General features: G+C 38.9%; 2 protein-coding genes, 1 long non-coding RNA gene and 1 pseudogene across 6 annotated transcripts, besides 3 other annotated features; 2 read left to right on the top strand and 2 right to left on the bottom strand.

The window, feature by feature from the left end:
• The first annotated feature begins 2,315 nt into the window (after positions 1–2,315).
• LOC124900912 (uncharacterized) lies at positions 2,316–2,412 on the top strand (annotated as a pseudogene).
• A 36,070-nt stretch (positions 2,413–38,482) lies between these two features.
• On the top strand, positions 38,483–202,838 carry DMP1-AS1 (DMP1 and DSPP antisense RNA 1). Its single transcript, NR_198971.1, has 4 exons — positions 38,483–38,582; positions 40,404–40,534; positions 97,773–97,907; positions 202,364–202,838. It is a non-coding gene; the product is annotated as a DMP1 and DSPP antisense RNA 1 (long non-coding RNA).
• Positions 59,632–60,234: an enhancer, noted in NCBI's record as "NANOG-H3K27ac-H3K4me1 hESC enhancer chr4:88631815-88632417 (GRCh37/hg19 assembly coordinates)". NCBI's record gives its function as "activates a minimal SCP1, AML or CMV promoter by ChIP-STARR-seq in primed H9 embryonic stem cells {active_cell/tissue: H9 hESC(primed)}" and the evidence as "EXISTENCE:reporter gene assay evidence [ECO:0000049][PMID:30033119]".
• Positions 89,273–90,216: an enhancer, noted in NCBI's record as "NANOG-H3K27ac-H3K4me1 hESC enhancer chr4:88601833-88602776 (GRCh37/hg19 assembly coordinates)". NCBI's record gives its function as "activates a minimal SCP1, AML or CMV promoter by ChIP-STARR-seq in naive H9 embryonic stem cells {active_cell/tissue: H9 hESC(naive)}" and the evidence as "EXISTENCE:reporter gene assay evidence [ECO:0000049][PMID:30033119]".
• Positions 91,086–91,380: an enhancer, noted in NCBI's record as "tiled region #8695; K562 Activating non-DNase unmatched - State 12:CtcfO". NCBI's record gives its function as "activates a minimal TATA promoter and a strong SV40 promoter by Sharpr-MPRA in K562 cells {active_cell/tissue: K562}" and the evidence as "EXISTENCE:reporter gene assay evidence [ECO:0000049][PMID:27701403]".
• On the bottom strand, positions 106,540–120,617 carry DMP1 (dentin matrix acidic phosphoprotein 1). 4 transcript variants are annotated; one of them, NM_004407.4, is made up of 6 exons: positions 120,513–120,617; positions 114,351–114,425; positions 113,818–113,865; positions 111,645–111,677; positions 111,419–111,466; positions 106,540–108,935 (listed from the first exon to the last, which is right to left on the bottom strand). In NM_004407.4, the coding sequence occupies exons 2-6, from the start codon at positions 114,402–114,404 to the stop codon at positions 107,577–107,579; spliced, it is 1,542 nt and encodes a 513-aa protein (NP_004398.1). In that variant the 5' UTR covers positions 114,405–114,425; positions 120,513–120,617; the 3' UTR covers positions 106,540–107,576. The 4 variants fall into 4 exon arrangements, with proteins under 4 accessions (NP_004398.1, XP_011530007.1, NP_001073380.1 ...); XM_011531705.3 differs by lacking the exon at positions 120,513–120,617 and adding an exon at positions 116,012–116,535; NM_001079911.3 differs by lacking the exon at positions 111,419–111,466.
• On the bottom strand, positions 154,024–162,368 carry DSPP (dentin sialophosphoprotein). The gene is made up of 5 exons (NM_014208.3): positions 162,277–162,368; positions 159,938–160,016; positions 158,709–158,792; positions 157,589–158,575; positions 154,024–157,112 (listed from the first exon to the last, which is right to left on the bottom strand). The coding sequence occupies exons 2-5, from the start codon at positions 159,986–159,988 to the stop codon at positions 154,329–154,331; spliced, it is 3,906 nt and encodes a 1,301-aa protein (NP_055023.2). The 5' UTR covers positions 159,989–160,016; positions 162,277–162,368; the 3' UTR covers positions 154,024–154,328.
• Positions 202,839–233,852: the final 31,014 nt, after the last annotated feature.

The following is a 233,852-nucleotide window of genomic DNA, read 5'->3' as shown; positions in this document are numbered from 1 at the left end:
TTCTGGCTTGTAGAGTTTCTGCTGAGAGATCAGCTGTTAGTCTGATGGGCTTCCCTTTGTGGGTAACCCGACCTTTCTCTCTGGCTGCCCTTAACATTTTTTCCTTCATTTCAACTTTGGTGAATCTGACAATTATGTGTCTTGGAGTTGCTCTTCTCGAGGAGTATCTTTGTGGCATTCTCTTTATTTCCTGAATTTGAATGTTGGCCTGCCTTGCTAGATTGGGGAAGTTCTCCTGTATAATATCCTGCAGAGTGTTTTCCAACTTGGTTCCATTCTCCCCGTCACTTTCAGGTACACCAATCAGACGTAGATTTGGTGTTTTCACATAGTCCCATATTTCTTGGAGGCTTTGTTCATTTCTTTTTATTCTTTTTTCTCTAAACTTCTCTTCACGCTTCATTTCATTCATTTCTTCTTCCATCGCTGATACCCTTTCTTCCAGTTGATCGCATCGGTTACTGAGGCTTGTGCATTCATCACGTAGTTCTCGTGCCGTGGTTTTCAGCTCCATCAGGTCCTTTAAGGACTTCTCTGCATTGGTTATTCTAGTTATCCATTCATCTAATTTTTTTTCAAAGTTTTTAACTTCTTTGCCATTGGTTCTAACTTCCTCCTTTAGCTCGGAGTAGTTTGATCTTCTGAAGCCTTCCTCTCTCAATTCGTCAATGTCATTCTCCATCCAGCTTTGTTCCATTGCTGATGAGGAGCTGCGTTCCTTTGGAGGAGGAGAGGCGCTCTGATTTTTAGAGTTTCTGGTTTTTCTGCTCTGTTTTTTCCCCATCTTTGTGGTTTTATCTACCTTTGGTCTTTGATGATGGTGACGTACAGATGGGTTTTTGGTGTGGATGTCCTTTCTGTTTGTTAGTTTGCCTTCTAACAGTCAGGACCCTCAGCTGCAGGTCTGTTGGAGTTTACTGGGGGTCCACTCCAGACTGTGTTTGCCTGGGTATCAGCAGCAGTGGCTGCAGAACAGCAGATATTGGTGAACTGCAAATGCTGCTGCCTGATCGTTCCTCTGGAAGTTTTGTCTCAGAGGAGTACCCAGCCGTGTGAGGTGTCAGTCCGCCCGTACTGGGGGATGCCTCCCAGTTAAGCTACTCGGGGGTCAGGGACCCACTTGAGGAGGCAGTCTGCCCGTTCTCAGATCTCAAGCTGCGTGCTGGGAGAACTACTACTCTCTTTAAAGCTGTCAGACAGGGACATTTAAGTCTGCAGAGGTTATTGCTGCCTTTTGTTTGTCTGTGCCCTGTCGCTAGAGGTGGAGTCTACAGAGGCAGGCAGGCCTCCTTGAGCTGTGGTGGGCTCCACCCAGTTCAAGTTTCCCAGCTGCTTTGTTTACCTACTCAAGCCTGAGCAATGGCTGGCGCCCCTCCCCCAGCCTTGCTGCCACCTTGCAGTTTGATCTCAGACTGCTGTGCTAGCAATGAGCGAGGCTCCGTGGGCTTAGGACCCTCCGAGCCAGGTGCGGGATATAGTCTCCTGGTGTGCTGTTTTTTAAGCTCGTCAGAAAAGCACAGTATTAGGGTGGGAGTGACCCAATTTTCCAGGTGGTGCCGTCTGTCACCCCTTTCTTTGACCAGGAAAGGGAATTCCCTGACCCCTTGTGCTTCCCAGGTGAGGCAATGCCTTGCCCTGCTTCGGCTCACACACGGTGCGCTGCACCCACTGTCCTGCACCCACTGTCCAGCACTCCCCAGTGAGATGAACCTGGTACCTCAGTTGGAAATGCAGAAATCACCCGTCTTCTGCATCGCTCATGCCGGGAGCTGTAGACTGGAGCTCTTCCTATTTGGCCATCTTCAATTGTTATATAACAATTTGCGCAGGCCCTAACTTCTGTGTAAAAAAAAAAAAAAAGACATAAATATTTAGAGAGTATATATAAATATGTAGTTTCTCATGAAACTTAATAGCCATTTTTTGTGGAAATAATTGAATTATATTTATTTTGACATTGCAAAAGTATTGAACAGTACAAATAAGTATATGAACACCATAATTTTTTTCATTTTTTATTTTCAAGATAACATAATTCAAAACATCAGTCAAATGAAATGTAAAAAAAAAATACCTTCAAGTATATAATAAGCCGTTTGTCTGAAACTCTGTAGATCCTTTTGGTATTGCTACAAAACCTCAAAGTTTGGAGGAAAAAATTCACAGGAAAAGTAGATTCTAACTCAAGATAGTAGCCTGATTACATTGATCTCTGCTGATGGACTGAGCACATTTGTCTTCTTTATTTCTTTGTAACATTTCACTAAAATGTAAGCAGTTTTTTAAAAAAGGATACTGTAAAAAGGTGTCATCAGATCCTTTTGTGGTTTGTAAGAATGATGACTGTGTTTTACACTCAAGATGTGCCTTTCTCAAACCTTATTACCATGTTGGCACATTACCTGTCTGATGTGAGGGGAAAGGGGACATTGGTGGATCAAAAATTCTAAAGAATTCCTAGAGGACTGAAATCAGATAGGATTTATTTGAATAGAAAACAAAAAAAGTAAACAAGTATTAGCAGCATTCCTTTTGGGAAATCCTGAAGAAACTCTGAGTTCAAAATCAAGACGTGAAGAGCAGGTGTGGGCCATGGGACGATTAGTGGAAATAAACTTAAAAAATGCTGAGGCCGGGTGCAGTGGCTCACACCTGTAATCCCAACACTTTGGGAGGCCGAGGCGGGTGGATCACAAGGTCAGGAAATCGAGACCATCTTGGCCAACATGGTGAAACCCATCTCTACTAAAAATACAAAAATTAGCTGGGTGTGGTGGCGCACACCTGTAGTCTCAGTTACTCGGGAGGCTGAGGCAGGAGAATCGCTTGAACTGGGGAAGCAGATATTGCACTGAGTCGAGATCGAGCCACTGCACTCCAGCCTAGGTGACAGAGTAAGACTCCATCTCAAAAAAAGAAAAAAAAAAGTGCTGATGTCCCCACCTGGATGCTCCCACCCCTCCCCAGTTGGACATGTCCACATAGGATGTAGATGGGAGAATGCTTTCAGGAGTAATATAATACCTGTAAGAGGAGGAGGGAAGCAGGAGGAAGTGAAGGAGGGAAGTAGGAGGGCAGATGGAGAAGGTGAGCTGTCAATCAGTTGCAACACAGGCCTCAGCCGATTCCACAGGGAGCTCCAAAGCAGTAATGTCCCTTGAGACTTGCCCTGAATTAAGGCAAGGGGTTGAAGTCTTTGTACTAATGGTTGACCACTCTTGGGATGTGGGCTGCTCCTGGTAGTGAGTGTAATTTTGGGTGAGGCCATTTCCTTCAGCAATTCCTGCAGAGGAACTCAGCTATGAGCTCTCAGAAAGCAACACTCCCGACAGCTGAGCAAATGAGTGCCTCAGTCCCGAAGGAAGGATCTGGGTGTTCACCTTGCAGAGCCCATTACCCACCTGAATGTTCTTCTCTAAAGAGAATGTGAATCTGTCTGGAGACGCGCTGATGTGTGCACTGACAGAAAAGAAGAGCAGAGCAGAATTTTATATTATTTCGGATTTTGAAGTCAAACACTAAAGACCTCTCAAAAATGGCAGTTTAGCCTAGGAATGAAGTGCATTATAATTTCTACATCCAGAATAAATCTTCTTTCCTTAAGCAATTTGACTACCTCATTTGCCTCCTACTCTATAGCATTTATAGCATCCACATTTTTTCCCAAACAATGTCTAATAATTAAACAAATGTACCAGTCATCCCAAGAAGGAAGACCAAGGGAAAGATTAGAGAATGGGTCTAGACTCATAAGTGGCCCAGATATTGCAGTCATAATGAATGGATTTAAACCAACTATTATTAACATATTCAAGAAAATATAAAAAATTTTATATCAGAGGACAAATAGATATAGAAAAGAATAAAATGAAAACTCAAGAACCAAAAACACAATAGCTAAAATTAAGATCTCAGTAGATGGGTTTAACAATAGAATGGTTGCAGTTGAAGAGAGTATTCATGAAAAGGAATGTAGATTTGTAGTAAGTAACTAGATTCAAATACCATGAAAAAAAGCGATAGGCTGCAGGAAAGAACAAAAGTATATAGGAGACTGATAGAAATTTCTTACATGTGTGTAGCTGAAGTCCTGAAAGGAAAGGAAGAGGGAGAATAAAGCAGAAACAATAGTTGAAGAAAAAATGGCTGATAAAATTCCCAAACTGACAAAAGACATAAAGCCACATATTCAAATAATATGCAAATTCCAAGCTATATTAAATATAAAGAAAACCTCACCAAGATGTATCATAGTAAAACCATGAAAGCCAAAGACAAAGATATAATCCTAAACTCAGAGGATAAAAGATAAATTAGGAGCAGCAATAAGGCTGACAATGATTTCTCAACAGTGATGATAGAAACAACTACAGAAATAATAAATGGCATCTATCTTTAAAGTACTAAAAGAAAATAACTGCTAACTTCAAATTCTGTTGAGAGGGAGTATTCTTCAAAAGTGAAGATGAAATAAAGACATTCCAGACACACAAAAAGTGAGAGAATTTGTCACCATCGGGCCTGCACTAAAAAAATGGAAGTTCTTTAAGAAGAGGGATAAGGTTTTTGGCAAACTAACACAGGAATGGAAAACCAAATACTGCATGTTCTCACTTATAAGTGGGAGCTAAATGATGAGAACGCATGGACACAGAAAAGGGACAACATGCACTGGGGCCTATTGGAGGGTGGAGGATGAGAGGACGGGGAGGTTCAGGAAAAGTAACTAATGGGTAGTGGGTGATTAAATAATCTGCACAACAAACCCCCATGACCCAACTTTATCTATGTAACCAACCTGCACTTATACTACTAAACTTACAATAAAAGTTAAAAAAAGAAAAAGGATAAAGAGCCGAGATGGAAACATGAAAATATAGGAAGCAATGAAGAGCAATAGAAAGTATAAAATATAATAAGTCTAATATTGACTATACATTGTAATAACAATAATATTAATAATGTCTTGTAGAGTCCAAAATATGTATAGAATAAAGTACACATTACAAAAGATAAACAAGAAATAAATGAATTAAAGTATTCTAAGGTCTTAATATTGTATGGTAAGGAGCAAAAATTTCACATTTTAATAAGTCAAGGAGTCACATTGTGTGACCACTTAGAAGATATTAGATATGTGTAACTAGCACATGGAATGATAAAAATGGAATGATAAAAAATACATGATGGATTTAAGCGAGGGCAAGAAAAAAATTAGGAAAACAGAACAAGAGGGGCAAATAGAAAACAGGAAAATGGTAGTTATAAACCCGATGTATTAGTAGTTATATTATTTATTAATAGACTAATCACTTCAATTATAGAACAAACAAGAACAAAGATTTCAGACTGGATAAGAAATTACCTTAAAAAATTTTTTTTCTATCTTAATTTTTGTGGGTACATAGTAGGTGTATATATCTACAGAGTACATGAGATATTTTGATACAGGCATACAATGTGTAATAATCACATAAGGGTAAATGGGCTATCCATCACCTCAAGCATTTATCGTTTCTTTGTGTTACAAACATTTCTATTGTACTCTTTTTTTAAAATTATACTTTAAGTTCTGGGGTACATGTGCAGAACATGCAGGTTTGTTATATAGGTATACGCAGGCCATGGTGGTTTGCTGCACCCATCAACCCGTCACCTACATTAGGTATTTCTCCTAATGCTACCCCTCCCCTAGTCCCTCACCACCTGATAGGCCCCAGTGTGTGATGTTCCCCTTCCTGTGTCCATGTGTTCTCATTGTTCAACTCCCACTTATGAGTGAGAACATGCAGTGTTTGGTTTTCTGTTCTTGTGATAGTTTGCTGAGAAGGATGGTTTCCAGCTTCATCCATGTCCCTGCAAAGGACATGAACTCATTCTTTTTTATGGCTGCATAGTATTCCATGGTGTGTATGTGCCACATTTTCTTTATTCAGTGTATCACTGATGGGCATTTGGGTTGGTTCCATGTCTTTGCTATTGTGAATAGTGCCACAATAAACATATGTGTGCATGTATCTTTATAGTAGAATGATTTATAATCCTTTGGGTATGTGCCCAGTAATGGGATTGCTGGGTCAAATGGTATTTCTAGTTCTAGGTCCCTGAGGAATCGCCACACCGACTTCCACAATGGTTGAACTAATTTACACTCCCACCAACAGTGTAAAAGCGTTCTTATTTCTCCACACCCTCTCCAGCATCTCTTGTTTCCTGACTTTTTAATGATTGCCATTCTAACTGGTGTGAGATGGTATCTCATTGTGGTTTTGATTTGCATTTCTCTAATGACCAGTGATGATGAGCATTTTTTCATATGTCTGTTGGCTGCATAACTGTCTTCTTTTGAGAAGTGTCTGTTCATATCCTTTGCCCACTTTTTGATCAGTTTTTTTGTTTTTTTCTTGTAAATGTGTTTAAGTTATTTGTAGATTCTGGGTATTAGCCCTTTGTCAGATGGATAGATTGCAAACATTTTCTCCCATTCTGTAGGTTGCCTGTTCACTCTGCTGATAGTTTTTTTGCTGTGCAGAAGCTCTTTAGTTTAATTAGATCCCATTTGTCAATTTTGGCTTTTGTTACCATTGCTTTTGGTGTTTTAGACATGAAGTCTTTGCCCATGCCTATGTCCTGAATTATTTTAAAATGTACAATAAATTATTATTGACTGTAATCACCCTGTTGTGCTATCAAATACTAAATCGTATTCATTCTACCTATATTTTTGTACTCATTAACCATCCCCACTTTACCCGCAAGTCCCCACTACCCTTCCCAGCCTCTTGTAATCATCATTTTACTCTTTATCTCCATGAGTGGATGATTTTAATTTTTAGCTTCCACAAATGAGTGAAAACATGTGAAGTCTGTCTTTCTGTGTCTTGGTTATTTTATTTACTTAATATAATGTCCTCCACTATATTAAGTTCCATCCACGTTGTTGCAAATGACAGTATCTCATTCTTTTTTTATGGCTGAATAGTACACCATTGTGTATATGTACCACATTTTCTTTCCATTTGTCTTTCAATGGACACTGAGGTTGCTTCCAAATCTTGGCTATTGTGAATAATGCTGCAATTAACATGAGAGTACATATATCTCTTCAATATTCTGGTTTTCTTTCTTTGGAGTATATATCTAGCAGTAGGGTTGCTAGATCATATGGTAGTTCTATTTTTAGTTTTTTGAGGAATCTCCATAGTGTTCTCCATAATGGCTGTACTAATTTACATTCTCCCCAACAGAATACAAGTGTTCCCTTTTCTGGTCAGCATTTGTTATTGCATGTCTTTTGGATAAAGGCCATTTTAACTGAGGTGAGATGATATCTCATTGTAGTTTTGATTTGCATTTATCTCATGATCAATGTTATTGAGAACAAGAAATTATCTCTTAATCTCCAAATCAATGTCAATGCCTTTGTTGTTTACTTTCTGAAATGAAGAATATACTTCTTTCCTTTAGAGGTTGTAATATGTTCAAAGTTAGTGTTCTCTATCACCAAAATTGATTGCAAATGTACATCTGTTAACGAAATTAGATTTTATGTATTTCATCTTTGAAAATGTCTTTTTACACTGATAGGTTCTGTCAAATATTGATATTAGTCCATGAGCAGGTAATTTTAACTGAGCACATTAATCATTTGGAAAGCATTTGTGGAATTCCATTAGATTCTTTTCTTGATATTTGTCTTTTTTATTATTTCATTGCATTGCAGATTAAACACTTCCAATTGAAAGTTAGATTGAAGCTCCTTAATTGCTTTAGTTAAACGAAATTCCTTGTGTGTTAAATGAATTTTGAAATATGCAAATTTCCTTTATACTTGCATTGAGGTCTGAAAAACATTGCCAGAACTGTAGCTTGAGCTTGCAAAATATATCTGCTGCAAATTTGTGTGAGAATGAAGATCTCACTTCTTGTTTTAACTTTTGACAGCATGGGAAGTGTATAAAACATACTAGGTGTAACCAAGAGAAATAACTTGGGCCCTAAGAATTTACATTTTATTTATTTAGGTGGCTAATTCTTACTGATAGCACTTGTTAATTGGAAACTTTTATTAATCACAGTAAAACACAATACTATGCTCAATTTAAATTAAATTAACTTTTATATTTAATTTTGTTATCTACAACACAATTTACAGAATGGCTCTATAAAACATTTTTCTCACACATTATTTGTCATAGTTAATTTTTATAGTTCTATAGCTTTTTGGAGTATATTACCATTTCCTTTGTTCTCCTGGAGCGAAGCCTTCATTGGCTTCTGGTTTGGAATTTTATTAAGGAATTTGGAAACCAAAATGGACTAGACAGCATTAGTCTTGTCATTCAAAATGTTGCATCACTGATTTTCACTGCATTGTCACCTTTAAGTCATGCTGAAAAAGGAAATGGCAAAATTAGAAACCCGTTGACCTATTTGCACATTTTTCATTAGAATTAATACTCATTTTTGCTTCTCTGAGCCTTACTTTCTGCATTCGTAAAATGGGGATGATGATACCTATTTTAAGGTCTTTAGGAGAAATAAGTTAGTGCATATAGAGTATTTGCTATTGTAGATCCTCAATATATTTTGCTTCTTGGATATTAAATTACTTAAATGCAACATTAAACGTTACTTTCAAATTTTTGCATACGTGTATTTCTTTTATCTTGGGACATCTCAAAGAATTGGTTGTTTATATGTCAGTTCACTTTCTTTTTTAAAGCATGAATTGCAAATACAGTACAATTTTATTACTCTTAGTCCTCGTGTTTTATATTAGATCTCTAGACTCTGTTCATCTTACACATATGCTTAAGCTTACTTTAATCATATCCTAGGGAAAAATAACTGTACAAAGTATTCTTTAAATATATATGTATATATTTCTAAATATACCACATTATTCATATAATTAAAACACTTTCTGCTCTGTTTTATTATTTCTATAAATATGCTGCCTTTTGGCTAATTAAATATTATAGTGAGAAAATTAGGGAGGAAAATGAAAAACGTATCAGCTACCATTCCTTGAGGAGTATCATTCACAGACCATAGAAAAAGAACAAAACAGTTTGTGGAACACTGCAGCCTGAAACCGATCATTAGCAAACCAATGCCTTTCAAATCCAAAGGGTCTCTTTGTGGGTGGGGGGAATCACTACAACCTGATGTTTCTAAGCATCTCAAGAGGAACACCCCACGGAGCAATATTTTCTTTGGTGGCAACTTGTTAACTCAGGAACCACCGTTTTGTGCTTAACATGTGGTTGAAATTTTAAGCAGAAACCTGTAAATGAGTAGCTTAGTGTCTTAAAACCATATATTTAGCCAGATGAAGGTGTGGCTCCGTGAAAGTTTCTCTTTAGATGCCAATACTTTTAAGAGCAAAGGGTTGGACCACTTTTAGGCATTCTCGCAAGTGCGTAGAGGCTTCTTTCCTCTTCTTTTCTCCCCCAGATACTATTTTCACAGGTTGGAGAAATAGAAGTCACCTTCTATATTTGCCACATTTGAATGTGAAGACTGTGGTGGTTGTTTTAATAACTCAGAAGTATTCACATGTTTCCACCTGAATCTATTCTAAAGAGAAACCACAGTTCCAGAAATAAGCAAAGCAAACAAAAACAGAATAAATGAATGTGATGCCTTTTAGATGGCAGCTATTAAGGTTACTGGTAAAACAATGTTTGACTCTGCTAATATACTTCCCCCATCTTTAAAATGTAAATATAATTAGACGTTTCTGCTAAATTCTATTTCGGTACCCTCTGAATGTCAACGAGAGGTCAGAAGGGGGACACCTGGAGTGCGGGAACACCAGTCCTGTCTGCCTTGTGTTTGGGCCTCGGGAGTGGCTCACTCTGTTGGCCCATTCTCCTAGTCCTCCTTGAAGAGGACACACCACCAGTATTCAGTATTTCTGCTATTAGGGCTTCCCCATCTCTTATTGCTGGCTCTTTCTGAGTGCTCAAAGACTCCAGAGCTTCTTGCTATTATCATCTTTCCAGAGACTACTGAAGAATGAGATATTTACTTACTTGTTTGTTCATTCAACAAGTATCTAGAGATCATCTACACATGATCATAAAGTTATGGGATCCAAGGTTATAAAAAGAAATGAAGAATACAATCTGAAACTTGCAATCCAAGGAGGAAATACTCACACATTTAAAACATTTACACATTTAAATACAAAATTCAAAAGTTATATCACAATGCAAACGCATGAGTTAGTTGAGAAAATGTTAGCCAATGGAGACTGTATTTTCCAGCAGGGTGAATTTGGGCATGGCCAGACTGGCAAGTGTGGAAACCAAGCTATCTGGAAGGGTAGGCCGTATTTAGTGAGGAATCATTTGTTTTCAGGGAACAAAAATCCTCTCAAGATATCTCAAGAAATGGGAACTCAACTAGAGCAATATAATGAAACTGGAATGTCAGAGGCAGCCTCTCTGTCTCTCTTTCCATGTGATCTCTCTGCTCTTTCCTGTCCTAGTCTCTTCTCTACAAACTACCTTCCTTCATAGGGGTCTTGATTTCTGCTCTTCCTTAACCTCAGTTTAGATGCACCTTTTCGGCCAAGATCTCACCTTCAATTCCAACACTGGAAATGAGCCAGAGATAAACTCTTATTAGTAGTAATGACATAAAACTGTGCTTTTGTGTTACTTTTTCCAGAAGCACCCAGAAACCCAGATGTAGGGATGAAGAAGCCAGATGGTATAAATGGTTGTAGAATTGGCAGGATGTAGACTGAATGTGGTGAAAGCAAACAGAAGCAAAGGCGTACAAGGTATGGCAAGAAAGCGTTTCAACTAATATAATCAAAATTGTATTAGGGAGTTCAAAGGGACAAAAACAGTGGGGAAAAGAGGAAAATCCAGGGACTGGAATGAAGAGATCAATAAAATGTATTTAATTTTCCATTTGCACTAGCTTTCCCCTTGTAATTAACATGCACAAGGTACTTTGTCTTGCTGAAAGTGTTACTGTAGTAAATTGATGTGTAACAAGGAATTTCCCAGGAAAATCATCTGTGTTGGAGATAACGGGTAGAAATTGGGAACCAGGAAGTATCTTGATGGCAACTGTAGTGCTTGTGTAGGAGTAGATGGATTAATTTTATGTTAATTCAGTGGTGGGAAGGAAGACTATCCAGTTGGCTAGTAGGTGAGTAGTGCTGAAGATACTATTCTGGGAGGCAATCATTTATCTCTGGTTATTGGTTTAAGAATGGTCAGCTAATGGCATTGAATTTCAGTGGGTAGAAAAGAGTTTGTAAATAAAAATGTGGGTTCTAGTCTGAAATAAGATAGCTAAGGAGTCTATATAGATGGAAGATGATAATTCTGAGCATAAATTTCTACAGGTGCTATGGGGAGTTTATTCTTTAGTGTATTAGAATCCTAGTCATTTTGGTAAAGCATCAGTGTTCATGAGTATGAACTCTTTGTCACACACTGGACACACACACACACACCTCTGAACTTTGTACTTATTCCCAAAGGATACTCCATGGGATATCTGAGCACCAGGAGTGCCGGCACACAAATCTTGAACTAGAAGACCTAAGTTCCAGAGAGCTTCCCATGGTGCCAGTCCTGTGCACACAGGCAGAGAGAGGAAGAGACTGGGTCTCGGGTGGAGGAGTCAGTTGATGATGTCTGTGCCCCTGAATTTGGTGATGAGATAAAATAGAGACCAAAGCCAGGACCTTAATGCATGGACCCTGTGCTGTTTTTGCTAAGAAGAAAATGGCCAGGAGGGAGGGCCAGCACAGATATCTGACTGCAAATTGCATCAGACAAGGTTAATTAGTTAATCTAGTAGTCTGTACATTTTTTACTCTAATAGGCTAAACATTTATTCAGGTGACCAAGTACTATTTGAGACTGAGACCCAGAGGGGGTATGTTGCTTCTGAAGGTTGATACATCCCGGTTGCATGATTCCTAGTTCCTGGCACGTAGGGTCTCCCAAGATTTATAGTTGAGAATATATAGTCTTATTTTCCCAGATGGTATAGTTTTGAATGATATGGATGAAATTGTGGGAAATATTAGTCCAGAATCACAAATGGGTCCATTTTAGTCACTGGCCCTCAGTTCATGTCAATGAATGTGAGCAATCTTTGGATAGCATCTTCTTTGGGAGATGGAAGAACTGTATTTCAAAGGTAAATAAGGATACAATTAAAACAGATGACCTCACATCTGTGTCCATATGCTTGGCATAAGCCTCCAAGTGGCTGTGACTCTTGAACTACGTTCAGAAAATGGCACCCCAGAATATATATATGTCTGTAACATTCCTCATGCCTTTTAAAAATTAAGATAAAATTTACTTAACATAAATTAACTTTTGAAAAGTGTGCAACTCATTGGCATTTAGTACATTCACAATGTTGTGCAATCATCACGTCTATGTAGTTCTAAAACATTTCATCATCCCAAAAGGAAACTCCAAAATCATGAAGCACTTTATGTCTTTTTGTATTCATACCATTTCCAACTTCCTGGAGGTTCTTCTGTCTCCTACCCATCTGTGGAAATTCAAACCAGGTTATGTTGAAACTAAAATAGTTAGAAAAAGGGAATGAGACAGGAACAAGCCTGAGGGTGGGCCCAGTAGCTGGGATCCCAGGTGGACTTACGCCATGTTCTGCCTTCAATCGGAAGTTCTCTTGGGAGATCTGCATTAAGCAGTACGTTCTTGTTTTCTATTTTTTAAACTTTAACTTTTATTTGTATATATATATAAAAATACTTTTACATTAATGCATAATGCAGATTTGATTTTTTTAATTTCAGCTTTTATTTTAGGCACAGGGGGTACATGTGCAGGTTTGTTATATGGGTATATTGCAACCACGTAGTAAGCATAGTACCCAATAGGCACTTTTGCAACCCATTCCCCTTTCTCTCCCTCTCCCCTTCTGGTAGTCTGCAGTGTTTATTGTTCCCGTGTTTACATCCATTGTGCTCAATGGTTAGTTCCCATTTATAAATGATGACATGAGATATTAAAACAGATGCTGGCAAGGCTGAAGAGAAAGGCAATGCTTATACACTCTTGGTGGGAACGTAAATTAGTTCAGCCACTATGGAAAGAAGTTTGGAGATTTCTCAGAGAACTTAAACCAGAACTACCATTTGACCCAGTAGCCCATTACTGGGTATATACCCAAAGGAAATGGATCCTTATACCAAAAAGACACATGCACTCGTATGTTCTTTGCTGTGCTATTCACAATAGCAAATACATAGAATCAACCTGCCTTCCCAGGAATGGTGATTGGATAAAGACGATATGGTTCATACACACCATAGAATACTACCCAGCCATAAAAAAGAACTGTCCTTTGCAACAATGTGGATGCAGCTAGAGGCCATAATCATAAGCAGATTATTATTTCAAGTACAACCTTTCTTTGCATTTTTGGTTCTCCCTTTTCCTTCTCCTCACACTCATAACCTGCCTCCTCCACCCCACATATATTCTCTCATTCATAACAACTTAGTATGTATCCTTCCACTTCTTCATTTCTATATGTTCATAGAATCACATACAGACATTTATTGACTATAAGATGCATATATTTTTTCTTTTCTTTTATAAAAATTATTATATGTGAATACCTGTATAACCACCCATCTTATATATTTTACACAACAATATAGATGTCATGAATATCACTTCAACTATTTAGCTCTGATTTCTTCTTCTTAATAAATATCATATAGCATGACTGTGGCATAATTTATACCATAATTCTCCAATTGATGGTCATTTGTTATGCTTTCATCTATTTATTTATTCTTTTCCCACTATTAATAAGAGTACAATAGACTTTCTTATAACATGTCATTGTATACCACAAGCTTGATTTACATAGGATAGATTCCCTGAAGGGGTATTAAATCAAAGCATATGCATTAATTTTAAAATTTCAACACGTATTTCTAAGCTGCTTTTAGAAAAGCAGTGGCAACAATTTCCACTTTGGAGAGAGCGCTATTTATTACACCTTTGCCAGCTTGGTAAGTGTGCAATAATATTCATTGTTACTTTAATCTGTATTTCACTACCAGTAAATTCGACCATCTTTTCATATTTATGAGATACCTAGGTTTCCCATACATATTTCTTGCTGACTTTTCTGTCTTTTACTTCTCCATTTTTAGTATAGCTACCACTTTGTCTTAATATATGTTGTAATTATCTTCTTTAAATCCATTGTTACTTCATTTTTATTAAAAATATATTGGTTTTTGTTCTGTTTTAGCTCCAAGTATATAAGCACTTCATCATCTATAGACTGTTGTTAGGTCTCCTAGGCCTTCTTACAAGATTTGTATTATTCATTTTCCCATTTAATTATTTAATTCATGTTAATTTTTAAATTTTATATTGGAAAAATAAGTATCCGGTTGTATTTTTTTCAAAAAGTATGAAATGGTTTGGCTGTGTCCACACTCAAATCTCATCTTAAATTGTAGTTCCCATAATCCCCATGTGTCATGGGAAGGGAGGAACCAGGTGGAGATAATTAAATCATGGGGGTGGTTTCCCCTATTCTGTTCTCATGATAGTAAGTTCTCACAAGATGTGACGGTTTTACAAGGGGCTTTCCCCTTTGCTGGGCACTCATTCTTCTCTCTTGCCTATTGCCATGTAAGACGTGATACTGAATGGGCAAAACTGGAAGAATTCCCTTTGAAAACTGGCACAAGACATGGATGCCCTCTCTCACCACTCCTATTCAACATACTGTTGGAAGTTCTGGCCAGGGCAATCAGGCAGGAGAATGAAATAAAGGGTATTCAATTAGGAAAAGAGGAAGTCAAATTGTCCCTGTTTGCAGATGACATGATTGTATATTTAGAAAACCCCATCATCTCAGCCCAAAATCTCCTTAAGTGGATAAGCAACTTCAGCAAAGTCTCAAGATACAAAATCAATGTGCAAAAATCACAAGCATTCTTATACACCAATAACAGACAAACAGCCAAATCATGAGTGAACTCCCATTCGCAATTGCTTCAAAGAGAATAAAATACCTAGGAATCCAACTTACAAGGGATGTGAAGGACCTCTTCAAGGAGAACTACAAGCCACTGCTCAACGAAATAAAAGAGGATACAAACAAATGGAAGAACATTCCATGCTCATGGATAGAAAGAATCAATATCGTGAAAATGGCCATACCGCCCAAGGTAATTTATAGATTCAATGCCATCCCCATCAAGCTACCAATGACTTTCTTCACAGAATTGGAAAAAACTACTTCAAAGTTCATATGGAACCAAAAAAGAGCCTGCATTGCCAAGTCGATCCTAAGCCAAAAGAACAAAGCTGAAGCCATCACACTACCTGACTTCAAACTATACTACAAGGCTACAGTAACCAAAACAGCATGGTACTGGTACCAAAACAGAGATATAGACCAATGGAACAGAACAGAGTCCTCAGAAATAACACCACACATCTACAACCATCTGATCTTTGACAAACCTGACAAAAACAAGAAATGAGGAAAGGATTCCCTATTTAATAAATGGTGCTGGGAAAACTGGCTAGCCATATGTAGAAAGCTGAAACTGGATCCCTTCCTTACACCTTACACAAAAATTAATTCAAGATGGATTAAAGACTTACATGTTAGACCTAAAACCATAAAAACCCTAGAAGAAATCCTAGGCATTACCATTCAGGACATAGGCATGGGCAAGGACTTCATGTTTAAAACACCAAAAACAATGGCAACAAAAGCCAAAATTGACAAATGGGATCTAATTAAGCTAAAGAGCTTCTGCACAGCAAAAGAAAACACCATCAGAGTGAACAGGCAACCTACAGAATGGGAGAAAATTTTTGCAACCTACTCATCTGACAAAGGGCTAATATCCAGAATCTACAATGAACACAAACAAATTTACAAGAAAAAAACAAACAACTCCATCAAAAAGTGGGTGAAGGATATGAACAGACACTTCTCAAAAGAAGACATTTATGCAGCCAAAAAACACATGAAAAAATGCTCATCGTCACTGGCCATCAGAGAAATGCAAATCAAAACCACAATGAGATACCATCTCACACCAGTTAGAACAGTGATCATTAAAAAGTCAAGAAATAACAGGTGCTGGAGAGGATGTGGAGAATTAGGAACACTTTTACACTGTTGGTGGGACTGTAAACTAGTTCAACCATTGTGGAAGTCGGTGTGGCGATTCCTCAGGGACCTAGAACTAGAAATATCATTTGACCCAGCCATCCCATACTGGGTATATACCCAAAGGATTATAAATCATGCTGCTATAAAGACACATGCACACATATGTTTATTGTGGCACTATTCACAATAGCAAAGACTTGGAACCAATCCAAATGTCCATCAATGATAGACTGGATTAAGAAAATGTGGCACATATACACCATGGAATACTATACAGCCATAAAAAAGGATGAGTTCATATCCTTTGCAGGGACATGGATGAAGCTAGAAACCATCATTCTGAGCAAACTATCGCAAGGATAGAAAACCAAACACTGTCTGTTCTCACTCATAGGTGGGAATTGAACACTGAGAACACTTGGACACAGGAAGGGAAACATCACACACTGGGACCTGTTGTGGGGTGGGGGGAGGGGGAGGGGGAGGGATAGCATTAGGAGATATACCTAATGTAAATGACGAGTTAATGGGTGCAGCACACCAACATGGCACATGTATACATATGTAACAAACCTGCACATTGTGCACATGTACCCTAGAACTTAAAGTATAATTAAAAAAAAAGAGATAATTTAGGGTATCTGGCAGAAAAAATTTCTAAGCAGCAAACCATTCAAGCTGTGACTTGGGTGCTCTTAAAAGCATTCATTTTTTATTCATTCACAAAGATATGGTTTGGAATTGGAACTTATGTTTAAAGGAAAGCAAAGCATAAAATTTCAGAAAATTTGCAGCCTAACAATGCAATAGAAAAAAAAATTTCTAAGGAGAAATTCAAGCTGGCTGCAGAAATTTGCATAAGTCACAAGAAGCCAAATGTTAACCACAAAAACTATGGATAAAATGTCTCCAGGGCATGTCAAAGGTCTGCATGGCAGCCCCTCCCATCACAGGCCAAAATGCTTAGGGGGAAAAATAGTTTTGTGTACTGGCCCCAGGGCCTGGCTGCTTTGTGCAGTCCTGGGGCATGGTGCCCCACGTCCCAGCCATGGCTAAAAGAGGCCAACATAAAGCTCAGGCAATTGCTCCAAAGGATGTGAGCCCCAAGCCTTGGTGGCTTACATGTGGTGTTGGGCCTGCAGGTGCACAGAAGTAAAGAATTAAAATTTGAAAACCTCTGACTACATTTCAGGTAATGTGCAGAAATGCCTGGATGTCCAGGCAGAAGTTTGCTGCAGGAGCAGAGCCTTCATGTAGAACCTCTGCTAGGGCAGTGCAGAAGGGAAATGGAGTTGGAACTACCACACAGTGTCCCCACTGGGGCATTGCCTAGTGGAACTGTGAGAAAAGTGCCACTGTGCTCCAGACCCCAAAATGGTAAATCCATCAACAATTTGCACTGTGCACCTGAAAAAGCCATAAACACTCAAAGCAGCCTATGAAAGCAGCCAGGAGGGGGGCTGTACCCTGCAAAGCCACAGGGGTGGAGCTTCCAAAGGCTGTGGAAGCCCACCTCTTGCATCAGTGTAATCTGAATGTAAGACATAAAGTCAAAGAAAATGATTTTAAAACTTTAAAGTTTAATAACTGCCATATTGGATTTTGGACTTGCATGGGGCCTGTACTCCCTTTGTTTTGGCCAATTTCTCCCATTTGGAATGGGTGTATTTACCCAATGCTTGTACCCCATTGTATCTGGAAAGTAACTAACTTGTTTTTAATTTTCTAGGGTCATAGGCAAAAGGGCCTTGCTTGTCCCAAATAAGACTTTAAACTTGAACTTGTAAGTTAATGCCAGAATAAGTTAAGATTTTGGGGGACTTTTGGAAGGGCATAGTTGTGTTTTAAATTGTAAAAACATAAAATTTGGGAGGGGTCAGGGATGGTATAATATGTTTTGGCTGTATCCCCACCCAAATCTCATCTTAAATTATAGTTCCCATTAATCCCCATGTGTCATGGGAGGGACTAGGTGAAGACAATTGAGTCTTGGGGGCAGTTTCCCCCATCGTGTTCTCATGACAGTAAATTCTCATGAGATCTAATGGTTTTATAAGGGGCTTCCCCCTTTGCTAGGCACTCCTTCTTCTCTCTTGCCTGCTGCCATGTAAAATGTGCCTTTGCTCCTCCTTTACCTTCCACCATGATTGTGAGGTCTCCCTAGCTGTGTGGAACTGTAAGCCCATTAAACCTCCTTTTCTTTATATTACCCAGTCTTGGGTGTTTTTTCATAGCATTATACAAATAAACTAATACAGTATGGTTACTTGTACCAGAGCCATTTATTAAAATCCTATGTCTCCTAAAAAATTAAATGACTATCATTGGCATACATTAAATTTTTTTAATGTGCACTGGTGTCTAGATATGGCATATTTATTTTATTCTACCAAGCTGATTATTATAGTTTTATACTACATCTTGTTGTCTGGTAAGACCAATACTTTCCCAATATGTTCTTTTAGAAACTTTTCTTGAACATCTTCAAATAGTTATTCTTTTTTAGAAATTGAAGATGATTTTAACTGCACCTGCCACCACCAGTAACCTACAAAACAACTTGGATTCTAACTGAGGTTGCATAAAGTCTATGTATCAATATTGAGATAATTTATTTCTATTAAATGTAGTCTTTATGTCCAAGAATGTTATTTATTTCCATTTGTTTATATATTTTTAATGTACTTTAATATGTTTTTATAATTTTACTCATATAATCCTGTGTCTATATTGTTATATTTACTTCTATGTTTTCTAAAATAGGTTTTTATCACTATTGGGAATGAAATACTTTTCCATATCAATTTTTGATTGTTTATTACTAGACAGAAAAAAGGTATTAATTTAGGAATACTTTTATTATTTATTTTGATTTTTCTCTACAGTTTCTAGATTTTATAGGTATAAAGCCAAAGCATGGAAAAAATGTAGTTTTTGTAAAGCCTTTTTTGTTTGGTCTTTCTTCCTTAAAAATGAAGTCACGGCTAAAAATTTTCTTCTGACTCCCACTGTTTTTCAAAATTAGGGTGCTCCTATTTATTGCTCTCTTGATATAATTTCCAGTTTGAGTTCCTCTTTGATTCAAGAATTCTCTAGTAGCATGTTTCTTTATATTCACATAGTTAAGATTTTGGTGAGAGCCTCGTTCATTATTTGCTTCTAATTTTATTGGATTTTGCTACTCAAATGTAAGCTATAAAAACCCTCTTTTTTAGCTTTTAATATTTTCTTTGTGATTAAGCACACAACTGATTATTTTCCACAGACAATATAGAAAAATGTAAATTTCTGCTGGAAGGAAACTCAGTTCCTCTACGTTTTTGCTTAATGTTTCTGGCTATCAAAACCATCCTATTCTAAAAGAAATCTGTTAAAGCCTTTAACTATCATGTTATTTTTACTACATTTTCCTTGTTTTGCTGACAGCTCAATTCAATGTATTTAGTTTCCATATTGCATGCTATAACCAGGTTTATGACATACATGACATAAATTCCACAAATCGTGCCTTTTATCATTAAATACTGTTACTCTTCCTATGATTTAATAAACTGGGATTTTGAAGAGCTACTCAATAAATAGCATCTCTCTGCCCCCATGTAAATAGAACAAGGTGAGAAATAAAAGCTAATGAATGGTATCCATGGCAGGAATGCTGTGATAATTTGTAGATCCCAATGTGAAAATGAAAATGTGAGCCCCCTTGTTTAATGGCCATTAAGAATTTCAAGATAATGACAGCAAAGCCTTATGCCAATTCAAGGGATTTTTAAAGTATGGAACCCTGTGTGATTAGTTAGATTATAAACCCATGCAGCTGGCGCAGGATATGGAAGTCTAAATATTAATTTTGTTACTAATAAATCCAATATAGCAGAATATATGGGAGCTAAATTGTCCTGCTAACTGCAAGTTAGATTTATAGTTAGCAGGCCAATTTGGTTGGCCTGCTTATGACTGATCAATACCACATTTTTGGTAGTCTAAGTGTAGTGTTTAAAAAGTCAATAATTTGTCAGACATAGTGTCTCACGCCTATAATCCTAGCACTTTGGGAGGACAAGGCAGGTGGATCACTTGAGCTCAGGAGTTCGAGGCCAGTCTGGGAAACATGGTGAAACCCAGTCTCTACCAAAAATACAAAACTTACCTGGGCATGGTGGCATGTGTCTGTAGTCCCAGCTACTTGGGAGGCTGAGGTGGGAGGATCACTTGAGCCTGGGCGGTTGAGGCTGTAGTGAGCCAAGATCACATAACTGCACTCCAGCCTGGACAACAGAGTGAGGCCCTGTCTCAAAAAAAAGAGTCAATAATTTAAAAATCTGGTTGTATGTAATATTATGTTAAATGATGGCATCTTATAGGTAATTTTGTATATGGAAGAAAATTCTGAATAATGTCACTGAGCCTCCTTTTCCATATTTTTAGCATATTTCACTTTCTCTTAACTTTTTCAAAAAGATTTGTGGATGAGTCATGGAGGATAAATGTCCCAGGAGATTCTCTCCTCTTCCTTCTGCACACTTTAGGAACAACACAAGCATTGGCCATGTGCACTATCTCACACCACACTGGAACTGGACTTTAACCCTGACCTAAAGAGGCCACCCCAAGTGATGAGAAAGAGACTGTTCTTTACAGCAATTTTATTCTTGGCTTTTCTTCTGAGGAGACGCAAGTGAAGTACATAATTAGTGTCAACGATGATGGCATGTGTTTATTTTTTCATGATGTGGACACCCAACTTCTGGGACCAGCTCTGAGGTCAGTGCTTGAAAGACCACCCAAATGGTTTTATTTTTTTGCTGTCTTTGTTGTCCTATAAGATTAAGAACTAAAAAAGTTAGGATCGTGACATGCTGGAAATAAGGCATGTTACAAAGAGGATAAAATATAGTTCTGTGATACACCAATTGTGCACGACGCATTCCAATTCCTCGCATTTGAACAAACTACCAGTAGCAATATGCTATGAATAGATTCAGATGTAGATATAGCCTTGAGATTTGCAGAAGCCAATCAGCTATCCTAATATTATTAAGAGTTGTGTGCTCCAGTAAGTCAGGGGGAAGAAAGGAAAGTATTAGGAATCCTGTTAAAGTCTTTAGCCAGTGGATGGGAAGACAATCAATGACGGTGGTCCCATAAGATTATAAAAGAGCTGAAAAATTCCTACCACCTAGTGACATCATTGCTATCATAATGCACAACTCATTACCCTTTCTATGTTTAGAATGTTTGGATACACAAATATTTACCATTATGTTACAATTTTCTACAGTATTTACAGTAGCATGCTGATCAGATTTATAGCCTGGGAGCAATAGGCTATACCACATAGCCTCGGTATGTAGTAGGCTATACCATCTAGGTTTGTAAAAAATACACTCTATGATGTTCACACAATGACCAAATCACCTAACAGTGCATTTATCAGAATGTATCCCTGTCATTAAGATACCATATATATCTTAATAGCCAATGAAATGCAAATTTCAATTCAGTATGTAGTCACTGTGTGAGGGTTACAGACTATAATTTTATTTGAAATTTAGGAATAAAATGACTCAAATTTGACGGAATAGGTAATGTAACTAACTTTTCCTTTATGTTCAGAGTCATTGATAGGGCAACTATAAAGGACGTCACCATGTTCCATCAGTCTTAAACGTGATCTGGTGGCAACCTGACTGATGTTGCTGGTACTTAAAAAACAAACGAAAAACAAATCGGCATGCTAAGAATATTTTCATGGGAAAAAAACCCCAATATTATTTGGGGTGCATAATTGTTTTCTTAATGAGTCTGCACATTTTAAATTTGTGAAAATTTAAATATTAAGTATAGAAATTGTAAAGACAATTACTCATGTTTCGAATTGAGGAAGCAGCATATTTGGCATTCTAAATACTTAGAAAGTATAAGAGATTATTCTACTAGCACAGCAAATGAGCCTTGTATTTCAATATGAAGAATCAGCTTTTGGTTGTTGATTAGTTGTTTCTTATGCTTGTTTTCTGTTTCATTGATTTCTATTCTTAACTTTATTATTTCCTTCCTTCTATTTCTTTAGACTCAATTTTATGTTCATTTTCCATCTTCTTGAAATGGATGATTAGATCTTCAATTTTCAGCCTTTCTTGATTTCTACCATATATATTTAAGGTTATAAATTTTAGTCTAAACACGGCTTTATATATGTATCATAAGTTTTGATAAATAGCATTTTTATTATTTTTTAGTTTACAATTTTTGATTTGTTTTAATTTTTTGACATGTATTATTTAGAAGTGTATTGCTTCCTTTTTAAACATATGATCATTTTTCAGTTTTCTTTTTGTTTTTGTTTATAGCTAATTTCTACCATGATCAGAAATGTTAATTTTGATAAATGATTCATGTGCCCTTGATATGATTGTCTCTTTTAGAGTTATTGGGTGCAGTGCTTTATGTATACCAATTAGGCCAAGTTTATTACTCAGGCTGTTCAAATATCCTAAATCCTTATTTTTTTCTATATGCTTTTTAAGCTATGGAGAGAGTTGTGTTAAAATCTCCTACTAAGAATATGAATTCATTTATTTCTCTTTCATATTCTGCAATTTTAAAATTCGTATTATTTCAGGTTAAGTTACTAAGTCTATAAAAATTTAGAATTGCTGCATTTTCCTAATAGGTTGGTCCTTTTAGTATTATAAAAATATTCCTCTCTATAACTAGTAATGGTTTTTAACTTAAGGTCTACTTTGATATTAGTACTGCTATACCAGCTTCCTTTGAGTTAGGTTGGCATTATTTATATTTTCCAAACTTTTACTTTCAACATTTTATTTTATTTTATGTCTTCCCCTCCTTGATCTTCACTCTCAGTTCATGAGAGTTTTACTTTGCACAGAAAAAATGAAGCACTCAGAAGAAAACTGGCACAGACTTCCAGTACCACACCAGCCCATACACTAGCATGTGTGCCCACGCATTCTTCCTTTCCATATGCTGCTATATATATTTATTTAAAGACAGGGTATCCCTCTGTCCTGCAGGCTAGAGTGCAGTGGCACAATCATGGCTCAGTGTAGCCTCAACCTCCTGGGCCCAAGTGGTCCTCCCACCTCAGCCTCCTGAGTAGCTAGGGCTACAGGCATGTGCCACTGTGTCAGGCTTCTATATGTCACTGTAGATGAACTTTTTGTGACGCTGTATAAGGCACACTATTATCCACCTACTCTTGCCTGCTCCAGGCACCACTCCAGCAATCCTTACCTGTCTCCTAATTCAAGAATTTCCCACAGTGCTAGATGATCCTGATGGCAGCTACCAGCCATCTGATACAGCCACTGCCATCACACCACGACTGCACAGAAAGCACAGGGAGGAGGCAAACAGCACCGCCCTACCCTCCAACCCCCTCCCCCTGTGGGGAGAAGAAAGGAAGATCAGATTGTTACTGTGTCTATGTGGAAAAGGAAGACATAAGAAATTCCATTTTGATCTGTATTAAGAAAAATTGTTTTGCTTTGAGATGCTGTTAATCTGTAACTTTAGCCCCAATCCTGCGTTCACAGAAACAATGTGCTGTATTGATCCAAAGTTTAAGGGATTTAGGGCTGTGCAGGATGTGCCTTGTTAACAATATGTTTGCAGGCAGTATGCCTGGCAGATGTCATCGCCATTCTCCATTCTCTATTAACCAAGGGCACAATGCACTGTGGAAAGCCGCAGGGACCTCTGCCCAAGAAACCTGGGTATTGTACAAGGTTTCCCTTCACTGAGACAGCCTGAGATATGCCCTCATGGGAAAGGAAAGACTTTACATCCCCCAGCCCAACACCTGTAAAGGGTCTGTGCTGAGGAGGAGTAGTGAAAGAGGGAGGCCTCTTTGCAGTTGAGATAAGAGGAAGTCTTCAGTCTCCTGCTCGTCCCTGGGGATGAAATATCTAGGTGTAAAGCCGACCATTCCCATTCGTTCTATTCTGAGATAGGAGAAAACTGCCCTGTGGCTGGTGGCAAGATATGCTGGCAGCAATACTGCTCTGTTACTCTTTGCTACACTGAGATGTTTGTGTAAAGTGAAACCTAAATCTGGCCTACATGCACATCTAGACACAGTACCTTTCCTTGAACTTATTCATGATACAGATTCCTTTGCTCACATGTTTCCCTGCTGAACTTCTCCCCACCTGTTGACCTGCTACACTCCCCTCGCCAAGATAGTAAAAATAATGATCAATAAATACTGAGGGAACTCAAAGACCAGCGCTGGTGCAGGTCCTTGCCTGCTGAGTGTGCTGGTCCCCTGGGCCCACTGTTCTTTCTCTATACTTTGTCTCTGTATCTTATTTCTTTTCTCAGTCTCTCATCCCACCTGACAAGAAATACCCACAGGTGTGGAGCGGCAGGCCCCCTTCATCCCCCAAAGCCCACCACCCTGGGAGCCACAGTGATGGAGCTCAATCCCTGAGTGCCAGGGCCAGGCCCAGCAAAGCCCTGGAGACTCCACCCCAGGCTGCAAGGGGGCACAGCCACGTGCCACGCTCCATTGAGTGGCAGGAGAGCTGCTCAAGTCATGGCTGCGATCTGGGCCTCCTGTTCCACCGAGCAAGCAGGAGCACCATCCCCCTGGGCACAGCTGCAGCTGCCCAATCCAGCACTGCAGACCCAAGCATCCCTGCCCTCTTGGAGGGCATGAAAAGGCTCCCCATTGCCCTTGCAGGCTCAGAGATGCCTGCTCCCATTGCCTGGCCTCTCCCCACTCCCAGCGCCTGCTCAGATCTCACAGCAGGGTTGAGGCCAAGCCCAGGTGCTGTCACAACCTGGCTGGGTGTGTGCACACTCAAGGCAGCATTGACAGGCCAGCCCCCTGCTACTTAGGCTCCCTCCATTCTTTGGGCACAAAATAGTGTGGGAGGGGAAGCTGAGGGGGGTGCTGAGGGTGACTGAGCACTGGCCTGCAGGTGCCCCTCAGTGCTAGCAGCCTGGCTGCCATGGATGGCCGAGGGAGGCAGATAGGCTCCTGAGCACAGGGGGTGGGTCCCCAGTGAAGCCCCGCCTTCAGACTGGGGCAGGCCTGAAGCCTGTTGGCTGGGCTGCCAGTCCTGCAGACCAGAGGTGGAACTCATGGTGCTTTTTCCTGGGCCCACCCATTGCTTCCCATGGACCAATTAGCATGCACTTCCCTCCTCCCAGGCCCATAAAAGCCCTGGGCTCAGCCAGAGCAGAGCAGAGAATGAAGAAAGGACTGAACAGGATGGTCAACTGCAGAGAAGAGGTACCCTCTCTGCTAATAGCAGGAGAGGAGCTACCCTCCCTGTTGATAGCAGGAGACAACAAGAGGACAGGCTGCAGAGAGGAGCTACCCTCTCTGCTGAGAGCTTCAGAGACCTGCAGAGGCGCTGGGACTAGAGGAGCAACTCTATCCAGGGCCTTCTGTCTGCTGAGAGCAGCAGACGTCCAGACGACCAGTAGCAGAGAGGAGCTGTCCTCTCCAGGACCTCTTCTCTGCTGAGAGAGCTGAACACTCAACTGGATGACCTGCCTACAGAGAGGATCTACCCACTGCAGGTCTCCTCTGAGCTGTGCTAACACTTAATAAAGCTCATCTTTGTCTTCTTCACCCTTCAATTGTCTGTGTACCTCATTCTTCCCAATGCAGGACAAGAACTTGGGCAAAGGCACCGCCAGCCATGAAGGTTTCCAGCCAGAAAATCGACACCCCAAAGATCTCCATAACAATTCCCAGTAGTATATAAACAGGCAGTTTTCCCCCAACTATTTCGAAAAAAACATACAACCAGACTCATACTGGTAACATGTAAATTAAGTGCTTATTCATGGGGGGGGATATATGGAACAAATTATAGGAAACATTTGCCACTCACATCACTCATATTGCAGACAAAGAGCTTCTATCTACATTATACACAGTTTCTACAAATTAATAAAAACGCAATCACTTTACAACATGGGTAAAGGATAGAAACAACTCAGGAAACTGTAAATTATAATTTCAGTCTAATCATGTAACATGCTATCCACTACCATGAGAGAAATGAAAAACACATCCAGATACCATTTTTACCTCTCATATAGGCATAAGACAACAAGTTGGTTAAGGAGACTCTGTGGAGTACTGGTGAAGAGCCTGTGTCTGGAGGTGGAGTACATGGGCTCTGAGTCCTAGGCATAGAGTGACCTTGAACATGTCTTGACCTGTCTTTTCTTAGTTTCCTCATTAGTGAAATGGGAATCATAATTATACCTAACTCATACTGGGGTTATTTTAAGTATTCAATGTATAAATTTATGTTACATACTTAAAATAGTTCCTGGCACAGAGAAAAAAAAGCTGTTACCATTAAAACAGTATTTTGGGATGGGAAGGCTGTGAGAAAATAGTCGACTTCATCCATTGTTGGCGGAAATAAAAATTATTACAAAAACTCCCATGAAGGGCATTTTGGCACAACCTAGCAAAATTACAAATGAAGACATCCTTTCACTAAGCAATTTCACTTTTGTGAATTTATCTTAACAAATATACTTGAACATTTGAAATGATATACATACGAGTTTAGTCACTGCAGCACTGTTTGCAAATGCTCATCAGTAGGTAGTGGTCAAATAAGTTAGATGCATTCACTCATTAAAATATTAATACTATTCACCTCAGCTGATCTGAGTGCAATGGTGTTTACAACTGATTGATCACAACAAGTTACAGATGTCTTTGTTCCTTCTCCATTCCCACTGCTTCTCTTGACTAGCCTTAAAAAAAATTTTAAAAATGAAATACTATTCAGCTAACTCTCTGCATACTGACCACATCACCTCTTGCCATTCCTTGAAAATGTTAAACATACTTCTATTTCAGACTCATTGCTACTGTTCTTTTGCTTTCAGTGCATTTCCTTAGATATACTTGTGGCTTGCACTATCATTTCTTTCAGGTGTGTGTTTACTTTATCAGAAAATCTTTTTGTGATCACCCTATAAAAGAGCATGCCTCCATCTAGTCATTCTTGAACAACCCTCCCTCCCCCGCCACCCTTCACATACATTATTTTTCTTCATGGCATTTACCACCACCTGAGATTATAATGCATGAAGGCAGGCAGGCATGCATGCGTCCACACACACACACATATACACACACCACAATAATTTATAGGTTTATTTCTGGATCTTGTCTCTTCCATAGAGAATAAGCGCCATGAAAGCAGGGGCACGATTGCTTTTGTTCGCTATTTTATCCTTTGTGCCTAGAACAGTGATTGAAAATGTATCAGGAATTCAAACACTGTTAATAGGGTTCTCTCTTGACAACAAGACAATCCATTTATTGGCTCTGCTTCCCTTTGTGGTTTGGCCTCATTCTCTTCTATTGCAGACAAGCTCTCAAGAGCTAGCTGCCAACAAATTCATATTCATTTTCCCATTTTAGGAACCCCAAGTCAAGTAAGGGAGCTGATTTGAATAGAATCACTTTAGAGACAGGGGATGTTTACATGCATGGGAAAGCAGCATTTAGTTCCCCTGATGCTTAACCAGTGGATTTAGTTCCCCCTCTGCTTAACCAGTGGATTTGCTATTTATACATTTTAGATGAATGATAGCCTGGAAAACACATTTCTACACCTTCTATTGATTAAAATGTTGAAGTATTGAAGCCTCCAAGACATTGGGAATTTTCTATTTCTCTTTTCAGTTCTGTAAGTTTTTACTTCATACATTTTGAAACTCTGTTAGGTACATACACATTTAAAGTTGTTATGTCTTCCTGGCAAATTGTCCTATTATTATGTAATGCTTCTCTTTTTTCCTGGTGGTATTCCTTGTCCTGAAGTCTACATTTTCTGATGTTAATACAGCCAATCAAGGTTTTCTAAAATTACCTTTGGAATGGTATACCTCTTCCATCCTTTTACTTTTAACTTCTCTGTCTTTATATTAAAAGGAGATTTCCTGTTGACAGCATATAGTTGTGTCTTGCTTTTTAAAAAAAAATCTAGTCTGATGATCTCTGTTATTTAATTTATATGTTTATACCACTTTACACTTAATATAATTATTTGTATGGTTGAAATGTAATCTATTAATTTGCTAGCAGTTTTCTATTTGTTCTATTTGTTTTTTCTTTTCCCCTGTTTTTCTGCATTCTTTTGGATGGAGTTTATTTTATCATTCCATTTTAATCTAATGTATTTGCTTATTATTATATTTTAAATAAAAAGTTTAATACTTGTCCTAGGATTTATAGTAGACATCTTTATTTAATTGCAGTCTGTCTAATTCATAATATTACATAGCATCACATGTTACGTAAGGGCCTTACAACAGTGTACTCTCAATATCTTTCTCCCACCCTTTGTGTTATTTTAAATCATACATACTTTTGCATATGCTATAAACATAATACATTGCTACTAATTTTACTTTAGATGGTCTACTATGTTTTAGAGTCAATTATAAATAAGAATATAATAAATATATTTACTTCCATTCATGCCATTTTCAGCATTTTTTATTTATATAGATTCAAAATTCTTTCTGGTATCTTTTTTTCTGAAGAATTTACTGTAACAATAATTATAGTACACATCTGCTGGAAATGAATTCTTTCAGTTTTTGTTTTTAATCTGAAAATGCATTTCTTTTATTTTTGAAATTTTTTTTTCTTTTTTCTTTTTCTTCTTTAAAATTTTTTTAAAAAATTTGAGATGGGGTCTCACTTTGTTACCCAGGCTGGTCTTGAACTCTTGGGTTCAAGTAATCCTCCTGCCTTTGCCTCCCAAAGTGTTGGGGTTACAGGTGTGAGTCATCACACCCGGCCTTGAAAGATTTTAAAATTTGAGTAAAGTATTCTGGGTTAACAGTTTTTTTCTTTCAATATGTTAAAAGGTCACTCTACTGTCTTTTGGTTTGCATGGTTTATGAAGAAAAGTCTACTGTAATCTTATCTTTGTTTCTATGTGTGCAATGTGTCTTTTCTGCCTCTTTCTGCCTTCAAGATTTTCTCTTTATCTTTGATTTTAACAGTTTGAATACGATGTACCTAAGTGTATTTTCTATTTGTTATTTATCCTACTTGATGTCCTCTGAGCTTGATGTCCTGGAGCTTATGATTTGGTATCTTTTATTAATTTTACTGTTTGAAAAAAATACATGGCCATTTTCTCTTTAAATATTTCTTTTGCCTCATTCTCGCTTCTTCTTCTGGGATTTGAATTACATGCATATTACACTTTTTGATACTGTTTTACAACACTTGAATACTCTGTTCTTTTTTATCACTTTTTTTGTGTATCTCAGTTTGGGCAAATTTAGTTGGCCTGTCTTTAAACTCGCTGCTTCTTTCTTCAGCTGTGTTGAGTCTGCTGGTGAGCTTGTCACAGGTATTCTTCATTTCTGTTACTTTTGTTATTTGATTTGTTAGCTTAAGTTTCATTCTGTTATTTCCAAATGTGAAAGATGTAGAAGTCAGAATACGAATTTGACTATAAATCTTTTATTTCTTCTTTTGCCTCTCAATTTTTTAATTATCTCATTTCTACATTATCAGAACACACAATATTTACATTCCATAATTATTCTTAGTCTCCACTTTTATTTGTTTTAATTCATTTAGTTTTAATTTAGTCTTAATTTATGAATTCAGTCAATGCTCACTACTAATCATTTGTTTCTGTGTTCCAATCATCTTTAGGTGGGCTATAGTTTGTTATGTATGAATTTTTCAAAAAGACTTTAAGGAACATCTCCTTGAGGAATATGTGTTCTTGCATTCTGGCATTTTTAAAACAGTTGATCTTTTTTCTTTACACACAAGTTACAGTTTGGCAATCTATAAAATGTTTGGGTCATATTTTCTTTCTTTGAGAATTTGGTAGTTATTATTACATTATTTTCTGAGATGCAATTTTGTTGCCAATAAGTCTGAGATTAGCCTGATTTTATTTTCCTTTATAAGTTAGCTGATCTTTTTTGCCTAGATATCCAAAAGATTCTTTATTTTTGAAGTCCAATAAATTTAATATTCTTCAGGGTTAATCATTTTTAATCGACTTTTTGTGACTCATGATGTGCCTTTTCAATACTAGGTCAAGTTTCCTTTGAAATAAAAAACGCTTTCTGAAATGTTTTTGTTTCTGTTCCACATTTCTCTTTCTTCTTTGTTCCCCCTGATTATGAGTACTTTAAGGCTCTATTGCCTACTTTTTGTATCTATCATAGTTTCTTTACTCTTTCTAAGGTTTTTATTTTCAGTTCAATTTGCCTATTTTTTCATTTTTATCTTCTATGTCACTTATTGTGTTTTCTACAATATTTCTTCTCTTTTCAGGTCCTTTTAATTTTACCATGATTGTTTTAATTATTATTTCTTTCACTTTTTCCATGTGCTGTGCCAGCTAATTTCATATCCTTATGCCATTTCTTCCATGGGTTTTTGCATGTTTATTTTGTATCTTGACTTATAAAAGCAATTAGCTCATCGTATTTGTTTAAAATCATGGCAAAATATGTGTTCACAGTATCTGTCTGTTCCATAGCAATAATTTTCTGATGAGTGCTCTTCATCAATTACCTTTTTTTGCTTTTCCTTTCTGATTTTTTAAAGAATCTCTGTATAGAATACTGGCAAGGATGTTGGGAAGTGGGAACCCTTGTACCCTGGTGGTGGGAATGCAAATTAGTATAGCTACTATGGAGAACAGCATGGGGGTTACTCAAAAACTAAAAATAAGACTACCATATGATCCAGCAGTCTCACTGCTAGATCTATACCCAAAGAAAGGAAATCAGTGCATCAAAGAGTTATCTGTACTCCCATGTTTACTTCAGCACTGTTCACAAGAGCCAAGGTTTGCGAGCAACCTTAGTGTCCATTAACAGATGAATGGATAAAGAAAATTTGGTACTTACACACAATGGAATACTATCCCATCATAAAAAAATCTGATCTCATCATTTATAAAAACATGGATGGAACTGGAAGATGTTATGTTAAGTGAGATAAGCCAGGCACACAAAGACAAACTTCATATGTTCTCATTCATTTGTGGAAGCTAAATGTTAAAACAATTGAATTTATGGAGATAGAGAGTAAAATGATGGTTACCAGAGCCTGGATAGGGTAGTGAGGAACAGGAGGAAAAGTGGGGATTATTACTGGGTACACAAATATAGTTAGAATGAATAAGATCTAGTGGTTGATAGAACAACACGTTGACTACAGTCAAAAATAATTTATTGTACATTTTAAGATAACTACAAGAGTATAATGGGAACATTTGTAACACAAAGAAATAATAAATACTTTAGGTATTGGATATCCCATTTACCCTGATGTGATTACAGATTGTATGCCTGTATCAAAATATCTCATGTGCCCCATAAATATATATAGCTACTATGTACCCATAAAACTGCAAAGTAAAAAATTAAAAAAGATTTTCCACTAATAGGTGGGAATCGAACAATGAGATCACATGGACACAGGAAGGGGAATATCACACTCTGGGGACTGTGGTGGGGTGGGGGGAGGGGGGAGGGATAGCATTGGGAGATATACCTAATGCTAGATGATGAGTTAGTGGGTGCAGCGCACCAGCATGGCACATGTATACATATGTAACTAACCTGCACAATGTGCACATGTACCCTAAAACTTAAAGTATAATAAAAAAAAAAAAAAGATTTTCCATATAGGTTCTGTACTAGTCCCTTTCAATTATTTATTATTAAAGTGTTTTCTTTCTTTGCTGGATTTCTGAACCAGCTCTTTGAAGGAAGTTTATGGGAAAGGTAGAGGCCAGGACCTTGTTCCAGGATAGCCGGGATTTTTCTTATGACCTAGGAATTTATGAGAGAGTTTATACAGCTTTTACTATTTCCCAAACAGTTGAGATAAGTGGTATTCCCTTCCCCCAACACCCAACACACACACACACACAACTCAAATACTGTTCTCTTTCCTACTGCCCCAGAGAAGCACTACTTCCTGGAAACATGGCTTGTCTATGTGACATTCCATTTGGCCATACTTCTGCTTCTAGAAACAAGTAAAGCTGTAGCTCACCACTGCCTCCTACATCCTTGCAAACAGGAAACACTGTTTTTGTCCTTCAAGACATTCATATCAATTTTGTAAAGTGTAAAATTTTCAGTTTTTTTCTAATATATATAGCAATTGGGTCCTATCACCAGTTCTTTCTCTCACTGTGCTATCTTCTCTCAGTATCCTCCCTTGTGAAACTGGTTTTCATTCACCTTGTTGCCTTCAGATGACTTTTTGGCAGACATGAAAAACATGCTGATTTTATGTCAACCTACATACATTTTAAATTTCTTGGACTATAACTTTCTTGAAGCACTCTGTAAAATATGGCAATCCAAAAAGATAAGGATAAAAGTGAAGCATAGTTAATAGGCCTATTCGTTGTGTGCCAGCTACTCTGCTAGTACAGGAGATAAAATATTGTGCTAGACAGACACTGTCTCTTATATTCCAGTTATAGAGACCAAAAGAAAAAGAATAAGAAGACCTAAATATAACAGTTGAAAGTTATAGTAAGTGGACTGAAGAAAAGAATATACCGGCAGGGCACAGTGGCTCACGCCTGTAATCCCAGCACTTTGGGAGGCCGAGGTGGGCAGATCACGAGGTCAAGAGATCGAGGCCATCCTGGCCAACGTGGTGAAACCCCGTCTGTACTAAAAATACAAAAATTAGCCGGGCATGGTGGTGTGTGCCTGTAATCCCAGCTACTCGGGAGGCTGAGGCAGGAAAATTGCTTGAACCCGGGAGGCGGAGGTTGCAGTGAGCCGAGATTGCACCACTGGACTCCAGCCTGGTAACAGAGGGAGACTCCATCCCCTGCCCTCCCCCAAAAAAGAATATGCCAATCACATGATAGATATGACAGCTACTGGTGTCAGGTTCAGGTTAGATTGGCCTTTGTTTTTACTTTAGAAATTTAGCCACAAATGGTTTTTAAAACTTCAGGCAACATCTTTCTTTACTTGGCAAACTTGGAAATGTAGGTTCTATCCATTTGCCAGGGCTGGCTTTGTGGCTAACCAGAGATTTATGAGAAGGTTTGAGTAGCTCAGTTTTTTTTCCATGGAATGCCACAAAGTTAATGTTATCTTTCTCTTCATGGGACCTTACTTCTTAGTTTAAAAAATTAAAACACAATGTTTCTTATTGGATAAAAATACATATATTTGACTTAATAAAAAGTTAATAAGTCTTAAAATAAAAAAACTAGACATGTCCCTGATCTTAGCGAGCCAATGTTAAATGCCTTTCTTTTCTTCTTTGGGCACTGGAAATTTTAGCTAGAGTTTAATTGTGTCTAAGGCATCATGCCCATTCCTGATATAGATTAGAGCAATAAATATAATAATCTATAGGTTAGGCCAGCAACCTTATGCCAAAAGATGTTTGGATGTTAGGAAAAAATTTAGAAAAATCAGTCAAAGGCATTTGAAGAAAACAATGTAAATGTGCGAAAGAATGCAAAGATGAAAATTCTAAGTTAATGGAGAATATGAGTGCTTTCTTTTATTCAATTAACAAAGGAGTTTTGTAAATTTGTTTTCACCTATGATCTTTTACAAAGTCAAATAATTAAGGATACGTTACAGCCTCTTACTAGTTCTCAGGAATAATTTATAGAACACTAGAATAACTGTTTCCATCCATTTTCTATTAAAGTTTGTTTATTTTGCAAAAAAGTACAGATAATAATAGAAAATATCTTGCACAGCATACCTTTTTGCCCTCTTTTAAGAAAGCAATTTTTTCTTTTCTTTTTTTTTTTTTTTTAGAGATGGGTATCTCACTATGTTTCCCAAGTTGGTCTGGAACTCCTGGGCTCAAGCAATCCTCCCTCTTCAGCCTCCCAAAGTGCTGGGATTTCAGGCATGAGCCACTGCGCCCAGCAAGAAAGCAAATTCATTTTCATTTTACCTGCACAGGGTAACTATTTAAATTTCTTGGACTATAACTTTCTCGAAGCATTCTATAAAAATGGTCAAAGAGTTATCCATACAGAGCACTAAAGAGTGAGTATTGCAGCAGGTTATAAAAACTAGTTAAGGGATTCCAAAGAATTAGGCTACATTCTATTACTTATATTATTCTTTGACCCTTCTGTCCTGCAGACTCCTTTATTTATGAACTCACATGATAAACTAAGACAATTTTAATCTAGTTTCATATTGTTAATAGCCAATCATACCCCGAGGTCCAAAGTGTAACTTCCTAAACTGAAAATGTTGAGGTGCTCTAACTATACTCTGATGATCTTGAAACTATTCATTTGTTTTTCTCTCATATACTTAGAGAAATGTAGAATATATTTAAATGTAAAACATTATGATTTGTTTTTCATTAGGTTAGATAGTATAAATCTCCCTTAGCATCATGAAAATCTAATCTAGTATTTTTCTTTTTCCCTGAAATATTTATTCATCTTTAAACAACATAACAAGGATGTGGTGATGCTTTTAATGCTGCTATATTACATTCAAACCTCACTCTCTATGTTAGTGCTGAAGACCAATAAATAGCTCCTGGTGGCTCTTGGAAGCTGAAAAACCATGTATGATAAAATATGGCTGGAATAGAGTCTTATCCTGTAGGCCTTAATGGCAAGGAAACAGAATGATTTTAATGTCATGAATCTCAGGGAATTTTGCAGTTTTAGTTAGTTTAGCCTCACAGAACTCTAATTTAATTCGGTTAAGAAGGAACTAAAAGGAAAATAGCTTATACTACTTCATGTGGATATATAAACACACAGAGTCTCTGACCTCAAGATTAATTATGTAGCTATTTTTCATTATAACCTACACTATTTGATCTGATCATATAATCATCTCGAAGGGGTAAAAGGGAACTTTTTCTCTTAGCTGTGGCATGAAGACATTTTTAAAACATTGATCCTCTCTTTCCAATTTCTCTCAAATTTCCATTTGAGGATCTAGGCTCTCTGAACTTGTCTCCTCAGAGAATGATACAATATGAAGTAGAAGGGAAAACAGAGTCTTCCTTGCTTTGGTTTTTAAAATCCAAAGCCTTAGGAGAAACAAGGATAATCCTGGCACAGAAAAAAAAAAAAAAAAAGCAGATTAGGAGCCTATTCCACAAGCTACATGGAGGGAAGAGGGCAGGAGTTAGATGAAGGAGAGTGGATTTGTGGGTAGGAACCAGAGAGCTGAGCCTTGCTCCACCCATTTTATGGGGTTGGAGTCCCTAAAAGATGGCAGGATCCTGGAGAGGTTTTGGAGAGACTGGATGAGAAACTGTCTCCCAGTTCCTGGTATACAGCCTTGGCAGAAATTTGAGGTGCCTGGGAGCAGAGGTCATTAACTACCTCTCTCCCTTAGTAGAGTCCTGATGAGAATGGAGCGCTGCACATTGAGTCCAGGCCCACGGAGCCAAAGGCAGACCTAGATTCCTGTGCTTCAGACCTTGACAGAAGCAGCAGAATAATTGTTGTCTCTCAAGTGTGATGAGAAAGAAACAAAAAGAGTTGCCACACCTGAAGGGGTCATGTGGACAGGAAGAGGGATATCTCCTTACAACCTGAGTGGACTGATGACTCAGGACTAGATAACTGTGCAGACAGATGACTGAAGATCTTGTGCCTCCCCACAGGGTGGTGGCACCACTCAAGCCTTCCATTTAGACACAGGTCTCGAGAAATTCCTAGGTCTCCAACTGACTGTGGTTAAGTTTGGGCCACCTAGTATATTGAGGACTCAAAATAGAAATCGCTGGAAAGGAAGAAAGTATGACACATTAGGCCAGTTGGTCCATCTCTTTCCCAGGGACTAGCTCTGCAATTTGGGGGCTATAGTCAGACCACAAAATACTCACTCCTTTACATCTTTCCCTCAGGGCAATGGATGCCTGAATGCCTGATATTTATATGATTCTTTTCTGCACCATCAGCCCATATGCTCCACTGAGCACTGGACATTTTCACTTGGATGTCTCAAAAGTACCTTATAGTCAAAATATTCAAAATCAGTTCTCTTCAGTGTGTGGTCTCATGAGTGAGACCCTTTGTAACCATACTAGTGACAAAGTCAGCAACCTGCCCTGGTCTTCAATAGCCCCCTTTCTGTCACCACCCATTTTCAATTTATCACTTCTCTCCATTTCTACAAACTATCACTTAAGCCCAAGCTACCATGACCCTTCCCTCTGATGGGGTCTACCTGCATTCACTCTGTGCTTCTTAGTCATTCTCTACACTGCAACCTGAATGATTTTCAAAAGGAAACTCTGAGCATGTTGTTCCTCACAACTCACCCCCAATACCTCACTCAGATTCCATTATGCCAAATAATTAGCAAGGTGACAAAAGCTCTGCATGAGCTGTCTGCCGTGTCTTTGCTCAGCCTCACCTTGAGCCATGCTCCTCTCACTTGCTGCACCCCAGGCACGCTGGCCTCCTTTCCCTTCCATAAACAAGAAAAGCTCCTACTGCCTCAGGGCTCCTACCCACTCATTCCTCCAGGAATACTGTTCTTCCCATCCTCAGTAGGCAATTCCTACTCATATCTGAGATCTCAACTCATTCTCCCTAACCTTGCATATCAGTTAAGTCCTCCATCAGTGGTCTCCAAGCACTAGGTATCTCTCCTTCATAGCTATGATCACACCTGCACTGTTTATTTATTTGTAATTATTTTGTTACTCTTTGCTTTCCCCATTAGACCGTCAACCCAATGAGCAGTGAGACAATTCTGGACTCTCATTTCATCCACAGTGACCCAGGCACCCAATTATTGAATGCTTTTAGAAGTCTTCTCAAATGAATCTCTATGAACAGCAGTAATAACGGTTAGTACTCTTTAAGAACTCTCTCAAGGCCAGCATTATTTGAAGCATTCATTCTATGTGTTAGCTCTCACAACATCATGTGAGGTAGGCAGTGCCATTGTTATCTCTGGTTTTTGGGTGGAAAACAGGCACAAGCTTCCCATAGCAGGCAAGGAGCTCTGAGATCATGCTCATCCCCAAAAAACCTCACTGTTTCAGAATATGTGCTCCACCCAAGAGGGGCAGCTGCCAATGCCCCATTTCATGAGAAGTTATGAATTTCATCTATATCAAATTATATTAATTATAAGACCATAGGAAACTTGCACACATTAAATTCTCATGGAATTTATATGCATTCTCCATCTATTTAATTAACACATATTGAGCACTTACCAAGTGCAGGTTATGTGCTAGAAATTAAAACACAGGAAGGAGAATGAGATGATCCCTCATTGAGATAGATGGTGAGGGAGAGATAGATGAAGACAGAAATAAATCACTCGGTACAGTTTGATGGAGCCAATACGATTTGACTCTGCGTCCCCATCCAAATCTCATCTCGAATTGTAATCCCCACAAGTCAAGTGAGGGACCTGGTGGGAGGTGATTAGATCATGGGAGTGGTTTTCCCCATGCTGTTCTCGTGTTAGTGAGAGAGTTCTCACGAGATCTGATGTTTTAAAAGTGGCAGTTTCCTCTGAACTCTCTCCCTCCTGCCACCATGTAAAAAGATGCTTCTCCTTCACCTTCCGCCATGATTGTAAGTTTCCTGAGGCCTCCCAAGCCATGCGGAACTGTGAGTCAATTTAACCTCTTTTGTTTATATATTACCCAGTCTCAGGTAGTATCTTTATAGCAGTGTGAAAACAGGTTAAAACAGGAGCCATTATGGAGATGTCTACAAAGTGCTGGGGAGAGGGAAGGACGGGGAACCAACAATCAGGTTTTCCTAGTAGGTGAGGGTGGTCAAGAAAATCATCTGTTACCTCTTGGTTTCCCTATGTGAAAAATGACTCATGGAATCCTGTGAAGGATTCCCAATACCCCTTATGCTCCTCCGTAATTTTCGTAGCCCCAGTATTTGTTTGCTAGGGCTGCTATAACAAAATGCCATCAAGAGAGCGGCTTAAGAAACAAAAATTCATTGTCTTGTGGTTCTAGAGGCGGGAAGTCTGAACTCCGAAGGGCAGGGTTGGTTCCTTCTGTGGGCTGTGAGAGGGACCATCCCGCGCCTCTCTCCTAGCTTCTGGTGGTTGCTGGCAAACTTTAGTGTTCCTTGACTTACAGATTCATCACCCAGTCTCTGCCTTTATGTTCACATGGCATTCTTCCTGTGTGAGACTCTGCTTCTCTCTGTCCAAATTTCCGTTTTTTATAAGGACACTAGTCATACTGGATTAGGGCCCACCCAAATGACTTCATCTTAACTTCACAGTAATATCTGCAACAACCTTATTTCCAAATGTCACATTCTGAGGAAGTGGGTGTTAGAATTTCAACATACGAATTTTGGAGTGGAGAACACAATTTAATGCATAACAGCTCTTTTCATCTCTCAGCAAACTAGGTAACATTTATTTTTAATGTTTATTATTAAATTTATTATATTTATCATTATAAAGGATAAATGTTTAAATTTATAATAAGTAAATTAATTTAATTGATAGTTAATTAATATTAATATTTATTTTAATAAGTAGTAATTTAATTATTTTTATTTATTTTTGCTTATTGTTACCGTTTTTGCTTATTTTTTGTTCTTTTGGTTTTTGACCCTGACTATAATATAAGCTCCTTGGGGGAAATAATGTATGATTATTTGTTCACTGATGTATCCTGCACACCTACAACAGCACTTGGCTAATCAGAGGCAATCAGTAGATTTTTTTTTTTGAGACAGAGTTTCACTCTGTCATCCAGACTAGGGTGCAACAGTGTGGTCATGGCTCACTGCAGCCTTAAACTCCTGTGCTCAACAGATCCTCCCTCCTCAGCCTCCCCAGTAGCTAGGAATACAGACATGTACAACCACACCCAACTAATTTTTATTTTTATAGAGATGGGATCTTGCTATGTTGCCTAAGCCAGTTTCAAACTCCGGGCTTCAAATGATCCTCCTACCCTGTCCTCCCAAAGTGCTGTAATTACCGGCATGAGCCATTGTGCCCAGCCAGTAAATATTTTTTAAATGAACGAATGAATCAACAAGAAAGAAACAGGTAGAATGGAAAGGGTTTGTTTGTCTGTCTCCTACCCTCATTGTACTTCTGGGTTGCAAAGAAATGCTGCAACTAGATATAAACTATGCAAACAGATGATAAACAAAAATAAATAAAATAGTTCAGGGTAGGGGGGAATGTCTGTGTTGGGAAAGATGAGAAGACAAAAAGAATGACAATTTATAGCCTTAATTTTCCCTCTTCTCATTCTTAGAGGTTCTCCCATAAGAATTTTTGAGAATTAAGAGAGCTACCCAACCTCTAATCTTGTGGCTTTGAATCCTGCTAGGTGGCCCATTTACTCCCGATCATCTCCTATGAGCAGCTGACCTCTTTGGATTTTACATTTAAAGTATCCAAGACCAGAATTTCACTTTCTGGGCTGAAACAAAAGCATCCTATGATGTATCTGGTATAGAGTTGCAGACAAAGACAACTAGATGGATTTTTTTTTTAAAATGCCACCCACAGAAAAGCATTTTTGAGGAAAATTCTTCAAAGAATCAAAACCATCATTCTCCACCCTCTTCGAGTTTGTCTCTGTGCAGTGGTCGCATTGTATCACATAAACGTTGCTTTGCTCGTGTGATAGATCATCTCTTCTGAAACTCATTCTTCAGCAATATAACATGAATGGGATTGAATGTCTTTGTACAGAATCCTATTTTATGGGTTTGTGTGGTTGGTGGGTGTCCATCAAAAACCATTTTTAAAATAAGCACATCTGCATTTTCCCCCCCTCTGCTAGGAAATGACCAGGACTGTACTCTTCTCTGGGGGCCAGTACTGGGACGAAGCCACACAAGGTTTCTCTCCCTGCCACATAGGTCTGCTTTTGTCGACTGCAGTCCTGATTCTTATATTGGCTCCCTTGTATTTTTTAGAGATAAATAGGCAATCTCTTTCTTAGATCGTTTTTATCTCTCTGACCCTCATTTCCTCCTCTTTTCAATCCATTCATAAACCCAAAACCTGCTTCAGCATACTTCTATTAAAGTATCTATAAAAGCAGGAGGGAGGCTGCCCCCATGTCAGCAACCTGCGGGAGTCTCGAGCTCTCAGGATGCATGGTCCTCAGCCAGGGCACAACCTAATGGGGTTTTGGGAGGTGCTGCCTGTCACCTCTCCTGGGGCCAACAGATGACAAAGTCTCCATCCATCATTGCAAGGTCTCAGGTCTGAAGTCCACTGCGGTCAGCCTTCCCTGGTGGTGAGCTGCTGTCAGAACCTCCCCACTACTCCTCTGGGTGGCCCCAGTCTTGTGCCTATTTCCCTCTCGTGGTCATCAAGTCTCGCCCAGGTAAGTGACCTGCCCACAAGGGACATTCTGCTTGAGAGCCTTTTAAAAAGTCAGGTTTATTATGGCATAACTTAAACAGTAAAGTACAGTTGGATGGGTTTTGACAAATGCATGTGGCCCTGAAACCAGTACCACAATTTAGATACAATATTTTTGTCACCTTAGAAAGTCCCATTGGGCCCCTTGGAACTCAATTCCCTTCTCCACCCTCAGCCATATACAGTAGGTAATGAATATTTGATTAGCAAATATTTAGTCACCTATTAGACAAAGTGAGTTCTAATGTCCAGTAACAAGAACTCAGTCCAAATGCCACAGGAACAAAGAAACCAGCCATTTAACCTACCAAACACAAAATACACCAGGAAAAAACAGGACAAAAAAAAAGCAAGAGGGAAACAAATGTTTTAATAAAATAATTGCATTTTGCAAAACCGTAAACTCCTAAGCCTTCTGAAAAAGTCTGGAAGTTCCCTTCAGAATATCTATAGAAGATCCTGTCTCTTCATTTCACTCTAATCGTAAACATTTTTTTCCCAAGCAGTGATATTTACAATAAAAATTTAAAAACATTTATTGATTTGTTTGATAATTACTAGTATAGTCAGTCTTTAATTTACAAATGGGTTGTGATTTGAAAGTTCACTAGTAAATCAAATGCTTCTTAATATTTTTTCATAACTATGTTGTCAAAAATGAGTACACAAGTATTGTATAAGAGTATTATAATATTTATTAGTTGCCTGAATTCTAGATTCCAGAACCTGGGAACCAAGTAGTGCAGAATCAAGGTACATATACGATAAATTTTTAGGAAGTAACAGGACTTGACATGGATCAGAATATAAAAGTGACCTCTATGGAAGAATAAAATAACTACTCCTATGATTTAGATTTGGATAACTAGGTGGATGGCAATGTTACCAATTGAGAGATAGAATGAGGAGTGGAACTGGGGTGAGAGGATAGCAAGTTACATTTGACGTTTGTCCCTACATGGGACATTTAGGTAGAGAAGTCTAGTTGGAGTTGGATATATAATCTGAAGTTTGGGGAAGATGTCATCTGCATAGAGGCAATTGTTGAAACCACAAGACTAGATGAGATTTCCTAAAAGAGTATATGGTATGAAAAATGCAGTTGACCAAAACGTGGAGGAAACCTAAATATATAATATATGGTTCCATAAAGAGTGAGAAAAAAATCAAAAAGACTTTTTGGAATATCATTGTATTATTCTCCAAAAAATTAAAGCATGCAAAGTAAATCTGAGTTAAGTATCACATAAACCTGAATCTCAAAAAGGTTATGGAACAAAAGTGTCAAGCTTTCATAAATTTCCGCTGGCCACTACAGTCTGCCAATCTACCAGTTGCATTATAATTACCTGAGAAGCTTTTTAAAGATAAAAATTCTAAGCCTGCTGCTGTGTATTTTGATTTAGGAGGTATTTCACAAGACTCAAAACTGACCATTTGTAAAAGATTCTAAATCTGACATTGTGCCAGCTTTGTAAACTTCTTCTTCATAAAACTTTCACTCCTCACTGCCTCAAGTTGCACACAACGTTTTTTTCTTATAGAAGAAAATAAGTCTGGATGTATTTATTGAACGTGGGAATGCATAGCTAATGACAGAAAGTACCTTCCATTTTCCTACTAGCACAAACCTTTGTGACTAAGAGAAACGTATAATTGCCAAGCTAAGAAACACCTGTAAATAAAAGAGATAGTTATTATAAAAATGAGCACCTGTACAGTGTTTATTTTATTGAAAAGATAATGGTTTAGAGGAAGAATCCAAGCTATAATAAAATTAATTATTGTTCTGCAAGCCACCCTAAAGAAGGGTTTCCAATGAAAGGAATTCATTGTCACTATTCAGCTATGCACATGACTGCCCGTATGTCAACTGCTATGGCTGCTTTTTGACCTGCAACATTTGATACTTGGATGGTTTCACACAGTTTTAGCCATTCAGTATTCCACAGAATGCTGGTTTTCCTCAAGATGTTACTAAGTGGTGCACTAAGTAAGTATTTGTCACATAATTTTAAAAATTGCTAATTACTTTATCTTTTGGAGTTTCACAAAGAATATTAGCAATATTAAAGGCCTTGAAAAGTCATGCAATCAAGATCCAGTTGATTTTGTTTATTCTATTGTTTCCTGCTATGGTTTGAATGTGTCATTCAAAAGTTCATGTGTTGGAAGTTTAATTCCCAATGCAGTAGCGTTGGGAGGTGGGGCCTAATAAGAGATGATTGGGTCATGAGGGCAGATCCCTCATCGATTAACATCATTATTGCAAGAGCAGCTTAGTTATTTCCAGAGTGAGTTGTTATAAAGCAAGTACAGCCCCTGGTGCCTCCTTCTCTGTATTGTGTGCTCACTTCTGCTTCTGCCCTTCACTATGGAATAATGCAGCACAAGGTCCTCACCAGACACCAGCACCATGCTCTTGGACTTCCCAGGTTCCATAACTGTAAGAAATAAATCTCTTTTCTCCATAAAATACTCAGCCTGTCTGTTAAAGCAACATAAAACAGACTAAGATATTTCCCAAATTTCTTATGACCACATGCTTTTTACATGAAACACAGTGTTAGAAATGTTGCTCCATATAATACCATGAAAAAATTTTAAATTCCAATGAGATCAAGAAAAAGAATAATTGGTGGTCATTTGTTGAATATGAAATGAACAGAGCCTTAATATAATTTGGAATAATAGCATTTGACTGTAAATCTTGATAGTACACAGTTTCTAGGCTAAGATAGAGTATCTAAGCATATTAGTAGGGTAAATAACAATTTCAAAGGAAATATTTTAGAAATTTAAGGCAGCCTACTAACTTCAAATCTTTTAGAAATATTCATCTCTCTAAACTTATTAGTCTAATTAAGAATATTACTTCCTATTTATTGAAGTAATTCCTAGGAGCTTTTTCTTACTAATGCTATTCAATATCCAACCTACCTTTCTGGTTGCTTTCCCCCAAACCCCGGTCACTACTCCAGACTCCACAGCACTCTCAAACACAAAATGAATTTTCAAAATCTTCACACCCTTGCTCACACTGTCACATTGGCCTAGAATTTCTTCATGATTCCTTTTGCAAAACTCCACTCAATTACTTGTTTTTCTGTGATCTCCTCCACAAACCACTAATGACCTTTATCACATTGTATCAGGTTTGTATAAATTTATCTCCCCTCCAAAGTTGTGAATCCCAAGAGAAAAAGAACTAAGTCACATTTACTTGAGTATCACGTAAGAAAGTAGGGTTTTAATATATTTTTACTGTAATTAAATGTAGAATATTCTATAATTCATTCTTTTTCCTAATTAAAATTAATATTCTCCATTGGTCTGAATAAAAGAAATTTAGCAGAAGGCATAAAACAAATTCTAACCCCAACAAAATTCTTCCCTTAAAGTTTGGGCCCACATGGAGATCTAATTTATAATAGTTTGTTGAAGGCTGGCAAGAAAGTATTGAGGAGGCTCACCATATAAATCCTTTAGACACAGTGGAGTTGATTAGGGATGCAGAAGCTTTGGACCAGCAATAAAGCATTTTGTCCTGATGCAAAACCTAAAATTTGACAATATAAGTGTATTAATCTGTTCTCACACTGCTAATAAAGACATACCAAAAACTGAGTAATTTAGAAAGAAAGGGGGTTGAATTGACTCATAGTTTAGCATGGCTGAGGGGGCCTCACAATCATAGCAGACAGTGAATAGGGGCAAAGTAACCTCTCACATTATGGCAGGCAAGAGCACATGTGCAGGGGAACTGCCCTTTATAAAACCATCAAATCTCATGAGACTTATTCACTGTCATGAGAACAGCACATCCACCATGACTCAATCACCTCCCACCGGGTCCCTCCCATGATGCATGGGGACTATGGGAGCTAAAATTCAAGATGAGACTTGGGTGGGGGCACAGCCAAACAATATATTTCCATCTGGCCCCTCCCAAGTCTTACGTCCTCACATTTCAAAACCAATTATGACTTCCCAAGGGTCCCCCAAAGTCTTAATTTATCTCAGCATTAACTTGAAAGTCCACAGTCCAAAGTCTTATCTGAGAAAAGGCAAGTCCCTTCTGCCTAGGAACCTGTAAAATCAAAAGCAAATTAGTTACTTCCTAGATACAATGGAGGTACAGGCATTGGGTAAATACAGCCATTCCAAATGGGAGAAATTGGCCAAAATGAAGGGGCTACAGGCCCCATGCAAGTCTGAAATCCAGCAGGGCAGTCAAATCTTAAAGCTCCAAAATGATCTCCTTTGACTCTATGTCTCACATCCAGGTCATGCTGATGCAAGAGATGGGTTCCCATGGTCTTGGGCAGCTCCACCTCTGTGGCTTTGCAGGGTATAACCTCCCCCTGGCTGCTTTCACGGGCTGACATTGAGTGTCTGTGGGTTTTCCCGGCACACGGTGCAAGCTGTTCGTGGACCTACCATTCTGGTGTCTGGAGGATGGTGGCCCTCTTCTCATAGCTTCACTAGGCAATGCCTCAGTGGGAATTCTGTGTGGAGGCTTCAACCCCACATTTCCCTTTCACACTGCCCTAGCAGAGGTTCTCCATGAAGGCCCTGCCCCTGCATCACACTTCTGCCTGGACATCCAGGCATTTCCATACATCCTCTGAAATCTAGGCAGAGGTTCCCAAACCTCAATTCTTGACTTCTGTGCACCTGAAGGCCCAACACCTCATGTAAGCTGCCAAGACTTGGGGCTTGCACCCTCTGAAACCATGGCCTGAGCTGTACCTTGGCCGCTTTTAGCCACAGTTGGAGTGGCTGGGATGCAGGTCACCAAGGCTGCACAGAGGAGGGGGGCCCTGGGCCTAGCACATTAAACCATTTTTTCCTCCTAGGCCTCTGGGCCTGTGATGGGAGGGGCTGCTGTGAAGGTCCCTGACATGCCCTGAGACATTTTCCCCATCCCATTGTCTTGCCAATTAACATTTGGCTCCTCACTACTTATGCAAATTTCTGGAGCCAACTTGAATTTCTCCACAGAAAATGGGTTTTTCTTTTCTATTGAATCATCAGGCTGCAAATTTTTCAAACTTTTATGCTCTGCCTCTCTTTTAAACTTAAGTTCCAATTCCAAACCATACCTTTGTCAATACAAAAAAACTCAATGCTTTTAACAGTGCCCAAGTCACATCTTGAGCACTTTGCTACTTAGAAATTTTTTCTGCCAGATGCCTAAATCATCTCTCTCAAGTTCAAAGTTCCACAGATCTCTAGGGCAGGGGCAAAATGCCTCCAGTCTCTTTGCTAAAACATAGCAAGAGTCACGTTTACTCCAGGTCCGAACAAGTTTCTCATCTCCATCTGAGACCACTTCTGCCTGGACTTTATTGTCCATATCACTATCAGCATTTTGGTCAAAGCCATTCAACAAATCTCTAGGAAGTTCTTAACTTTCCCATGTCTTCCTGTCTTTTGAGCCCTCCAAGTTGCTAGGGAGTTCCAATCTTTCCCACATTTTCCTGTCTTCTTCTGAGCCCTCTAAAGTGTTGCAACCTCTGCCTGTTACCCAATTTCAACATCGATTCCACATTTTGGGGTGTCCTTATAGCAGCACTGCATTCTGTCAGTACCAATTTACTGTATTAGTCAGTTCTCACGCTGCTAATAAAGACATACCTGAGACTGGGTAATTTATAAAGGAAAGACGTTTAATTGGCTCACAGTCCCACATGGCTAGGGAGGCCTCACATTAGAAGGCTAATGAGGAGCAAAGTAACATCTTACATGGCAGCAGGCAAGAGCATGTGTGCAGGGGAACTTCCCTCTATAAAACTATCAGATCTTATGAGACTTATTCACTATCATAACAGCACAAGAAAAACCTGCCCCCATGATTCAATTACCTCCCACCAGATTTCTCCCATGACATGTGGGGATTATGGGAACTACAATTCAAGATGACATTTGGGTAGGGACGCAGCCAAACCACATCAATAAGTAACACCAGCAACAACAGAGTAGAAGTACCAAGCATTAGCCTAAGGGCTTTACATGCATTTATTCATATAATCCTCATAATTACTCCATAAGGTAGTCAATATTATTATCTTTCCCACTTTAAAAAGAGGAAACTGAGGCCCAAGGAGGTTAAGTAACTTGTCTAATATTGCACATCATATGAATAGTAGAACCAGGATTTGTCTTCTAGATTAATCTTGATGGGAAAAATAGAACCAGTAAATGCCATAGGTATGAGGTTTCCAGAACTAAGATACCTATGTTTATAGCTCAGTTTTAATAGTTTTGTGGTCTTGGATAAGATATTTTCTTTTTTCTGTTTGTGTTTTCATTGTTAAAAATACCATATGACAGTTTTTAGAGTCGAGTGAGTTCTTTGCTGAGATCATCTGATTGTCTCAGGTTCTAGCTGCAACTAAGAGTTCCCTTATCCAGACTTTCAGAGTTATTCCTGAGAATAAAGGATTTTTCTGTGGGAGGGCCATTCTACCTTAATAGTCCATGTACTGTCAGTTCCTGGAGGTTGCTTTTGGATTAAGAAATTTCAGTATCTTATGGGCAAGGCTTGACTTTTTTTTTTTGCAGTGCAACTCCCTTAACTGTAGTAAGCTGCTGGATTATCTTATTTTTTGGACAATACCCGTGACAGAAGGGTTTGCCATCCATACTCTGAATCTGTAGTTGAAGCAGGGCCCCACACTGTTGGCTTCTTTGAAACATAAATGAATACTCTGCCCTTTCTGCTAGCTTTGAACTTTATACAATTGGCCTCAGGATTCTGTAATAGGGTAGGGTGGTAGTGAAGCCAGTCAATATGTTCTGGAATGCCATGCCTATCCCCAGGCTATATTCTGGCCCATGTGCTGGTCAATGAGAAACACCGAGTCTTTTGACAGGCAGTGAATTAGCAGCAGACGATTTTTGAAAGAAAATCAGTGCTTCCTGATTCTTTTAGTTTCCACCAAATATCTTTGTTACAATTGCCAAAGATCCCTCGTTTTGTTTAACAAAGCACTTAGTTTTTTAGCTAGTTTTTTAAGCTGCAGCAAATTTGCTGGTTGCAGTACAGCAAGGCTCTGATCATCTCATGCTTTGTAACTTCTAACATCTTGCTTCAGCTAGGAAATGGCTTTTCTTCACAAGATTACACACTTATTCCTCATGCCTGTAACCCCAGCACTTTGGGAGGCCAAGGCAGGTGGATCACGAGGTCAGGAGATCGAGACCATCCTGGCTAACACGGTGAAACCCCATCTCTATTAAAAATACAAAAAAATTAGCTGGGCATGGTGGTGGGCACCTGTAGTCCCAGCTACTCGGGATGCTGAGGCAGGAGAATAGCGTGAACCCGGGAGGTGGAGCTTGCAGTGAGCTGAGATCGCGCCACTGCACTCCAGCCTGGGTGACAGAGCGAGACTCTATCTCAAAGAAAAACAAAAACAAAAAACAAAAACAAAAACAAAGAAAAAGATTACACACTTATTCTAATATCCCTTCTCTGCCTTCCAATGGGCCCACATAAAGGGAGCTAGTCTCTTTTTATTGTCATTGAATGCCACATTTCCTATAGCTTCTAAACACACAAGCATTCTGCTAAGTTGTCCCAAAGCCTCCTTGCTCCAGCTTCAGTGAGCATGAGGCCTGAATCCCAACGGACAAAGGAGATGGTTTAGCTGCCTGCTTTGGTACAGCACAACATCTGCAGCTTCCCATCCTAGCAGCAGAATTCCCAAGTCTCATTATAAATTTCTCAAGCCTCACATGCTAGAATCTATCTTTTGCAGTATCCCGGTTCTTCCATATTCGTTTCTAATTAGTAATTTTCAATCTCAAGTAACTAACCCAAATCTAGCTAGTGCAAGGAGAAAATGAGAAATGTATTGGAAAGATATTAGGATAGTTGATAAAATCCAATGACAGTAATAGGCTTCAGGAACAAGTTGAAACCAGAACTGATATTTTCTGGTTAGCTTCATTTGTCTTTCTCCCTTCATCCCAGCTTTCTGTTTCCCAATTTGCATTTAAAGAAAAAAAGAAATTTAACTAGTGATAACTTTGTTTTATGAGTGATAAGCCTGAGCACCTTCATTTACTCTTGCAGTTGCTGGTGAAAAAACAGTTAGACCCAGGTTGGGTCACATGACTCAGTAAACCAATCAGCTATGACCAAGGGCCACAGTATAGAAGTGGGACAGAAATTATGTGACTGGAGAGAGAGATTTAAGGCGTGATTCTTAGAAGACAGGTGCTGAGTAGTCAAAGTAATATGTGTCCAGTTGCTGTAGCCAATGTTATCAAAACAGGTAGAGGAATCTTATATAGATTCATCTCCATTCAACTGATTAATTCAATGGTGATATGGCTTCTTACAGTGTGTTTAGAATCATGGAAATAGGCAGACACAGTGATTCACAAATACGTATTTAATTAGTTTAAAAATAAACAAATTAATAGAAATCTCTATCAATTCAACATAAGTTAATTTTAAAGAACTTCAATTAGGTGTACTAAAGAAAAAAAATAAAAACAAAAACAAAATCCTCCGCTTAATTACCAAAGAGAAGTACCTTAAATCTTAAATATTTGCTCTGGCTAGGCATGGTGCCTCTACCTGTTATCCCAGCACTTTGGGAGGCTGAGGCAGGAGAATCATTTGAGGCCAAGAGTTCAAGACTACCCTGAGCAACATAGCAAGACCCTGTCTCTACAAAAAAAAATTTTTTAAATTAGCCTGGTGGCACATGCCTGTAGTTTCAGCTATTTGGGAAGCTGAGGAGAGAGGATAGCTTAAGCCCAGAAGTTCCAGGTTACAGTGAGCTATCATCTCTCGGCACTCCAGCCTGAGTGACAGAGCCAGATCCTGTCTCAAAAAATAATTGCTCAGAAATTTATTTTCCTCATGAACTGCAGATCTGAATATGTATTCCAACATCTGGGAAGTACAGGGAAGGTATTTCTCATTATATTCAATGATGAGACAATGTATTGTTGCCTTCTTACTCTATCTGGCTCAATCCCATTACATCTATGCAAAGGAGGATCATGCTAAGTATTGACACAATTATTATTTCTCTAACAAAAGTAGGGAATCCTGTAATCCCAGCACTTTTGGGGCAGATCACTTGAGCTGAGGAGTTCAAGACCAGCCTGGGCAACATGGCAAAATCCTGGCTCTAGAAAAAAATACAAAAATTATCTGGATATGGTGGCATACACCTGTGGTCCCAGCTACTTGGGAGGCTGAGGTGGGAGGATTGCTTGAGCCTGGGAGGTTGAGGCTACAGTGAACTGAGATTGTAGTGAGCCACTGCACTCCAGCCTGGGTGACAGAGTGAGACCCTGCCTCAAAAAAAAGAAAGAAAGAAAAAGTAAGAGAGGAAGGGAGGGAGGGAGGGAAGGAGAAAGGAAGGAAAGAAGGAAAGAAGGAAGGAAGAAAGGAAGGAAGGAAGGAAGGAAAGGAAATTAGGGAATTTCTAGATATTGTAAGCTGTATTAACCTCCTGCTTCTTACATACTAATATCCTTGTATAAAAGGATAGCTGTTATTTATTATCAAAAGATGTTGACAAAAATTCTCACACCTATAAATTCAAGCATGTACCATGGTGTCCCTCACGATCCCTACCTTTCCTTCTTTCAACTTAGTTTAAAAATAGCCATGAAATTTCTCACTTGTTTTAGAAAAACATTTGGGAAGGAGATTCATCCTCAGTATCAATAGTGACATCAGGTAGTTCTCTTGTAGCTATTCAAAATGAAAATACTACTCAACCAGGCTAGAGTTTAGCTGGAGCTCTGGTACCTATTGTTCAATTTGGCTCTATGGTCCTTAGTAGTAGTGCAATGCTGCTGTCCATGGGACTACCCACCATCAAGGAGAGACTCTTTAAAAGGAAAAAGGGGTGGATAAAGTTTACATAATTGTGCCTTGATTCTTTAATCATTTACTCTTAAAAACTGTTTAATTTGAAACAATTTCAAGCTTGCAGAAAAGTTACACAAATGGTGCAAGAAAGACTGTTTTACCCTGAACCATTCGAGAATAAGTTGCCAGTATGCCCCATGACCTCTGAATCCTTTAGTGTGTAATTCCTACTAACAAGAACACTGTCCTATATACCCACATACAGCATCAATATTATATAGGAAATTAACATTGATATGTCACTACAACTAACCTCAAGACTCCATTCAACTTTTCCAGTTGCTCCAATAATATCCTGTATAGAAAAAGTATCTAGTCCAGATCACATGCTACACTGAGTTGTCATTTCTCCATAGGCACCTTCAATCTGATACAGTTCCTCAGTCTTTCCTTGACTTTCATGACTCTGACTATATAGATATAGATATAGATATAGATATAGATATATAGTCTCTCTCTCTCTCTCTCTCTATATATATATATATATATATAGTCTCTCTCTATATATTTGGTCCTTACTTCAGGTTCCTGGCACAGAGCTTCTAAAACCCTTAGAATTTCTTGGGTTATATAGCGGTGAGAGGAATCTTTTTTGTTGTTCATAAAAGCCTCTTTCAACCATACCTGAGTTTATGCTAATGAGGCAATTCTTGGAGGATCAGGGCTGGTTGCCAGAGGAACCAACCTTGTGATTAGAGGGTTGAAAATTTCAGCCTCATCCTCCAGTCTCCTGTGAGGGGAGAAGGGCTGGAGATTGAGTTCAATGACCAATGGTCAATGATTTAATCAATCATGCCAACCTAATGGAACCTCTTTAAAAGAAAAATCCTAAACAATGGGATTAAGAGAGCTTCCAGGTTGAGCAGGAACACATGTATGTGCCAGGAGAGCAGCAGACCTCAAACTCCATGGGGACAGAAGCTCCTGTGCTTGGGACTTTCCTAGACCTTGTCCTATGCATCTGTTATCTGGCTGCTCATTTGTATCCTTTAAAATGTCTTTTGTAGTAAATCAGTAATTGTTAGTAAACAGTTACCTAGGTTCTGCGAGATGTTCTAGCAAATTATGAACCTAAGGATGGAGTTGTGGCAACCTCCAATTTGTAGCCAAGTCAGACAGAATTAGTGGGTAACCTAGGAAGCCACTGCTTTCTACTGGCATCTGAGGTAGGAGGACAATTCTGTGGGACTGAGCCTTTAGTCTCTGGGGTCTGTGCTAACTCTGGGTAGGGTCAGAATTGAGTTAAATTGTAGGACACTCGGTGTGTGGTGAAAATTAGAGAATTAGTTGATGTGGGGGGAAAATCATACTTTTGGCGTCAGAAATGTTGTGAGGATAAGAAAAACTTGTTTTCTTTTTTATTGACTTTGACATTTTTAAAGGTGACAGATCCGGTTCCATATGGTGGAATATCCCTGCAGTTCAGTTCATCTGATATTCCTTCAGAAGCAGAGTCAGATCATGCTTCTTTGGCAGCAACATCATAAAAGCAATTCTGTGTTCTCGTTGTGTCTGTCAGGTGGCACATGGTTTTGATGTGTCTCATGATTGGTTATGTTAGCTTTGATTACTTGATTAAGGTGGTTTGCAAGGCTTCTGTACTATACTGTTTTTTTCTTTTTAACTAATAAGTATTTCGTAATAAAGTAAGTTGAAACCATGTGAATATAACATCCCTCAACAAAATTTCAATATATTCATTTATTCATTTATATCAGCATATCCATTTGCTTTTTTATCTTCCTTGGGTAAATAAGTCATTAGCATTCTGCAACAGATACTGTCTGCATCTAACCAATAACTCTGATTTCTGTACTAGCCAAAGACAATGCAGCTCTCTCCCTGGGGGTTCTTTCAGGTTGTAGGAGAATGCTCTAGCCTTGCTCAGGGCAAGCAGGAAGTCCTGAGGAGTTAATGTCCCCAAGGGCAGTTCTCAACCAATGAAGGTTGAAAGCTCATAGATACCACCGCCCACCCCTGACCCAGCTTCCTTGGCTCCTTGAGTTGGACAACTCTGAGCCTGTTCCTCACTGCTTCCCGGAATTCCTCAGAAGGACTGAGCCCCAGTGACCTGCTTCAGTATCTGCTGGATGACATAATCTTTATTATTGGCTCCCTTCCGCTTTCCATCGAAATTTCCCACACTCCTACCTCTGCTTCCTGGGATGTCTTATGAATAAGGTATTTTTACTCAAATCCTTTTCTCAAGCTCTGTTTCTGGGGAGTTCAGCCTAAGACACATGCCAGCCCACACCATGGAAACATTAAAGATTTCTCGGTGTTTGCAACAAACTCATCATCTGACTATTTGGGTATTATTTGGTCATTCCTTCAAGTCTTTGCTTTTCTTTATCTAAATGAAGGGTTCCTCTCCATGACACCAATTTCCCACCAAAGTGTTAAGCCAAAACAGGTGGACAGAATCAATTATTTCAGAATGTCCCCCAACTCCTTATAGCAGTGGGAAACCAGCCCAAAATTGTGTTAGCAAAATATTGTTGAAACAAGGTGCACGCATGCCATCTGGGTCAATCAGCTCATTAAAGTCAGAAGATTATGCAATTCGTTTCTTACTCTTTCGTATTTCCACAGTATGTTACGGTCAGTCCCTGAGGCTGACCAAAGCATCTGTTTCCCATCCTCCACAGTGTAGTTCTACTGGGAATTACCATTTTTACTTCATAAAAGCAAATGCATACACTGCATGGCATTTTCTTTTCAAGAGAAGGTTGAAATAATAATAATGTACTTGGACTTGCTATTCTTAACCCCCCTCAAAACCACGCAGTACAAACAACCACTAGACCAACTCTGTCTGGGAAGAGCATATTTAGAAAGAAGGAAGACACTATAGACAGTACCACATACAAGAAAGAAAATATAACGTCTCAGCCTGATACACTGTGGGATGCTGCAGGATGTTGACTCACTTTGCAACTATAGTCCTTCCTGAGCTTAGAAAAAAAACTACATAGTCTTTTATGCACTAAGAACAGCTCAAACAAATCTCTCCTGACCCTGCATTCCTGCAGGACTAGATGTCGCCACTGTTAATATCTGTATTGGACACTCTGTGTAATTATTTTTCCAAAAGAGCAGACCAAACAATTTCTCAAGTATACAAAACTCTCTGTACACACAGTACTCTCCTGTACAAGCAACAAGGATAGTTTGACAAGTGAAAAGAAGCAAGAAATATTGATGAAAATTTGAAAATAAACACATAGTTTCACCCTAATAAAGAATATATTTGCAAATAACACAACCTGCTAAATCTTGCTGGCAAATAAAGTAGATCCAACCATTCCAGCAGCCTCTCCTGAGGGAACTTTGAGTTTTTATGAAGAAAGTTTCCATAGTTATAAATAAATGTTCCAAACATCCCTATAATTACTTGTTTCTCCTAAACTATTATCTGGGCAGAAATTCATTTTACCTTACGCATATTTTATAACTGACCAGTAATAAGGAATTTAGTCCAGGAAGGTACATTTTTACTCTGGGCAGGATAAACTGTAAACAGGCCACCTCTACCTACAATGGTGTGCATTTCCTCCAGAATTCTACCTCTCATCAGAGACATGAGAGTCCTCTTGGCTGACTTCTGGACTAGGTACACATAGGATCACAGATCAAATCAATGACTTCTCAGCAAAATCTGCAAGAAAAAAAATCTTTCCCACTCAAACAAAAGTGCCTTCTACAAAGAAACTGGTTTGTACAAACTAATAACCAAATCCTTTCAGTCTTTCAGCTCCTTATTCTTGGCCTTGGGAAGATGTGTTTGGTTCCAATGGGGGAATCCTCAGAGGAAACGGAAGCCTGTTTTACTTGTTTGTTTTCACGGCCTTTGAATAGCCTGGATGCTTCTACAGTCATGTGTGCCAGGAGTAGAGTGTGCGTCATTAGTTTCCCTGGACTTTCTGGTCTTGTCCAAACCGCCAGTTCTGTTGATTTGCCTTGGTGAAAACATCCTCTCCAACTGATAGCTTTTTCTTTTTATATATATATATATATATTTTTTTTTAATTATACTTTAAGTTTTAGGGTACATGTGCACATTGTGCAGGTTAGTTACATATGTATACATGTGCCATGCTGGTGCGCTGCACCCACTAACTCGTCATCTAGCATTAGGTATATCTCCCAATGCTATCCCTCCCCCCTCCCCCCACCCCACAACAGTCCCCAGAGTGTGATATTCCCCTTCCTGTGTCCATGTGATCTCATTGTTCAATTCCCATCTATGAGTGAGAATATGCGGTGTTTGGTTTTTTGTTCTTGCGATAGTTTACTGAGAATGATGATTTCCAATTTCATCCATGTCCCTACAAAGGACATGAACTCATCATTTTTTATGGCTGCATAGTATTCCATGGTGTATATGTGCCACATTTTCTTAATCCAGTCTATCATTATTGGACATTTGGGTTGGTTCTAAGTCTTTGCTATTGTGAATAATGCCGCAATAAACATACGTGTGCATGTGTCTTTATAGCAGCATGATATATAGTCCTTTGGGTATATACCCAGTAATGGGATGGTGGGTCAAATGGCATTTCCAGTTCTAGATCCCTGAGGAATTGCCACACTGACTTCCACAAGGGTTGAACTAGTTTACAGTCCCACCAACAGTGTAAAAGTGTTCCTATTTCTCCACATCCTCTCCAGCACCTGTTGTTTCCTGACTTTTTAATGATTGCCATTCTAACTGGTGTGAGATGGTATCTCATTGTGGTTTTGATTTGCATTTCTCTGATGGCCAGTGATGATGAGCATTTTTTCATGTGTTTTTTGGCTGCATAAATGTCTTCTTTTGAGAAATGTCTGTTCATGTCCTTCACCCACTTTTTGATGGGGTTGTTTGTTTTTTTCTTGTAAATTTGTGTGAGTTCATTGTAGATTCTGGATATTAGCCCTTTGTCAGATGAGTAGGTTGCGAAAATTTTCTCCCATTTTGTAGGTTGCCTGTTCACTCTGATGGTAGTTTCTTTTGCTGTGCAGAAGCTCTTTAGTTTAATTAGATCCCATTTGTCAATTTTGTCTTTTGTTGCCATTGCTTTTGGTGTTTTAGACATGAAGTCCTTGCCCATGCCTATGTCCTGAATGGTAATGCCTAGGTTTTCTTCTAGGGTTTTTATGGTTTTAGGTCTAACGTTTAAGTCTTTAATCCATCTTGAATTGATTTTTGTATAAGGTGTAAGGAAGGGATCCAGTTTCAGCTTTCTACATATGGCTAGCCAGTTTTCCCAGCACCATTTATTAAATAGGGAATCCTTTCCCCATTGCTTGTTTTTCTCAGGTTTGTCAAAGATCAGATAGTTGTAGATATGCTGCCTTATTTCTGAGGGCTCTGTTCTGTTCCATTGATCTATATCTCTGTTTTGGTACCAGTACCATGCTGTTTTGGTTACTGTAGCCTTGTAGTATAGTTTGAAGTCAGGTAGTGTGATGCCTCCAACTTTTTTCTTTTGGCTTAGGATTGACTTGGCGATGTGGGCTCTTTTTTGGTTCCATATGAACTTTAAAGTAGTTTTTTCCAATTCTGTGAAGAAAGGCATTGGTAGCTTGATGGGGATGGCATTGAATCTGTAAATTACCTTGGGCAGTATGGCCATTTTCACGATATTGATTCTTCCTACCCATGAGCATGGAATGTTCTTCCATTTGTTTGTATCCTCTTTTATTTCCTTGAGCAGTGGTTTGTAGTTCTCTTTGAAGAGGTCCTTCACATCCCTTGTAAGTTGGATTCCTAGGTATTTGATTCTCTTTGAAGCAATTGTGAATGGGAGTTCACTCATGATTTGGCTCTCTGTTTGTCTGTTGTTGGTGTATGAGAATGCTTGTGATTTTTGTACATTGATTTTGTATCCTGAGACTTTGCTGAATTTGCTTATCAGCTTAAGGAGATTTTGGACTGAGACGATGGGGTTTTCTAGATATACAATCATGTCATCTGCAAACAGGGACAATTTGACTTCCTCTTTTCCTAATTGAATAACTTTTATTTCCTTCTCCTGCCTAATTGTCCTGGCCAGAACTTCCAACACCATGTTGAATAGGAGTGGTGAGAGAGGGCATCCCTGTCTTGTGCCAGTTTTCAAAGGGAATGCTTCCAGTTTTTGCCCATTCAGTATGATATTGGCTGTGGGTTTGTCATAGATAGCTCTTATTATTTTGAAATACGTCCCATCAATACCTAATTTATTGAGAGTTTTTAGCATGAAGCGTTGTTGAATTTTGTCAAAGGCCTTTTCTGCATCTATTGAGATAATCATGTGGTTTTTGTCTTTGGCTCTGTTTATATGCTGGATTACATTTATTGATTTGCGTATATTGAACCAGCCTTGCATCCCAGGGATGAAGCCCACTTGATCATGGTGGATAAGCTTTTTGATGTGCTGCTGGATTTGGTTTGCCAGTATTTTATTGAGGATTTTTGCATCAATGTTCATCAAGGATATTGGTCAAAAATTCTCTTTTTTGGTTGTGTCTCTGCCAGGCTTTGGTATCAGAATGATGCTGGCCTCATAAAAAGAGTTAGGGAGGATTCCCTCTTTTCTATTGATTGGAATAGTTTCAGAAGGAATGGTACCAGTTCCTCCTTGTACCTCTGGTAGAATTCGGCTGTGAATCCATCTGGTCCTGGACTCTTTTTGGTTGGTAAGCTATTGATTATTGCTACAATTTCAGATCCTGTTATTGGTCCATTCAGAGATTCAACTTCTTCCTGGTTTAGTCTTGGGAGAGTGTATGTGTCAAGGAATTTATCCATTTCTTCTAGATTTTCTAGTTTATTTGCATAGAGGTGTTTGTAGTATTCTCTGATGGTAGTTTGTATTTCTGTGGGATCGGTGGTGATATCCCCTTTCTCATTTTTTATTGTGTCTATTTGATTCTTCTCTCTTTTTTTCTTTGTTAGTCTTGCTAGCAGTCTATCAATTTTGTTGATCCTTTCAAAAAACGAGCTCCTGGATTCATTAATTTTTTGAAGGGTTTTTTGTGTCTCTATTTCCTTCAGTTCTGCTCTGATTTTAGTTATTTCTTGCCTTCTGCTAGCTTTTGAATGTGTTTGCTCTTGCTTTTCTAGTTCTTTTAATTGTGATGTTAGGGTGTCAATTTCAGGTCTTTCCTGCTTTCTCTTGTGGGCATTTAGCGCTATAAATTTCCCTCTACACACTGCTTTGAATGTGTCCCAGAGATTCTGGTATGTTGTGTCTTTGTTCTCGTTGGTTTCAAAGAACATCTTTATTTCTGCCTTCATTTCGTTATGTACCCAGTAGTCATTCAGGAGCAGGTTGTTCAGTTTCCATGTAGTTGAGCGGTTTTGAGTGAGATTCTTAATCCTGAGTTCTAGTTTGATTACACTGTGGTCTGAGAGATAGTTTGTTATAATTTCTGTTCTTTTACATTTGTTGAGGAGAGCTTTACTTCCAAGTATGTGGTCAATTTTGGAATAGGTGTGGTGTGGTGCTGAAAAAAATGTATATTCTGTTGATTTGGGGTGGAGAGTTCTGTAGATGTCTATTAGGTCCACTTGGTGCAGAGCTGAGTTCAATTCCTGGGTATCCTTGTTGACTTTCTGTCTCATTGATCTGTCTAATGTTGACATTGGGGTGTTAAAGTCTCCCATTATTAATGTGTGGGAGTCTAAGTCTCTTTGTAGGTCACTCAGGACTTGCTTTATGAATCTTGGTGCTCCTGTATTGGGTGCATATATATTTAGGATAGTTAACTCTTCTTGTTGAATTGATCCCTTTACCATTATGTAATGGCCTTCTTTGTCTCTTTTGATCTTTGTTGGTTTAAAGTCTGTTTTATCAGAGACTATGATTGCAACCCCTGCCTTTTTTTGTTTTTCATTTGCTGGTAGATCTTCCTCCATCCTTTTATTTTGAGCCTGTGTGTGTCTCTGCATGTGAGATGGGTTTCCTGAATACAGCACACTGATGGGTCTTGACTCTTTATCCAATTTGCCAGTCTGTGTCTTTTAATTGGAGCATTTAGTCCATTTACATTTAAAGTTAATATTGTGATGTGTGAATTTGATCCTGTCATTATGATGTTAGCTGGTTATTTTGCTTGTTAGTTGATGCAGTTTCTTCCTAGTCTTGATGGTCTTCACATTTTGGCATGATTTTGCAGCGGCTGGTACCTGTTGTTCCTTTCCATGTTTAGCGCTTCCTTCAGGAGCTCTTTTAGGGCAGGCCTGGTGGTGACAAAAATCTCTCAGCGTTTGCTTGTCTGTAAAGGATTTTATTTCTCCTTCACTTATGAAGCTTAGTTTGGCTGGATATGAAATTCTGGGTTGAAAATTCTTTTCTTTAAGAATGTTGATTATTGGTCCCCACTCTCTTCTGGCTGATAGTGTTTCTGTCAAGAGATCTGCTGTTAGTCTGATGGGCTTCCCTTTGTGGATAACCCGACCTTTCTCTCTGGCTGCCCTTAACATTTTTTCCTTCATTTCAACTTTGGTCAATCTGACAATTATGTGTCTTGGAGTTGCTCTTCTCGAGGAGTATCTTTGTGGCGTTCTCTGTATTTCCTGAATTTGAACATTGGCCTGCCTTGCTAAATTGGGGAAGTTCTCCTGGATAATATCCTGCAGAGTGTTTTCCAACTTGGTTCCACTCTCCCCATCACTTTCAGGTACACCAATCAGACGTAGATTTGGTCTTTTCACATAGTCCCATATTTCTTGGAGGCTTTGCTCATTTCTTTTTATTCTTTTTTCTCTAAACTTCCCTTCTCACTTCATTTCATTCATTTCATCTTCCATCACTGATACCCTTTCTTCCAGTTGATCACATCAGCTCCTGAGGCTTCTGCATTCTTCACATAGTTCTCGAGCCTTGGTTTTCAGCTCCATCAGCTCCTTTAAGCACTTCTCTGTATTGGTTATTCTAGTTATAGATTCTTCTGAATTTTTTTCAAAGTTTTCAACTTCTTTGCCTTTGGTTTGAATGTCCTCCCGTAGCACAGAGTAATTTGATCGTCTGAAGCCTTCTTCTCTCAGCTCGTCAAAGTCATTCTCCATCCAGCTTTGTTCCGTTGCTGCTGAGGAACTGCGTTCCTTTGGAGGAGGAGAGGTGCTCTGCTTTTTAGAGTTTCCAGTTTTTCTGTTCTGTTTTTTCCCCATCTTTGTGGTTTTATCTACTTTTGGTCTTTGATGATGGTGATGTACAGATGGGTTTTTGGTGTGGATGTCCTTTCTGTTTGTTAGTTTTCCTTCTAACAGACAGGACCCTCAGCTGCAGGTCTGTTGGAATACCCTGCTGTGTGAGGTGTCAGTGTGCCCCTGCTGGGGGGTGCCTCCCAGTTAGGCTGCTCGGGGGTCAGGGGTCAGGGACCCACTTGAGGAGGCAGTCTGCCCATTCTCAGATCTCCAGCTGCGTGCTGGGAGAACCACTGCTCTCTTCAAAGCTGTCAGACAGGGACATTTAAGTCTGCAGGGGTTACTGCTGTCTTTTTGTTTGTGTGTGCCCTGCCCCCAGAGGTGGAGCCTACAGAGGCAGGCAGGCCTCCTTGAGCTGTGGTGGGCTCCACCCAGTTGGAGCTTCCTGGCTGCTTTGTTTACCTAAGCAAGCCTGGGCAATGGCGGGCGCCCCTCCCCCAGCCTCGCTGCCACCTTGCAGTTTGATCTCAAACTGCTGTGCTAGCAATCAGCGAGACTCCGTGGGCGTAGGACCCTCCGAGCCAGGTGCGGGATATAATCTTGTGGTGCCCCATTTTTTAAGCCAGTCGGAAAAGCGCAGTATTCGGGTGGGAGTGACCCGATTTTCCAGGTGCGTCCGTCACCCCTTTCTTTGACTCGGAAAGGGAACTCCCTGACCCCTTGCGCTTCCCAAGTGGGGCAATGCCTCGCCCTGCTTCGGCTCGCGCACGGTGCGCGCACCCACTGACCTGCACCCACTATCTGGCACTCCCTAGTGAGATGAACCCGGTACCTCAGATGGAAATGCAGAAATCACCATCTTCTGCGTCGCTCACGCTGGGAGCTGTAGACCGGAGCTGTTCCTATTCGGCCATCTTGGCTCCTGTCCCTGATAGCTTTTTCATAACGTTAAAAGTGAGTATGTAAAATGATTTGAATCACACTTTTAAAACCAAAGATAAAGGCTAAGACAAGATTTTCCAGATACTTGGTAAGATTTGGGGAAAAAAATTTCTGCAAACAAATTTTAAAAATCCATACTGGAGAAAAAATGAGGTAATATAATGAATACTAAAGTCATGTTTTAAGGAATGTTTTATCTGGAGTTTACCATCTTATAACAAATATTTTTGAAGCTGAAGTTAACACCTGTAATGGTATCTGTAGGTCAGTGGACTGATTCAGAGGCAAAGGGCTGTTTTGCTTAAATATCATGCCACCTAATTAGACTCTACACTTTTTAATTTAAAAAATTCTAGTTTCTTTTTAGTTAGAATTAAAATGAACATGAAAATTGATAAGCAAATATATAAAAGAGCTATAATATGTAACTGCTTCTTATCAGTCACTGGTTATTTATTAAATATTTATTTGTGTCCACAGTTGTGCCAAGTTCTAAGGAAATGTGAATGAAATATGAAAACATGATTTTAAACTTTAATAGACTTTCTGTTAATTAGGGGGAGGGATGCAAAACAACAATTTTGTTTTGTTCTGTTTTGAGACAAAGTCTCACTTGTTGCCCAGGCTGGAGTGCAGCAGCGCCATGATGGCTCACTGCAGCCTCGTCGGGTGATCCTCGCACCTCAGCCTCTCGAGTAGCTGGGACCACAGGCATGAACACCATGCTCAGCTCATTTTTGTATCTTTTGTAGAGACAGGGTTTTGCTGTGTTGCCCAGGCTGGTATCGAACTACTCGGCTCAAGCAAACCACCTACTTCAGCCTCCCAAAATGTTGGGATTACAGGTGTGAGCCACTGCACCCGGCAAAAACAACAGTTCTGACTATATCATTTCAAAAATTTCCAGTGACCCCCTCTTTTAACCAGTGATACCATTACATGGTATTTAAGGACTTCCTCCATGTACACTATCCCACAGTTCTCCTCCAGACACTCTAAAGCACAGTTAGACGACAGTGGCTCATTAGTCCTTGATAGTGCCCTCACCAGACTCCACGCCTGTGTCAGGCAGTGCCTGCCAGAGTGCTCTCTCTCTCGGTATCAGAATCTTCTACCTCAGTTAAATGAATCATTATTTCTTCCTCATTCCCTTCGTGGTAGAAGTAAGCCTTCCCTTGTCTGAATTCTTTTAGCTGTCTTTATTTCTCATGGTACTTTTTAAACTCAAAACACTACTATAACTATTTGTCTATATTTCTTATTTGCTCAACTAATATTACCTTAAGGGTTTTGTAATAGCATACTTGTCTATATATCTCCATATATGTTGCTTAACTCAGTTTCTGATTTATAATATGTATTTAAACATGTAGTAGTTGAATGAATGCACATTTGAAATAATTAGGCAATAACTAAGAATAATAATTGTGTGGCACTAAATGCAGATAACAAGAGAGTAAAAGGAATTTGAAGGAGAGGGTTAAATCACTTGAAAGTGGGCTATAATAGTCTAAGCAGACTAAATGGAGGATTTAAGCTTGGTTTGGATCTTTAGGGCTGATGGTGCAAATTGGAACCAGAGTGGCTAAGAACAAATAGAAGTAGGAGTGTGGCTGCCAGATTAGAAGAGGAGAAGAAAGAAAACAAAAGGTAAGGATACAAGAGGAAAGTTTCGGGAATTACCTAATGATATGGCTAGGCAGGAAACACGCAGGCCATAAGACCAGACTTGATTAGCTGGAAGCCCAGAAAGTAAGCTCTGCTTTCAGGATTCAGGCTGTTTGTAGAGAAGTAACATGTTCAAGAGAAAAAGAATGGAGTTTTGTGTTTAAAAAGGGCTGGATCTGATATCAGTTTCACTATCGTTTTTGTTAGGCATGGGATTCACTAATCCTGCGTTTTCTCATCAATAAAATGGGAGTTATAACTCCCACACAATTTGGTTGTTATGGGGGTTAATTAAGATACTATGTGGGAAGTTCTTGACACAGAGCTCTCAGTAAAAGATGACCATCATTAATGTTTGCTATGGGCTCCAATTTGAACACTTGTTAGGTATGTTGTCTCCAGTCCATTAGCAGCCAGATGGTCTCTGGGACTTGTCCTGTTCCTGATTATTGCAGAAAAAGCCTTTCTCAAATTAAGATGGAGATCCTGATAGAAATGATCATGATGATGATGATGACGATGAAAATTATAACAGAACTTATAGTAGCTAATATTAATTGAGTGCTTATTATGTGATAGGAACCATGTTAATTGTCTCATAAGAATTACAGCATTTAATCCTAACAAAAATGTGTATTGTAAATGAAACAACTGGGACTGATTTTTGAGCATTGTAGCAGGGGTCCTTTGGAACAAAATGTGTCTAGATCCCAGGAATCCCAGTCACTAGAAATACAGTGGAAGCCAGAACAGGGAGGCCAGGCGCAGGGAAAAGGCCCCTAGATGAAGAGACTTACCCCACCATGGAATCCAAGACAGTAGTCAAAAGGGGTAGGAGTCTCAGATCTGACCAAGGAGGGGCTTTCTACCAGGGACTCTGATCCAGCAAGCAGGCCAGGGTATGGGGGAGCCCAGGCAGCAGGCACTGCTTTAGGCAGGTGGTGGAACTGTGATTCCAAGCAGGGGCCTTCTCAGCAGCAGGAGATTACAGGAAGCAAGATACTGCCTCCCTGGGGAAAGAGTTTAGCAAGAGCTACGCATGATAAGGACACCATCTCATGAACTAGGGCAAAAATGTCAAAAATCTGTGTCTCTTGTACAATTTGAGCAAGGAAATGGCCCCCGGAAGCCTGTGTTTGAGACCCAATCTAGGCCTAACAAGGAAGAATATTGTGATTGATTAGCGAAGTCTGCCTCTAGTGCTAGGGAAAGAAGCGACAATATACTGCTTGTGAATCTTGGCTGTCCTAGAACAACCTGGAAGACTTGAAGAAAAAAGGAGAGAGATTGATATAAAAGGGGATTATTGTGAAGGGACTATGCAAAGCTTTTAGAGGCTGCAGGGAAGGAGAAAAGGTAATTTTGAGCCTGTCAATTCTGCTGAAAACTGAACAGAAGGATCATGCCTGTGACAATTCTGTATACCCCCTTTCCCCAAGCTGTGGCCTTCTTAAGTACTGAGAATAGTGTCCTGGTGCCCCAGCTGCCCATGTGCTCCCAAAGTAAAGGCTTGGGATCCAATGCGCCATGTTTCCAATCTGCTATTTTTAAAGACTCATGAGTTTCTCAGAAAAATCCAATATGTATCTCAGAAGAAATCACATTGAGAAACAAAATATAGAAGTGGGCAAAAAAGATATACACATATTAAATTTATTATTTTTATAATAATATTAACTGGTGCTATTGTTTTGAAATAAAAAAAGAACAATTGTATTTTGCATAAAACCCTCTTTTGAGAAATATATTTAAGTTTCAATGTTTTCTATTTATTTGCTTACATAAGAAAGGACACAAATGCCAGCAAAAAGGAAATATCTCAAAAACCTTTCAACATATATTATAGCAAATTATTCTTTTTTTAAGTGAGGAAGAGGGAGATGGTTATTTGAACATTTTTCCTTCTTGAAACTACATTCCTGTGGTATTACTCAAATTAAATCTCTCAGTCATATTGAAAGTGGAAAGAGAAAAAGACTATATTAAAACCAAACAAAATGAATCTGGATCTTTTCATTATATTTTTCTATGTTTGTAACTGCCCAACCTGTTCTGTTTGTGAAAATATACAAATATAACTCTCCACAAAAAGAAACACTGGTCAGTCTTACCAGCCCTGTTTTTAAAAGTAGACTTTTTTTTGAGGGACCAAGAGTAAGGTGACTATATGTAGAAATGCCTATTTGAAAACCCTTCTTTTATTCATATAGTAACCTCTCAATTTATGTCTTACATGCTTTTTTTGAAAAAAGACAAAGTTGTGTCAGAAAATATCGTTAGAATGATTGTATAGATTTCCAAATTGTGTCTTTTGCTTTAACAACTCATTTTTGAATTGTGGGATTACTTAACGTAACAGAACTCTCATCATGCACAGAGCAACAAGCATGATATATTATCTACAAAGTGAGTTTACAAATAGAAGGTAACAAAGATGTAAAAAAGTAATATCTCTTGTCTTCATCGTTTGTGCATGTAAATACATGTATATATACAGTTCACTTTTTAATTTACTCATTCATTTAAAAAGCATTTTTAGTGGGCTGCCTAAAGATATGTGTACTGGAACCTGTGAATGTGGCCTTCTTTGGAAAAAGGGTCTTTGCAGCAGACATAGTTAAGAGTCTTGAGATAACATCATCCTGGATTACATCTGGGCCCTAAATCCAACAACAAGTGTCTTTATAAAAGGCAGAAGAGAAGACAGAGAGACAGAGAGAGACAGAGAGAGAGAGAGAGAGAGGGAGAGAGGGAAGAGAAGCCTGTGTGAAGATGCAGGCAGTGACTGGAGGTGTGCAGTCACAAACCAAGGAACAGCAGGTGCTGTGAGAAGCTGGCAGAGGCAAGCAAGTATTCTCCCCTAGACAGAGAGTGGGAGACCCTTGAGAGCCTTGACTTCCTACTTCTAGCCTCCCGAACTAGGAGAGAATCAATTTGTGTTGTTACCAGTTTGTGGTAATTTGTTACAGCAGCCCTAGGAAACTAATACAGTGTCTTTCAGCACCTTCATGTGCCACGTATACTGTCAGGCAAGAACACATCTGTGATAAGATATCATGTTGCCCTTGAAAGGATCACAATCCAGTGCATGAAACAGGCATTTAACAATGAGTATTCTAGGTGTTGTTTAGACTAAGAGGCAGTGGGGGTCTGGAACAGGAGTCTCATTTACTGGGAGCCTTCAACTGTGCATGAGCGCACTGTAAAGGGCTCAGGTACCTAAATACTCCAAGATGCCTGGAAGTACTAGGGGAAACTTCCCAGCAGAAACAGTGTTCTAGCCAGACTTGAAGTATGAACAGAAATTTTCATGATGAAATATTGGAAAGCAGGCCATGTAGGAGATATCAAGCAGAAGAAATTGGAAGTATAAAAGGCAAAAAATGTCACAAAGCAAAATAGAAAAGTTTCAGTTTGGCACAAGATGAAGCTAAAAATGCATTCATTGAATCCAAATTGTAAAAGGCATACTTTCCCTGCTGACAAGTTATGCTGTTAAGTGAAGGCGGATCTGGCTGTTCACTAGGATGTCAAGGTGATGAAGAGATGGGGTGGGGAGAAAATGGAGAACTATAACCTATGAAAGGGTATGATTTGAGGCCAGGGGCAGTGGTTCATGCCTGTAATCCCAACACTTTGGGAGGATGAGGTGGTTGGATCATTTGAGGTCAGGAGTTCAAGACCAGCCTGGCCAACATGGTGAAACCCCATCTCTACTAAAAATACAAAAATTAGCAGGTTGTGGTGGTGTGTGCCTGTAGTCCCAGCTACTTGGGAGGCTGAAGTAGGAGAATCGCTTGAATCCAGGAGGTGGAGGTTGCAGTGAGCCAAGATTGCACAACTGCACCCCAGCCTGGGTGGCAGAGCAAGACTACATTTCAAATAAAAAATAAAAAATAAAAAGTAAAGAAAGAAAGAAAAGAAAAGGAAGAAAAAGAAAAAAAGAGAAAGAACATCATCTGAGCTGATTTTAGGAAATCACTCTACTCTGGTGGTATTTTTCTTTTAGTTAATAATGTATGTTTTTACCCATTATTTTCCCTCTTCCCTTCCCCTATTCATATAGGTAAGAGGTTCACATGTTCCTTGCCTTGAGGAGAGTTTGAGACATGACTTCCTGGCTTTTGTTTTTAAAACCCTAAATTCACTGAAAGAATAGTTTGAGGAGGTGGTTCTTGGACAACAAGACATACAAAGAGAAAAAGAGAGAGAGAGAAGGAGAGAGAGATTTCCCAGGCTAAAAAGAAAGTTTTCTTCTGGATTGAGAACTAGATTGAGGCTGATGGTTTGAGAGCAGTACAGATAAATGGACATATGCTGCATGTGACATGCAGGATCCTAGGCTTGTGGCTGTAGCTCATTGAAGATATTGTATGCCAAGAGAGGCGAGGAGCAGCAGAGCATCAAATTGAAGGATCTCTGCAGCTCTACAGGCTGGGGCTACAATCTTAGCAGAAATCAGTGTAGCCTCATGACCGATGACTTGAGGGACTTCCCAAAACTTGATACTCCCCTAGACACTCAGCACAATCACAGCCGGGGAAGTGGCTGCTAAGAATGAGTGAAGTTGAACTTTCCACCAGTTCAACTAGATAGAAACTTGACATCTAATTTAAATAAAAGAACAGAATATGGTATTTTACTGAGTCTCTAAGATACATATCCACTAATGAAAGTAGTGTCATGGCAGTGATACTACTTGTATTTAATATCTCTTCTTTCTTTTTTAATAAGAGAACTCCTGAGTGTTAGCTGGGACCATGGTTGTACAGAATGAAAAGTCCATTTCCCAGCCCCCATTGTAGACTAAGCTCTGGGGTTTGAGTAATGTGCTGCTTATGGCTCATGTTTTTCAAGGAAAAGGGTGTACTCTTTCCTTCTGCTTTTCTCCCTTCCAACAAATTAGAGTAAGAGCAAAGTAGTGAGCCCTCTCAGATAAGCATGATTCGAGGAGTAGTAGATCCACAAGAGAGAAGGACTTCAGACCCCTGGCAACTTTACAGAAGGAACTTCCCATTCAAGTAGGAATTTACATGGAACAGAAATAAGCTTCTGTCTTGTGGACCAACATTTTTCATGTCCTTGTCAAATAAGCTGAACTAACATTCCACTAATACCAGTCTATGAAAGGAACTGGAATTGGAAGAGATTGCTGGTGGGGAACATTTTTGAAAATCCAACTTCTGGCCCTGGACATGATGGAAGGAATAGATATTAGACTTATTCTCCCACTTTTACATATGTGAGACTGTATAAGATATATTAATCAAGTTTTTCCAGGCTTTGGTCAACAGACAGCCAAGGGCTATAATCCTTGAGAGAGACATAAAGCATAGGTGGATGCCTTACTTACTATAGTTTACTATCTGAGAGTAATTTCCAAACTGTGACCCCAAAAAGTGGAGTTTAAGCAGACAGCAACAGTCTTGCTGGCCATATAAAAGGGAGATTGAAATTTAGGACTACTGAAGGAGCTGAAATTTGCATCTCAGGTTACCAGAAATAAAGGAGCTTAGCAGACAAGAGTCCCCAGGAATCTGCATCAATATCCTCTGTTAAGTCTTTGACTGAATGCCTGTGCATGCATATGGTACAATTCAAAGAGGCCTAGGAAAAAGCAGATACTTTGGGCTGCTTTTTGTGGCTTAAATGGAAATACTAGAGAATACATAGTGCTGAGAGACAGGGGAATGCCAACAACCCAAAATTGAGGCCCCAGAAAGATCATGATTTAGGAGTAGGGACTACTCTAGCCCTGGCATAAGTGTACTCTAGGCCTACTCTAACAAAGCTGAAAACCAAGCCCCTCAGCAGAATCAAGCTGAGCTGCCAGTAACTTAATCCTCTGCCAGAATAAGATCCAATATTCTTCATAGGAAGACAAATAAATTCAGAAGCTCAACAATATAGCATCCCATGTCAGGCTTAAAAATTAAAAATTACTAGCCGTATGGAGAATTTTTAAAAAATATGAGGAAGAAATGGCAATAGAAACAAACCTAGAGATGACATTCATTGTGGAATTAGTAAACAAAGACTTCAGATGAACAGATGTGGAATCTCAGCAAATAAATAGAAACCAAAGAGACAGAAACAAATGAAAATCACAGAATTAAAAATATGTATTATCTGAAAGTTAAAAATTTGCTAACTGTAACAGCAGTTTGAATACTGTAAAAGAAAAGATCTTGAAGACAGGTAAATAGAAACTATCCAAATTAAAGAACAGAATGCAAAAAGAAAAAAGACTGACTAAATATACATATACATAGCTTCAGTGACCTGTGGATTATTATAAAGTCCTCTAACATATGTGGAATAGAAGTCCTAGAAAGAAAAAGAGATTTCGACAAGAAAAAAACATGTTAAAAGAAATAACAGTTCAAAAATTCCCCAAATTTAATGAAAAACACAAATCCACAGAGTATATTGTTCAGCACCAAATAACTAATGCCCCTGAAGACATTAATTTATTTTCTCAGCAAGAAGTGAACATTTAGAAACTTGGTTTTGAAAATCCCAACTTCTGAATCAAGCCATAATTGAGGAATGAACCACAAAACTGCATAAACACAAAGAAAACCACATCTAGGCATATCATAGTACAATTGCTTTAAATTAAATTAAAAATAAACATTCCAAAACATCTAGAAGAAAAAACATATTACATATAAGAAAGTAACAATAGAATAACCATTAATTTCTCATCAGAAACAATACAACCCAGAAAACAATGGAATGGCAGTTTTAAAATGCTAAAAAATAAACTATTAAATTAGAAGTCTAAATCCAGCAAAAGTTTTCTTCAAAAGTAAGGCAAATAAAGATATTTTCAGATAACAAAAGTGATGACCTGCACCAGAAGAAATGTTAAATAAGCTCATTCCAGTTAAGGGGAAATTGTACCTGGCAGAAACTCAAATCTACATGAATGAATGAAAGAGCACTACACAATTTTCTATTTCCTTCATTTCTTTAAAAAAACTGACTGCTTGAAGCATAAGTAATAACAATGTGTTGTGGGATTCATAATGTATAGAAGTAAAATATATGACAAATGGTACAAAGAAGAGGGGAGGGTAAGTGGAATTATATTTATATATGGTTTTTACATTATATATAAAGTGGTATACTATCAATTTAAGTTACACTATGATAGGTTAATAATGTATATTGTATTCCCTATGGAAACAACTAAATAAATGAAACAATGAAATAATAAGTGAAAAAAGGAGATGAAGTGTAATACTAAGAAGTGCTTAATTAAAATGAAGGAAGGAAAAGATGGAAAAAGAAAAGGGATAAATGGGCCAATTAGAAAACAAATAGTAAAGTGGTAGACTTAAACCTAACCATATCAGGAATTACGTTAAGTGCACAGGTACTAAACAATCAATCAAAAGGCATAGAGGCAAGACCTAATTAATTAGATGCTGTTTCAAGGAATTCTCCTCAAACATAAAGACATACGTAAGTTAAAAGTAAAAGAGTGGAAAAAAAAAAAGATGTACCATGTAAACATTAATCATAAAGAGCTGGAAAAGGCTATATTAATATCAGACATAGTATCCCACTTCAGAACAAGGCATATTACCAGCACTAAAGAGACATTTTATTTTGATAAAACAGTTAATACATTAAGAAGACATAACCATGCTAAAAGTGTATGTACTTTATGATAGAACTTTAAAATAAATGAAGCAACAACTGGCAAAGGTAATAGAAAAATAGACAAACCTACAATTGCGGTTGGATAGTGTAGCACTCCTCCCTCAGTAACGGAAGCATAAAAGACAAACAATAGTAAGCATGTTGATTTGGACCACACTATCAACCAACTTAGTCTAACTGACATTAACAGAACACTACATCCAACACCTGAGCCATGCACTGGGTCATAAAATAAGGTTTAATAAATTTTAAAGAATTGGAGTATTCCAGAGTATGTTTTATTTATTTATTTATTTATTTTTGAAATGGAATCTTGCTCTGTTGCCTTAGCTGGAGTGCAGTGGCATGATCTTGGCTCACTGCAACCCCCACCTCCCGAGTTCAAGCAAGTCTCAGGCCCCAGCCTCCTGAGTAGCCATGATTACAGGTGCCAACCACCACACCTGGCTAATTTTTGTATTTTTAGTAGAGATGGGATTTCACCATGTTGGCCAGGCTGCTCTCGAACTCCTGACCTCAGGTGATCCGCCCGCCTCGGCCTCCCAAAGTGCTGAGATTACAGGCGTGAGCCACCGCACCTGGCTCTGAAGTGGGATACTATGTCTGTATAGTATTTCCCATAAATGTTTAGGCATAAATTTAACAAAAGATATGATACCTTCTTGGCTAAAAACTATGAAACATTGCTGGGAGAAAGGAAAGATCTTTCAAAACAGAGATATTAAAAATCATGTTATCTGACTAACATGGAATTAAATTAAAAGTAAATGAAAAGCATATCAGAAAGAAGTTCTTACATGTTTAGGACTTAAGCAACCACTTCTAAATACTATAATTTTAAGTAAGAGAATCCAGAAAAGATTAGAAAATAATTTGAGAGATAGCTAAAAACAGTGCTTAACGTAAAACATACAGCTTTAAATGCTTATGTTAAAACATAAGAAAATATTTAAAATACATGTTTTATGTTTTCACTTAGAGAAGATAAAAAACAGGCATAAACTAAACTGAAATTAAGTTGAAAGAATATTTGTTCATTTATGAGCAGCAATCAATTTTTTTTTTAAAAAGGGACCCACAATACAGAAAAATCCATGAAAACAAAAGTTGGCTTTTTGGAAACATTAATGAATTTGATAAGCCTTATACTAGACTGAAGAAAAAAGAGAGAAAATAATACAAATGACAAATATTAGAACTCAAAGAATGAACATCTCTAGATAGACATTAGATAGACATTAAGGCACATAAATGTTTAGGGATAAATGTAACAAAAGATATGATAACTTCTTGGCTAAAAACTATGAAACACTTCTGAGAGAAATGAAAGAAGGTCTTTAAAAACAGAGATCTTAAAAAACAGATTCAATCTATGAATCCCATGTGCATAGACTGAAAGATACAGATGTCAAGCAGATGCACAATGCTGGTGTCAAATCTCCTCAAATTAATCTATAGGCCCAATGCAATCCCAGTCAACTTCTAGTTGATTCTAAACTATATATGGAAATATGAATAATCTAGAAGAGTTTAAACAATCTTGTAATAGAACAAAATTGATTATACTACTTATTTCAAGATTTGCTATCATCAAAAGATACTGTCAACATGTGAAAAGATGAGAAAATATTCACAAGACATATCTGATAAAGACTTCTATCCAGAATATATATATAGAAGTTCTATGACTCACTAATACAAACAGCACAATAAAATTAATGGGCAAAGAACTTTAACAGAAAGTTGACAAAAGAAGATATACACTGGTCGATACCCACAGAAAAAATGTTCAGCACAAAAGTTATTGATAAATGCAAATTAAAACCACAATGAGATACCACTACAGTTGGAATGGCAGTTTTAAAATGCTAAAAAATAAATTATTAAATTAGAATTCTAAATCCAGCAAAAGTTTTCTTTAAAAGTAAAGGCAAATAAAGATATTTTCAGATATCTTTCATGAATAACAACATCAAGTGCTGGCGATGATGTAGAATGATTATAACTCTCACACATTGTTGGATAGAGTGTAAAATGATACTAGTTTGAAAAACTATCAACTTTATAAAGTTGAACATAGGACTTAGCAATTCCACTCCTAGGTGTCTACTCAAAAGAAAGAAAACATATATCCAGTGGTATTCTGATAAATGTTTAACCACCACTTTAAAATTAATTAATAAAAGTGAAAAATTTTTAAAGCCTGATTTGTAGTATTGCCAATTTCTGTGGCATAAATACTCCCACTGTGGCCAATGTTAAGCTACCAACATAATGTCACTGAACACAGAGTTAGGAAGAGATACCCATTATCAGCTCTACTGAGCCAGTGAGAGTTAGCTCCATCATACCTATGTATAGGACCAAAATATATTTTTAGTCATAGTTTCATCATAATAACAAAAAACTGGAAGCAACTGAAATATTACGCAACAGAAAAGTGGACAGAGACATAGTGGAATAGTCATATAACAAATTGACAATGAAAAGGGATGAGCTACTGACGCATGAAACATTATGAATGAAAAAAAGCACAGACACAAAGGAGTATACAGTATGATTCTACTAATATGAAGTTCTAAAACAGGCAAAACTCAGCCACCATAATGCTGGCTGCAGCAGGGAGGCACAGCTGGGACTGCACGCTCCGAGGAGCCAGTGGGAGCCCCGCCCCTTCTGAGTTGGAGCAGGAGCTATCCTGGTGCTACTGCAGCTGCTCAAATCCAGCTGCAGATCCAGGCCTCCTGCTCCATGGAGCAGGCAGAAGATGGGGACAAGTGGGAGCCCTGCCCCTTCCGAGTTGGTGGGGCAGAGCTCCACAGGTGCAGCTGCAGCTGCCGCTGCCCTCCCAGGCACAGGCACAGAACCTGGGCATCTCTGCAGCTTGCACCCTCAGGGGCCAGGAAGCCCCATACCCTCTGTGCCTGCAGGCTGGGGGTGTCTGCTCCACTGCTTAGCCTTTCTCCTCTCCCAGCCTGGCCTCTTTCCTCTCCCAGTGCCTGCTCCAGTCTCTAAGCAGGGTTGGGGCTGAGCCCCAGGACCATGAATGGCAGTGTGAGGCACACAGATTCCTGGGTGGAAGGTGGGGGTGGGTTCCTGGTAAAGGCCTCTCCTTCAGGCTAGGGAGGGCCTGAAGGCTGGGGGCCAGCCTGCCAGTCCCACAGACCAGAGTGGGAACTTGCGGTGCCTCCTCTGGATACCCATGGCCTCCCAAGGACCAGTGGGCACACACTTCCTCTCCTCTGAGGTCCATAAAAGCCCTGGGTTCAGCCAGAGAGGGAAGAAGATGAGACAAAGGGACAATCAGCTGCAGAGAGGAGTTATCCTCTCTGCTGAGAGCTTCAGAGGTTTGTAGAGACGTCCAAATGACCAGTGGACGGAGAGGAGCCACCCTCTCCAGGGCCTCCTCCCTGCTGGAAGCAGCAGAGGACTGGACAACCAATGGGCGAAGAGGAGCTACCCTCTCCAGGGCCTCCTCTCTGCTGAGAGCTGAACACTCAACCAGAGGGGGAGACTTGCCTTCAGAGAGGAGCTACCTGCTGCAGTTCTCCACTGAGCTGTTCTAACACTAAACAAAGCTCCTCTTTGTCTCCTTCACCCTTCACTTGTCTGCTTACCTCATTCTTCCTGGACACAGGACAAGAACTTGTGCAAACATGCCACTGGCCACAGAGGTCGCCAGAAAGAAAATGGACACCCCAGGGATCCCGTAACACTAATTTATGGTGATAGAAATCAGATCAGCTACTGCCTCTTGTGGTGGGGGTCGGGGTGGGCAGTTGACAGTTAACTGGGTCGAAGCATAAAAAAGCTTTCTGGAGTAATGGAATGCTATATCTTAATGGTGGTATCGGCTATATATGTGTACATATTTGTCAAATCTCATCAAACTGTGCGCTTGGGATATGTGCATTTACTCTATGAAAGTACACGTCAATTTAAAAACTTTTAAACTTTAGTTTTGCTTTTGCTATCCTGTCTCAACAAATATTTTCACCAAAATTTGTAAAAATATGTCTGGATAGATAATATATTAAAATGTTTGTAAGTAAACTAAAATCATAAAGGACTAGCCTGGATAGAATTTTAAAAGTGTTAAGGCAATTGGAGTATGTAAAGATTTTAAACAATTTTGAAAGTTTTAGGGCTTAATTATCTTAAAAATATGGGAAAAAGTGAAAATAAGTTTGCTAGAGCTTCTATTATATGTTTTTATGCTCAGGGTTTTTATTTTATGGCTGGGTTGGATAATGTCAGCTTTTAAGTAATGCCACAAATATTGAAGTATTGGAGGATAAAACAAAATGCAAGTCATGAGTTTCCTAATTGACCTATCTTTTTATAGACATTATTTGTTTACAGGGGTAACGTAATCTTTATATTTGCAAACTGGAAGTATAAAGTGGAAATGTGAAAGAAAATTTTATGTTCTCCTCAACTGCCTGAGACCTTTGGCTACTTCATATACACATTTTCTCTTTAACCTTTTCCAAATTATTCTTCTTCTCCACCTCATCAAAGTAGTGTATCTGTCAAGGTTAAAGAAAAACATCATGGGCTTATATTTAGATGATACTTTAAGAGTTACTTCCAATAAAATGTTACAATTACTATTGTTACAAGTGGCTTTGTTGAATTACAGAGGGATTCTTGAACTGCTCTCTAAATATGAATCAAATTCAAAGCACCTTATTTTTTTCCAACTAGTATCTCTTAACTCCCTTAAACACATGATCATTTTAAGTGTGATGTGAAACCTTTGAAGTTGTTTTATATTCATTTATGCTTATCAAAACATTATTTTCAAGTAACTATTTATATGCAAATGTTCTCCTGAGCATTTCCCCTTACAGGAAGCTAAAGTAAAAAGGTCAAATTGTAGTCAGAACATTTAATTTAGAGCTTTATCTTGATCAAATCTCATTTTAAAATATATTTTTCCTAAAGCTTTAGAATACATTTCCTTTCTCCCACCTCCCCATCCTGTATCATCATTTAACTTGTATTAATCTATCAACATTGCAGAATTTTAACCAAAAAATGTTAGTAGACTTTGATTTAAAAAACAGGTTTAATAATGTGAGAACGTACTTAAAAGATAATCCACATTATTTTAATATATAAGAATTAGATAGCATTTATAATGGGAAGTTTGCCTTAGCAAAATATTTCAGGTATCCATATTCTTCATTTCCTTTCACCTGGAAATGGAAGAGAGATGAGCTGTCTTAATGGATAGTCTCCACATCATCCTTGCTCCCTTATCATTTGATTTTGACCTATGGGAAATAGCAATATCAGGAGATCAGAGGTTTGGAAGGAGATGGGGATAGGGTATTAATACTCCCACTCCCTCCCTATGTTGCTATGGTTTTGACAGTCCCTGTCAGGCAGCGCTTCTTTCAGAGCTCTTTCAGAGCTCAACTTCTTCCCAGGCTTGGTTACATGATTCCCTCCTTTTGATCCTTCAGGTCTATGAGTGGTAACAACTTCTTATTGTTGGAGAAAGCTGATTGCCTCACCATCACTTGTTTTTCCTTCCTTCCTCCCTTCCTCCTTTCCTCCCTCCCTCCCTTCCATCCCCCTCCCTCCCCTCCCTTCCATCTCCCCTCCCCTCCCTCCCTCCCCTTCCCTCCCCCTCCCTCCCTCCTTTCTTCTTTTTCTTTCTTTCTTTCTTTCTTTCTTTCTTTCTTTCTTTCTTTCTTTCTTTCTTTCTCTTTCTTTCTTTCTCTCTCTCTCTCTCTTTCTTTCTTTCTTTCTTTCTTTCTCTTTCTCTCTCTCTCATTCTCTCTTTCTTTCTTTCTTTCTTGTCCTGCTCTGTTGCCCAGGCTGGAGTGCAATGGCACAATCTCAGCTGACTGCAACCTCCACCTCCTACAATTCTCCCTGCTTCCGCCTCCTGAGTAACTGGGATTACAGGCACCTATCACCATGCCTGGCTAATTTTTGTATTTGTAGTAGAGACAGGGCTTTGCCATGTTGTCCAGGCTGGTCTCGAACTTCTGACCTCAGGTGATCCGCCGGCCTCGGCCTCCCAAAGTGCTGGGATTACAGGCATGAGCCACTGCGCCTGGCCCATTTGTTTTCTTAACTGTGCCCATACCTCTGTAAAAAGTCCTTTCATTAAATTCTCTTCCATTATGTCTTTTTAGGAATGCCATGTTTTCTCTTTGGACCCTGACTGACAGAGTGATTGGTTAGGCATGACCCCAGGAAACAGATTCTCAAAGTAGATTCTGGACTGATTGTCATGAGTCCCAGATAATCTTCTTAACAAGAGAAAATATGCCATTGGTAAGCTATGGCATGAAAAGGCACTATGTTAACTCAAATTATCGGCAGTAATAGCATGAGACAGGGTCCAAGTGGAGAACAGGGTTTGGAAGATGAAGTAGCTGGACATTTGTTGTTATTGCTTTGACAGTAATAACATATCTATAGGGGGTGATATACCTACTTCTGACTGCCTTGGAGAACTTTTTTTAAAAAAGATGAATGTAAAGCTTTATCCTCCAAAATCAAGGTTTAGGGGGAGAATCAGTATGCCTTTTTGATGTCCCTAAAGAAAATCCTTGTCTAATGTAGCTGTAAGGAAGATATGGTTAAGGTTCATGCCCAAGGCATGATTGTATAGGTTACAGAGTTACAAAACCAGTTAAATAGGCAATCTGATCAAGTTAGGCTAAGCTAAGGGCCTCATTCAGAAAGTACTGGGACTCTCAAACTTAGTATAGGGAAATTTGGGCAGAAATAGCCCATGCTGAGAACTGTAAATCCCCCCAGACATCTCTGAATCATCTTTGCCAATTGAAGTAAACTTTCACCTTCTCTAAGGGAACAGAATTCCTCTGCATAAAATAATTTCACAGCCTTCACATTTAGCATTTTCCTTCAAGAGGGGGTACCAAATTTTGAAGGGATCCACCCTACCACTCCCCCTTGCTTCCAGATGTATAGTACAGCACAGTCTAGATAGGGAAGGTCTGCTCTAAGAGGAGATGGTATAGACACTGAAGAAATTGTAGGGTCTTGCTAATTTATAGTGACAATTCTGGGGATCTTGCATGGAAGTAGATTCCAAGGGTGTTAGAGCAAGGAGAGTAAAATACACTGTTGGATTGGACCAGATTCATCAATATGGGTGCACATTCCTGAGATTTGGGATTTAATGTGTTGCCTCCAGCTCTTGGCAATGGGACCAACAATTTCCTGTGTTTTAAAATAAAGCCTTGGCTCAGTGGTAGCCTATATCCAATATGACTGAGATGCTAGAACTTCTCTGGCATAGTGTTGAGAAAGGAGTGTAGGGCTTAAAAATGTGAAAATATTGGAGTGAATATATTATGTTGAATATGCTTAGCCACTCTCTAATGCTACCCTCCAGAGGGACTGGTGGACCCTTCTTCTTCAAGACATTCATTGGTGAAGACAGCATTAGCATCCCTAAAAACCATTAGCATCTGGTTTGCCACTAGGGCAATGTATTAGTCCATTTTCATGCTGCTGATAAAGACATATTGGAGACTGGGAAGAAAAAGAGGTTTAATGGACTTAGAGTTCCACATAGCTGGGGGGGGCCTCACAAACATGGTGAAGGCAAGGAGGAGCAAGTCACATCTTACATGGATGGCAGCAGGCAAAGAGAGAGCTTGTGCAGGGAAACTCCCATTTTTAAAACCACCAGATCTCATGAGACTCATTCAGTATCATGAGAACAGCCCAGCAAAGACCTGACCCCATAATTCAATCACCTCCCACTGGGTTCCTCCCATGACACATGGGAATTGTGGGAGTTACAATTTAAGATGAGATTTGGGTGGAGATACAACCAAACCATATCATTCTGCCCCTGGCCCCTCCCAAATCTCATGTCCTCACATTTCAAAACCAATCATGCCCTCCCAGCAGTCCCCCAGAGGCTCAACTATTTTCAGCATTAACTCAAAAGCCCACAGTCCAACATCTCATCCGAGACAAGGCAAGTCTCTTTCACCTATAAGCCTGTAAAATCAAAAGCAGGTTAGTTACTTCCTTGCTACAATGGGGGTACAGGCATTGGGTAAATATAGCCTTTCCAAATGGGAGAAATTGGCCAAAACAAAGGAGCTACAGGCCCCATGTAAGTCCAAAATCCAGTGGGGCAGTCAAATCTTAGAGCTCCAAAATGACCTCCTTTGACTCCATGTTCACATTCAGGCCTCACTCATGCAAGAGGTGGGTTCCCATGGCCTTAGGCAGCTCCGCCCCTGTGGCTCTGCAGAGTACAGCCTCCCTCCCAGCTGCTTTCATGGGCTGGTGTTGTCTGTGGCTTTTCCAGATGCAGAGTGCAAGCTGTCAGTGGATCTACCATTCTGGAGCCTGGAGAATGGTGGCCCTCTTCTCATGGTTCCACTAAACCATAGTGGGACTCTGTGTGGGGGCTCTGACTCCACATTTCCTTTCTACACTGCCCTAGCAGAGGTTCTCCATGAGATCCCTGCCCCTGCAGCAAACTTCTGCCTGGACATCCAGGCATTTCCATATATCATCTGAAATCTAGGCAGAGGTTCCCAAACCTCAATTATTGACTTCTGTGTACCTGCAGGCTCAACACCACATGGAAGCTGCCAAGGCTTGTGGCTTGCACCCTCTGAAGCCACGGCCCTAGTTCTATGTTGGTCCCTTTCAGCCATGGCTGGAGCAGCTGGGATGCAGGGTACCAAGTCCCTAGCCTGCACCCAGCATAGGACCCTGGGCCCAGCCCATGAAACCATTTTATCCTCCTAGGCCTCTGGGCCTATGATGGGATGGGCTGCTCTGAAGACCTCTGACATGCCCTGGAGACATTTTCCCCATTGTCTTGGTGATTAAAATTCAGCTCCTTGTTACTTATGCAAATTTCTGCAGCCAGCTTGACTTTCTTCTCAGAAAATGGGATTTTGTTTTCTACTGCATTGTCAGGTTGCAAATTTTATGAACTTTTATGCTCTGCTTCCCTAATAAAACTGAATGCCTTCAACAGCACCCAAGCCACCTCTTGAATGCTTTGCTGCTTAAAAATTTCTTTTCGTTTTTCTTTCTTTCTTTTTTTTTTTTTTTTTGAGACAGAGTTTCACTCTTGTTGCCCAAGCTGGAGTGCAGTGGCACGATCCCAACTCAGTGCAACCTCAGCCTCCCAGGTTCAAGTGATTCTCCTGCCTCAGCCTCCTGAGTAGCCAGAATTACAGGTGCATGCGAGCACGCCCAGCTAATTTTTGTACTTTTAGCAGAGATGGGGTTTCACCATGTTAGTCAAGCTGGTCTCGAACTCCTGACCTCATGATTCACCTGCCTCGGCCTCCCAAAGTGCTGGGATTACAGGCATGAGCCACTGTGCCCAGCCTAATTTTTGTATTTTTAGTAGAGACAGGGTTTCACCCTGTTGGCCAGGCTGGTCTCAAACTCCCAACATCAGGTGATCTGCCTGCCTTGGCTTCCCAAAGGGCCAGGATTACAGGCATAAGCCACTGCACCTGGTCACTGCTTAAAAATTTCTTCTGCCAGATACCCTAAACCATCTCTCCCAAGTTCAAAGTTCCACAGATCTCTAGGGCAGGGGCAAAATGCCATCAGTCTCTTTGCTAAAACATAACAAGAGTCACCTTTGCTGCAGTTCCCAACAAGTTCCTCATCTCCATCTGAAACCCCCTCAGCGTGGATTTCATTGTCCAAATCATTATCAGCATTTTGGTCAAAGCCATTCAACAAGTCTCTAGGAAGTTCCAAACTATTCCACATGTTTCTGTCTTCTTCTGAGCCCTCCAAACTCTTCCAGCCTCTGCCTGTTACCCAGTTCCAAAGTTGCTTCCACATTTTCAGGTATCTTTTCAGTAGCACCTCGCTCCTGGTACCAATTTACTGCATTAGTCCATTTTCATGCTGCTGATAAAGACATACTCAAGACTGGAAAGAAAAAGAGGTTTAATGGACTTACAGTTCCAGATGGCTGTGGAGGCCTCACAATCATGGTAGAAGGCAAGGAGGAACAAGTCACATTTTATATGAATGGCAGCAGGCAAAGAGAGAGTTTGTGCAGGGAAACTCCCATTTTTAAAACCATCAGATCTCATGAGACTCATTCACTATCACGAAAGTAGCCCAGGAAATACTTGCACCCATAATTCAATCATCTCCCACCAGGTTCCTTTCACAAGATGTAGGAATTGTGGCAGTTTACAATTTAAGATGAGATTTGTGTGGGGACAGAGCCAAACCATATCAGGTGAGTAGAGATTAAATGCCTAAGCCTGGCACACCAAGCAACTGTATAACCTGATCTGCATGTCATGAACTAGATGTTATATGTTTTACAAATCATAAAGTTGGACTTGTATAGAATTATTTTATTATTACATGGAGACGGTGTATGACAGTGGTCCCCAACCTTTTTGGCAGCAGGGACCAGTTTTGTGAAAGACAATTTTTCCATGGATGGGGTGAGGGGGTGGATGTTGCTGATGGTTTAGGATGAAACTTTTCCACCTCAGATCATCAGGCGTTAGATTCTCATAAGGAGCGCACAACCTAGATCCCTCGTATGTGCAGTTCATGACAGGGTTCACCTTCCTATGAGAGCCTAATGCTGTGGCTTATCTGACAGAAGGTGAGCTCAAGTGTTAATGCTCACTTGCCTGTGTTCACCTCCTGCTGTGTGTTCCAGTTTCTAATAGGCCACAGACTGGTATGAGACAATGTGTAAGCAAGATAATAAAGAACAGGTAACTTACCTAAGTAGGTGGCTAACATCTCACCAGGCTCTTGTGACAAAATTCCCTCCCTTGGCACCTTCAGACCTAAGAGTGGCAATGGTGCCCTACTATGGCTAGTCTCTGGATGCCTCACCATTCTGTTGGGATCCTTAGCCCCACCCATATATCTGTAGGTAATCTCTTCACTACATTCTTAAGTTAAACCCTTTTGAGTGAATGAATTATCTACTACCTACTATGACCCTGACCCTAATTTAGTGCACAAAATACATACCCACATGTACATACACACACACAAACACATAAAATATTCCCATTATCCAGGATTATGACAAAAAAAAAAAAAAAGACAGGAACCTGCATGAGTCCAGAGAAATAGTATGCTGTTTCAGAAAACAGATAATCTCTGGAGTTACATGCTCTGAGATTTAATACCCAAAGTCATTATCTGACTTTGGATAAATTTATTTTCCCCTTTGAACCTCAATTTCTTAATCTGTAATGAAGAAAATAAGATTATTTCATTAAGTCATTTTGATGATTAAATGAAACAATGTGTAATAATACGTAAAGCACCTAAGATACTACATGTATAATGTGTCATCTAATTAGTTGTAGGAGTACAGTAGAGGATCACTTATCAAGGAATATAAACACTAGAAGAAGCCAAATGAACTTTTTAAGCGTTTGCTTTATGATTATGTATTCTCAAAAAAATCAGAGCAGTTTGAATAACTGAAGAACAAGTCAGGCCAGGCACGGTGGCTCACGCCTGTAATTCCAGCACTTTGGGAGGCCGAGGCAGGTGAATCACGAGGTGGGGAGTTTGAGACTAGCCTGGCCAATATGGTGAAACCCCGTCTGTACTAAAAATACAAAAAATTAGCTGGGTGCAGTGGCAGGTGCCTGTAATCCCAGCTACTCAGGAGCCTGAGGCAGGAGAATCACTTGAACTCAGGAGGTGGAGGTTGCAGTGAGCCAAGATCGTGCCACTGTACTCCATCCCAGGCAACAGAGTGAGACTACGTCTAAAAAAAAAAAAAAAAAGAGCAAGTCACTATGGTGCATCTTGCTGGGTAATGGTGAATTTCCACCAGACGGCAAAAAGCTGTCCAATGTTAGAATCCACACTGCCCTCACAGAGTGTTGGGGATCCCAGTGGATGAGTTCAGTGACATCTTGGTAATCTGGCTGGGACAGCATGACTTGTGAGAGAAGCTGTTAAGAATGTGAATATTATTTACATGTTTTATCAGATCCTCATTCTTCTGGGAGGTAAAATATCAGAACTCTGGGAATAACCATTAACTGAGAAGAGTCTGAGTCCTTGGCTTTCAAAATTAACAATTTTCTACCTCATGAACTTTGTAATTGCTGGCTACTGATAAAACCTGTACTCACCTTGAAGTGCGTAGTGGATTATTTTTCCTCTAATAGAATCATGGACACCTAATGGGATAATTGTATTTTCATTTAATTTAGTTTAGCTCTGTGTTGTTACTATAAAAGGATTTGAGGCAGCTTACAAAAATACACAAATGGGAAGAAACTAAATAGATGAACAAACCTGAGTGAAGGGAAATGAGGGTAGAAAAATAAAATAAAGCCAAGGGAACTGTTAGTATGTAAAAAATCCAAGTCATAAACTACTATGTGCTTATTAAAGCGAGGCCACAAGTATGTGTTTAAACTTTCTGAAAAAGAAGAGAAACACAATTGGCTATAGGATTCACAGAGTGCATGAGTTTAAAATAGATCAGTTGCCGAGAAGACACAGCATTTTCTGGCAATGAAAACTGAGAGCAATTTCTCTATAGGTCAACATAAGAGGGACTACAGAAGGTTATGTCCTTTACAAACATTCCCTACAATAAACAAAATAGTATCCTCTCATGGGACTATTTCATGTAACTTCCCTAAATATATTTGGTAAAAGTTAGTCACTGAATGTCAAATGATACATATAGTCAAAGTTCGTAGGATATGTGTGTTCTTGTTTGGTAGGAATGGTAAAATTAAAACACCAAGAAAAAATTAACACAATGCATATCCACTGTTAGGAACTAGCAGAACACTCATTGATATTCTTATAATCTAATGTAATAACTTGGATGGTAGAGATTTGATGTTGCTCACTAAAGACATATCTATATGCTTTGATCATCAATTAAATGGTGGAGGACAGGTTTAACAGTACCTATGAAAGTGAAAAGGCCCAACCAAGACACACAGCTGATCAACTGACTATCTTACCTTATAAGAGGTAGACTGAGGGTTTATAAGGAAGAGCCAGGATTTAACAAAAGAATTCCTATAATAAAGATAAGTGCTACAAATATTCTATTACTTTTTTCCATTTATGTCCAATTTATATTCTTCAAGCTTTTTAAGTGGAGGTTGAACTGACACAAAACGTTTCCAAAGTATGTCATATTTCTCTTCTCTCTTTACTCTGACATTGGTTGACAGCCTGTTACAGGTCAAGCACTGTGTTAGATACTAGAAATGCAATGATGGGAAAGATACAGTTATTGTCCTAAATGCCTAGAGAGGTAGACATATTAGGTAGCCATATTTGTAAATACCAGTTCCAATGTAGTCTACGATACTATAGCAGTAAACCAAAAAAGCACTTAGCTTTTCTTGAAAAAGAAATTTAGGGAAAAATGCATAGAAGAAGAGATGACTAAAATGAATGTTAAAAGATGGGTGAGGCTGGGCACAGTGGCTCACACCTGTAATCCCAACACTTTGGGAGGCTGAGGTGGGTGGATCCCATGAGGTCAGGAGATCGAGACCAGCCTGGCTAACATGGTGAAACTCCATCTTTACTAAAAATTCAAAAATTAGCCAGCGTGGTGGTGTGCACCTGTAGTCCCAGCTACTTGGGAGGCTAAGGCAGGAGAACCGCTTGAGCCCCAGAAGTAGAAGTTGCAGTGAGCCAACATGGTGCCACTGCACTCCAGCCTGGGCAACAGAGCTAGACTCTGTCTCAAAAATAAATAAATAAATAAATAAAGATGGGTGGGAGTTGCTGAGTGGAGAAGGGGAGAGAATGTGCTTTAAATACAGAAGATAGCCCCTGGAAAAGCAGAAAGTGAGAAACAGTGCTTCAAGCACAGCCTGTGAAGAGACACAGAGTTGAGAAATGTATGACAAATATGGGTAACAGCAGGTAATTTAGCAATGAAGATGCACAGGGAGAAGTAAGGGAAGGAGGGACTGGAAGTGAGGGGCTTTTAGGCTAACTGAGGCATCCAAAGATGTTAAGTAAGGAAACAATGCCATCAGACTTGGCTTTTAGAAAGATCTCTCTGGTAATGGATTGGAGGACTGTGCATAAGTAAGTTTCACCCCTGTATGGTTTGAGATTGCTGATAATGATGGTCTGATGTATTTAGAATGTAATATTTAGAATGAAATATTTAGAATGTAAAACTGATGTGACTGTGTGGTCAATTAGATTTGATAGTCAGTGATAAAGAAAAAGTGTAATTGAGAATAACCTCCAGATTTCCAGCTTGGGCAACTGTGTGGCTAATGATACTATTCACAAAGATAAAAGAAAATGAGAAAGAATAAATCTGAATTAATGAGTTCAGATTGGCTTTATTGATGACAAAATACCTTTGGGAGATCCGATGGTGTCTTATTGGACATTGGAGAGATAGTAAGGCTGAAGAGAAAATGGTAATTGAAACATAAGTGTGTGGATAAGATTGTGAAGGGGGGATGTATAAAATTCAGGACAGAATCATGACAAACCCATATTTAAGAAAATTAGAACTTGTGAAAGAAACCGGTCCTGTAATTCCAGAACATTGGGAGGCCGAGCGGGGCAGATCACCTGAGGTCAGGAGTTCGAAACCAGCCTGGCCAACATGGAAACCCCATCTCTACTCAAAATACAAAAATTAGCCAGGCGTGGTGGTGGGTGCCTGTAATCCTAACTACTCAGGGAAGCTGAGGCACAAGAATCGCTTGAACTCCAGAGGCAGAGGTTGCAGTGAGCTGACATCACGCCACTGCACTCCAGCCTGGGTGACAGAGCAAGACTCCATCTCAAAATAAAGAAACAAAAAGAAACCGGTCAGGACAGGTCAGGCAGGAAGAGAACAAGGTACCAGGGAAGAAGGAGAGAGAAAAATATTATAAAAGAAGAAGAGTTCTATAGCATTAAATGCTAAGTAGTAAAATTGAAAATAAAATGAGTCAATGGGCTTTGGAAATTCAATTTTTGTTAACCATGTTTAATAAAGCACACCTACTCTGAGGCACTCTTATAAGAGCTAGAGATATAGCAATGAAGAAAACAGACAAAAATCCCTTTCAACATGAAGCTTACACTCTAGGCAATAACAAATAAACATATTCAATAAGTAAACAGTAAATTTGATTTCACTTTGAAGATAAAAGTGTTATGGGAAAAAAATGGGGTAAAAAGGAAGGGTTGGCGAAAGGAGGGCATGGAGGAGGATGACTTGAGTCAACATCATTGGCAAGGTGACCTTCAGGCAAACACATGAAAGACAAGAAAGAGTGAGCCATGAGGATAGCTGGGGAAGAGATTTCAGGGGGAAGAAGTGGCTCCTGGAAAGGCTGCAGATATCCCTGGCATGTTTCAAAAATATGGAGGAGGCCAGTGAGGCTGGAGGAGGGTGAGCAAGGAAAAAGCAATGGAGTTGGGGTCAGAGGATTCTGCTCATCTAAGACCTTGTGAGCTGTTGTAGGAACTTTGATTTTCACTTTCTGTGAAATGGTGAGTCCACTGGAGGGTTTTGACAAGAAGACTGACATGACCTGACTCCTGTTTTAAAGACTCACTCTGTCTACAGGAAGGAGAATAGACTGTCGGGTGTGGGAGAGGACATATTAGGGCAAGGGTGGAAGGAGGGTGCTAAATAAGATGCTCTTACAACCCTCTAGGCAAGAGATGCTGGTCAGACCAGGTAGCCAAGGTGCTGAGGACAGAGCAGCTTCTAGATATTTTCTCAAGATAGTGCCAGCAGAGTTTTCTGATGGAGATGATGTATGAAACCACGCATAAGCAAGTCCATAAAGAACAAGTAGCTCACATCAGAACAGGGTATGAGATGAAGAGAGGAGCCACTATTTTTGGCCTGAGAAACTGGAACAATGCAGATGTTATTGGCTGAGGTGGGGAGATAATGGATAGAACAAGTCTGGATAGGGGAGAAATCAGGAGTTCAGTTTAGGACATAGGAAGATTGACATTCTGTTAAATATCCTGGTGGAATAGGTAGTTGGTACACAAATATAGAGTCTATGCTTGCTTCATGGTATTTAAAGCCATAAGACAGGTTGAGTTCATCAAATGGAAGAGAAGAGGACTAAAGACCGAACCCTGGGGCCCTCCAATATTAAGAGATGGAGAAAACAAGTCACTGAAAGAGTGGCCAATGAGGTAGAGGAAAAATCAAGTGCATGTGTTATCCTCAAAATCAAGTGACGAAAATGCAGCAAGAGGAGGCTACTGATCAACCACACCAAATCCTGCCATTAAGTCAAGTAGGCTGTGGAATGAGAATTGACCATTGAATTTAACAATGTCATTGAGGACTTTGACAACAGCATTTCAGTGAAACAGTAGAGGCAACCCACTGAGAAAGATGAGTTTAAAAGAGACATTTGAAATACTGAGGAGTTTTGTTGCAAAGAGGAGCAAATAAATGAAGATCAGTTGGTGGAGGAGTGGGTGCAGGAGAAGGAGCTGCGTTGTTGTTATTGCTACAGATGAGAGATGGCTACAAACCATATTGCAGTGGGTTGAAGAATGAATGGAAGTTGAAAAAAAAGCCAGGCACAGTGTCTTATGCCTGTCATTCTAGCATTTGAGGAGGCCAAAGTGGGCAGATCACTTGAGCCCAGTAGTTCGAGATCAACCTGGGCCATATAGTGAAACCCCACCCCTACAGAAAAAAAACAAAAAACAAAAACAAAACCCGAAAAATTTAGCCTGGCATGGTGACACATGCCTGTAGTCCCAGCTATTTGGGAAACTGAGGTGGGAGGATCACCTGAGCCCAGGATATCGAGGTTACAGTGAGCTATGTTCACACTACTGCACTTCAGCGTGGGCAACAGAGTGAGACCCTTTCTCAAGAAAAAAAAAAAAGGGAAACGAAAAAAGAAAAAGAAAAAACAAATGATTCCTTCAGAAAGCTTGGTTGTAAAGGGATGGAATGAGAGAAGATACTAACCAAAGGATTATTCAGGGCAGAAGAAATGTTTACTTCCTGTCTTTTTAAAGAAAAATAATGATGAATTGTGGCCCTGAGAAGGTAGAAGAATTTGGGCCCCAGTGCACAGGTAGATGGTGCTGCCTGGACAGAATACAGGCAGTCCTTAAATCAGGACACAGTAAGGATAAAGATGGAGGGAGTTGGAGATGTTTGTAGATGTGAGCATTGAGTGATCAGGGAGATTGTGCTCACTGGTTTCTATTTTCTTTGCAAAATGGAAGAAAAAGTCATTTCCTGAGAGTTGGGAGAAGAGCAGAGATGTAAGAAGAAGAGCGGAGATCCTGGGCTCAGGTGATAAGGGAAACTCATGAGAGGGCATATGATTTGGAATGGTTGTTATTTGCTCTCTCCTGCTGGCTGAACACAAACTACTCTTCTCTAAGCACCCAAACATAGACACATAGCCACACACAAACGTAGGTATGCAAATAGGAAAAAATGCAGCTGAACATAATCTCTCAAATACCCCACTAGGATTGTAACATTCTTTCTTTTATTTACTATATAGCATGTGCTAGGTGTGGGGCAAAATTCAAAGATAGCCTCCCGTGATCCTCACTTCCTGATAGTCATGGCTTTGTGTAATCCCCTCCTCTTAAGTGTAAGCTGGATCTAAAAACTTGCTATCAACGAACAGAATACAGCAAAAAGATGAGATGTCACTTCTGAGATTAGATTATGGAAGACTATGACTTGTCTTGCTCACTCTCTTGCTTTCTCCCTCCAGTGGAAATTGACTTCCTTGTTCTGAGCTGCCCCATGGAGAGGCCATGTGGCAAAGAATTGAGGGTGGCCTCCAGCCAACAGCCAGCAAGGAACTGTGGCCTTCGGTGGGAGGAACAGAATCCAACTAACAACCATATGAGTGAGCTTGGAAGCAGATGCTTCCCCGGTTGAGACCTGAGATGACTGTAGACCCAGTTGACACCTTGATTGCAGCCTATGAAAGGCCCTAAAGCAGGGGACCCAGCTAAGCCAAGGCCAGGTTCCTGACCCATAGGAACTGTGAGATAATAAAATTTTTTTTTTGTAAACCACTAAGTTTTGGGATAATTTGTTACACAGCAACAGATGACTAATACACTCACAGATTTTACACTTCTGTTTCTCAAGTACACAGTCCCCTTCAAATAACTAAAACTTTCCCTGTCCCTGAGTATTTACCATGACAATAACAAAATAAATACATTGTATAGAATGGGCAAGAATTGAGTAGGAGGTGGAAGAGAAGTTTAAAGGAAAAGTGGGGAAATTGATCAGGATATAAGTCAGTAATTTCACCTGTATGGGAGCAGACTAGGATACAAGACAACCCAGAGGAATGAAAAAGTGAAGGAGAAAAAGAAAAGGATTTTGAACAAAAGGAGTGGAGGCATGAAGGAGACAAGCCCTCCCCAAACTTGCTTTAAATGAGCACTAAATAAACTCAGTGTTTAAGGAATAGGTAAATGAGTAGCCTTTGCCACAGATCAGCCAAGATTCCTCAGTGTAGATACTGATTTTAGACTGTGAAATAGCAAATTGTGATATAGAAGCAAGTCAGCTGCCCAAGATAGCTCAGTGCCTATCTAGTGGGATAGGGCATTGGATTAAGTTCTTTAGGTTCCATGGCACAGGACAGCATTACCTCATGTCTAGGCCTCAATAATTACCAGGCACAATATCAGGTCTGTGCAGCCCCAGCTTTATCTCCCAGAAACCAACCTGCTTCTCCCATCTGCATGGTTAGGACACATCCATTTTGAACAACTTGATCACATTCCACTGGTCGCAGATGATCCACCCAAATTAGGCTAGTCAAAATTTGCCTTTGTTCTCCCAAATCACAGATGTTTTAATGCAACAGTGACAATATCATCAATCCTCTGGATTTTAGAAGAGTAAAAAGAGCATGTAGTGTACCTATACATTCCGTCTAGTTATAATCCTTTTCTATTTCTTATTGGTTGTCTAGTCTGAGTAATATGGATAACATTTCTTTAATCAAATAAAAATAATACAGAGGTCCTAGTTAAATGGAGCCCAAATTAGACTTGAATCAAGAACTCCTGGATTTAGTCTCCCACACTGTTTTTGCCTTTTAAGAAAAGGCACATTATTTGGACTGGGATCCTGATTTCATTATGTTTTCAATATTTAAAAGGATCCTACTAATGTCTCCTCTGAGTGTTAAATATGTTTATGATTCAAGTCCCCATTTTTGGTGTTGGGTATAAGGAAAATTACATGTCAGAAATAGAATCCGTACTCTCAGAAAGAAAATTGCTACTCTTGGGTGTCTTTTTAAAGGTTCTGAGATTCATGATGGTGCTTCTGCCGAAATAGAGAAGCCAGTTCAGATCTGACTCTTATGAAAGTAAATTTTCAAAACTTAAAGCAATTCATTGAGTTATTAATTTGAGAATATAAGAACTAAATTTAAATCCTTCTTGACCTATATTACGATCTGCCACAAAAATCCTGGTGGACGTTCTAAGCCAGTTCAAAACCATCTGCATCTTCAAATCACTCGATTGCATTCATGTCATCCCCTCATGGTTCCACCTTTTCCCTTTTCTTGTTTTGATTTATAGTATTTGGAGTTCTTTGATGCTTTCTTTCACCTTTTATCTAATCATTCTCCATGTTGTACAAATTCTTTCCCCCAAATGTCTCCTATGTATGTCCTCTTTTTATTGTTCCTTCAACATCACCGTGGCACAGTACAGCATTACTTCACATCTAGGCCTCAATATGTACGGGGCACATTGTCAAGTCTTTGCAATCCCAGCCTCATCTTCCAGGAACTGACCTGCTTCTCCCATCTGCATGGTTAGGACACAACCATTTTGAACAACTTGATCGTATTCCACTGGTCACAAATGATCAGTCCGAATTAGGCTAATCAAAATCCTTCCCTAAGACTAACAAAATAATCCGTTTCTGTGATGATGGAAAATGTAGAATCTGGGTTGATGGTCATATTCTCCCCGTGTGTACCAAAAAAAGAGGCCGAGTGCAGTGGCTCATGCCTGTAATCCCAGCACTTTGGGAGGCCGAGGCAGGCAGATCACTTGAGGTTGGGAGTTCGAGACCAGCCTGATCAACATGGAGAAACCCCGTCTCTACTAAAAATTCAGAAAAATTAGCCAGATGTGGTGGCACATGCCTGTAATTCCAGCTACTCAAGAGGCTGAGGCAGGAGAATCGTTTGAACCCGGGAGGTGGGGTGGGAGTGAGCCGAGATTGTGCCACTGCACTCCAGCCTGGGCAACAAGAGCGAAACTCCGTCTAAAAAAATAGAAAGAGAGAGAGAAAGTGCCTGTCTTCAAGAGAGAGAAGGAAACAAATACATAGATAAGAGCAAAGACAGAAATTAGAGGCAGAGGTCTGATAGTGGTCACCTTTCCTGTTGATATTATTCCTCGGGCCTGCTGCATTCCAATTCTTTATAATGAACTCCTTTTTAAATTTCAGTAATTTAAATAGCTCTAACTAAAACACTGCGGGAATCTCCTAATTGTTCTCCCTGCTTCCTGTCGTTCCCTATTTGTATCCATCCTCTATGCCACTGCAGGAGAGGCCAAATTTACCCCTACTCACTTAGAGATTTTTGGCTGCGCCTGAGACTGAAATTGGTGTAAGACAGACTACTTGGAGAAAAGTATACACATTTCTTTAATACAAGTTTTGCATGGCGCAAGAGCCCTCATAAAAAATGAAGACCCCAAGATGCAGTTACAGTTGAAGATTTAGATAGTGAATTGGACAAAGAGCAGTAAATTGTGAAAATGTGACAAGGCCAAGGGGTTTGGGCTAGGGGAGTTAAGTAAGCGGATATGTGACTAGGAAGATAAGGGTTAATTTAATAAGGTTTGTTTGCACAGATTCCCCTAAGCTTCAGCTTCCCCCTGCTGATTAGAATGGAACTTTCCCTCTGGAATAAGAAGGACATCTTTCACATGGGACTTCCATCGCCTGCTGTTAAGAAACAGAAGGAAAGTCAGCGTGACCTTCTTGCACCTGCTGTTTTCCAAGTGCCTTCAACTCCAAATAATCAGTATTCCAGAGCAGCATATTGTGACGTCATGTTCTTAACTCTTTCACCACTGACAGACAGATAAATTGGAATCAGTGGGTGAAAGCTCTTAACTTTCAGATTAATGAATTAAACTTTTTGAATAATCAAAGGGAATCTATGCGCAGTTGTAGGGAGGGGGCGACGTAGGGGAAAAGTTAGTTTTACAAAGTGAAGCTAACTCAGTTTAATAAATAGTTTTAGAAGTTTTTAGTGGTTAACAAAAGACTGCATCTCTCTTATGCAAGAACTGCCCATGTTTCATCTTGTCCGAGGTTGACCATCCGCCTGTGCTCTCAATGAGACTTCTAGCCCCTCAGAGACCACACCAGCGAGCAACATCGCCACCTGCTGGGAGTTAGAAAAATTACAGAATTGGATTATCTTTATTCAAATATTCTTGGATTTCAGGGTTTAAAGGTATATTTAAAAACCCTGTTTTTTTTAAGAGAAATATAAACAAGTTCCAGTTGTGTTTAATGATAATTTTTATAGTTTATGTCATAACGGTATTGTTAAATTATAACTCTTAGACTTGAACTCTGGAAAGGCTGCAATTTAGGAATTGCTGTTGTCTTTGAGTAATTTACATTTTAACGCTCAATTGGTGCCATTAAATCACCAGCATTAAATCAAGAAACTATAGCCTATGTGTTTTGCGATAGATGGGGGTTAAGGCACATATGATTTTGTGATTCTCCATTCAAACTGGGTGGAAGAATAAATGTAATTAAATTAAAAGGCATCTTGCTAGAGGGAAAAGTTGTTCAGTGTTACTCTTGGTAATGGATGCTCTTTTCTTTAGTCAATTTACAAGAGGCAATCTAGGGTTTTAAGTAGCAAAATTATATTTGCCTAAAGTTGTTCATTGCTTCGTTACTAATACCAAAAAAAAAGAGAAGAAAGATGGACAAGTAATTAAGTAATGTATGATACCTTGAAAACTGTAAAAATCTAAGAATATGTAAGTTAAATGAGGAAAATAAAATTGCTGTAATATTGCAACTGTGGAAAAATATGCATGCTTATGGAATGGGGCCCCAGGAAGTCAAGCTGTGTTTCTCCTTATGGAACTCTTCATGTTAAAGCATTTGCATGTTCCTTATGGTACCTTTGCCATGTGTCATAATCCTAACCATATTAATCTAGTTTTGGCCAAGGTCTGAAGCACCCTGTCCCACTTCCTTCTATAGAATCTTCTCTAGGCCACTGACCTCATGTGGATTAGATTTCAATTTGCCATAAACCTTCAGGCTTGCTGTTGAACCTCTCCCTGTGTTCACTACTGTCCTTAATACTGCATTTGAAAAGTCGGGAAGGTACAGTCCACTCCCAGATAGAAAATCGTAACATTGCAGCATCAAGCACATATACAATCTCCAGAGGACAGTGAAAACAGTTCTTTACTTTGGCACTCAGACAATTATTAATCCACGTGGTATCCAGTTCCCATGGACATAAGGATGTCTCTGGTCTCCCTTCTGTGTCTTCCTCTTTCTTCTCTTCTCTCCTTTCATGCCTTCTTATTTTACTCCTTTCTTATCCCTCAGGGTCATTTGGTTCCATCAAATTTACCCCTTGGTGAAGCTAGAGGAGAGAAAAGTGGGGAGAGTAATTCACATCCCTTAAGTCCTGCATAGGGAAAGACAAAGGACAGTGATCCTTTGAGGTCCATCCTCAGAGTGAAATATCTAAAAGACAAACAAAAACTTTCTCTTACTGATATTGTCTTCATTTTAAAACATAGCAAAGCTCGTCCTTTCTGCATCTATGTAAATTCCCTATGTATTACTCTCTTTTGATATTTCCTGGGATTGGAGGGGAAGCATGATTTAAGAGGGGAAACACCTAACCCGGGAAGGAGATGAGGGAGGGTTGAAGTTCTACTTGGGGTGGGAGTGGATGTGAGCCCAATGACCATGACCCATTCAGACTCCCCACCCTCCCTCCGCTAGTCAGGCCAGCTTCCAGCGTGCTTCCTTCCTCCCCACGGGGGACTTCCAGCCAATCTGCTAGACCTACAATTTATAAAGGATAGCTTGTGTTGCATAAAAGGATGGTAGCGGTCTCTTTCATATCAGTTACACAACGAGGCCTCTGAGCAAACTCTACATTTGCATTTTGTTGCTTAAAATAATAGTTATGATCTGTGCTGAAAAGAGAAGGCCAGACTTTCTGTTTCATGTGTCTGACCATGAGACCTCCGGTCTGTAGCTATTTTTCCTGCTGTAATTTCTTCCATCTGTTGTATTGTGGTACAAGGACAGAGGGAAACCATTCACACACTTAGGTGAGATTTCTTTTGATGACGAGGTAGATGCTAATGGAAAGCCAGTGAGAGTGAAACTCAGAGACATTACATTATAATTGACCTTGGGATGTGCAGTTTATCAAAAACTATTCTTACATTTTTTTCAGATGGCTGGTTATACCTTTGCTAGTCACTATCTGTGAGCTGATCAAAGCTACAAGTGCCAGTTACTGAAATGTTGGGCCTATTAATGTGTTGGAAGAAGAAGCAGGAGAGTCTATGTGACTGAGCTAAAAATTTAACCCATCATAAGAAATGGATGAGAGTTTGTTTAACATTCTATCTCCAATATTGATATATGCCTGGGACCCAAGAATGACCAAAAGTTTCCAGAAGTAATGCTGACTGCACTTTAGAATTTAAAAGTACCACTGCAGAGGCCTAATCTCAGAACAGTTAAATGAGAATCTCTAGGATGGAGCCAAGACAATAACATTCTTTAAAAGCTCCTCAGGTGATGTGCATCCAGGGCTGAGAACTAGTACTAGTAGGCAGACTACAATGGAATAGGAGCAAACTTACATTCTTAACTCATTTTCACGACATTCATTTATAACGGACAGATTTGCAAACTGTACTTGCATAATTAATGTCCCAATTTAAAATTCTGACCAATAATTATAGTTTCTGATGTAGCAGTTTACCAAATAGTATCTAGCAGGTTGTTTTTTTAATTTACATTTTATTTTAGATTCGCGGGTGTGGGGGACACATGCATGTTTGTTACATGGGTAAATTGTGCACTGGTGGGGATCTGGGCTTCTAGTGTGCCCATTATCCAAATAGTAAACATTGTACCAAATGGGTAACTTTTCGATCTCACTCTCTCCCACTCACCACACTTTTGATGTCCTCGGTGTCTATTACTTCCATCTTTATGTCCATGTGTACCCATTGCTTAGCTTCCATTTATAATTGAGGACATGTGGTATTTGCTTTTCTGTTTTCGAGTTAGTTTGATTAGGATAATGCCTTCCAGCTCCATCCATGTTGCTGCAAAGGACATAATTTTATTTTTTATGGCTGCATAATATTCCATGGTGTATAGATACCATATTTTCCTTATCCAGTCAATTGCTGATGGACACTTAGGTTGATTCCATGACTTTGCTATTGTGAATAGTACCATGGTGAACGTAAGTACAGGTGTCTTTTTTGTATAATGATTTTTTTTTCCTTTGGGTAGATACCCAGTAATGGGATTACTAGGTCAAATTGTAGTTTTATTTTTAGTTCCTTGGGACATACTTCTACCGTTTTCCATGGAGATTGAACTAATTTATATTCCCACCTACAGTGTATGAGCATTTCCTTTTCTCTGCATCCATGCCAACATTTGTGGTTTTAAAAATTGTTTTAATAATAACCATTCTGACTGACGTAAGATAACTCATTGTAGTTTTAATTTGCATTTGATAATTAGTGATGTTGAGCATTTTTTCTTGTGTCTTTTGGCCACTCTATTCTATGATCAGGATGAGCATCTAAGTCAAATTATGGACTAATCAGCGCATTGCAAGCTGTAGCCCAGACAATTTCATATGAAGTCACCCTTCCCATTATCCTATTATCAGTTCTACTGATAAGATTATTCATGTCCTTTGCTCAGTTTTTAATTGAGTTGTTTGCTTTTTTCTTAAGTTGTTTAAGTTCCTTATAGAGTTTAGATATTAATTTTTTGTCAGTGGCAATTATTCTGTCCCATGATGTAAGTTGTCTCTTTATTGTTTATTTCTTTTGCTGTGCAGAAGCTTTTTAGTTTAATTAAGTACTATTTGTCTGTTTTTGGTTTTGTTATATTTGCTTTTGGGTACTTCATCATAAAATCTTTGCCTAGGTCAATGTCTGGAAGAATTTTTTCTAGATTTTCTTCTAGGATGTTTACAGTTTCCCAAAACTTACTTTTTTTTTTTTTTTCCCTGGAGACGGAGTCTCACTCTGTCACCAGGCTGGAGTGCAGTAGAGCCATCTTGGCTCACTGCAACCTCCGACTCCCTGGTTCAAGCGATTCTCCTGCCTCAGCCTACCAAGTAGCTGGGATTAAAGGCACATGCCACCACGCCTAGCTAATTTTTGTATTTTTGGTAGAGACAGGGTTTCACCATGTTGACCAGGATGGTCTTGATCTCCTGACCTTGTGATCCACCTGCCTCAGCCTCCCAAAGTGCTGGGATTACAGACATGAGCCACTGTGCCTTGCCCAGATCTTACTCTTAAGTTGTTAATATATCTTGAGTTGATTTTTATATATGATGAGAGATAGGGATCCAGTTTCATTCTTCTGCATATAGCTAGCCAATTTCTCCAGTATTATTTATTGAATAGAGTGTCCTTTCCCTATTGTTTATTTTGGTCAGCTTTGTCAAATATCAGTTGGTTGTAGGTATGTGGCTTTATTTCTGGATTCTCTACTCTGTTCCATTGATCTATGTGTTGTTTTTTTTTCCAATACCATGCTGTTTTAGTTACTATAGTCTTGTAGTATAATTTGATGTCAGGCAATGTGATTGATATGTTTTGGCTGTGTACCCACCAAAATCTCATCTTGAATTCCTACATGTTGTTCAAGGGACCCAGTGGGGAGGTAATTGAATCATGGGGGCAGGTCTTTCCCATGCTGTTCTCATGATAGTGAATAAGTCTCATGAGATCTGATGGTTTTATAAGGGGGAGTTTCCCTGCACAAGCTCTCCCTCTTTGTCTTCCACCTTCCACGTAAGACATGACTTGCTCCTCCTTGCCTTCCACCGTGTTTGTGAGGCCTCCCCAGCCATGTGGAACTGTAAGTCCATTAAACCTCCTCATTTTATAAATTGCCCAGTCTTGAGTATGTCTTCATCAGCAACATGAAAATGGTATAGTAAATTAGTACCAGTAGAATGGGGCACTGCTGAAAAGATACCTGAAAATGTGGAAGCAACTTTGGAACTGGGTAACAGGCAGAGGTTGGAATAATTTGGAGGGCTTAGAAGAATACAGGAAAATGTGAGAAAGTTTGGAACTCCCTAGAGACTTGTTGAATGGCTTTGACCAAAATGTTAATAATTATATGGATAATGAAATCCAGGCTGATGTGGTCTCAGATAAAAATGAGAAACTTGTTGGGACCTGGAGCAAAGGTGACTCTTGTTGTGTATTAACAAAGAGACTGGTTGCATTTTGCCCCTGCCCTAGAGATTTGTGGAACCTTGAACTTGAGAGAGATGATTTAGGGTATCTGGCAGAAGAAATTTCTAAGTAGCAAAGCATTCAAGAGGTGACTTGGGTGCCAAAGGCATTTAGTTTTAAAAGGGAAACAGGGCATAAATGTTCGGAAAATTTGCAGCCTGACAATGTGATAGAAAAGAAAATCCCATTTTCTGAGGAGAAATTTAAGCCAGCTGCAGAAAATTACATGAGTAATGAGGAGCCCAATGTTAATCACCAGGGCAATGGGGAAAATGTCTCTAGGGCATTTCAGAGTTCTTCATGGCAGCCCCTCCCATCACAGGCCCAGAGGTTTAGCAGGAAAAAATGGTTTTGTGGGCCAGGTCCAGGGTCCCTCTGCTGTGTACAGTCTAGAGACTAGGAGCCCTGCATCCCAGCTGCTCCAGCAAGACTAAAAGGGGCCAAGGTACAGCTTGGGTTGTTACTTCACAGAAGTCAAGAATTGAGGTTTGGGAACCTCTGTGTAGATTTTAAAGGATGTACATAAATTCCTGGATGCCCAGGCAGAAGTTTGCTGCAGGGGTGGGGCCCCCATGGAGAACCTCTGCTAAGGTAGTGTGGAAGGGAAATGTGGGTTTGGAGCCCCCACACAGAGTCCCTACTGGGGCACAGTTTAGTGGAGTTGTGGGAAGGAGGCCACTGTCCTCCAGACCCCAGAATGGTAGATCCACTGACAGCTTGCACCATGTGGCTGGAAAAGCTACAGACAAAATGTCAGCCCGTGAAAGCAGCTGGGAGGGAGGCTGTACCCTGCAAAGCCACAAGGCAGAGCTGTCCAAGGCTGTGGGAGCCCACTTCCTGCATCAGCATGACCAGGATGTGAGAATGGAGTCAAAGGAGATCATTTTGGAGCTCTAAGATTTAACTGCCCCCCTGGATTTCAGACTGGCATGAGGCCTGTAGCACCTTTGTTTTAGCCAACTTCTCCCATTTGGAATGGCTATATTTACCCAATGCCTGTACCCCCAATTGTATCAAGGAAGTAACTAACTTGCTTTTGATTTTATGGGTTCATAGGCAGAAGGGATTTGCCTTGTCTTGGATGACACTTTGGACTGTAGACTATTGAGTTAATGCTGAAATGAATTAAGACTTTGGGGGACTGTTGGGAAGGCATGATTGGTTTTGAAATGTGAAAACATGAGATTTGGGAGGTGCCAGGGTTAAAATGATATGGTTTGGTTGTGTCCCTACCCAAATCTGTTCTTGAATTCCTAAATGTTGAGGGAGGGACCCAGTGGGAGGTAATTGAATCATGGGGGTAGTTCTTTCCCATGCTGTTTTCATGATAGTGAATAAGTCTCATAAAATCTGATTTTTTTTTTTTTTTAGATGGAGTCTCAGTTTTATAAGGGGGAGTTTCCCTGCACAAGCTCTCTCTCTTTGTCTGCTGCCATTCATGTAAAATGTGACTTGCTCCTCCTTGCCTTCCGTCATGATTGTGATGCCTCCCAGCCATGTGGAAATGTAAGTTTGTTAAACCTCTTTCTTTTGTAAATTGCCCAGTCTTGGGTATGTCTTTATCAGCAGCATGAAAATGGACTAACACAGTGATACCTCCAGCTATGTTCTTTTTGCTTAGGATGGCTTTGGCTAGTCAGCCTTTTTTGATTCCATATGAACTTTAGGATTGTTTTTCGAATTCTGTGAAAAAAATGACTTTAGTAATTTGATAAGGATTGTGTTGAATCTACAGATTGCTTTGATTAGTATGGCGATTTTAACAGTATTGATTTTTCCCGTCCATGAGCATGGGATATTTTTCCATTTATTTGTGTCATTTGTGATTTCTTTCATTAGGTTTTGTAGTTGTGTTTATAGAGATCTTTCACTGCCTTGGTTAAATGTATTCCTAGGTCTTTTAATTTTTTGTAGCTATTGTAAATGGGATCAGGTTTTTGATTGGTTCTCAGCTTGAATATTATTGGTATAAAAATGTTACTGGTATTTGTATGTTGATTTTGTATCCTGAAACTTTACTGAAGTTGCTTAAGTCTCAGAGTCATTTGGAGGAGTTTTTAGGGTTTTCTAGGTATATGATATGTCATCAGTAAACAGAGATAATTTTACTACCTCTTTTCCAATTTGCATATTTTTCATTTCTTTCTCTTACCTGATTTTATGCTCTGGCTAGTACTTCTAGTACTGTGTTTAAAAGGAGTTGTGAAAGTGGACATCCTTGTCTTATTCCAGTTCTTAGAGGGAATGCTTTCATCTTTTTCCCATTCAGTATGATGTTGGATGTGATTTTGTCATATATGGCTCTATGGTTCCTATTCTTTTGAGGTATTTTTTTTTGATGCTAGTTTGTTGAGGGTTTTTATCATAAAAGGATGTTGGGTTTTATCGAATGCCTTTTTTTTCAGCAGCTATTGAGTTGATCATATGGTTTGTCTTTTTACTTACTTTTATGTGGTAAATCACATTTATTGATTTGCAGTTGCTGAACCGTCCTTGCATTCCTGGAATAAAACCCACTCAATTGTGGTGAATTATCTTTTTGATGTGGTGTTGACTTTGGTTTGCTAGTATTTTGTTGAGGATTTTTGCATCTATGTTCATCAGGGATATGGACCTGTAGTTTTCCTTTTCTGTGGTGTCCTTGCCTGATTTGGTATCAGGGTGATGCTGGTTTCATAGAATGAGGGAGAAATTCCTCCTCCTTGACTTTTTGGAACAATTTCAGTAAGACTCATACCAGGTCTTTTTTATATATCTGGTAAAATTTGGTGGTGAGTCCATCTGGTCCTAGGCTTGTTGGAAGATTTTTTATTACTGGTTCAATTTCATTACTCATTATTGGTTTATTCAGGACTTCTAATTCTTCCTTGTTCAATCTTGGGGTGTTGTATGTTTTCAGGAATTTATCCATTTCCTCTAGGTTTTCCAGTTTGTGCACATAGTGGTGTATGTCACAGTAGTCTCTGACAATCGTTTGTATTTCTATTTTATCAGTTGTAATGTCACCTTTCTCATTTCTGATTGTGCTTATTTGAATCTCCTCATTTTTTCTTGGTTAATCTAGCTAGCGGTCTGTCAATTTTTTATTCTTTCAAAAAACCAACTTTTTGTTTTGTTGATCCTTTATATAACTTTTTTTCTCAATTTCATTTTGTTATACTCTGATTTTTGTTATTTATTTCTTTCTGCTAGCTTGAGGTTTGGATTGCTCTTATTTTTCTAGTTTCTTGAGGTGCAATGTTAGGTTGTTAATTTGAGATCTTTCTACCTTTTAAATGTAATCTAACAGGTTCTTAAAATGGTGTAACTTCAATTTATTCCCATGGAATAGTTTATATGCTGGGGCATTCATTACCCAGATTTGCAAAGTCTAAATATTTTGTTCATTTTAACTGATTCTTTTGTGTATTTTTTGTATACTACATAGATATTAGTAAGGATATAGATTAAGCTTCTGTAATAAGGAGATCCTAAAATACAGTGCATCAAATAATGTTGAAGTTTGTTTCTCCCTCATGAAACAACCAAGAAGAAAAATATCTTTTGGTACAAAAAGGTTATTTCAATAGTTGGCAATTTACAGTCAATGGGAAGAGAGAAAAGGAAGAAGGCATAACACATCACTTCTGCTCACATTTCACTGGCCAGGACTTAGCCATATTTGTATTCCTTGATGCAAGGAAGGCTAGGAAATTGGAATTTCCATCTAGGCAGTCGTATACCTAACTGAAAACCAAAGATTTCTATTTCTAATACAAAGAAGAAGAGAATAGATATTGTGGAAATTGTCAGTCTCAGCAACATCTTCATAAAACTCATAATCTAAATATACTTGGAATATAAATAAATGATATTATTTATAATTTTATTTTGAGGATATTTTCATTATGCCTTTTAACTCTTCAGAAGCTTAAATTTTGTGTTTATTTGATCAGAAAGATATTTTATGATACACTATTTTCCTTTATACATAGCTTTATCTACTAACCCTAGTAAGTGACACATGAAATATGGATCACAGTATACTTCTAACTCTTTAAGATCAGCATTGACTTGGGTTTTTCAGGAAAACAAAAATTTAACAGAACAAGGTCTAGACAGATCTTATGATTGTAAATGTCATTCCTTTATTCAGCTGAATAGATTCCAGCAGCACACTCATGGACTCCTTTGAAAATCTCATGAAAATCATGGATTCTCTATTTACATAGATCAATAATTTTAGGGGGGTTAGGGAAACCTCTCCCTATGAAGCTCAATTTTAGAATGCCCTAACTGTATATAAAAGGATATCCTCCCATTTTTCACAGCACCCTGGCAAAGTATACATAAAAATCATGAATCTGTGTCTCCGGGACCCATCAGTGAAATTCCTGGAGCACTGGCCTAAGGTGAGACATCTCGCACAGGACCTGTGGCATAGTGCCTATGCAATAAATGTCAGTTCCCTTGCATTTCAAGGCTCCTCTATTCTCTGTGAGAATCCCTTGGTGTTTTACACACTCCCCTTGGGATGAGTGTTATGCCTCCCATCTTCCTCAACACAGATCACACCTCCCCCCCGCCATTCCCACATCATTAAATGCTGCTTCTCCTTCTGGCATGGACATGTTTCTTCACTTCATCAGTGGAACATTTTTTAATCTTTTTGCTCACTCAGCATCAGAACTTTTTTTTTACATATGGTGCATATATTATCCCTTTACATGTTTGCACATGAGACAAAATATACCTTGTGATATAGACGCCAAAAATGGAAGATGCTATCTTTCTAAATTAACTTGTAACTAGCACGTGGGCACTTGGTATAGGCTCTTCTTCAAATAGAGAATTAAGAACTTGTGATACAACAAACCAGGGCCTATGGAGAAAGGCCTCTGGCAGCAGTGACAGCTGGAGATTAGAGGCACGAGTAGTTCCAATGTTATTGGCAGCATCTAGAGTTATTGCCAGTGGGATCAGCAGTACAAGCCACAGTGTCTAGTGCTTTGTGGCAATATCTGCAGCTTCCAGGCTGAATGATTCTGCTGTGCACTAAACCATGTTTGTTAAAGACTTCAGTATAACCTTCCATTTTTGGAAATCAATATTTCTAGAGTTTCTCCAAAATCACCACTGCAGTTTTTTGTTTGTTTTGGAAAAACTTAAATAGTAATCTTTATCACTCTGATCTATATCTTCATGAGGAAACTTTGGGAGAATAAGAATGAACTCTACTAAATGTGGCTCTCTCAAAATAACAGAACTAGGAAAACAAGCCATTAGGAAGTGACTGGGAGGCTCTTGAGTTCTTTAAGTATTGAGATCAAACAGAGAACATAGCATTTCCCTTGCCTATTTTATTTTGAGCAGATAAGGTCATATTCATGAATGTTATTCCACTGCTTAAAACTTTCAGTGCCTTGTCATTGAACTGAAATGAAACCTAGGCCCTGCCATTTCTTGGATTTCTAACTAGAGTAATTAACTTAGCTTTCTTATGCTTCATTTGCTCTTCTTTATTTTTTACATCTATTTTTAAGGGGGAGAGAGTTTATAATATCCATCTCAAAAACATTTATGCTATGTATAATATATCATGTATGAAAACCTAGTGCTGGGAAAGCTCTCAAGAAAAATGAAGACTACTCTCCTTAGTCTGTTATTCAGAGATCTTCCCATTGGATCCCAGCTCACCTTTCCAATCTCTTCTCTTACCATTTTCCCTTCCTCTTTCTCTTTTTCCATGCATCAGTGACTCCAGATTTTTTTAAATCACATCTTAACTTGCCATAAACAATTCTGTACATTTACTTTGGTGTTCTCTCTGCTAGGAATGTGCTTCTCCCCTGTTTTCTCATTCACTTCCTTAGATCAAACTTGTTTATGCCTAATGCCTGGATCATAACGTGTGCTTTATTGAAATAATGAATGTTAATGAGCAAATGGTCTCAGTTGGAAACCATCAATTTCTATTTATTTGGGAGCCACAAGGAGGTGCCCACCTCACCAGAGAATTAGGATGAGTAAAATAAGACTGCCATTTAGAAACTAAATTTTAAGAGCTATATAGATATGTAAAATCATGTAGACAAGAAAGAATGGCTCTGAGGCCAGCCAGACTCCATAGAAAGCAACTTGACTGTACTACTTTATTTAAAGAAAGAATGGCAATATTGGTGGACATGTAAGCTAGTACAGCCACTGCGGAGAACAATATTGAGGTTCCTCAACAACCTACAAATAGAACCAACATGTGATCCAACAATCTCACTACTGGGAATTCATCCAAAGGAAAGGAAATCATTATATTGAAGAGACATCTGTATCCCCATGTTTATTGTAGCACTATTCACAGTAGCCAAGATAAGGCATCAACCTAGGTGTCCAACAACAGATGAATGGATAAAGCAAATGTGGTATATATACACAATGGAATACTATTCAGCCATAAAAAGAATGGAATCCTGTCATCAACAGCAACAGGGATGGAACTGGAGGACATTAAGTGAAATAAGCCAGGAACAGAAAGCTAAGCACCACATGTTCTTACTCATATGTGGAAGCTAAAAGTAGCTGATCTCATAGAAGTGAAAAGTAGAACAGAGGATACTAGCTGCAGGGAAGGGTAGGAGGAAGATAGAGAGTTGTTAAGGGGTACAAAATTACAGCTAGATAGAAGGAGTCAATTCTAGTGTTCTATAGCACTGTAGGATGACTATATTTAACAATAATATACAGTTTCACTAATGCAGGAACAGAAAACCAAATACTGCATGTTCTCACTTGTAAGTGGGAGCTAAATGATGAGAACACATGGGCACATAGAGGGGAACAACACACACTGGGGCCTATCAGAGAGTAGAGGGTGGGAGAAGGGAGAGGATCAGGAAAATTAACTAATGAGTCCTAGGCTTAATACCTGAGTAATAAAATAATCTGTACAACAAACCCCCATGACACAAGTTTACCTGTGTAACAAACTGGCACATGTGCCCCTGAACTTAAAATAAAAGTTGACTTTAAAAAAAAGAAATTGGTTGTCTGATGAAAAAGAATGTGTGTATATATATACATATTATACAAAATATATACATAATATATAAAAAAGTATGTGTGTGTGTGTGTGTGTGTATATATATATATATATATATATATATATATATATATATATATATGGTTTCAAATAGCTGGAAGGAGGATATTGAACATTCCCAACACAAAAACATAATAAATGCTTGAGGTGATGGATATCCTATTTACCCTTATCTGATCACTATACATTGTATGTATCAAAATATAGCTATGTACGCCACAAGTATGTACAGTTATTACTTTTCAGTTTAACAATTTTTTAAAAATAAAGGGGCAATTTAATGAAGAGTGGATCAGCCCTCACAAGCTTAGAAAAATAAGAACCACTGAGGCAAAAGTTAATCATGGCAATTTAGAGCACTTTTCAGGGAGAGAGAATGTTTCAGTTCCTACTGTGAGGTTTCCAGGGAGCATCGTAGATGCACCGTCTTATTTTAGCCCAATGCTGTTCAGCATTCACACTGCATAGCTCCCTCTGTTCCCATTTCTGCTCACCATACAGGCTTTTCATTCTTATTCTTTCCCATTATGAATTTAAAATTATTTGCTAATTATAATTTGGATTCCCAAGTGGACTCATCTACTACAGACTTCAAGAGGAACTCCATGAGGAAACTTCTATACCTTGAAAGCCAAAGATCAAGTCCAGCCACCTTTCCTTTGAATAATGTGTCTCTACCACTTCCAACTGCGAGATACAACAATGCCTATAGCAAGCACATGAAATGAGTCAAGGGGAACTTAAAGGAAAACCCTCCTACATCTGCCCCAGAGGGGCGTTCTATCATGAACATAGCTGAAATTCTTATCACTATTCTTTCTTCTAAAAGTCCTGTGAATTATCTGGATAAAGGGGTTATAACAGGGCTCCTCATACCCCGGTTAGGAACCAAGCCACAACAACAAAAGGTAAGAGGCAGACGAGAAAGTGAAGCTTCATCTGTATTTACAGCTGCTCCCCACCGTTCATATTACTGCCTGATCTCTACCTCCTGTCAGATCAGCAGTGGCATTAGATTCTCATAGGAGTGGGAACCCTATTGTGAACTGTGTATATGCCTGATGATCTGTCACTGTCTCCCATCACCCCCAGATGGAACCATCTAGTTACAGGACAACAAGCTCAGGGCTGATTCTACACTATGGGGAGTTGTATAATTATTTCATTATATATTCCAATGTAATAATAATAGAAAATAAGTGCACAATAAATGTAATGCACTTGAATAACCCTGAAACCATCCCCCTCACCCCTCATCCCTGGAAAAATTGTCTTCCATGAAACTGGTCCCTGACAGCAGAAAGTTTGGGGACCACTGGGTTACAGAAGCTAGGAACGCTAGCTAACATAACATAAGTTTCTAAGTCTCTGTTCATTAAGCATTTTGGTTGCCGGGAACAAAGACTCACTCAAGTTGCCTGAAGAAAGGTGGGTGCCCTCATGCAGGCGGCATTCGAGAAGACAAAACATCCCAGAATCCAGGAAGGCTTGGGGGCAATAGAAGAGTCAAATCCAACTTGCAGGCCGGAAGATGATTATTTTGCCCCTCAGCATCAGGAGCTCCATAATTTTCCATTTTGTGTGCCACATTAATGGGGGTTAGCCCACTCTCCGTTTCTGCCTCTCTGTGTATTCCCTTCTGTTTTTGTTCTAACCACTTTCTGACATCTCTTTCCCTAAATATACATATTTTCAGAGAAGGAAAATAAGATTAGACCTCAAGCCCCCATCATCCGCGTTCAGGCAGATGAGGCCTTTGCAACATGCCTCCTTGGAAGCTGCCAGCCAGGCTCCCCTCACATCAGGTGCTAATTCTTCCAATCCCCTATGGTGAGGTGGGGCATGTGAGTGGTTAGAACCTGGCCACCTGTGCCTCAGGCACCCAGGAGGTCTGAGCATGGGGCAGTTCTTCTCAGAAGGAGCAATGGGTTGGCAGGAACCTGTAGGTTAATGGAGTCAGATAATTAATCCAAATGGAGACCCCAAATAGCGATAGTGGATAGGCTCCACCAGAATTTCCTGGAATCCTTTTAGAGATGCAGAACTCTGGGTCTCACTCCAGACCTACTAAATTAAAAGCTCTAAAATTTCAAGGGGAAGCATTAGAGAATACACACACACACACACACACACACACACACACACACACACACACACACACACAATTTTTAAATCTCCCCAGGTAAACACACCTTTGACCTTGTGAGGGAACAGAGAAATGTGAAGGATGGGAAAGGTGAGACTGAAAGTTAGGAAGTCTTCTTGATTCTTTTTTTTTTTTTTTCTTTTTTTGAGACAGGGTCTCACTCTTGTTTACCAGGCTGGAGTGCAATGGCACGATCTTGGCTCACTACAACCTCCGCCTCCTGGGTTCAAGTGATTCTTGTGCCTCAGCCTCCTGAGTAGCTGAGACTACAGAGACGTGCCACCACACCTGGCTCATTTGGTATTTTTAGTGGAGACCGTGTTGGCCAGGCTGGTCTCGAACTCCTGACCTCAAGTGATCTGCTCACCTTGGCCTCCCAAAGTGCTGGGATGACAGGCATGAGCCACTGCACCCGGCCAGGAAGTCTTCTGGATTCTACTAATAATTTTGTGGGGAATTCTGAGGTACTGCAGTGGAAGTGGGAGTAAAAACACATTTGTAAAGTAGAAGTGCTGACGTGAAGTCGTTTCTTTCAAAGAAATAAAAATATAAGGAATATGGTACTCTGTAGCTTCCAGAACTTACACAAATGAGTCTGAGAGACCAGCAGGAAATAATGTTAAGCCTAAACATCATAAACTTTTACTGTGGCATCAAACAAAAATTCAGAGTTTACTTCATTTTTTTCTCCCTGTTCTGTAACAGGTATAGTTAGTGAAATATCATAAGCAACACATAGTATTTTTATCAAATGCTACCTGAATTACAAATAAAATTTTCAGGAAATAATTTAAGAAAATCTTTCATTTTAATAGGAGGAAGGTACTGAACTATTTGGGAATGCTTTAAAGAAAGAGTTGCTTAACACAAATATATCCTAATAATCAGCACCACGATTACAAATAAACACATATTTCTTCTGGGTATTATAATCTTTATTACAAAACAAGTATTTTATGTTGAGGTAATATTTCAAATGGTATTTGTCAAAAATCAATTGAATCTTACATACAGAATTTTGCTCTGTAAAGGACTCAGAGAACAGTTTTTTTCTAGCATTGCACGCAAACTGATTTTAGAAAAAATAAAGCTAAAAAGTATCTACGTAAAGAGGAATTTCTTTCTCCCACTCTTCCTGACCCAATCCTTCTTATCATCACCAGTGATTAGTAAGGTGATGTTTATGGGAGTTCTACAAAAAAAAAAAAATGATGAATTGGTAAATTAATTGGGAGAAAAAGATTTTCTTATCCAAAACAACTCACTGTGCCATAATTTCAAAGTGCTTTTGCAAACTAAGTATTGAATCCTATAGAATTTACTATTATTTATCCCAAGAATAGAATTTCCCGGTCTCCAATGAGGAAACCCTATGCAACCTTCCAACTCCAATGTCTTCTGCTATGAAGCCCTCCCTCGTTCTCCAACGCATTGGTCACCCTTCTCAGTGTTCCCAGATAGATATCGTGTTCATAGCTCTCTGTCTTGGCACTCACCATACTGGGTTGTAACAATTCTTGTTTCTCTTATACATATCCCTCTTTAACTCTGTAGCTTTGTGGGTCCTTCTATACGCTCCTCAGGAGCAAGAAACAAGTCTTAACCTGCTTTACATTCTCAACACCTAGCATAGTGCCTGGTATATCATGGACACCCAATAGCTTTGTTTGTTACGTTGATGAATTAGGAACTATCTCAGCTGCAAAGTTATCATGCAGATCCTTTCTTGCTTCTAGCCTCTTTGGCTGTGTTCTGGTGTCACTCCACAGTATTTAAACCTCTGTGAAATGATGACACCCTAAAAACAAGTGTAATGTCCAGCAATTCCTTTCAGGAAAAATATGGCATCTGGTTATTCTTTTGATCAAAACATCAATAAATTATAGTTATCATGATACATTTTCAAGTCCCTAAGACTCCTTTATGTGACAACTGCTTCTTAGGACAGCTGATGCTAATAGCCGTCTTGGCAGTCATTGTCATCTTGGTCCCCAATGGGTTTGTTGTGATAGGCATCAACTGTTAATTTCCGGCTCTCTATCTCAATGTTTTTCAACTGGCCATCTTCCTCACTGCTTGATTTGCTCTCCGTGGAGTTGCTATCTTCTTTGGATCTGCTGCTGTCTTGAGAGTCACTGTCGTCTTCCTCAGAATGGCTTTCCTCGCTCTGACTCTCTGCTGAGCTGCTGTGAGACTGGAGGCCCTCCTGGCTGGAGCTGTTCTCATCCTCAGGGGACTCCGGGCTTTCCTCTGAGAAGTTGAGGCTCTCACTGGATTCGCTGTCTGCTTGCTCCTCTCTGGATTCACTTTTTGAGTGGGAGAGTGTGTGCGAGCTGTCCTCCTCGCTGGAGTCACTGTCTTCCTGGTCTTCTACATAACTAGTTGTGGGGTCGGGGTTATCTCCCCTGGACTCACTCACCACCTCTTCCTGAGACTCACTGCTGTTCTCTTGAGATGACAGGTTGGCCTCTTGGCTGGACTCACTGCTGGGACCATCTACGTTTTGGCTCTCTTCCTGGGACAGATTCTCCTTGCTGTCTTCTTGAGAGTCACCCTTGCTGTCTCTCCTGGGTTGGCTGAGGCCAGTGTCTCTGGAGTTGCTGTTTTCTGTAGAGTCACTCTTGACTTCTTCCATTGTGTTGTTGTCATCAAGCTCGCTTCTGTCATCTTCCTCTGAGATGCGAGACTTCCTAAAAATTTTCCTACTGGGATGCTCCAGCAATTGGCTGCCACCTGAATCTTGAGTGTTTGCTTGCTCACTGTTTTCTCCAGATTCTTTTGATTTCATGCCTGCACTGTTCATTCTGGAGTTTCCCCTTTCACTCCTGATGCTCTCTGGGTCATCACTCTGCATTCCCTCATCGTCCAACTCGGAGCCGTCTCCATGGCTGCTCTCCCCATCACTGCCACCTCCCACCCAGTGCTCTTCACTCTCACTCTCTTGAGTGGAGTCACCTCCCTCAGGCTTGCTGTCCACCCGGTCCTCATTGTCAAGTTCCCTGCTCTCACTGGTGGTATCTTGGGCACTGTCTTGCCCTTGTGGGGCACTCTCTTCACTGGCTTGTATGGTGTCATCAGAGTCCTCATCACTTCCCAGTCTGGAGTTTCCTCCTTCTTGTCTGTCTTTGGGCCCTGGGCCACTGTCATCGTCACCAAAGGTGTCATCTCCACTGTCATCTTCATCGTCATCTTTATCATCTCCTCCTTTTCCTGTGCTCCTGGAGAAGCCACCAGCTAGCCTATAAATGTATTGATGATCATCAGAGCCCAGGCCCTCCTCTGACTGAGTGCTGTCACTGGGGTCTTCATTTGCCTAGAATTTGGGGTTAACAGATATGGTCAGTATTCCAGGAACCGATAGAGAAGGAGTTATCTAGAGCCTTTCTAGTCTTTCTGCTTCCTTCGCCCTACATCCCCTCCTCTAATCTACGGTCAGTTTTACTACTCAATAACCTCTCTACCAGAGCTTAAATAGGAAGGAAGAGGAATTGAAACTCAAGTGGTTCCATTTTATATAGGCACACTTCACTCAATGCTGCCAACATTTTCTCAAAAAGCTTTCTGGAAATCACATTTATGAAATTCAAATCATACTGTATATATAATTCCTTAAAAAAAAAAAAAAAACTCTTGGGCTGGGCAAGGTGGCTCACACCCATAACCCAGCACTTTAGGAGGCCGAGGTCAAGAGATCGAGACCATCTTGGCCAACATGGTGAAACCTCGTCTCTACTAAAAATACAAAAATTAGCAGGCCGGGCGCGGTGGCTCACGCCTGTAATCCCAGCACTTTGGGAGGCCGAGGCGGGCGGATCACGAGGTCAGGAGATCGAGACCATCCTGGCTAACACGGTGAAACCCCGTCTCTACTAAAAAATACAAAAAATTAGCCGGGCGAGGTGGCGGGCGCCTGTAGTCCCAGCTACTCCGGAGGCTGAGGCAGGAGAATGGCGTGAACCCCAGGGGGCGGAGCCTGCAGTGAGCCGAGATTGCGCCACTGCACTCCAGCCTGGGCGACAGCGAGACTCCGTCTCAAAAAAAAAAAAAAAAAAAAAAAAAAAAAAAAAAAATTAGCTGGCTGTGGTGCCACAAACCTGTAGTCCCAGTTACTTGGGAGGCTGAGGCAGGAGAATCACTTGAACCTGGGGGGCAGAGGTTGCAGTGAGCCGAGATCGAGCCACTGCACTCCAGCCTGGCGACAGAGCGAGACTCCGTCTCAAACAAACAAACACACACACAAAAAAACCTCTTAGGTAATTGTTTGTGAATTAGAGTTGGTTTATAATGCTCATGCATTAAAGTGTTTGGTGTGAAACAGAGTTTTTAAAAATATTGAGTGATCTTAAAATGACCCCAATTTTTTTTCTTCTGGAGGGAAAAATGTACTAGGACCAGAGGATAAAATCTTTAGCTAAAATGAAAATTAAATATTATAGTAAGGTATATACTTCACCCAAACCATGTTTCTACCTCGTTAGTACAACCAGAAAGTTGCCTATAGATGATTCAGCTAGAAGACACCAACTAGTGTGACCAACAAGGCAACTTAGTGCTACGTGGGAAGTCAGAGAGGTGAGCCCTGTAAGTAAAACAATTGGATGCTCTGTACCAGTAAGGAAGGACAGTGAGTCTTCATACATTATGCTCCCAAAATATCTGCTCTCTTTACCATACCCTACAACAGAGCATACCTGCTAGTTTTTGTTTTGTTTTGTTTTGTTTTTACACATCCCTACTGATCAATGTCTGAGTCTGTAATTGGGTGATTGGGAGTACTTGTGTATATGCTGTTGACCTCTCTTCCTAGCACTGGAGTTTTATGCTAGTATGGTGGAACTGAGCATGGGTTTAACCTGCCATACCTCGTTAACCCAACTCACAAGCAGGAACTGCAGGAATCACCATACCTCATTACCCTTTCTCAAGCAGGAATTGCTACCGTAACTTGAAAGCTTACAGACCCTTGAGACAACAAATCACAAAGTCCCCAGCAAACGGCATTTCTCCAGTTCTATGCTTTTAAATTTCTAGAATGTTCCTTTGATAACCTTAAGTAAATAGGGATAAACAGGCTAATAATTCATCTTCCAACTCTGGCTAAGTGTAGAATGCAACATGGATCAAAGCCTTAGGGAGAAACCTGGCTCCTGGACTCTCTGGAGCCCCACAGGATTGAGTTTGGTCAAAACAATAGCATAGCTAAGAAAGTAACAACACTTAGTCTTAGAAAAATGAAAAAGAATGCCAGCTTTAAGGGATATAAACTGAGTCTGCCTTTCTCACTCCCAGAGCCCAGTCCCACAGATGGGACTATTTTCGAAGAGAAAGTCATCACTGAAGCAGTTCTTTTCATTAAAGTTTCCTCAGGGCTGTCCTGTTCTGTCTTCGAGCAGGATCCTTGACACATAGAAGCTCCCAGGCACTTCTTCACCTGAGCTGAACTGCTCCAATTGTAAAAGCAACATTTTAAGTTGATGAGCAAGTTTGACATGGTCAATGACCATTTGTGAGTGTGTGTGTGTGTTTCTGCGCATGTGTTTATGTTTTAACTAGGAGAGACATTTGGGGCCACAGTGCCAGCAATCTAGGCTCAGTGATGAAAATAAGATGAATAGCATGTCTGCATGTGAATTCTCCTTACTCATTTTTCTCTTCTTACTTTATAGGACTCTTTAGCCAGCATAACTCATAGTTAGAAAATATTATATTTAGAACTGTCGCCAGGTAATTTAATCTAACATCATTTCCTTCCATTCCTAAGTAGCCTGAAAAGTTAAGAAAGGTCTGTTTAATTACCTGTTCCTCTGAGCTAACTTTACTGCCTTCTGATGACTCACTGCTCTCCTGAAAGGGGAAAAATGTTTACTTTTCTTTTTAGTAATTCCTTAGGAAAGAAAAAAACATGATACACATCAATTGCTTCCAGTCTGGATTTACTACTTTCAAAATTGTAAAAGGCAACTGGAAGAGTGTTAAAGTTACTTCATGAGATGTTTATGACAAAAGTAAATGAGATAGTTACCAAGGGTGGTGTTGGTGCCTGAGCCAAATGACCCTGCAAAAAAGGAAAGGAAGGAAAACAAATTACTCCCTCACAGATGGATTTCATTATTGTAATTATTTACAATAATTTTAGGTTATTATTTTTAGTTTCTTGGTAGAGATCTTACATTTACATGAGTAATAGTGAAATTTTATGATGAAATGGTTCCAAAAGGAAAGTAAAATGACTAATGGCTTGAAAAGATCTTGGGATATAAGAGACCTAGACAATGTTTATATTTCTGATATTTCATTTACAGAAATAAATATGCTTTTTTGAACCTGGCCGTTCATACAACCTAGAGGAAACGTAACACAGGAAAAGCAGCATTGAAACTCAGAATCCAGATTTAAGTCTCAATTAACTCACTGGTTTTGGTTTTAGCCCTGAAAACCAATCATCTTGGTGTTAGCACTGAAAGTCATGTGTTCCAGGAAACCCCTAAGTTCCAGGTAAACCGAGATGGTTGGTTACTCTAGGTGAAGGTGGGCAATTCACTTCACGTGTCTGACCACCAGTTTCTTATTCATAAATTAAGGAAATTAACACCCACTGTGCTTACCCCACAAGGTAGTTATGAAGATGAAACCAGCTAATGCCTATGGAAGTATCTCGAAAACTATTTATTCAACATGATATAAACTAAAGAAAAAATCCATTTGATAACATCCACCTTATAAAATTTAATAGTAAACAAAACTGAATTGAGAAAGCCATGAAACCCTTCTCGAGTCATGTAAAAGCCCTGGTATTAAAAACAAATGCTAAATCAGAAATTTAACTAGTCATACCTCTAATTTATTTCACTATCTTTAGTCTCATAAGCACTATAAGAATGCCTTAGCAACTTCTGGTACCCCTCCCCATCACTTCTTCCCCTTCCCCTTGAGGAGGGCAAAGTCCTGTGTGGAACACCCAAGGCGCAAAGTAGAGCAGGGAGGAGCTGCTATTGACATGTCTTCAACGTGCGTTTCAGAGGTGCTGGACTGGGGGTATCTCCTTAGGGAAAGGAGCTATAATCACGCTGTCTTTGGCCTGCAACACTGCAGGCAGGCACAATGGCAGGCTGTGCTCCAGTCAATTATCATTTGGAATTAATGGGTGGAAGGGAGCAAGACATTGTTATTTTTCTCATGCCAAGGCTAGACTTGAGAACAGGGCATGTTTGTGCGTCTCTGGTTAAATGAGAGAGAGGATCTAGAGTGTCTGCTTTTAAATTAACCAGCCTATGGATTTCTCTGAAGAAAGTTCATAATAAATACTGCAAAGTCTATTCCAGACTCAGGCATGGACAGGACCCCACCTCAGGTCACTGACATTATCTGGCCACCACCAAAAGCATTGGGGCCAAGCTTTATCATATGTAAAAGCCAGTAGGAAACACAGTAGTGAACAAAATGCTCTGATTTCGCATAAGATTTTAACCCTTAGTGCCAATCTTGAGAATTTTCTGACCTCTTAGACCTGGCTCCTTCCTGAGAGGGATATGACACACTGGTTAAGAATGTGGATTCTGGAGCTAGAGTGACGTAATATCAAAGTCTGGCTCTAACACTAATTGACCATGTAACCTAGACGATTGAATTACTCTCTGTGATCAGTTTTCTCATCTGTAAAGTGAGAATAAAACATAATACCTAATTCACAGAGGTGTGAAAATTAAGAAAGTTAATATATGTAAAACACTCAGAACTGTGCCTGGCAATGATTCTTGAGTTATTGAGAGTTAGTAACTCTCAATATAATAACATGCTAGCAACATTAGCTCTCATTCCAGAGACTCTAGTGTCCTCTCATTCTTCTTTCTTTTTTCACCTTCCAGGACTTGACCTCTTGCCCACCAGATAACTCTTGTTAAAACAGATTTCAAGTCATAATCTCTCCTGAAGACTCTTGATTCATTGTCATGCATCCCCTGGTACTATTATACACATCCATTATAAGAAGAAAGCTAACAGAAAATATGCTTCCTTGCCAGAGTATACTACTAAGTTGGAATCACAGCAGTATTTTCTTCTATGAACTCTATAGCTTAGCTTATTAATATGCTGATGAAGTCATTAGCAGTTTCAATATTTGCAATGAAATCAATTTGGTTATACTCATAATAAATTAAAATTAAAATATTTCAAAAAGTCATATTTCTACTCACCTTCCATTCTTCAGAATCCTCAGATTCATTATTTTGATACCTGGTTACCTAGAAAATTTAGTACACATGGTAAATCCAAAGAGAAATTTCTAAAGCAATAGTTATTAACACATTTCATACATAGGAGTAGGGATAGTCAAATTTTAGGCTGCATCAGAATCACTGGGAGGCCTTGTTAAAACACTGATTTCTGTTTCCTATCCCTAAAGAGTCTGGCTTAGCAGCTCTGAGGTAGGGTCCAAGAATTTGGATTTCTAACAAGGTCCTAGTTGATGCTGATGCTGGTGGTTCCAGGATGACACTTTAAGAAGCACTGCTTATAGGGAAGAAAAGTATGAATGATATCTATGTGAATGGCAACTGAACAGAATAAAAAACACCTTGAATGATATTTCTTAAGAAAACAGCATGCTAAGAAACTACTATTTTTACTGGACTGGAACATACACAGCCATCTTGGTTCATAGCCAATCAAAATTGTGGAGTTTTAAGTATGAAAGGGTTTTTTCATATATCCCTACCCTAATACTTACTGGGAGAGCACAGGATAATCCCCAAAGGAACATGAGCAGGATGCTGATCTTCATAGTTGGGTGTGATACCTCTACCTGGAATGAAGGACATAGATGTTTCTCTCCATGTTAAAGGAATAAAGTAGTTTCAACTTTTTAACAGTTTCTTCCTACTAAAAATTCATCCAAATGTCCATGAACTGATGAATGGATAAATAAAATTTACTGTATCTATAAAACAGAATATTATTCAACCATAAAGAGGAATGAAGTACTGACATGTGCTGCAGAGTAGAGGAAACTTGAGAACACTATGCTAAGTGAAAGAAGCCAGATAAAAAGGCCACATTGGAATGATTCTATTTACATGAAATGTCCACAATAGGCAAATCTACAGAGACAAAAAGTAGACTAGTGGTTGCCCAGAGCTTGTGCAGATGGGAGGTTGAGGGGTGACAGCTAATGGGTACAGGATTTCTTTTGGAGGTGATGAAACTGTTCCATGTATTGTAGTGAAGGTTGCACAACTCTGTGAACATACTGAAAACCACTGAGCTATACACTTCAAATTAGTGAAGTATGTGGTGTATAGATTATAACTCAACAAAGTGGTTTTTAAAAACCTCACTCCTAAGAAATAAATTGAAAATGTTTCAATGAGGAGATGTACAAACGCTAACACATAAAGTATGATAAATTGACGAAAAAGTAAAGAAAGAGGAATATAGAAATTTCTATCCATTCCCTTTTACAATAATTATGCAGCTTGGTATGGCAGAGCACCCTAGCAAATGTATTCTCCCTAAAAAACTACACTTATTGACACCAGTGATAGGTGGTGGGCATTTGTTTTCACACACACACAAACACACACATACACATACACACACACACACACAATGGCTTCTAAGTCACATTTATGACTGCATAATAATGTCTACACAAAATAGATTTTTTTTTGCTTTTTTTGTGATCTGCAAGAGATGCGCTAGAGTAGGCTTCATATTACAACTTCAGAAAGCTCTTAATATCTACTGTGACACGTTTAGTCATACATTATACATAATTATGCTAAATTATTTTTGCTGTCATTCACAGTACTGAAGGATTTGGGGAAGATTACAGGTTTGGGATACACTTGTAAATCATGCTGAGAGAAACACGCCAAATCAAACTATTTTTCTGGAGGGTAACTTCATTTCACACTTCAAGAGCTGTTGCTTTGGAAAACACTTTGTTTTGTATTTAAAAATAGAAGTACTAGATGCTAAAGTAAAAATTTATTGAAATGGTTTAAGGAACGCAATTTACCCTGCACTAGTAAGCCCTGGTAGCTGCCCTAGCATACTTGTCTGATGAACTTCCATACATTTCACAAATAATCCTGCAAGTTTATTTCACGTTTGTCGATTTGTTTCATTTCTTTAAATGTTAAATGTATACTGTGAAAGGAAAATAAAATCTTGGGACCCCAAACTCACTAAGTCAAAGGGAAAGTCAACCTAGGAACTGGGTCACTCAAACCTGCCTCCCATTTTGTTCTTAAAAAGATAGCTACAAGGATAAAAGGCTACATACCTCCCTCACAATTTTCTCACAGGGAAATTCCTGTGGGCCCTGAGATCTTTACCCCAAAACAGTCTGGTTGAATTTCACCCTCACAATGTAAATTAACAGCTTACCTTCATAAGTTCAGGACAAAGGACAGAACTAAAAGTCATTCCTCTTCTCACCTGAGACAGATGCATGTCTGACAGCTTCCTCTAGTCTATGTTTACTTTATCTTATGTAGAAATGCAGATTCACTGAGCATGAGACAAATGCATAATTGACTATTCCTCTACCCTCTCCTTTCACATATAAAATGTGGGCTCAGTGAGCACTAAACAAAGACTCAAAGGAATGCAACCACTTGCCTCTTTTATCTGTCCTTCCTTTCTCCTATTGCCTGTTCTTTCCCCTTTAAATACTGAAGTCCTCGGACTCTTTGTAAACAAACATGGACCATAGATGTTTCTGGTAGTTTTGTGTTCATTTTTCCCAGGTGCATCCTCAATTTTGGCAAGATAAGTCTCCAAAAATAATTGAGACTCACCTCAGTCATTTTCTTTGATTTGCAATAGTTTACTGGTATAGGAACTCAGAAAACAATACTCCATAATGAAGGCCTCAGAAGCAGCCTCAGAAGCAAAAGCTTCTCTCTGACCTTCCCCTGCCCTCCTATCTCTGGCCCCTCATTCTCCCCTGAGACTAACCATAGAAACTAGAATCCCTCTTTCCCAAAGGCAGGTTATAGAAACCAGAACCTCTTTTCCCCAAAGCCAGCAATAAAACCTGAAAATATTACCCTAAGTCCCCCTGTCTTTCTGTGTAACAACTGGCCTTAAAGAAATTCTCTGACCCCCCTAGTTTAATTGTATGTCATAAGACCCGCATTGCAGAGAAGGTCCTGTCCCATATCAAGAAGGAAGAAATGCTGCACGGAGAGGCCAAGAAGAATCTGGACAGGCTTTGCTGGGCCACCCCACTTGGTCTACTAGTATAAGGTCAAAACCTTTTTGTCCAATCATATTTCTACATGGCTGCCCATGTTTTGTTGGACATAAGCATAAAGATGGACAGTTTCTCCTGTATCTTTAGGTCTTCGTTCTGAAGGCTCCTGTGTCACATAAAAATAATTTTGTATTCCTTTTCTCCTATTAATCTATATTTTGTCAGTTGATTTTCAGCAAACCTTCAGAGGGTGAGGGGGAAGTTTTCCCTTGGCCCCTAAAATAATGATAGGAGTTAAAAGCCAAAGATTCTCAACCCTAAATATATATTACTATCAACTGGGAAGAGTTTTAAAAATGCCAATGCACAAATCCCATCCCAGGGCAATAAATCCATTCACTTGGGTGGGCACAGGAATAGGTTTGTTTTTAAAGTTCCACAAGAGATTTTAACACTTGATCTAAGAATTAAAAATATCATAATTAACCAGGCTTGGTGGCACGTGCCTGTAGTCCCAGCTACTCAGGAGGCTGAGTGGGGAGAATTCTTTGAGCCAGGGAGGTTGAAGCTGCACTGAGCCATGATCGTGCCACTCCACACCTGTTTGGGTGACAGAGCAAGACCCTATCTCAAAAAAAAAGTATATATATATATATATATATATATATATATATATATATATATATATCACTCGATAATGCCTGAATATGCTGAATATTGTCTGAAACATTGGGCTCAAGAAGTCATCTAATCTTATTTTTAATGTATTCAATAAAATAATAGAAATCCTAAGATAAGGAGCCTGAACAGGCTTCTCATTTCTGCTTTCACACAACTCAAATGGTCAAACAACCTCTCATGTATATTATGGGCATTATCTCTCCTCAGCATAGTTATTCTTAATTTGTGCTACTTTCTTTATTCTAATTCGCATAGTGTATATCAGTCCTTATGTTTGATACTATCTTAATTTCTTTTAAAAATCCTTCAATTAATATCAACAGAGAAAAACATATGAAAATGCTTAACTATACCAAAATCAAGCTTAATTTAATAGATGTTACTTCTCTTTAGATACCACAATCAAAACTTTTTAAAAAATGTGTTAGGTTTATTTCTTCAGGAAAGCAAAATTTTCTCAAATATGATATTCTCAAAATAACCCTTTCAATGCTTTCAGTTTCACAGATCAAATGAAAGTTACCTCATCATTTTAATTTTCAAAGTGAAATTTGAATAGGGTTATAATTTCATGATTCTCTGAAAGCTAGCAAATGTTAGAGCCTTGACAGAAGGTCAATGACTATTGAATTCTCTTGTATTTTCTTTAGCTTCTCTAATCTAAATAATTAGAAAACTGGGGATGCCATTGTGCATTTATTCTAAACCAATGAACGTTGTGTTTTCTCACAAAGAAGTGCATGCCCCAAGTGCTCAAGTTTCTTAGGGATGGAAGATTCTAAAACACAAGAAAGATGCCCTAACTTGCTCAGGATTCTAGAAATACTCGTTAGCATCCTGACCTAAAGCAATAATTTCCCAGATGCAAGTCTAGTAAACTAAAATAAAAGACACTCTAGAGTTCTGAGAGAGCTGATGTTGCCACCCAAAAAATATAGTCCAACTGTAAGCATTAAAGAAAATCAGATCTTAAACCCCTTGTTAGGTTTGCATTTGGTATTTCTGATAAAAATAATTATAATTTTGTGAAGTGCATTTCCAAACAAGAGCTCCAAACTTTTATAAACATTTTGGCTACTATTCAAAAAAGAGTAGAAGCAGATAGGCAGTAGCCATATTCTGAATAATAAATGTGAACCACAGCTACAAGCCTGCAATTAAAAGTCCAGAACTTTGAGTTCTTCTTCAGTGATTGGTTAATGTTATTTCTACATTCTACATGCTGTCATTCTACAGTGAGATGACGTAACAAAAGGAAATAAACAACTTGAGTTCCATCCATTTGGAAGGCGGTGTATTAGAGAATTTCTGCCCCTGTGAATTGTTTTCATAGAGTTGAAAAGAGCCAAATGTTTAGAATGTGGAGAGGGAAACTAAAGTCAAGATTTCAGGTGTGTAGCCAAAACTTCTTTCGGCTCTTAAGTAAGGAAATTTGTTCTAGCATTTTCTCAAGGTTAAGATACATTTGTAAAATATATATCTTCTTTTATGTAAACCAAAATGAAGGAAATAGGCCAAAAGAAGAAAATAAAGGTTTGAAAAGTCATAGACTCTTTTTTCTTTTGGAAAACAATTCATCATATTAATTTGCTTTATTTGTCTTAGTATTGTTATCTTCAAGAACACAACTGAACAATACATTCATTCATTAGCAGTCAGTAAATATTTATGAACATGCAATGTGTTAGGCACTTTTCTAGCCCATATTCTCAAAACCAACAATTTAAGAAACTCTAATATTTTGGTAGCTTTCTCCATGTACAACCTGTAAATGTACATTAGCAGGAAACTTTAATAATAATAAACAATAATAATAAAATAAGTTGGTTTTATAATAATAAAATTAACCAGAATCCAACTAACTAGAACCTGCTAGAATTTGTTTTCTTATTACTCTTTGAAAATAGAATCAAACTTGGCCAGGATATGAACTCTACCAGGAATCCAGAGAAACAAACAAACCAAAAAAAAATCCAATTCTTCCTATTGTATGTGTCTTCAGGTCAATTACGATGAATCCAATATTATATGCTTTTAATCACAGGAATATACCTCTGAGGTGCCCCCAAAATTAAATATAGATTTGGAAGGCCTCTAAGCATCTGAGGCACATTGTTTTACATCACCATTTTCAGGTAGGTAAGTGGACTAATACCCTTTAGAAAATAGTTTGTTCGCATTTTTAAACAACAAAGTTAAAATAAGATAGTCAAGCCTCAGTTAAACAGAAAGTATGGTTAACCACAAGTTACTGCTCTTAAGGAAGACAAGTTGCTAAAACACATGGACTCTTCTAAACGTCACACAGATGAAGAAGTGCACTAAATACAGTAAATAAAAATACATATGGACATTTTAAAATATATGTTTTAAAATGCAATATTTTAAAATATAATTATATTCAACATTTATTGAATTCTAACTGTATTCAAGGCATCATGCTAACATGAATACAAAAAACATAATTATCACACCCTCAGTTATTTCAGTAGTTTAATCATCTTTTAGTTACTTATGCAGTTCATAATAAATGTTACTAGATGCTCTCTAGATGAATAACATTTTAATTTAAAAAAAATTCTTTTTAAAGTCCTGCCATTCAATAAGTTTAGCTTTTTTTTCACAATCTTGTAGGTTGCAAACATTCCCTTATTCATGAAACACACTGTAAAAGTTTTATACGTTTTGCTAATTAAAACTAAATTTCAAAATGACCTTCCATCTGCCTCCTGTTCTATAAACTATCCCTTTTAGAAGTGTCATGCAGAGATCTAATTAAAGCATTACCAAGAAAAACACCTGGCTGTATTGTCTTAACATGTCATTTTCATATCATTATTTACTGTGGCATAAACAACAGGCACAAAAATAGGAACTGTTTTTACCCAAAGCGCAGCTCTCCCATCTCTCTCTACATGGTATAATGCCTCAAACATGTATACATATTTAATATTTTCCAAACAACCAGCAAAAGTCATTTTAAAAAATTAAATGATGAAAATGACTTACCCTCCGTAGTTCACAAAGAATTTTTTCAAAAAGTCTCAAAAATCAGGTTGATGTTCTCAAAGAGGAAATCTATGCCCAATGAAGCCACTCTTGTGTTGATATTCTGGACACTTCTCTGATGGTGCAGGAATTTAAACTCTGCTGCAGCTCTTCATAGCCAATCAACCTCAGGCTGGGGGTGACTGACATCACAAGGTGTCACCGGGACCCCGGTACACCCACACTTCCTCCAGCTGGCAGAGGCACATTTTCCCTAAAAAGCTCTTGTGGTTCCCAAATGACTAGACTAGTTTCCATTAAATTGAAGATCTTCCCAAAACTTTATTTTGATTTCTAAATATATGTCATTCACATTCAGGCAGTCTTATGAACAATGACAATGTCTTCTACCCACCGACAGATCCCAGCAGACCCAAGGATGGGAAAGGCGGAGGCAGGGGTGGGTAGAAAGTTTCCTGTTAATGTACATTTCCAGGTTGTACATGGAGAAAGCTACTAAAATACTAGAGTTCCTTAAATTGTTGGTTTTGAGAATATGGGCTTTTATTTCTTCCTTTTTCCTCTTTTAACAACCTCTACTACTCACCTCCTTTTCCTCTCATCTCCCCACCCCCATATACACACAAAGTTCCCAAACTCCTACTAATCTAATAAAGCGTCCACTAAAGTACCCCCCTTAAGTAGCTATTGTGTTATTCAAGAAATTTAGATCTAACACTTAACACTTAATCATTCCCTGTTTGCCACATTTTAATGATTCTTTGAAATCAGAATTGGATTAAGGGGAATACTAGCTGGGTAGCATCCAAGGAAACTAATCTTGAAGGGACTCTGTGCCACCACTGAAAATGTAATGAAATGGATAAAATGATATTTACCAAAACATTTTCGAGGAAGCGTACTAAAAGTTGTAGGGAGCTGGAAATGGGTTTGGCAATTTCCCAGGAGCGTGTTCAAGTGACGGCAGGATGGCCACTGAACAAGAATTTAGAGAATATCAGCTGCTGGACCTTAATTTCCTTAAGAGTAGGGATGTTTGCTTGTCTACTGATCTATAATCAGTGCCTGGATACCTAGAACAGTTCTTAATAATCACTCAGTACTCTTTGAATGACTGAGTGGATTGGCTTGAAAATTAGCCAAACTATTAACTTGATTACAGTATCTGCATAACTCACTGTAACTTTTAAAAAAATGCTTTAATTGTTAAAAAAAAAATTGAGCTGATGCTCCTAACATGGATCTAGAAAATTAGAGTGCCCAATTTATTCAGGCAACTAATGTCAGATATATGGATTATCAACATATTTAGTGTGAACTATAATATGCGGGGGAGGGTGGTGCAGACAATGAGGAAAGAGATGTCTATTTTCATTTAGGGTTGATTAGAAAGCCAAAGTCCATATGGGGAAGCTATAAATTCCCTGTGATTTGCTCTGGTTCTGAATTACACTCTCTGATGGTTTCATGGGTCTTAACTGAGATCTATGCTAGAAGAACCTTATAATCTTATGACAGAATTGGATTCTGGGCAGATTTGGGCAGATTGCATTACAAGACATTATTTTAGACTCTCTTCAAATCCCTACATAAAAACAGAGGAGCAATTAGATAACAAAATTGAAAACTGTGGATAACATTTACAATAAAACTAGGCATTTTTGTTATCTATTGCTATATCAAAAACCACTTCAATACTTTGCATTTTAAAACAACTACCATTTTCTTATCTCTCACAGCTAGCATTGTAGTCATCTGAAGACTCAGTTGGGGCAGAACATTTCAGATGCCACTTTCATAGTTGTTACCTGAGAGCTCAGCTGGAGCTGTAATTCTGAGCACTTTAGTTCTTTACATGGCCTCTCCTTGGCTTGGCCTTCTCACAACCTGAAGGCTGGGGGCCAAGAGTTCCTAGAATATCATTTTTCCATATTCTGTTGGTCAATCAATCACAAGGAGATCTCAGATTCATAAGGAGAAATACTCTCTACCTTTTGGTGTCAGATCAGGATGCACATGTATAGGGAGCAGAGGAAACGTTGAGGTAGTTTTTGATTAGTTACCACCCCTTATGACAAGTTATATCCACTAACTCCAAGGTGACTAAGGACAAAGTCCACAACTGCCACAAGACCTAGAGAGTCTATGCAGGAGTGAGCGGAGGAAAGCAGCAGGAAATCTGATGAACATGAGAACAGCAGAACCCAAAGCAGTCAAGAATTATTGCTGATGGGTGCCAATGGTTCATAGCACAGCTGAAGGATCTAGACCAGTCTAGCCCCTAAGGATTCTAAGCCACTACAGCTGCTTTCTAAGACAGACTCACATACAGGAGAAACTTCTGGGAGTGGAATAAAAATTGCACAGGATATAGACAATAGAGAAGACACAGATAAATATGGGAGAGGGGAATGGATCCAAGAAATCTTAGAAAGCTGCTATTTTTTTTTAACATAACACGAAAGCAACAGAAGAGGGAGCCGTGTGAAGTTTGAAAGTTACCCTGAACCACATTTCTTTCTAAAAGTACAGGAAAACCACTTTCATATAAAACAAACAGCAAAAAACTATGAAGGTTAAATCCCATAGGAGCAGAATAACAACCTGATAGACAAAGTATGCTTAAAAGACATAATTAAATAATAAATTAAAACCCTAAGCTTCTATTTTTAAAATAGTAAAGAAGTATCAAGAAAATGACACAATAGGTGAAAAAAATACATGGAAACTAGAATAATTCAGAAAATAAATATCAGGACTCAGGAAAATATTAGCATGAAAGAAAAAATTATTTTAGAAATGAAAACTAATCTAGAGGGAACACAAAAGAGAATAAATATAATAGGTAATTATTCAATGGAAGTAGAAGGCAAAAAAGAGGGAAATATTTTAAAGTTAAAAAAATAAATAAATAAAAAGTATTTGGGAAAAAGTGAATTATATTAAAGATTGGCAAAGAACATCCAAATTGTAGATTATAGGAGGCCTAAAGAAGATAACAAAAGTGAGAGAACAGCAGAAGTACTAAAAAACAAACGAATAACAAACATATCATCGAAGGAAGTTTCCCTGAATTTAAAAAAAGAAGATTAAAAACTCTCATTTAAAGAGCATATCATGTACCTGAGAATATTGGCCCAAAATGACCAACACCAAAACATATTCTAATAAAATTACTGAACTTTGAAGGTAAAGTCCTTTGGGCTTCTAGGCAAAAGCAACAAGTGATTCATAAGGGAAGGGATATTAGATTATCATTAAGACTTTGACAGTAATGCTTCATGCCAGGAAAAATAAGGTAATATACCTAATGCATTCAAGATAAGAAAATGTGAAGTAAGGATTTTATAAGTCAGCAAACTGACTTTTAGGTATGAGAGGCTAAAGCAAACTGCTATCAACAGGCAAGAATTCAAGGAATATTATTTTCTCAAACCATTGCTGGGGAATCTACTAGATAAAGAGTTTCAGTCAACCAAAATAACTAGAGAGGCATTGTCGTAAGAACAGGTGATAAACATAAAACATATAGTTACTTGTAAAAATGTAATTAAGTGAGGCTAAACGGGAGACAGCACGGTATATAATAACTAAATACTTAGCATTGATATAGTGCAGCTTTTAAAAAGGTGGGGAGAACGGAGAGCATATGTGCAAAAATAATTTCAACTGCTCTCAATAATTATACTAGTGATGGCAATATTATTGTTATTCTGAGAATGTTGTATGTATAATGTGGAATAAAGTATATTAGTAATTTTGAATTATTCTCTTTCTTTAACCAATGCATCCATGAGAATCAGGATTCTCAGTGTGAAAGAAAGGAGATACAAATTTGATACAAAAGAGCAAAAGCCCTTTGGGAGGCCGAGGCCAGCAGATACCTTGAGCCAGGAGTTCCAAACCAGCTTGGGCAACATGGTGAAACCTCATCTCTACAAACAGTACAAAAAAATTAGCTGGGCGTGGTGGCTCCCACCTGTAGTCCCAGCTACTCAGGAGGCTGAGACAGGAGGATTGCTTGAGCCCAGGAAGTCAAGGCTGCAGTGAGCCATGATCACACCACTGCACTCCAGCCTGGGTGACAGAGTGAGACCCTGTCTCAAAAAAAAAGAGTAATGAACTCCATAATCCTATAATCCTGAATTTAAATGGAAAAGATTAGAATTTACTCAGGGATTATTATAAAGACACACTCACGCACACACACACATATCCTACATGTATATCTTAGCTCTGTCACTATAGAGACCTAAAAACACAGTCATAGCTAGGACCCCTAGAACCCGGATTATGATCTAGCATCTGGGGCCTGTTGGGAAATTGGTTGATACCAGGTCTATGACCCAAAATATGCAAGATGAGTTTGGAACATATTGTCGTCCCAGATTCCAGGAAAGCTATCAAAGATTACTAAGATTCTGTCAAAGGACTCAGGAGCCAACTCAAATAGGCCTCTACTGGCCAAAGATGGAGCAATGTAGTCTTTAAAATAGATAATTTTAAATCTCTGAGTTCATAATGATATTACAAAAATGAAATAGAATACTAATTGGTCACCTTGGGATGATAACAGGAAGCCACTTCATGACCTTGAAAACTTATAAGTAAGTGGAAAGAATGAGGTATTTGTGCAGACCTCTATGAACTAAACCAAATTAGACATGAGGGGAAGCTTATCTTTGTAAAAGAATTGTGTGATGATTAATTTTAGGTGTCAACTTGACTGGATTAAAGAATACCTAGAGAACTGGTAAAGCATTATTTCTGGGCATGTCTGTGAGGGTGTTTCTAGAGGAGCTTGTCATGTGAGTCTGTGGACTTGGTGAGAAGCATCTGCCCCTAGTATGGACAGGCAATATCCAGTCTGCTGGAGACCCCGATAGAACAAAAAAGGAAGCAGAAAAATGATTTCCTCTCTCTCTCCTGGAGCTGAGACATTCTTCTTCTCCTGCCCTTGGACATCACAACTCCAGCTTCTATGGCCTTTAGGCTCCAGGATTTATACCAGGCTACTCCTCCTGACACCCAGGTTCTCAGACCTTGGGCCTCAGACTGAGAGTTACACCATCAGCTTCCCATGTTCTGAGGCTTTCAGACTTGGACTGAGCCACACTACCCTCATCACGGGGTCTCCAGCTTGCAGGCTGCATGCTGTGGGACTTCTCAGCCTCCATAATCACATGAGCCAATTTCTCTAATAAGTCCCTTATCAATTAATATGATATATATATCATATTTATACATATATATTTACATATCCTATTATATATATTTATTTATCTTATTTATATAGGATATATACACAGATGTATATACACACATATATCCTATATAAATAGAATATATAAATAAATACACATAGGATATATAAATACATATAAATAGGGTATCTGTATATAAATATATCCTATATATATAGGATATCTGTGTGTGTGTATATATCCTATAATATACACATGGAATATATATGGATATATACAGATACATACATGTATATATACACATGGAATATATATGAATATATATAGATATATACATGTATATGTGTATATATATCTTATGTATATACAATATATATATAGTGTATACCTATCCTATGTGTGTGTATATATATCCTATGTATATGTCTCTCTGGAGAACCCCTGACTCTATATACATAGCTGTGTATATGCATAGCTGTGTATACAGCTATGTATATAGAGTCGGGGTTCTCCAGAGAGACATATACAGGGGTATATCTGTATATGTCTATGTTACTAGAGTATGTTTTGGTGTTGGTTATGTAATATTATTATGAACTCACAGATTTAAAATCATTTGATAGGTTTCAGTCTGTTGCAATTACTGTCTATCTTAAAGATTACATAGTTCCATCTTTGGCCAGTAGAGGCCTATTGGAGTTGGCTCCTGATATATATCTCTGTACATGTCTCTCTGGAGAACCTTAATACATATTCCAACTAATAAACAGCCAGGCATGATGGCTCACACCTGTAATCCTAGCACTTTGGAAGGCCGAGGCGGGCGGATCACGAGGTCAGGAGTTTGAGACCAGCCTGGCCAATATAGTGAAACCCCGTCTCCACTGAAAATTCAAAAAAGTGGCTGGGTATGGTGGCAGGCGCCTGTAATCCCAGCTACTTGGGATGCTGAGGCAGGAGAATCGCTTGAACCCGGGAGGCAGAGGTTGCAGTGAGCTGAGAACACGCCATTGCACTCCAGCCCGGGTGACGGTGTGAGATTCCATCTCAATTAATAAATAGAAAATGACATAAGTCACCATTTTACAACTCCCAGTGAATTTATCCAGGCATTGCAAATCAATGTCTAGTTAGCTCATGAAAAGAAAGACAACCAGACTATGTGGTTCCTGGTGAAAGAACACAATATCACCTATAGTCTGTTAAAGGGATCAAATTCATTGTGATCAAACTTCTGGATCCAGCCATCAAGTTTCAGGAAATACAAATAGCAGGACGATTTTGAGTTGCATTACATATGTAATCAGTAACATTTAGACTGTGGGAAACTCGACAATTCAAACATCCCAGGTTCTTCATCAGATAAATTATTAGGAAAAAAAAGAGAAAAAAACGAAGTATAGTTTAAAAGATTTTGAGACTTAAAATACACAGCAATCTTTTTTCAATGGGCAAGACTAAATTATAGTGTCAAGGTCACACACTTGGGTAATAATACTTTAAAAAGAAAGTCCAGGAAATGATTTCTATAAAATTCAGGATGGTTGTTACTTCTTAGAAGAAGGTGTTTCATTGAGATAGAGCAAGAGAGGAACTCCGGAGTGAGTTCTCGACCTCTATCTCTCGACCTGAGTGGTGATTTCAAGCATATCTTTCTTATAATAACTCACTAAGCTACAGATTCATCTTGTGGAGCTTTCTGTATCTGAGGTTATTTTACAATAAAAGTTTTAAAATATATTTAAATCCCTGTGTTTATGCCTTTTTTAGAGACAGGATCTTGGTCTATTGCCCAGGCTGGAGTGCAGTGTCACAATCACAGCTTACTGCAGCCTCGACCTCCTGAGCTCAGGTGATTCTCCCACCTCAGCTTCCTGAGTACCTGGGGCTACAGGTGTGCTCCACCACACCTGGCTAATTTTTTATTTTTTGTAGAGATGGGGGCTGGTCTTGAACTCCTGGGCTTAAGTGGTCCTCCTGCCTCAGCCTCCCAAAGTGTTGAGATTACAAGTGTGAACCACCGTACCTGGCCAGTTTATTCATTCTTAATGATACCAAAAACAAAACAATGCACAGACACACACACACACACACACACACACAAATTTCCCAACATTAAGAATATTAAAGAACCAATTCATTATTTTTGAACTTTACCTAAATAAAAATAATCAAGCATTTATCCTATGTTTCCTTTATAAATTATACCACTGGGTAACAAATGAGAAGTTTTTCTTTATAGACATAAATGAAGAAGGAATGATAAAATTAGAATATCATCATTTTGCAAACCCAAACCGAACTGCAAATTCAGTAAAATCCAGACGGAGAAAATCTACAGGACAAACAACTTTGTTTCTTCAACAAATAAGTTGCAAGTAAGAGAGCAAGAAAGAAAGTAAAACCTACAGATTAAAATAGAACTGAGAGACACAGCAATCACTTATGTGAATTTTATTTGTCTTCTAATTCCAAAAAAAAAAAGCTGAAAGAGAGGACAATTACAAAACAATTGGAAATGTAAACACTGACATGAAATCTGATGATTTTAAAGAATTATTTTTATTTTTAGCATGATAATGGTATTGTGACAGTTATTAAAGCGTACTTAGCTTTTTTTTCCTACTTTTATTTTCAATTCAGGGATGTATGTGCAAATTTGTTACATGGGTACATTGCATGACGCTGAGGTTTGGGGTACAAATGATTCCGTCACTTAGGTACTGACCATAGTTCCCAATAGTTAGTTTTTCTATTTTTCTTTTTTATTATTATAGTTTAAGTTCTGGGGTACATGTGCAGAATGTGCAGGTTTGTTACATAGGTATACATGTGCCATGGTGGTTTGTGGCACCCAGCAACCCATCATCTGGATTTTAAGCCCCACATGCATTAGCTGTTTGTCCTAATGCTATCCCTGCCTTTGGCCCCCACCCCCCAACAGGCCCCAGTGTGTGATGTTCCCATTGCTGTGTCCATGTGTTCTCACTGTTCAACTCCCACTTTTGGGTGAGAGTATGCAGTGTTTGGTTTTCTCTTCCTGTGTTACTTTGTTACATGGATGAAGGTTTCCAGCTTCATCCATGTCCCTGCAAGGGGACATGAACTCATTCTTTTTTATGGCTGGATAGTATTCCGTGGTATATATGTGCCATATTTTCTTTATCCAGTCTATCATTGATGGGCATTTGGGTTGGTTCCAAGTCTTTGCTATTGTAAACAGTGCTGCAATAAACATACATGGGCATGTGTCTTTATAGTAGATTGATTTATACTCCTTTGGGTATATACCCAGTAACGGGATTGCTGGATCGAGTGGTATTTCTGGTTCTGGATCCTTGAGGAATTGCCACACTGTACTCCACAATGGTTGAATTAATTTACACTCCCACTAACAGTGTAAAAGCATTCCTATTTCTCCACTTCCTCTCCAGCATCTGTTGTTTTCTGACTTTTTAATGATTGCCATTCTAACTGGCACGAGATGGTATCTCATTGTGGTTTTGTTTTGCATTTCTCTAATGACGAGTGATGATGAGCTTTTTTTCATAAGTTTACTGGCCACATAAATGTCTTCTTTTGAGAAGTGTCTGTTCGTATCCTTTGCTCACTTTTGATGGGGTTATTTTTTTCATGTAAATTTGTTTAAGTTCCTTGTAGATTCTGGATATTAGACCTTTGTCAGATGGATAGATTGCAAAAATTTTCTCCCTTTCTGTAGGTTGCATGTTCACTCTGATGATAGTTTCTTTTGCTGTACAGAAGCTCTTTATTTTAATTAGATCCCATTTGTCAATTTCAGCTTTTGTTGCCATTGTTTTTGGTGTTTTAGTCATGAAGTCTTTGCCCATGCCTATGTCCTGAATGGTATTGCCTTGGTTTTCTTCTAGGGTTTTTATGGTTTTAGGTCTTACATTTAAGTCTTTAATTATCTTGAGTTAATTTTTGTATAAGATGTAAGGAAGGGGTCCAGTTTCTGTTTTCTGTATATGGCTAGCCAGTTTTCCCAACACTATTTATTAAATAGGGAATCTTTTCCCCATTTCTTGTTTTTGTCAGGTTTGTCAAAGATCAAATGGTTGCAGATGTGTGGTGTTATTTCTGAGGCCTCTGTTCTGTTCCATTGGTCTATATATCTGTTTTGATACCAGTACCATGCTGTGTTGGTTACGGTAGCCTTGTAGTATAGTTTGAAGTCAGGTAGTGTGATGCCTCCAGCTTTGTTCTTTTTGCCTAGGATTGTCTTGGCTATACTGGCTCTTTTTGGGTCCCATATGAAATTTAAAGTAGCTTTTTTCTAATTGTGTGAAGAAAGTCAATAGTAGCTTGATGGCAATAGCATTGAATCTATAAATTACTTTGGGCAGTATGGCCATTTTCATGATATTGATTCTTCCTATCCATAAGCATGGAATGTTTTCCATTTGTTTGTGTCTTCTCTTACTTCCTTGAGCAGTGGTTTGTAGTTCCCCTTAAAGAGGTCCTTCATATCCCTTGTAAGTTGTATTCCTAGGTATTTTATTCTCTTTATAGCAATTGTGAATGGGAATTCACCCATGATTTGGCTCTCTGTTTGTCTATTATTGGTGTATAGGAATGCTTGTGATTTTTGCACATTGTTTTTGTATAGTGAGACTTCACTGAAGTTGCTTATCAGCTTCAGGGGGTTTGAGGCTGAGACAATGGGTTTTTCTAAATATACGACAAATTGACTTCCTCTCCTCCTATTTGAATACCATTTATTTCTTTCTCTTGCCTGATTGCCCTGGCCAGAACTTCCAATACTATGTTGAATACAAGTGGTGAGAGAGGGCATCCTTTTCTTGTGCCAATTTTCAAAGGGAATGTTTCCATCTTTGGCCCATTGAGTATGATATTGGCTATGGGTTTGTCATAAATAGCTCTTATTACTTTGAGATATGTTCCATCAATATCTAGTTTATTGACTGTTTTCAGCATGAAGGGGCATTGAATTTTGTCAAAGGCCTTTTCTGCATCTAGTGAGATAATCATGTGGTTTTTGTCATTGGTTTGGTTTATGTGATGGATTACATTTATTGATTTTCATATGTTGAACCAGCCTTGCATCCCAGGGATGAAGCTGACTTGGTCGTGGTGGATAAGCTTTTTGATGTGCTGCTGGATTCAGTTTGCCAGTATTTTATTGAGGAGTTTCACATTGATGTTCATCAGGGACATTGGCCTGAAGTTTTCTTTTTTTATTGTGTCTCTGCCAGGTTTTGGAATTAGGATGATGCTGGCCTCAAAATGAGTTAGGGAGGAGTCCCTCTTTCTAGGTTATTTGAAATAGTTTCAGAAGGAATGGTACCAGCTGCTCTTTGTACCTCTGGTAGAATTCAGCTGTGAATCCATCTGGTCCTGGGCTTTTTTTGGTTGGTAGGCTACTAATTACTGCCTCAATTTCAGAACTTGTTATTGGTCTATTCAGGGATTCGACTTCTTCCTGGTTTAGTCTTGGGAGGGTGTATGTATCCAGGAATTTGTCCATTTCTTCTAGATCTTCTAATTTATTTTCATAGAAGTGTTTATAGTATTCTCTGATGGTAGTTGGTATTTCTGTGGGATCAGTGGTGATATCCCCTTTATCATTTTTTATTGTGTCTATTTGATTCTTCTGTCTTTTCTTCTTTATTAGTCTGCCTAGCAGTCTATCTAGTCTGTTAATCTTTTCAAAAAACCAGCTCCTAGGTTCGTTGATTTTTTGAAGGGGTTTTCGATGTCTCTATCTCCTTCAGTTCTACTCTGGTCTTAGTTATTTCTTGTCTTCTACTAGCTTTTGAATTTGTTTGCTCTTGCTTCTCTAGTTCTTTTAATTGTGATGTTAGGGAGTTGATTTTAGATCTTTCCTGCTTTCTCCTATGGGTATTTAGTGCTATAAATTTCCCTCTAAACACTGCTTTAGCTGTGTCCCAGAGATTCTGGCCCGTTGTGTCTTCATTCTCACTGGTTTCAAATAACTTCTTTATTTCTGCCTTAATTTCATTATTTATGCAATAGTCATTCAGGAGCAGGTTGTTCAGTTTCCATTTGTTGTGCAGTTTTGAGTGAGTTTCTTCTAATCCTGAGTTCTAATTTGATTGCACTGTGGTCTGAGAGACTGTCATGATTTCTGTTCTTTTGCATTTGCTGAGGAGTGTTTTACTTCCAATTATGTGGTTAATTTTAGAATAAGTGCTATGAGCTGAGAAGAATGTATATTCTGTGGATTTGGGGTGGAGATTTCTGTAGATGTCTATTAAGTCCTCTTGGTCCAGAGCTGAGTTCAAGTCCTGAATATCCTTGTTAATTTTCTCTCTCATTGATCTTTCTAATATTGACAGTTGGGTGTTAAAGTCTCCTACTATTATTGTGTGGGAGTCTAAGTCTCTTTGTAGGTCTCTAAGAACTTGCTTTATGAATCTGGGTGCTCCTATATTGGGTGCATATATATTTAGGATAGTTAGCTCTTCTTGTTGCATTGATCCCTTTACCATTATGTTATGCCCTTCTTTGTCTTTTCTTGTCTTTGTTGGTTTAAAGTCAGTTTTATCAGAGACTAGGATTGAAACCCCTGCTTTTTTTTCCTTACATTTTCTTGGTAAATATTCCTCCATCCCTTTATTTTGAGCCTATGTGTGTCTTTGCACGTGAGATGGGTCTCCTGAATACAGCACACCGATAGGTCTTGAATCTTTATCCAATTTGCCAGTCTGTGTCTTTTAATTGGGGCATTTAGCCCATTTACCTTTAAGGTTAATATTGTTATATGTGAATTTGATCCTGTCATTATGATTCTAGCTGTTCATTTTGCACATTTGTTGATGCAGTTTCTTCACAGTGTCATTGGTCTTTACATTTTAGTATGTTTTTGCAGTGGCTGGTACTGGTTTTTCCTTTCCATATTTAGTGCTTCCTTCAGGAGCTCTTGTAAAGTAGGCCTGGTGGTGACAAAATCTCTCAGCATTTGCTTTTCTGTAAAGGATTTTATTTCTCCTTCACTTATGAAGCTTTGTTTGGCTGGATATGAAATTCTGGGTTGAAAATTCTTTTCTTTAAGAATGTTGAACCAACATGACACATGTATACATATGTAACAAACCTGCACATTGTGCACATGTACCCTAAAACTTAAATAATAATAATAATAAATTATTATTATTAAACTTAAAGAATAATAATAATAAAATTTTAAAAAAAAGAATGTTGAATATTGCCCCCACTCTCTTCTGGCTTGTAGGGTTTCTGCAGACAGATTTACTGTTAGTCTGAAGGGCTTCCCTTTGTAGGTAACCTGACCTTTCTCTCTGACTTCCCTTAACATTTTTCCTTCATTTCAGCCATGGTGAACCTGACAATTATGTGTCTTGGGGTTGCTCTTCTCAAGGAGTATGTTTGTGGTGTTCTCTCTATTTCCTGAATTTGAATGTTGGTCTGTCTTGCTAGGTTGGGGAAGTTCTCCTGGATAATATCCTGAAGTGTGTTTTCCAACTTGGTTCCATTCTCCCTGTCACTTTCAGGTACACCAATCAAGCATGGGTTTAGTCTTTCCAATAGTCCTGTATTTCTTGGAGTCTTTGTTCATTCCTTTTCATTCTTTTTTCTCTAATCTTGTCTTCACGCTTTATTTCATTAAGTTGATCTTCAATCTCTGATATCCTTTCTTCCACTTTATCGATTTGGCTATTGATACTTGTGTGTGCTTCATAAAGTTCTTGTGCTGTGTTTTTCAGCTCCATCAGGTCATTTATGTCTTCTCTAAACTGGTTATTCCAGTTAGCAATTCCTCTAACCTTTTCTCAAGGTTCTTAGCTTCCTTGCATTGGGTTACACCTTCTGAAGTCTACTTCTGTCAATTCATCATACTCATTCTCCATCTAGTTTTGTTCCCTTGCTGGTGAGGAGTTGTGATCCTTTGGAGGAGAAGGGGCATTCTGGTTTTGGAATTTTCAGCCTTTTCGCACTGGCTGTTTCTCGTCTTTGTGGATTTATCTATCTTTGATCTTTGATGCTGTTGATTGGATGGGGTTTTTGCGTGGCCATCCTTTTTGTTGATGTTGAAGCTATTCCTTTCTGTTTATTAGTTTTCCTTGTAACAGTCAGGCCCCTCTGCTGCAGGTTTGCTGGAGTTTGCTGGAGGTCCACTCCAGGCCCTGTTTGCCTGGGTGTCACCAGCGGAGGCTGCAGAACAGCAAAGATTGCTTTCTGCTTCTTCCTCTGGAAGCTTCGTCCCAGAGGGGCACCCACCAGATGCCAGCTGGAGTTCTCCTGTATGAGGTGCCTGTTGACCCCTGCTGGGAAGTGTCTCCCAGTCAGGAGGCACGGGGGTCAGGGACCCACTTGAGGAAGCAGTCTGTCCCTTAGCAGAGCTTGAGCGCTGTGCTGGGAGATCTGCTGCTTTCTTGAGAGCCAGCAGGCAGGAACATTTAAGTCTGCTGAAGCTGCACGCACAGCCGCCCCTTCCCCCAGGTGCTCTGTCCCAGGAAGATGGGAGTGTTATCTATAAGGCTCTGACTGGGGCTGCTGCCTTTCTTTCAGAGATGCCCAGAGAGGTGGAATCTGGAGAGGCAGTCTGGCTACAGTGGCTTTGCTGCACTGTGGTGTGTTCTGCCCAGTCTGAAGTTCCTAGCGGCTTTGTTTACACTGTGAGGGGAAAACTGCCTACTCAAGCCTCAGTAATGGCAGACACCCCTCCCCCCACCAACCTCCAGCGTCCCAGGTCGACCTTAGCTTGCTGGGCTCTGTGGGGGTGAGACCCACTGAACAAGACCACTTGGCTCCCTGGCTTCAGCCACCTTTTAAGGGGAGTGAACGTTTCTGTCTCGCTGGGGTTCCAGGTGTCACTGGGGTGCAAAAAAAACAAAAAAACAAAAAAAACTCCTGCAGCTAGCTCAGTGTCTGCCCAAACAGCCTCCCAGTTTGTGCTTGAAACCCAGGGCCCTGGTGGCCTAGGCACTCGAGGGAATCTCTTGGTCTACGGGTTGCAAAAACCATGGGGAAAGCATAGTATCTGAGCTGGATAACATCTTCCCTCATGGCACAATCTCTCATGGCTTCCCTTTGCTAAGGGAGAGAATTCCCAGGCCCCTTACACTTCTCAGGTGAGGTGATGCCCCACCCTGCTCGGTTTGCCCTCCATGGGCTGCACCCACTGTCTAAGCAGTCCCAGTGAGATGAACCAGGGAATCTGGCAAGATGGCCAAATAGGAACTGCTCCAGTCTGCAGCTCCCAGCAAGACCAATACAGAAGGCAGGTGATTTCTGTATTTCCAACTGAAGAATCCTTAACTTTAAGATACTGATATGCTATGCTGTCTGGAATTTGCTTCAAAATAAATGGGAGTGTATAATTGGGTAGGGAAATAGATAAAACTGATTTGGTTATGGATTGATCACTTCTGACACTAGGTATGAATAATAATGGTTTATTATGCCATTTTCTCTAATTTTGTGTATTTTAAAATTTTTCCATAAAAAGAAGCTAAGGATAAAATATTATGTCAGATACTTAACCAGGTCTTCAGTATCAATAGAGTCATCAAATGTTATATAGTCTGACAGCACTAATATATGATCCAGCAATTCCACTGCTAACTATATACTGAAAAAAAGGAAATCAGGTTATTGAAGAGATATCTGCACTCTCATGTTTATTGCAACCCTATTCACAATAGCCAAGATTTAGAAGCAACTTAAGTGTCCATCAACAGATGGATGAATAGAGAAAATGTGGTACATATACACAATGAAGTACTATTCAGCCATAAAAAAGAAAAAGAATGAGATCGTCATTAGCAACAACATGGATGGAACTGGAGAATGTTATATTAAGTGAAATAAGCCAGGCACAGAAAGACAAACTTCACATGTTCTCACTTATTTGTGGGAGCCCAAAGTTAAAACAATTGAACTCACAGAGAGAGAGAGTAGAAAGACAGTTACCAGAGGCTGGGAGGAGTAGTGAGGAGGTGAGCGCAAGGGGAAGTGAGGATTGTTAGTGAGTACAAAAAAATAGTTAGAAAGAATGAATAAAACCTAGCATTCGATAGCACAGTAGGGTGACTATAGTCAATAATAATTTAATTGTACATTTTAAGATAACTAAAAGAGTATAATTGGTTTGTTCGTAATACAAAGGATAAATACTTGAGGGGATGGATACTCAATTTACTCTAATGTAACTATTACACATTGTATGCCTATATCAAAAATATCCTCTATACATCATAAATAGATATACCTACTATGTACCCCAAAAAATTAAAAATTAAAAACTATAAAAAGGCCTGGCTCACACCTGTAATCCCAGCACTTTGAGGGAATGAGGTAGGAGGATCATCTGAGCCTAGGAATTCAAGACCAGCCTTGGCAACATAGCAGGATCTCATCTCTACTAAAAATTTAAAAAATGAGCCAGGTGTTGGTGGTGTGTAGTCCCAGCTACTTGGGAGCTGAGGCAGGAAGATTGCATTAGCCCGTGAGGTCAAGGCTACAGTGAGCTGTGATCTTGCTATTGCACTCCAACCTGGGTGACAGAGCATGACCCTGTCTCAAAAAATTTTTTTTAATTTTAAATAGACAATCTGGAGAATCAATTCATATATTTCATAATATCAGTATGAAACCTGGATGTATTTCTTACAAATAAAGGGTAATTTTATATAACTATAAAATTGTAAGTCTATACAACTTAAGTATACAAAATTCAGATGGATTAATTTATTTTTGTATATAAATTATATTCACTAAAAAGCAAATTCAATACACAATAATGAGCATTACATAAGATGCATTCAATAAAAATGTACATAAATATAATTAAGAGTTAATTACAATTATAATTTCTTCCTTATTTATGTGAGATTGTAGCTTTGAATTTAAATGGATGGAAATAGGACTCATCGAACCACGCAGTAACCTTCAGTAGGCAATACTCTCACAAATCAGTGTCTCAGTTTTATGTTAAAGCACATGGAACTTGGATAAATCAAGGATTTTTCTAGAGGGAAAAACCAAAACAATTAACTTTTTCAAATATTATACTTGTGTATCCATTCAAACGTCTACTCCACAGTTGAATTTTGTGCTTTCCTTGGGTTAGGAACTGTTCCAGGCACCAGTGATAGACACAGCCTCTCTACTTTATATTCACATTCTAAGAATAGAAACACGTATGCAAAATATTCGTACAATATAACCTCATATCTTACAAAAATTAATAGGATATGAGAGAGAATGTAATTCCTTAATCCATGCATATACATTTTATAAGAACTGTGACACCATATTATTTGTACGAATTTAAAACACACAGGACAATAGAGTTTTCTAAGATACACGTGTATCTAAAGATAAACCAAAATATCAGAGTTCAGCTGTTTGTGGGATATGGGGAAAACAGCAAGGGTGTGGGGATGGAAGCTAAAAGGAAAAAACAAAAATGAAATAATAGCATGTCAAAAACTAAAGATAATTAATAACTCAATTACCTGCTACCTGAGGCAAAATGGTGGTGGATAAGGTGGAATGTGTGAAGGGAGGAAAAAGGGAAACCCCGTCTAGAAGTATTACAGATCACTTCCACTCACACTGCATTGATGATCATTGTGACATGGGCATATTTGAGTGCAAGGAGGAGGGGAAGGAGTCCTGAGCCCAGCAAAGTATCTCCTAGAGACAACATTCCATATTTTACAATAAAGAGCACATGTTTGGCAGAAAGCCAGATTTTCTGCTTAGCTGCCAAAAGCTGCTGAGCTTAAGACCGTGTTCAAAGATTTATAGTAAAAGGAATTTGCCAACCAGCAGACCCAATTCAAATGAAGTGAAGTAATTTGCTATTATTGGTACCTTGCATGGATTTTCTCATTTAATGCCTATGTTAACCCTGTGAAATAGGTATTGTCATATCCAAAACTTAAAATGAGGAAACTGAAATGCCAAGAGGTTATCTAACTTGCCCAATGTCACAGAGTCAGCAAGTCAAAGAGCCAGGGATTCCAAATATTATATTTTTGACGTCTGTATGTTCTCCAGGCTCCAGGAGACACATACAAGCTCTTTAAGCGGTCTCCTTAATACCTTTCTTACTTGGTTTATGACGAAGAGAAAGCAATCCTCCCCTTATCCCACATTACGTTATGAATGGAGACTGGGAGTGATACAAGAACATTCCAAACCTATCTGAAGGAATCTCTTTTTCTCTCCTCTTTTCTCTCTCCGCACCCCCCCACCACCTGTTCCCCTTCATAAGCTGAAGGTAAATGATCACTAATACTTGTTTCATAGTCTCCTTCTCACATATTTAGGGTATTGGGAAACTATTATATTGGCCACTTGTGTCATGTTCTCAGCCTTTGGAACCTCATTTAGCATTCTGCTTATTTTCTATTTTCACCACTGGACTCTAAACCTCCTTGGAGGTAGTCTAGTCCAACAGGCAATTGTCAAAAGAATACTGTGTTAGGCATTGTGGTGGGGGTCAGGGCATGGAGATATAAGAAGAATGAGTCATAGGCTAGGCTCTGAAGTTGTTGTCATTCTAGAGCAGCTTGTCCAGAAGAGCTTTCTGAGATGACGAGGTGTTCTGTATCTGCATGTTTCAATGTAGTAGCCAGTAGCCATTGGCAAAACTCACACAATAGTATTTCAGAACACATATTTAGGTGCATATTTATATATTAAGTAAAAGATATGCAAGGAAGTGATTGCCACAGTCAGGCTAAGTTGTCTCTGGGGGAGGGTTATGGAGTTGCTTTGGAGAGGCAGCAGTATTATTTTTCATAATGTCCATGGTGGTTACACAAGCATTTGTTTTAAATGTTTGTTAAGGTTGGATTATATTTAATAGTGAAAAGTCTTTAAGACAAATATTGTTTTCAAAAAATTAATACTGAATATGATAGTTAAGATCAGCTCTTCCATAGGCTCATAATGTAATTTCACCATTTTTATGGGCATCACTTTGGTTGGTTTTTCTAATCTTAAGTAAGCAAGTGTTTGTAATGTTTTTATGTCAGAATGCATTTGATTTTTAAAAATGTTTGTCTCTTTTCCATGAAGGTAGTTTAATTAATTCTTTGTCTTAGGATTTGGAAGTGGATAAAACTGGTTTTTTAAAAATGTTTTTATTTGTAAGAACAGTTGAAAGTTGCAGCTATTTGGAGACTATTTTTGAATTTACAACACCACAGCTTGGTTATTTGAAAAAGGTTGATTTCACTCTGCCACAAAAATTGATTCTTTTCCAATCTGGAGACCTCAAGATGTTCTGATTTTGGAGAAAATTGCTAGTAGAATAAAAATGGCTAACACTGAGAACACTATGTCCCACATTTTTCTTTGCCAACTTTAAATAATGCTTAGAATAGATTACACATCAGTTCTCCAACATTTTCTCCTTGAGACTTCCTTCCTACCACCCTTCATGGTCAATAAAAGGATTCCAGAGGAGTCAATTCTTAATTAGCAAAAGGAAAAAGATTGGTCTAGAAAAGAGTAGCTTACTCTGAAGATAAGTCATCTGTCGGTGGCAAACCAGTCCAACCTCGACAAAGATGTGTGAAAACCTTCCATTGACATAATTTAATAAGACAGTAAAGCAATGCCATCAAAGCATCTCAACATGAAATATCAGCCAAATAGTTGTTGGTTCTGGATACAGACAAACTTGGTAGGGCATATTTTCTTCCAAATGCTTCCTTACTTTTACTCATGGCATTTTTTTTTAAGAGACAGCCTCACTCTGTTACCCAGGCTGGAATGCCGTGGCATGATTATAGCTCACTGCAGCCTCCAACTCCTGGGCTCAAGCAACCCTCCAAGCTCAGCCTTTTGAGTAGCTGGGGACTCAACATGTTGCCCAGGCTGGTCTCGAACTCCTGCCCTCAAGCACTCCTCCCCGTTTGGCCTCCCAAAGTGCTGAAATTACAGGCATGAGTCACTGCACCTAGCCCTTATTCATGGCCTTTTTTTTTTTTTTAACCAATTAGGATTTTTCACTTTGCTGTTAAAGTATGTAATTTTGGCAAACCAGATTATACATACATTTCTATAAATTTATATATGTATAAAAATATTCATCTAATGCACCATCATGTCAAAAGATAATAAGAAAGGTGAAGCTGAAATAGATTTGTGACTTCTCCAGTAGTCAATTACATCAATGGTGTTTTGCCACTCTAGGTTAACCAAATTTGATGAGCAGAAGCATAATAATCACTGATACCTTTGACAATGGTAATTATTACTATTATTATTATTATTGCATTTTTAGTAGAGAGGGGGTTTCATCACAGTGGTCAGGCTGGTCTTGAACTCCTGACCTCAGGTGATCCACTTGCCTCGGCCTCCCAAAGTCCTGGAATTGCAGGCGTGAGCCACCATGCCCAGCCCAACGACAGTAATTATTATGAAGACAGGTAAACATTTCACTTAGATATGCATTAAGCTTCATATTGTATTATCACGTTTGCAGTCCTTGGTTTGATTGGTATGTTTAAGAATCCACATGAACCAAGTTAGAGTTGTCCTCTTTAAACACAGGCATGAAAACTGGTAACCTTCTCAAAGCATTCTTACATTCCCATTAATTGTAAGACCAAAAAAAGTTTCTCCTTTCTTAGTAATAGAATATCTACATATCTACTAGGTTACTTTTCTGAGTACATAAAATTACATACATAAATATCAACTGAAATCTATGTGCTCATTTTAGTATATTTTCTAATCTTATTTTCAACAGTCTAATATATTGCTATTTCTTCACTAATGCTTTTTTTGTTTGTTTGTTTGAGACAGGGTCTCACTCTGTCACCCAGGCTGGAGTGCAGTGCCGCAATCTCAGCTCACTGCAACTTCACCTCCTGGGTTCAAGCAATCTTCCCACCTCAGCCTCCTGAGTAGCTGGGACTACAGGTACATGCCACCACGCCTGGCTAATTTTTGTATTTTTTTGTAGAGGGGAGGTTTCACCATGTTGACCAGGCTGGTCTGGAACTCCTGGACTAAGTGATCTGCCTGCCTCGGCCTCCCAAACTGCTGGGATTACAGGCATGAACCACTGCACCTGGCCTGCTAATGCTTTTAACTTTTTTGTTGTTTGTTTGTTTGTTTGTTTGTTTGTTTTTTGAGATGGAGTCTCGCTCTGTCGCCAGGCTGGAGTGCAGTGGCGCAATCTTGGCTCACTGCAACCTCCGCCTCCCAGATTCAAGTGATTCTCCTGCCTAAGCCTCCCAGGTAGCTGGGACTACAGGCACATGCCACCACAACTGGCTAATTTTTGTATTTTTAGTAGAAACAGGGTTTCACCATGATGGCCAGGATGGTCTCGATCTGTTTTAACTTTTTAAAATTTTGCAATTTCTTCTTCCACTCCTTAACCTCTTTGTCTCTTCTTTCTCTAGGTACTTGTTAATTATCATCAGGGTCAGACAGAATCCTTGTAGGCATTTTGAAAAAAGATAACATTTCCTTCCTTGAATAATTTAAAGGAATGAATAGGTTTGTCCAAGACCATGTTTATTATTACTTTAGGTCAAACTATTTGAAATTGCTGGGTTTTTTTAATTAAATTTTTAAAAAACCAAAACCCATTGAAATGTAGCAACGAGCATTGCCCTACATTATTTTTTTCTTAGCTCCGTATCTCATCTTCTTTTTCATAATATCTCTATGAATCTTATGAAACTTATGCTCCAGGCATACTGGTTTAGTCATTGTACCCCCAATACATTCTGCTTTTAATCAATGGTTCACCTCACTCAGAATGCCCTCCTTGCTACCTATCAATAACCTACACATCTTTTATTTATTTATTTTTATTTTATATATATATATATATAATTTTTTTTTTTTTTTTTTTAGACAGAAGTCTTGCTCTTGTTGCCCAAGCTGGAGTGCAATGGTGCGATCTCGGCTCACTGCAACCTCTGCCTCCCAGGTTCAAGCGATTCTCCTGCCTCAGCCTCCCAAGTAGCTGGGATTACAGGCACCTGCCACCACACCCGGCTATTTTTGTATTTTTAGTAGAGATGGGGTTTCACCATGTTGGCCAGGCTGGTCTTGAACTCTTGACCTCAGGTGATCCACCTGCCTCAGCCTCCCAAAGTGCTGGGATTACAGGCGTGAGCCACTGCGCCCGGCCATAACCTACACATCTTTTAAAGCCCCCTTCAAATACAATAGTGAAGATAGTCTTCTTCCTGACAACTCACAAGCACTTCTTCCCGCACTCTTTATGTTATTCAGTATTTAACATGAATTTATTGATCAAATTAGTTTCCAGGCACTGTACTGGGGATCCAAGGAAGAATAAGACAGACACACTGTCTGCTCTTCAGGAATTTAAAATCTGATGAGCGACACAGGCATGTAGATGTCTCTCACATGTCTGAAAGAGAGCAGATTAGCTCTCTGGCATCTTCTTATAAGGGCACTAATCCCATTCATGAGGGCTCCACTCTCATGACCTACTTACCTTCCACAGGCTCCACCTCTTAACACCATCACATTAGGGGTTCAAATTTCAACAAATGAATGGGGGGGAGTGGGACAAATATTCAGCACATGACACTATCCCAAAACCTAGTGACTTGAAACCTCAATTTATTATTATTATTATTATTATTATTATTATCTTTTGAACTTCTATGGGTCAACTACAGATTCAGCTGAGTGGTTTACAACTGAGGTCTCTCATGTGTTTGCTCTCAGATGTTGGCTAGGACAGGAATCATCTGAAACCTTCTTCAGTCACATTTCTGGTGACTACAGAGATAGCTTAGGGCTGGACATCCAAGGTATCTCCCTAACAGGATGGTAGCAGAAAGTTAGCTGGATTTCTTACCTGACATATGAGAACTCTAAGAGACAAATACAGAGGCCTAAGACCCAGATGGCTCAGCCTTAGACAGATGCAGAAACCATCTGCACCTCAGAAAGCGGAAAGAATGGGTACAGATAAATATAACTTCTGGGTAAGGGAGAATGAAATTATTAAAATATCAATCCCAAAATTGTTCTGTAATATAGATTCCCTCGGTGGCCAGTAACTAATGCAGGGCAAAAAAGATTCCATGATCAGATTTATTTGGGAATTTCTTAGTTTAAAAAAGTCAATGAGCTTCTTAACTATGGAGATTTTCAGAGCCTGTTATGAGCTAATAATACTTACTGGTAATCTCCAGAGTCCCCCTTTCTATTGAACATTCTTCAGAACGGGGTTTTATGGATCACATCCTAGGAAATGCTGTACAAATGTTTCTCCCATCAAGTAGCAAGAAGTTTTCTAGAGTTGTCATTACTTCTTTATCAGTCAGTATTTTCCAGAAAAACAGACCCAGTAAGATGCGTATATAGAGAAAGAGGGAGAGAGAAAAAGAGATTTATTTTAAGGAATCAGCCTGCTCAATTGTGCAGACTGGCAAGTCCAAAAACTGCAGGGTGGGCTGGCAGGCTGGAAACCTAGGGAAGACTTGTAGTTCTAAAGAGTCTGAAGGGAATCTGCTCTAATTCCCTCATCTTCCCGGGACCTCGGTTTTTTCTCTATTAAGGCCTTTAACTGATTGGATGAGGCCCATCCACATTATGGAAAGCGATACGGTTTGGCTCTGTGTTTCCACCCAAATCTCATTAGTAGCTCGCATAATTCCCACGTGTTGTGGGAGGGACCTACTGGGAGATGATTGAATCTTAGGGGCGGGTCTTTTCCTGTGCTGTTCTTGTGATAGTGAGTGGGTCTCACAAGATCTGATGGTTTTAAAAACGGGAATTTCGGCTGGGCAAGGTGGCTCACGCCTGTAATCCCAGCACTTTGGGAGGCCAAGGCACGCAGATCACGAGGTCAAAAGATCGAGACCATCCTGGCCAATACAGTGAAACCCCGTCTCTACTAAAAATACAAAAATTAGCTGGGCGTGGTGGCATACGCCTGTAGTCCCGGCTACGCAGGAGGCTGAGGCAAGAGAGCCGATTGAACCCCAGGAGGCGGTTGCAGTGAGCCCAGATCGTGCCACTGCACTCCAGCCTGGTGACAGAGCAAGACTTCAAAAAAAAAAAAAAAAAAAAAAAAAAAAAACCAGGAGTTTCTCTGCACAAGCCTTCTCTTTTTGCCTGCTGCCATCCACATAAGATGTGACTTGCTCCTCCTTGCCTTCTGCCATGATCATGGGGCCTCCCCAGCCACGTGGAACTGTGAGTCCAATTAAACCTTTTTCTTTTATAAATTGCCCAGTCTTGGGTATCTCTTTATCAGCAGCATGAAAACGGACTAATAGAGAGGGTATTCTGATTTACTCAAAGTCTACTGATTTAATTGTTAACTTTAACTTAAAATACCTTAAAAATGCCTTTGAAGAAACGTGCAGAATAATGTTTGACCAAATATCTGGGTATAGTGGCCTAGCTAAGTTGACACATGAAATTAACCATCACAATTTCTAAAATAATTTTTAGGGCAAGGGTTGCTACTTCTACATATGAAAAAGAGAATTCTCATTGGTCATAAAAACTTGCCTTAAATCTTCAATGCCTATAAAATATAGAAAACACCTATTTCATTTACTTAGCAGAAGCTAACTTAGCTTGCAATGAAGGAATCCTCTCAGTCTAGATTGTCTATTGACCGTACACTCCAGAAGGGAAAATAAGATGTCGTTATGGATGAGTTTGTGTCCTAGGTAAGCATATTAATCAATATGCAGCATTCAGATCTTAACTTTGGCTTTCCTGATTTAATTCAAGGTAATTAAACCTAGCCTCCCTTCCAAAAAAACCCACTTCACTGGAGATGCTAATACACACACTTCACCTGGTTGACATTGTTTAGCTCAGGGATTCTCAAGGTGTGATTTTCCAGGCAATAGTATCAGCCTTACCTGGGAATTTGTTAAGAGATGCAAATCTTGGCCTTTACCCTTACCAAATCAGGAACTCAGCAGGGAAAGACAGGAGATGGATCTTTGTTTAAAACAAGGCCTTTGTGGGTTTCTGATACATACTCAAGTTTGAGAACCACTGGACTCTTTCCATCTTTTCCACGTGTGGCTCTTCTCTCAATCACTCTACTGAGTTTCAGAAAACAAAACAGGTGATTACTAATTCAGAAAACAAACCAGGTTATTACTGAGAAGCAGTGAGAGGATGGTAAGGAGTAGAGAGTAGCAACGAAGAACCTCTTACCTGAGATAGCAGCTGACAGAGCCAATCCAATGCTAGTAGTTGTCCCAAAGATTGGCCAAGATAAAAACCAGGGTTGATAGTCCAAAACAGGATCACCTAATACAAAAGATAGGAGAATGTGGGAGCTAAAAAGAGGAGAAATTACAGGAGTTGATGAAGGAGAGGCCTTTAAGAGCACAACATAAACGTATCTAATGGAATTCTTGAGATGAATACAAATACCCACGTCAGCTTTTTAAATTATCATGCTGAATTGCTTTGGCATTTGAGGGGCATTTTTTTAAAGCCTCACTGAGAATCCACAGGATTATCAGTAGAATTTAGTAAGTGCCCTTGGTGGGTAACTCCCCATGGAAGCTTTTCCTTCCACACGGTCAGTAGGTCTAAGAACACAAAAAGTATTTTTTGGCTTTCCTATATTTTCACTGGTGGAAGTCAGCCCATTCACACCTAGTGAATAGAAAAAAAAAAGTAGCTTTAGGTTAATATTACAATAAATCAAAAAGAGGCAGATGGCTGCATCTTCTCAGAGCTACCTCTATTCCTGCCTAAGAATCAACCTCATGAGCTTGGTAGAAGGACATTCTGCTAGTTATTCTTTCTTGAAAGACCAGGAATATCAAGAGATTTGGATTTCAGAAAAACAATCCCCTAATTTTTAAGGTTTTTATTCATCTTGTCTTCCACCCGTAGCCCAATAATCTCATTTTAACGGATGTCAGATAGTCATGTTAGTCTCAAAGGGGAACATCTCTGAGATTTCTGGCACATGAAATATGAATTTCTCTGATAAATGCTTCAGCTCCTCACTCAAGTAGCCCTTTTATGTAGTATATAGTATGTACATCCGCTGATGTATTTCAAGATAATTTAGATGCCTAATTTTCAGTTGTCTTTAAAAAAAAAAAAAAAAAACTTAGACCAATTAAGTTTAACAGAGTTTAACTGGGCAAAGAAGGATTCATGAATCAGATAGTCCCCCAAACCAGAATAGATAGAAAGAGATTCCAGCGCTGCTGCATTGTCAGAAGGATTTATGGACAGAAATAGGAAGGCAGTTTACAGAAAGCAGAAGTGAGGCACAGAGACAGCCAGCTTGGTTACAGCTCAGTGTTTTCCTTGTTTGAACACGGTTTGAACATTTGGCTGTGAGTGGTTGAAGTATGCCTGCTGTGATTGGCTGAGACTCAGCTGCTTGTTACAAGGGTAGGCTATAGTCTGTTTACATATCCAGTTAGGTTACAGTTCACTATGTATGGATAAACCTTTAGGCCAAACTTAAAATATGCAAGGAGGCAGCTTTAGGCTAAATTTAATTCAACCGCAGTCATCTGATAGCTAGATATTTCTCAAACTACCTATGGTTAAAAACCGGTTATATTTTTAAATTTCAAATCCATCATGGATCAATACTTTCATAAAATTCAATGAAAATGAATTACTAGAAAAATGATCACATGGGATTTCATGACAGTGTCAAGTTGCTATAAAAGATAGAAATGCAGGCCGGGCACAGTGGCTCACGCCTATAATCCTAGCACTTTGGGAGGCTGAGGCGAGTGGATTGCCTGAGCTCAGGAGTTCAAGACCAGCCTGGGCAACACGTGAAACTCCGTCTCTACTAAAATACAAAACATTAGCTGGGCATGGTGGTGTGCACCTGTAGTCCCAGCTACTCAGGAGGCTGAGGCAGGAGAATTGATTGAACCCAGGAGGCAGAGGTTACAGTGAGCCAAGATCGCACCACTGCACTCCAGCCCGGGCAACAGAGCGAGACTCCGTCTCCAGAAAAAAAAGAAAAGGAAAGATAGATATACTTGCTCTCCATTTCTGTGCTTTTGAACTTTTGAACTCTATCAGATTACAGGCCAACACTACTTCACTGGTCACGCTGTGATTGGCAGTGATGTAGGTACTGCAAACACCTGCAGGTTGATAAGATTATTTCAAGAATTCTAAAAAGCTAGAACTGGCAATGGTGTTGCCAAAGCTCCACCCAATAGACATCTAGATTTGGACATTTCTCCATCAAACATTCCTCTGAAGATAGTTCTGTGAAGCAAGGAAGACAATAGGTGACAAACTTATCTATACACAAATGCTAGCATTACTGAGCTGGCATTTGCCTCTCTGATAAGTCCAGGTAAGTTTACTTACCTGTCAATTGCCATTTTGTTTCATGGCTTTCTCTTTCTAAGTGGAGAGCCGTGAATAATATTGTGGATGTGCTTTCTGATTATTTGTGTGGATTTTTTGCTTATTTTGTTTGTCCTGGATCTAGTCGGAGTGGAAAAGAGGACTGTGGTGAGAACTTTGGGTTGAACAAAATAGCTGCACTCTTCTTTTACAATCCTGAAATGAAATTCAGTACCATCAACTGGCAGATAATGACAGGTGAAGATTTGAGCTTCACTGAAAGAAAAAACTCAGAACAGGTTTTGAAGATTAGACTCTTCTCACTATTCAAAATAGCAAAGACATGGAGTCAACCTAGGTGCCCATCCATGGCGGACTGGATGAAGAAAATGTGGTACATATACACCATGGAATACTATGCAGCCATAAAAGAATGAAATCGTGTCTTGTGCAGCAACACGGATGCATCTGGAGGCCATTATCCTAAGTGAAGTAACTCGGAAACAGGAAACCAAATACCACATGTTCTCACTTGCAAGTGGGAGCTAAACATTGGGTACTCATGGACATAAAGATGGCAACAATAGAAACTGGAGGGTACTAGAGGTAGGAGAGGGGAGGGGTTGCAAAACTAACTATTGGGTACAATGGTCAGTACCTGGGTGATGGGATCGACTGTACCCCAAACCTCAGCATCACACAGTATACTCAGGTAACAAATCTGTACATGTACCCCGAATCAAAAATAAAAGGTGAAGTTATAAAAAATAAAAACCAAAATAAAATCTCCTGGAAATCTTAAAAACAATAAAATGTGTTATTTTAACTGTCCTTCAGACAAGCCAAAAAGGGTGAGGAGAAGAATGTCAAAATTAGAAATTGAACTTCAGAAACACAGAGCCAAGGAAACCCCTGGGAAAGAAGACATCTACAAAGTTAGTGCACAGCGACCTGGATTCCAGAGAAGACTGTTGAGTTCAGTTTAGAGATGAGAACTGCTAACTACCACAACCTGACAATTTATGGTGGGCTTCTAGTAACAGAATAGGATAGACAGAAAAGAGACAGAACGTGAACCTCCGTTTACGTGGAGTGGGTGAGAAATGAGAGTGAAGAAGTTGTGCCATGCTGCAGGGTTTAAGCAAGGAAAGCTGTATGCAAAACACAAGAATTCACAAAGTGGCAATGTGTTCTCAGGGTACAGATAATAATTAGCAAAAGAGAAACAGAGACGATGGGAGCGATGCAAAGTCCAACAGGTGATATTGGGTGATATTTAAAGAACAGACAGGCATCTGGGAATCCTGCCTGATTCTGAAGAACTAGCACAGGCGATCTCAACCACTGGGCCACAGACCAATACCGGTCTGTGGCTTGTTAGGAACCAGGCCGCACAGCAGGAGGTGAGTGGCAGGCAAGCAAGCATTGCCGGCTGAGCTCTGCCTCCTGTCAGATCAGCCACAGCATTAGATTCTCATAGAGTGCAAACCCTATTGTGCACTGTGCATTCGAGGGATCTAGGGCGCACTCTCCTTGTGAGAATCTAATGATAAATGTAATGGGCTTGAATCATCCTGAAACCGTCCCCTCCCTTCCTCGACCCTGTCTGTGGAAAAATTGTCTTCCAAGAAACTGGTCCCTGGTGCCAAAAAGTTGGGGACCACTGGACTGGCGGGATAGGCAGAGTCTTTGTTTTAACAGAGACATACGTCCTCAGAAAACAAAAATTAGCTCAGAGTGAGAGAGTAAAAAATCTCACCATTTATCAGGCTACATTAATAGACATATATAAAGACAGCAGCAAACTGAACAGGAACTATTTCTCTTAAGGGTGTTGAAGCTATAAAGCGTCATAACAACTCCCTTTGTTGAATGGACTCCTGCCTTATTAATCATTAAGAAACTTTATTTTTTTCAAAATCAAAGATTATCAGAGACTTTGTTGCTGTAGATTATATCGGTAAGAATGAAACACTCCATTCTTGCCTGGAGAGTCTAAGCTCTTTTGACACAGAAGCAGTCTCAATTTACAACCCAGGTGCAGAGAGATTCAGATAAGGGGTTTCTGGATACAACAATCCATCTTCATCCTAACTTTGTACCTTGCAAAGAAACAGGAGCCTGGGTCTATTTCATAATCCAAATCCTTATCCCTGTTTTCTTTGAACCTTTCAAACACTGCTTCATTTAAATACTATCTACATTCCACTCATTCCCAAAATCCTATAATAATTCTATCTTTTCCTTTGCTGAGCCACCTCTGCTGTGGTCCACAGCCACCTTCATTGCATTGCATCCATAAAGTCAACTGTATCAGATAACAGGTTTGCTCCTGGTGTTCTCAGGGTGATTGGGCTGGGGAAATTCTCATCCGTTTACCAGAATAGTATGAAGAACCTAGACAGAAGCCAACTTAGAAGATCAGGTCACTCAAAAGGAATTGTTGCTTTGGGACAAGGTCCGAGTCTACTTGTTGGAATCAAGATATTAGGATAAGACAAGAAGTAAGTGTGCCATCATGCTGTACCTAAGGGTTGGTCTGTTGCAGTCTGAGTATCTCTTGCCTTCAGTTCTGTTTGGTCTCAGAATAAAAAAGATGGAGTTAGAATAGCAAAGAAAGATTCAGTGGTTTCAATTGAGGAAAGTGCCAGGAAGGTAGGAACCAGCTGGTTGAGACTGAAATCCAGGAGTGTACAAAAAGACCAGTGATATAAGCCCAAGCACAGCAGTCCCTGGCCAGGGGGTTTGTCTGGGTTCTCACAAAGGGAGATGCCTGGGAATTAAAATCTGCAAAGGGCGAAGAGTTTCCTCCCCACAGAGCTTTCTTAACCTCTTTGAAGAGAAAAAGACTAGGGAGGAAAATAAGGAAACAGAGTAAAGGAGAGATGGGTAGAGCAGGTTGCGAAGCCCAAAATAATGGGTTTGGGAATAAGGGAAGTATCTTATGATCAAGCTCTATAAAATCAGTGCTTCATGCTAGAGTGGGAACTGGGCAAACTCATGGAAGACAGATTGAGTCTCATGTATCTTTAGATTTTGCACAATTTTTCTGAGCTGCAAGACTTCCCCATAGGAATTGAGTTTTTTCTTTTTTTTCTTTTTCAGCATCTGAACCCAAGATCCCTGTTCAGAGGGTAGAGGATGGGAACATTGTGTTGTTGGTTTGTTTCATTCTCTAGAGGATTTGCTTCCAAGCAGCAGTGAATGGATCACTGTGAGAACACAATGATATTTTCATCTATGACTAAACTATTCTATTCTGTTCCTGCTCCTTTTAGGGAGAGGAAAATTGTTCCTGGTTATTTTGGTCTAAAGTTTTTCAAAACTTCCATTACAAATCATAAAGCAAGTTTGACTTCTGGGAAATTACACTTCAGTTAATAATTTTAAATGTATTTGTATGGTGAAGTATAACTTTATAAATGTTATCTTTTTATGTAAAAAATATATTTTTTAAACAACAACAACAAAACCTGTTACCACATTTCCTGATTTGTGGTATGACCGACACAGAGAGAATTCTCCGGTCGATGGGGAGGACAAGACCACCTCTGAGAGTAAGTTTTCAGATCTTGTCTTCAGTCATCTGTGGAGTAATCCATGCAGCCAGAAAGAAATCTTGAATTTCTAACAAGTCCACCAGCACCATCCTGATAGCCTCTTGTTCAAGAGTGACAATGTTTCCTTGGCTCTTTTTACCGTGGTACAGATAAATCTAGAAACGCATTCCACTGCCACTCTTCCCTGTCCGTCTACACATACATCCTTCTTTCTTTCTTTCTTTTTTCTTTAAAATCTCTGCTTCAAAGTGGGAAAGAAACTTAGAGGTTTCTAGGGAAAAAGTGAATGTGAAAAAGTGAATATAAAATGATTACTAGCAGTAATTATTTTCTAAACCAATGGCTTTCAAACTTTTTAAAACTACAATCAACAATAAGAAAGGCATTTTCCATCAGGTCCTACTACATGTACACTTGGACATATTTGTGTGTGTACATATATAGATAGATATGATCCAGGTTCACAAAACAGTACAGATGGTACATTATGATTTTTCTTTTTTATTCTTTTGTTTTATAAAATATTTATCATTAGTCACTAAATTGATATGATCTACTAAATGAGTGGCAACCTGCAGTTTAAAAAATACTGTTTTTGTGGGCAATATTAGCAGACAGCCTATTAATCTTTATTCCAGAAAATAACTCAAAATAAGCTTTGTTTCCTAATACCAGACTTCTTGTGTTCAAAGGATCTACTTTTGCGATGTTCTTTTGTAGTGTGTCTGCTCCATTCTTTCCCTGAAAGTCCAGAAGTCAATGCAGATGTGATTATATAAGAAAATCAAGATCATATCTTTGTTACTTCTGGTATCAACCCTAGATTCTGAACATTCCCTGCCTCTAAATATTTCTTAAAGTAAATTCTTTATAAGAACTGGCTAGAAATTGATCCAGCTTAGGCTGTTACTGCAGGCAATATCTGCAGAGACTTTTATCAGACTGGAAATGGCTTAGAAAGTGATGGAACAATAAAGGCAGATCAAATACCTTATGGCACTTCATAAAACGAAATACAGCACACCCGTGAAGAAAAATGAAGTTGATCTGTGTGCTATGAACCAATATTTAAGGTATTTATTAAATTGAAAAAAATAAGATGAACGCATTGTGTATAGTAAACTTCCACATGTTTTTAAAAGGGGAATGTATGTACATAGAATATTTCTGAAACGCTCCACAAGATATTAGTAATGGGAATTGCTTATAGGCAATAGGAAAGAGATATAGAGGGCTGGGAGTGTAGAAGGGTCAAGATTTAAGATAATACTTCTGTATACCTCTTTATGGTGTTTGTTTTTTTTATTTTGTGCATATACATATATTACTTTTTTAATTAAAAATAGCTAATTTTTAAAAGAAATATTATACATCAGATTTTGTGATAGAGGGGGTATTTGCAAACTCTTTAGGATGAAGGGAATTTTCTTTGTGAGCAATTGTATAAAAGGATATTTACTTTAATAAATGGATATTTATTATAACACCGAGATTTATCTCCTTCATTTATGTATCTTGTGTAGTTTACAGAGTTCCATGTCCATTGCCTGACTTAGTGTTCATAGCAACCTTTTGAAATAGTTGTGACACATACTAGAAGCAATGCTTTACAAATTAAAACAAAACAAAACGAAAGAAAAAACCCTAAAATCTAAAGAAATTAAAAACCTAGAACATATTATATGGAAAGAAGTTTAGAGTCATGACATGACTGTGATGTAGTACAAACCTGGACATTTTGCACTCTTAAGAGTTACCAAGAAGTTTATGAATAGTATTTTTAAAGTCTTCAACAATACTCCTCACAATGTTGATCTCTTACCTAAGGACACTTGCATAGAGGAGGAAGAAGGCAGAAAAATAAACCTCCTGAAACTCTTCATAAAATATGCCTAATATTAGAAGGTAAATGGTCAACTAACAACTGGTTGAAAATTAACATTAAAGAAGTTGCATTCATAATCTCACTCTATAGATTTTCAGCTTTGCTTTAGAACAAAGCTAAAATAATTACCTCAATGGAAAAAGATGGAGATTTCAAAGCGTCACTACTAAATCTTGAAAAATACCCTTAAGGTTTATGGGTTAGGGTTATAGTATCTCCCAGTTTCCCTGGGACAACCCCAATTTATATCTCCTGTCTCCGTATAATTACTCATAACACCCCTTTCATTCTCCAAAGTGCCCTAATTTAGATGATAAACTATATCTCCACACTATTAAATATCAATCTCTATTCTCTATACACCTTTAAGATTGTCATTTTCTAGAAATTGGGCTTCATCTTGGGGCTAAGAATTACCTTCATTCATGCCAAAGCTGAGTGATATATACTCAGATCGTAACTGCATATATGACTCTCAAATAAGAAAGAGAAGTTTTCCAAACCATTACCCACCAGCAGCTTTAGCTTTATTAAAGAGATTAATAGTGGGAAGGGAGACTCAGGGTCTGGTTTAGAAGTTTTGGCGTGTTGAGGTTTTCAAGGGAAATGTGAACTAAGAATGACTTGGTGAGACTGATGTAAAGATAAATAATTGATACCACATAACACAGTTTTTTTGTTTGTTTGTTTTTTTGAGACGGACTCTCGTTCTGTCGCTAGGCTAGAGTGCAGTGGCACGATCTCAGCTTACTGCAACTTCCGCTCCTGGGTTCAAGCGATTCTCCTGCCTCAGCCTCCCAAGTAGCTGGGACTAGAGACGCGCGCCACCACTCCCAGCTGATATTTGTATTTTTAGTAGAGACGGGGTTTCACCATGTTGGCCAAGATGGTCTCGATCTCTTGACCTCGTGATCCGCCCACCTCGACCTGCCAAAGTGTTGGGATACAGGCGTGAGCCACCGCGCTTCTAAGTGATGCTCCTCCAGAGTCATTCATGTGTCATTTACTGGTTAACATTTGGAGAGTGGCTCCTGGGAGTAAGACACTGTTCTAAGCACTGCATCAGCTTTGTCAATAGTTTTAGGGACTTTGTACTAAATTTCCAGTGGTTTGTTGAGATGTATTTTTTTACATCAGATTTTAACATCAGATGCTATACATCAGATTACAGATCAGATTTTATACATCAACCTGTCTCTGAGCTCTTTCTGACTAGCACTCTTTAGAATTTCTGTGACTTATAACTACTCTATTTGATCATTAGAAAGATTATTCCCATAGCCCAGGTAGGTTGAATAGTAGCTGCAATTTTTTTTCATGTAACAAATAAATGTATTTCTTCCATAGAACAAGCAACTGAATCCAAAGCCAAGTTGGCTATCACAGTACAGCATCTTTTACTCAGCGGTAAGCAGACCACCTCTCCAGAATATATAACTATGGAGACTTAAGGCAATGCCACAGGTTGCTTTTAAGATGTGTCTGCCTGCTACATTCTCTGCAGCACATGGCACTTAAATTGAAGTTATCATGTAGTGATTACTTGAGGTTTCTGTGTGAAGTATTAAAGAATATTTTAATTGTTCTTTTATGTTTAGATTTACACTTTTAACAAAATATTTTCAGAACATGAATATTAACAGGCATGTACCAAAGGTCATGCATTCAGAGTCTGTCTCTGCAGGAGTTAGGTCTTGGTTCTGAATCCAACTGTTTGATTTGATTCCCCCAGTTGTTTTTGTTTACATACGTCTTATGTTTATTTCTCCCCTTTCTTTACTTTCTTGGAAATCTTTTTTTCCTATCCCATTACCAAACTTTTCACAAAAGGAATCTTACGGGTTTTTCTTTTGTTCTAATCATCACTGGTTGAGTGGTTACTGTCACTGCCTTCACTGTCACTGTCACTGTCACTTCCATTGTTGTTACCGTTACCAGACTTGCTCTGGCTGTCACTCTCATCATTGCTGTCAGATGTGCTGTCACTGCTATCACTGCTGTCGCTGCTGTCACTGCTGTTGCTGCTGTCACTGCTATCGCTGCTGTCACTGCTGTCGCTGCTTTCATTGCTGTCACTGCTGTCGCTGCTGTCACTGCTGTCGCTGCTGTCACTGCTGTCGCTGCTGTCACTGCTGTCACTGCTATCACTACTATCGCTGCTGTCGCTGCTATCGCTGCTGTCGCTGCTGTCACTGCTATCACTGCTGTCGCTGCTATCACTGCTATTGCTGCTGTCACTGCTATCGCTGCTGTCGCTGCTGTCGCTGCTATCGCTGCTGTCACTGCTGTCGCTGCTGTCACTGCTGTCGCTGCTTTCACTGCTGTCACTGCTGTCACTGCTGTTGCTGCTGTCACTGCTATCACTGCTGTCGCTGCTGTCACTGCTGTCACTGCTATTGCTGCTGTCACTGCTGTCACTGCTATCGCTGCTGTCACTGCTATCGCTGCTGTCGCTGCTGTCGCTGCTATCGCTGCTGTCACTGCTATTGCTGCTGTCACTGCTATCACTGCTTTCACTGCTATCACTGCTGTCGCTGCTGTCACTGCTGTCACTGCTATCACTGCTGTCGCTGCTGTCACTGCTGTCACTGCTATTGCTGCTGTCACTGCTGTCACTGCTATCGCTGCTGTCACTGCTATCGCTGCTGTCACTGCTATCGCTGCTGTCACTGCTGTTGCTGCTGTCACTGCTATTGCTGCTGTCACTACTATTACTGCTATCACTGCTGTCACTGCTGTCACTGCTATCACTGCTGTTGCTGCTATCACTGCTGTCACTGCTGTCACTGCTATCACTGCTGTCACTGCTATCGCTGCTGTTGCTGCTGTCACTGCTGTCGCTGCTATTGCTATCACTGCTGTCACTGCTGTTGCTGCTGTCACTGCTATTGCTGCTGTCACTACTATTACTGCTGTCACTGCTATCACTGCTGTCACTGCTGTTGCTGCTGTCACTGCTATTGCTGTTGTCACTACTATTACTGCTTTCACTGCTATCACTGCTGTTGCTGCTATCACTGCTGTCACTGCTGTTGCTGCTATCACTGCTGTCACTATCACTGCTGTTGCTGCTATCACTGCTGTCACTGCTATTGCTGCTTTCGTTGCTGTCACTGCTATCACTGCTGTCACTGCTGTTGCTGCTGTCACTGCTATCGCTGCTGTCACTACTATTACTACTGTCACTTCTATTGCTGCTGTCGCTATCACTGCCGTCACTGCTATCGCTGCTGTCGCTGCTATCACTGCTGTTGCTGCTATCGCTGCTGTCACTACTATTACTGCTGTCACTGCTATTGCTGCTGTCGCTATCACTGCTGTCACTGCTATCACTGCTATCACTGCTGTTGCTGCTATCACTGCTGTTGCTGCTATCACTGCTGTCACTGCTATTGCTGCTGTCGTTGCTATCACTGCTGTTGCTGCTGTCACTACTATCACTGCTGTCACTGCTATCACTGCTGTCACTGCTGTTGCTGCTGTCACTGCTATCGCTACTGTCACTGCTGTTGCTGCTGTCACTGCTATCACTGCTGTCACTGCTGTTGCTGCTGTCACTGCTATCGCTGCTGTTGCTGCTGTCACTATCGCTGCTGTTACTATTACTGCTGTCACTACTATCACTGCTGTCACTATCACTGCTGTCACTACTATCACTGCTCTCACTGCTATTGCTGCTGTCACTACTGTCACTACTATCACTGCTGTTGCTGCTGTCACTGCTACTGCTGCTGTCACTGCTATCACTGCTGTCACTACTATCACTGCTGTTACTGCTATTGCTGCTGTCGCTGCTATCACTGTTGTCACTACTGTCACTGCTGTTGCTGTCACTGCTGTCTGACTTACTGTCACTATCACTGCTGTCGCTCTCTGATTTGCTGCTGTCTGACTTGCTGTCACTGCTGTCACTACTATCACTACTGTCACTGCTATCACTGCTGTCACTACTGTCACTGCTATTGCTGCTATCACTACTATCACTGTCACTGCTATCACTGCTGTCACTGTCACTGCTGTCACTATCACTGCTACTGTTGCTATCACTGCTGTCACTGTCACTGCTGTCACTACTATCACTGCTATTGCTGCTATCACTACTATCACTGTCACTGCTATCTGATTTACCTTTGCCACTGTCTGATTTGTCATTGTCATCATTCCCATTGTTACCATTGCCATTACTGTCACTATTATTAGTGTCTGATGTGCTATCACTGTCATCATCTTCTGCTCCTTTTGAGTCACTGCCATTGCCATTATCTTTTGATTCATCAGAGTTATAAGAAGCATCTCCTCGGCTACTGCTGTTATTGTCACTTTCTGAATTAGCATCATCATTGCCATTAGATTCATCACTGCTATTGGGATCATCTCCTTGCATGGACTTATCATCAAAATCATAACTGTCATATCCATCACTATTGCTGTCACTACCTGTATTGCTGTGTCCAACTTTATTTCCTGGTTCTGATTTTTGGCCAGGTCCTTCTATGTTGACAACCTCTCCTTGTGTCTTGACATTGCCTTTGCCCAAGATCATTCCATGTTGTCCTTTATCCTCTTTACCTTCGTTGCCTTTCCCAACTTCTTTGGTAATATTTCTGTTGCCACTGCTGGGACCCTTGATTTCTATTCCCTATGGAAGGATGGAGGAAAGAATGATTAACTAGTGAATATTTGCTGCAAAATTGCATTGATCTGAGGAAGAATAACTGGGAAAAGTTGCCATAGGGATAGGAGTTACATTTCTAGTACTTCACAGTTATTTGTGAAAATGTGCTTTATTCTGTAATTGAAAGCATCCTGGTGCTTAGATTCCTTAAAAATTCATCCACATTCCTACCCAGTAGGAACTTTTGTAAACAATTACATGGGGATCCATGATTTCACATAAGACTTTTCTAGAATTATAACTAAGTTATCAGAAATGTAAGATGTTTAAAGTTGTTCTATCTCGAAGTCTAGTAAGGACTCTAGATTTCCTTAAATAGTCAAGTAATATGGATACAAAAATACATGGATGCTTGTCATGGTTTATTTTTGTGCTAGCATCAATAGATGGAGGGGAAGAATTTAAACTGCCATTGAAAGAAATCAGCTTTACAAACTAACCTTATCTTGGCTCTTCCCAACAGCATGTGTCTCTGATTCTTTGGTGATTCTATTTTCTACGCGTTTGCTTTCTCTATGGTTGAGCTTCTGGGTGTCCTCTATTCTTTGGCTGCCATTGTCTTCTGGAATACCAGCAGAATTCTCCTCACTCTTGGAGGTCTTGTCTCCATCAACTTCATTATGGGGATCTTCTTTGCCTTCAGGGTCATAATATTCTTTACTATCTGAATTTTGACCTATGCTACTATCATGATCATCTTCTTTCCCATGGTCCTGGCCCTCCTGGCCCTTGCTGTTATTACTACTGTCTTTTCCATTCCCTGCTTCTTCATCTTCATCATCACCAGAACCCTCGTCTTCATCCTCATCTGCTCCATTCCCACTAGGACTCCCATCGGAATTATCCAGGCCAGCATCTTCTCCAGTGCCTGGTGTTACCTCAGCTTCCTTAGTCCCATTTCTCTTGCTGTTGATCTGAGGTGTTATTTCACTTGTATTACCCTCGTTTCTACAGGAATTCTCAATTATTTCATCCTCATTGTCTGTACTGTTATTGCTTCCAGCTACTTGAGGTCCATCTTCTTGGACAACAGCGACATCCTCATTGTGACCTGCATCGCCAACATCCCCATTTTGGGTATTCTTATCAGTATTTCCATTAGTGTTGCTTCTGTTTGTGGCTCCAGCATTGTCAATGATGCTTACTTGTCCCTGGATGCCATTTGCTGTGATGTTTTCTTCTTTCCCATGTATTCCATCATGACCATATGTTTCTGCTTTTCCTGTGTCCCCATTCCAGCCCTCAATATTCCCCTCTTCGTTTGCTAATGTGGAATATGTAGAAAAACTCTTCCCTCCTACTTCTGCCCACTTAGAGCCATTCCCTTCTCCCTTGTGACCATCTTGGGTATTCTCTTGCCTTCCTCTATCACCTTCATGCACCAGGACACCACTTTCTTTGATGGTTCCACTGGCATTTAACTCATCCTGAAAAAGAAACAATTCAATCAATTATAAGTATCAATGATCTTGAAGGAAAGCAAATTGCAATCTTGGAGAAGTTAATGGAATGTAGCAACTCAGAAATAGGAAATAAAATGAAATATATTACATCCTATACCTGTACTGACACATTTGATCTTGCTAGGAGATGCAAATTCATGGATTTTTCGACATGTCTCTCCAGTGGTTTGCTTTGAGGAACCTGCCAAGTAGAAAATACTGGCTATTGAAAAGGTTCTTATTTGTGAATATGTGTGTGAGCGTGCACACACACACACACACACACACACACACAAATATTCTTCCCTCCATGAAGAAGAAAGGTTTAACACAAAGGCCAAAGTATGATCTAATCAGATAGAAAAGAGAAGTGGCTTCTTACAGGGCTTGTGTAGAATTTAAACTGGGTACATGGATATTTTTCACTGTGGTATTACCAATTTTATGGACGTGTTAGATCAGCCCACTTATCTCAACTGTAGAAGGAAAGAGTCTTGTAGAAAGACGAGGGGATAGACCTCTGGTGTTTCTCTACAAAAAGCCTCTTGCACTAGCACAAACCCGCTCTAAGTGTAATCCTGATGAAAACTCTTAAGAGAACAGGAGGCGTGACCAGAGCCTGCACAGAGGCAAAATCAAGTATTACGCTAGTATACTTCTGTGCTCTGCAAGAGCACATTTGAAATACTTGAGAACATTTTCAACTACATAAATACCAAATGTTTGGTATTATGAAAGCATATGAAAATGTTAAACATGATGGCTGGCTAGTAAAATTATAAATGGTTGAATTTTCTCAATTTTTTATTGGTTTTCATCATATATTCCAAATTTTCCACAGTGAGCACATAAATAATAACTCTGAGTGAAAAATTAGTCTCCTATATGTTGAAAAAAAATCTACTTTTTCTTATTATTCTTTCTTGGAAACTTCCTAAACAGCACAGACTTTGTTCGTATTAGAATGAAATTCACAGAGTATGAAGCAAAGATGGACAAAGTCTCCATGACTTCTGGGCATTAAGTGTAAATTAATCTGAATAAATGTTTTAAATAATAATAATCCTTCAGACGAGATATGAGTTTCTATAGAGGAATGAGACGATGAATTGGAGTGGTTTTGTTGAAACCTCACAGATATCACATAAAGCCCTTAGTGCAAATCTAAATGTTTAGACTCAGCCTGTTAAAAAAAATTAAGGAAACATATATACACACACACATATATACACACATGTACATGCACACACACACACACACACACACACACACACACTACATTTTGTATTAATGTTAGGTTAAAAAAGATAACAAAGTGAAGAGGTTTTCTAAGAAAGGCATACTTACTGGAATGGCCCATGCTACTGCCCAAATGCAAAAATATGTAATTATCTTCATTTTCTTTAGGAATAATAATAATCAATGGCTGTATAAAAAAGGAACAGCACAAAATTACTTATAAAGTAAAGGGAAAATCATAGTACTATATTATTTTGATGTGTAAGCATTTGCCCTTTTCCTGGACAAGAAGCATGTATCTAACACGAGAAGACATACGATGGTCCAGAACATACCTGGTGTGGTTATGGGGGCATCACCAGGCTCAGCACTAATGTAGCTTCCTAGATTTTTTTCTGCCTGTGCCAATGAAGGAAAACGCCATAATAGGTACAAAGGGCATAGCTGTAACTTTGTTCTTCTGCAATTCTTGGGTGTAAAAACATCTATTTCTCTTCTGAATAGCTTTAATCAAGTACTAACTAATTCTGCTGAAATTGTGCTTCAAAGGTAAAACACTTGTCATCCTTACTCCAAATCTATAGAATTGAGCTATACCAGACTTTAAGAGAAAGAAATTACTAACATGAGGGAGCCTACGCTAGTGGAAAGAATACGGGGTTTGTATTCAGAGACCTGGGTTCAAATGTTACCCCTGCTACTTGCTGTGTAAGCTTGAGAAATTTAAGTAGGTTTATTATCCCTCCACCTGGAATAATAACAACACCTGCACCTCAGGATTATCCTGAAGTTTGGTAGAATTATCTCTGAGAAGCCCTCTCTGACGCCACTTCAAAGGGTATTTGGTATCTCTTTCCTTTTTATACCAAGGAAGTTTGCACGTCTCACTGGTAACGCATTGCACTGTTTAAAATTGCCTAGTTACTTATGTGTTGCCCTGATTTCCTGTAAGCTCCTGAGGCCCAGGAGAGTGTCTTGGTGATTATTGTATTCCAATGCAAAGCACAGAAAAAAACGTTTTCTGAATGTTGTTGATAAATATTTATGACTATCAGCAATATCTAGCATTGCTTCAGGCACTTTGCAATTTTTGAATAAATGATAGCAATTATTTTATGGGACTTCTAAAATCATGATTCTTCATCCCTGTTAGAATTCAAATTCAGAAATGGTCTAAAACATGTTTCTGATAAGTTGGAATAGACATTTTATAATCTGTGTGAGTAAAAAAATTAATTTATATTGCAAGTTGGATTTCTTGAAGTAATGATAGAAAGGAGAGTTTTACTCCTATTTCATGAACTCCCACCAGATGTATAGATTATAATGCTGCATGTCATAAAATGGCTTTGATTGAATTTAATGGTGGTAGTGAAAATATAATAAAACTTCACTGAATATCAACTGTCATGAGAATTACTGGCGTTTTCTCACAGGAGAGATGACACAGTTCCAGAGCTACTGAGGGGGAAAAAAGTGCTCATTCTTATAGCTGTTCAACAGAAAGCCAAGAACAGCTAGAGCTCCTTCTGAAATGCCATAGATTCAAGTGAGGCTGAGGTGACACCAGGACAAGTATCATGCAGAGCTCTGGGGCACAGATGTTGAAGGCCAGCTGTTTACTAAGCCACAGTTATCCTGTACTTTGCAGTCCCAAGCCTAATCATTACATAGCTCTGCAGAAGGCCCGTCTGCACTGTGATTTGGAAGAGCCTCAGCATACTGGAAAGGTACCTGCAGCCAAGGCCAGAGTGATGCGTGTCCAGTTTCTGAGCTACAGTTCAGAAATCTGACCACTACATCTCTCTTTCAGCTCCACTCCTGAACAATTCCATGATGGTTATCACCGTTTCCAAGGCAGGTGAATGACTTCGAAGACTACAATAAAAATGGCCCAGGTGATCTCAGCATGAAACAAAGACTTCAGAATTTGTGAAGCTCCATCAGATTATTTCATTTATTGTTACTAATGAAATGAGATTTAGCTTCATTTCATTTAGCAATTAGATTTGGCATCATTAGTGATTGCTAAATTTCATTTCATGTGGGACAATAAATAATAAGTAATAGTAAGTAATAAAATACTAAAAAGCAAAGCCTAATTGAAGCCTTGTTTGAAAGCCCAAGGTGGATTTTTGAAATCTGAGTTATCTCATTTTTTATCAAAACTAATCAAAGTGCCCAGATAGTTAATTGTCAAATTTCCACCTCAGTTGGCCAATTTTTCAGTACGAGGTCTTTCTTCTTCCCAATCTATCTCTTCCTTAGGTCGTAATTGTCCGTTATCTTTTATACATACTATCAATATGACAAGTCAAAAAGGAAGCATACAATCTAATCATTAAGGGGTACTCGCTTCTTAAAATCAAACTGGCTTCATCTTTGAAATTCAAAGTTCTTTCTAAATGAATCAGTTGGTTCTGAGTAAAAAGGATATTTCATCTTACCTTAAAAGGCTTCAAAAGGATTTTGAAAATCCAGAATTTCTTATCTTTCTCTTTGAAGACTGAAAGTGGCCCACTGTCCTGGACTTTTGCATGACAATTTTGTACTTGCCGAAATTTAAACTCAGTTTGATAATTTTCTCAACCAATCACTGTTTAGGATCCCTGATATGGGGTTATAAAGTGTCATCGAGTCTATGAAGCACATAATAACTTCCCCACTTCCTTCACTTGGTGATATGTATTTGCTCACTGAACCGTTCGGTTCCAAAAGGACTAGACTTACTTTCACTTAATTAAACAGCTCCTATGAGGCTGTTTCACATCTTAAATATAGAGAATCAGTGTAAGATACCTGAAAAGAGCCACTTAAACTCTGTCACCCTGACATTTCTTGTCTTACCAAGGTTGGCAATCTAAGAAAACTCTAGGTTTCTTTAGTAAATATGACTGCCTATTTAAGACCCCTATCATTCTTGAGGTAGGTATTAAAGTTTCTGTGCTATAATTCAAGAAACTGTCCACATGCAGCAGCCTTGACGTTGCCTGAGGGATCTTTAACAATCTATAAACAGTAACTCCCCTGAAATCTCTCTGATTTAACTGAAATAAGCAGTGACATAAAAGCTTAAAAATCTATCAATTGAGTATTCAAACTACATTTCAAAAACAGACATTGAAAATGTCAAAAGTAGCAAGATGTCCAAAGGTGCATAAAGACAACAGATTTAGCTGTCCATTATCTCTCAATTATCTGTGTTAGCTGCAGAATGCAAAGTAGAAAACTAGACTTTATGTCTAACAAGTTTTGCAACATGAGTGCACCATTCTCTTGAACCCTAGATGTACTATAATGCAGGTAATCCCTAAACTATTTCTTCAATTCATGCATTCAAAAACTTGACCGTCTTTCTCTATATACTTGTTTAGAATTTTCAGGAATATGCCAATTTTTGTGTTACAATATTAAAGAAGGTGAAACACATAAGACCACTAATGCTATATCACTATGCAACAGTGGTATCTCCAGAAACTATATATACAAAAATATATGGTATTTATATACAAATAAAGCTTTATATGTAGGGAAAAAGTAAGGTTAAAAGGAAGTGAATTGAATGGGAAGGAAATTTGCCTTGAAGCTGTTTTCATAGTGAATGCTTTGTTTTTATTCATATAGCATGTTTACTTGGGCAGATTAAAGGGCCTAAGAACTTTTAACAAGGCTCGAGTCACTTATGGGAGTGACACCCTTACCCACACACACATTCATCAGTGGAGGTTGGTGAACTAAACCTGCCTTTCTTTTCCTTAATTTGAATTAACATGAATTATGGTTAGAGATTTCAATAGCCATCTATTAATAATTGAAAGAAAAATATAATGGATATACAACCTTTAAACAGAAGTATCATCCAACTTGATCTAATTGACATTTACAGACGACTTCATCCAACAACAGAAGAATAAACATTCTTTTCAAGTGTACCTGCACCATTTACCAAGATAGAACGTATTCTGAGCCCCAAAATGAATCTCAATAAATTTAAAAGAATTCAAGTCGTACAAATTATGTTTACTGACCACAATGGAAGGCAATCAGAAATCAATAACAAAAGAATTCTGGAAAACCGCAAGTATTTTAAGGCTAAGTGGAACACTCATAAATAGTCAATGGGTGAAAGAAGAAACCAAAAGGGAAATTCAAAATATATGGGATGACTGAAAATGAAAGCATAGCATATCAAAATCTGTGGGATGTCACTAAAGCAGTTATTTAGGATGAAATTATAGCACTAAATAACCATATATGAAGAGAAGAAGTTTTGAAACAATGACCTCATTTTCCACCAAAGAAGGAAAAATTAAGTTCAAAGTATGTAGAGAAAAGGAAATAATAAAGATCAGAACTGAAATTAATTAAATAGAAAACAGAAAAACAATAGAGACAGTCAGTGAAACCAAAGCTGATTCTTTGAGAAGTTCAATAAAATTTAGGAGATTCTTTCCAGACTAATGAGGGAAATAAAGGAGAAGACACAAATGAGCAATATCAGGAATGAGAGAAATGACAATTCTACAGATTTTATAGACATTCTATAAATATTCTATAAGGGATAATAAGGAAATACTAGGAACATCTTTATGTTAATAAATTAAAAACTTAGACAAAGTGGGTAGATTCCTTAAAACCAACAAAGCTCACTCAAGGAAAAATAGATAACTTCAATTGCCCCGTATCTATTAAAGAAATTAAATTCATAGTTTAAAACTTGCCCAGAGAGAAAACTTTGGGCCCAGATGGTTTCACTTGAGAGGCATTGGTTGTTCAGTGGTAGAATTCTTGCTGCCCAAATGGTTTCACTGACAAATTCTATGACGTATTTAAGGAAGGTATCATTCCAATCCTACACAAACTCCTCCAGAAAATTGAGAAGGAGAAAATACTTCACAGCTCATTATATGATGCCAACATTATCCCAATACCAAAACCAAAAATGTTATAAGCATATACTACTACTGACCTATATCCATCATAAATGTTAATACAAAATTTTTAAATATAATGTTAGTGAATCAAACCCAATAATATGTTTTTAAAAGATAATACATGATGAGCAAGTAAAATTTATTCCAGGTGTGCAAGGCTGACTTAACATTTAAAAATTAATCAACGTGGCTGGCGCAGTGGCTCACGCCTGTAATCCCAGCACTTTGGGAGGCCGAGGTGGACGGATCACGAGGTCAGGAGATCGAGACCATCCTGGCTAACACGGTGAAACCCCGTCTCTACTAAAAACACAAAAAATTAGCCGGGCGTGGTGGCAGGCACCTGTAGTCCCAGCTACTCGGTAGGCTGAGGCTGGAGAATGGCGTGAACCTGAGAGGCGGGGCTTGCAGTGAGCCGAGATCACACCACTGCACTCCAGCCTGGGCGACAGAGCGAGACTCCGTCTCAAAAAAAAAAAAAAAAGCAATTTAATTCACCATATTAACAAAGACAGAAAACCACATAATCTCATTGGCAAAGAAAAACATTTCAAAAATCCAACATTCACTTCTGATTTTTAAAATCTCACTAGACAAATAAAACACATTTCAAAAATTGACCATCCATTTCTGATTTTAAAAATCCCATTAGGCAAAGAAGAAACATTTCAAAAATCCAACATTCACTTCTGATTTTAAACACCTCTTTAGGCGGCTGGGCGCAGTGGCTCACCTGTAATCCTAGCACTTTGGGAGGCCGAGGTGGGCGAATAACTTGAGGTCAAGAGTTCGAGACCAGCCTGGCCAACATGATGAAACCCCGTCTCTACTACAAATACAAAAAAAATTTAGCTGGGCGCAGTGGCAGATTCCTGTAATCCCAGCAACTTGGGAGGCTGAGGCATGAGACTTGCTTGAACCCAGGAGGCGGAGATTGCAGTGAGCCGAGATCACACCACTGCACTCCATCCTGGGTGACAGAGCGAGACTCCGTCTCAAAAAAAAAAAAAAAAAAAAAAAAAAAAAAAAAAACTCATTAGGCAAATAAAATACATTTCAAAAATCCAACGTTCACTTCCGATTTTTAAAATCTCATTAAGCAAGGAAGAAACATTTCAAAAATCCAACATTCAGTTCTGATTTAAAAAATAAACAAAAGCTCTCAGCTATCTAAGAATAGAAGGGAACTTCCTCAACCTGATAAAAGGCATCTTTTGGTGCAAAAGTAATTGTGTTTTTTGCAATTACTTTTTTTTTTTTTATACTTTAAGTTTTAGGGTACATGTGCACAACGTGAAGGTTAGTACATATGTATTCATGTGCCATGTTGGTGTGCTGCACCCATTAACTCGTCATTTAACATTAGGCATATCTTCTAATGCTATCCCTCCCCCCACCCCACAACAGGCCCCGGTGTGTGATGTTCCCCTTCCTGTGTCCATGTGTTCTCATTGTTCAATTCCCACTTATGAGTGAGAACATGCGGTGTTTGGTTTTTTGTCCTTGCGATAGTTTGCTGAGAATGATGGTTTCCAGCTTCATCCATGTCCCTACAAAGGATATGAACTCATCATTTTTTATGGCTGCATAGTATTCCATGGTGTATATGTGCCACATTTTCTTAATCCAGTCTATCATTGTTGGACATTTGGCTTGGTTCCAAGTCTTTGCTATTGTGAATAGTGCCGCAATAAGTTTTATGACAAACCCTCAGCCAATATCATACTGAATGGGCAATTACTTTTAATGGCAAAACCGCACTTACTTTTGCACCAACCTAATAACATCATACTTAATGCTTACCTACTGAATGCTTTCCCCCAGTATCAGAAGCAAGGCAAATATATCTGCTCTCACCATTTCTATTCAATATTGTTCTTGAGTTTCTAAGAAAGAAAAGAAATAAAAGGCATTCAGATTGGAAAAGAAGAAGAAGTTAAATCGTCTTTATTTCGCGGACAATATGATCATCTATGTAGAGCATCCAAGTGAATATACAAAAAGGTTACTAGAACTAATAAGTGAGTTAAGTAAGGTTATAGGATATGATATCAATAATAAAAAAATTTCTATTTGCTAGCAATTAACAATCAAACATTTAAATTAAAAACAATCAGTTTATAATTTCATCAACAGTACAATATGTAGTGATAAATCTGAAGACTTGAACATTGAAAAACTGCAAATATTGCTGAGAGAAGTTAAAGACTATTTAAATAAATCAAGATCTATAACATGATAATGGGTCAAAAAACTCAATACTAAGATGTCAAGTCTCCAAAAGTTTATCTATAGATTCAATACAATGCCAATTAAAATCCATGAAGAAATTTGGAAAGTTATTCTAAAATTCTCATGGAAATGCAAGGGAATTAGAATAGCCAAAGTAATTTTTCAAAAGAAAAAGAGGGCTCATTAGGTTAGGTTAGACTCACTCAGGTTTTCCTTTAAGGTCAATTTATTAGTAAACTTAATTACATCTGCCTAATCACTTTTGCCACATAATAAGACATAACCATGGGAATGATATCTCATTGTATTTACAGGTTCCACTCCCACTCAAAGGGAAGGGGATTATATAAGGGTGAGGGACATTGGGGCTTATCTTAAAATTCTACTTACCACACGTTTTAATCTATAGTGACAGAAAATAGATCAGTGGATGCCTGAGGTCAAGGGGGAAGGAGTGGGAGGAAGGAGTTATAAAGGACCACAAGGAAACTTGAATGGAGACTTTTCATTGTCTTGATTGTGGTGATGGTTTCATGGCTGTTTGCCTACAACAAAACTTATCAAATTGTACACTTTAAATATGCGCAGTTTCTTGTGCATCTCAGCATTTATATCTCAGTAAAGCTGGTTTTGAAAAAAAGAAGTAATTAACCCGTTTCTGCCAGCTCCATTTCAAATCCTGTAAATTGAGAAGCTAAAACTAAGGCTTTATAGTAAGGAATTGCCAAAAGGAAACATAAACCCCAATTTGTTGTGGAAACTGAACAATTACCTAAAATTTAAGATCAGAACTCAGAAATCTACCTCAATTTAGTAACTAAGTAAGTTCTTTAAAAACCCTTAATTAGAATCAATTACTCTGTTCCTAAGGAAAGAGTTTGAAATTGAACTCTTCACCTAGTTAGCTATTCTATTACCATGATTTTGAACCATTTGCCTTCCTGTTTTCTTCAATTTGGATGAACATCACTGAGCCAAATAGCAAAACTAAGGCAAGAATAGTAATAGCAGCATAGCCACAGAGGATCATCCAACTCAAATTACTTTAAATTGGTGCAAGACCTGTTCACAAAACCAGCAGAAGGCATTTGAGTAGAAGTTCACTGCATATGCAGATTTACAACATCCCTGCTGGGTGTCTTTGATTGGCGGAAGTTTAAAAGGCAAAAATCTTCAATTCAATTTCTCAATATTGGATTAATGACACTGCAATTCAGAAGACAGATACAATATTAATTTGGGAAATACGAGTAACATTTAAATTGGGGGATTTTTAGTAAAGCAGACTTCCCTTCATAATATGGATGGGTCTCATGCAGCCAGCTGAAGGTCTGAATAAAACAAAAGACTGATCTCCCTCAGGCAAGGAGGAATTCTTCAACAGCCAGTTTTGAACTTGAACCACAACATCAGCTCTTCCCTAGGCCTCCAGTCTATCTGCTCATTCTGCAAGTTTTGGGCTTACCAGCCTCAAAAACCAAGTGTGGGAACTCTAAACAATCCTCTCTATGTATATACATGCATCCAATTGGTTCTGCTTCTCAAGAGAACCTAGAATAATATATTCACCAAGTCCAAGTCCTGTGCTTGTCATAAACTTTCTTAGAATTGTTGGAAAGTGATATATTTTAAATTAAACCCCAAAACTTTGATACGTTATTTTATTCAGTATTATAAGTAAATTACTAATCTTTGGTAAAAACAGAAGTTTAATGGCTTCCATTCTTACTCCCATCGTGGGTGTTGAGCCTCCTAATAGACTCATTTGTCACCAGTCTCTGCTTCTGCCTATCCCAAATCTCCCATATAAATACCAAAAAAAACTTTCTAAAATCAAATCTAATTATGGCACTACTTTGATTCAAACTTTTCAGTAGTTGTTTAGTCTGGCTTTGAACTTCTCAAATGATCCAGCTTCAGCTTGGGCCACTCACTCTCCTCTGAGAACTCAAAGAAGCTGAAGCACAATCTGTTCTGGGAATATCACAGAGATGCAGGCCTGAGATATAGCCAGCATCTGATTTCCAGGCGTCCTGTATATACAAGAGGTGTCCTGTACTAAATGATTTTGTCCTGAGTCCTATATTGGCTTTGCCAGGATGGCTTAAATGTCCTGTATTCAGTTGTTTTTCCAATAACTACAAAAAGTTTGTAGTTAGTTTTCTGCCACAGTTATTGGTGCTTGAATCTTAAATGGTAACACTAGCTAAAAAGTCATACCTCCACAAATAAAAATCTGGACAATCCTTTAAGATTCCTCTTGCAGGCTTGGCTGAGGACAGACCAAAAGGGGGAACTGAAAATTAAAATACTTATTTTTCATACTCAAAAGAGGAAGACTGTCCTTTGGCTAATGGCCCAACTCATGAACAAATAACCACCATTAATTAGCAGTAACAGATCTGTACACATGCTCTGAAAATCAGCCAATCAGCAACTTCCTTGCACCAGTAACTGTTTCCAAAAGTTAGGAAATCAATGGCCCAAGCTCTGGAATTCAGCTAATCATGACAAGTCTATGCCTCTAGATAATAGCCAATCAGTAAATGCCTTACTCTAGTGACCACATTAAAACGTCTGAAAGTCCATCAATTCCTGAATGTCAGGCTTCCCTAACCAACAATTTGGAAAGACTGTGTCTTGCTACAGATCTACCTTGTAGGCAAAGGGAAAGTTCACCTTTTTTACATCTGATACTGAGTTCAATTTATTGCTAGTTGGTCTTTCAACATTTCAGTCCCTGTTTATGATTAGCTATGAGTTCTGATTTGTGAGTGACATATTATTGTTACTGTTAGGTTATCAAATTCAGTCCTTTCAATTCTAGTGGTGGCTGCTCTTCGTTTGAATTTGTGTATCTTTGAACATCAAAACGCCAAAATGTAAGTGTAAATTTTGTAATAAATTTTCTGAACAGTGGATATTTATTAAATGAGGGAAAAAATCCTCTGGAAACTGTTAATATTTGTGCATTTCCAAATTGTTCATTTAGTATAAAAAATTATGAAATGTTAGATATAAACCAACAGATGCTAACTAAACATAAGAGATACATGATTTCATCAACTACTACCAAAAATGTGATAAAATAATAAATTTTTAAGATAAATTCAGATAAGGAAGATAAACTAATCACAGCAGAAGTTTTGATGGCTTTTCTTAGTTCAGGCTGATATAACAAAATACCATAAACTGGGTGGTTTATCAACAACAGAAATTTATTTCTTACAGTTCTAGGGCTGGGATGCCCAAGATCAAGGAATTGGCAGATTCAGTGTCTGGTGAGAACTCCCTTCCTCATAGGTGGCCCCTTCTTGCTGAGTCTTCACATGGTAGAAGGGGCAATCAAGCGCCTTCATTCAGGGCTCTTTTGAAAGGGAACTAATCCCACCGAAAGCAAAGCATGACCTAATAACCTTCTAAAGACACCATCCCTTAATTACTATTGCATTAGAGATTAGGTTTCCACATACGAATTTTGCAGGGGGACACAAATATTCAGACCACAGCATATCTCACATAAACTATGTGAGATACTGTTCTATTCATCATGCTAGTTGTTGCCTAAACATCTTGTTTTTTTCATTGTATTATTGTTCTATAGGCCTTGTTGGATTTATGCTTTAAGGAGGTTCTGTTTTGGTATATTTTGAAGTTTTGTTTCAAGATTCAGAACTCCTTTTAGCATTTCTTGTAGTGCAGGCTTGATGGTGGCAATTTCTCTCAGCATTTGTTTGTCTGAAAAAGACTTTATCTCTCCATTTATGAAGCTTAGTTTTGCTGGATACAAAATTCTTGATTAAAAATTATTTTGGTTAAGGAGGCCAAAGATAGGAACCCAATCCCTTTTGGCTTATAAGATTTCTGCTGAGAAATTAACCGTTAATCTGATAAATTTTCCTTTATGGGTTACCTGATGATTTTGTCTCACAGCTCTTTAGATTCTTTCCTTCGTCTTGGCTTTAGATAACCCGATGACTATGTGCCTAGGTGACGGAATTTCCCAGGAGTTCTTTGAGCTTCTTGTATTTGGATGTCTAGATCTCTAGCAAGGCCAGGGACGTTTTCTTCAATTATTTTCTCAAATAAGTTTTCCAAACTTTTAGATTTATCTTCTTCCTCAGGAACACCAACTGTTCTTAGGTTTAACCATTTAACACAATCTGAAATTTTTTGGAGATTTGTTCATTTTTTTAATCCTTTTTTTTTGTCTGATTAGGTTAATTCAAAAGCCTTGTCTTTGAGCTCTGAAGTTCTTTTTTTCTACTTGTTCTAGTCTATTGTTGAAACTTTCCACTGCATCTTGTATTTCTCTAAGTGTGTCTTTCATTTCCAGAAGTTGTGATTGATTTTCTTTAGGATATCTATTTCTCTGGATAATTTTTTATCCATATCTTGTATTTTTTATTTCTTTAAGTTGATTTTCACCTTTCTCTGGTATCTCCTTGAGTAGCTTAATAATCAACCTTCTGAGTTCTTTATCTGGCAATCCAGAGATTTCTTCTTGGTTTGAATTCATTTTTGAGGAGCTAGTGTGATCTTTGAGGATGTTATACAACACTATTTTGTCATATCACCATAATTACTTTTCTGGTTTCTTCTCATTTGGGTAGATTAGTTCTTAAATTGTTCTTGAATTTATTTTTGATTGGACTGTGGTTTTTTTGGGAGGGGGTTATTGTTGTTTTTCCCCTCTTAAGGATCAGATTTAATATTTATTTTAGCCTAACATGATTGTTGGTGCTTGTAAGGATGAAGTCTGTATATGAGAACCTTAGTTACAGAGAGTCTTTGTGCACTGGTTTTCCCAGATACTGGATGTAGTAGTTATATTTTTGGTGTGTGGGTGAGTTCACTGTCTCCTATGTAGTTGGCAGGTCATCAAGACAGAAAGTCAACAAAGAAACAATGGACTTAAACTATATCCTAGAACAAATGAACTTAACAGATATTTACAGAACATTCTACCCAACAACTGCAGAATGCACATTTTTTTCATCAGCACTTAGAACCTTCTCCAAGATAGCATATGTGACAGACCACAAAATAAGTCTCAATAAATTTAAGAAAATCCAAATCATATCAAGTATCCTCTTAGACCACAGTGGAATAAAACTGGAAATTAACTCCAAAAAGAATCCTCAAAAATAGACAAATACATGGAAATTAAATAATCTGCTCTTGAATGATCTTTGGGTCAACAATGAAATCAAGATGGAAATTTTAAAATCTTTGAGCTAAACAATAATAATGATACAACTTATCAAAACCTTTGGGATATAGCAAAAGCAGTGTTAAGAGGAACGTTCATAGCATTAAATGCCTACATCAAAAAGTCTGAAAGAGCACAAATAGACAATCTAAGGTGACACTTCAAAGAACTAGAGAAAGAAAACAAATCAAACCCAGCATAAGAAAAGAAATAACAAAGATCAGGACAGAATTAAATGAAATTTAAACAACAACAGCAAAAATATATAAAAGATAAATGAAACAAAAAGCTGGTTCTTGGAAAAGATAAACAAAATTGATAGACCATTAATGAGAATAACTGAGAAAAGAAGACAGAAGATCCAAACAAACTGAATTAGAAATGAAATGAGAGATATCACAACTGATACCACAGAAATAAAAGATCATTTAAGGCTATTATGAACACCTTATGTGCACAAACTAGAAAATCTAGAGATGTATAAATTCTTGGAAATATACAACCCTCCTAGATTAAATCTGGAAAAAATAGAAACTCTGAACAAATCAATAACAAGTAGCAAGATTTAAAAAGTAATTTAAAAAATATCAAGAAAAAAAAGTCCATGACCAGATGGATTCACAGTTGAATTCTGTCAGACATTCAAAGAAGAATTAGTACCAAAAATACTGAAACTACTGCAAAAGATGAAGAAAGAATGAATCCTTCCTAAATCATTCTATGAAGCCAGTATCACCCTACTGCCTAAACCAGGAAACGACATAACAAAAAAAAAGAAAACTACAGGCAAGTATTTCTGATGAACATAGATGCAAAAATCCTTAAAACACTTGCTCACCAAATCAATCAACAGCATATCAGAAAGATAACACATCATGATCAAGTGAGTTTCATACCAGGGATGCAGGGATGATTTAACACACACAAGTCAATAAATGGGATACATAACATAAACTGAAGTAAAAACAAAAACCATATGATCATTTCAATAGATGCAGAAAATGGATTAAATGGATTTAACAAAATCCAGCATTGTTTTATGATAAAAACCCTCAGCAAAATTGCCATAGAAGGAACATACCTCAAGGTAATAAAAGCCACCTATGACACACCCACAGCCAACATTATACTGAATTGGGAAAAATTGAAAGCATTTCCCCTGAGAACTGGAACAAGACAAGGATGCCCACTTTTACCACTTCTATTCAACATAGTACTGAAAGTCCTAGCCAGAGCAATCAGACAAGAGAAAGAAACAAAGAGCATCCAAATCAGTAAAGAGGGAAGTCAAACTGTCACTGTTCACCGATGACATAATCCTTTATTTAGAAAACCCTAAAGACTTATCCAAAAAGCTCCTAGATCTAATAAATGAATTCAGTAAAGTCTCAGGATACAAAAACCAATGTACACAAATCAGTAGCACTGGTATACATCAACAACAAACAAGCTGAGAATCAAATCAAGTACTCAATCCCTTTTACGACAGCTGCAAAAAAATAAAATATTTAGGAATATATCCAACCAAGGATGTGAAAGATCTCTGTAAGGAAAATTATAAAACACTACTGAAAGAAATCATTGATGACACAAACAAAAGGAAATACATCCCATGCTCATGGATGAGTAGAATCAATTTTGTGAAAATGACCATACTGCCAAAAACAGTCTACAGATTCAATGCAATTCCCATCAAAATACTGTCATTGTTCTTCATAGAATTAGAAAAAAACAATCCTAAAATTCATATGGAAAGAAAAAGAGCCCACATAGCCAAAGCAAGACTAAGAAAAAAGAACAAGTTTGGAGGTATCACATTGCCTGACTTCAAACTATACTACAAGGCTATAGTCACCAAAATAGCATGATACTGTCATAAAAACAGGCACATAGACCAATGGAACAGAATAGAGAACCCAGAAATAAAGCCAAATACTTACAGCCAACTGATTTTCAACAAAGCCTATGAAAACATAAAGAGGGGAAAGGACACCCTATTCAACAAATCATGCTGGGATAGTTGGCAAATTACATGTAGAAGAATGAAACTCTATCCTCATCTCTCACTTTATAAAAAATCAACTCAAGATGGATCAAAGCCTTAAATCTAAAACCTGAAACCATAAAAACTCTAGAAGGTAACACTGGAAAAACTCTTCTAGACATTGGCATAGGAAAAGAGTTCATGACCAAGAATTCAAAAACAAATGCAACAAAATACAAATAAATAGATTAATTAAACTAAAAATCCTCTGCATAGCAGAAGAAATAATCAGCAGAGTAAACAGACAATCCACAGACTGGGATAAAATCTTCACAAACTATGCATCTGATGAAGGACTAATATCCAGAATCTGCAAGGAACTCAAACAAATCACCAACAAAAAAACAAATAACCCCATCAAAAAGTGGGCAAAGGACATGAATAGACAATTCTCAAAAGAAGAAGATATACAAATGGCCAATAAACATTAAAAAAATGCTCAACATCACTAATTATCAGGGAAATGCAAATCAAAACCACAATGAGATACCACCTCACTCCTGTAAGAATGGCCATATTCAAAAAATCAAAATACAATAGATGTTATCATGGTGGTGAAAAGGGAATGCTTTTACACTACTGGTGGGAATGTAAACTAGTACAACCACTATGGAAAACAGTATGGAGATTCTTTAAAGAACTAAAAGTAGAACCACCATTTGATCCAGCAATCCCACTACTGAGTATCTACCCAGAGTAAAAGAAGTCACTATATGAAAAAGATACTTGCACATGCATGTTTATAGCAGTGCAATTTACAATTGTAAAAATATGGAGCCAGCCTAAATGCCCATTAACCAAAGAGTGGATAAAGAAAATGTGGTATATATACACCATGGAATACTACTCAGCCATAAAAAGGAATGAAATAATGACATTTACAGCAATCTGGATGAAATTGGAGACCATTATTCTAAGTGAAGTAACTCAGGAATGGAAAACCAAATATTGTACGTTCTCACTTATAAGTGGGGGCTAACCTATGAAGATGCAAAGGCATAAGAATGATATAATGAACTTTGGGGACTCAGTGGGAAGACTGAGAGGGGGTGAGGGATAAAAGGCTACACACTGTGTACATTGTACATTGCTCGGGGGATGGGTGCACCAAAATCTTATAAGTCACCACTAAAGAACTTATCCATGTAACCAAAAACCACCTGTTCCCCCAAAATTATTGAAATGCTAAAAAAAAATTCTTTTTAAAGAAAGTAGAGGCAAAAATAAAACCAGTTCCAGAAGACATTATGTTAAGTGAAATAATCCAGGTACAGAAAGACAAATATTTCATATTTTCACTCATAGAGGTAGAGAGTGGAATAATGATGGCCAGAGGCTGGGAAGGGTAGTCAAGAGGAGGAATAAAAGGGAGATTGGTTAGTGGGCACACAAATACAATTAGAACGAATAAGATCTAGTATTTAGTAACACAATAAGGTGACTATAAGTAGCAAAAATATATTGTGTATTTTAAAATAGCTAAAAGAGTAGAATTGGAGTATTCTTAATACAAAGAAATAATAGATGCTTGAGGTAATAGATACCTCAATTACCCTGATTTGATTATTACCCATTGTATGCCTGTATCAAAACACCATATGTACCCCATAAATATATTCAACTATCATGTACCCCTAATAATTAAAAAAATAAATAAAACCAGTTCCTGGAATGGCTGGTATTGGAATATCATCCTCTGTCAAGTTTTCTGATTCAACCCTCCCTCCTCCACCTCCAGAAAAAATTATCAAGTGCCAGGATGAAAGATACTGCAATAATTTTTAAAATGTAATAGTTCCATTTTCTGTTACAGAGCTTATTGAAGACCTAATGCCTTAAATTTTTACAATATAGCTAAGAATGCAAGTAATTATAAAGTGAAAAACATGTTCCCTTTGCTTGTGCAATATTTGTCATATGAAAAAGGGTTACTTTTTTTTTTTTATTTCCATAGGTTTTGGGGGAATAGGTGGTGTTTGGTTACATGAGTAAGTTCTTTAGTGGTGATTTGTGAGATTTTGGTGCACCCATCTCCCAAGCAGTATACACGGAATAAAAAGAGTTACTTTTAAGATTACTGTAACATCTCTTCCAGATGAGACTTGAAAATTTAAAGCAAATTTTCGCAAAGCCTCTATTATTTACTAAGTTAAGAATTAATAAGAAAAATCGTACTTCTTTTTGTGGTGATAATATGAATAAAAATTTTGACACAAATTTTGATATTTGTATTCATATTATGGATATTTGCATAAAAGTGCAGATAATGTGGCCGGGTGTGGTGGCTCATGCCTGTAATCCTGGCACTTTGGGAGACCAAAGCGGGTAGATCACAAGGTCAAGAGGTCAAGACCATCCTGGCCAACCTGGTGAAACCCCGTCTCTACTAAAAATACAAAAATTAGCTGGGCGTGGTGGCACTGCCTGTGGTCCCAGCCACTCGGGAGGCTGAGGCAGGAGAATCACTTGAACCCGGGAGGTGGAGGTTGCAGTGAGCCTAGATCGCACCACTGCACTCCAGCCTGGCGACAGAGACAGACTCCGTCTAAAAAAAAAAAAAGTGCAGATAGTGTTTATTCAAAGTCGAAGCAAAACATGAATAGAAGGCATTGACTGTCTGACTATATTCCAAATAATGCTGTTGAAACTGTGCTTAATGTTCTTTCTATAGACATCGAAGTCATTGCCATAAAATTATTCCCCTACTTCAGCATTTACACTGTTCAGGGTGATTAAAAAATTTTTGTGATTCTGTTGGCCTGCAGCAGTCTTCAATTCTCTTGCATTCAGAAACCCATTGGGTCTCTTGAACAAAGGCATTTGAGAGAATCCCCAGGTTATCTGAAGCATTTAAATAAATCATATTTTAATTCTAAAGAAAAGACTCCCCAAATTTTTGTTGACTTCTTAACTAATCCATTGAATGAGGCTTATTTATTTTTTAATCATTCTTGTCAATATCTCTTTAACAATATGATTATTCAGATTGAAAGAGCTACCAGTGTTATTGAAGTACTTCAATCCTTAAAGAACATTGTTGAATGCATTAAAGAAAGAATTGCAGAAAAAAATAGACCTTTACGTGTCAAGACTGTTCTTAAAAGGAACATTATTTATGAGCAGGAAAAGAAATTCCAACTTGAAATGAATAATTATTACAGCACTATTCATGGCTGCTACCTTGTGAAATAATTTCATTCCCTGAAGAGCTTTATATAAAACCATCAATTATTCTGCCCTTTTATTGATACATAATATTTGTACACATTTATGGGGTACATGTGACAGTTTCATGCTTGCATACAGTGTGTAATGATCAAATCAGGGTATTTAGGATATACATTGCCTTGAACATTTGTCACTTTTTGTGTTGGGAACATTTAAAGTCTTCTGGCTATTTCAATATATGTAATATACTGCTGCTAACTATAGTCACCCTACTGTGCTATCAGTAAGGTGATACACAGAACATTTTCCTTCTGTGTAGTTTTATGTTAACTCATTAACTAATCTCTCTTCATCCCCTACATCCCACCCTTCCCAGTGTCTGGCAACTATCATTCTCTGCTCTATCTCCATGTGATCAAACTTTTCAGTTTCCACATGTGAGTGAGAACATATGATATTTGTCTTTCTGCATCTGGCTTATTTCACTTAACATAATGACCTCCACTTTCATCCATTTTGCTGCAAATGACAGGAATCCATTCTTTTTTATGGCTAAGTAGTATTCCATTTCATACATATAACACATTTTTAAATCCATTCATCCATTGATGGGCATTTAGGTTGATTCCATATCTTGGCTATTGTGAATAGTGCTGCAATAAATGTGAGGGTGCAGGTATCCCTTTGATACACTGATTTCTTTTCCCTTGGATAAATACCCAGTAGTGAGATTCTGGATCACATGGTAGTTCTATTTTTAGTGTTTTGAGAAACTTTTGTACTGTTTTCCATAATGGCTGTACTAATATATTTCCACTGTGTATAAGAGTTCTCTTTTCTCCACATCCTTGTCAGCAGTACTTATTTTTTACCTTTTAATAATAGCAGTTCTAACTGGGGTAAGATGATATCTTATTGTGCTTGTGATTTGCATTTCTCTGATGATTAGTGATGTTGAGCATGTTTTCATATATCCGTTGGCCATCTGTTTGTCTTCTGAGAAATGTCTGTTCAGATGATCCTTTGCCCACATTTTAATGGAATTGTTTGGATTTTTGCTGTTGAGTCTTTCGAGTTCTTTGTATATTCTAGATATGAGTCCCTTGTCAGATGAACAGTTTGCAAGTATTTTCTCCCATTCAACAGGTTGTCTCTTCACTCTGTTGATTGTTTCCTTTGCTGTGCAGAAGTTTTTTGAGTTTAATATAGTCTTATTTGTCTATTTCTGTTTTTGTTGGCTGTGATTTTGATGTCTTAAAGTTTTTGCCTAGACCAATGATGTCCTGAAGCATTTCTCCTATGTTTTCTTCTAGGAGTTTTATAGTTTCAGTTCTTACATTTAAGTATTTAATTCATTTTGAGTTGATTTTTTATGGAGTGAGAGAAAGTAGTCTAGTTTCATTTTTCTGCATATAGATATTCAGTTTTCCCAGCATATTTATTAAAGAGGGTGTCCTTTTCCCAATGTATGTCCTTGGCAACTTTGTCAAAAATCAGTTAGCTGTAAATATGTAGATTTATTTTTAGGTTCCCTATTCTGTTCCATTGGCCTATGTGTCTTTTTATAATAATACCAGGTTGTTTTGGTTACTATAGCTATGTAGTATATTTTGAAGTCAGGTAGTATGATGCTTCCAGCTTTGTTCCTTTTGCTCAGGATTGCTTTGTCTATTTTTGGTCTTTTCTGGTTCCATACAAATTTTAGGATTTTTTTTTCTATTTCTTTCTGTGAAGAATCTTGCCGGTTCAGTGTAGTAAAGATAAAATTTAAAGAAATAAAATTTTAAAAATCAAGAATGTTATTGGTATTTTGATAGGGATTGCATTGAATCTGTAGATTGTCTTGGGTAGTATCGTAATTTCACAATATTAATTCTTCCAATTCATGAATATGGGATGACTTTCCATCTGTTTGTGTCCTTTGCAATTTCTTTCATCAGTGTTTTATAGTTTTCTCTGTAGAGGTCTTTCACCTTCTTGGTTAAATTTATTCCTCGGTATTTTATTTCTTTGTAGCTATTGTAAATGGGATTGCCATCTTGATTTCCTTTTTAGCTAATTCATTGTTGGTGTATAGAAATGCTACTGATTTTTGTATGTGGATTTTGTAAGCTGAAACTTTACTGAATTCATTTATCAGTCATTCTGCTTTTAGATAAGTCAACCTCTCAGTATCCAATAGCTTTGAGAGGAAAGACATTAAAAGAAAATAAATTAATCTGAAAAGGTTTTCACTGATTTTCAACTGGCATCAGTATGGCACACAATCAGAACAGAAATATAAAATCAAGCTTCCTGAAGCAGTTAGAACATTATTTCTCATAATTTTTCCAAGACTAGGAAGAGTTTATTGTCCCTACATGCAAAACAATACACTAATTCATAAAAATTTTTAGACAAAGAAAAGGACTTAGGAAAATAAGATAAAAATGGAAACATTACAGTAGTGCTTTTCCAACTTTTTTTTAAATCATAGGACACAGTAAGAAATACATTTTATGTCACAATCCAATATTATGTGTGTGTGTGTGTGTGTGTGTGTGTGTGTGTAGGGTTATCCCTCGCTATCCTCTGAGGATTGATTCCAGGACCACCCAAAGATACCAAAATCTGTGGATGCTCATGTCCTGTATGCAAAAATGATATAGTATATGCATATAACCTATGTACATCCTCCAGTGTAATTTAAATCATCTCTAGATGACTTATAACACCTAATACAATGTAAATGCTATGTAAATCGTTGTTATTCTGTATTTTTTAATTTCTATTCTTTGTTATTGTTGTATTTTTAAATTTTATTCCAAACATTTTCTATCACAGTTGGTTGCATCCACGGATGCTAAAACCATGGATATGGAAGGCTAGCCGTATATATACATATACATATAGTCAATCCTCACTATTCACAGATTCCATATTTGCTCATCTGCCTACTTGTTAACATTTACTTGTAATCCAAAATACTTGCAAAGATTTTGTGGTAAGTCAGGAATATTCTCATGTGCAGAGCAGCAAAAAATTTGAGTAGCCCTACGTGGATGTTCCCAACTAAGGTCAAGCAAGGTAACACTCAGCCTTCTGGTTTCTAGTTCTCCTATGGTAAACAAGTGTCCTTTTTGCAGTTTATTTAATACCACTTTCTTTGTTTTGGCTTTTTTCTTTCTTTCTTTCTTTCTTTCTTTCATTTTTTTTGGTGATTTCCCTGTCTGAAGTGGCCCCAAAACATAGTGCTAAAATACTGTCTAGTGTTTAAAAGCACAAGAAGGCTGTGATGTGCCTCACAGAAAAACATAGACTTGTTAGATGAGCTTCATTCAGGCATGAGTTATAGTGCTATGTGAGTGAGTTCAATGTTAATGAATCAACTATATATATATATATATGATATATACACATATATATTAAATAAGGTGTCTTTAAAAAGAACAGACATAAAACAAGATTATATACTGACCAATTTACTATAAGACCAATAGGTTCACATGCCCCCTGTGACAGCAACAGACCAATTACACTGAGTAACAGACAAGTTACACTGAGACAGCAGCATCTGCAGCAGAGAAAGAGTTCAATGATCACAGGGTGCTGAATGTGGAGATGGAATGAGACCCTGAAATTCATCTCCCTGAGGAGTTCTGGGCTAGGATTTTTAAAGAGATTGTGGAAGGAAAATTGGGGTCATTGATTGGTTGGGGTAAGGGGGATGAAATCATCAGTATGTGGAAATCACATTCTTTACTGAGTCAGCTTCTGTGGAGTCCTTCAGACCAGCTGACATCAGTAGTTTCATTGGTATGCAGGACTGGAAGAATAACTCAAATGAAAAATAGATCAGAGAGCAAGATGACCTCATGGTTAATGCTGAATGTGCTGCAAGCTTAGCTTATTTTCATTTCCCACTCTCTTCTTCCCTGATTAATTTTATAAAGTTTATAAGGATGGTTTCTAACTTACACAAATGTCATAACTAGAGGCTTGTAGGACCCTAACTCTGTATTTCCTCGGTATTAGTTAATTCAGTGTTCAAGGCAACTTTACGGACCATAATTTCTTAGTAACAAGAATCAACTCTGTGTGTGTGTCTGTGTGTGTGCATCAGCAACAATTTTCATGAAATGTAATACCATTACTGTGTGACACACATTGATAATTTATATTATGTTTCTCTTTTTAATGCTGATTGTAGCAGTTTCAACTCCCTAAATTGGTTTTAGGACCCATTAATAGGTCATGATGTGCAACTGGAAAACATTGAGATACTCCAACACACACAGAAAGAAAAAATTTTTCTCAGGTTAGAAAATAAAATCAGTGTTAAAAGGTTATAGAAAAAATAATGGGCCAAGTTTTATGACTGCCTTCTTAAGAAATTTTAAGAATGAGAGCAGTAAGTTCTTAGGTTTTTATTATTTTTGATCCTTTAGATGCCATGTTACTTTGTATTTTCCTTTTGAATATGTACCAGCTGTTGAATATAAGAATCATTTAATTCATGAACACCATTTCTCTTTCTGACATTTGACGGAGTTGATAATCTTCTGGAGATGAAGGAAAAAAGTTTGTTTTGGGATCCAGTTTGATGCAAGAAGGCCAGAAAATTTTCACAGATGAAAAAGTGGGTAATTATTCCTTGCATGTGAAACAAGACCGTCTTTTAGCGCTTTTCAGCAAATGTTTGACTGCAATAGTCCTGTGTGGGCTATTGGTTTGAAGGGGCAACGGCAGGATTGCTCAGGCTTCATCCTGATGGGTTATCGGCCCACTGGGGGATTCAGTTACAATTAGTCTGTTCTGCTATAGTAAAGGAAGAATGTCTATTATGATTATTAATTAGTTGTTAGTAACACTGTAAGGATAGACTATGAAGCCAAGAAAAATAAGCCCCAAAATTTCAGTGGCTTATAGTATAATAAAGGCTTATTATTGCTCTTGTCATAATTCAATAGAGACCCAGGTATCTCTCCTTAGTCAGTGACTCTGGGGCCCAGGCTGTTTCCATCTTGTCGGTCCACCATCCTGCAGCTTCGAGGCCACCCTGGCATCACATACATGAAAGATGGAGAACAGAAGACACATCGCATAAAAGACTATGCTGGATAATGTAGAGATCAGGCCTGGAAGTGGTTCTTTACTTTTGTCCATATTTTGATGGTCAGAACCCAGTCACAGGCCAACCCAACTCCAAGAGAAGCTGGGAAATGTGGAGGAGCACTCAGTTATGGATGAGCACTAATAATCTCTGTCACAGGCAGAAAAGCCTACATATCAATAGGGACATTTGTGCAAGGGATCAGTGTCTTGATTGAGTAGGTCTGGCTGAGGACGCTTTTATTTTATTTATTTATTTTTTTATTTTACTTTAATTTCTGGGATACATGTGCTGAATGTGCAGGTTTGTTACATAGGTATACATGTGCCATGGTGGTTTGCTGCACCTATCAACCTGTCATCTGGGTTTTAGGCCCCACATGCATTAGGTATTTGTCCTAGGGCTCTCCCTCTCCTTTCCCCCCACCCACCAACAGGCCCCAGTGTGTGATGTTCCCCTTCCTATGTTCATGTGTTCTCATTGTTCAACTCCCACTTATGAGTGAGAACATGCGGTGATTGGTTTTCTGTTCCTATGTTAGTTTGCTGAGAATGATGGTTTCCAGCTTCATCTACGTCGCTGCAAAGGATATGAACTCATTCTTTTTTATGGCTGCATAGTATTCCATGGTGTATATGTTCCACATTTTCTTTATCCAGTCTTTCATTGATGGGCATTTGGGTTGGTTCCAAGTCTTTGCTATTGTAATTAGTGCTGCAGTAAACATATGTGTGCATGTGTCTTTAAAGTAGAATTATTTATAATCCTTTGGTTATATACCCAGTAATAAGATTGCTGGGTCAAATGTTATTTCTAGTTCTAGATCCTTGAGGAATCGCCACAGTCTTCCACAATGGTTGAACTAATTTACACTCCCACTAACAGTGGAAAAGTGTTTCTATTTCCGCAAATCCTCACCAGTATCTGTTGTTTCCTGACTTTTTAATGATCGCCATTCTAACTGGCGTGAGATGGTATCTCATTGTGGTTTTGATTTGCATTTCTCTAAATACCGGTGATGATGAGCTTTTTTTCATGTTTGTTGGCCACATAAATGTCTTCTTTTGAGAAGTGTCTGTTCATATCCTTCACCCACTTTTTGATGGGGTTGTTTTTTTCTTGTAAACTTGTGTCAGTTCGTTGCAGATTCCGGATATTAGCCCTTTGTCAGACGGATAGATTGCAAAAATTTTCTCCCATTCTGTAGGTTGCATGTTCACTCTGATGATAGTTTCTTTTGCTGTGCAGAAGCTCTTTAGTTTAATTAGATCCCATTTGTCTATTTTGGCTTTTGTTGCCATTGCTTTTGGTGTTTTAGTCTTGAAGTCTTTGCCCATGCCTATGTGCTGAATGGTATTGCCTAGGTTTTCTTCTAGGGTTTTTATGGTTTTAGGTTTAAAATTTAAATCTTTAATCCATCTTGAATTAATTTTTGTGTAAGGTGTAAGGAAGGGGTCCAGTTTCTATTTTCTGTATATGGCTAACCAGTTTTCCCAACATCATTTATTAAATAGGGAATCCTTTCCCCATTGCTTGTTTTTGTCAGGTTTGTCAAAGACCAGATTATTGCAGATGTGTGGTGCTATTTCTGAGGCCTCTGTTGTACTCCATTGGTCTATATATCTGTTTTGGTTAGTGCGTACAATGCTGTTTTGGTTACTGCGGCCTTGTAGTGTAGTGTAGTGTAGTGTAGTGTAGTGTAGTGTAGTGTAGTGTAGTGCAGTGCAGTGTAGTGTAGCGTAGCGCAGCGCAGCGCAGCGCAGCACAGCACAGCACAGTACAGTACAGTACAGTATAGTATAGTATAGTATAGTATAGTATAGTATAGTTTGAAGTCAGGTAGCATAGCGTGATGCCTCCAGCTTTGCTTTTTTTTTTTTTTTTTGCTTAGGATTGTCATGGCTATATGGCCACTTTTTTGGTTCCATATGGAATTTAAAGTTCTTTTCTCTAGTTCTGTGAAGAAAGTCAATGGTAGCTTGATGGGAATAGCATTGAATGTATAAATTACTTTGGACAGTATGGCCATTTTCACACTATTGATTCTTCCTATCCATAAGCATGGAATTTTTTCCATTTTTTAGTGTCCTCTCTTATTTCCTTGAGCAGTGGTTTGTAGTTCTCCTTGAAGAGGTCCTTCACATCCTTTGTAAGTTGGATTCCTAGGTATTTTATTTTCCTTGTAGCAATTGTGAATGGGAGTTCACTCATGATTTGGCTCTCTGCTTGTCTATTATTGGTGTATAGGAATGCTTGTGATTTTTGCACATTGATTTTGTATCCTGAGACTTTGCTGAAGTTGCTTATCAGCTTAAGGAGTTTTGGGGCGAGACAATGGGGTTTTCTAAATATACGATCATATTGTCTGCAAACAGAGATAATTTGACTTTCTCTCTTCCTATTTGAATACCCGTTATTTCTTTCTCTTGCCTGATTGCCCTGGCCAGAACTTCCAATACAATGTTGAATAGGAGTAGTGAGAGAGGGTGTCTTTGTCTTGTTCTGGTTTTCAAAGGGAATGCTTCCAGCTTTTGCCCATTCAGTACGATATTGGCTATGGGTTTGTCATAAATAGTTCTTATTATTTTGAGATACGTTCCATCAATACTTAGTTTATTGAGAGTTTTTAGCATGAAGTGCTGTTGAATTTTGTCGAAGGCCTTTTCTGCATCTATGGAGATAATCATGTGGTTTTTTTCATTGGTTCTGTTTATGTAACGGATTACATTTATTGATTTTCATATGTTGAACCAGCCTTGCATCCCAGGGATGAAGCTGACTTGATCATGGTGGATAAGCTTTTTGATGTGCTGCTGGATTCGGTTTGCCAGTATTTTATTGAGGATTTTCGCATCAATGTTCATCAGGGATTTGGCCTGAAATTTTCTTTTTTTGTTTTGTCTCTGCCAGGTTTTGGTATCAGGTTGATGCTGGCCTCATAAAATGAGTTAGGAAGGATTCTCTCTTTTTCTAGTGTTTGGAAAAGTTTCAGAAGGAATGATACTAGCTCCTCTTTGTACCTCTGGTAGAATTCTGCTGTGAATCCATCTGGTCCTGGGCTTTTTTTGGTTGGTAGGCTATTAATTACTGCCTCAATTTTAGAACTTGTTATTGGTCTGTTCAGGGATTCTACCTCTTTCTGTTTTAGTCTTGGGAGGGTGTATCTGTGAGGACACTTTTAGATAGTTCTGAAGCACTGCTGAACTCTCTTTATCCATGGTTATTATAAATATTATTGCTGCTGTCTTTAATACCATATTTGAAGTCCTTTCTAAAACAATTTCATTTTATTTACTTTTTGAGATGAAGTCTCACTTTGTCACCCAGGCTGGAGTACAGTGGTGCGATCTCGGCTCACTGCAACATCCGACTCCTGGGCTTAAGTGATTCTCTTGTCTCAGCCTCCCAAGTAGCTGGGATTACACGCATGCACCACCACGCCCAGCTAATTTTTGTATTTTTAGTAGAGACGGGGTTTCTCCATGTTGGCCAGGTTGGTCTCAAACTCCTGACCTCAAGTGATCCACCCCTCTCAGCCTCCCAAAAGTGCTGGGATTACAGGTGTGAGTGACCATGACTGACCTCTAAGACATTTTAAATATAGATATTAAGAAGGAGGCAAAAGGCAGGCCCCAAATATGGGTTATTCCCCCATACGTTTTGGGAATATGTTGAATAAGCATTTTTATAATGTGGCTCCTAGATAATTTATACCTGAATCACCTTGGTTCCAACTGTTAAATCAAAATTTGTTAAAAAGGTAGACTTCAGAGACTCACTTCTGACCTATTAAATCACAATATATCTTGGTGGCCAGGAATCTGCATTTTAAGTTGCTTCCTAGATTACTTTTGTGTGTGCTAATATTTGAGAAACACTGCTCAGCAAGGACTAAAATATCTTCCACAAGAAAGCTGAGTTTGCCAGTGATTACAAAACAAGCTCAGATCTCAGAGCCAATTTCAATCATCGTTTCTAAATAAGAAAAGCCAGCATAGAACATTCTAGGATTTAAATTATCATAATGTTGGCTGACACAGATGATGACAGAGCCAAGATGATCAAGGACAGAAAAAGAAAAAAGCAAGACATGCTTTACTTGGACATCAAACCATTCAATATTTTATTTTTGATGTGTGTGTGTTGTGGGTGTGTGTGTGTATAAATCTCACCTCTACCACTTCCTTTGTCATCACATTTTCTAATTCAACCCTCCTCTACCCTTCAAATAACCTACTAAACAAAAGCCAGCCTAGCCTTTATGATAATTCAAAGTGATATAATAGCATCCTCATCACATGGCTGCTGTGAGGATTCAACAAGTTAATGCACATGAAGTGTTCAACCCTTTTCCTAACACCCAGAAGGATAAATCAATGCCAACAATTGTCAAAAGCTAACATAACCACTGACAGACCCCTGGTATTCCTAGGCTCTCAATATAATCCCACAGAGAGCTAAGAAATTGAAGGCCATGATATACATCACCCAAGGAAGACTGTGCGTGGATGATGCAGGTCTAAATACAGACTCTATCACTAGTTAATGTTACGGTGCAGCAAGCTTCAACTTCCTCAAATGTAAAATAGGTATATCATGGTATCCACCAGGAAATGAGTTAGGAATGGCAGGCCACCCAAGCTCACCCTATCCCATGGAGTATTGCCAGGGTAAATGACACACAGCCCAACTCTACCACTACTACCACCCAGCACACCCACTCACAGAAGGTTTTAAGCCAAATGTAAATCAGTGGATAACTTGTCTACTTTTGCCTCTTATAGACACGGCCTTGGAGTCTCCTCAAAGAACAAACCATCCATCAGTTCAGAAAATGACAGTGTTCAATTTTAAAGGGTCTATCTTCCCCCTCACAGGGATGTGGTCAGGAAGAGAGAGAGAAAAGAGGGGGGAAGGGACTAAAATGCCTTAAGCCCTCAGAAAGAATCTGCTACAATGTTTTGCATATGCTATTATGAATTTAAATAACCAAAGGCTGACCAAGACAACATCCCCTTCAATTTTGGTATGAAAGATCTGAGCAAAGCTGAAAAAAGGACTATTGGATGGCATGAAGAGTTCTTCCAAAGTACTAGTGGAAGTGGCATAGTAAAGAGAAAATAGCACGCTGTGTTTTTTAAAATACAGGTCACAACCCATTAATGAATTATAAAATCAATTTTAGTTTATTTTTAAATAGAATAGAATAGAATAGAATAGAATAGAATAGAATAGAATAGAATAGAATAGAATAGAATAGAATAGAATAGGACAGAACAGACTAGAGCATCACACATCATAAGGATATTTTTAAGGGTTTGTTTCAGTTTGCATGTGTATTTGGGTCACAATGTAATATTTTTTAGAGTGAATTGTAGTGGAAAAGTTTGAAAAGTGGTGTAGGAGAGAGCTAACTGCTCTGAAAGCACAGGGAGTTTGAATACAGGCTCTATCATTAGTTAATGTCATGGCGCAGCAAGCTTCGACTTCCTCAGAGGTACAAATGAGACTAACACCGGCCGGACGCGGTGGCTCACGCCTCCGTCTCAAAGTAAAAAAAAGAGACAAAAAAAAAAAAAATGAGACTAACACCTACGAGAAGTATTTGGAAGTCAAGCAGGTTCATTTATGTAAGTCCCCTTAGCACAGCGTCTGCCACAAAACAGTCACCTAATAAATGTCAGTTTATTTCTCTGTTCCATGTAAGGTATCATGCATGTAAATAGATTCAGGCATCACAACAAAAGCCATTTAACTTCCCTCAGCCTTATTTATTTATTTATTTATTTATTTATTTATTTATTTATTTTGAGACGGAGTCTCGCTCTGTCGCCCAGGCTGGAGTGCAGTGGCGCGATCTCGGCTCATTGCAAGCTCCGCCTCCCGGGTTCACGCCATTCTCCAGCCTCAGCCTCCTGAGTAGCTGGGACTACAGGAGCCCGCCACCACGCCCAGCTAATTTTTGTATTTTTAGTAGAGACGGTGTTTCACCTTGTTAGCCAGGATGGTCTCGATCTCCTGACATTATGATCCGCCCGCCTCGGCCTCCCAAAGTGCTGGGATTACAGGCGTGAGCCACTGCGCCCGGCCACCTTAGCCTTATTTCCTCATTTTGAAATAAAAGGGTTGAACCAAATGTCCCAGTGGTTTACCTGCTCTGAAATTGTCATTTAATTAAAATGGTCATTCCATAAATGCATCAAACAGATTTTCATTGAAATGTATTGCAAATCTCAAGTGACAAATAGATTTCTTTTTTTAATTAAACTTTTTGTTTTCAGGTAATTGTAGATTCACATGCAGTTGTAAGAAATAATAGAGAGAGATTCTGTGTATCCTTTACCCAGTTTCCCCCAGTGGTAACATCTCACAAAACCATAATACAGTACAATATCTCAACAGGGATATTGACTTTGCTACAATCCACCAACCTTATTCAGATCTAGGTTTCTTCACAGGTGCCAACTGTGAATGATCAGTAATAGCCGATTAGAGTACAAGCTTTGATGCTGCTTTGAGTCCTGCTTTAGAAGGAACAAATGTTTTCAGCAACTAGCAATGTCTGCCACTGGCTCATGATTGGGAGCAGGGAGCATGTTTGCTACGAATGTGTTTACTCTGAAAGCAAAATGCTCTCAGATTTAAATTACTCACTTAGAGCTCATGCTTAGTGAAGTGTAGTTTTTTCTCTTTTTATATAATATATTATAAACGTTTGAACACACTAAAATCCAAAGAAAATGTGCCAAGTTATCTATCAGAAAACTATATGAGCAGTTCCAATATGTATTTAGGTAGATAACCCAGTCTCAGCAGAGAGAATATGCCTTCATATAATCAACTATAAAATTATTTTAGGCACCTTTGAATAATTGAACTTTTTCATGTTGAATGCCTGAATTGTTTTATGCTAAAGGATGGGGGCAACCTTATAGGAGGGCAGCTGTTTGCTACACTTTTCTACCCACTTTTTGTGAAATCATAAGATGTGTCAATGTAATAGAAAACTGAATGAAAAAATTTGGAAAGGATAGTCAATTTAAATAAATCATTTTCTCAAAAATCTTCTTAAAGTAGGCCTAACTATAAGATATTAGTTATAGGATCTGTTGCTTTCTGGGAATTTAAATTTTGTATTGGACTTCCTAATACTTACTTTTGGGTGTCTGAGAATTACTGTTGAAGAAGGCTGTTTGGTATAGTAGAAATGATACAGAGCTTTGCCTATTTTTGGGTTTTGGTTTTGCAGTTTGCTATCTTAAATTTAAAAAACTATCCATATAGGCCGGGCGCAGTGGCTCACGCCTGTAATCCCAGCACTTTGGAAGGCTGAGGCGGGCAGATCACAAGGTCAGGAGATTGAGACCATGCTGGCTAACGCGGTGAAACCCCATAGCTACTAAAAAATACAAAAAATTAGCCGGGCGTGGTGGCGGGCGCCTGTAGTCCCAGCTACTCGGGAGGCTGAGGCAGAAGAATGGCGGGAACCCGGAAGGGGGAGCTTGCAGTGAGCCGAGATCGCGCCACTGCACTCCAGCCTGGGCGACAGAGCGAGACTCCGTCTCAAAAAATAAAAATAAAAATAAAAAAACTATCCATATAAAGCACATAATACAGTGCCTGGCATATAATAAGGATTAGATCAATGTTAGCTGCTATGGTGATGATGATTCTTAGCTTTGTGTATTTTAGTAAGCCATTTAAACTTTCTGAACCTCGCTTGTCTCATTTGCAAAGGGGCATGACTAATAAGAATGCCTTTTATGCCTACTTCACAAAGTTATTATGAGAATCAAATATTATATGTGTAAAAATATTTTGTAACCAGAAAAGAACAATAGGCATGTTTGTTATTACTGATACTGAGTCTTTCCTTTTCCCTACAGAATAGGTAATTACATATCAGTGTCCTGGAGTCCAGCTCTGATATGGTTCACAAGGTAGACACTGCTGAATGCAAGCCCACGGTAGTATTTTTCAGTCTGCTGGCTCCATGCCCCTTCCTTCGACCCCCATCTCCTGCCACTACTGCTTCTGTTACCTCCTCCAAAGGATCAGTGAATTGAGCACCTCTATTGGGACCACAGCCCTCCTCTGATCTGGTGGTGGGGTGGGAGGGTGAGAGCAGCAGGCTGGCAGAGAGAGAGGAAATGCATGCCGGCACCTGATCCAGGGACAGGGGAACTTCAGGCAAATTGACATGCTTACATGGAGAATGTTTAAAAGACACTGTACTATACCCAAAAAGATATCCTGGAAAGTAAATTATTTCTATCTAAAATTTAAACTGTCAAAGTAAAAAACATAAATCAATATCTCAGTGATGCATGCAGTCGAGGAAGGCATTATTTCACACAAAGTAAGCTAATTCTTGGATCTCTTTTTTTTTCCCACAAAACACTCTCTCACTTTTGTCAAAGGATGTGTTTTCTGTGGGAGAAACAGATGAGGCAAGAATCAGTCCCTGCAAGAGAAAGCTGGCTAAATTTGGGAGGCCTGGGTCTTCACTCACTTGTAAGAGAAATTTACCATCCTTTCTGTTTTTTCAGGGACATAATTATGTCTGTATTTTGTCTAAATTGATGGCTGCTGTATTGGAGGAGGCAGGAAGCTATACCACAGTCATCTTCCAAGTTTGAAGATATGTGATAATGTCACCAACGATACCCAAATTGCAAACAGGAAGGGATTAATTCACTCTTCAGAAATGTTGGTGTTGTTTTCGGCAGGTCTATTTTTCATCATTATCTAAAATCATGTCAGAGGATAAAAACAGTAAAAGGATACAGATGACTGTACAAACTTTGGCTTAGTCAGCACAATATAAAATTGCATGTCTAAAAGGATTCTGATTTGCACTATAAAATCTATATAGGAGAGTTTTAAACAGGCACACACAAAAATAGCAGAAAAGAACATTCTTTTAAATAATTTAAAAACCTTAAATGTGAATTACAGATTTTATTTAAAAAAATACCTCATGAAACATAAGAAAACAAACTTCTCTGTCCTGTAATGAAATAAGAACAGTTTTAAGGTATGACCAGGTCTCTTGATTAGTCACTGTCAAGGAAAGATTAAAACAGAATTTTGATAGACATTAATCAGTGTAAAAGTGAATGACCCTAAAGGACCCTACTCAGTAGATCACTCAACTACTTGAGATACATTGTACAGAAAATTCAAGGTGGCCTTCATTCAGGCACTCTTCTTCTTTGAGCCATTCTTCCTTTCATGCACTAGGCACACTATTGATGCCATTATCATTCAGATCCTCTCTTGTGGGTTTGTCACATTAGGAAGTGGAACTCTGGAGTCTCCATCAAGTTCCCGTGCAGACATCTGTCCAAATCCATAGGCTCTCTTCTGAGGACAGAGGCTTTCTGCTATGTCTGCTGATATGAACAAGAAAACTGTCTGGATCTCTAATTTTCTTAAGAATTTTTAAAAATCTTTGCCCCCTGCCAGGTGTGGTGGCTCAAGCCTGTAATCCCAGCACTTTGGGAGGCCGAGGCGGGCAGATCACTTGAGGTCAGGAGTTTGAGACCAGCCTGGCTAACAGAGAAACCCCACCTCTACTTTAAAAAAATTTAAAAAAGTTAGCTGGGCATGGTGGCGTGTGCCTGTAATCCCCACTACTCGGGAGGCTGAGGCACGAGCATCACTTGAACCCAGGAGGTGGAGGTTGCAGTGAGCAGTGATCGTGCCACTGCACTCCAGCCTGGGCAACAGAGCAAGGCTCCATCTCAAAAAAAAAAAAAAATCTTTGCCCCTTTTTATTTGGTAACTAAACAATATATCATCAATCAATTACACACAATAGCTGTACTTCTAACCCTGGACAGAAGCCTCAATTTAGAAATGACTATGACCTACTAAATGTCTGGTTGAGGAAATGAGACTGAGAAAGTCCAAGGAGCATGTTACATTTCCGGGGCTCTGGGTTGTTTTATCCTTGAATAAACTGAGGAAAGTAACCCTACCTCAACTGAAAATAATAGTTAGAATTTACTGAGAATTTAGTATGTGCTAAGCACTAAGAGCTTTACATGGATGAACTTACTTGGGTCTCACAACAATAACATAAGGTGATAACTATTTTTATCCCTGTTTCACAAACGAGGAAACTGAGGCACAGGAAGGTTAAATGCCTTGCCTAGGGCCTGATTTGTAGGTACTAAAGTCAAGATCCCAGGCAAATGGATTTGAGTACACCAAATCACACATGTCTTGCTAAATACCACTCTCCTCTGAAAGAAATTAGAGCTCCTTGGAGAACACCTCTTTCCTCAGGAAAGGCATTGATTGGCTAATTCTAGGACTGAAGGCAAAAATAAAAAACACAAGATGAGTCTAGAATATCTTTTTATATCAGAAAGAACATAAATACTAAAGAATGACGGGTGGCCAGGCGCGGTGGCTCACGCCTGTAATCCCAGCACTTTGGAAGGCCGAGGCGGGCGGATCACGAAGTCAGGAGATCGAGACCATCCTGGCTAACAAGGTGAAACCCCGTCTCTACTAAAAATACAAAAAAATTAGCTGGGCGTGGTGGCGGGTGCCTGTAGTCCCAGCTATTCGGGAGGCTGAGGCAGGAGAAAGGCATGAACCCGGGAGGCGGAGCTTGCCGTGGGCCGAGATCGCGCAACTGCACTCCAGCCTGGGCAACAGAGCAAGACTCTGTCTGGAAAAAAAAAAAAAAAGGCAGTTTCTTGAGGCTGGGCACGGTGGCTCACGCCTGTAATCCCAGCACTGTGGGAGGCCAAGTGGATCACAAGCGGATCAAGAGATCAAGACCATCCTGGCCAACATGGTGAAACCCTGTCTCTACTAAAAATAAAAAAATTAGCCAGGAGTGGGAGGCGGAGCTTGCAGTGAGCCCAGATCGTGCCACTGCACTCCAGCCTGGGCGACAGAGTGAGACTCCGTCTCAAAAAAAAAAAAAAAAAAAAATTAGCCGGGCGTGGTGGCGGGCGCCTGCAGTCCCAGCTACTTGGGAGGCTGAGGCAGGAAAATGGCGTGAACCTGGGAGGCGGAGCTTGCAGTGAGCCGAGATTGCACCACAGCACTTCAGCCTGGGCGACAGAGCGAGACTCCATCTCAAAAAAAAAAAAAAAGAATGATGGGCATGATGGGCACACATCCAGAAGGTACAAAAGCCAACTTGAAAGGGCTCTCACTGACCAAGATGGGAACAATTTTTAAGTCAAAATAAATAATGGTATTAATGAAGTATGACCCATGATGAAACAGAAATCCATGAGTCTATACTGATATAAATAAATTAAGGAATAAGTAAATAAATGGAGGAGAAGACAAAGTTTTTTCTTACAGAATGTCAGCTATTAAATGTGAAAAATAGAGAACAACCATTATGCAACCACTATAGAGGGGGCTGATCAAGACAGAAACTGTTAATGGATGCCATAGCTGGTGAGTGGCGATTAGATGAGGTACAGTATCAGAATAACTACCCCCATACATCTCCCAAATACTGATCAATTATAAAGGGAAAAATGGTGACTTTAAGATGGAGAATTCTGGCAGAGAGCAACGTGAGCAAGTGATCCAGGTTACCAGCACTAGCAATAGGATAGGTTAGCATCACCGGCCTCCTGACATGATGCACTGAGAACGGTTCAGCATCATTTCCATGGTATCCCTGCCAACAATGCGTGTCTTGAGGCTGATCATGAGAACACATCAGATGGACCAAAGCTGAGGATCATCCTACAGAATCTAAGGCTTCTATTTTTTAAAACTGTCAGGCATATGAAAGGCAAATAAAGAGTGGGAACTATTCCAACTTGGTGTCTTAACAGAGAAGACAACTAAATGCAACACTTTTTCCTGAATAGAATCCTGAATCAAAAAGGAAAAAGAGACATTGTAGGGCTATTTAGTGAGATTTGAACAGGATCTTCGGATTAGATAGTTATGTTGTATCAATGCTGACATGTTTATTTGACAAGTTATAGGCTCTATTATGTGACAGTGTCATTACCTTTGTGATACACTGGAATTTGCAGGGGTCATGGAATGTCATTTCTGCAACTTACTCTGCAAAGGTTCAGAAAGAGACTGATGATTAATGGAGTGTAGATGATGAAGCAAATGCAATAAAATGTTAACATGTGAGGAATCTGGGTGAAAGAGATATAGCAGTTTTCTATTTATTTATTTTTATTATTATTTATTTATTATTTTAATATTCATTTGTTTTTATTATTTATTTGTATAGCATTCTTTTACCTGTTCTGGCAACTGTTATGTAAATTCAAATTGTTTCAAAATACCTGTGTACAATTTAAAAATAGAAACATCTTCATTGTATTGTTAGAATCTTAAAACCATTTGGTGGAAAACAAAAAACTCAGGTAGTTAGTTACATTGCCACTCAACACTATGTTAGCAAACGTTTTTCTACTGAATTGATCAGTAGGGCATAGAAGCAGACTCCCTGCTACATAAAGTAACAGAAGGTTAGATTTAGTTTTCCGTATTTACCTCTTAACATAAATTTCTAACTTTGAGTCAAATGGTGTGTCTAGTTTTGAAAGACAATTCAAACAACTATAATTATCTATCTATGAAAACACTGTTTTTCTATGAGAATACTCTTTTTATGGGAAGCAGTTAGTGTGATGCCATCTTAAAACATAAACTAGAGGCATAGAACACAAAAAGCAGAATTTTATAACAAGTCATTCTGGAGTTTAGACATAACAATTGAAACCACAGTCGCAATATGTGATGTGAACCTGCTCTTTCTTCTGACATGAATAGCTTTCCTTACACACATTGACCTCATTACATGGTCTGTCTTTTTCAATTTCATTTGCTTATAATGTTGCAACAGTTGAACTACACTTCAGGTTTTATTCATTCATTCATCCTTTCATTCAGCAAGAATTTAGCAAATTGCTAATATGTTCTGAAGGTGTTAAAAATATGCCACCCCAAAATATGCTGCTCTGACATATTGAAGTTAAAGGCACTTAAAAAAAGAACAGCAGATGCGAGATCACTCTAACCTTCATGCTATTTCTTAAAAACAGGAGACAAAATTCTCATGTAAAAAAGTCCTCCCTGTACTAGAAAAGAAAGCAACATTCTTATGGTCAAGGATGGGAAGTTGAAGCCAAGGAACTCGGCACAAAACAAACCCTGTTACGCAAATCCTTATTTTCCCAGCCACTTCTCTACCCAACTGACTAACCTAGCCCAAGGCCCTTTACCTTACCACTTTGTTGCAATTTACTACTCTTTGTCCAATTCAGTATGTAAGTGTTTGGCTCTGCTTCTTCAAGTTTTAATTTACTTATGAGGGCTCAAATGCCACAAAAAGTTTGTACTAAATACATTTGTATGTTTTTCTCCTGTTAATCTCTCTTATGTCAATTTAATTCTCAAGCCCAGTTGAGACCCTAAGAAAATAGTAGAGTTTTGTCACCCCTATAGTTTATAGCAACTTGGAAAGGTCTTTTATTATTATTATTACTATACTTTAAGTTCTGGGGTACATGTGCAGAATGTGCAGGTTTGTTACATAGCTATACACATGCCATGGTGGTTTGCTGCACCCAACAACCCGTCACCTACATTAGGTATTTCTCCTAATGCTATCCCTCCCCTAGCCCCCCATCCCCTGACAAGCCCTGGTATGTGATGTTCCCCTCCCTGTGTCCATGTGTTCTCCTTGTTCAACTCCCACTTATGAGTGAGAGCATACAGTGTTTGGTTTTCTGTTCTTGTGATAGTTTGCTGAGAATGATGGTTTCCAGCTTCATCCCTGTCCTTGCAAGGAACATGAACTCATCCTTTTTGATGGCTGCATAGTATTCCATGTTGTATATGTGCCACATTTTCCTTATCCAGTCTAATTTGGGTTGGTTCCAAGTCTTTTTTATTGTGAATAATGCCACAATAAATATATGTGTGCATGTGTCTGTATAGTAGAATGATTTATAATCCTTTGGGTATATACCCAGTAATGGGATTGCTGGGTCAAATGGTAATTCTAGTTCTAGATCCTTGAGGAATCGCCACACTGTCTTCCACAATAGTTGAACTAATTTACACTCCCACCAACAGTGTAAAAGCATTCCTATTTCTCCACGTTCTCTCTAGAATCTGTTGTTTCCTGACTTTTTAATGATCACCATTATAACTGGTGTGAGATGGTATCTCATTGTGGTTTTGATTTGCATTTCTCTGATGACCAGTGATGATGAGCATTTTTTCAGGTTTGTTGGCTGCATAAATGTCTTCTTTTGAGAAGTGTCTATTCATATCCTTTGCCCACTTTTTGATGGTTTTTTTTCTTGTAAATTTGTTTAAGTTCTTGTAGATTCTGGATATTAGCCCTTTGTCAGATGGATAGATTGCAAAAATTTTCTCCCATTCTGTAGGTTGCCTGCTCACTCTGATGATAAGTTTCTTTTTAGAGTTACAAAGAAGCATGTAACACATTACTCTTGCCTATGAGCACTGTAATTTTGTTAATAAGCTCTCCTCAAAATATGTCAGATACGTGTCCCCAGCGCACCCTCTCAGATATCTGCATTTGGGTAGAGGAGAAAAACCAATGATATCCAATACTTTGGACTGTGAGGTTTGCAAGTTGCTAGAGACTTCTTGGGATCTGAATGTATGTAGAAAGTGAGTTTTAAAGAGAGAGAATTCCTGAAACAGTTTTTATCTAGTGTTAACAAAAGAGTGCTTTTCTTTTTAGATCTTTTTTATTTAATTTATTGGTCCAATGGGTTAGAATATGAGCGAGAGTGGCATTAAAGAACGTGTGTCAGCCCCATAGTATAATACATTTGATTTTTAAAAGAAGGAAGACTCAACCACAGTAGTGTCACTCACCACCACAACCTACAGTGCCAGACCCCTCCCCAGTGCTCCCATCCCCTCTTCACCCACCCAGCCAGTGGTGAGACAGAGCAGCCCACTCTTCCACACACACCTGTAATCAAACAGAGGAGCAAAACTGGTAACATGTGGTACTTCCGGCTGCATTTGGGAGAGGCTAGAGTTCTCTTGGGTCTTTGACAGAGTTGGAAAATGAGTGAAAATAGAAGGAAGGCTGTCTCTGTGAGATACTCCTGGTGTAGTAGGCAGAATTTTGGTCCCAGTGACATTTGACCCCTGGCATTACAAGCCATGAATATGTAACTTTACATAGTGAAAGAGACGTTTCAGATGTAATTAAGGTTATGACTCAGTTAAACCTTAAAACAGGAAGATTATCCTGGAGTACTTGGGTGGGCCCAAGGTAACCACCTGAGCCCTTAAAAGCAGAAGACAAAGTCAGAGAAATTCAAAGGTGAGAAGGGTTTGATACACCATTGCTGGCTTGAAGATGGAAAGAGCCACAGCCAAATAATTCAGAACCTCAGTCCCAGGTTCACAGCAAGGAACAGAATCCTGCAATAAGCTGAATGAGCTTGGATGTGAATTCCTCCTCAGATCCTCCAGAAAAGCATGCCTTGATTCTGACTTGTAAGACTCTAAGCAGAGAATACAGCCATGCCATGCCAGTCTTCTGATGTACAGAACTATGAGATAATAATTGGGTGATGGTGTACATCTGTGATAATTTGTTACACAACAATACAAAGCAATACTAAATTTAGGTATTGAGGTTGTCACTTTATGTGGTAAAAAGTAATGAAATAGACTAGAGGCCTAAAATAATAATCATATTCTACTCCTACTGCTTAAAACATTATCAGGATCCAGAAAAAGTCCACATGGTAGAGGTAATGCTGTGGTTTGCCAATGCATTCTCCTGCTGGGAACACATGTCTCAGCTATTCACATAACTAGGGTGGAACAATGGGGCTGAGTTCTGGTCAAAGAAATGTAGGCAAAAGAGATGAATGCACAGGCCGGGCGCAGTGGCTCACACCTGTAATCCCAACAATTTGGGAGGCCGAGGTAGGTGGATCGTGAGGTCAGGAGTTCAAGACCAGCCTGGCCAACATGGTGAAACCCTGTCTCTACTAAAAAGACAAAAAATTAGCCAGGTGTGGTGGCAGGCACCTGTAATCCCAGCTACTCTGGAGGCTGAGGCAGAGAATTGCTTTAACCCGGGAGGCGGTGGTTGCAGTGAGCCGAGATTGTGCCACTGCACTCCAGCCTGGGCAACAGAGCAAGACTCCATCTCAAAAAAAAAAAAAAAAAAAAAAAAAAGAGAGATGAATGCACTTCTAGATAGATCTGGCCAGAAATTGTCCCACGCAATCTTCCATTTTCTCTCTCTTCCTTGTTAGGGGCTGAATGTTTGTTCCCCCAAAATTCCTATGTTGAAATCCTAACCACCAATGTGATGGTATTTGGAGGTGGGACCTTTAGGAAGTGATTAGGTCATGGGAGTGGAGGCTTCGTGAATGAGATTACAAAAGGGACCCTGGAGATCTCTCTTATCCTCTCCTTCCACCACGTTAGAATACAGCTAGAAGTCCACAACATGAGAAAACGGCCCTTGCCAGAACCCAGGAAAAGGGCCCTCGCCAGAACCCGACAGTGCTGACACCCTGATTTTGGACTTCTAGCCACCAGAACTGTGAGAAATAAATGTCTGTAATTGAAATAATGGCATTCGCGGTGACCTGGATGAAATTGGTGACTATTATTCTAAGTGAAGTAACTCAGGAATAGAAAAACAAACATTGTATGTTCTCACTCATAAGTGGGAGCTAAGCTATGAGGATGCAAAGGCATAAGAATGATACAATGGACTTCAGGGACTCTGAGGAAAGGGTGAGAGGGGGGTGAGGGATACAAGACTACACATTGGGTACAATGTACAACTGCTTGGGTGATCAGTGTACCAAAATCTCAGAAATCACCACTAAAGAACTTATTCATGTAACCAAACACCACCTGTTCCCCCAAAACCTATGGAAATAGAAAATAAAAATAAAATAAATTAAAAATATTTAAAAAGAAGAAAGAAATATCTGTTCTTAGAAGCCACCTAGTCTATGTACTTTGCTATAGCAGCCCAAAGGGACTAACAGGCTGAATGGAATCTATGATAGTAAAAGCAGAAGGGGGAGAGACCAGCATAAGGTTGCCAGCTTGACACTTTACTCTCCATTGGTGTCACTATTTCAAATAAGGAAGGATATGTTGACACCAAATTAATAGGAAAGGTATTCTCTCCTTCAGAAATGACAGTCCCTCTCAAGGAGAACAGTTGACAACCCCATGTGATACATACATATCACACTGTCCTTATCTTTTTCATTTTGTTTTTTCTTCCATTATTGAAATCATCATGGACTAATTTGGAGACACACTTTGGGAAACCACTGTACTAGGGAGAAACCTCAAATAACCACTTATGGTATGGGGGGCAACAGAGCTTCCTGACACTTCGCCAGAGTCAGATTTTCATAAAGATAATGAACCATAACCCATCTATGCCAGAGGTTGCAATTTTGTGTGTGTGAAAAATCAGACCTGGCGATGATCTTGAGCAGTAGGATGTAAATAACTCCCACATGCTTAGCGTTCCAAAAATGGAACACTAGGCATAAATGGCTAAGATGCAGAGCACCCCCTGCCCTAACTTGTACGGCCCCTTCCAGAACTCTGGGAGGGCCCTAGCAATATATTCAGATAGTCATGTTTTTATGAGATCTTCAAAAGCAGGCTATTTTAGCCACAATTTATTCAGTCCTCTGTCCCTTTCCACTCTGACTTCCCCTATGTCCGCTGATGCTGGAGTAACCACAGGCACTTTTGGAAAATAGCAAAAGTGAAAGGTGACATGGGGACATTTTCAGTTTGAGTTGAGTGGGCTATACTTCTGTGGTTCACAGTCGTTTCCGTGTATAGTAAAGTCATTGCTAACTGTTCCAGTGTAGAAACGGCTTCCAGGAATACTTCTACCCCCCACTGTGTCAACTCACCTGGCATCCTGAAGTTGTAAGGACAGAGCCAGTTCAAGAAATGAACATCTCTTATGGCAATTGGTACTGGAAGCATGTGGATAGTCAATGAGAAACAAAGTTTGAAATGTATGGAAACAGAAGTTAGTCTGTACAAATGCTTCCCACATCAGCCATGTGAAATGTAGTGGAGGATTCAGTTCTCATCTCTACCTTGTCCAAACTGAAGTTCTGTCCTGTCAGGATTATATACCCAATAAGTTAGGATATACAGTTATTAAAAAAATACAGTTAAAAAAGTTTTTTTCTCTTTTCATAAAAAATGGCATACTTATTATAATAAAGCTCAACTGCAATTTGGCAAGAAGTTTAGGAATGTTTTCTTTAAAAAACAGGGACAAGTTACAAACTTCTGATTTGGTCTCATATAAATCATAGGTTCTTTTATAATTTAAATATTTATTAAGTAGCAGAAAATTTTTAAATAAAAATTAATTGCATATAAAACAAAACCAATACAGATTAAAAATGAAATAAATTGAAATTAATGTTGAGGAAACAAACTGTAAATTTTTTTTTAGATTATACCAACAGCAGTAATTCATTAAAATAATGTGACAAATTTCAAATAGAAGTAACAAGTAAATGCTTGGATTGTTTGAAAATTTAAATAATGGGCCAGGCACAGTGGCTCATGCCTGTAATCCCAAGAATTTGGGATGCTGAGACAGGCAGATCACTTGAGTCCAGGAGTTCAAGACCAGCCTGAGCAACGTGGCTAAACTCCCTCTCTACGAAACATACTAAAAATTAGCCCGGCTTGATGGTGCACACCTATAGTTCCAGCTATTCAGGAGGCTGAGGTGGGAGGATCACTGGAGCCCAGGAGGTCAAGACTGCAGTGAGGCATGATCACACCACTGCACTTCAGCCTCGTCAACAGAGTGAGACCTTATCTCAAAAGAAAGGAAAAAAAAGAAAATCTAAATAATAACGGAAAATAAATTATTGGAAAATGTGTTCCTTTTTTGCTGCTTTGATGTCTACAAAGAGATGGCAATAAACTAATATAATGAGGACCTAGCCATCAAATTAGTTAAAATGTCAATAGTTCAGAGTACTTAGGATCAATCACTGCACAAGGAAAATTTTAATATGAAAGTATCTGAAAGATGTTTTTGCAAGTTTAACAATGTTATAAGCTGATTTGTGTCCCCCCTAAAATTCATAAAGTTAAAACGCCTCCTCAGTACTTTAAAATGTGTCTGTATTTGGAGAAAATATCTTTAAAGAGCTAATTAAGTTAAAATGGAGTCATTAAGATGGGCCCTGATGGAGCATAACAGGTGTCCTTATAAGAAGAGGAGATTAGGACACAAACACACACAGAGGGACAGCCATGTGAAGACACAGCAAGAAGACGTCCTTCTGTGAGCCAAGGAGAGAGGCCTCAGAAGAAACCAAACCTGCCGACACCTTGATCATGAACATCCAGACTCCAGAATTTGTGAAAATAAATTCATGTTGTATAAGTCACCCAGTCTGTGGTATTTTGTAATGGGAGCCCTAACAAACGAATTCAGACAACAGTGCAGAAATTCACTTGACATTTCCAATAACAAGTTGTGAAGCTGGAAGAAATTTCTCAACTATCATCAATAAAAAATAAGCTTCCATCAACCATACTAAATGAAAGACCAGATAGTTATTCTGTTATTTCTATTATTTCCAAATATAAATCAAATGAGCATGAATCTAATAAATGTAAAGTAGAAAGTATTAACGAGCTGTGTAGGTAACCAATTAATAAAAATGTTATTTTTGTGAATTTTTTGTATTTGTTGGATTTGTCCGCTTTTTAAAATTTGTAATTTGTAGTGGTTTGTTTTCTCATTCACCAAAAAATATTTCTCTTCTTGCCTAATTTTGTATCATTTTTCTTACAGAGAATTCCAAAATTGTACGAGCTTCAGGCCCCACAAAACCTGGATCCACCCTCAGATTTCATTTATCTCGCTTCGTGGTGACAAATGAACCTGCTGTTCTTGTCACTCCCCGGGTCCGACTGTACTCCCAAATCTGTCAAGCGAAAAGTTTCAGAAATGTTCGTTATGACTCCTTGGATATTCTTAACTAATAGGGCCTCTGTGAGATCTGTACTACTAAGAAGTTTCACAAGTAATTCTAATATTCAGCCTGGGTTGAAAACCGCCATCCACCATCCACGGATGCTGTGCTTAGGGCCCGTGCTTCTCAGATGGTGGGCCATCACTCATTCTGAGTTGTGAAATCATCTTAACAGGTCCCAATTAGCATTGTTTTAATAGAATGGAATATGTTACCTTGCATCATAAGGTTGGTGTGTTCGTCCCACTTTTGTTTCAATATCTACAATATATATAACTTATACATTGCCTTGGGTAGCGCAATTCTGAATCCTGTGGTCATTAGAAGTTTCACAGCATCAATGTTAAGAATACCTGATGCCCCAAAACTGGTTTAAGTCAAAAAAAGGATGACCTGGTGTTAACTAATTGTAAACAGCCTACTTCCTTATGCCCTAAGGATAACTTTGTTATCGGAGCTGAGGAAAACAACTTCAAAATAGAGAAATTAAGAGCTCACAAACTTTCTTTTTTTGAAGAGATGCTGATTGGGGTGTGTGTGTGGGGGTGTGTGTGTGTGGTTTTTTAAATCCTGGAAATACTAAAATAGTTATAGAAGGAGAAAAGTAACTTGAGATGTAAAAAAATATATTATTTTACTATGGAATGTGGTGGGGAAAGAAAATAGGAGTGTGGAAAAGTTTTCTTCATGCAAGCAAATGTTTCTATCTGTGTACTTTAGAAGGAAATAATAACCGCAGACGAAGGAACACAGTATGAAAGTAAACTGCGTGACCGTTTGTAGGGCACAAAGTGAGTTCTTTCTACTCAAAATAAAATGCTTAAGTTATGCTGTCTGGCAAAGCCCACTGAGTTTGTAATGTGCTTGTACCTGGATATCTTTGTTTCCTGGAGCTCCTAAAAATAAAATAGGATATTCTATGTGACATTTAGATTTAGTCATCAGCTAACCCTGGACTGTTTTCAGCTAGAACCTGCTGCATTTTAATTTGGACAGCAGTGAATCATCTTTTCTTCTAGCATTCATGAGCTGATAATCATGAACTTGGAAGACTTTGAAAATTCAAGGTAGCAAATTTTTCAAAGCATTTTAACAAGTGAGATAAGTGAAATGCATGGGGTGGATAATATTGAGACATTGTTCTATTAGTTGCATTGGTATTTACTGGAGATAGTATTGCAAATGAGTTAAAGCCATGAGCTCAGGAAACAGCCTGCCTGGATAACAGTCTAGCACTGTACTCACCAGCTTCAGGAAGCTGTACCTTAGTTTCCCTGTTTGTATGTGGGGATATTAATGAATACAATTCATGGAGATATTGTGAACATTAAATAATACACACAAAATGCTTAAAATATTTCCTGGCAAGTACTAAGCATTCAACACATTAACTTTAAACACACAGATGAAATCAAAAAAGAGACCTTTATGCTAATTCAGCATTCATCTAACTGTTTTGTCCAGTTTCATTTCCAACATACTGGAAACAAATATTGTCATAAAAAATGAAGCCATTGTTAAAGAGGATCAAGAAAATGATTTTAAAACAATCTCTAACATGATGATTCTTAAGGTGGGGCATTGAGGAACCTGGCATTTCATTTAACAATTCTACTGTTTTCTAATAAATGTTCTGCTAGGTTGCTTTTAATTTAAACATGTTATCAACCTTTTGAAATGTTTAAATTTAAATTAAAAATCTAAATATTTAATTAAATATGTTGTCAATGATTTTATTTATTACTTTGTTAAGGAAAAATTATAGCCTGAGATTATTTGAGCTACCCTAGGATAATTAAGCCAGGAATGACTATTGTAAATAAGCAATGTTTACCGATGGAGGCATGAGTTATGTGGGGCAGGGAGGAAGCAGGAAGAGGAGGTATATCAGAATTACTGGGAAAGCTCTTCCAAAGCACAAATGCCCATGCTCCTCTCTACTGCTCCTTCAGATTAAGAACCACTGATACAAAAGAAAGTAGAAAAACAGAAGTATAATGGCAGACGCCCCAAGTTCTCTAATTTTTAGAATTAACTTTGCCTTTAACTTACAAACTAAGTAATACAAGCCAAATTCTGTGTATGGTGGGAAATCCAGAGCCTTCTCCAATGTTCCCACAGTTTGCTGTAAAGAGGACTTACGTTCTCCTAGATGCCAAATCCCTGCTCCTGCAGAATTCCAAATCCCCACTCACTATCTATCCCCCTTCCTCTGTCCCCACTCCACTATGCGGGTAGCCATCCCTGCACTTGCTTTCTCTTCATTCTGGCCAAGCACCACTGATATAAATCACCTCCACTCCCGGCTCTCCCTAAATCTGTTACACAGCTTCATTGTTTGCCATTGCATTTAGTATCATCTGGAAAATGATGTATTAACTCCACGAGAACAAAGACTTGGTCTGTTTTGTTTGCTGCTAAATGCTGTGCCCCATGCCATAGGAACCCAATAAATAAGCATATAATGAACGAGTGATTGAATGAAGAGAGTTTGTTATTTGTTATGTATTTTAACTATGTAGTAGAGTTTTACTGTGGGCTTTGGATACTGGAGATTACTTATACCAAGGATCAGAACAGGAAACAACTTCAAATAGACCCCTAGACAGCTCTCTTTTCCAAGCTCCTGGACCAGCTCCTACAGGGGATTTCTCACAAGCCTTTCCCTTTAGGCCACTTGTGTGACTTTCTTGGGGATTCTTTCCTTTCTCTTTCACACCACATCCTGTCTCTCCCCTTGCCCCAGGTTTAGGGCTCTTCCTGCTTCCATTGCTGGTTCAACCAGAAACATCTCTGCCCAATCAAAAATCCAGTAGTTGTGTTTCTAATGCTGGATGCCTAAAATTTAATTAATCATAAAACTTGGTTCATGACATGGTCTCATCCTTGGTTCAGGCATGGCCTTCTTTTTATTTATTTATTTATTTACCTATTTGTTTGTTGAACAATTTGTTTGTTATGCAATAAATACCTGTGTATACACCACCCTGCATGACAATGGAAACATTCATAATTTGTAACATCCTCCAATGTTATCTTCCCTATCTCATACCCTGCCTCCCTCCGCCAGAGGTAACCACTACCTTGCAACTTGTATTAGTCTTCCCTTTGCTTTTTAGAACTACAGTTTTACCATAATATAAATATTTCTTAAAAAGCATATTGGGTAGTTTTAGTTGTTTGTAACTTTTTTTTTTTTTTTTTTTCTTTTTTTTTTTTTTTTATTATACTCTAAGTTTTAGGGTACATGTGCACATTGTGCAGGTTAGTTACATATGTATACATGTGCCATGCTGGTGCACTGCACCCACTAATGTGTCATCTAGCATTAGGTATATCTCCCAATGCTATCCCTCCCCCCTCCCCCCGACCCCACCACAGTCCCCAGAGTGTGATATTCCCCTTCCTGTGTCCATGTGATCTCATTGTTCAATTCCCACCTATGAGTGAGAATATGCGGTGTTTGGTTTTTTGTTCTTGCGATAGTTTACTGAGAATGATGGTTTCCAATTTCATCCATGTCCCTACAAAGGATATGAACTCATCATTTTTTATGGCTGCATAGTATTCCATGGTGTATATGTGCCACATTTTCTTAATCCAGTCTATCATTGTTGGACATTTGGGTTGGTTCCAAGTCTTTGCTATTGTGAATAGTGCCGCAATAAACATACGTGTGCATGTGTCTTTATAGCAGCATGATTTATAGTCCTTTGGGTATATACCCAGTAATGGGATGGCTGGGTCAAATGGTATTTCTAGTTCTAGATCCCTGAGGAATCGCCACACTGACTTCCACAATGGTTGAACTAGTTTACAGTCCCACCAACAGTGTAAAAGTGTTCCTATTTCTCCACATCCTCTCCAGCACCTGTTGTTTCCTGACTTTTTAATGATTGCCATTCTAACTGGTGTGAGATGATATCTCATAGTGGTTTTGATTTGCATTTCTCTGATGGCCAGTGATGATGAGCATTTCTTCATGTGTTTTTTGGCTGCATAAATGTCTTCTTTTGAGAAGTGTCTGTTCATGTCCTTCGCCCACTTTTTGATGGGGTTGTTTGTTTTTTTCTTGTAAATTTGTTTGAGTTCATTGTAGATTCTGGATATTAGCCCTTTGTCAGATGAGTAGGTTGCGAAAATTTTCTCCCATGTTGTAGGTTGCCTGTTCACTCTGATGGTAGTTTCTTTTGCTGTGCAGAAGCTCTTTAGTTTAATTAGATCCCATTTGTCAATTTTGGCTTTTGTTGCCATTGCTTTTGGTGTTTTGGACATGAAGTCCTTGCCCACGCCTATGTCCTGAATGGTAATGCCTAGGTTTTCTTCTAGGGTTTTTATGGTTTTAGGTCTAACGTTTAAATCTTTAATCCATCTTGAATTGATTTTTGTATAAGGTGTAAGGAAGGGATCCAGTTTCAGCTTTCTACATATGGCTAGCCAGTTTTCCCAGCACCATTTATTAAATAGGGAATCCTTTCCCCATTGCTTGTTTTTCTCAGGTTTGTCAAAGATCAGATAGTTGTAGATATGCGGCATTATTTCTGAGGGCTCTGTTCTGTTCCATTGATCTATATCTCTGTTTTGGTACCAGTACCATGCTGTTTTGGTTACTGTAGCCTTGTAGTATAGTTTGAAGTCAGGTAGTGTGATGCCTCCAGCTTTGTTCTTTTGGCTTAGGATTGACTTGGCGATGCGGGCTCTTTTTTGGTTCCATATGAACTTTAAAGTAGTTTTTTCCAATTCTGTGAAGAAAGTCATTGGTAGCTTGATGGGGATGGCATTGAATCTGTAAATTACCTTGGGCAGTATGGCCATTTTCACGATATTGATTCTTCCTACCCATGAGCATGGAATGTTCTTCCATTTGTTTGTGTCCTCTTTTATTTCCTTGAGCAGTGGTTTGTAGTTCTCCTTGAAGAGGTCCTTCACATCCCTTGTAAGTTGGATTCCTAGGTATTTTATTCTCTTTGAAGCAATTGTGAATGGGAGTTCACCCATGATTTGGCTCTCTGTTTGTCTGTTGTTGGTGTATAAGAATGCTTGTGATTTTTGTACATTGATTTTGTATCCTGAGACTTTGCTGAAGTTGCTTATCAGCTTAAGGAGATTTTGGGCTGAGACGATGGGGTTTTCTAGATAAACAATCATGTCGTCTGCAAACAGGGACAATTTGACTTCCTCTTTTCCTAATTGAATACCCTTTATTTCCTTCTCCTGCCTGATTGCCCTGGCCAGAACTTCCAACACTATGTTGAATAGGAGCGGTGAGAGAGGGCATCCCTGTCTTGTGCCAGTTTTCAAAGGGAATGCTTCCAGTTTTTGCCCATTCAGTATGATATTGGCTGTGGGTTTGTCATAGATAGCTCTTATTATTTTGAAATACGTCCCATCAATACCTAAAATATTGGCAAACCGAATCCAGCAGCACATCAAAAAGCTTATCCACCATGATCAAGTGGGCTTCATCCCTGGGATGCAAGGCTGGTTCAATATACGCAAATCAATAAATGTAATCCAGCATATAAACAGAGCCAAAGACAAAAACCACATGATTATCTCAATAGATGCAGAAAAAGCCTTTGACAAAATTCAACAACCCTTCATGTTGTTTGTAACTTTTTAAAATGTGTTTTGTAGTACATGTAACCTTTTGAGAGCTTAATTTTTATTCAAATTATATTTCTAGCATCGTTTATATTCATTTTCTTTCCAGTAAGATATTTTATTGTATGAAGGTACCACAATTTATCTCTTCTCCTGTCATGAGGCATGTAAGTTTTTTTCAAAGCTTTTGCTATTTCAAACAGAAATGCTTCCATGGACATTCTTGTAGATGTCTCCTAATGTACACCTGCAATAATTTCTTTTGAGTATATGCCCAGTGTAGAATTACTCATCATAGATATATGAGTCTCCAGCTTTAAGAGATAATGCCAAATTCCTTGCTAAAGTGGTTGAACACTCCCACCAGCAAACTATAAACTAATCTACTGATCCACAACCTTCCCAATATTTTGTGTTATTAGACTTTTTAAACTTGCCAATTTACTATGTTTAAAATAGTATCTCATTGTCATCCTGATTTTTGGTTATCCATTTCACTGATCACTAATGAACTTGAGTATCTCTTTGTAGGTTTATTGGCCATATGTTTTATCTCTTCTGTGAGCTTCCTATTCATGGCTTTTGTCCATTTTTAAATCACTGGTATGGCCATTCTTTATTAGCTTACAGATGTCCTTTAGGTCCTTTAGATATTATTGCTATCAATTCTTTGCCAGGGTGTCATGAATATTTTGTCTCAGTTTATTTTTCCACTTTCTTCAAAATATCTTTTAATATTCAGACATTTTCAGTTTTAATATATTAAATTTATTGTCAGAGACATCTGCTGTCATAGAAGTTTAAGGGATAGCCTTGAAGGGTGGTGGTAAGAGAAATTTTCCACATGATTAGAGCTTCAAGCTGGGTACCTGATCATCCACTTTGTACAAAAAAGGAAGTGATCCAAGATTAAAATATACATGGACTTATGGACAGTGGCCAACGCATGGCCTGCTGGTCAGGGACTGTACTAGTTTCACTGAGCTGCCATGGAAATGACCACAAATTGAGCAGCTTCAGTTTACTCCCTCTTGGCTGGGTACAGTGATTCACTCCTATAATTCCAGAGCTTTGGGAGGCCAAGGCAGGAGGATCTCTTGAGGCCAGGAGTTCAAGATCAGCCTGGGCAATGTAGCAAGACTCTGTCTCTACAAAAAAAATAAAAATAATTTACTCCCTCATGGTTTAGGAGGCCAGAAGTCTGAAATCAAGTTGTCAGCAGGGTTGGTTTTTCTGGAGGCTCCAAGGAAGAAAGCATCCCGGGCCTCTCTCCTAGCTTCTGGTGATTGCTGGCAATTCTTGGTGTTCCTTGACTTGCAGACTCATCATTCCAATTTCTGCCACTGTTGTCATATCACCTTCTTCCCTATGGAGCTCTCTTGTGCTCTCCTCTTCTTATAAAAACACAAGTCAAGATATGTTCAGGACGATTCCAAGATGTTTCATCTCAAGATTTTTAACCAATTGCATCTGCAAAGACACTATTTTCAAATAAGGTCACATTCTGAGGTTTGAGGTGGACATGAATTTTGGGGGGACACTGTTCAACCCACCACAGGGGCTTAAAAAAGGAAAAGATTGGAAAATCTAGAAAAAGGAGATGTTGGAAATAGACATGCAGTTGGACATTAAAGAACAAGCATGAAGAATGAAGAGTTTCATGAGACATGTTAACACCCACCAAAGAGTGCCAACATGGAAGGAACACCAAACAGCCAGTCATAGACAAAATGACTCAGCCAACTCACATCAGTCAGCCTCTGTCATCAGCAACCCCAATCAGATGGCCAAGTGGATGAAGTAACCATCATGGCAGGGAGAGAGGCTATGCATATGTCCAACCTAGGTTCCCATTCATCAAGGTTGATTTAGCTGCTACTCCTGCCAAACGTACAACCTGCGAGCAAGAGAGACTAGTGCTGAGTGCTCCATACAGCATCACACTCTTTGGCCTCTTGTTTTCCTCATTCGACAATAATTTATGGAAATTCCTGCAAATTATTTGGATGCCCTCTAATTCATTATTTTTAATGGCCACATAATAGTCCATGGCATTCCAAAGCTTTTCCTACAACGGCCTCCTTTCATGTTATGACATCCTGTCAACTTCCTCTGATGGTAGGAAAATGGAACAAGTTGCCAAGAGCAATTGACTATGAGGATACCTGAGAAGATCCTGTCTGACTTGTCTTCTGCCAGTAACATACTTCCTCTCCTCCTGCTCTCATTTCACATCATACAGCAAAAGTTAACAGTTCAGAGCTGAATTTCTACAACTGATAAATTTAATTCTGGGAATTGAGTTATAACGTTAAAATCTATTTCTGGCTACAAGCTAATAAAGCTACTGTTCTCTCAAATAAATGATAAAAACAGAGAAACTCTTTTAAGGACTTTCCAGGAGACTTAGCAGAAAGCTAATAATATTTAAAAAGCTGCAAATACATTCTCAGAGTCACTGTAAATAGAAGAAAGTCAACAGCAAGTATCTAAAACTCTGGTGCAAAATTTCATGTAGCCAGGCGTGGTGGCTCATGCCTCTAATCTCAGCACTTAGGCTGAGGCAGGCAGATCGCCTGAGGTCAGGAGTTCGAGATTAGCCTGGCCAACATGGTGAAACCCCATCTCTACTAAAAATACAAAAATTAGCCGGGCATAGTGGCAGGCGCCTGTAATTCCAGCTACTCACGAGGCTGAGGCAGGAGAATCACTTGAACCGGGGAGGTGGAGGTTGCAGTGAGCCGAGATTGTGCCATTGCACTCCAGCCTGGGTGACAAGAGCAAAACTCTGTCTCAAAAAAAAAAAAAAAAAAGAGAAAGAAAAAGAAAAAGAAGAAAGAAAAGATAAAAGAAAAGTTCATGTAGGTCCTTTTGAGGATCATCATATATCCACACATTTTTCTTAATAATGAGCTAAAATTGATCTAGAAAGGGGTAATGGAAATGGCAAAAGAGAACCTGTCTACCTTCCAATTGTCCTCAGAAAAGCAGCAGCTGCCGTGGGATGCCCTTATATGGCATTTGTTTCCTGTTGTCCCTTGAGTGAAGTCTGCAGGGACACACTAGGGCAACTGGTACTTGCCATTTCCTGGAAGACAACCACAGAGCCGACTCTATAATTACCCGGAGGCCCTGCCTAGGTACCACAGTAGTAATCAGGCATCGGTCACCGGAAGGAGAGACGAATTGGGGCTCTGGATAGATATGCTGAACACAGACAGTGAACCATCCAAACCCCATTTGTACAGAGCCTATCAAGAAAGCTTTGCCTCCACAGATGCTACACAAAACATTGTGTACATGCTACACAAGGCAATGGACAACCACCACAAACTGCTCTGCAGTTCAAAATATCTGAATGAGAGCAAAATTTTATGAATGCAAATAAATAGTGCTGGAGTATCTAGAGATGCAGTTTGCTTTGGCAACAAATCCTGTGTCTTGTCTATCTGGATCTCAGATCAAAAAATCATGACGCCACCAGCTAACTGCCAGTTTTAAGTGACTGCTAGGATGAGTCCTCTAACAATTTCATTTCTCTGCAATGCAGCAAACAGTATATTAGCTAGGGTTAAATCAGCATCTGTGATTTCATAACAAACCAACGAATTCTAATACCATGTCTAAATTATGTGGCTATTTGTAATCACTTCCCTTGGAAGGTATAACCTTGATTGTAACAAATAATGTATCAGATCACCTTCTAAAATACAACTCCTTTTCTTGATTAAAAACTAAATGATTTCACATGATTTGATTTTTATTGTCTCAAGAAATTTCCACAATCTTTTAAGAAGTGGTTTTCAAACTTTATCCCGGGAAATCTTTCTTCAGAAGAAATATTCCCAGAGGGACAGACATATAAAAGCAGAACTCTTTTAATTTGCAGTTTGGCATTTTCCCTCCTATTGCATTGCTCCCTTGTAAAGAAAGAAAGAAATCTGTCATGGCTTATGTGTTAATGTAGTCATTATTTTTAATTTATTGAAATAATTATAAACTCAAGAAAAATTGCAAAAAATAGTACAGAAAGGTCCTGCGGGCCCTTCCCCCAGTTTCCCCCAAAGGTAACATCTTACTTAAGTATAATGCATTATCAAAACCAGGAATACTACTAACTAGACTATAGACTACTAAAATTCCATTGGTTTTCACATGCAGTCATTGTTTTGCATAGTTCTATGAAATGTTATCTCACGTATAGATTCCATCACCACAAAGGAGCTCTGTTGTGATACCCCTTTATAGCCGCACCCGCTCTCCATCCTCATCCTTAATCCTTGGCAACCACTGATCTGTCTCCATTACCTGATCTTTAAAAATGTTACCATTTCAAGAATGTGATATACGTGGAATCATATCTTATGTAACCCATTGAGACTGGCATTTTTCACTTAGCATAATACCCTTAAGATCTATCCAAGCTGACGTGCTATATGAATACTTCACCCCTTTATATTTCAGCATAGAATTCCATTGTATAGATTTACCTCAGTTTCTTTATCCATCCACCTTTTGAAGGACACTTGGGTTGTTTCCACCTAGAGTTATTGCAAATAAAGCCGCAGAAAATATTTGTGTACAGGTTTTTGTGTGAACATAAGTTTTCATTTCTCTAGGATAAATGCCCAAGATTGCATATGCTAGAATGTATGGTAAGTAATGTTTAATTTTATATGAAACTGCCAAACTCTTTTCCAGAGTAGATGCCCCAATTTATGAGAGATCTCAGTATGAGAGATCTAAGTATCTCTGCATTCTCAACAGCATTTAATATTATCAATATTTTTTCCCATGCTACTATGTATGTAGAGGAGAAATCGTTTATTTTTAAGAGCATTACCTTTCCTTTCTTTGCATGCCCAATTTAAAATTGAGAACTATTTAAATTAAAATAGTGCTTCCTAAACATAAAGTTAGTATAAGGTAAATGTGATAATTTGAACTCAGGAATGGCTATTTCAAACTGACTCTCAGTGAATGGCTTACACTGAGGTCAATGATCTGCTCCCAGCTTTGGGGACTAGGAGCTATTTTATTCATTGACCTAGAGATAGAAGAATATACAGGCATTGAGCCATGCCAAACTCCCAAGAGATGTATCTACAAGCTAGCATATCAAGTATAACTATATCTGACAAAGCTTGCCCAGGGGAAGGGTACTCATTTCCTCTGGCTTGGTGGATCACCCAAGAGCACAAACCTCAGAGCAAATATTTGCAGAAGGAAAGTACAGGACGTGGGATGTTCTTACAGGCATATTTATGAAGCTAAGCCGGCTGGATAGAAAGCTCCCTTCATTTTAGGTATTCCCTAATGAATCACAATCACAGTCTATGAAGCAAAATCATTCTTTGGCCATTGACCATGCTACAGAAAAAGACCCACTATTAATCCCCTTTCTATAAAAGGGTTACTTACCTTCTTCTAAAGGTAACATTGCAACATGAGCCTTCTTCTTTCAAGTTCCATTAACATGCTAATTCCCAAGTGTATTAATTTTCATTGATTATATTTTAAAATGCTGACTTCCTAGAGATGCTGTGGACCAACTCTCACAGAGCAGAAAACTACCTCTAAATTATAGGATAATTCTAAACTGGTAAATAACCAATTGCAACCTTAGATTGAATTTTTTTAAAGCTTGTTTTGAAATGTGAAAGCAATACATGTCCCGAGTAAATCAGACTTAGGAGTCCTCAGCATGTGATTGCACTGACCACAGAGGTAGTTTTTACTCTAAATTTTAGGGTCTATAATACTTTGATGTCTACACCACTCTATCCATGGACAGAGTATTTTAAAACCCTAAGTACAGGCTATGTAGATGATCACATTGCTACTTGTTAGAGTTCTAATCATACAAAATAGCATTTAACCAAAAACCCAAAAGAGTTTTGGTAATTGATAACATTGCAAATATAACTGTGCATCACCACTGATCACTAGAGCTAGACCTTCATTATGGGACAAAGAACTACGAGAAAAAGATTTGGAAAATACTTGGAAACTCAAAACTTAATATGGTTTCTTGAATTTTAATTGGTCTACTTCAAAGGCTAATGTATTTCCTTTCTGAAAATGTCTGCATTACATTCAAACTATTTGAAATTGTCTTTCTTTATTATTGTGGTTGAGTAGAATGCCGGTTTTATTGAGTTAATTTGTCTGTATTTGTTATAGATTAAGCTAAGATATCTCAAAATTCAGTGGCTAATACAAAGTAGAAGTTTATTGCTCTCTCACATGTAACAGTCCATAGATAGACGATCTGAGACTGGGAGGGCATCTCTGCCATGCCCATTACACACCTTCGATCGCTGGCTCTAAAATGGCTGCCCCAGAACCCTCCATCATATCTACCTCTCAGGCAATAAGAAGAAAGAAAATAAGTTTGTGTTACTCATTTATTTCAAGGGCATGATGTAAAACTGGCACACATCACTTCTACTGCTATTCTACTGCCAGGAACTTAGTCATAAGGGCACAGCTACTGCAAGTGAATGTGGGAAATATAGACTCCAGCTGGAAAGCAGCATGCCCAGCTATGACTCAGGAGTTTTGATGCTAAAGAAAAAAGGACAGAACAGATACTGGTAGACAACTCATAGTCTCTCCCACAATGACCAGTTCTTTCTCATTTATAGCCAGCTCTTCATCATCCCTTCCATTATTTTCAGTATATTACCAAGTCCAAGTTCACAATTGAAATAAAGTAGAAAACGGGAACTTTTGCAATCCAGGATCCTGTCTGACTTGTAATTAAGGAACTCTATGGCTGCTTCTAGAGGCAAGAGTCTGAAGTACATTCCCTCCTCTTACTCTAGTATGTTGATGGCATTTACCAGTTCCTGTTGGTAAGTGATTGCACTTCAGGGATAAACAAAGGAATATGGATAGGAAGATGAGGAAAATTGGTTTTAACTATAACAAACAGAAGTCTCCTTGAGAGTAAAATTTATGTTTTTAATTTTTTTCAACTTTCTCACATTGCTTAGTAAATATAGTAGAAGCAGCAGCCATGGTTGTAGTAATAGCGATAGTAGTAGCAGGAATTGTAGTTGTAGACAAAAGTAAGATAAGTTAACCAACCAGGCACAGTGGCTCACGCCTATAATCCCAGGCCTTTGGGAGGCCAAGGCAGGTGGATCACTTGAGCTCAGGAATTCAAGACCAGCCTGGGCAATATGGTGAAACCCCATCTCTACCAAAAATACAAAAAATTAGCCAGGCATGGTGGTGTGAGCCTGTGGTCCCAGCTACTCGGGAGGCTGGAGTGGGAGGATCGCTTGAGATTGAGTGGTGGAGGTTGCAGTGAGCCAAGATTGCACCACTGCACTCCAGCCTGTGTGAAAGAATGACACCCCATCTCAAAAACAAAAGAGTAAGACAAGTTACCACCTTACATCTATTAGGATGGCCACTATCCAAAAAGAAAAAGCCAGAAAATTACAAGTGTTGAGAAGAATGTAGAGTAATTGGAACTCTTATACATTGTTGATGGGAATACATGTAAAAAGGTACATCCACTAGGGAAAACAGTATGGTGGTCCCTCAAAAAGTTAGAGATAAAATTGCTATATGATTACAATTCCATTTCTGAGTAGACACCAAAAATAATTGAAAGTAGGGTCTGAAAGAGATGTTTATATGCCCCTGTTCATAGCTGTATTATTCACAATAGCAACCGAAATGTACATCAACAGTTGAATAGATAAGCATGGGGGATATTTATACAATGGAATATTATTCAGCCTTAAAAATGAAGGAAATGCTGGCATGTGCTACAACATGAATGAAACTTGAAGACATTATGCTAAGTGAGATAAGCCAGTCACAAAAAAACACTGATTCCACTCATATGACATACTTATAGTAGTGGTCAAATCAGAGAGACAGAAAGGAGAATGATGGTTGCCAGGGACTGGGAGGAGGGTGGGGAATGAGGTATTATTGTTTAATGTGTATAGAGTTTCCGTTTTTTTTGGTCTTTTTTTTTTTTTTTGAGATGGAGTCTCACTCTGTCACCCAGGCTGGAGTGCAGTGGCACAATCTTGGTTCACTGCAACCTCCGCCTCCCCAGTTCGAACAGTTCTCCTGTCTCAGCCTCCCGAGTAGCCGGGACTACAGGCGTGCACCACCATGCCTGGCTAATTTTTGTATTTTTATTAAAGACAGGGTTTCACCATATTGGTCAGGCTGGTCTCGAACTCGTGACCTCAAGTGATCCACCTACCACGGCCTCCCAAAGTGTTGGGATTACAGGCCTGAGCCACCACGCCCCAACAGAGCTTCAGTTTTACAAGTTGGAAAGAGTTCTGGAGTTGGATGGCAGTGATGGTTGAACATTATAAATGTATTTAATACTACTGAGAGATACATTTAAAAATGGTTAAGTTGGTACATTTTCTGTTACGTATATCACATGCCACAGTATTTTTTTTACCACAGTTAAAAAAAATAGGAGGAAAAAATAGTAATAAAGTTTGTCTTTTACTGCACACTTGCACGTGCCAAGTCTTTCTTATTTTCCTAAATAATTTCATTGGATCTTCATAACAATTCTGCATAGTAATTAATTTGCCTCTTTTGAAAATGAGGACTCTGAAACCAGATGCAGTGGCTCATACATGGAATCCCAGCACTCTGGGAGACTGAAGTGGGCAGATCGCTTGAGATCAGGAGTTTGAGACCAGCCTGGGCAATGTGGTGAAACACCATCTCTACAAAATATTTTTTTAAAAAAAGAAAGAAAAAAGAAAAGAAAATGCAGAAGCTGAAGCAAAGTGAGGTGAAGTATCTTGCCCTAAATTTCATAACAAGTACAGAATAATACCAGAATTTTAAGATAGGCAGCCTGGCCTGGCATGGTGGCTCGTGCCTGTAATCCCAGCACTTTAGGAGGCTGAGGCAGGTAGATCACTTGAGGTCAGGAGTTTGAGACCAGCCTGGCCAATGTGGTGAAACCCCGTCTCTACTAAAAAATACACAAAGTAGCCTGGCGTGGTGGCACAAATGTAGTCCCAGTTACTCAGGGGGCTGAGGCAGGACAATCGTTTGATCCCAGGAGGCAGAGGTTGCAGTGAGCCAAGTTCATGCCACTGCACTCCAGCCTGAGCAATGGGAGTGAGATTCCACCTCAAAAAAAAAAAAAAAAAGTAGGCAGCCTAACTGCCTATATTATAGAGCAGGCCTAATAGATGCTCTTTATTAAGGCACTGTGCTAGACACTTCACATGTATATCCTCACAATAATCTCACGGTGCTATTTACACATGGTAAAACGGGATTTAAAAGATCAGATAACTTTCCTTAAGTCACACAGCTAGTGAGTAGTGGAAACAAGATTTAAACCCAGACAGTCTGATTCCTATCCCCCAAACAAATACAGAGCTCAGGCTCCGAGCTGCACACATAAAAGATGCTTACTAGCAGCATCTGCTGTTTGTTGGGGAAAGCATAAACTAACATGACTTTTTCATCTTCTAGTAGCTTTTCCATTCTTTCTTCTAATTCAGCAGGAGCACACTGGAATATCGAGTTAAAACAGTTCCACACAGGTGAGCAGGTAGATTGTTTGGTCTGGTAAGCCAGTCATCTTTGTCTTGTGTTTGGTAAAAATGAAGTTGTTTTGTCTCATTATGGCCCTGAGAGGTATTTAAAGTTCTATCCAGAGATATCTTATGTTTGTCATCTTTGTCTGACTATAAAAATAAAACCAATGGTGTGCTGCAGGTACAAGCACAAAAGTTGAGTGCATGAAGGTTGGAAGGATAAAAGATCAAGGGAGTGATGGGATGTTTCTTAGCTATATTCATTGCGATGCCTTCCCTTCTTCCTCTTGTCTCTGTCACATACACACTCCCCTAAAATTCACTAGAAACAGCCGCCCCTGAGCACCTATATCCAGGCATTTCCCTATACCTCAGATATCTGTCAGCAAGGTAAACCCTAGAAAAAATTGTAAGGGCAATATAAATGTTCCTCGATTTATGATGGAGTTACTTCCTGATAAACCCATTGTAGGCTGAAAATATCCTAAATCAAAAATGCATTTAGAAAACTGAACCTACCTTAAACATACACAGAACACTTATGTTAGCCCACAGTTGAGCGAAATCATCTAACACAAAGCTTATTTTGTAATAAAGTGTTGAATTTCTCATGTAATTTATTGAATTCTGTACTGAAAGTCAAAAAAAGAACAGTAAGTGTACTCAAAGCATGGTTTCTGCTGAATGCATATAGCTTTTGCATTATCATAAAGTTGAAAAATTGTGAGTTGAACCATCGTAGTCAAGGATCATCTGTATGTGTTTCCTCCATCTCCATTTTACCTTCCTTCTGTCCTACTTTTGTGGGTGTCTTCAAGCTATTCTTTTTTTTTTTTTTTTTTTTCTGAGACAGAGTCTTGCTCTGTCCCCCAGGCTGGAGTCCAATGGCACAGTCTTGGCTCACTGCAACCTCCACCTCCCAGGTTCATGCAATTCTCCTGCCTCAGCCTCCCAAGTAGCTGGGATTACAGGCGCCCGCCACCACGCCCAGCTAATTTTTTGTATTTTTAGTAGAGATGGAGTTTTGCCATGTTAGCCAGGCTGGTCTCAAACTCCTGACCTCAGGTGATCCACCCGCCTCGGCCTCTCAAAGTGCTGGGATTACAGGCATGAGCCTCCACACCTGGCCTTCAAGCTATTCTTTTGACAGCTACAAATTCCTCATAAAAGCCTCTCTGTCCCTGCTTATGCTTAACCAACCCACTTGCTTATTCAACAATGATGTGTGGCTTCACACAGAGCCAGGCACTGTTTTAGACTCTTGAGACACAATAGTGAATAAAACAGACAAAAATCTCTGCCCCTGAGAAATTTACATTCTAGCAAGGGCAGGTTGGAAATAAACACAATGCATTATAAATGAGTAAATAGTTTGTTAAAAGATCATTATTCTATGTTTTAAAAAAGGAGAAAAAATTTGGGCAGGGAAGAAGGATTAAGACCTAAGGGAATAAGGAAAAAGTATGGTTTTCAGAATTAAATAATGTGGGCGGAGAGGTCTCATTGAGGAGAAACTGGAATAAAGAGGAGGTTGGTGAGAGAGTAAGCCAAGTAGGTAAACTAGGGAAGAGCATTCCAAGCAGGAGGAGCAAACACAAAGGCTCCCCATCAAGAGTGTGTCTGAGGGGTGTGAAGAGCTGCAGGGAGGCCAGCGTTCTGCAGCAGAGTGAGTAAGTGAGTGGGGGGACAATAGCAAGAGATGAGGTCAGCACAGTTACTGCACCGTAGCCTCAAGAACTTGGAGACCAATGTGAGGACTTGGGGTGTTACTCTGAGTGAAACTGGGTGTAAATAGAAAGTAAATTTCATTTTCTCCCAATTTAATTAATATAGACAGAATATTTCTCCTCTTTTAAGAAAACATATAAAAATCTAAGAAATAACACAATGGGAAGGACCATGACCTAACCAAGTTAATCTCCTGCATCTAAAGTGTTTCCAGCTTGCTAAGGGGAACAAATTCTTCTCTAAGATCTCCTTTAAACCCAGTGCTGTGGCCGGGTGCAGTGGCTCCCGTCTGTAATCCCAGCACTTTGGGATGCCAATGTGGGCAAATCACCTGAGGTCAGGAGTTCAAGACCAGCCTGGCCAACATGCCAAAACCCCATCTCTACTAAGAATACAAAATTAGCCAGTCATGGTGGCATGTGCCTGTAATCCCAGCTACTTGGGTGGCTGAGGGAAGAGAATCGCTTGAACCCAGGAAGCAGAGATTGCAGTGAGCCAAGATCGTGCCACTGCACTCCAGCCTGGGCGACAGCAAGACTATCTCAAAAGAAAACAACAAACAACAACAACAAAAAAAAGACCAGTGCTGTATCCTAATCACTAACATCCCCTTAAAAACTGTAAGAGAACTTTGTAGAAAAGCACATAATCCTGTCTTCAGATATATTCTTTTAGCTTGCATAAACTCTTATGAAAAGATATTTTGTCAGTTAACAATAGGATTTTCCAGCCCTTCATGCTTGCCAGTTGGGTCCTCAAGCTCCAGGACTTAGAGAACCTAAGACTTCCATAAAATTAAAAATGAACAAATACAATTTATTCTAACAAAAATTTGGGGATTTAGATGGCTAAAACATCAGGAATCTGGTTTAAAGCCACAAAGTTCTTTCCAGCCCAAATTAATGTTTAAGTAAAGTGATTCTTTTCTTTGGTTCTCATTTTTGTATTATTATTTAGCCGTGACTTTCAACATTCAAGGGTAAATATTTATATATAATTTATATTAAGATGGAGAACATTTCCTTCAGAAAAATTGCTAAAAAGCTACTTGAGTGAAGTGCAAGACCCCAAGGGAATGCTTGAGTAACAAAAAATAGTTGATGAAATACTGAATCAAGAATCAAGTGAATTAAGGGGAAAGGAATAAGAGGTTGTAGCAGTCATACCCTTCAGGTGTATCAGGTGAAGGAAAAAGACAAGGAGGTCAGGGGATCACCGAGGGGACAAGGACAAAGAGAGGGAAGGAGGACACTCTGGAATAGGACAGCCAGAAAAAGACCAAAAGGAGCAAACACATCAGCTGTAGATTTTTAAAGTGGATTTCAGCAGCCTGTGTTCTATGACCCTCTCTCTACAACAGAAGGGACAGAAGACACATAGGTTATAGGCACCCTTCAATTATTTAAACTTTTTTTAAGCAGTCATGAAGAAATACAGACATGACATTTGGAGACATACAATTCTTTCTTAATAAATAGTAATAATACTTTTCCTTAGGTGTTTTTGGTGCTTGAATGGCTCACCATGTTTATCTCCTCCCAGTGAAGGAAGAAATGGGCATCTATTATTAACCCCAGGTTGCAAGGAATGACATCACCAAGGCAACAAGAAAGCAAAAGGCTGAGAAAGGAAAAGGCAGCATGTTAACTAGATCACAGGACAGGATTTTTCAACCTCAGCACTACTGACATTTTGGACAGCATAATTATTTTTTGGGAGGTTGGGGCTTGATGGGGATGGGAAGAACCCATCCTGGGCACTGCAGACTGTTTAACAACCACTCTGCCCTCTACCCACTAAACTGCCAATAGCACCTGCCCAGTTGTGACCATCAAAAATGTCTCCAGACTTTGCTAAATGCAAAATCACCCCCAATTGAGCCCAGCTCTCAGAGTATGACCTACTTGTGCCATATGTAACTCTTTCCTCATTCTAATCCTCAAAACCCACCTAAAAATAATAAGGAGACTGACATATCTGTACTTTTGAAAACTAGCACTGGAGTGGCAATCGAAAAGTCAGCAGAAATAAGAAAAAAACTTCAGAATTCTAGTTAGATGCTGTCCAACCTTAGTGTTTTTGCAGCAACTACATAGATATTTCATATTGACAAGAGACTAATTTATGTAAATTGGTTTTTGTTTATGTGATCGAGAAATGTAACCCATATGAAAAATTTTACCAGCTGCTGAAAGGAACTAGAAGGCTGAACCTTTTATTTCCTTGATCAAAAGGTGAGTTTCTTTCTTCCCGTCTTCTTTTAAGTGAAATAAAGACATAGTTTGAAAACACACCTGCCCATTTGGCTCAATAGTTGAGTCTTGTCTGGCTGTAGTGTAAAAATAGGCATTCCTCTGTCTGAACATGAAAATAGCACTTCCCCAACAAAAGCCAAAACTTTTAGAATGACAAAAAATGTTTACTTTCATAAAAAAGCCTTTTCCTCTAGTGTTTATTTGAGGATTGTGTAGGTGTCCTAGCAGAAGTAAGCAGGTATATAAGGCTCAGAGACAAGCCTGTGACAGCATGCTTCTTGCAGCAGCTGAGAGGAGCTTGTAATAGTCACAACTTTCTACGTGTTAGGTTGAGAATATACACTGGTGTAATGGATATCTTCCCCTTTTCGTAAGTTGCAGTTATATTGAAATAATAATAATTATCAAACTAACTGTCTAATCTTTGTGGGACACTTTATATTCACTTATTCATTTGTTCATCCAACAAATCATTATTCAAAATCTACCGAGCAATGTTCTAGATATTTAAATATATTGGTGAACTAACAAAATAAATTAAAAATCTCTGCCCTTGTGGAGATTTTTAAAAATAAGATGGGCAGGCCGGATGCAGTGGTTCATACCTGTAATCCCAGCACTTTGGGAGGCTGAGGCAGGCGAATATCCTAAGGTCAAGAGTTCGAGACAAGCCTGGCCAACATGGTGAAACTTCGTCTCTACTAAAAATACAAAAAAAAAAATAGCTGGGCTTGGTGGCCATGCCTGTAGTCTCAGCTTCTCAGGGAGGCTGAGGCAGAAGAATCACTTGAACCCAGGAGGCGGAGGTTGCAGTGAGCCAAGATCATGCCACTGCACTCCAGCCTAGGCGACAGAGGAGGGAGACTCCATCTCAAAACTAAAAAAAAAAAAAAGATGGACTGGGCGCGGTGGTTCACGCCTGTAATCCCAGCACTTTGGGAGGCCAAGGTGGGCAGATCACCTGAGGTCAGAAGTTCGAGACCAACCTGGCCAACATGGTGAAAGCCCATCTCTACTAAAAATACAAAAATTAGCTTGGTGGCACATGCCTGTAATCCCAGCTACTCAGGAGGCTGAGGCAGGAGAATCACTTGAACCCAGGAGGCGGAGGTTGTAGTGAGCTGAGATCGTGCCACTGCACTCCAGCCTGGGCAACAGAGCAAGCCTCCATCTCAAAAAATAGAATAAAATAAAAATAAGATATAGATATGTAGATAGGTTTGGATGGATATAGATATATAGATATGTGTATACCGTTAGAAGGTTAGAAATGAAACAGAAGAAAATGAAACAGGGCAGTGTTGGCAAATTTTCTGAAAAGGGCCAGGTAGTAAATTGTTTAGACTTCGTGGGCCACGTTGTCTCTCAACTCTGCCATTGTTGGACAAAAGCAGTCATATTCAAGGTGTAAAATACAAGAACAACAACAACAAATGAGTTTGGCTATGTTCCAATAAAACTTTATTTACAAAAACAGGTGGTTAGAGGTCATAATTTGCCAACCCCTGAGACGTGGTAAAGGGAATCAGGAGTTCAAGAGGGTCATCAGTTTTAAATAGGATGATCAAGGTGATAATATATTCAATCAAAAACTAGAAGGAGGTGAACAAGTCAAGCTTGTGGTTATACAGAGGAAGAGCATTCCAGGTTGATGGGCAGCCAGTGCAAAAGTCCTGTGGCAGCAATATGTCTGGTGCATTTTGGAGCTCAGCAAAGACCTCTGTCTGGCTGAGGCAGAATGATGGGCAACCCTATTTCTAACCACCTCACTGGTATCACAATTCATTTTCTTCTTTCTTCCTTTCCACCGCACCCCTTCTGTTAAATGAAATGTGTTATTACAATGAGTAAGGGCTCAGAAATAGGCTTTTTCCTCACCTAGGAAATGTAAGAGGCATTGATATGTTCTATTTTGTCCCCATTAAGGCCTTGGTTCAAATCAACACTGAGAACAGAGATGACAGATGAAGGCAAGAACGCCTAACCGCAGAGGTTTCCTCCAGCAACATTTTACCAACACATTCTAATCCTCAGCAAAGCCAGCAGAATGAAGGTTTCTGATCAGAAAAGCAACTATAAAATACTGCCTTATTCACGTGGCCTGTTTATTCCTGGAGTGTTTTTCAGAGGGAACTGGATGTAACCTTTTATAGGACCAGAAGGCAGGACTATAATTTCTAAATTGTCAATAAATCCATCTAGGAGCGAGTACTTTATAACTCTGGATCCTGATGTGCTGTGAAGGAAAAATACCTTGAGCCTTCAGATGCCAGCAGAGCAAAGCCAGTCTATGTTCTCAAGTCCACAGGCTCGCCCACAAGGTGGGACAGTACACCTTGTGTCCAAGAGTGAGAACCCATGGGCGTGAGGGAGTCTTGGCAGGGGTGGCATGGTGTGAAATCTGTTTTTATTTAATTCAAGATGGAGTCTGCTTATAATGCAATTTTGAATAACTTTTTATTTATTCCATCTTATTCTACAAAATATGTTTCTTATGAAAAGATAACATATCAAGGGATATAAGGTAAAACAAAAGCCTGGGTAAGATTAGCATGCATATAGAAACAGAACTATCATTTGACCCAGCAATCCCATTACTGGGTATATACCCAAAGGAATAGAAATCATTCTACCATAAAGACACATACATGCATGTGTACATTGCAGCACTATTCGCAAGAGCAAAGACATGGAATCAACCTAAATGCCCATCAGGGACAACAGATAGAATTTTTTTATTTAAAAAAAAATTTTTTTTATTTTTATTTATTTATTTTTTTGAGACAGAGTCCCCCTCTGTCACCCAGGCTGGAGTGCAGTGGTGCGACCTCGGCTCACTGCAAGCTCCACCTCCCAGGTTCACACCATTCTCCTGCCTCAGCCTCCTGAGTAGCTGGGATTACAGGTACTTGGCAATTTTTTGTATGTTTAGTAGAGACGGGGTTTCGCCGTGCTAGCCAGGATGGTCTCGATCTCCTGACCTCGCGATCTGCCTGCCTCGGCCTCCCAAAGTGCTGGGATTACAGGCGTGAGCCACCACACCCGGCCAGATAGAATTTTTAAAAGTGTGGTACATATACACCATGGAATACTATGTTGTTCTGTATGGAATACTATGCAGCCAAAAAAGAATGAGATCATGTCTTTTATAGGAACATGAATGGAGCTGGAGGCCATTATCCTTAGAAAACGAATACTGCATGTTCTCACTTGTAAGTGGGAGCTAAGGCCGGTCTCATTTGGGAGGCCGAGGCAGGCAGATCACGAGGTCAGGAGATCGCGAGACCATCCTGGCTAACACGGTGAAACCCCGTCTCTAGTAAGAAATACAAAAAATTAGACGGTCCTGGTGGCGGTGCCTGTAGTGCCAGCTATTCCAGAGGCTGAGGCAGGAGAATGGCGTGAACCTGGGAGGTGGAGCCTGCAGTGAGCCGTGATGGCGCCACTGCACTCCAGCCTGGGCGACAGAGGGAGACTCTGTTTCAAAAAAATAAAAAATAAAAATAAGCGGGAGCTAAAAGATGAGAACTCATGGACACAAAGCGGGGAACAACAGACACTGGGACCTACTTGAGAGTGGAGGGTGGGAGGAGGGAGAGGATCTGGAAAAATAACTACTGGGTAGTAGGCTTAGCATCTGGGTGACAAAATAATCTGTACACCAAACCCCCATGACACAAGTTTACCTATATAACAAACCTGCACACGGACCTCTGAACTTAAAATAAAAGTTAAAAAAAAAAAAAAAAAAAAAAGATTAGCAAGCAGAAACGCCTATACAGGGCACCAAAACTTCACTCCCCACTCAAACCTTGCTCCACACCTTCCCCATCCACATAAAGTGCACTTTAGCTCCCTGGAATTCTTCCAGTTGCCAGAATGCAGGTCTTCTCCCCAGTAGGTGGTTCGTCTTCAGGTCAGGAATGCCAGCACCCCACCTCCTTTCCCTTAGGAAACTCACACCGCCTCAGGCCTGAAGGGGACTTCTTCAAATGAAGTCCTGTCTTGTTATGTTCTCATAGCAAGGGCCCTTCCCTTCACAGCACTTTTCAGTTTGTGCATTTATCTGAGTAATAAATAAATATCTGTTACTTCCTCTAAACTGGAAGCTTCATGAGGACAGGATTCCTTCTCCTTTTGCTCCCCATCATATCTCCAGCAGCCAGCTGGCACATACGGGCACTCCGTACATACTGGTTGAATAAATGAAGCCTCCCAGCAGTCAAAGAAAAGAGAAAGGCATAATAAGTTAAAATATTTAGAAAGTCAATATATCAAGACAAACAGCTTTTCCTGCATTCTGAGTTTTAAGCAAAATTTCTCCCATGGGTCCTTAAAAACAGAACATTGTATGAATTTGTAGACATCTTTTTGTTGATGTAATAATACATTTTATTTTTTATATTTTTTTATTTTTATTTTTTGAGACAGAGTTTCACTCTTTTTTTTTTTTTTTTTTTTTTTTGAGACGGAGTCTCACTCTGTTACCCAGGCTGGAGTGCAGTGGTGTGATCTCGGCTCACTGCAACCTCCATCCCCCAGGTTCAAGTGATTCTCCTGCCTCAGCCTCCTGAGTAGCTGGGATTACAGGCGCCTGCCACCACACCCAGCAAATTTTTTTATTTTTAGTAGAGACAGGGTTTCATCGTGTTGGCCAGGCAGGTCTCGAACTCCTGACCTCAGGTGATCCACCCTCCTCGGCCTTCCAAAGTGCTGGGATCATAGGCGTGAGCCACCACGCCTGGCCTAATAACACATTTTAAACAGCTGCTTCTTAAAGCTTCCCTCAGTACAAAGATTTTGAGGGAGGCCAAATCACAATTCAGTAGAAATAATTCTACAGGACCCAAAGCAACATGATCCAGGAACACAGTTCTCTCAGGGCTCTGGTTTCATGCAAAGGTAAAACAATGTGAGAGAAATTGAGCAAGAGGGACTGCACATCCTTCAGGCCCTGCTCTGCAAGTATTTCTTCCAGTCAGGATTATGGTCTGATTGGACAGCTGAGAGGTGAAAGTTACCGTCTCTGTGAACACAGAAAGGGCAGATCCACATTCAGTCTTTGATCGTCAGCTGGAAAGGGAATGATAATTCAATTGACTATTGTTCAGGATGGAGCTTTCTTCATTCTGCTGGAGAAAGAATGAATCCTTGGTCTCATTCATTTAAGGATGACTGTGGTTCATACTCCCCTCTTGTGGCCACTTCCAAGTATACTGGCCTGTACCCAGGAGCCCAGTAAGGCAAAAGAGATATCAAATTCCTTTATATATGTTAGTTAACCTAGGAATTGCTCATTCTTTTTTTCCTTCTAGAATGTCAGACCAGTTTTTAGAAATTGGCAGATGTTGAACAGCATGTTAAAACGAGGGTCAATTGAACATATTAAATCTTCATTGGTCAATATTTTTAAATGTTTAAAAGGCTCAATATTTGGGCCAAAGAGGGTAGACAAATCACGCAAATGCATGAGAATCCTGATGGTTCCTTACACATTACCCTTCCTGAAGTATGTTTGCCTTCTCTCAATTTGGTTCTCTTCAAGTAACACATCCATAGATTTGGAATTTTGGGGGCATGTGGGAAGGAATGATCTGGTGAATGAAGCAATCAATAGAGTTGCAAATGCTCATTTTACAAATATTTAAGTACTTGCCACTGTGGGGAATCAAGGTTATACAAGAAAATGATCCCTGGTGGGGCACAATGGTTCATGTCTGTAATCCCAGCACTTTGGGAGGCTCAGGGGGGAAGATCACTTGAGCTCAGGAGTTTGAGACCATCCTGAGCAACACAGGGAGACATCCATCCCTGGAAAAAAAAAATTTTTTTTAATTAGCCAGGCCTGGTGGCTTAAGCCTGTAGTCCCAGCTACTTGGAAGGCTGAGGTAGGAGGATCGCTTGAGCCTGGGAGGTCAAGGCTGCAGTGAGCCATGATTGGCCCATGGCACCCCAGCCTGGGTGACAGAGCAAGACCCTGAGGAAGGAAGGAAGGAAGGAAGGAAGGAGGGAGGGAGGGAGGGAGGGAGGGAGGGAAGGAAGAGAGAGAGAGAGAGAAAGAAAGAAAGAGAAAGAAAGGAAAGAAGGAAAGAAAGGAAAGGAGGAAGGAAGGATGGAAGGACAGAAGGAAGGAAGGGAAAGAAAGAAAGAGGGAAGGAAGGAAGAAAGAAAAAGAAAAGCAAGGAAAGAAAGAAGGAAAGAAAAGAAAGAAAGGAAAGGAGGAAGGGAGGAAGGAAGGATGGAAGGAAGGGAAAGAAAGAAGGAAGGAAGGAAGAAAGAAAGAAAAGAAAAGCAAGGAAAGAAAGGAAAGAAGGAAAGAAAAGAAAGAAAGGAAAGAAGGAAGGGAGGAAAGAAGGAAGGAAGGAAAGAAAAGAAAGGAAAGAAAGAAAGAAAAAAGAAAGAAGGAAGGAAGGAAAGAAAGAAAAAGAAAGAAAGAAAGAAAGAAAGAAGAGAAAGAAAGAAAGAAGAGAAAGAAAGAAAGAAGAAAGAAAGAAAGAAAGAAAGAAAGAAAGAAAGAAAGAAAGAAAGAAAGAAAAGAAAGAAAGAAAGAAAGAAAGAAAGAATCCCTGTTTGAAAATATTACCTAGTAAGGGATAGAGGACTCTGTATTACACAATGAAAAGTGAAAAATGCCAGAGAAAAAATTAAATGAATATGCTATTCCCCTATGACACAGGACAGAGCCAGAGATGGGAAGTGAAGGGCAAATGAGGGTGATGAGCCACTCCTTCCGAGCCAACTCGTCCTATCGCACTTGCTCTGAGCAGAGTGTTCCAAACACTTTATCAAAAATAATACGTTATTGAAGTTCAGAGAAAGAATAACCTCTTATCAGATATAGCAAAGAAGGATTCTTGGAAAGGAGACATCTAAAGTTCGACTTTGAAAGATTGGTAAGATTTAAACATGAAGGTTTCAGGCAGAAGAAGCCACCTTAGTCAAAGGAGTGAGGCAGAAAATTACAAAGTAAGTCAAGGAAAGGAGAAAAAGTTGATGTTCACATAAGTGAAGGGAAGATATTACATAAAGTGGCAGATGGCTTTAAAATGCCTGGCTCACGAGTTTAGAATTGACTTGGTAGGCAGTGGGAAGCTATTGAAAACTTTTAAGCAGGAGAGGAACATGATGTGAATTACACTTTGAGAGGGTGAAATTGTTTAAAATAGTGTTTAAGATAGATTGGGTTGGAAAGAGAAGGAAGTCTCTGGAACTGTGCTCAAAGCTTAGTGTTCAGTGGCCCAGCCCAGCTCACAGACCCGTTTTATTTGGCACAAAGACTATTGGTCAATATTTAATAATCCCATAAAATGTTAGATTTCTGGTTTCTCTCTAAAACAGTAAAATGATCAGACAATGTTGGGCTGCCATTTCCCTGTGACAATAAAGCTACAAGAATTGAGTAGCAGCTGCCACCTTCAGATGGACTACATATTTTCCATTTCCCAAGTCCCATGCACCCCCTCTTGTCTTCCTAACACAAAGGCCATGTGTCAGCTGCCAGTCATCCCTGCCTGTGTTGGGAGAGTGTCGTTTTCTTACTTCGGGCCCCCTTCGTTAATTTCTGTGGCCTCCCTGGCCCTTGAGGGCAATTTGCATTTGTGAATGTGAGTCCAGAGGTAGGGAAAACAGTCAGACGTGAAGTGATTGGGGCTTTCATCAGGGATTAGAGCATAGGAATGAAAAAGGGCATGTGCAGGAAATATTTGTCCTGTGCTTTTACAGATCTCAACCAACTTTAGCACACAACATGAGAAGCGCTAACAACATGGACAAAAAGCTTATAATTATAAAGATTTTTACTGCATTTCCTCCGAAAAGTAACTGTAATGTATTCAAAAAGTTATTCTTCTGTGTTCTTTTATAAATGTTTGTAGAGTAATGAATGCTGTTATAAATATTATATCAAGTTCTTAGAAAATCATTCATGACTCAGTTTCTCCAGCTATAAATTGTAATTGCCAATGAATTACCCCATAGTAAATTGTGTTTTTTTCAGGCATGAGATGTGTTTCAGTCAATTGGTGAGGATCATTAGTAAAAGGGCAAAATTGGTTCAGGGGTAGCTAGAATTCTATTCTTTTATATATAAAACACAGATACAGATAATATTATATAAATAGATATACGGTGTATCTGGAGTATTAAAATTTCATGGTGGGAGGAGACATTCAGGAAAAAAATGTTCAAAAAGCTCCTTGGGGGAGTGACAATGAAAAGAAATTTTTAAGAAATACTGAGCTAGCGAGGACAGGCATTGTGCAAATCATTCATTTTTGTCTCATTTCAAGTTGCCAGCCAGTTAATGCCAATGTAGACTCTAAACAGTCCGAATTTGGCTCGCCTAACATTTGCTAGAGACAAAGCCTCAGCTGCATCCCTGACGTTGTACAATCAGACCACGCAAAATCTAACAAACCCATTGCTCCTTCACAAGGGAAATATCAACAAAAATACAAATACCGTTGCTCAAAACCAACAAGAAAACACAACCATTGGAGCAAATTTCCAGAATAGGCTTTGCGTCATTGCACAAGCAGTACTTCTTAGTCTAAAACATCTTGCTCTGGGAACTGAACACTACAGCCAAGAAAACATCAGACATTTGGAGAAGAGCGGCGTTTGGCTAATAACAGCAAAGTGACCTCACCCATGAGAAGGCCCAAGTATAAACTTCTGTCTTGGTGAATAAGACGCAGCCTGCAAGTCAAATGCACAGAAATATAAAGTTCAGCTGCACCTCACTTGGACAAGAGATCTGTACACCAGGCGATTTGATACATTGGGTTCTGTGTCTATCCCAAGGTGAGGTCAGAATGAAAGAGTAGCTACATAGCTCATGCGGTTATTACCCAGCCAACCCAAATTCTCCCAAACTCAATGAGGGCTCTGTCTGAGAAAAGACAACGGCATAAAACTCAAGGAATTTATGTGAGCAGCTGCTGTGTTTGCATAGCTTGACTAAAGGGATATGTTTCACCCCTCTGCCTAAAAATCGTCATTCTTCACATATAGTATTAGCAGTTCATGTGAAAAGAGGAGGCGTTCTATATCCTATTACAGAGGTTCCTTGACACAATCTTCAACAATATTCAGCTTTCTTTCTTTTTTTTATTTTATTATTATTATGCTTTAAGTTTTAGGGTACATGTGCACGATGTGCAGGTTAGTTACATATGCATACATGTGCCATGCTGGTGTGCTGCAGCCATTAACTCGTCATTTAGCATTAGGTATATCTCCCAGTGCTATCCCTCCCCCCTCCCCGCACCCCACAACAGTCCCCAGAGTGTGCTCTTCCCCTTCCTGTGTCCATATGTTCTCATTGTTCAGTTCCCACCTATGAGTGAGAATATGCGGTGTTTGGTTTTTTGTTCTTGCGATAGTTTACTGAGAATGATGATTTCCAATTTCATCCACGTCCCTATAAAGGACATGAACTCATCATTTTTTATGGCTGCTAGTATTCCATGGTGTATATGTGCCACATTTTCTTAATCCAGTCTATCATTGTTGGACATTTGGGTTGGTTCCAAGTCTTTGCTATTGTGAATAATGCCACAATAAACATACGTGTGCATGTGTCTTTATAGCAGCATGATTTATAGTCCTTTGGGTATATACCCAGTAATGGGATGGCTGGGTCAAATGGTATTTCTAGTTCTAGATCCCTGAGAAATCACCACACTGACTTCCACAAGGGTTGAACTAGTTTACAGTCCCACCAACAGTGTAAAATTGTTCCTATTTCTCCACATCCTCTCCAGCACCTGTTGTTTCCTGACTTTTTAATGATTGCCATTCTAACTGGTGTGAGATGGTATCTCATTGTGGTTTTGATTTGCATTTCTCTGATGGCCAGTGATGGTGAGCATTTTTTCATGTGTTTTTTGGCTGCATAAATATCTTCTTTTGAGAAGTGTCTGTTCATGTCCTTCACCCACTTTTTGATGGGGTTGTTTGTTTTTTTTCTTGTAAATTTGTTTGAGTTCATTGTAGATTCTGGATATTAGCCCTTTGTCAGATGAGTAGGTGGCGAAAATTTTCTCCCATTTTGTAGGTTGCCTGTTGAGAAAAACAAGCAATGGGGAAAGGATTCCCTATTTAATAAATGGTGCTGGGAAAACTGGCTAGCCATATGTAGAAAGCTGAAACTGGATCCCTTCCTTACACCTTACACAAAAATTAATTCAAGATGGATTAAAGACTTAAACGTTAAACCTAAAACCATAAAAACCCTAGAAGAAAACCTAGGCATTACCATTCAGGACATAGGCATGGGCAAGGACTTCATGTCTAAAACACCAAAAGCAATGGCAACAAAAGCCAAAATTGACAAATGGGATCTAATTAAACTAAAGAGCTTCTGCACAGCAAAAGAAACTACCATCAGAGTGAATATTCAGCTTTCTTATTGGCCTTCATCATCATCGCCATTATTATCATATATTGAACCCCAGTCTAGTCATGAATTGGGCAAAGCACTATGCAAACATCATCTCTTTTCCTCGCAGCTACCCTATTAGACAGGTTTTATTATCATCCTTATTGGACACATAAGGATAATGAGACACAGAGAGAGAGGTTAAGTAACTTGCCCAACATCACACAGCTAGGAAGCATCAGAGCTGGAACTTGAATTCAGGTCTTTCTGACTCATCAATTTTCTGCTATACTTCCTCCAGTGACAGCAAGGATTTTAAATACACTTTCCTTCCTTACAGGGCTTGATTGGTGTAATTTAGCTTGAGGAATAGAACTTATTTCTGGTAGTATTCAGTGGCATCAGTGATTAGCAAAACCCTCCAGGCCTTTTTTATGTCTTATGATAGCCTAGCACCTGATAGGGAGGTAGCATGAAGGATTAAAGGGTTAAGAAAACAACAGGCAGTGAACTTCAACTCCAAATGTCCTTCAATTTAGAATGTACCAATTCTGAATCAAAGTAATGGATATACATAACTCTTTGGGCCTGGAACTCAGACGCACATGTCTAGCACTCTGGCAATAAACCTGGCAGTCCATGTTCACAGCAAATACCATCAGGCTAGATTCTTTTGGATTTTTCCCTACAGAGTTTGGAGAGAGTATGGCCCTGCTTCCTTGATTTTAGAGTTTTGGCCCCCAAAACTTTGAGAAAATAAAGTTCTATTGTCTTAAGCCAAACAGTTTATGGTAAGTTGTGATGGCAGCCCTTGGAAACCAATACAGATTTTGGTACTGAGAATGGGATACCGCCATAACAAATTCCTAAAAATGTTGAAGTGGATTTGGAATTGGATAGTGGTGGTAGTGGGAAGAATTTTTAGACACTTTTTTTTTTTTTTTCATTTTTTTGAGACTGAGTCTTGCTCTGTCACCCATGCTGGAGTTCAGCGGTGCAATCTTGGCTCCCTGCAACCTCCGCCTCCCAGGTTCAAGCGATTCTCATGCCTCAGCCTCCCAGGTAGCTGGGATTACAGGTACATGCCACTGTGCCAGGCTAATTTTCATATTTTTAATAGAGATGGGTTTTCACCATGTTGGCCAGGCTGGTCTCGAACTCCTGAGCTCAAATGATCCACCCATCTCAGCTTCCCATATGCTGGGATTATAGGCATGAGCTACCACTCCCAGCCTAGACACATGGTTTCAAAGATCCTAGATTGCCTTGAAAAGATTGTTGGTAGAAATGTGGACGTTAGAGGAGATTCCAGGAAGGGCTCAGAAAGAAGTAAGGAGAACTGTAGATAAATCGTCTATCATCTTAGAGAACATGTATATTGTCACAAACAGAATGTTGGTAGAAATATAAATGTTAAGGTGCTTCTGGTGAGGACTCAGAGGAAATGAAGAACATGTTATTTGACACTGTCGGGAAGGCGATTCTTGTTATAAAATGGCAGGAACTTGACTGAATTATGTTCTACTGTTGGGTGGAAAGCAGAACTCATAAGTGATGAACTTGGATATTGAACTGATGAGATTTCCAAACACAGTGTGGAAAATGTGGCCTGGTTTTCTCTTGCTGTTTATAGTAGAAAATGAGAGGAAAGAGATAATTGGAGGAAGAAACTATTAAGCAACATAGAACTTGATGACTTTGGAAATTCTCAGCCTATCCAGAATGCAAATGGCGAGAAAGCATGCTCTGGGGAGAACACCAAGAATCTGGCTAAACAGCCTTTTGT

Source organism: Homo sapiens, chromosome 4, assembly GCF_000001405.40.
Source record: "Homo sapiens chromosome 4, GRCh38.p14 Primary Assembly".
In the NCBI taxonomy this organism is placed as follows: domain Eukaryota; kingdom Metazoa; phylum Chordata; class Mammalia; order Primates; family Hominidae; genus Homo; species Homo sapiens.
The sequence above is the reverse complement of the archived record's forward strand: the minus strand, read 5'-3'. Positions and strand labels throughout refer to the sequence as shown.

What these genes read in the sequence shown, in the direction of transcription:
- DMP1 (XM_011531705.3), bottom strand. Translation starts at nt 116,077, where the DNA reads ATGCATCTGTCTCAGGTGAGAAGAGGAATGACTTTTAGTTCTGTCCTT. An exon ending in AGGCACCAACACCACCCTTG is followed by an intron (nt 111,467 to 111,644) that starts GTAACTATCTCA and finishes TTCCCCTTTCAG; the next exon opens with GAGAGCAGTGAGTCATCAGA. An exon ending in AAGTTAGCTCAGAGGAACAG is followed by an intron (nt 108,936 to 111,418) that starts GTAATTAAACAG and finishes CCCAAATTCTAG; the next exon opens with GCAAATGAAGACCCCAGTGA.
- DSPP (NM_014208.3), bottom strand. Translation starts at nt 159,988, where the DNA reads ATGAAGATAATTACATATTTTTGCATTTGGGCAGTAGCATGGGCCATT. An exon ending in CAGTAGCATGGGCCATTCCA is followed by an intron (nt 158,793 to 159,937) that starts GTAAGTATGCCT and finishes TCTACTTGGCAG; the next exon opens with GTTCCTCAAAGCAAACCACT. An exon ending in GATCAAATGTGTCAGTACAG is followed by an intron (nt 158,576 to 158,708) that starts GTATAGGATGTA and finishes TTTCTTTTTCAG; the next exon opens with GATGAGTTAAATGCCAGTGG.